This window comes from Coregonus clupeaformis, chromosome 29, assembly GCF_020615455.1.
Source record: "Coregonus clupeaformis isolate EN_2021a chromosome 29, ASM2061545v1, whole genome shotgun sequence".
NCBI lineage: Eukaryota > Metazoa > Chordata > Actinopteri > Salmoniformes > Salmonidae > Coregonus > Coregonus clupeaformis.
In genome coordinates, this window is record NC_059220.1 from 19,367,140 (window position 1) to 19,652,863 (window position 285,724).

The following is a 285,724-nucleotide window of genomic DNA, read 5'->3' on the forward strand; positions in this document are numbered from 1 at the left end:
CAACAGAGGACTGAGGAAAACAGGCTTGAGGCAGGAGACATGAAAGGTGGGATGGACTCTGAGCGTCCTCGGGAGTTTGAGTCGAACTGCCACCGGATTGATCACCTTCTCCACCACAAACGGACCAATGAACTTCGGTAACAACTTCCTAGACTCAGTCCGTAAGGAAGATCCCGTGTGGCCAACCAGACCCTATCTCCGATGGTATAGGTGGGAGCGGGGATCCGGCGACGATTCGCCTGGAGCTGATACCGGTCCGAAACTCTAAGGAGTGCCTTTCTGGCCCGATGCCAGGTCCGGTGGCAACGACGAATATGGGCCTGAACAGAAGGCACTGAGAGCTCCTTCTCCTGAGAAGGGAACAAGGGAGGTTGGTAGCCATACAGGCACTGGAAGGGGAGACATCCCAGTGGCAGATGTAGGGAGAGTATTGTGGGCATACTCAACCCAAGGCAACTGAGAGACCCAGGAGGTGGGGTTGGAAGAGGCCAGGCAGCGTAGCGTGGATTCCATCTTCTGGTTGGCTCTCTCCCGCCTGACCATTAGATTGGGGGTGAAAACCAGATATGAGACTGACTGTAGCTCCAATGGCCAAACAGAAGGACTTCCAGACAGCAGAGGTAAACTGAGGGCCACGGTCGGAAAGCGATATCACTGGGCAAACCGTGGACCCTGAAAACCTCCTAACCAGGATCTCGGACGTCTCCGAGGCAGAGGAAGCTTGGCAATTGGCACAAAGTGGGCGAACTTGCTGAATCTGTCCACGATAGTCAGAACGACCGTGTTCCCCTCAGAAGCGGGCAACCCAGTGACAAAGTCCAGGGCCAGATGCGACCATGGTCGCCGGGGAATAGGAAGGGGGTGAAGTAGTCCAGAGCTGGGCCGATTGGTACTCTTATTCTGCGCACACACTGGACAGGCAGCAACATAACCCCGAGTATCCTCGGCCATGGCGGGCCACCAAAAACGTCTGCGAAGAAACGCATCGTCCGAGCCACGCCAGGGTGACAAGCCATCTTGCTGGCGTGGGACCATTTGAGGACCGCAGGACGAACCGACTCAGGCACAAACAACCGACCGGGTGGACCGTTACCGGGACCGGGCTGCGTCCGAAGGGCCGCCATCACCTCCTCCTCAATCTTCCACCTAACAGCTCCCACGACGCAGTTCCGGGGGAGAATTGTCTCGGTCTTGGACCCACTCTCCTCCGTCTTGAGAACATCCGAGACAAGGCGTCCGCCTTGCCGTTCTTAGATCCAGGTCGGAGCGTCAGGGAAAAAATTGAATCGTCCGAAAAACAACGACCACCTGGCCTGGCCGGAGTTGAGACGTCTAGCCGATTGCACGTAAGCAAGATTCTTGTGGTCAGTCCAGACAATAAACGGTTGCTCCGCCCCCTCCAACCAGTGGCGCCACTCCTCCAAGGCAAGTTTCACCGCGAGAAGCTCCCGGTTACCCACATCGTAATTCCTCTCCGCAGGCGAAAGGCGACGAGAGTAGTAGGCGCAGGGATGGAGTTTACTGTCCGTGGAGCATCGCTGCGACAGGATGGCGCCAACTCCCACATCAGACGCGTCCACTTCAACGACGAACTGACGGGCCGTGTCCGGTTGAGAGAGAATCGGTGCGTTGGTGAATCGCCTCTTCAAATCCAGAAACGCTCGATCCGCCTCCGGATTCCACTTGAAGCTCCTGATACTGGAAGTCAAGGCAGTTAACGGAGCGGCCACACGGCTGTAATCCCCGGATGAATCTGCGGTAGAAATTCGCAAACCCCAAAAATCTCTGGAGCTGCAATCTCGTACCGGGCTGGGCCCATTCCAGAACCCGCTCTAACCTTCTCCTGGTCCATCCTAATCTCTCCCCCTGGAGATGATGTACCCGAGAAAGGATGTCGTGTGGGCGTGAAACTCGCACTTCTCGGCCCCTTCACGAACAGGCGATTCTCCAACAATCGCTGCAGAACCTGCCGGACATGCTGGACGTGGTCGGAAGGTTCCTTCGAGAAGATCAGAATGTCATCCAGGTAAACAAACACAAAGAGACCCGATCATATCTCTCAGGACGTCGTTCACCATACTCTGGAATACCGCTGGAGCATTGGTCAGTCCAAACGGCATCACCTGATACTCAAGTGACCCATCGGTGTATTGAAACCCGTCAACCACTCGTCTCCCTCTCTGATCCGGACCATGTGATACGCATTGCGTAGGTCTAGCTTGGTGAACACCGTAGCACCCTGTAAGGAGTCGAAGGCAGAACTCATCAAGGGCAGGGGATACTTGTTCTTGACCGTGATGTCATTCAACCCCCGATAATCAATACACGGTCGAAGAGAGCCATCCTTCTTACCCACAAAGAAGAATCCTGCCCCCAGGGGTGATGACGAGGGACGAACGAGACCAGCAGCTAGGGACTCCTTGATGTAGGTCTCCAAAGCCTCACGTTCAGGGGCGGGAGATACTGTATAACCTTCCCTTGGGGTAGACAGCTCCAGGGAACAGGTTGATGGCACAATCATATGGTCGGTGGGGAGGGAGTGACAGAGCCTTCTGCTTACTGAACACTTTCCCCCAAATCGTGATATGTCTCGGGAACCAGGGACAAATCTGGGGGTTTAGCCTCAATCACCTGACTGGGAACCGAATGGGGACAGGCAGTCTTGAGACAGTTAGCATGACAATCAAGGCTCCAACTTCGTTACCTTGCCCGTCACCCAATCGAACGTGGGATTGTGTTCCTTCAGCCAGGGGTATCCAAGGACCAGAGGAACATGGGAAGACGGCAGAATGAAGAATGAAATCATCTCCGAATGATTCCCCGACAACAGCATCTTAACCGGTTCAGTCCTCATGCGTGATACGTGCCAGACTACTGCCGTTCAGAGTGGTCGCTTCAATGGCTTCCGGCAATTGCTCCTTGGAAAGCCCCAGCTGTTCCACCAACTCGGCATCAAGAAAGCTTCCATCGGCACCTGAATCGATAAGCGTTAATCGCTAAGCTCTGATTCCTGTTCACAAGGGTAGCCGGAAACGGGGTCTGACAGAGGTATTGAGAGGTCGAAACTGGCTCGCTAAAAGTCCTCCCAACTTTAGCGAGCCGCGCAGTTTGACGACCGCCGGGAACAGGTGGCGAGGTAATGTCCCGAACCACCACAGTAGAGGCAACAGTTAGTCCTACGTCTGAGTTGGCGTTCCTCCTTGGTTAACCCGTGCCGCCCCTACTTGCATTGGTTCAGAATCGGGAGACAGGACCTCTCCACTAATCCTGTGTGGTGGACGATGATCGGCGTATTCTGGTCCAATCCCCGACCCGACTGGAACCTGAGAAGCTGATCGATTGGACGGACCCCATTGCTTCTCCCTCCTTCGCTCTCGGACTCGATTATCCACCCGAATAGACAAGGCTACCAAGCTGTCCAGGTCACTAGGCTCCGGATAGGAGATCAACTCATCCTTGAGCTGCTCCGACAGACCCTGGTAAAGGCCGCTTGCAGAGACTCCTCATTCCACCCACTCTCCACAGCCAACGTCTTGAACTCGATCACGAAGTCGGCCACGCTGCGAGTTCCTTGGTGAAGCGAAAACAGGCGCCTAGCTGCGTCCCTCCCTCGGACGGAATGGTCGAAGAGCTTCCTCATCTCGGCCGTGAACCCCTGGTATGAAGCCATGCAGGGGTCTTGTCGTTCCCAAACGGCTGAAGCCCACTCAGCGCTCGACCACGCAGCAACTCAATCACAAAGGCTATCCTAGCCTTGTCTGTGGCATAAGAGTAGGGCTGTAGATCGAACACTAACCCACACTGCATAAGGAAAGAACGGCATCTTCCCAGCTCCCCCTCATATTTATCCGGCGTCGGAACCTTGGGCTCACGGAAGGACACAGCTCCAGACGCGGCAGGCGAGATGGGTGAAACCGGTAGTGGATCCTCCACCGGAAACTTGCGCTGGTTCTGGACCTCCGTCAGACCGGTAGAAAGGTTCCGAACTGCCAACGCGATCTCCTGTAGCTCCGTGCTATGATGGCCCAACATCTTCTCCTGATGGGTAATGGCATGGCGAACAGAGTCCAGGTCCGCTGGGTTCATTACTGGCCGGATCGTTCTGTCACGAGTTTACAAGCCAGAACCCAGAAGCAGACCAGGACAAGGTAAGTTGAAACGAAGGTGAGTGTTTATTTACAAATTCAAGAGTGATGCGAATAGTTGTTGTTGTTGGGGGTGCAGTGGTTGATCCATGTTTAGGTTCGAGTGTTCATGGCTAAGATCCGGCGGATTGTTGTTCCTTTTGCAGGTCGGAACTCAAGAGGCTCCTTCCAATCGGGAACTGAATCACCGAAACTGCCGGGATCGTTACAGCGTGAGGCTGAATAATCCAGGGAACAGAGCGGGTGGCGTGGATGGGTTGTTGAGGGTGCAGTGGTAGGTCCAGTAATGGCTCGGCAGCCGCCGACCATCAGGCAGAGGTTGGGTGAAGGTTCCGGGTGAGTGACTGCAGATAGAACAAAACGGAGGTAAGTATACAGCAAGTCAAAAAGGTGCAAAACAACAAAACTAACGCTAGAAGTTCCAAGGCTGATACACGGACAAACATACTGTTCATGGCTAACGATCCGGCAGGGAATGGATGTTAGGACAGAGCCTAAGAAGGGTGATGATCAGGACCAGGTGTGCAGATTGCTGATGGGATGCAGGTGCGGAAATCAAGAGAGCTCCCGCCTAGCAACGTTGCCCGGCAACCAGGCAGGGAGCGTTCCAGAACCCTCGGGAAACTGGAGATCCCGAGCAGAAAAACTAATACCCAGACAGAAACCGACTCAGACTGCAGGGATCGTTACATTAAGAGTGTTTTTAACACTAGCTTTAACAAAATAAATGGATAGGTTAACGTCAGTAAATAAGCTCAAATCCAGCCACCCAGCCCTGTGAGAACCCCAAGAGAGCAGGGTGTGAGAGGAGATTGAGTGATGAAGAGATAGTGAGTGATGAAGACCAAGTCCAGACTTCTTGCCAGCAATGTGCAGTGTCCTCACAGACTGTAGTCTGTAATATTTATTACATCAGTAACATTTTTGGCACAAGTTACTGAAATCAAAAATGGTTTTACATTTCCCTATTTCTTGAGGTGCACATGGATACAGTGTCTTTATGAAGTTGTCATTCTAGTTAAGATTAGTTGTGACTTGTTTGAGGGCTAGCCTACATCTGGTGTGGCCTTTGCTGTTGCCGTAGACAGTGTAACTTCCAGTCGCTGTCTCATTGAAAACAATGTCATCTCTCTCCATTATCATAGTCATCTCTTTCCATCAGCAGTCATCTCTCTCTATCAGCTCAATCCTAACCCATTGTTAATTCAGGTTTCTTCCTACAGTATGTGCTCTCACTCTCTTTCAGCCCACAGAACTAACATTTAGGCTTTTTTGCATGTCCTAATGTCATTTGTTTTTTGATTTATATTTTTTTCTCTTCATTTCGGTTTTTGTCCACTTTATTTACCGGATAAAAGGGGACCTGTGCAATCACCTTCATGACCTCGCTTGAGTGAGCAGTACACTCCTCGCAAAATAGTACCCACGTAACCCGCCCCTCAATTGGCCGTGAACACCAGATTCAGTAGATGTATCCTCCAGCGAATCACATTCCAAACTCCTCTTTGCTGATAGAGACAGATGTTGGGGACAAAACTCATAGAAATACTAAAGCTTATGTTCATGAAGGCCAAGTATCCGGTGAAAGTTAATCTGTTCACATCCTAATAATGTGTTCAGTTTTGGGTACCGGTCTACTCCTTACAAAAGGGTGGTCTGAGGAGTGATCCCAGACTGCTATAGTATCAAGCGGTTTTCTTTTCTACACTTGCCTCGAGTTCAAACCGAATCAAGCTGTGTGACAGTGGGATTGGGGTGGGGGCTTTATTACATCTTCTCCTGGGAGTGCAAGCCACAAGTGAGAGAGTGGGGGCGTCTTTATTGTTGTGCCTGTCATTTCCAATGGCACGTCTCTGGTATGAGCCGGGTTTCTGAAAGCCCGCTTCTTGAGCATGTCTGGGGCCATCTGGGAGAGATTTGAAAACCTGGCGTGAATAAAAACATACAAATGTATTTAATCAGTAGGCTAGGAGGGGATGTGGACAGAGTCTAGAAAAGGGTGCTTCACTTAAGGACAGCCCATCCCCTGCACACTCCCCACTGTCTGGGAGAAAGAGGGAGTTTACTGTTTACTCAGCTTGTGGAGAGCAGGAGAGAGTCGACACAATGTTCAGTTGCGGGAGTCTAGCAGATATTGAGAAAGGCAGCGGTTGCCATTCGATGAGAGAAAAGAGGAGGCCTTATCTGTCATGGTTGGTTACAAAAAGGTCAAAACAAAGTGACCAGGAAGCTCTCCTAGATAGTGAAATGGACATGGTGTCCATTCTAACGGATCTACTGCAGTGGAGGCATGCACTTCATGAGATTCAAAATAGTTTTTTTTTCACTGATCTACACAACCTCGGCCTACTACTGTCAATTAAATAAAAAGACTGGAAAGTTTCCACCTCACTGAACTATCACTAGGGGGAATTTTCCTCATAATAACTTGTACCTCAATAAATATCTGTACTCTTCTAACTCTTTATTTGTCTCCCATATTTATTTTATACACACTCTGCTCAGCAGAGAAGCTTGCTTGCTCTCACATAAAGAGTTGTGCAACCTCTTCAGCTGCGCTCAGTTCTTAATTAATGACTCAGGATATGTGAATGAAAATATGAAAACACTAGCGAGAACTGCAGCAAGTGTTCTGGACTCGGGCACACAGTAGTGAGAGTTCAATCTCAGACTGCAGGTTTCATGCCATATCCCTCCCCCTCAAACAACTGTTTATCCTTATTTCCCACAAAAGCCTCATCTAGTTCCATATACTTTATGGTTGCCGTCACCCACCCTAGAAAAATAGAGTTGAACTCATAGTAAATGTTCTTGATTGTTTCAAGATCACATCAACTTTCACAAGGAATCCAAGCCCTTCTGCCAGGCAAAATAAGACAAGTTAATTATTTTTCGGATATTAACTATGTGTGATTGTTACTTATTAGCTTGTTAGCTTGATGGGGCATGTGGTTAGTTGCTTTCACAATTCAAGAACTGTGGGTTCAACTCCAAGACTGTAGAGTTCCTAAATACAAAACATCTAGATTCCATGTCTTGCAATGGGTTTACTTCATCCTGAGGACATACAGATGTAGGATCTTAATTTGGCCTGTATTGTGGCAGCAAAAGAATCCTGCAGAAACAGGATTTGAATGTTTAGTCCATAATGTTGCTTGATCGGTGGTTAGGCAATTAGCTGGTCAAAATTAGGCTGCATGAAAGTGGAATAGTGTTAATATAACCGTGTGTTAGTGCGGGTTTTCTGTGAATTTATGTAAATCCCAAAGCTCATCTGCATTTCCTGCGGCACAGCAAAATTCTCAGCAACAAAAGAGTGATCAAATTAAGATCCTACATCTGTACTAAGCGATCCATTTATAGTATGCTGTCTGCGATTTGCCAGATATTTATTATGTGTTTTATACAGTGCATTCGGAAAAGTCTTAAGACCCCTTGCCTTTTTGCAAATTTTGTTACGTTACAGCCTTTAAATTATTTTTTCCCCTCACCAATCTCCACACAATACCCCATAAAGTGAAAACAGGTTTTTATACATTTTTGCAAAAACAGAAATACCTTACTTACATAAGTATTCAGACCCTTTGCTATGATACTCGAAATTGAGCTCAGGTGCATCCTGTTTCCATTGATCATCCTTGAGATGTTTCTACAACTTGATTGGAGTCCACCTGTGGTAAATTCAATTGATTGGACATGATTTGGAAAGGCACACACCTGTCTATATAAAGTCTCACAGTTGACAGTGCATGTCAGAGCAAAAACCAAGCCATGAGGTCGAAGGAATTGTCCGAAGAGCTCCGAGACAGGATTGTGTCGAGGCACAGATCTGGGGAATGGTACCAAAACAATTCTGCAGCATTGAAGGTCCCCAAGAACACAGTGGCCTCCATCATTCTTAAATGGAAGAAGTTTGGAACCACCAAGACTCTTCCTAGAGCTGGCCGCCTGGCCAAACTGAGCAATCGGGGGAGAAGGGCCTTGGTCAGGGAGGTGACCAAGAACCTGATGGTCATTCTGACAGAGCTCCAGATTTATTCTGTGGAGATGGGAGAACCTTCCAGAAGGACAACCATCTCTACAGCACTCCACCAATCAGGCCTTTATGGTAGAGTGGCCAGATGGAAGCCACTCCTCCTCACCATCCCTATGATGAAGCATGGTGGTGGCAGCATCATGCTGTGGAGATGTTTTTCAGCGGCAGGGACTGGGAGACTAGTCAGGATCGAGGGAAAGATGAACGGAGCAAAGTACAGAGTGATCCTTGATGAAAACCTGCTCCAGAGTGCTCAGGACCTCAGACTGGGGCGAAGGTTCACCTTCCAACAGGACAACGACCCTAAGCACACAGCCAAGACTACGCAGGAGTGGCTTCGGGACAAGTCTCTGAATGTCCTTGAGTGGCCCAGCCAGAGCCCGGACTTGAACCCGATCTAACATCTCTAGAGAGACCTGAAAATAGCTGATCAGCGATGCTCCCCATCCAACCTGACAGAGGATCTGCAGAGAAGAATGGGAGAAACTCCACCAAATACAGGTGTGCCAAGCTTGTAGCATCACACCCAAGAAGACTCGAGGCTGTAATCGCTGCCAAAGGTGCTTCAACAAAGTACTAAGTAAAGGGTCTGAATTTGTATGTAAATATCATATTTCCGTTGTTTAGATTTTTTTTTGGCAACAAATCATAAAAAACAGTTTTTGCTTTATTGTTAGGGGGTATTGTGTGTAGATTGATGAGGGGAAATAATCAATTTTAGAATAAGACTGTAACATAACAAAATGTGGAAAAAGTCAAGGGGTCTGAATACTTTCCGAATGCTCTGTATGTACCCAATATGCAAAAAACGATTGGATGTATTTTTGGGATAATGGATTAAAATGAATAATAGAAGCAGTGAGTACACTCCTTTACCGCATTTTTCGCACCAAGAAATGTTCCAACACTCTATTTTTAACAGTGGCATATGAACTATCCAACCAATAAACCAAGGCCATTTTAACCAACGTGGTCACGTATAATCGCCCAGGTGAATTTTATAAACTTTAAAATGTCCACTATTAACCAAAGTGTTAGATGGCTTTAGCTAATCGTTCCACGTGCTTTAGCCTAAATGTGGCATGTTGTTGGGCGATGATTGGCTATGTGTTGTTGTAACACTCCACGGCCTAATGGAAAGAGGGAGCTATATGTACCTCCACAGATTGCAGCTCTCTCTCTCAGCACCCTCTCACTGAGGCAGTTATACATGGAAAGGGCATCGGCTCATGTCAAAACAGAGAGAATTACCAACCCCATGGCCTGAAATTACACATGCAGGCAAAAGTTATCCATCATTTCCAGCTGGCCTGGATGCCAGGCTATGGCTACATCATTGCAAGCATGTCAATAAAACCTTGTGTCCCTGTAATGCAGTCATGTACTTACAGTAACATAGTGTACACCCTGATATTCATCCACATGTACAGTGGGGGAAAAAAGTATTTAGTCAGCCACCAATTGTGCAAGTTCTCCCACTTAAAAAGATGAGAGAGGCCTGTAATTTTCATCATAGGTACACGTAAACTATGACAGACAAAATGAGATTTTTTTTCTCCAGAAAATCACATTGTAGGATTTTTAATGAATTTATTTGCAAATTATGGTGGAAAATAAGTATTTGGTCAATAACAAAAGTTTCTCAATACTTTATTATATACCCTTTGTTGGCAATGACACAGGTCAAATGTTTTCTGTAAGTCTTCACAAGGTTTTCACACACTGTTGCTGGTATTTTGGCCCATTCCTCCATGCAGATCTCCTCTAGAGCAGTGATGTTTTGGGGCTGTCGCTGGGCAACACGGACTTTCAACTCCCTCCAAAGATTTTCTATGGGGTTGAGATCTGGAGACTGGCTAGGCCACTCCAGGACCTTGAAATGCTTCTTACGAAGCCACTCCTTCGTTGCCCGGGCGGTGTGTTTGGGATCATTGTCATGCTGAAAGACCCAGCCACGTTTCATCTTCAATGCCCTTGCTGATGGAAGGAGGTTTTCACTCAAAATCTCACGATACATGGCCCCATTCATTCTTTCCTTTACACGGATCAGTCGTCCTGGTCCCTTTGCAGAAAAACAGCCCCAAAGCATGATGTTTCCACCCCCATGCTTCACAGTAGGTATGGTGTTCTTTGGATGCAACCCAGCATTCTTTGTCCTCCAAACACGACAAGTTGAGTTTTTACCAAAAAGTTATATTTTGGTTTCATCTGACCATATGACATTCTCCCAATCCTCTTCTGCATCATCCAAATGCACTCTAGCAAACTTCAGACGGGCCTGGACATGTACTGGCTTAAGCAGGGGGACACGTCTGGCACTGCAGGATTTGAGTCCCTGGCGGCGTAGTGTGTTACTGATGGTAGGCTTTGTTACTTTGGTCCCAGCTCTCTGCAGGTCATTCACTAGGTCCCCCCGTGTGGTTCTGGGATTTTGCTCACCGTTCTTGTGATCATTTTGACCCCACGGGGTGAGATCTTGCGTGGAGCCCCAGATCGAGGGAGATTATCAGTGGTCTTGTATGTCTTCCATTTCCTAATAATTGCTCCCACAGTTGATTTCTTCAAACCAAGCTGCTTACCTATTGCAGATTCAGTCTTCCCAGCCTGGTGCAGGTCTACAATTTTGTTTCTGGTGTCCTTTGACACCTCTTTGGTCTTGGCCATAGTGGAGTTTGGAGTGTGACTGTTTGAGGTTGTGGACAGGTGTCTTTTATACTGATAACAAGTTCAAACAGGTGCCATTAATACAGGTAACGAGTGGAGGACAGAGGAGCCTCTTAAAGAAGAAGTTACAGGTCTGTGAGAGACAGAAATCTTGCTTGTTTGTAGGTGACCAAATACTTATTTTCCACCATAATTTGCAAATAAATTCATAAGAAATCCTACAATGTGATTTTCTGGAAAAAGAACTCTCAATTTGTCTGTCATAGTTGACGTGTACCTATGATGAAAATTACAGGCCTCTCTCATCTTTTTAAGTGGGAGAACTTGCACAATTGGTGGCTGACTAAATACATTTTTTCCCCACTGTATACACGTGACTTACACAAGCACGATACAAAGCACCTACTGTATGAACATATACAGATACTCTCAAATAATGTCACTCGTCACACACTACTGATACACACTCAGGATGCCACACTTCAGCTTCTCTCCTATTGGACGGAACTGACAGACCACACAGAGTAGCCTTTGTTCTTTAGCCACTGCTATACAGCTTTTTGCACTTTTATCTCACCCTGCTAGCCCGAAATAAACCCCCACCCAGGATAAACTGTCCTTTTTTACCTGTGGAATAAAAGTCCCCCTTTGTTCTGTGGGAAGATATTACTCAACCGTACTATAAGCTAAATAAAGTTCCTAGCTGGCAGCCGAGTTGACAGTACTACCTATGACATGCTGCTGTATGGGGGCGGATGAGATTCATGGCAAAGGTCAGGGAATGACAGGACAACCATTACGTGGCCACCACTTTGTCGTCATGCGCGACATCTTCAAGAGTACAGTGGAAAATGATTGACATACTAAGAAATTGGTACAGTTGACTGTGAAAATAGGTAGCCCAGGTGTGGTTGGCTTTTACAATACCTTCATGCAGACGCTTCACCAGACGTTGGGCCGTCGCTACCCTGTGTGGGCAGTGAGCCATGCTGGACACTGTGTGCCTCCTGATACTATGGACATGATTGACGGTACATAACTAATTCATATCTCTTATTGAAAGTGCTTTGTGCAGCAGGACATTCTATGAGGCCTTATTCCACATCAACAGCAGATCTCCTGACCACTGATGACTGATTAGCTAGCTTTGAAATGGGTACCTCCTTGTTAGCTCACTCTCCAATACTAAAGACAATGCTAAGGATGGCGCAAGAGAAGAGGAATGTTAGCTGAGTTAGCCTGAACCAAGAGGCCTCTCCCTCTCCAGCCCGCACCAGCATATGAGCCCTGTAACATTCATTCATAAAGTAGTGAGGACGTTTTTATTATGCCTGATACGTGGGAAAGACATTACCAAGCCCTCACCTGTAATAAATTCAATCCCAACCAGATGGAAGGAACAGCTTTTCTGAGGGCTCATGAGATCCAGTTTGGATCTGTCCATCTTGAGAAGGACAAAATAAACATATATCCATCTTGAGGGTTTTAAAGAACCAATAGTAACACTTTACTTGACATCCAGTGTCATAACATGTTATGACATGGTCATAACCTGTCATAATATGGTCATAACACTGTCATGACCCATTTATTTACACCTGTTGTGACATATATTGCGTTCTTTTATGTCTGGTTATGACACCTACATAAGAGCGTCAAAACCCAAATTAATTCAAATTATTATTTTCCCTGCCAAGAAGTTTCCTTTCGTTTGAAGGTTTGTTTCTTAAATCCTTTGTTGTTGCAGTAATGAATTCTTTACAGTCGTTTTTTTCATCATATTTTAAGTAGCTTGTAGAAAATACACTTTATGACACTGTCATGAAGCATTATGACCATCCTGTGTCACTTTACTTGGACTAAGAAAATACACTTTATGACACTGTCAAGAAGCATTATGACCGTCATAATCATATAAGCCAGATAGGCCTATCAGGTACATGCCCTTATATCAGCCATCAGTCAAAAAGAGGGTGTCTTGTCCTGCTCCTGAAATCTGCTCCTGCATTCATCCCAGTCATTAGAAACAGAGCATTGGGGTGGGTGCATGTCTGATATCAATGTGTGTGCAATTACAATGGTAATTGAATATGGTCATTTAAAAAATATATATACAACATAAGCATACTGTTGACACATAGGCTATGGTGTAATGGAATGTTTTGCCTTGTGGTAGGTTTTTGGGGTTTTGACACTCTTATATAGGTGTCATAACCAGCCATAAAATTTACATTTTACATTTTAGTCATTTAGCAGACGCTCTTATCCAGAGCGACTTACAGTTAGTGAGTGCATACAAAATAATGCAATATATGTCACAACAGGTCTAAATATGTCATGACAGTGTTATGACTATATTATAACAGGTTATGTCAGCTGTTATAACATTTTATGAAATGTTTATGACCGTGTCGTAAAGTTTTACCCATTAAATACGTGTCAGTAAGTGTAACATTCTGTCAAAGTGTACCCCTGTAGGTACTGTATGCCTCATATGGGATGTGCGATAACTAGCATGAGTTCTGAAGAAAACTTGAATGAAGCCTTGATTTCCAGGCTTCTCTTCACGAAGCTCAAAAGCCTGGAGACAACGTGACTTTGTCAGGTCAATCAGATAAACTATTTTGACCATATAGATGTCCGATGATTATGGTCATGACACAATTTTATGGGGGAAAGTGATCATATGATGTAATACTTAGTCTGTACCAGAGGTAGAGTTGGTCTTGATTGTATAGACATTAATGTTACAAAGTGAAGCATTGAACCGTTCCTGTTTCATCCTGAACACATGGCCATACTTGTCAACTGTTGGGAGTTGGGAACTCATAAATTATTCATGGTACACAAGGCAAAGTATGTAGCTAGTCAATAGAGACAGTTAACACATTTTCAGACACCCCTGCCAATTTGTAGCATGTCATTCGATCACCAGAGTGAATATATCAAAACCACTCTGTTCAGAATGGTATTCCAGGGGTGTTTCAAGGGTGTTCTAAGGGGTGACAACGAGCAGCAGCCCTATCTCAAGATGGGCAGAGGACTCATCTTTCATCCCAAAGCCTCATCTGATCTGAACGACAGTCCTGATTTAAGATGAAAGGCTCAAATTGTTCAGCAGCAAGTCCTGTGTTTATCTCAATAGTCCTTCATCATGCCTTTCCATTTGGTGAGATGCCTTTATCCAGGGAAATCTGCTTACTGTTAATACTACAAAAATAAATCTGCTTGTGACTCTATTTGCCAGGCTAGACCTGCACGCTCATGTGGTCATGCAGTATGTCTAGCATTACTTATGAGATGTTCACCCTTTGGATGACACTTTCCACATCCACTCGACTCTTACCCACATCCAACATGGAAACACAAACACGTCTGACATATCGGATTCCTTTTCACCCCTCTTCTGTGGCTTCAATCCAAGCCTTTGGTGACTTACCACCCTGGTCAACCCTTGAATGCCATTGATTTACACCTTGTCAGAGCATTACATTTGCTGAAGGTCAGGGTGGCATCGTAGGGCAGTGGCCTCTGAAACCTCTGGGACGGCCAGGGAAAGACCTCGCTGATACAGAGAAACCCATACAGTAATGATTGGGCCTTCTCTAAAAATATCTGTTAATGCAAGCACAGGGAACATTTTCCCTGTGCCAACCTCAATAAGCCATCCCTGGGTCATGGGATCCTCCAGGAGCCCCAGATCTCATTCATTTTGTCAGAATGAGTTTGCAACGCTACTTTTCACCAGCAACTTTCCCTCTTTTGATATGACTAAATTGTACACTATTAATGTCCAGAGTACTAAAGCATTCATTCAGAAAATGTAATTTCCCTCAACATTGTTGGGTAGACCAGCTAAGGTCTAATATCAGGGTTATGGATTTTAACGAGAGGTTTTATGGTTTGTCTCTGATTCCAATTACGCTCCCGCCGCTATTGTCGGTCACGTCTACAGATCCGCGTGATTTGTGCGTTGGAGACAAATGGCACGAAGCAGTAGAAATTTCAATAATGACTTAATGAATGTCAGGAATTCAACTTTTTTGTTTACTACCACATTATGACATTCTGGTCCGATGCCCAGCTTCTCAATCTGATCAAATAACTTCAAGACAATGTTCACTTTATCTTGTTTCTTGATCCCTCGTTTTTGTATGCAAGGTCGACAACTGTTGGCTACCATTGTGGTACAGATGTTGAACCCAGCTTCACAAACACTTTTTGAGGAGGAAGTTTGTGAGCTGAGAGGAAGTATGCACACTGCAGTACAGGACCGAGGCTGTTGGTAATCTCCTTCTCATCTCTGTCTCTCAAAACTACACTGAGATGTGTTCATACCGTGTCCTCGACAGCGTCGTTGTTGGCATTTGTCACATTATTCAGAGGTCCTCAAGTTTTGCAAATGCAACCACACCCAATTACAGAGGAGAGTTTTAAAAAAGAGCCTCCACCTCCCGTGTTGCAATCAGTAACACCACAAGTGAGATTTCTTTTGACACATAGGAAATCAGTTACTTTTCCCATGGAAGAAAAAATGCAGCACACATTTATTGCACATTTGTGCGAAGGCTTTAATCGCTTAACGGGCCGCCCCAGCCTCCTGACATTCTCTTGCCAAGAGGATCATTATGTTGTGTGAGGGAATTTATTTTTTCCATATGTTATTCTTTACTGACCCATTAATCACAATTTGTACTCATTTCGTTTTTTTCCATTATACAGTAAGCATATCCCTAACCCCCACAACCTTCCCCACCCTATCCCTATGCTGTCTGCACAGAACACCGGCGCCAAATTCTGCTCTGAAAGAATAAAACGTCAAGTCCCTCATCAAATTTGTAAAATTCTATGGGGATTGATTTGTTAATTATTAAATTAATTGCAATTTGTATTTTCCCTCCCGCTTAGTCCCGACCACTATCACCATAGACACCTTCTACACTTCCTTCAGCTCTTTCTTGTCCTCTCATCATCTCGCCATCTCCTTCTCGCTCATACCCTCTCTTTCATCGTAAAATGTTATTGTATTTGACTACTCTGCGCAAGTAGGCAAATGTTAACCGCTTTCTTCAAAGCTTTGTTCTGAGGCTAGATTCACAGGATTATTTCAATTAAGTATTGTTAAATAGCTTTCCAAAAAGATTACAGAAATGAGATCAAGATGTTTTTGGAATACTTCCCAACTTCGATTTCCCTTTGGATGGTCTTGTTTTAATTTTGTTATCAAAGGGTCCTGAGCACTGCTAATAGGAGGATATCAGTAAATGAAACAGTGAACATTACCATAACATGATTTCCCCGGTCCCTACATATGATCCATGTGCTGGTACTGCCGAATGTACATAAAGACTATCTTGTGTACAGAGACGTTGATGAACAATGCTGTTCTCATGTCCTTGATCAGGGTGATGGTGAAATAGATGATGTCATACTGATGTAATACTGAATACTAATGATGAACCTTGATCTTTGCAGACCCATCAGTGACTGCAGTGGGGGATATGTTGGTCTGAACGGACAGATAGAGCACAAGCTGGCCTTCCTCAGGTAGCACGTTCCCAGGGACACTCGCCTGGTCCTGGTGGGCCACTCCGTCGGCTGCTACATCATCCTGGAAATGAAGAAGAGGGATCCTGAGCTGCAGATGAGACCCCACTTTTATTCAAGTACTATGGTAGAAGTGAAGTTGTAGTGTAATGTCTATCATATCGAGATTTGTCAAGCTTTAAAGCGGCATACAGCAGTTGAAACAATAACAAAGCAAACTCCCCACCACCTTTTTGCTAAAAAGCTGAGGGATGGGGCTGGAGAAATGTAGCCACTCTCAAATTCATAGACATCACTATGGATGCAAGTACTGATTATCCATGATATAAAAATTATAGTTTTAACCATGTTTTGAGGCTATATAGTGTTTGTTTACATTTACTTTGTTTACTCAGGATATGTTGGAGTAAAACAAGCTTACATTTTGGGTTCTGATGGGGTACGACAGTTGATCTAAGCTCATGAGGCATTTATAAGTTATATTCTTCAAGAATCAATGGGTATATATTATTAATGTATAAGTTCAAAAATAGTGTAGCTACTGCAGATTTCCCATACGCTAGAATTACTGCATTAATTTTTTGACAATTATGACATAAATTTACCTTCATGACAAAGGATGTCTTTAGGCTGCCTATATATTGGCAGCCAAATTAATGTATATGGGCCCTCTGAGCATCCCATCTAGCTGCCTCTGCTCCATGGCACCCTGCTGTCCAGTGAGGGGATAGGCTGGTCCCAGGGTGGTAGCTTGGCACATTACAAAGTGCAGTGAAAACACTGTCTCAGCATGGGAGAGGTGCATGGTAGAGAAGGCCTGTGAAAACATCCTAGGCCGAGGTGGGACCCTTGTAACCCTCCCACTCCGCTCGCCACGTTAAAGGTTAACAGATTGAATAACAAGAGGAGAAGAACTCGTCTTTTTTTCTGGGGGGCTTTCCTCTCTCGCTCAGACAAGCTTTTCATCATTTTTATTTTCCAGCTCTTATTTTAGAAAGAATATGGCCTTTTCACATGGTTTTTTCTGTGTTGCTTCTCTTCTTGTCGGCAATTACTCCTCTCTGTGGGGCTCTTTCCTCTGTTCTACGTGTAGAGACCAAAATGTAGAAGCATCGGCAACCGCTCTGTCTAATCTTAATTGATATCTTTAACATTTCCTCACGGAAATAGAGCTTACAGTATATCTGTAATAGTCAAGGAATAATTACTTATTTGCTGTCAAAGTGCTCAGTCTGAACACATTCAATACATAAAAAAGCGAATTATATCAGATAAATTTATTGGATCTCATGTTAAAACGTAAACAACCAGTTGGCTTTAAGTAAAGTGTTACCCAAATACCCTAAGACCACTCAAATAGGCTACACGTTTATGCATCAACTTTGAGCTGCATCAATCTCCCTCTCCATCTCTCCTTGAGCTGGTACAGATGTAGGATCTTAATTTGAGCCAGTTTGTTATAGCAGGAAAATAATCCTGCAGCAACAGGAAATGTTCATTATTATGTGGATTATAATTAATGGACATTTCTATAGGGTTTGATATATTTTTCATTAGGTCAAATCAAGTCTGAAATTTGAAAGGGGAAATTGCTAACTTTATAAGCCTTTTAAAAACTCAAATTCTCTACAAGTTTGCAATAAAAGAGTGATCAAATTAAGATTTTACATCTGTATCTCCTCCCGAGATTTGGCACAGCCCATTCTGTGGTCCAGCCAGCTCTGCCATATTATTTTCTGCAAAAAAAGAATGAGCAGAAAAATACTTCCTTTCCCACTGAAGATTGCAGGCTGCCAAGAAGCAAACACAAGTGATTATGTCCTGTAATGTATGATGTGTGATAATCAGAAACTCCTGTTCCTTTGTGCCTCAGGTATTTGTGTTGGAATAATGGCTTGCCTTATGGGTTGGGGCACCGGCGAGGCCTAGGTAAGCGGTGGCGGTGTTTTTAGTGTACTTACGGATGGAAAAGGAGGCCGAGTTCAGCTTGTAGCAGGGACCAGTCTGGGGTGAGTTAGTGCACTTCCAGAGCACAGCATCTGGCACGCTGCTTGTCCCTGAAAAGGACATTTGGGAGTAAAGGCTGATGAGACTGTCTGGGTTATGCCATGGGTTTTCTCCAGGTGCATTATGAAGACTAGGCTATAGGTTTGGCCTGGTGTTTTTAATGTCATGTTCATACAGTACTACAGGCTTTGTTTTGCATCTGACACAATTTGAAGTTGAAATATTGTTGCTTGTATCTGTGTGCGCTTATATAAGGCATCATATACACTGAGTGTACAAAACATTAGGAACACCTTCCTAATATTGAGTTGCACCCCCCAATGCCCTCAGCCTCAATTCGTCAGGGCATTGACTCTACAGGGTGTCGTAAGCATTCCACAGGGATGCTGGCCCATGTTGACTCCAATGCTTCCTACAGTTGTGTCAAGTTAACTGTGTCCTTTGGGTGGTGGACCATTCTTGATACACATGGGAAACTGTAGAGTGTGAAAAATCCAGCAGCGTTGCAGTTCTTGACACACACAAACTGGTGTGCTTGACACCTACTACCATACCCGTTCAAAGGCACTTCAATCCTTTGTCTTGCCCATTCACCCTCTGAATGGCACACATACACAATCCATGTCTCAATTGTCTCAAGGCTTAAAAAGGCTTTAACCTGTCTCCTCCCCTTCATCTACACTGATTGAAGTGATTTAACAAGATTGAAGTGGATTCAATAAGGGATCATAGCTTTCACCTTGATTCACCTGGTTAGTCCATTGAAAGAGTAGGTGTTCCTAATGTTTTGTACACTCAGTGTTCATGCCCCAGGTAAATAATTGTCCTAAATGTATTTCAACTTGAAATATTTAAGTTGAACAAAAGTCACTTTCCTTTTTGTATATTTATTTTAAATGATATAATTACAAAATATTTAGTAAATACTGAGTGGAGTACATAATTATTAGTAATTTCACCCCTTGCAAAGTAATATAATCGAAAGTCATGTAAAACAGTATAATAAAAACACAACTTTACTGCACCACCAATTGGTTTGTATAATTAATTTCTAATTTAGACTCTGTATCTGAAATCCTTTCAAGTGCATAACAGTCATGACAAGGATGAACAAAACCCCATCTAGCCTGTACACTGATATACACTGGTATAAACATATTAGTCTGTGTGTGTGTTCAACAGGAGCCTAAGCTTCAGATAACACTAAGCCTTCCATATTCATTTGCAGTTCAAAATGGGCAGATATCGTATACATCCAGCCAACTACTAAACCAAGGTTTAGAGATCATAGCTTTCACCTGGATTCACCTGGTCAGTCTATGTCATGGAAACACTCAGTCTGATCTTCCTGGCAGCACCATCCGGTTCTCCTTACAGGCACAGAGAACTGAGTCAAAAACAAAGCACTTTAGAAGCCAACTCACTTAACCCAATCCCTTTCCAATCTCTGTACCTGTCCTTTAGACACATACACCATCTCACATTGACTCAACAACAGATGGCTTTCCGTATTGCTTATACAGTAAGTACGTAAGTAAGGAGTCTCTGGTGATTCTCGAGTCAGAGGAGCGTTCTTAATCAAAATCATTTTCAGCTTTGGGGCTGGCAGCTATAACTGGAATCCCAATGATGTGAAATGACAGGTTAGACCCTGTTGGCTCGAGAAAGCCATCAGATCATGTTGTATACATACAATATGACTCCAAGGAAACCAGCTGCCTCAAAATGTGTTTAGCATGGCAGCTCTCTCTTCCTACTGCCTTTCACCACAAGGCTTGTTGTAGTCATAACCTTAACTTTGAATGGCAGAAATGGAGAGGGTGATATCCTGACACTGGGCACAGCACAGCAGGTTACAGTGAGCCAAGCCTGTCTTATTTGAAGTGGAAAACCTCAGTGTTTCCACAATGGCACGTTGGTTCAATGGTGTGTGGCTTGAATGAGGCTTACGCTGGAGCTTTCTGGCTGCCCCTCACTGGAGTAAAAGCAGTGATTCACGTTAGAATGATGCCACCTGTCAGAAGACAATGATCTATACTGTATTTTGATATCTGTCTCCCCCGAGATCATTGTCCAAGGCCAAGACAAAGAGCACAGCTGCCAAGAGGGGTCTCATGTGGGAGACTATGATGTTGAGACGGCATCTTTGAATGGCAGGGAAGGCCAGATTCAAACTGGCCTGCTAAATATTTATGCATTTGTTTACTGCCTGCCCCCATGTCGAAGGTTTATGCTACTGTGTAAATACTACTGGGGTTTTGGTTGCCCAAGCTTCAGAAGCAGACAGTGGGGTGCAGTAGCAGGGGATAGCTGGAACACTGCTGGAGTGCAGGCATGAAGAGCTGAAAGCATGAGGGGTCAGGGGAAATATGCAGCAGGAATGTAGCCTTGCAACCCACTGCAACAGGGGGTGCTAGAAGCTGTGAAAACAGTGGTCACAAGCAGTTCAGGGGCCATATAATAATAATAATAATATGCCATTTAGCAGACGCTTTTATCCAAAGCGACTTACAGTCATGCGTGCATACATTTTTGTGTATGGGTGGTCCCGGGGATCGAACCCACTACCTTGGCGTTACAAGCGCCGTGCTCTACCAGCTGAGCTACAGAGGACATATCAGTGGACTAGAATTTATATTTGAGTCTGTGTTTATGTGGGCTATTACCTGCAATAATTCAATACTGTGTGTTCTGTGTGCAGGTGCTAAAGTTCCTCATCACTGTGACGGATTTCCTTTAAGGAATACCTGGGATAGGATAAAGTAATCCTTCTACCCCTCCCTTACCCCAACACCCCCCCACCCCCCCCCAAAAAAAATATATAAAAAAAATACACATTGTAAAGTGGTTATCCCACTGGCTATAAGGTGAATGCACCAATTTGTAAGTCGCTCTGGATAAGAGCGTCTGCTAAATGCCGTAAATGTAAATGAATATGGATTCTGGAGAGGTCCTTTTTTTTTTTTTTATGTGTAGATCCGCAATAAACCTCCTGGGGGGTGGGGCTGGTTTGGATATGATATAGCCTAACACAGAAGCATGTCTGTACTACGAAATATATTCCCAAAGAGATGTGTTCTCAAAATATTTTTTTTCTCTGTTAAGCTGTGTGCACTGAACTGACATGCATGATTGATCGAGCCGCATTCAAGTTGCGAGAGTCATAGGGAGCGAAACATGTATTCTGACAAGCAGTTATTCAGACCCGTCGCCAGACCTCAGTCTTAAGGGGGGCATATGAAATGCATGGGAGGGCAGGGCACAATTATTATTAGCCTACAGTACGTATATTTAATAATACATTCCCTCAAGGGGGGGCACAAGCATTTTTGGCGGCGGGCCCGGCCCCCTATGGCCCGCCCATAGCGACAGGTGTGCAGTTATTGCACATCAATTCATAATGCAATCGCGGGAAAACACTTTTGAATGAAATTTTGGCTTTTGTAAAAAAAGAGGGTGTTCCCAGTTTTCAATTGATACCACTTTGACTTTACTCCATCATTTCTTTACTCCTTCAATTGTGCGAGTGGCATCGTTTTACAAACTCAGTTACAACCGGAGTTTCAACCATGGTTTAGGAGCAGCTGCGCAACAGCAGTGATGGTTTGTTCGCGAACAAACGGCTCTTTTTGAACAGCCCTTTTTGGTGAACGTCGGGAACCGAATCGCATATGTGAAAGAGCCCTTTATTTGCCTCCCTGATTGCATACTGTTACTATTGCTTTTTGAGCTCCAGACATCGATTAGCTGCAGATCAATTATAAAAACATTCTCTGAAGATGGTAATTCCTCAGTGCAGGAACAATATAGTGAGGAGAGAGCCTCATTCAAGTCCACGCTAATTTTTTCAGTGCGTTAAATTTAGTCCCAAAAAAATGTGTAGGCCATCTAATAATTTGGTTAGGTACAAATGTATTTCAACTCAAATGTCACGATCTGACATAATGGTAGGCAACGTTATAGTCTTTAAATTAGAGATTTAAATTGTTTTCATGGTTTTAGGTCCATTTCTAAGCATTACTGAACGAAGAGCTGTTTGGGAGCCAAATTAACGGCTCTTTTAGGTGAAAGGAGACAAATGATCCGGCTCACAGAAAAGACTCGGAATGTCCATCACTACGCAACAGAGCTCAAAGTGGACAATGCATCTTAAAAGGGCAATGACATACTTTGTAATAATATTAACAAACAAAAAATCTAATTTTTCTGGTGAGTAATAATTACTAAATATTTTTATATTTATAATAAAATAATAACAATAATAAATAATAACAATCAAGAAGTTTTGTCCAATGAGGTAAATGCAGGTGGACAAACCCCATGCTTCAGTCTATGTAAATTTTATATCCACTATGCTGCATCAGTTGGGCTACAGATGATAATGCTTATTGCTGATCGCACATCTGATAATATAGACCATGCATAGCTGTATGCATGGTCCAATATGTTAAAATAATTTTAACATCATTTTGACCAATATGTTTTTGGGCTAATTTCTGGAGGTGGAAATTATATTTTAGATGGTGTCAGCATCATTTTATTTTAATGCTGCATATTCTAAGAAAGGTTCGAATCTCACCTTTCTGAACAAAAATATAAACTAAATGCATTAGGCCCTAATCTATGGATTTCACATGACTGGAAATACAGATATGCTTCTGTTGGTCAAATAAAAATAAAAAGTAGGGGCGTGGATCAGAAAACCAGTCAGTACCACCATTTGCCTCATGCAGCATGACACATCTCCTTCGCATAAAGTTGATCAGGCTGTTGATTGTGGCCTGTGGAATGTTGTCCCGCTCTTCAATGGCTATGCGAAGTTGCTGGATATTGGCGGGATCTGGAACACGCTGTTGTACACGTCGATCCAGAGCATCCCAAACATACTCAATGAGTGACATGTCTGGTGAGAATGCAGGCCATGGAAGAACTGGGACATTTTCAGCTTCCAGGAATTGTGTACAGATCCCTGTGACATGGGGCTGTGTATTATCATGCTGAAACATGAGGTGATGGCAGCGGATGAATGGCACGACAATGGGCCTCAGGATCTCGTCACGGTATCTCTGTGCATTCAAATTGCCATTGATAAAATGCAATTGTGTTTGTTGTCCGTAGCTTATGCCTGCCCATACCATAACCCCACCATGGGGCACTCTGTTCACAACGTTGGCGTCAGCAAACCGCTCGTCCACATGATGCCATACACGCTATCTGCCATCTGCCCGGTACAGTTGAAACCGGGATTCATCCGTGAAGAGGACACTTCTCCAGCGTGCCAGTGGCCATCGAAGGTGAGCATTTGCCCACTGAAGTCAGTTACGACACCGAACTGCATTCAGGTCAAAACCCTGGTGAGGATGACGAGCACGCAGAGAAGCTTCCCTGGTTTCTGGTTTCTGACAGTTTCCGCAGAAATTCTTTGGTTGTGCACATCCAGAGTTTCATCAGCTGTCCGGTGGCTGGTCTCAGATGATCCCGCAGGTGAAGAAGCTGGATTTGGAGGTCCTGGGCTTGCGTGGTTACACCTGGTCTGCGGTTGGACGTACTGCCAAATTCTCTAAAATGATGTTGGAGGCGGCTTATGGTAGAGAAATGAACATTCAATTCTCTAGCAACAGCTCTGGTGGATATTCCTGCAGTCAGCATGCCAATTGCATGCTCCATCAACTTGAGACATCTGTGGCATTGTGTTGTGTGACAAAACTTCACATTTCAGAGTGTCCTTTTATTGTCCCCAGCACAAGGTGCACCTGTGTAATTAATTGTCATGCTGTTTAATCAGCTTCTTGATATGCCACACCTGTCAGGTGGATGGATTATCTTGGCAAAGGAGAAACGCTCACTAACAGGGATGTAAACAAATTTGTGCACAACATTTTAGCGAAATAAGCTTTTTCTGCATATTGAACATTTCTTTGATCTTTTATTTCAGCTCATGATACATTGGACCAACACTTTACATGTTGCGTTTGTATTTTTGTTCAGTATATAATAAAAACCATGAGCTGGCGCACACCCAATAAATTACTGGGAGCTTGTATATAGAGTGCGACTCTCTTTATTTATTTTTATAGTGTTTAGTGTTTATACATTTTTTCTCAGGAAGGACTAAGCAAGGGGACTGGAATTGGCCAAATTCGCAGTTTAATATATTTTACATTTTAGTCATTTAGCAGACGCTCTTATCCAGAGCGACTTACAGTTAGTGAGTGCATACATTTTTCATACTGGCCCCCCGTGGGAATATATGTACAAAATGATCCTCTTTCCCTAAAAGCATGACAGTCATGACTTTCTTACATGAAAGGGGAGGTTAACTTGGCCCGAGACAATCGATCTGAGATCGACTTAAGTTTCAGTCATGGGATTTATTTTTGCTTTAACCCCTGTGTTAAGTGTATGCTTACAGTATGTGGATGAATTCGAAATTCTGTCTACACTAAACTGTTTTTAGTAGGCTACATTGTGATTTGTGATTTAGCACTGTTTGGAAGAACATTGGATATGATATGCCAAGACAGTGATTTCACTGGTGCCCTCCGCTGACTTGTTTATGTTCATCTCAAGGGGCCTATTATCAGGCCAGGCAGACAGAAGCAGATTGGCAGAGAAATACAGAGTGGAAAAGCACTTTTCTAAACAAACAGACAAGTGTGAGGGAAGATATGTTTATCTGAGGGGGTGGGGGGGATTGTTGGATCTCTGGACCTCATTTTATATGTCTATAAAGGATGAAGATATATGGCATCTAGCCTATAGGCTATGTGTTGTCAAGCAGGGTAACTGACCCAACAGCCTTTAGTTTCCTCTTCTGTATCCTCCGGAACTTGTTCTAATCGGAAGGAATCTGCTGCTTCCGTGTTTAATAATACCGTTCCTGATGACTTTAATCAGAATACTCTAGTATAGCATTTCCAGAAAACTTTTCCAGAAAACTGGCGAGATTCCCATATTTCGGGTGTAGTGAGGCTCCAGTTACGAGGAAGTTGATATTCCGGTCCACACAAAATGCCACATCCCTTTCTCTTCAGTGCTGGGCCCTAACCTGAGGCAATGATCACGCTGGTCTGCTGGTCCACATTCACTCTCTTTTAGCACCATGCTTTGAACGACGGCATGAAAGAGGGAAAGAAAGGAAATCCAGCGTGTAATCAACGTTTCTATCTCTAGAGTAGAGTTTCCTGTTAAAGAGACTTTTTACAGCCACTAAATGTGCCTATAATGGTGTTAATAACCACATTGCTTATTAACAACCTTTAGTGCTAGGGAGACATTAAGCCAATAGTGAGGAGAAGGGGATGGGGGGGTATACAGTACATAATCTGCATCCGACCCACACCCGGCACTATAATATTGGGACCGCAGCGCAACCCGCCGTAAGGAGAGACCGCTATCGCAACCCAACCATGTCTGCGTAGAATTGAACCACGACCAATTCGCTAACCGCTAATATCATAAATATTATAACAGCCAGTAGCCTACACTTTCCCATGAATGTGCCTAGTTTGTGCCACTATCAAATGGCAGTAAAATGACTTGATATGAAAAAGGTTGAGAATCCCTGTGATAGCCTAAGCAGTTGTGATAAATCTCATGTTGTGATTTAATAGTAATTCACAAGTATAATGCTGGGGAAAATGTATCTTTGAATTTCTCTTAGAAACTATGCTGTGATGACAAATCATGGCAAGGCCTCAAAACACAAGCCGCCTGGAAAGACGTCTGGTTCGGGAGGCCCTTAACATCAATTTTTTTCCAAGGTGCTCAAACTGCCCCAGCTGTTTCTCTCTGTTGTATGGCAACATTTTATCACACCCATTATTCATGGCTTGACTTCTTCAAAGCCAAGCTCTACTACATCTTCACCTGGCTCAGAACATCTGTCACATGAAAACATGAGGCGGTAGTCAGAAATTTTTTCCTATGGGACTGAATTATCAGTACCATGGTAGCCCTATAAAGTATTTTGTCACCGTTTTTTGGGTGGATGCTGAAACTGATAGTAACAGGGTTTGTACTCCACCTCAAACGTTGAGTGACTGGAGACATGGGTTGGACATGGATAGAAAGGATTCTAATGCCTTTTAATGGATATACAGTATGTGTATCATTAATGCAGCTCTGTAGCTGTTCAGTGCCTTACAGCAGGTGTCAAAGTCATTTTGCCAATGGGGCCATTTCTGTAAAGCCAAATGCTAGGAGGACTGCATGTTGGTGATGGAAAAACATTGTTAAACGTTTATGTAGCCTATAAACAGTGCATTCGGAAAGGCTTCAGACCCCTTCACCTTTTCCACATTTTGTTACGTTACAGCCTTATTCTAAAATCGATTAAATAAATAAAAATCCTCATCAATCTACACACAATACCCCATAATGACAAAGCAAAAACTGGTTTTTAGAAATTTCTGCTAATTTATTGAGAAAAAAAAACAGATACCTTATTTACATAAGTATTCAGACCCTTTGCTGTGAGACTTGAAATTGAGCTCAGGCGCATCCTGTTTCCATTGATCATCCTTGAGATGTTTCTACAACTTGGTCGGAGTCTACCTGTGGTAAATTCAATTGTTTGGACATGATTTGGAAAGGCACACACCTGTCTATATAAAGGTCCCACAGTTGACAGTGCATGTCAGAGCAAACACCAAGCCATGAGGTCGAAGGAATTGTCCGTAGAGCTCCGAGACAGGATTGTGTCGAAGCACAGATCTGGCGAAGGGTACCAAAACATTTCTGCAGCATTGAAGGTCCCCAAGAACACAGTGGCCTCCATCATTCTTAAATGGAAGAAGTTTGGAACCACCAAGACTCTTCCTAGAGCTGGCCGCCTGGCCAAACCTAGCAATCGGGGGAGAAGGGCCTTGGTCAGGGAGGTGACCAAGAACCTGATGGTCACTCTGACAGAGCACCAGAGTTCCTCTGTGAAGGTGGGAGAACCTTCCAGAAGGACAACCATCTCTACAGCACTCCACCAATCCTAGTGTGGTGTATTGGGGTTGTGCCACAGAGCATTATGGGGCTTCTATGTGTTGAGAAGCTTAGTGAGTTTGTGACATATTGGATAGAGCTTGAGATTGAGAGTGAAGAGTGATAGTTGATCATATTATTCAATTCAAATTTCACAGAACAAAAATATAAACGCAACATGTAAAGTGTTGGTCCCATGTTTCATGAGCTGAGGAGTATTTCTGTCTATAATAAAGCCCTTTTGTTTGGAAAAACTCATTCTGATTGGCTGGGCCTGGCTCCCCAGTGGGTGCGCCTATGCCCTCCCAGGCCCGACCATGGCTTCGCCGTTGCCCAGTCATGTGAAATCCATAGATGGGGCCTAAATCCATAGATAGGGCCTAATGCATTTATTGAAATTGACTGATTTCCTTATGAACTCTAACTCAGTTAAATCTTTGAATGTTGGAGGAGGTAGATTGTGTATTGTTTTCTTGGTTTTAGAACTTAATTTTGCCTTGCTAACTTTAGTAGCAGCTACCAGAGTGCAGTTTTCTCAGCCAGAATGGCTAGCTAATGCTAACAACAATGTAGTGGATTTTGTGTTGAAGAACCCCTTTCATCGGGAATTGCCCCGCTACTCTGGGACCTATGGTGCCACCAGTCTGCTCGCAGTTGTCAGTTATCGTCAGGTATGTGGATGATCAGGGCTGTATTCAGGAACGTTTATGGGCTACTTTGATGTGTCAAGTGGGTGAGATGCGCAATCTGTTTGACTTTGTGAATTCTGAGACTTCTGAGTTTAACTTCATGGAGAAACTTGTTGCCCAAACCTATGATGGCGCTGCTGGTATGGAATGTATCTGCTATTTGTATTTACAGTTAAGTCCTCTCCTGTTTCCTGATTTAAGAGGTGATCTCCACTCCAGTACCAGTGTCAACTCTCTCCTGAGATTAATTGAAGCCATGTCTCATGTGCTCTCTCATCCAAAGGCACATTGAATGTTTCCTCTACAAGCACTGTGAGTAGACCTGTCCATTTTCTCTCATTACTGTATGTAGAGTCAAACACATACACAATCACATTATTATGTGACACTCTGGCTCCGGGACTTTTGTATTTGAGCCAGGGTGTATTTGTTTTGTGGGGTTTTGTTGTGGGGTTTTGTTGTATAGGGTGTATTCGTTTGGTTGTGTTTTGGGTGAGTTATTTGTAGTGTCGTGTGACTCCCAATCGGAGGTAACGAGTGTCAGCTGTCGGCTCGTTATCTCTGATTGGGAGCCATATTTAAACTGTTTGTGTTCTCATGTGGGTTGTGGGTTTTTGTTCCTGTTTAGTCATTGTCACTATTGGACTTCACATTCGTCGCTTTGGTTTGTTGTTTTTGGTTGCTTTAAGTAAATAAAGTCAACATGTTCTTTTCACTCGCTGCGCCTTGGTCTCCTTCACTCCTCGACGAACGTGACAGAAAAACCCACCGTAAAAAGGACCAAGCAGCGTGTCAAGCGGCAACAGGACCTACCTACACAGGATTTATGGACGCCTATCAAGGATTCATGGACATGGGAGGAGATACTGGATGGAAAGGGTCCTTGGGCACAACCGGGAGAATATCGCCGCCCTCGTGAAGAGCTGGAGGCAGCTAAAGCCGAGAGGAGGTGGTATGAGGAGGCAGCACGGAGTCGAGGCTGGAAGCCCGTGGGTACTACCCAAAAATTTCTTGGGGGGCTTAAAGGGAGTGTGGCGAAGTCAGGTAGGAGACCTGCGCCTACTCCCTGGACTTACCGTGGAGAGCGAGAGTACGGGCAGACACCGTGTTACGCAGTAGAGCGCATGGTGTCTCCTGTACGCAGGCATAGCCCGGTTCGGTACATTCCAGCTCCACGTATCGGCCGGGCTAGATTGAGCGTTGAGCCGGATGTCATGAAGCCGGCCCAACGCATCTGGCCACCAGTGCGTCTCCTCGGGCCGGCTTACATGGCACCAGCCTTACGCATGGTGTCCCCGGTTCGCCCACATAGGCCGGTGCGGGTTATTCCACCTCCCCGTACTGGTCGGGCGACGGGAGCATCAACCCGGGTAAGGTTGGGCAGGCTCAGTGCTCAAGGGGCCAGTAAGCCTGCACGGTCCGGTATTTCCGGCGCCACCTCCCCGCTCCAGTCCAGTACCACCAGTGCCTACACCACGCACTAGGCTTCCTGTACGTCTGCAGAGCCCTGTGTCTCCTCCACGCACTAGCTGTATGGTGCGTGTCTCCAGCCTTTTTCCCACCAGTGCCTACACCACGCACCAAGCCTCCTGTGTGTTCCCGAGTCCTGTGCGTCCTGTTGCTGCTCTCCGCACTAGGCCTTATGTGCGTCCCCCAGGGTCCAGCATGCCCTGTTCCTGCTCTCCGCACTAGGCCTTATGTGCGTCCCCAGGGTCCAGCATGCCCTGTTGCTTCTCCCCGCACTAGCCCTGAGATGCGTGTCCTCAGCCCGGTACCTCCAGTTCCGGCACCACGCACCAGGCCTACGGTGCGCCTCAGACGGCCAGAGTCTGCCGTCTGCCCAACGGGGCCTGAACTGCCCGTCTGCCCTAAGGCGCTTGAACTGGCCATCTGTACTGAGCCGGCAAAGCCGCCCGTCTGCCATGAGCCTTCAAAGCCGTCCGCCAGACCGGAGCCGCTAGAGCCTTCCGCCAGACAGGATCAGCCAGAGCCTTCCGCCAGACAGGATCAGCCAGAGCCTTCCGCCAGCCATGAGCAGCCAGATCCGTCAGCCAGCCATGAGCAGCCAGATCAGTCAGCCAGCCACGAGCAGCCAGATCCGTCAGCCAGCCGAGCAGCCAGATCCGTCGGCCAGCCGCGAGCAGCCAGATCCGTCAGCCAGCCATGAGCAGCCAGATCCGTCGGCCAGCCATGAGCAGCCAGATCCGTCGGCCAGCCATGAGCAGCCAGATCCGTCGGCCAGCCATGAGCAGCCAGATCCGTCAGCCAGCCATGAGCAGCCAGATCCGTCAGCCAGCCATGAGCAGCCAGATCCGTCAGCCAGCCATGAGCAGCCAGATCCGTCAGCCAGCCATGAGCAGCCAGATCTTTCAGCCAGCCATGAGCCGTCCAGCCAGGATCCGCCAGAGCCGTCCAGCCAGGATCCGCCAGAGCCAGCCAGCCAGGATCCGCCATTGAGTCCGGTGCTGTCCCTTAGCCCGATGCTGCCCCTTATCCTGGTGCTGCCTCTTAGCCCGGTGCTGCCCCTAAATCCAGGTGGGGTAAGTTGGAGGGTGGTCATGTGGAGGAGGCTAGGGAAGCGGGTGGTGACTAAGGTGGGGTGGGGACCACGACCAGGGCCAGAACCGCCACCGTGGACAGACGCCCACCCAGACCCTCCCCTAGACTGTATGCTGGTGCGCCCGGAGGTCGCACCTTTAGGGGGGGGTACTGTGACACTCTGGCTCCGGGACTTTTGTATTTGAGCCAGGGTGTATTTGTTTTGTGGGGTTTTGTTGTGGGGTTTTGTTGTATAGGGTGTATTCGTTTGGTTGTGTTTTGGGTGAGTTATTTGTAGTGTCGTGTGACTCCCAATCGGAGGTAACGAGTGTCAGCTGTCGGCTCGTTATCTCTGATTGGGAGCCATATTTAAACTGTTTGTGTTCTCATGTGGGTTGTGGGTTTTTGTTCCTGTTTAGTCATTGTCACTATTGGACTTCACATTCGTCGCTTTGGTTTGTTGTTTTTGGTTGCTTTAAGTAAATAAAGTCAACATGTTCTTTTCACTCGCTGCGCCTTGATCTCCTTCACTCCTCGACGAACGTGACATATTACACATACATTATTTTACTCCTTGCTTGGACTAACTCATTCTTAGCTCTTTTGTCTGTGTAGTGTGTTGTGTTATTGTTTTTTGTCTTCCTAGTCAAATCCTGTCCTGCCCTCAATGGAAGAGTTGAGTTGTTCTCCAACACCATCCATCCATGATGAGCCTGTCCTGCACTGAAGTCTATGAACACCTCAACCCCTGTCCTACACTGAAGTCAAGCCTCTGAACACCTCAACTCATGCCTCATACCCTCATTCAATCACTGCTGTGATTCCTTCCCAACACTGTGTAAGTAGCCCTCTCATTCCCATTCCCCGTAATGTTGTACTATAAATGTCTTTATTAAATGCTTTAGGTAAAAATAATTAGTCTTTGATGATTTTTGAAACGCGTTCTTGTCTCCGTGCGCTCCGCTCCTATACTCTGGGTCTCCCATCCTCCTCAATTTTTCAAGTCACCAGCCTCCACTGACTTACTTAACCCAATAATCTGCCAATTGCCTTGACTGCATTAACAAGCAGTTTATACAAGTGGGGGCCTAAAATGTCCCTTGAGCCTCATGTCTGACTCATGCTCTAGAGTCCAGAGCCTCTCTATACAATGGTCACACCCCATAGTGGAATGGAGAATAATGATGGCTTGTTGACTGTTTGGGTGGGCTCTGGCAAATTTTTCAAACTGGATCCTTTTCATCTGCCTGATGGGAATATTACATCTACAAATGAATAAATAAATACATTATTATTATTATTTTTATATTTTTATTTTTTTTCCACCTTAATTTAACCAGGTAAGCCAGTTGAGAACAAGTTCTCATTTACAACTGCGACCTGGCCAAGATAAACCAAAGCAGTGCGATTAAAAACGACATTTTCATCTGCCTTGATGATGAAGGTGTTTCTATAAAGCAATAAAAACCTCTCATTACCTTTCTCTGTCTTCAGGATTATGCATTAAATGTTGAACTTAACCATAAGTGTGCCGTCACCAATCTACCTGTCATCCCCACATGAGTATAGCTGGTCCAGCTTTCCAAAACTGTACTTTCCACCTGATGTCACTTACCAGCCGAGACAGCAGACGCACGTAGACACGACATCATATTGCCATGGAGACTGGAGAGTGAGCCCTAGGAAGAGCTCCATCCTTCCCTATCTCCAGCCCCCTCCTCTTTCCTAGTCGGAAAACCGACGGAGCAAGGAGTGTGGGCATACAGTATGAATGGATCCTGAGGAGTCCCCAGGCTACTGCTGTCTTATGAGGTGCGAGAGAGGTACGCGAGGAGCGCTTTAGTGCAGCCCTTAACCCACACTGTCACTTAACAGCCGCGGCTGCAGAAGGCCCGCCACGCGCTCCGTGGCAGGTGGCCTGCACACCAGCGTTTTATGACCAGAGGAACACCTGCTTTCTAACAGTGAGCTGGGTCTGGCCTGGCACTGCGTGGCGTGTCAGCCCATTGGACCTCGTTAAAGAGGGTGTTAGGGCGGGCTGGACGCCACTGACCAAAGTTCCATGCTGTTCCTAGAACCTTCTGTGAACCTCCCTTCTCTCTTTCCTACTCCTTTCATTTTTCACCTCCAGAACAATAAAAAAGGAATGTAATATATCTATAAAATGACTAAGGCTGGAAGGTTTAGTCGTTGACAAATTGTTCCTGTTTCGGAAAACCATTTGGTTTCCTTAGTTCCAGGGTAAAGCTGGTCATCTCTGAGCTTGTTTGTTCTTTACCAAATATTTCACAGTGTCAGGAGTTTGACTTCAGGAGTTGACTTCAGTAAACAGTACGTGCTTGTGCATGCCTGCGTGTTTTCTTTCACAGAACAGACTGAACATTCACCCAAGTGAAGTGTACGTGTCATGTTGGTTCCATCTCTGGTGCATCTGTAGAACATTACATTCCTGCTCTGTCACATTTAGAGCTTAGGTGTTTAGAAATGTAAATATGTAAATCAGCCCGTTACACTGTGACATCTTAAGTCCACTCTGTCCGTCCTTCCTCTCTGTCCACCACAGCAAAGCATAGCCAGATGCTGCTGCTGCAGGTTCAAGGACTGTCCTGACCCGTCCGCAGGGACCGGTCGTGTGTCCTAAGCAAACAATTCCTAAGAAAAGTGTAAAACAACACATTTCAGTGCACCTATCTGGTGTATGTGACAATAGATGGGTTAGCTGACAACGTCACAAAAACGATGTACACGCTTCAATGGGGCAGAAGTGTGTGTGTTGTTGTGATTCTGGAAGGCCAGATAGTGATTCTGGAAGGCCAGATAGCTAGCAACAGTTACAAGAAACTGCCATGTGGTGGATCGTAGGTGGCCTGTTTCAGCTAGTTTTATCTTGTTCTTGATACCATGTCTTGTTTTGAGGTGTATTGAATGATGCTAACGTCTATGCTAATATCGCTCAAATGCGCAAGCTAGCTAACCAACAACTGTAACGATGTATTTGAGAGACAACAAGTGCTCATTGTGCAAATGTATTTATTTTCAATAAACATTTGAGACGAAATCTAGATAACATGTTGTCAACAATGTAAGCCAACCCTGTTTTGCCACATAGTTGAGCACGCGTCGGTTTTGTTGCTACAACCAACACATCTTCTTGAAAAATCTATAAAAACTTGTGTAGGTGTGTTAGAGGGAGATGAAGAGTAAAGTGTGTGTGTCTGTGCATGCATGTGGTTGTCTAGGTGTGTTTTTGTGTGCGTTTGCGTGTGTTATTAGTGGTTATATTAGTTAGTATTTTTCTTTCATTACGGTTTGTGTGTCTGTGTTTAATGACCAGCCTCTTCCTTCTGCATTCTTTAGAACATTCCTCTTTCCATCTGGAAGAGGAGCTGCTTCCCATCAAAACTACTGCTTTACACATCAAAGCTCACCCGTGTCCCTCTGTGCACCCTCTTTCTCTCTGTCTCTCTTTCACTCTCACACATACAACATTTTCTCTCACACTCAGACTCACAATACCACATATTGGTATCTTTCAACAGCTTCATTAATCTATAGCTACAAGGCTACACTGGTAGGTAATGCATTTTAATCAGTTAAATGTAACTAAATGTAATTTACGTAATCCCCAAAGTAATTATTTATCATGGTATGGCCATAAACAATAACTAGTAATGCTGCATATTCTAAGAAAGGTTCAAATCTCACCTTTCTGGTTAATATAGTTATAAATTGCTGAGGTGTAGTCACTTTTGAGGACACAAGCTCAACTACACAGTACAAATATGATAAAAATATCAAGATTTTTATGATGAATTTCCAATTCAACAAATGGTATGAATAAGGCTTGAAATGACATATGCTTTCTAAATATAGTATAATCAAATAATAAAACGACTAACTGTACGATTTTACTTTCCTTATAACTGTAATATACTTTCCTTATAACTGCAATATACATAAAAAGGTCTCTCTTGATCAAAACATCTGACTCCACCACTGTAAACGTCGCACAGAGCTCTAGCTCCGTGAACTCGTTAGGAACTCGCCTTTTATCTCATATTAATCTTGTCCGTCTATGACAAACAGAAAGTAGTTTTTGTTTAAAATCTATGAATTATTTTAGATTACTTTGATAAAGTTGGCTATAAATGTATCTTTGAATGTGCTAGAGTGACAAAACCAATCTCGCCTGCTGAGCTACGATGTAAGGATTGCGGGCATGTATCAGTGGCTATGACGTAGGGTTCAGCCAGGAGTTGATGGTCAGTCGGAAGAGCGAATGAAATAGTAGGAGGGACATCTAAGCTTCAAGTGGTGTTAGATTTCACATCCTACTTCACACAGGCAGAAGATATATATTCCTGTGTCCATGAGAACCAAGGCTACTGCTCAATGCAAGCCATTTCGATCTACGGTGTCCATAGATCGATATATAAGTGACAATCACGGTCGGAAGCAGTACCAGAACCAGGCAGGTCCCCTAAACAGGGGACTTTACGTTAAAGTATTGCCAAAGTGGGCCATGAAATTGGAAGATTAATGATGAAGCAACATTGATTGTTTTTAAATGATGAAGCAACATAGATTGTTTTTAAATGATGAAGCAACATTGATTGTTTTTAAATGTTAAAGCAACATTGATTGTTTTTAAATGATGAAGCAACATTGATTGTTTTTAAAAGGGAGAGCCTCTAATGAATGCCACAGGTTTCACAAAAGTAGATAACTGTAAAAGCATGATATCTCTGAAGTACAGTTGTCAGAATGGTGTATGTAGGTGAGTGGAAGGAATCAAGCGCAGGCACCAGGATGACTTCAACCGTTTAGTAATGTTCACCAAAACACGAGAACAAACGAGTCGCCAACCCAACCGGGTGGCGCAAACAATTACGCACAAAAACACAGTGCGTCAAAAACAAGAAAAGCGCACACAGTGCGAGCTCTCGGTAAAACACAACGAGAGAAATACAATACACTATACAGAGGTAGGCTGACAATCAACAATCACGCATAACACCTGACCCAAACAAACAAACTAAATAAGGGGAACAATCAAGACACAAATAAGGGACAGGTGTTATGAACAGACAAAACCAAATGAACAAGAAACATAGAATGGTGGCAGCTAGTACTCCGGAGACGACGACCGCCGAAGTCCGCCCGAACAAGGAAGAGGAGCAGCCTCGGCCGAAACCGTGACAGTACCCCCCTTGACGCGCGGCTCCAGCCGTGCGCCGACCCGAGCTCGAGGACGACCCGGACGACGCGGAGCAGGGCGCGCAGGATGACCCCGATGGAAATCGGTCAGTAGGGACTGGTCTAACACGTCCCTCCTTGGCACCCAGCACCGCTCCTCCGGACCGTACCCCTCCCACTCCACGAGATATTGAAGACCCCCCATCCGGCGTCTAGAATCCAGGATGGACCTCACGGTGTACGCCGGAGCCCCCTCGATGTCCAACGGGGGCGGAGGAGTCTCCTCAATCTCAAAGTCCTGGAGTGGACCAGCTACCACCGGCCTGAGGAGAGACACATGGAACGAGGGGTTAATATTCTTGTAGTCAACAGGTAGTTCTAACCTATAACTCACCTCGTTCAATCTCCTCCAGGACTTTAAACGGCCCCACAAACCGCCCGACCCAGCTTCCGGCAGGGCAGGCGGAGGGGCAGGTTTCTGGTTGAGAGCCAGACTCGATCTCCAGGTGCGTACACTGGCCCCTCACTGCGGTGTAGGTCGGCGCTCGTCTTTTGTCGACGTATGGCACGCTGCAAATGGACGTGTGCAGCGTCCCACGTCTCCTCCGAGCGCCGTACCCACTCATCCACAGCGGGGCCTCGATCTGGCTCTCATGCCACGGTGCCAGCACCGGCTGGTACCCTAACACACACTGAAAAGGGGTTAGTTGGGTGGAGGAGTGGCGAAAGAGAGTTCTGTGCCATCTCGGCCCAGGGCACATATCTCGCCCACTCCTCCGGCCGGTCCTGACAGTATGACCTCAGAAACCTACCCACATCCTGGTTGACACGTTCAACCTGCCCATTACTCTCCGGGTGGTAACCCGAGGTAAGGCTTACCGACACCCCCCAACCGTTCCATAAATGCCCTCCACACTCTAGAGGTGAACTGGGGGCCTCGGTCAGACACTATATCCTCGGGTACCCGTAATGCCGGAAGACATGAGTGAACAGAGCCTCTGCGGTCTGTAGGGCCGTGGGTAGACCCGGCATGGGAAGGAGACGACAGGCCTTCGAGAACCGATCCACAACGACCAGGATGGTAGTATTTCCCTGTGAGGGGGAAGGTCGGTAACAAAATCCACCGAGAGGTGGGACCAGGGTCGTTGTGGAATAGGCAGGGGTTGTAACTTACCCCTGGGCAAATGTCTGGGCGCCTTACACTGGGCACACACCGAACAGGAGGAGACATAAATCCTCACATCCCTAGCTAACGTTGGCCACCAGTACTTCGTGCTAAGGCAGTGCACTGTCCGGCCGATACCCGGATGGCCAGAGGAGGGGGACGTATGAGCCCAACAAATGAGACGATCGCGTATCTCGAGCGGAACGTACGTCCGACCCACAGGACACTGAGGAGGACTCGGGTCGGTGCGTAACGCCCGCTCGATCTCACCATCAACCTCCCACACCACCGGAGCAACCAGACAAGACTCCGGTAGTATGGGCGTGGACTCAACTGACCTCTCCTCTGCGTCATACCGCCGGGACAGAGCATCTGCCTTCCCGTTCTGGGACCCAGGGATGTATGTGATCTTAAACACAAACCGGGCCAGGAACATAGTCCAACGAGCCTGGCGAGGATTCAGTCTCCTAGCTGCCCGGATGTACTCCAGGTTACGATGGTCAGTTTGAATAAGGAAAGGGTGTTGAGCCCCCTCGAGCCAATGCCGCCACACCTTTAGGGCCTGTACTACGGCTAACAGCTCCCTGTCTCCTACGTCATAATTCCGCTCCGCCGGACTGAGGCTTCTTTGAGTAGAACGCACAGGGACGGAGTTTAGGTGGAGTGCCAGAACGCTGGGAAAGAACGGCCCCTATCCCGGCCTCTGACGCGTCCACCTCTACTTGGAACGGTAAGGAGGGATCCGGATGCGCCAACACCGGCGCCGAGGTAAACAGGTCCTTCAGTCTCCCAAATGCCCTGTCCGCCTCAGCTGACCACCGCAAGCGCACGGACCCCCCTTTAACAGAGACGTGATGGGAGCTGCCACCTGTCCAAAACCCCGGATAAACCTCCGGTAGTAATTCGCAAAACCCAAGAACCGTTGCACCTCCTTCACAGTGGTTGGGGTCTGCCAATTACGCACAGCTGACACCCGGTCTACCTCCATCTTCACCCCTGACGCAGATAACTGGTAACCCAGAAAGGAGACCGACTTCTGGAAAAACAGACATTTCTCTGCCTTGACATATAGGTCATGCTCCAACAGCCTCCTCAATACTCGGCGCACCAGGGCTACATGCTCAGCACGGGTAGGACTATACACCAGAATGTCGTCGATGTACACAACCACTCCCTGTCCCTGCATGTCCCGGAAAATCTCATCAACGAAGGATTGGAAGACTGAGGGAGCATTCATCAACCCATATGGCATGACTAGATACTCGTAGTGCCCGGAAGTCGTGCTAAACGCTGTCTTCCATTCATCGCCCTTACGAATGCGCACCAAGTTATATGCGCTCCTAAGATCCAATTTTGTAAAGAACTGCGCACCGTGCAGTGACTCCGTCATAGTCGCAATCAGAGGAAGTGGATAGCTGTACTTCACTGTGATCTGATTGAGACCGCGGTAATCAATACACGGCCGCAGACCTCCATCCTTCTTCTTCACAAAAAAGAAACTTGAGGAAACGGGTGAAACGGAGGGCCGTATGTATCCCTGTCTAAGAGACTCAGAGATGTATGTCTCCATAGATCTTTTCTCCTCTTGAGACAAGGGATACACATGGCTCCGCGGGAGAGCTGCGCCTGACTGGAGATCTATCGCACAATCCCCCGTCTATGAGGCGGCAGCTGAGCAGCCCTAGTCTTACTGAACGCCAGTGCCAAATCCTCATACTCGGGGGGAATCTGCAGTGCTGGCATTAGATTCGGACTCTCCACCGAGGTCGCCCCTATGGAAACACCCAGACACCGCCCCTCACATTGAGCAGACCACCCTTTAAGAGCTTTCTCTCGCCACCCAATAATAGGGTCATGAGTCATCAACCAGGGAAGACCCAACACCACCGGATACGCAGGAGAGTCAATCAAATAAAGCTGAATTCTCTCCTCATGACCCTCCCGCGCCATCATCTGAAGTGGTGCTGTGACTTCCCTAATCAAACCAGACCCTAACGGACGGCTATCTAGGGCATGGACGGGGAAAGGCTTATCCACTGGAAGGAGGGGAATCCCTAACTCTAAACAGAACTGGCGATCTATAAAATTCCCAGCTGCGCCTGAATCTACCAGCGCCTTATGCTGGGAACGAGGTGCAACCTGTGGGAAACAAACAGGCAAGGTTAGGTGCACGACAGAAAGCTCTGGGTAAGCAGGGCGCCTACTCACCTGGGGGGACCCCCAATGCCTGACCTGCCATCTCCTCCCCTGGAGGACCCGCCCCAGCACCTAGCCGCAGTGTGCCCTCCACGACCACAGTTGGTGCAAGGGCCGGGTCCCCGTGGGCTCCTCCTCCTCCGTTCCCTAGCGCCCAGCACCCCCGAGCTCCATAGGACTCGGCTCGGAGGCGCTGGAGAGTGGAATGGGCGAACCCCCTCCGGGACGCCCACGGGTGGCGAGCAGGGTATCCAGCCGGATGGCCATGTCGACCAGTTGGTCGAAAGTCAACGACGTGTCCCTGCACGCCAACTCTCGCTGGACGTCCTCTCGGAGGCTGCAGCGGAAATGGTCAATAAGGGCCCGCTCATTCCACCCTGCATCAGCCGCTAGGGTCCGGAACTCTAAGGCAAAGTCCTGTGCGCTCCTCATCCCCTGTCGGAGGTAGAACAGACGTTCCCCCGCCGCCTTCCCCTTCTGGTGGATGGTCGAATACAGCACGGAAGCGGCGGGAGAACTCCGCATAGTTCGTAGTTGCGGCGTCCATTCTCCTCCACTCGGCGTTGGCCCACTCCAACGCCTTGCCGGTGAGACAGGAGATGAGGGCTGAGACGCTCTCGTGTCCCGAGGGCGCCGGGTGGACGGTGGCGAGGTAGAGCTCCACCTGCAGCAGGAACCCTTGACACCCGGCGGTGGAGCCGTCGTACGCCCTCGGGAGCGAGAGCCGAATCCCACTGGGTTCCGGAGATGACACTGGAGGGCTGACCGCTGGAGCTGGGTCGGTGTGTGGAGGTGTGGGAACCCCGCTGGTCTCCCATCGATGCAGCGTGGTCATCACCCTATCCAGAGCGTGACAGACCTGGTTCATGCGGTCCTCCTGACCTTGAAGACGTTCAGCCATATCAGCTGGTGGCGCGGTCGCTCCTGCTGATTCCATATTGTGATGCGTGATTCTGTCAGAATGGTGTATGTAGGTGAGTGGAAGGAATCAAGCGCAGGCACCAGGATGACTTCAACCGTTTAGTAATGTTCACCAAAACACGAGAACAAACGAGTCACCAACCCAACCGGGTGGCGCAAACAATACGCACAAAAACACAGTGCGTCAAAAACAAGAAAAGCGCACACAGTGCGAGCTCTCGGTAAAACACAACGAGAGAAATACAATACACTATACAGAGGTAGGCTGACAATCAACAATCACGCATAACACCTGACCCAAACAAACAAACTAAATAAGGGGAACAATCAAGACACAAATAAGGGACAGGTGTTATGAACAGACAAAACCAAATGAACAAGAAACATAGAATGGTGGCAGCTAGTACTCCGGAGACGACGACCGCCGAAGTCCGCCCGAACAAGGAAGAGGAGCAGCCTCGGCCGAAACCGTGACAACAGTATGTGGTTGCTTGCCCCCGTCCCCCTCCCCATGTAAAAATAGCAGCCTTTCTTCCTACTGCCCTGTCGTCAAGGGGATACCTAAGTATTTTAGTTTCACTCACATTGAAGGATGGCGTTTCTCTCTTCCTCCTTTCTTGTCTCTCTCTCACTCTCTCGCTCTCTCTTTGCCCCTTTTACCCCTAAATCTAGACCTATCCCTCCTCCACCTCTCCCCCCATCCATTTCCTATGTCCCTGATGTAGTCCTTGAAAAGGTGTTAAACTTCCAAGTCCCCATAAGGATCTCTGGAGCTAGTTAATCAATCCCTGCTTTGAACTCGTAAGAAAAATAAAATTCCAACAACCACAAGGATGGATAGTAAGTCCACATCTGATCTGTGTGCCTTGCTCTCTCTGGGTCATAGACTGACTGTTAGGTAGAGGTTTATCACTCTTCCAGCCTGCTGCTTGCCAAACAGGGGCAGGTGCTTCCTGTTTCCTAGGACTGGTGTTCTGAGACACGTATTTTCTCTCTCTCTCTCTCTTTTTTTTCTCTCCTTTTATTTGTTCTCCATCTCATGTAAGCACATGCATTGCCCATGTCACGCCCTCTCTTTTCCTGTACCTCTCATCGCTTTTACCACTTTCACACGCATGCTCTCACCAACAATATATTTCTCAGTCTCTCTCTCCATTTGTTTTGTCTTTAATGCCTTTGCTCCGCCACCCAAGCAACTCCTTCTTCACGTAGTGCCCCCTGGCAGCACTAGTGTAGCATAACATACTGTAAGAGCTGCACATAACTTTTAACTCTAGACTGAATGTTGGAATAATTGATGCAGTACCTGCACATTGTCAAAAAGTTTGGGAAAAGATCAAAAACCAAATTCATCGTATTTATTAAAACATGATACCCTAAAAGTCCAATAGTGCATCTTTAAACTGAAGTCATTAAAAAGCTGAAGACAGATAATGGTCCATAAATGTCATGGAACATCTATGCTTCTAGATTTATTGTAAGACACACAGACTGAATTAATGCATAGGAGAATGTCCCAAGAAGGAGGTTTAAGTTGGGTATGACTAACATCCTTTCTCCTACATGTTCTTGGGCAGGTGGTGAAGTCCGTGATGCTGTTCCCCACCATTGAACGCATGGCGGTGACCCCTCAGGGCAGGGTGTTGACCCTGGTGCCCATCTTCCTCTTCTGTCTGCTGCCTAAAGTGTTCTCTTCTATCCAGTAGTCACTTCCCCAATAAAACTCTGTCTGAATCTCATGTGGTGTTGCAGCACTGAATCAATTAATACACGTCAATTTATCCAGTCTTTTGAAAGAAGAAAAAATATATCTCAGTTTTGGCAAAGGAAGCCTACATTGCTGAAGCATCAGGAAATACAATGTTTGTAATTAGGTTTACATAAAGCAAAGATAATCCCAGCCGGGAGTGGCTGCCAAGAGGAGGCATATTTTACTGTCAGAGATTAGATATTATTTATTAGAACTTGTAGAATATATCCCCTCTTAATTTGCCAGATGATGGCTGGAGATTTGGGTGTGAGTGGAAGTAATTAAGATCGCTTCTAGGAGAAGGAGAAGAGCCGGCCGTCCCTCTTTACTGCATAGAGCGGAGGAAAGCTCAGCCTGGCTCGCTCTCTCTTTCTGTCGGATTTGAAGTGCGCTATGTTTTCCTCCTCCGTCTGTCCTCTGGGAAGGAAGAGATTGATGTTGTGGCGGCCCAAAGGCCAGTGCCAAAAAAAGCTCTCTACAGCCAAGTAGCCATGCTGTGTCTCAGCCTCAGAAGCCCCTTCCTTCTTTCTCCCTCAGTCTCTTCTATGAGGTCAGAAAGCCTCTTCTTTTTCTTGCCACTGCTGAGCATGTTTTGAATCATTAGCACTTCCCTTTAATTTGCTTTTGGAATATGTATTCCCTCATGGTCCTTTTTTGTTGTTGCGTTTTCCTGCTCAATTAATTATACTCTGACTAGTTAAAGAAGACGCTAAACATCCTCAATTCTTAATAGTTGTATACCTTTTTTCTAAAATAAAAATGTTCTTTGATTTCTAAAGGCAAGGTGGAATAGAGTTTCTCCTTATTGATTTTGCACTATTGAACATTGGCCCCTTTCTACAGATGGAAAGCTGTAGTGGTTCTCTGTCATGTGTGACATGTATAATAAATGGCCAGTTGACAGGCCTAATTAACAAAACATGTTGCGATTAGCTGGAACTTCCTGCGTACATTTCAGCGTTTATTTTTCCTGAAGTCCCTTGCAAGGAAGCGGAAAACGTTGATGTGTTGGTGCTGAAGGAGGGTTCTGGGTGCTCAGTAGCAGGCAGTCACAGACCGCCACCATTCTTACACGGCTTTGAAGGGATAGCCATAGCCTGAGCTCCATTTCCTAGCTTGTACTGCTCTAGACAATTGAGTGGACCATCAAGTGTATCCTAATGCTAATTATTATACAATAAGAAATTATATTGAATGTTGTTCACATTTTGTTTAAAATATTAATTTTATTTCTAACTAACTTTTTGTTACGTTACAGCCTTATTCTTAAATGGATTAAATAAATGTTTTTCTTCATCAATCTACAAGTGAAAACAGGTTGTTAGAAATGTTTGCAAATTTATTAAAAATTAAACATGGAAATACCTTACTTACATAAGTATTCAGAACCTTTGCGATGAGACTCGAAGTTGAGCTCAGGTGCATCCTGTTTCCATTGATCATCCTTGAGATGTTTCTACAACTTGGTTGGAGTCCACCTGTGGTAAATTCAATTGATTGGACATGATTTGGAAAGGCACACACCTGTCTATATAAGGTCCCACAGTTGACAATGCATGTCAGAGCAAAAACCAAGCCATGAGGTCGAAGGAATTGTCCGTAGAGCTCCGAGACAGGATTGTGTCGAGGCACAGATCTGGGGAAAGGTACCAAAACATTTCTGCAGCATTGAAGGTCCCCAAGAACACAGTGGCCTCCATCATTCTTAAATGGAAGAAGTTTGGAACCACAAAGACTCTTCCTAGAGCTGGCCGCCCGGCCAAACTGAGCAATCGGGGGAGAAGGGCCTTGGTCAGGGAGGTGACCAAGAACCCGATGGTCACTCTGACAGAGCTCCAGAGTTCCTCTGTGGAGATGGGAGAACCTTCCAGAAGGACAACCATCTCTGCAGCACTCCACTAATTAGGCCTTTATGGTAGAGTGGCCAGACGAAAGCCACTCCTCAGTAAAAGGTACATGACAGCCCGCTTGGAGTTTGCCAAAAGGCACCTAAAGGACTCTCAGACCATGAGAAACAAGATTCTCTGGTCTGATGAAACCAAGATTGAGCTCTTTGGCCTGAATGCCAAGCGTCACGTCTGGAGGAAACCTGGCACCATCCCTATGGTGAAGCATGGTGGTGGCAGCATCATGCTATGGGGATGTTTTACAGCGGCAGGGACTGGGAGACTAGTCAGGATCGAGGGAAAGATGAACGGAGCAAAGTGCAGAGAGATCCTTGAATTAAACCTGCTCCAGAGCGCTCAGGACCTCAGACTGGATTCACCTTCCAACAGGACAACGACCCTAAGCACACAGCCAAGACAACACAAGAGGGGCTTCTGTACAAGTCTCTGAATGTCCTTGAGTGGCCCAGTGAACCCGATCGAACATCTCTGGAGAGACCTGAAAAGAGCTGTGCAGCAACGCTCCCCATCCGACCTGATAGAGCTAGAGAGGATCTGCAGAGAAGAATGGGTGAAAATCCCCAAATACAGGTGTGCCAACCTTGTAGAGTCATATCCAAGAAGAATCGAGGCTGTAATCGCTGCCAAAGGTGCTTCAACAAAGTACTGAGTAAAGGGTCTGAATACTTATGTAAATGTGATATTCTATTTTTTTTTTTGTTATATATATATACTTTTTTTTTTTTTTACAGTTTTTGCTTTGTCATTATGGGGTATTGTGTGTAGATTGATGAGGGAAAAAAACAGTTTAACACATTTTAGAAGAAGGCTGTAACGTAAGAAAATGTAGAAAAAGTCAAGGGATCTGAATACTTTCCAAAGGCGCTGTGCAGTGGCGGCTCCTGAAAAAATTCTCAGGGGGGGCAATTTTTCTGATGATTTAGGTGACCTACACACATTTAAAAAAAGATATGTCCAGCAACAACATGAAGACAGGGGCAGCATATAAGTCAATACTGATATACACATTACTTGCTTCAAAAAGGCCTCATGGTTGAATTGGAAATATGTGCACCTGAGCATAATTCACAACAAGCAAGCAGGAGCTTTTGATAGAGGCTACTGAAAACATTGATGCAAGTTATTGGTAATAAGACATTTTTATAGACTTCCATATTCTGCCCTCTTGTATAGATTTGTGAAAATGAACAGTGATAGACATTTTGCCTGAAAACAGAATTTGAAAATAATTTCTAGAAAAGGTAAACACAGCTATCTGTATGGCTTTGAAAAAATGAACAACCATATTCTGGCCAATTGTATAGATTTGTAAATATGATGATGTCTCCTTTCATGCATACATTTTCAAATAAAGCTCTGCTTTGAGAAAGATCGAATGATATTGTTTAATCTTACCTTATGGCCTGCACACTGCTTGTGAAGCTGTCGAGGGCACGTTTGATGAAGACAGCATCGATGTCCTTCTTCTGTAGCTTCTGGTACAGAATGTCGACGTGGGGCATGATTTTGTGAAAAAGCCCCAGGAAAAAAATTAAATCTTCTTGCTATCTATGTACCTCAGCACAAGCACCAGCTGTGTCTGTGTAGAAACGTCCGTGGTCTCGTCAGCTTGGATAGCTACGAAGTTCGCCGACTTCACCTCCTCCACAATATGTTCCCTCATGACCGCTAGCATACACTCCAGTAGCTCGTTTTGAATGGTCTTTGATGTGTCCTTGAAAACTTTAGCATTTTTAAGATGGTCATCAAACACCTCATCTAATTGTGCCACAAAGTTGACAAGTCCAAGAAAAATACCAGGGTTGGTGGAGCCCTCAGTTTCATCTTTGCCTCGCAAAGCTAACTCAAACACTCCGCAAAACTTCACACACTGGATTAGCCGGCTGAGGATGTGGCGGTTCTTGCTAACCTCATCGTTGTGGCGGCGGACAGCTAGCCTGTATCCCTCATCCAGTTGAGTGGCAATGTTCACTCTCCCCAAAGCAGACAATCTCAAACAGCTATCCATGTGGGTCTTTGACAGCTCATGTTTCTTAATCTTTTCTGAAAGATGGTGCATGTCCGTTACACCTGTCGCTGTCCAAGCGGTGCTGTCTGCCGTGCCGCCTTCAGGGTGAAAGAGTAAGCAGGGGTAGCAGAAGACTGCATTAGCTACATCGCAGCCTGCTAGCCAGGTTTTTCGTTCGTACCAATTTTTGGAAAATCCTCGGGTGTAGGACTTTCCCCCTTTAGTAGAAACCTGTTGAATTATTAAATTTGGTCTGGGAGGTCCTAATTGTTTCGTTGCCAATTTATCTTGATTTGTTCGCCGACAAAAATGAACTTCTTTCAAAGAGACAATCGAGTTGCACTGAACGCTAGCCATCTTGACAGTTGTACGTGAATTGATTGACGCTGCTACCCGCTCTTTTCTTAGTTATGTTCATGGTTATGTTACGTATGACGAAAGCGCGTAAGTGCAAGCCCTCCCCGGAACCCATAGAGATTGTATTGAAAGCTCTGATATTTGAAAAAAAAAAGATTTTACATGAGAGTCTGAGAGACTTCTGGGGCGATTTTCAACCTGACTGAAATCGCCCCAAAACGGGCGGGGCCATTTGAAGCACGACTTTAGCCTGATTGGACATTTAGTGGCAGATCAGACGTCTAGATTAGAACACTGAAAACTACTGTTGCCGTGATATAATTGATTAGAAAAAAAATCCCTTCCTTTTCCCGTTTGGCAGTGCGTCGCCCATATCGCCCTAATGAACACACTGCCCCTGGCGCTGTGTATATATATATTATTTTTGTAAACATATATAGTATTTTAAATATATATTTTAAAATATATTTCCCATTATTATTTTCCCCAAACCCTACCACCCCTCCCCGAATTGGAGTAAACTAATGGACAACAATACTTAAGCTTCCACTTCCAGTTTATACATACTCATACATTTCACAGACAGTATATTTTACATTAGTTTTCTTTTGTTTGTTTTAAGTCCCAGCCTTCAGCTACCCTCAACCCCTCCCATCTATCTCTGAAGACCATCCAGTTTTGATTTCTAGCTGCCATATGTTTTTCCACTGTGCTGTGATGTTTCACAAAAGTTCTGAACCATTCTATTCTCATAGTTTCTACAGATTGTAAATTAAAGATAAAAATGTTTGCTAAGTGTATTATTATATTATTGATCGATTGACTATGACTTATCAAATCACCCAGCAGTGCTGTTTGCAGAGTCAGCCATTCCTGAACTTGAGATCAAAAACAAGCTACATATGGGCAGTACCAAAACAAGTGATCTAATGATTCTGTCTCTTCGCAGCAAAATCTGCAGAGCTGGGATTGTTGTATCCCCCATATATATAACATTCTATTGGTTTTTCAATTTAAATTGAAAAACTATTTGAAATCCGGCGTCATTTTGTGTATCAGTTCATAAATTATATGCCATGGAAAATCTCCTCCCAACTATTTTTTAACCTGTATTGTGCAGCTGTACATTTTTTGGTCCTTAAATGAAACTGGTATACTTTTTTATTTATCACAATTTTCATTAGCCAATTTTTTTATTTAATGCAGGGCCAACAGACAAGTTCCTTACCTTCTCCCCTTTCCACTTGCCTCCTCCATTTTTGCGGTAATGCTGCAATCAGTTGGTTGTAATTTTTGGATAGAGCAGACATTTCCATTTATCTCTGTTAACTGCATGTGTGACAACTCCACCAGTCCTATTTATGATATATTTACAAAGATTATACCGTTTTTAAAAAATCAATTAGTATATTTGAGTTTAACCATAATATTTGTTCAGTCTTTTCTGGTGGATTAAACTGAAATTGCAACCGGCTTTCTATTGTTTGTTTTTAAAATAGCGATATTTTGGAGATTATTTCATTTTCAAATAACCGAAAGTAAAAGGTTGTAATCTGAATGAAGGGGGAAAAGGCCATTCTTGAACATGGGGTGAGCCATTCTTACTAATCTGCTAGAGAACCAGTTTGGATTTAAGGATAGTTTTTGTATGTCTGAAGCCTTTAGTGAGAGGTCCAGTGCTTTAATATTTAATCATTTCTGTCCTCCAAATTCGTATTCATTATATAAATAGGCCCGTTTAATTTTGTCTGGCTTGTCGTTCCAAATAAAGTAGAATATTTTTTGCTTATATAAACAAGTTGTTAGGTGTAGGCAGGGCCATAAGTAGGGAAACTGAGATATGACAAAATAATTAATTAGATGATTTTTCCACAAATAGACAGGTGTTGTCCTTTCCATGGTAGCAAAATCGTATCTAATTTGGCTAACTTTCTATTAAAATGTATTGTCGTGAGATCATTTCTTTCTTTCGGGATATGAATACCAAGTATGTCCACTTCACCGCCTGACCATTTTAGTGGTAAACTACACGGTAATGTAAACGTTGTATTTTTCAGAGATCCAATACGTAATATGGTGCAGTTATCATAATTTGGTTATCTAAATCCTCTGAGGCTGTGCAGGGATCCAAATTGTGGATTTAAAAGAAAACATGAATCGTCAGCGTACAATGACACCTTTTTTTATCCTGGATTTCTATCCCCTTGATATTATTGTTGGATCTAATTTTAATAGTCAACATTTCAATGGCCATAATAAATAGATATGCCGATAGTGGACAGCCTTTTTTTACTCCTCTTGACAATTTAATACTTTCTGAGAAGTAGCCATTATTATAAGGCCCGAGGAGGCCAGAGAATTGAATGTTCATTTCTCTACCATAAGCCGCCTCCAACGTCGTTCACATTTTTTTGCAAGTACGTCTGTCATGATGGAGACCAGGCAGTGAATTATCCGGTTTAGTTATGTTTAATAACTCTTAAATCAGACAATTAACATGCAGTCCACCAAGCTACTATCTGCTAGTCCTCATTGCTAGGTTAGTCATATCTGGTTATGACGATTACACGCATAACCAATCAATTATGGAGATATCTATCAGACATCACTACATCTCCCCTTTTCTGAGAGAAATCAAAACTATACCATCCTCTCTACCTAATACAAATATTCACCCTGTTGACCGTTTCAATACAAACTATTTTTAATTCAATAACATATATTGTTTTAGTAACATATTAACATATGTTTTGTTTTTCTTTAACATCGACAATACACATAACTGTGTCAACTACGACATCGGGGTAGACAGCCCTTTGTCCACAGCAACATAATGATTCTGCCCCGAAACAGTAGCTGTTCCTATACCTCTTTCTTTTTTTTTTCTCAAGTGTCTCTGAACCTCAGTGGTAGTTTTACCTCTCAACCTCTGGAGGTCATTCTCACCAGTTGTGGTGAGGCTGCCCTGAGGTGGTGGACTGAGTGAGGGGATGGGAGTTGGCTGGCTCACAGGCGGGGCCTATGTGCTGTCCTAACTGTTAGACTGGGTGACTCTTTCGTTGTTTTGCTGCTGTCTCTCTGGAGTAGGTGACTGGAAAAGCCTGAAGGTGTCGCCTGTTTCTCCGAGCGATGGTGCCGTGTTCAGTTTCCACAACGTAGGATCTCGGCTCTGGAGATTTGCTGATGACAACTGCTGTTGTTTTCCATCCTTTCTCTCCGTCCAGTTTGACTCTTACACTGTGTCCAGGGTGTAATTCCAGTAGGGGAGCACTGAATGCCTCCTGCTATAGAAGAACTGGTAAGCTTGTTTGGCTTGTTGGTCTTGGTCCTTCTGTTTAACGCCGTTGTGGCTGTAGAGTTTCCCATCCAGCACGGGGACCGTCGTCCAGATCTGATGTCCAGTCATGAGTTGTGCTGGGCTTGCTCCTGTTGCATTGAGGGGTGTGGCTCGGTAGCACATCAGAGCCATGTGTGGGTCTGGTTGTTTTAAGAATTCGCTTAGCTGTCTGTACAGCTCCATTTGCCTGCGAGGTGGTATGAGCGAAACCATATCTCTTTCTGAACTCCTTGAACAGTGCAGAAAAACTGAGTAGCGTTGTCTCTAACGAGCTCGGTAGGTATCCCCCATCTTACAAAAATACCTTTGAGGCGGGTGATGACCTGCTGGCTAGTGGTAGTGGGCAGGTGAGCTATTTCTATGTCCCTAGAATAGTAGTCCACCACTATGAGGTATTTCTTGCCCTCTAGCTCACACACGTCGGCTGCGATTTTCTGCCACGGACCCTTAGGTAAAGGTGTCATGACAAGTGGTTCTCTCTTTTGAGTTGGTTTGTTCTCTGTACAGAACCTGCATGACATCACTTTTCTCGCGATGTGGGCGCTGATGCCCTGCCACCACACCCACATCTTGGCTCTTTCTCTGCACTTTGTCAGCCTCATGTGACCTTTGTGTATCTGTTGTAGAACTTCTTCTCTCTGTGAAGCTGGGATGACAATCCTGTCTTGATATAGCACAAGTCCATTCCACTCCGATAGATGCACTCTCGCTGTGTGGTATCCCTGTAGTGAGTAGGGTAGCTGCGCCATTCTGAGGCCAGCCTTTTCGGATGTAGCCAATGACCATTTGGAGGTCTGTATCATTGCTTGTCGCCTCTCTGATGTCATCCAGCCTGTGTGCAGACACTGGTCTGCTCTCCCCCACAGCTTCCACATATGCTTTGACGACTTCTTCTGTGTCTGACTTGTTTTCTTTCAGTGGGTTTCTTGACAGTGTGTCAGCCACCACTAACTTCCCAGGAATGTGGACTTCTTTCACATTGAAACGCATGAGGCGCATGAGCAGTCGCTGACAACTGAGTGGTGCTTTGTCCAGATCGTACATGTTGATCAATGGAACGAGTGGCTAATGGTCTGTCTGTAAAACAAAGCTCCCCATGCCCTGCAGGTAGCGGACAAATCGTTCACGTGCCCATACACCTGCCAGGCACTCTTTTTCGATTTGTGCGTACCTTCGCTCAGTCTCTGTTATTGTGCATGAACAAAATGCAACAGGACGGATCTCACCACCCTCTTGTTCCTGTAGGAGTGTAGCTCTGAGGCCATAGCTGCTTGCGTCTGCACTGACCACAGTTGGTTTGCCGGCGTCGTAGTATGCCATTACCTGTGTTGACACTAACATAGCATTGACCTTGTGGAAGGCCTGCTCCTGTGGGTCTCCCTACATCCACTCTGTCTGTTTTTTCAACAGCTCAGTGATGGGGTGTAGCACTGATGACAGGCCCAGCAAGAATTTGCCTAAGTAGTTCACCAGTCCCAGCATTTGGCGAAGCTCAGTGATGTTTGTTTGACTGGGCATCTTGGAGACGGCTTTCACTTTGCTGTCATCCGGCTTTATCCCATCCACTCTAATCACATGACCGAAGTACTGGATCTCCGACTTCCCAAAGTGGCACTTGTCTTTGTTCAGCTTTAGTCCAGACTTTTTGATAGTCTGTAGCACTTTGCTCAGATTCCTGTCGTGTTCTTCCTTGTTTGCACCGTAGACCAGTATGTTATCCATCACGGCGACTGTGCCCTCACGTCCTCTCAGGAGCTTGCTCATCTCCCTCTGAAAGATCTCTGGTGCGCTGGTTATTCCAAAAGGAAGGTGCTTGAAGCAGAATCTCCCCACAGGAGTGATACATTTTGTCAGTTTTCTGCAGCTGGGTTCAAGAGGTATCTGGCAAAAACCGCTAGACGCATCGAGTTTGGAGAAGACACTCAGCCCGGATAGCTTTGGTGCTTTATCCTCCAAGGTGGGTAAAAGCAGGAGATGGCTGCCGTTTTAAGAACTCCTAACCAATTGTGCTATTGTGTGTGTTTTTTCGCGTTATTTGTAAGATTTTTCTTTAACGTGTCGGGCGCGAAGGATTTACTTCAGACACCCGACAAGGCCCAAATCCCCGTCATTCGCAGGAGAAAGAGATGGAGATATTGGGGATGTAGATCGGGGTGCCTTGTAAGGATCCGGCGGCGAGTAGGTAATCTGCCTCTACCATCAGACCTATTAGCCAATGTACAATCATTGAATAACAAAATAGATGAGCTACGATCACAAATATCATACCAACGGGACATTAAAAACTGTAAAATCTTATGTTTCATCGAGTCGTGGCTGAACGACGACATGGATAACATACAGCTGGTGGGGTTTACGCTGCATCGGCATGATAGAACAGCTGCCTCCGGTAAGACAAGGGGTGACGGTCTGTGTATATTTGTAAACAACAGCTGGTGCACAAAATCTAATATTAAGGAAGTCTCAAGGTTTTGCTCACCTGAGATAGTCTCATGATAAGCTGTAGACCACGCTATTTACCAAGAGAGTTTTCATCTATATTTTTCGTAGCTGTCTATTTACCACTACAAACCGACGCTGGCACTAAGACCGCACTCAATGAGCTGTATAAGGCCATAAGCAAACAAGAAAACGCTCATCCAGAGGCGGCGCTCCTAGTGGCAGGGGACTTTAATGCAGGGAAATGTAAATCCATTTTACTTAATTTCTACCAGCATGTTAAATGTGAAACTAGAGGAAAAGAAACTCTAGACCACATTTACTCCACACACAGAGATGCGTACAAAGCTCTCCCTCGCCCTCCATTTGGCAAATCTGACCATAATTCTATCCTCCTGATTCCTACTTACAAGCAAAAACTAAAGCAGGAAGCACCAGTGACTTGGTCAATAAAGAAGTAGATGCTAAGCTACAAGACTGTTTTGCTAGCACAGACTGGAATACAGTTGAAGTCGGAAGTTTACATACACCTTAGCCAAATACATTTAAACTCAGTTTTTCACAATTCCTGACATTTAATCCTAGTAAAAATTCCCTGTCTTAGGTCAGTTAGGATCACCACTTTATTTTAAGAATGTGAAATGTCAGAATAATAGTAGAGAGAATGATTTATTTCAGCTTTTATTTCTTTCATCACATTCCCAGTGGGTCAGAAGTTTACATACACTCAATTAGTATTTGGTAGCGTTTTACTGCTGCTCTTTATTTTATTTTTTTAATTTTCTGTGCAATTTTTTACTTATCTATTTTTTACTTAACACTTATTTTTCTTAAAACTGCATTGTTGGTTAAGGGCTTGTAAGTAACCATTTCACTGTAAGGTCTACACCTGTTGTATTCAGTGCATGTGACAAATACGATTTGATTTGAAGATGAACCTCTCCCGTTTCACTGCTTCACTGAGTCTTTTTTTTCTACGCATGTTCTCACTTTACAATTTTTCTTCATTACTAGCACCGTGGGAGCACACCAGTCTGTAGGCTCGGTTACTCCCTCAACGATGCCATTTCTTTTCATTCTGTCCAGTTCTTCCTCCCACTTTTGGAAGGAGCGGAGAAGGAATTCTGCATGGTGAAGTCAGAGAATAGGCGACTGAATCTAAGCTCAATCTTGACCAGTTCACAGTTCAGTAGCTCTATCTCTCCAAACACATCTGTGCCGATCTCATCTACTCTTGCATGCAACAGTTCTGCTAAGTAGGTTATTAGCATATGGTCCTCGAATCACAAAGATACAGAATTTGTACTTTTCTTCTTTTCTTTCACTCGTGGCTAGATATTTTCCATAAAATTAGCCCTGCCACCTGGGCTGCGAACCTCAGTTTCAACGTTAACCAGCAGGAAGCGCTGTGGCAAGCTCTGGTAAGTGCTCTGAGACAGCACTGTAATATCAGCACCAGTATCAATCTTGATCTTTACACGTGTGCAATTCACTGGGAGCTCAACATGCCACTGATCTTCAGAATCAGACTGCTTAATAACTGATCCTAAAAAGAATGCCCCTTGCATTTCCTCTTCATCCTCAGCTGTAACTTCTTTGACCATTTTAGTTTTGCATGCAATCTCAAAATGCCCCATTTTGTAACACTTCCTGCATCTTTTGTTGCGTGCTGGACAATTTTCACTGTCATCATGGCTGCGGTTACAACGTGAGCAACTTCCCTGTTTTGACTGACTGTTTCTTTGCTTAAACTGTTTGTTCTGGCCGCCTGCAGTATGCTTAGAATGTTTGTTGTAACGCTGTGGTTTGCATCTCACCTCATCAATGAAGTTCTCATCTCCCACGCGCATGTCCACGTGCTGCTTCTTTATCTGCTCTGACTGGCGCGCAATTTGTATCGCATTCTCCAGTGTCATGTCTGGCTCGAGCTGTAGCTTTTGTGAAACATCACTGTCCATAATGCCCATCACAATCCTGTCCCGTATTTGTTAGTCCTTTGTAGTTAAAAACTCGCAGTGTTCAGCTAGCTCATACAGATTCCTCACAAAAGATTCCACTGTCGCCTCCAGAGTGGCGCAGCGGTCTAAGGCACTGCATCGCCGTGCTAGAGGCGACACTACAGACCCGGGCTCGATCACAGGCTGTGTCGCAGGATGTCATTGTCCCATTGCACTTTAGCGACTCCTTGTGGCGGGCCGGGCGCATGCACGCTGATTTCGGTCACCAGTTGTACGGTGTTTCCTCCGACACATTGGTGCGGCTGGCTTCCGGGTTAAGCGGGCAGTGTGTCAAGAAGCAGTGTGGCTTGGCAGGGTCGTGTTTCGGAGGACGCATGGCTCTCGATCTTCGCCTCTCCCAAGTCCGTACGGGAGTTGCAGCGATGGGACAAGAATGTAACTACCAATTTAATATCACAAAATTGGGTAGTCCACAAGCTACTATCTGCTAGTCCTCATTGCTAACGCTTAGTCATATCCGGTTATGACGATGACACGCATAACCAATCAATTATGGAGATATTTATCAGACATCACTACAACGTCCATCCAGCCTCACAACCGCAGACCACGTATAACCATGCCATCCCAGGACCTCCATATCCGGCTTCTTCACCTGTGGGATCGTCTGAGACCAGCCACCCGGACAGCTAATGAAACGGAGGAGTATTTCTGTCTGTAATAAAGCCATTTTGTGGGGGAAAACTAATTCTGATTTGCTGGGCCTGACTCTCCAGTGAGTGGGCCTATGCCCTCCCAGGCCCACCCATGGCTGCGCCCCTGCCCAGTCATGTGAAGTCCATAGATTAGGGCCTAATTAATGTATTTAAAATTACAGATTTCCTTAAATGAACTGTAACTCAGTAAAATCTTAGAAATTGTTGCATGTTACGTTTATATTTTTGTTCAGAATAGATTTGTATTTGTATTTATATTTATGCCAAGGCAGCAGCTACTCTTCTTGGGGTCCAGCAAAATTAAGGCAGTTATACAATTTTTTTAACATTACAATACATTCACAGATTTCACAACACACTGTGTGCCCTCAGGCCCCTACTCCACCACTACCACATATCTACAATACAAAATCCATGTGTACGTGTGTGTATAGTGCATATGTTATCGTGTGTGTGTGTGTATGCATTTGTCTGTGCCTATGTTTGTGTTGCTTCACAGTCCCCGCTGTTCCATAAGGTGTATTTTTATCTATTTTTTTAATCTAAGAAGTTAATTGATGTGGAAGAGTTCCATGTAGTCATGGCGCTATGTAGTACTGTGCGCCTCCCATAGTCAATTCTGGACTTGGGGACTGTGAAAAGACCTCTTGTGGCATGTCTTGTTTGGTATGCATGGGTGTCCGAGCTGTGCGCCAGTAGTTCAAACAGACAGCTTGGTGCATTCAACATGTCAATACCTCTCATAAATACATGTAGTGATGAAGTCATTCTCTCCTCCACTTTGAGCCAGGAGAGATTTACATGCATATTATTAATGTTAGCTCTCTGTGTACATCCAAGGGCCAGCCGTGCTGCCCTGTTCTGAGCCAATTGCAATTTTCCTTAGTCCCTTGTTGTGGCACCTGACCACACGACTGAACAGTAGTCCAGGTCTGACAAAACTACAGTGGCTTGCGAAATTATTCACCTCCCTTGGCATTTTTCCTATTTTGTTGCCTTACAACCTGGAATTAAAATGGATTCTTGGGGGGTTTGTATCATTTGATTTACACAACATGCCTACCACGTTGAAGGTGCAAAATATTTTTTCTTGTGAAACAAACAAGAAATAAGACAAAAAAACAGAAAACTTGAGCATGCATAACTATTCACCCCCCACCCCCCCCCCTTAAAGTCAATACTTTGTAGAGCCACCTTTTGCAGCAATTACAGCTGCAAGTCTCTTGGGGTATGTCTCTGTAAGCTTGGTACATCTAGCCACTGGGATTTTTTTGCCCATTCTTCAAGGCAAAACTGCTCCAGCTCCTTCAAGTTGAATGGGTTCCCCTTAAACTACTCGAGTGTTGCTTTAGCAGTATGCTTAGGGTCATTGTCCTGCTGGAAGGTGAACCTCTGTCCCAGTCTCAAATCTCTGGAAGACTGAAACAGGTTTCCCTCAAGGATTTCCCTGTATTTAGCGGCATCCATCATTCCTTCAATTCTGACCAGTTTCCCAGTCCCTGCCGATGGAAAAAGATCGATGGTGTTCTCTGGGGTGTTGGGTTTGCGCCAGACATAGCGTTTTCCTTTGGCCAAAAAGCTCAATTTTAGTCTCATCTGACCAGAGTACCTTCTTCCATATGTTTGGGGAGTCTCCCACATGGTTTTTGGCGAACACCAAACGTGTTTGCTTATTATTTTCTTTAAGCAATGGCTTTTTTCTGGCCACTCTTCCGTAAAGCCCAGCTCTGTGGAGTGTACGGCTTAAAGTGGTCCTATGGACAGATACTCCAATCTCCGCTGTGGAGCTTTGCAGCTCCTTCAGGGTTATCTTTGGTCTCTTTGTTGCCTCTCTGATTAATGCCCTCCTTTCCTGGTCCGTGAGTTTTGGTGGGCGGCCCTCTCTTGGCAGGTTTGTTGGTGTGCCATATTCTTTCAATATTTTTTTTTGATAACCCAACCCTGATCTGTACTTCTCCACAATTTTGTCCCTGACCTGTTTGGAGAGCTCCTTGGTCTTCATGGTGCCGCTTGCTTGGTGGTGCCCCTTGCTTAGTGGTGTTGCAGACTCTGGGGCCTTTCAGAACAGGTGTGTATATATACTGAGATCATGTGACAGATCACGTGACACTTAGATTGCACACAGGTGGACTTTACTTAACTAATTATGTGACTTCTGAGGGTAATTAGTTGCACCAGATCTTATTTAGGGGCTTCATAGCAAAGGGGGTGTAAACATATGCACGCACCACTTTTCCGTTATTTATTTTTTATAATTTTTTGAAACAAGTAATTATTTTCACTTCACCAAGTTGGACTATTTTGTGTATGTCCATTACATGAAATCCAAATAAAAATCCATTTAAATTACAGGTTGTAATGCAACAAAATAGGAAATAGCCAAGGGGGATGAATACTTTTGCAAGGCACTGTAGGGCCTGTAGAACCTGCCTTGTTGATACTGCTGTTAAGAAGGTAGAGCAGCACTTCATTATGGATAGACTTCTCCCCATATTAGCTATTGTTGTATCAATATGTTTTGACCATGACCGTTTACAATCCAGGGTTACTCCAAGCAGTTTAGTCACCTCAACTTGCTCAATTTCCACGTTTATTACAAGATTTAGTTGAGGTTTAGTGTTTAGTGAATGATTTGTCCCAAATACAATGCTTTTAGTTTTAGAAATATTTAGGACTAACTTATTCCTTTCCACCCACTCTGAAACAAACTGCAGCTCTTTGTTAAGTGTTGCAGTCATTTCAGTCGCTGTAGTAGCTGACGTGTATAGTGTTGAGTCATCCGCATACATAGACACATTGGCTTTACTCAAAGCCAGTGGCATGTCGTTAGTAAGATTGAAAAAAGTAAGGGGCCTAGACAGCTGCTGGATTATGTTGGAGAGGCTTCCATTAAAGAACACCCTCTGTGTTCTGTTGGACAGGTAACTCTTTATCCACAATAAAGCAGGGAGTGTAAAGCCATGAGAAAAGTTTTTCCAACAGCAAACTATGATCGAAAATGTCAAAAGCACTGAAATCTAACAAAACAGCCCCCACAATCTTTTTATCATCAATTTCTCTCAACCAATCATCAGTCATGTGTGTAAGTGCTGTGCTTGTTGAATGTCCTTCCCTATAAGCGTGCTGAAAGTCTGTTGTCAATTTGTTTAGTGTAAAATAGCATATCTGGTCAAACACAATTTTCCCCAAAAGTTTACTAAGGGTTGGTAACAGGCTGATTGGTCGGCTATTTGAGCCAGTAAAGGGGGCTTGACTATTCTTAGGTAGCGGAATGACTTTTGCTTCCCCCCAGGCCTGGGTGAACACACTTTCTAGTAGGCTTAAATTGAAAATATGGCAAATAGGAGTGGCAATATCGTCCGCTATTATCCTCAGTAATTTTCCATCCAAGTTGTCAGACTCCGGTGGCTTGTAATTGTTGATAGACAACAATAATTTGTTCACCTCCCACACTCACTTTATGGAATTCAAAATTACAATGCTTGTCTTTCATAATATAGTATACTTGGATGTGTAGTGTCAGCGTTTGTTGCTGGCATGTCATGCCTAAGTTTGCTAATCTTGCCAATGAAAAGATAATTAAAGTAGTTGGCAATATATGTCGGTTTTGTGATGAATGAGCCATCTGATTCAATTAATGATGGAGCTGAGTTTGCCTTTTTTTCCAAAATTTCATTTAAGGTGCTCCAAAGCTTTTTACTATCATTCTTTGTCATTTATCTCTGTTTCATTGTGTAGTTTCGTCTTCTTTTTATTCAGTTTAGTCACATGATTCCTCAATTTGCAATACGTTTGCCAATCAGTTGTGCAGCCAGACTTATTTGCCATTCCTTTTGCCTCATCCCTCTCAACCATACAATTTTTCAATTCCTCATCAATCCACGGGGATTTAACAGTTTTTACAGTCATTTTCTTAATGGGTGCATGCTTATTAGTAACTGAAATAAGCAATTTCATAAATGTGTCAAGTGCAGCGTCTGTTTGCTCCTCATTACACATCACGGACCAAGAAATATTCTTTACATCAACAACATAGGAATCACTACAAAACGTATTGTATGGCCTCTTATACACTATGTTAGGCCCAGTCTTAGGAACTTTGGTTTTCGTAGTTATGGCTACTAAATTGTGATCACTACATCCAATGGATCTGGATACTGCTTTCAATCAAATTTCTGCAGCATTAGTAAAGATGTGATCAATACATGTTGATTTAATTTCTGTGCTGTTTGTAACTACCCTGTTAGGTTGACTAATAACCTGAACCAGGTTGCAGGCACTGGTTACAGTTTGAAGCTTTCTCTTGAGTGGGCAGCTTGATGAAAGCCAGTCAATATTTAAATCACCCAGAAAATATACCTCTCTGTTGATTTCACATACATTTATCAAGCCTTTCACTCATGTTATCCAGATACTGACTGTTAGCACTTGGTGGTCTATAGCAGCTTCCCACAAGAATGGGCTTTAGGTGAGGCAGATGAACCTGTAGCCATATTACTTCAACAGTATTTAACATGAGATCCTCTCTAAGCTTTATAGGAATGTGGTTCTGAATATAAGAAGCAACACCTTTTCTGTAAATATTATAACCTTGTATTGCTACCACTGTTTCATCAAAGGTATTATCTAAGTGAGTTTCAGAGAAATATGAATGTCATCTGTTACTAGCAAATTATTGATTTCATGATCCTTGTTTCTTAAGCTACATATGTTAACATGGGCTATTTTGAGCACTTTTCTCCTGGGATGCTTACTTGTTTTCATTGCTTTACTGGGAAGCTTAGCAGAACTAGATATGCTCATGTTATTTATGTTAATAAAGGGTGAGCTGCACACAGTGGACTTCCTACTAGGGCACACCGACGAAGGTGCAGGAAGATCAGGCTCCAGGACGGCAAAACTATTCGTTGTTTGTATCTGCTCCGGGCCTCTCGTTGGGAGTGTAGACTGCTTTGGGGGATGTTGCTGTCTACGTCTTCCACGGCTCGTGACATGAGACCATCGTTGATTGCCATGCTCCTCTTGCTGTGCTCCTTTGACTCCGGAATCAGATGGGGAGCTCCAGGCAACACCGGCCAGTCGAATAACGACAAACGACAAGGTGGAGAATCATCCAACAAGCGCGAACGCCATCCAGCCACCGGCGTAGAAAAGGTAAACATTCCACTCTGCATTTTCCCCAGTTTCTTATGTAGGCTGGCGACCTGCGTGATCAAGGAAGCCACCTCAAGCCTATAATCCTCGACAAGCAAACAATTGCCGCATTGGAACTCTGAGTGATCCGGTTTGTCCCTAAACAAAGCGTAGTAGATACAGCTCCTACAGAATTATATTTTGCCCCCGCCCAGCCTGCCCAGTCTGCCCCTCTCTCCCCTTCCACCCATAGATCGCCCTACACCCCCAACACACAAGCACAAGCTCAAATGTTCAACAGTTGTTCCATCCCCAACCCCAACTCGAGAAGACTTGGTGTGTGAATGCGTATACAGTTTGACTGTTTAAGAAGGCATGCCAAATTGCCATATTGAGCAGGAATGGGAAGATTTGATTAACCAACATCTAGTCCTAGCTGATGGAGCTCGTATATCCCCCTTCCCCCCAACACCCACACACGCTGGTCCCCCGTTATGACCCATCTTTCCAAGCACCTCTGTGCAGTCAGACCGTTTGATTATTCTGTGCCGCCAGGGCACCCTCTCTGATTGTCCAAGTGTGACTCCCTCCCCATGGGTTACTGCAGCCAGTGTTGCCAGCACTGCCACTACCTGGGTGAAGTACTCCACCTGAATTCCTACCGGCTAGGTACGAGGTCGTCAAGGTTCTCATTAGCAGCTTTGATAAAATCATTGTATATTATGCTCACCCATCTGGGGGCTTTGGCTTTTGGACAAACCCTGTCAAGCAGGCTCAGAATCTCGAGGGGGTGGTGCTGCTTTAGTTGGTCTCTGACCGCGTTCACCTTTCTGTCATGGCTGCGTAGGCTACTTGCAATAGGCCTATAAAACAGATAAGGACTTCTCCTTTGTGGGTGGATTGCTCAGGTCGGTGTCTAGGATATAGGGTTGGCACCATTCCATCATTATAGGACTAAAATAAACAAACTATATATATTTGTATTTTAATTTTTAAATGTATGTCCCATATCTGCGCAAAAGTGAAGACTCTCGCTCTGTCACAACTCCTGCTCGCAGACACACATGGGCTCTGGCATTTGCAACCATTTTCCTTACTGTTTTGATAATGTTACTTATTAACTGTACTGTGTCACCGACACTCCATCCCACCCATCTGTCTCTTGGAATACCATTTTTTTGTAGTTTTTCAGCTTATTTGTACACATCTCATTGTCCTCTCATTCCTGCATGCCTTTTCCTGTTGCTGGTATTAAGTTTGCTGGTGAGTTGGCAATCTAGTCCGAGCCTGACTCCACAGCCTGTCTCTTCAGACTCCGGGGCTAAGTGGAACAGAGTTAGCTGCACATACATCAGGAGTACAGCAGGAAGGGGATTAAACTCCTAAGCAGGCAACCTTGCACCAGGTAGAGCAATGTCATCACTCAGCTGGAGGGAGACTTGTTTCTAACACCTGTTTCTTCTTAAGGAAGTCCAAGTAGCGCAGTGAACTATGTCCTCTTCACATACTCCATACTGGGAAGAGGGATATGCAGCACGAAGAGAAACTCTTGCACAAACTTTCTTTGATAAGTGTAAGTTAATGTTTTACCGTCAATACCTGAACACAGGGTAAAGGTGACTGGAAATACCAACTTCATCATCGCACTGGTCTTTGCTGACTGCATGAGATGTTCTACGTTATAAATCTCATGCTACAGGTGGATTTACACCTCACAAAAACAGCTAAATGATAGCCTGTTTCAGGTGGGAGTGTCTCGCTATAGTAAGGCCACTATAGCTACATATTAGTGCTGGTAGCAGCAGTGAGACAGTGGTTTCAGTCTGATCTGGGATCTGTGCTGCTGATCCTCTCCAGCCTTCTCTCCTGAGCCAGTCGCTAACGAGTCACATGTGTGAGGATCTGTAAATTGGACTGGAATGCCATGCTGTACCCCATATCCACCCCCCAACTCCACTGCTAGACATAAGGGAGCTAGCTACAGCTGGGGATGTCTCCCCCAGCAGATCCCTGCTGCAGATAGGCAGGTTGGATTTTCCCTCCCCTTTGCTCTCATCTCTCTCTTCCCCCTCTCTCTCTCTCTCTCTCTCTCTCTCTCTCTCTCTCTCTCTCTCTCTCTCTCTCTCACTCACTCCTCCCCCCCGCTCTCTTTCTCTTGCTCTCTCTCTCTCTCTCTCTTGCTGAGTTCCTTACTTGCATTTCTTCACATCTGTCTGTGTGCCTTCCTATTGCTCTTTGTCACCCCATCTGTTTTCCTTTCTCTGCTGTAATTCACCTTTTACTTACATGTAACTCAAGCTGCATCACAAGTCTTCCATTGAAATTGATGCATGGTTTACCTTGACTTCCTCAAGTTAGGATTCTTCCCTCAGTCCTCTATCGTGTGTTACAGAAAGACCAGGAACATAGCCTAGCGGCTACTATGTTCAAACTGGACATGTGTATGGCTGGGGTAAACAGAATATTTTAAACATAATATTGTTAATATCGGAGTGAACACATGCGTAGTTGGTTGCGATGAACCTCCTTGGTGTAACACTCAAACCATGTTTTATTTCAAGCCACACTATCAGATGCACATACCATGAAGAGGAATACGCTGGAAACCTTTATTTTGACGCCATATTGCTCCATAGGCAACAGTAAGGCTGTGTGACTAAATGGAAGTAGATTAACCATTTCTGAGAGGTTACATAATGGTGGGAAGAGAAAGTGTTCAGCTTGACAAGGTTAAAGGCCTTTGGAACCAAGGGGATGCTCTTATGAAGTAATTTACACACTCGGAAAAAGCTGGATTTTACATAGTGAAGATTTACGGAGAGAGTAAAAATGTGTGTGGAATGTAGGAAGTAGCTCATAAAGACCCGGTGCAGCACCTCAAGATGGGCTCACAAACAGGAGTTACTGGTTCAGTTATTCTAGACAGCTAGATGTTGATTTAGACAGGGTTACGGTGAGGTTTAAATGTTTCCTATCATTCAATCTATAATAGTTTCTGAAAGCTATGAAGCACTCATCTTGGATGTACAATTGAATAGCCAGAAGATAAACAGATATGCATTTGTCTTTCGTAATATAATATAATATTTTAATTTCATTTTCAAGGCAGACTACAGTATATTTTAGAAACATACACTGTGGCCAGTTTATTAGGTAGACCGCCCCGTTCCACGAAAATGGATCGCTCCTACAGACAGTGAGTCATGTGGCGGTGGCTTGCTATATAAAGCACGCAGACAGGCATCGAGCCATTCGGTTACTGTTCGATTGAACGTTAAAATAGGCTAAACGAGTGACCTAAGCGACTGTGAGCGTGGTATGATCGTCGGTGCCAGGCATGTCGGATCCAGTATCTCAGAACGGCCGCCCTCCTGGGCTTTTCACGCACAACAGTGTCTAGGGTTTACCGAGAATGGATGCTTTTTGTTTGTCGCACCAGTCAGCGGCAGTCCTGTGGGCGAAAACAGCTTGTTGATGAGAGAGGTCGAATGAGAATGGTAAGAATCATGCAAGCTAACAGGCGGACCACAAACAGACAAATAATGCGCAGTACAACAGTGGTGTGCAGAACGGCATCTTGGAACGCACAACTCGTTGATCCTTGTCACAGATGGACTATTGCAGCAGACGGTTCCACTCCAATCAGCTAAAAACAAGAAGAAGCAGCTCCAGTGGGAATGCGATCACCAACACTGGACAATTGAGGAGTGGAAAAACATTGCCTGGTCCAACGAATCCCAGTTCCTCTTGCGTCATGCTGATGGCAGATTCAGGATTTGGCGTAAACAGCATGAGTCCATGGACCCATCCTGCCTGGTGTCAACGGTACAGGCTGGTGGCGGTGGTGTACTTGTGTGGGGAATGTTCTCCTGGCACACTTTAGGTCCCTTTATACCAATTGAGCAATGATTGAACGACACAGCGTATCTGAACATTGTTGCTGACCAAACCCAATAAAGCACCTATGAGATGAGATGGAACGGGCTGTTGGCAGCATAACTGTACCGCCATCCAATCTGCAGCAACTGTGTGATGCCATTGCGTCAGAATGGACCAACATCCCTGTGGTCTTACCTGGTACAGTTTACCTAATAAACTGGCCACTGAATTGTATGTGCAGCACATCTTTTGAGATCCTTCAGGTTGCAGGGTGTCACACAAATTTAGGCACACACACACAAACACACGCGCACACACACACAATGCCTGCATTCACTAGGCTGGTCTCTCCTGTTGGCCATTCCTCTGCAGCATATATCAGAGAGCTAAATGTGACCCTCTTGTTGCCGTGACGCTGTTGAAACCTCCAACTCACCGGGATCTCTGGGAGACGTACAAGCTGCCTTACAACCCTGAACAAAACCCTCCAAATGTAGGACATTACCTCAAAGACTAAACAACCCAGTGATATATGAAAGAATCACACCCTCTTTACTGACTTGGACCTTTTCGCGTTTCACTCTCTCTTACCCTTACCCTTGGCCTTTGGGGTGGAAATAAGAAAAGCATTATTTCTCTCCTGCCCTGTGCCAGGTGTTTGAAGCACTCAGAATACAAGGTGATACCGCTCACAGATTATGATTAATATATGTGCAAACAGACCATCACTTCCTTCTCCTCCGAACAGCAAAAGATGGAAACATGAGGAGCTAGCTAAGGGGACCTGAATCCCCCCTCCCTCCCACACACACACACGCATGCATGCACACTCAAACACACAGACACACACACAAACCCCCCACTGCCACCATCTCATCCAGAAAGGGACCGTGGCAGTGAGGAGATAGGTGTGAGTGATCACTCAGAGAGAACTTGGACAGGAGGATATTCATACAGGATATGAAAATGTTTCTCCTCCATATATTCCTCCCCATCCACCCACTGAGTAGCCTAGTTACAGATTACTCTCACTGAATTTTTCCTTTAATCATTGTGTTGAGCTGAAATTAGCTATTGAGTTCTGTGTGTGTGTGTGTGTGTGTGTGTGTGTGTGTGTGTGTGTGTGTGTGTGTGTGTGTGTGTGTGTGTGTGTGTGTGTGTGTGTGTGTGTGTGTGTGAGAGAGAGAGAGAGAATTGTGCCGTCTGGCTTGCGTAATATAAGGAATTTGAAATGATTTATACTTTAACTTTTGATACTTATGTATATTTTAGCAATTACATTTACTTTTGATACTCAAGTACACTACATTACCAAAAGTATGTGGACAACTGCTCGTCGAACATCTCATTACAAAATCATGGGCATTAATATGGAGTTGGTTCCCCTTTGCTGCTATAACAGCCTCCACTCTTCTGGGAAGGCTTTCCACTAGATGTTGGAACATTGCTGCGAGGACTTGCTTCCATTCAGCCAAAAGAGCATTAGTGAGGTCGGGCACTTATGTTGGGCGATTAGGCCTGGCTCGCAGTCTGAGTTCCAATTCATCCCAAAGGTTTTCGATGGGGTTGAGGTCAGGGCTCTGTGCAGGCCAGTCAAGTTCTTCCACACCGATCTCGACAAACCATTTCTGTATGGCCCTCGCATTGTGCACGGGGGGCATTGTCGTGCTGAACCAGGTAAGGGTCTTCTCCAAACTGTTGCCAAAACTGTTGCCAAAGTTTGAAGCACAGAATCGTCTAGAAAGTCATTGTATGCTGTAGCGTTAAGATTTCCCTTCATTGGAACTAAGGGGGCCATCCCGAACCATGAAAAACAGCCCCAGACCATTCCTCCTCCACCAAACTTTACAGTTGGCACTATGCATTGGGTCAAGTAGCGTTCTCCTGGCATCCGCCAAACCCAGATTTGTCCATTGGACTGCCAGATGGTGAAGCGTGATTCATCACTCCAGAGACCGTGTTTGCACTGCTCCAGAGTCCAATGGCGGCGCGCTTTACACCACTCCAGCCGACACTTGGCATTGCGCATGGTGATCTTAGGCTTGTGTGCAGCTGCTCGGCCATGGAAACCCATTTCATTAAGCTCCAAACGAACAGTTATTGTGCTGATGTTGCTTCCAGAGGCAGTGTTGCAACCGAGGACAGACGATTTTTACGCGCTACGTGCTTCAGCACTCGGCGGTCCTGTTCTGTGAGCTTGCGGCTGAACCGTTGTTGCTCCTAGATGTTTCCACTTCACAATAACAGCGCTTACAGTTGACCGGGGCAGCTCTAGCAGGGCAGAAATTTGACGGACTGACTTGTTGGAAAGGTGGCATCCTATGCCGGTGCTATGTTGAAAGTCACTGAGCTCTTTAGTAAGGCCATTCTACTGCCAATGTTTGTCATGGAGATTGCATGGCTGTGTGCTCGATTTTATATACCTGTCAGCAACAGGTGTGGCTGAAATAGCCAAATCCACTAATTCGAAGGGGTGTCCATATACTTTTGTATATATAGTGTACATTTAAAACCAAATACTTTTAGACTTTTACTCAAGTAGTATTTTACTGGTTGACTTTCGCTTTTACCTGAGTCATTTTCTATAAAGATATCTTTACTTTTACTCAAGTATGACAATTGGGCACTTTTTCCACCTGTGTGTGCGTGTGTGCGTGCGTGCGTGCAGCTTGCGTGTGAATTATGGATGGACTCTCAAACATCTGAAAAAGCAGCAATATTTTCCTCAACTAATGTTTTTTTTAAAAGTACATGCTGCTGAAAGGGAAATATAATTGAACGTAGGATCAAAGGCATTGGGTTACACTGCTCTCTGGGGAGGGGTTTCCCCCTCGTTCACTCACATTTTTACCGTTATCATTTCTGGTATCCAATGAGCCATCCATGTCCCCCCTTTTCCCCAATTCTATTTTCCAGCTGTGTATAACTGATATGGATACTTGGGAGGTAGTGGTGGGCGGGGGGGGGGACATGGATACTACAAATGCCTGTGTGATACTACGATACTACAAATGTATTTCATGCTCAGTGTGATCTTGTTGGAATATAACTCATTCTCGATTATGGGCTTGATAAATCTTACCCATACAGGGTGATTTACAGACCATAAAACAAACAGTCTTTGGTGGACAAATAGAGAGATGGACTGACATTAGGATAAGTTGTTGTTTGAAACACAGTGACAGAAGTTCTCCCATGTGCCAATCCTTCAAAGTGTTAGTCCCTCTCTGACCCATTTAAACTACTGGAGGACCTGCAACATATCCTCCTACACACCATCCAGTTACCTATTCATGGGGAGGTGTTGAACTCCGGAGGGCTCTTGGCCCAATGCAGTGGAACACTTACAAAATGCAGTTAAGAGATGTCTCAGTTGATCCATTTTATTAGCCTCATAATTCTGCTGTTCAAATACCCTCACGTTTGAACATCTCCTTGTCGGCAGATGTGAAGATTTTATGGGTTACACTGTAGCTATAACATTCTCACACATATTCTCTCTCTCTCCCTCTTCCTCTACCCCACTTTATCCTTATCCATTTTGTCATCAAAAATAATGAGAAGAATGTGTCTGCCTCTCAGTGTATGCGTTCTTGCTAGTGTATTCTCTCCCTCTGTGATGCTAACCAGATCCCTCGGCGGTGGATTGACAGTCTTTGGACTTCATCTTTTGTCAGTCAAAAAGGTGATAGTACAAACTGTACAGTGCATGGTATAATTAGAATAAGTGAATGAAAACCTTTAAATCTTGCAGTGACAGGGACATTGTAGTGCCAAGTATATTCACAGATCAAATTGAGTTATAAATGCTATGTTAGCTATGGATGTTTTGTCATTCCTCTGTTCAGCTTGTGTTTTACCATGGAGCCAGTGACCACTGGTACCCTGTGCAGTATTATTAGGAGATCAAGAGGGACTTTCCAAATGGAGACATCAAACTGTGTAGTCGAGGGATTCGTCACGCCTTAGTCCTGGACACAGGAAAGGAAGTGGCTGATATGATCGTCGAATGGATCCACTGCGATTTGCAATAATGGAGCTAGTTTCAAATACACACTTTAGCCAAGCGGAATGACAGTGCCATTGTGATGTAATGAAATTGTAATCGAAATCTCAATTGGATAATGGTATTATAGGTTTATGTTACCTAAATTAATGTAAAACCTTTAAGGAGTGAATACATATGGTTGTGAAATTAAAGCATTATTATATTTATCCAAATCATTGTCAAAGCTCTTTAGTACACACCAAACTAAACTAGTTTCCTATAACTCGATTATAACCACTACATCACCATCACTGCCTTATAGTTACCGAGATATCAGGTAGGCCTCAACAACCACATGGTTTATATACATTTCTTTATTGAAAATCCTAAAATTGCAGGCTTTTATTTGGACATTGGATTTTTTATTTTATTTATATTTTAAGATTTGTTTGTATTTCAATATATAGCTAAGTGAAGTATAATGACCAAAACTATGATAAGATTATTAATTATAATTGTATTGATTTGCGTACCACCAATCATGTATATATGTATTTGTTGTTGCCAAATGTCTTTTGGGTTGACAGGGAATTGTGATACTGCACTTTGTAACGTAATGGTATGTGTTTGTTTGTAGAAGAAGACCGAGCAAAATCAGCTGGAAACTATTGATACATTTGATTAGTTCATAGGTTCTTAATTACACTGTAATGTAACATATGGTACTATTCAATCAAAACTGATAAAAAACAACATCCTTTTTGTGCTGGAAAAATGCACGTTAAAGGCATATTAACTCAAACATGCTTTCCTGCTGCATGGAAAGAAAAAAGCTGTTTCTGAATCATCCCAGACTCTTGTAGAACATGTTTGATTGCACATGGCACAATGTGTTGGCACATCAACTCAATTGTTTTATTTTATTTAGATTTTTCTGTGTTCTGTCAACACAGTCTGATACAAATAGCTTGTTTCCATTTCCTACCCTAAGGTGCAGTGCCAGAAAAATGTGTTTTATAGCAGTGCATGTTTGATTGAATTCATCCCTAAATCTGTGATGAAACAATGACAAGGCATGCTGATCATTCCAAAAGGTTAACTCCATCTAAAGTTGGATTTCCTATATTCTGGAAAACGGAGAAACTCTATTTCTGACAGAAGAATCTGCAGACTTGGTGTTCATCGTTGACCTCCAACCTCTGGCAGAGTACTCCTTCCACTGATGGCCACCAGCCACTGGTGATGTAACCATTTACAGGAAAGCTATCTTCAAAAACCCTTCCTTGGTATGTGTGTGTGACAGGGAGTCTCTAAACCTTGGTTTATTAGTTGGCTGGATGTATTCGATATCTGCCATTTTGAACTGCAAATGAATATGGAAGGCTTAGTGTTATCTGAAGCTTAGGCTCCTGTTGAATACACACAGACTAATATGTTTATACCAGTGTGATGGATGAGATCTGGGCTGAGAGGGTGAGAGAGTTACAGGCTAGATGGGGTTTTGTTCATCCTTGTCATGACTGCAATGCAATTGAAAGGATTTGAGATACAGAGACTAAATGAGAAATTAATTATACAAACCAATTGGTGGTGCAGTAAAGTTGTGTTTTTATTATACTGTTAATCCTCTACTAAAAATTTGTTTGCGAGTTGTGCTCGCGTCAATTTGGTTTTACATGACTTTCGATTATATTACTTTGCAAGGGGTGAAATGAATAACAATTATGTACTCTACTCTATATTTACTAAATGTTTTGTAATTAATACGAAAGTGACTTTTGTTTAAATATTTTAACTTAAATATTTCAAATATTTACCTGGGGCAGGTACAATGAGTCTACAAACATTAGGAACAACTACTCTTTCCATGACAGAGACTCACCAGGTGAATCAAGGTGAAAGCTATGATCCCTTATTGAATCCACTTCAATCAGTGTAGATGAAGGGGAGGAGGATTTGTAAGCCTTGAGACAATTGAGACATGGATTGTGTATGTGTGCCATTCGAGGGTGAATGGGCAAGAAAAAAATGCTGAGTGCCTTTGAACGGGGTATGGTAGTAGTTGCCAGGCTCACCGGTTTGTGTCAAGAACTGCAACGCGGCTGTGATTTTCACACTCAACAGTTTCCCGTGTGTATCAAGAATGGTCCACCACCCAAAGGACATCCAGCCAACTTGACACAACTGTGGGAAGCATTGGAGTCAACATGGGCCAGCATCCATGTGGAACACTTTCAACACCTTGTAGAGTCCAACACCTTGTAGAGTCCATGCCCCAATGAATTGAGGCTGTTCTGAAGGCAAAAGGGGGAAGGGGGGGTGCAACTCAATATTAGGAAGGTGTTCCTAATATTTTGTACACTCTGTGTATATTCTTTCACATCCATTTACTAGCTTTGTGATTTCAGTGCCACTACTTCTTTCACATTTCTCTTAACCCCCAAAATGGGGATCACTCCTAAGAAAGATTTATAATGTATCATTGATAACAAACTATTGGCTTTTTCATTTATATTTCCCAGCACCACAAAGAAAGACAATGTAGTGGTGTCTGAGTTAATATTTGCTCTGACATTTCAGCATACCCATTTAAAGCAATGGCATGGCCCCTTTAACAAATTGCCCACAATTCAGAAAATCCTGTGACTACTTTACGCCTCTTTAGAAGGATGGGTTAAATAGTCAATTTCTTCCATAAAAGTGCAACTAGATGGCAATAGAGACATACATGTGCAGCCAAAACACACAACAACTGATTCAGGACAATTATCCCTATTCTAAAGATGTAGTGGCATTTCCCTCAGTCGGGTTGAACAGAGGCAGGTACCAAAAACAGACTCCAGGGCCCATATCCATAAAGAGTCTGAGTGGGAGTTCTGATCTTGGATCAGTTTTGCCTTTATATCGTAAATTTAATATGATTATATGGACGGGGGGGGCAGATCCTAGATCAGCACTCCTACTCATATTAGTCAAAATATTAGCCAAAATACTTTGCAATTATTTCTGCCAGTGTATCAATGTCAAGATGCCAGAATAGCAGTACTTTAATTAATGTCTGTTTTTCTGAATCTGGCAAATTATTGGAAATTAAACAATTTCTTGACTGCTTAAGTGAAGGTGATCTCTGTGTTTTGAATGCAAAAACCAAAACAATTTTTTGAGAAAAAAATAAAATAATCTTGGAAGTAAGACTTTGCTTTTGTCAGAGAAAGCATTTACAACTTTGTAAGCTGTCAGCCCTTTTTGGGTCTGAAAGGATGTGTTGGGCTTGCTGGCAACTGAAGGATTGCAAATTCTAGGACTGTAAAAGGATAAGGTTCTTAAATTGCCTTCGGGCAAAGTCATCTAAAATAAAAATGTTTTTCAAGAAGTTCCCATTTGGTTTTTGCTTCATTGAAATAAGGTCAAGCTCAGGAATGACACCAGTGGATTAAACTGAACATTTTATTTAAGTCTTAACCACCAAGTCTTCAAACAGGTATTGGATTCACATTTCACCTAGCGGGCCTACATTTCTAACCATCTGAGAGAAATTATGGATTCCAAGACTGCCACTGGGTATCCCAAGTGTATCATTTAATGGCCAGTAGAAGGAGAAACTGCCGTTAGTTTTACAATACTAGCAACATTGTTATTCTGAGGACTAAATCTTGGTCTAAGCATTGTCTACACCTTGTTATATCCTTTGTGGTCATCATTTAGTTTTTTTCTGTGAAGGAACTTGGCATTGACCATGGACTGACAGCCGAAGCACCTGTGCATGCTCAAATATTTGCTTTAGGTAAATATCATATCTTACCGTACCCAAACCCCAAGCTAGTTTTTACTTCTGGAAAACAGAGGGAAACTTGTCTGTAGAGAAAACCATCACCAGCTGCATTGTGGAGATATTGAAGGAAAGAATCCCTGTGTAAACCAAGCCTACTTTAATCTCCCTCTTTGGCCCCATCAAAGGGAATGACAAAAACCCTTAATTTGCTTATACTTGATTTAAACCATGAGACAATGGTATTTTGTGGAGGGAAATGTAGTAATCCTGCACTGGTGGATTGAATTGTGGCAAATCAAACAAGTATTACTGTTTAATGTATCTTTAGTGGGGCAGGTCTCCTTGTGGTGACCAAAAAATCCCAGAAATATTCTGGTTCTTTCCTGTTCCACCATCGTCTGCAACAAATCATAATTTTACAAAGTCCCTATATTGTTTCCTTTTATGTTTTCTTTTGACATTAAGATAGCTTATTTTCAGCCTCCATCAAATTGTTATAACAAAATTACATCATGACATATCCAAATCCCACAACATCAACTATGGGTTACTTTTGTCCCAAGGTCAAAAGCTCCTGTCTCCATTTATGTCTATGTTTCAAATCTAGCTAGTGCTATACAGGGAAAACTGTGGTTGTCACTGTTTCTGCTCTTACCTGTATTACTAAGGCTCTCAATGTCACTTACAGTCAGGAGGACAGGAAGATTATACATATTATTATCAATCCAATATTTAATAAAATGATCTGTACAAAAAAATCTAGGTGAACAGAAAATGAGGATAAAAAGTGTGCTTATTTTTAAAATATATACTACTATAAAATATTTCCAAAAGAGAAAAGAGCTGTTTACAGTTCATTTACAATTACATTATTTACAGACCTTTATAACCCATAGAATACATACATACACACAGTGTATTTTACATGAACACATGTAGAACTAATGGCCGTCTAACGGTTAAATCTCAAACATTTCCCTTCTCAACAAAACATGACATGTTTTTCCTAAGCTTAACCAAGCTTTTACTTGTACTATAATCCTCATACATAAGCATACATGACTTTCATACAATTTGTGTTTGTGAACTTCATATGGGTTTTTGCCAGAAAGCAAATGCTCTCTTATTCAAAAACATCCACTTAATAAATGTGGAAAGGAGTGAAAGGGAAGGGAAAGGCTACCTTTTTCTTAATGTCCCTTTCAAAGTATGAGGAAGACACCATATTTGAATAGGGGAAATACACATTGCATAGATGTTGTTAAGTACTGGGCATTTCATATCAGAATCTCACTTCAATAATGAATAAATGCGCTTACAAAAAAAGGATGTTGTCAGTGTTAACAGATACTAACTTTAACATTGCCTAGATCAAGCTGCAACTGATGATATGGTTAAATTAGAATTAAGCATGCAGATCTCGTGACAGAATGCTTTCATACATTCACAGCAACACTTTGTACTCGTGAAGCATCCATGAGTCTCGAAACAACATCCATCCTAACCATTGCACAGCTTTCACCTTTTGTTGCCTAAGGCTTAGAGGCATTTTCCCCCACTGATTTACACAACACTCCACACACTCAAAGCACATCCCAACATGTGTCCATTGTTCTTGGCAAAATTGCTCAAGCTTTGCCAAGTTGAATGGGGATCGTTGATTTACACCAAATTCTGTCTTGCCACAGATTTTCAAGCAGATTTAAGTTTAGTCACAGTCACAAAATGTGCAACTAAATGTGACAACTGTGCAGGGGGTGAATACTATTTAAAGACAATGGACATGCTTGCTGAAGTAAACATGCAATGAAGTATGGAACGGTCCAATCACTGCCTTGTCCTGACATTTTCATGAAAATGTGTTTGGCATGATGATTCACAAAGCAACAGAAAAAAGCAATTGTACAAAGTAGTTGTACTAGGACACTCATACAAACAAAGCAGAAAAATATACATGTATCTGATATCAAGGCACAGCATACCAGAGGAGCTACTCTCTGGACTACATTAGCTTTTGGGGTTTATTTTCTGCCTGACACTTTTGTTTTATTATCCTTTACCATATTGATGTAATTTAGATAAAGTGTATACACGTTAATCAAGAAGATTCTATGGTAACTGTTTTCCACTGAGCAGAATGCCACTGCAGTTGAAAATATCTTCAAAAAGGAGGGTAACTGTGACTATCAGTGAAAATAGTAACCACTTTTCTTAGAAAATGTGTGCAAAAGGGGAGTTTACAGAAAGTTATATCATTACGCCCCCTTTTAATTTGATCAATGTTTAAATTGTATTAAACATTTATAGAAATTCTTGCAAATTGATGGAAACTTTGCTATTGTTCAATGTCTGTTAGGTGATATCAATTATGTTGGGGGAGCTGCATTATCTGCCCCCTGGAAATTGTGCCACTGAATTTCCTCTGCTGTTTGAAAATAAACCACAAGCAGAGATTTTCTTGCGGTCGGTTTGTTTTTGAGCATAGTCCTTAGTTCAAAATGCCAATATAGTCCGTTTAGCTGGATTTTGTTTTAATTCATAAAGAACCAAATCAGTTGAACATAATCGTGAAAGAAAACTGTAAAAAATATATATATCTGGTTTGGATTTTAAAAATGTGTAACAAAATGCAAGAAAGCTGCTTTGGATTTTGATTAGAAAGTAAATTAAATATTTTAACAAACAGAATTCCAAACAAAAGCAGCAAACGCTCAAATATGATATTAGTATATTACATTTGACTCGCATATTTTATATCAGTACAAATACTCCACATACATAGAAACACAGTCTGTAGTCATAAATTATCACCTATTTGCCTTTTGTGCAAAAATATGGGAATATATCTACTTCAAAAAATGAAACTATAGATCTGGATACACCAGGCTAGGGTCAACTATAGATCTGGATACACCAGGCTAGGGTCAACTATAGATCTGGATACACCAGGCTAGGGTCAACGCAGAATGGTTTGGTAATCTCAAATTCAATTTAAAAAATTGAGTTTGACTGGAATGATAGGAAATATAATTTAATTTAAACTGAGACTTGGTGATATGACGTTACTACAAACAGCGTTGCAACCAAAGCATTCACGAGATAGTTTGAAGCAAAAGGCTTTTACCAAAACTATGAAACATCTGCACAAGAGTTCTCTCCTGGAGACATCACATATGACCTGTGCCTAGTTTACACTTTGCAAGTGGTTTTGTTTCCTATGTCTTGAGTGTGCATATTTATTTACCTTGTGTTAATGTGATTCATCTGGGATATGTGAAATAATATACAGTGGGGAATTTACACGTAATTACCACCTTTGAAAAGCAGGAGTTAACTTACATCTTGCCGTGATACCTATGTTTGGCATGACAATGAACAAACACGGCAGGGAAGAGTTGGCTAAAGCACAAACATACCTGGACCACCAGGCTAACATGCAAGTAGATAAAACTCACTAAGTGAAAATTACACCCAAAGACCAACACATGATCAATATTATTTTGCAAAATCATGTGCTCTTATAATTCAGTACCTGGAGTGCTAAAAAGTGAATTTCAATATTCCATTTCACTTACTAACAAGGGATTCCTATGGACATTATAGCCTATTTGTTCTGTGCCGTTTATAGGGAACTGAATCGCCATATCAATCTCAAGTGATCACGGGATCTGTTTGTTTAAGTCACATACATTACCAGCTGTAGTACAAAGCCTACCCTGCAAAACATCTCACTTTTCTCAGTTGCAAGAAATAATAAATCAGTCTTCAAGAGCCATGCCATAAAAATATCTTTCAAATTCTCCTTGTCGCCTTTCATACCTCCTGTTAAATGTTCCATATCATATACCTCGGATCTTTGCATAGTAATGAGTGCATATAAGCAAATGCATGGTGACACACAGCTATTGATGTAAGTTAGCTGTGTAAATGGGACCCTTAGCATACCCCTAACTAAAGATAACTGTTCCTCCACCTTGGGCTGATAGACAGAGGTTTCTACAGCAGATAACTCCAGAAAATGGGTGACGTTCTCTGTCCTGCTGAAAAGATGCATAACAATATCCCGATTGCTCACAATACTGACAGCAGCATTTATCTTAAAACCTGTCTTTTAACCATGTCCAAGAGATGACGGTAGTGTCTTAAGTAAGAAGTGTGTAGGCTATGTGATGCAAACTGCAAACTGCAATATACAAAAGTCATTTTCATTGTGTCCTCCCATACATTTGAAATGTTGTTTTTGGTAAGAGCAAGCAGAACGGGAGCGGTTTAGTGGACAGAAAATGTCTTACTATGTCTTGTGATAGTTAAGGATATCAAATAATTTAATAATTGACTCTATGTTATTTTGAGTTTTCCATATAGGCACACAAATGTACTCTAACGCTGTTGTCGTAACGCTAGAAATCTGGGCTTCTTTTATTCATCCCAACAGATTCTGTCTGCTGCTCAGTAAATTCAAATCTATGGCTGATGTTTTATACACTACTAAAGTAGTGTTCTAGAACCAAAGTCAGAAGCATAGCAGACATTTACTGAAGTTGACAGCATCGAACAACATGCAGAGCCATGGGGACAGAGAGAGTGAGACTAGAGAGAGCCAGAGCATGTTATGAGTAAAGAAATGATAAAGAGCTCATGAAATAAAATGGCAGCTCAATGACAAATTCTAATAAATTAAGCAGCAAATAAGATTATGTTCCCCTTAAGCAGAGGCAGATCAGTAATGAGCATACTTGTTTGTACTTTTTTCAGCAAATCCCAAAATAAAGCTAGTTTAGGGGGAAGAGATAGGGGGAGGCGTGTGTTAACAAGCGCTTTAAACCACCAATGTATTTTCCCACAAGACAATCAGACTCCTCTCTTTGCAAGCCCCAGTCCAAAATTCCAGAATGACAAGACTAGCGCCACGCAAGACTAGCACCACCACCCCTCTCTGTCGCTATGCTACCTGCAGCCACAGCTCTCCACCACCATGTCCTCATACTGCTTGTAGACCACATTGTTGCCAGAGTCAATGTAGAGGATGCTGATGGGGCTGAGTTTGGAGGGGACACAGCAGCTGGGCGGGCTGGAGTCAGGGTCCATAGAATTCATAAGTGTCTGAATGATGGCGTGATTTGTAGGCTCCAGGTGTGAGCGCAGCGGAAAGTCGCACACGCCCTCACAGTGGTGCGCCTCGTAATCTAGCGGTGCGATGATCCAGTCGTCCCAGCCCAACTCCTTGAAGTTGACGTGGAGCGGCCTACGGCTGCAGCGAGTCTTCCTGCGCCCCCCGCCTCCACCGCCCCTTCCTCCTCCCGCTCCTCCACCACCACCTTCCCCTCCTCCCCCACCAGCTCCGCCTATAGATCGGCTGGTGAGGGCAGTCCGGCGTCGGCGTCGCCTGGGTAGGTGACCAACCACATCACCAGAGAGGTCCAAAGGGTCCAGAAAACCCAAGTCTCTTCGCACTGTCTTCATCTGCTCCCTGATCTCCTTGAACAGGTTCTCTTTCCTGCGGGTGCGAGAAAAAGCCACCAGCAAGGCCCTCTCCTGGGGCTGCCGAGACCGGCGTCCCAGCCCTACTGTAAGAGGGTTGGCTGCCTCTTTGGTCAACTCCGAAACGATCAGCAGGTCAAAGCAGGCCACGAGGAGGTCGTTGCCTGCTGCTGTCCTGTGGCTCCTCCGCCGAGCCTTCACGCTGGCCCACACGTCAAAGACATCCCATTTGGGATGCTCGCGGTCCAGAACGTCAACTCTCCTGGAGTCCAGCAGCCGTCTCCCAGAGTTCCCCTCAGAGGAACATGTGTAGAGGAGGAGGCGATAAAGGTTCCCGCCCCACGTCAGCACAGGAAGGAGATCCAGCGGTGGCTTTCTCAGGATCCTCAGTTCTGCCTCCACGAGCTCATCTGTCCTGGACAGGCTGGAGAGGTCGAAGAGATAGCGCTGGCGACTTCCCCAGGAGGCGTGATCTGTAGGGGAATAAAATACAGGCTAGTCATTTGAATCTCACACCAACACACATGCACAGTTATTAAAACACTGTTACTCAAAAAGAGGGTGGTAAACGTAAATCAAGCACTGGACGTCAGCCGACTTAAATCTCTTTGAGTGTCTGTGACCATATGTAAACAAGTATTCAACGTTTGGCAGGAACTCCCCTTTGGTCAATTGCAGTGGCTTTCTAAGGTGGACAGAAAGCATGCGGCCATGAAGCATGTGTCTGTGTGTGTCCCCCTCGGTGGGAATACTGTTTGGGCCTGAATCGCCTGAGTCCACATGCAAGCAACAGAGCTGACGAAAGCTGCAGGAGCAGGCCAGGAGGAAAGCACTTGGCTGACCTCTAGGCAGGCCCAAGCCCTTGGCAGAATGCACTAATTACACTGATTGAGTGAGAGGAGGGCTTGGCGAGACACTGGAGAAATGTAAACTGAAGTGGCCTCAACTCCCTCCCTCTCTTCCTCTGTCCATATTTCTCATAGAGAGGTTGTACATTTCTGAGGAGTGGTGTTTTTAGAGATTTGAACACACCAAAGTGATGGGAATTTAATGTAGGTTTAGTTTAATGTTTGGATTTCATAACTTGCTGGGTGCACATACAGCTGTAATCCACAAAACAAACAGCAACCTGGCACTCACCTCCTGATGAGGTATCACATACATGAAAAAGAAAGACAAACAGTAGAATCTTTAAATAATTTCTATGCATCTCTGATGTCTTAGTCAAGTCCACGTCCTCCTCTCCGCTGTGAATTTAGATTGGCACGTAAAAGCTATTCACAGTATATCAGCCATACCACAGTTGCATCCATGAGATGTGGCAGGGGGGAAAGCTTGCTAAGAGGGAACAGACTGTTTCAAAAGTTTTGATGTTGACATCCAGCCCAAGCATGAGGTCCTGGGATACAGTGCAACCTGAGGACGAAACCACAGTTCCATGGTAAAACATGAAGGAACTTTCTTCTCCAATACAGATGGGTAGCATAAGAATCCAAGGCCAGATTGTGGTGTCGTGTCATCGATGCATTATTGAAGGGACCTCAAAATAAAATGTTATTGTGCACAGTGAGGCTCCTGCTGGAAAAGAACACACAAGTCTTTGGTGAGTGCAGAGGATCTGTACCCGTTGTCCCCCTGTGAGAAAGACCAGCCAGGCAGGCTTCAGTGGAATACCCAGACAATGAAAGGTGAAGGGAGCAGCACTATCCTAGCAAATATCCGCTTGCTAGACAAAACAATGACATAACCCAGACATTGCTGTAGTCTCAGTGTATAAAAGATGAAGCTGCATTCTTTTCATCCCTTCTGTGTCTACATGTACCTGAGGTGAACTCAGAGCTTTATTGGGTCAAGTGAATAGGAAATCATTGCAATATATTCAAACTCGCACGCAGGTGCACATTGACCCCCCAGAAAAATTGGCAGAACTAAATTACATCAATAAAAAACGATAGTATTGTTGTAATACTAATCGCTGACTCTGAAACCAAAATGCAAGGAATGACTCTTCAGGGATATAAAATGATACTTCTTGTATTATTAATGCATTTAAATGAACTTGCGTTGAGACAGAAAAGATTTTCATGCCTTTTCTGGAATCTAATTTAAGATTATGTTTAATTACCTGCACTTTTCTCTCCTAATTTTGTTTGATAATTAAAACAAGTTTGGAATCAATCAATCAAAAAGACTATGTAAATGAAAATAATAACAAATTTCTTAACACACAACTTAACACCCAGTATAACATGTTTTGAGAGGGAGTAGATAAATAATTCCTTACCACAGGTCCCTACAAACAAAAATTGTAATAATCGTTGTTGTTGTTATTATTATAGTTTTCATTATTGCTATTGTTATAATTTATAGGTTTCAATTAACCTAAAACATTGTTATTTATATTGCATACAAATGTATTCCGAGTCCTGATTAACAAATTGCACAATGCAAAAATGCACAATAGCCCAATTGAAAACAACAGTTTTGGACATACTGTAGTTAAGGGATACGTGTGTTTTGGACATAGCTAGTTTGGTGACTTATTCTTGCAATTAAAGTTTATGGAATAGGCCTACTGAAAGAGTATATTTATTTAAACAAATATTCTGTGACAATCATTGAACACCAGTTTTAAATTACAAGTATATTTTTATCAGCAACACCTGGATTGGGGGAAAGCAGACCTTTTCGAAGTGTTTAGCTCAAGGTGCCAGTGAGGTTTATACATCACAGATGTTGGAAATCCGAGACATTTGACTTCATATTTAGTTGGAAGTATTTAGAGTATTTCCCATATAAATGTGAAACAAATGTACTATACCTTCCCAAATAATGTTTCATTTGTAACCTACATTACTTTTGACTTTTCAATAAATCATTGTTGTCGGAATGTGTAGGCCTATAGGGGCGCATTTGAAATTAATGCATTCATAAATAATGAATGCTGGAGAAGGAAATTGTCAAGAAATTCGCTGTTAGGGTATCAGTTTTATTAAGATATTGCAATTTATGTTTTTTGAATGATGAGTTGCTATTTTAATGAATTAATGTGGAGAAAAAAAGTAAATCCTATGACAGACATTTTTCAAAATATAGGCCTAAATCACTTGTTGCATATTTCCTTTACAGTCTCGTATTTACCATATCCTTTCCAACACAGACTAGTCCACATAGGCTGAGCTATAATACAGCAATTTGCACTATAGATATTTGGATAACTGATTGATTATAGGTTAACCAATTAATCACAATTAACGTATTAAATGCAGTATAAACAGCTACTTGAATAGCCTTCAAACTCTGAATAAATGACAACCACCATGGTTAACAGTCTACCTCGAGTAGTAATAATAAGTCTAGGCTACTGATATCACTTTCACCCACCTTTTCCTTGATCCACGAAACTGGTCACGGTGTTGGCGTGACTTGCGGCGCGAGGAACACTGCTGTTAAGCCCTCTTTTCTCTATCTCAGAGAGTGTCCTGTATAGAGATACCATATAGTCATGGGGGACGATAGTATCATTTATCGGAGGCTCTTTCCTGGACACCACGGTCGGCTTTCGCCGACTCTGCTCATCCAGATGTGAAACAAGCCCGTTATCATCTGCGCTGGAGGGGTGCTGCAATGATCCAAGTACCGCTGCCTCCACAATATTCCCAAAGCACAGGGAAAACCATAGCAAAGGAGCAGCAGCCCTAACAGGATCCATTTTCAGTGGTCTATAGCTGTAAATGAGAAAGTTGGACGGGTTTGATTACTTTGGAAACTCCCCTTTGCTCTTTAGATTGTGTTAATATCATGGATTTGGCTGACACTGAGTGGCGACATTGTATTCTCTATTGCACTGTGTTCAACCAGCGCCCCTAGCGAGGAGCAACAATTGTAAACTACTTTTTAAATCAAGATGCTTGTGTCTCCCCCTCTTTCCCCAGACAAAGTCATGAGCTACTCATATTTGATAACACTTTAATAAGGTAGGTAGGTCTAGGATTTATTGAATCTATAAACTGTTAATAATTCGTAATGTAAAGTACTTAAGCAAAAATACTTTAAAGTAGTACTTAAGTAGTTTTTTGGGGTATATGTACTTTACTATTTATATTTTGGACTACTTTTACTTTTACTTCACTACATGCCTAAAGAACATGATGTACTTTTTACTCCATACATTTTCCCTGACACCCAAAAGTACTCGTTCCATTATTAATGCTTAGCAGAACAGGAAAATGGTACAATTCACGCACTAACCAAGAGAACATCCCTGGTCATCTCTACTGCCTCTGATCTGGCGGACTCACGGACTCACGAAACAGAAATGCTTCATTTGTAAATTATGTCTGAGTGTTTGAGTGTGCCCCTGTAAATAAAAAATATTGGCTTAATATAAGGAATTTGAAGCGATTTATACTTTTACTTTTGATACTTAAGTATATTTTTGCAATTACATTAACTTTTGATACTTAAGTATATTTAAAACCAAATCCTTTTAGACTTTTACTCAAGTAGTATTTTACTGGGTGACTTTCACTTTTACTTGAGTCATTTTCTATGAAGGTATCTTTTACTCAAGTATGACAATTTTTTACTTTTTCCTCCACTGGCAAATAGTGCGCTTATGAATGCACTGTAGCCTATTGATTAATAGCCTGTTATTATTGCCAGCTAATTAAAATGTATTAGTTTATTTATAGATGTATAAATATATAGGCTTTGCTAATAATTCACCTTTAGGCCTATGGGCCTATACTAAAACTATTTTACATAAGCATCATTTCAAGTATACCTTAATGTAAATAGTTACCATTTTCAGTTAATTATAAATGCTGAGACATATGTATTGGAGAGGGAAATTATCCATAAAGATTCTGATCTATTTTGGGCGAAATTCAGTAGGCCTGTTAATAGAAATAGCCGCAGTTGACATACACAACAAATGAACACTTTGTAGGTATTTTTACTGCCTTCATTTTTCCACATATACAGTGCATTCTGGAAAGTATTCAGACCTCTTCCCTCTCTTTTGTTATGTTACAGCCTTATTCTAAAATTGATCAAATACATTTTGTTCCTCATCAATCTACACACAATACCCCATAATGACAAAGCGAAAACAGGTTTTTAGAAAAGTTTGCAAATTTATTACAAATAAAAACAGAAATACCTTATTTACATAAGTATTCAGACCCTTTGCTATGAGACTCGAAATTGAGCTCAGGTGCATCCTGTTTCCATTGATCATCCTTGAGATGTTTCTACAACTTGATTGGAGTCCACCTGTGGTAAATTCAATTGATTGGACATGATTTGGAAAGGCACACACCTGTCTATATAATGCCCCACAGTTGACAGTGCATGTCAGAGCAAAAACCAAGTCATGAAGTCGAAGGAATTGTCCGTAGAGCTCCGAGACAAGATTGTGTCGAGGCACAGATCTGGGGAAGGGTACCAAAACATTTCTGCAGCATTGAAGGTCCCCAAGAACAAAGTGGCCTCCATCATTCTTAAATGGAAGAGGTTTGGAACCACCAATACTCTTCCTAGAGCTGGCCGCCTGGCCAAACTGAGCAATCGGGGGAGAAGGGCCTTGGTCAGGAGAGTGACCAAAAACCCAATGGTCACTCTGACTAAGCTCCAGAGTTCCTCTGTGGAGATGGTAGAACCTTCCAGAAGGACAACCATCTCTGCAGCACTCCACCAATCAGGCCTTTATGGTAGAGTGGCCAGACGGAAGCCACTCCTCAGTAAAAGGCACATGACAGCCCGCTTGGAGTTTGCCAAAAGGCACCTAAAGGACTCTCAGACCATGAGAAACAAGATTCTCTGGTCTGATGAAACCAAGATTGAACTCTTTGGCCTGAATGCCAAGCGTAAAGTCTGGAGGAAACCTGTCACCATCACTACGGTAAAGCATGGTGGTGGCAGCATCATGCTGTGGGGATGTCTTTCAGCGGCAGAGACTGGGAGACTAGTCAGGATCGAGGGAAAGATGAACGGAGCAAAGTACAGAGAGATCCTTGATGAAAACCTGCTCCAGAGCACTCAGGACCTCAGACTGGGGCGAAGGTTCACCTTCCAACAGGACAACGACCCTAAGCACACAGCCAAGACAACGCAGGAGTGGCTTCAGGACAAGTCTCTGAATGTCCTTGAGTGGCCCAGCCAGAGCCCGGACTTAAACCCGATCGAACATCTCTGGAGAGACCTGAAAATAGCTGTGCAGCAATGCTCCCCATCCAACCTGACAGAGCTTGAGAGGATCTGGAGAGAAGAATGGGAGAAACTCCCCAAATACAGGTGTGCCAAGCTTGTAGCTTCATACCCAAGAAGACTCGAGGCTATAATCGCTGCCAAAGGTGCTTCAACAAAGTACTGAGTAAAGGGTCTGAATGCTTATGTAAATGTGATATTTCCGTTTTTATTTTGAATAAATTTGCAAAAATGTATAAAACCTGTTTTTGCTTTGTCATTATGGGGTATTGTGAGTAGATTGATGAGGGGGGGACAATTTAATCCATTTTAGAATAAGGCTGTAAAGTAACAAAATGTGGAAAAAGTTAAGGGGTCTGAATACTTTCCGAATGCACTGTACGTGTGTATACGTTGCCATCTGCTGTTTCATTGAGGGTTTGCATTTCAGAACAATCTTTTAACTTGCACTAAAGACATATCTTTTTAAACATAGCCAATATAACAAGTTCACCATGTCTTGCCCATATAAGTAGCTATATGCTTTTGCCTTTTTATTTTCTTACCATACTTTGCTGTGTTTATGTATGTTATATATTGAGTATACATTAAATTAGGCTATAGTATGCCTACATATTATTATTAGTAGGCTAGTATTAGTAGGCAGAATTAGTAGAATTGTTATAGGCTTATATTAGTAATGATATTATTATTATTTTTTTTATTATTATTATTATTATTATTATTATTATTATTGGGCTATTACCGTTAGGTTGTTATTCATATTATTAAAAGGCATTATAACAGGTGTATGAGCCGACGCTGTATGCTCAGGTTGACTACAAGATGCTCAGTGGACAGTATGACTTCAGCATACCGACAAGGTCACGTTCCTCAATCTGAGTGAGGGAGAATTCAAACACGATTCTAAATAGACTGATTGTCTTTCAAGTCGCCGCTGGCGTAAACGCTTTCTTGATTGCGCCATTTTTATCAGAGCTCAGAATCAATTATCTATGAACGAACGATACGGCTCATTTATTGGTCTGTTACCTGCATGTTTTATTCGATTAAATGTTTGCCAGCAGATCTCTCGGCTGCTGCCTTGATAGGGTATATAGGCTATAATTAGCAAATAAATCAAGCTATTTGTGTGCAAATTAACAAAGGACACTGGATAGATACAAGCGACTATCTCAACGTCGGAGCAAGCAATTTAAGCGCAATTCGCAACTCCACGCCCTACTGCTAATCGGTACCACAATGCCCCCTCCAGCCTCGGCTGCGGCAGCGAGTGAGAGCAGTACAACCACGGTTTTCGAGGAAGACACCAGAGAAGAGGTACCACTCTCATATCATATTATGCTGCCATAAAATTGCCAGAAGCCTTGCTATAATAAAACGTGTTCATAACCTCAGGCATAAAGCACCCAACCCCGTCCATGTTTTTGGTTGAATGTCACAGATGTTGCATAGCCTACATTATTGGATATTCATGACAATCGAACAGGGGGTATGAACATTATTTTGATCCTTGATGTTGGTTAATTGTATTTGCAAGATAAATAGCTATTTACCTAGTATTTTTCTATTAAGAGTCGGTAGGCTAAACGTTTCAATTGCCTATAGGTTAAGACTTATTTATGTAAGTGTTGAGCTACCTTGCTGTGCTTCAAATAGGAGCTTCATAGAAAAAAGGGGGGAAACATTTTGTGAACAAAAAGTCAGAAGCCCTCGAGGGAATCAAATGTTGAATGGTTTGAATTTGGTAATGGTGTGTCCATTTACATTTACCTACACTGTATCCTCTCTTTTTTGCATGCTTTGAATTAACAGCAGAGGCCCTTGAAGCAATCCCTGAGCAAGTCCCTGTGTAGAGAGAGCTTCTGGAAATGCCTGCTGCTCTCCATGCTCATGTACGGCTGCATGGGAGCCATGGTGTGGTGTCATGTCACCAAGGTGACTCGCCTCACCTTTGACAGTGCCTTCAAAGGGAAGTCCATGATGTACCATGACAGCCCCTGTTCTGACGGCTACATCTACATCCCTCTGGCCTTCCTGCTCATGCTCTACCTGGTCTACCTGGTGGAGTGCTGGCACTGCCATGCCAAGAGTGAGCTGCAGCATAAAATGGATGTAGAGGGCATTTATGAACGTGTCCAAAGGATGCAGCAAGCTAAACCCTGCATCTGGTGGAAGGCCATCAGCTACCACTATGTTAGACGGACTCGGCAGGTCACACGCTATCGTAATGGGGATGCCTACACCAGCACACAGGTCTACCATGAACGGGTCAACACCCATGTGGCTGAGGCTGATTATGACTACGGTCACTGTGGGATGAAGGACGTCTCAAAACAACTGCTTGGTCTGGAGAAGGCCCCACTCACCAAACTGAGGTTCACCAAGTGCTTTAGTTTTGCTAATGTGGAGTCTGAGAACTCCTACCTCACCCAAAGAGCAAGGTTCTTCACTGACAACGAGGGGCTAGATGACTATATGGAGGCGCGGGAGGGGATGCACCTGAAGGACATCAACTTAAAGGAGTGTGTGATTGTGTTTTCTGAACCTGACCACCACCCATGGTATGTGTCTCATCATGTGTTCTGGGCAGCATCCTTCCTCACCTTCTCGTGGCCCCTGAGGGTTTTCACAGAGTACCGCACTGCCTACGTCCATTACCGTGTGGAGAAACTCTTCGGGGCGGATTACGTCCCTGTGACCCCTCTCGATGAACGCCCTTACAGCCACCGGATCCCCCGGGTCAACACCATCGACAGCACAGAGCTGGAGTGGCACATCCATTCCAACCAGCAGTTGGTGCCTAGCTACTCTGAGGCCGGTCTCATGGAACTGGCCCAGTGCTCCTCTGGTGGCTTTGGCGGCTTCAGACAGAACTGCGAGCGCTGTCACCGGGCAATGAGCAGCTCCTCTGTTTTCTCCAGGAGTGCCCTCAGCATATGTACCGGCAGTAGCCCGCGGGTCGGCCGGGTGTCCTATAGCGGCAGCCGCTTCTCCTTGGGCCGGCGTTACGGATCGCGACGCAGCTGTTTCTGGAGGAGTAGAAGCAGCTTAGATGAGCAGTTGAGTCCCAGTGAGAACACCCGCTGCCTTTCCGGGCGCCTAACCACTGACGACGAGGACCCCCCAGATTACCAGGATGCTCTTTGCTTCCCAGTGCTAATTGTCCACTGTAGTGAGAACTGCCACAATCACAGGTCCTTTCATAGGAATGGCTCCTGTGTGGAGACCTCCCTATGACAATGCAATGTATTCACAGATAGCATGACTTTGTGAATGAACAAAGATGTTTGCCCTGCACGACATTAACAACTACAGAAAACCTCATGGCATAAGATTGTTAATGGAACTGGATAGATGTAAATCTTAGGTGCATATTCCCTCAATACCTTTTAACTAGTGATCACTAAGGGTTACATTTTGGCTGTGACAACACTAAAATGTGGAGATGTTACCAAAAAAGAAATGTACACATTCAATGCAGTCAAGTGATTTTTTTGGTAAACTTTAGGCGTAAACCAAGGCCGGTGGGGATGAATGCTGGAGTCTATGTTCTATAGACATGAATAAGTGTATTGAGTATAATTGTATTCGCATTCATTTCATAAATACTTTCATCAAGTCTTCCTCTTAATTATGAAATAACTTTACACATTTATTCAACACATCAGTGGAGAGAAGTTTTTTTTTAATACAAGTAATATGGAAAAAAATCAACAGCAATAACTACGACTTCACCATTCTCTCATAATTGGAACCAACATGTTGAGATAACTGCCAAATGAAAACAAACATAAATGGCACAATTTCTATGATTTCCTTTTGTTTGTATCAGTTCTATCTGAACACTATATGATAGTCACATGGGCTATTGAAATGTAACATAGCCTACTTAATCTGTAAGTGGTGCCCCCAACACCTTTTTAACAAAGGCACCTTTAAGTTATACAACTAAACTTTTCAGCAGGGTTTTGGTTTCCTGATTGGTTTAATAATATGAAGCACATGAGACATATTTTAATATCAAATTCTTTCCAACAACTGACTGATACCTGTTAATAACCACTTAAAGTCACACTAGCTGTAAATGTTGAATTGTATAGTAATGTTAATGTATATTTCTTCTCAAACTTTGTAGCAAGTATGTATTTAAATGGACAAATATGTATATTAACATGTCTGGAAAATACATAAAATATGACAGTGATGGGAAAAGTCATTCCATAGTCTTGTGCAATGCAAGTAAGATTTTGCAACAAAATAATCACAAATAATAAATACACTGTCACCAGTTTGTGAAGCACATTGTATCCTTTGAATGATTGAAAAAATAAACTTCCCACTGGGCACAGACATCAATTCAACGTAATTTCATTGAAATGACTTGGAAACAACGTTGATTCAACCAGTGTGTGCCAAGTGGGGTACTGATCACAAACCAACATTTAGGTTTAAAAAAAATGTAAGGCATTAACAAACACAGATGAAGGTTTTTGATTGAAATATTGAAAAATATTCATTTAAATGTTATGGATTTTTTTGTGTGGTTTTCATGTGTAAATCCACCTGTACGAGGCTACAATGTCTTTGGAATAAAAAGCAACACACTTATACTCTTGCTTGTGCAGATTGTATTTTCCTCTATGATGTCTCTTAGAAATGTATGTGTTCGATTACTTGTAAGATATGATGATAATCGTGCAAATGTTCCATATTTTTTGCCTTCACATTCATTTTCACCGTTTACAGGTCAGCCTTTTAATTTGAAGGATCATCAAACTTGACGTGGAAGTTATTTTACTGTTGCTGGCTTCACACGGGTCAAGTCAGAGATACTTTTGAGGAAATGGGCAAACTCTATTGAAAACGCCCATTATCATGGGCAATGGGCCGCACGGTGCATTCTGGGCTATTCTGGGACAAGGAAAGCTCTCCTTCAAAGAGTGAATGGGAGTCAATTGGGCGCTAGCTCAAAAACCGAACAGTAGCATGACAAATATTTCCTGAGATGTGAGATAATGAACTTGTTCTCTGTAATATCGTATAGCTTTGGAATAGTCACATCACGTATTTTCGAGGAAAATAGGCAGGTTTTTCGACTCATACCCTGACTTTGAGAAGGGATTGCGTGACGGCAGAGGAAGAGCGAGGCCCAACTCGGCGGAAAATCTGTCTCCCTCCAGCAGGTGGCGTTTTTTCGTTGTATCGCCCACCAAGTTTTTGTATGGAGGTTAATGAGTGTCGAATTTGGTCAACAAAAAAATGAATGGCTTATTTGCTACGTGAGGTTTATTTGATCCAATAGATGTTTCGTAATGCTTAAGTTGTTAGGAGTGTACTGATATACATAGGATATGTGACATTTCGGCAACTTTGAGAAAAAACACTGTATCGGAGTTGTCTCGAGATGTCTATGAATATTCATATAATAAGGATAGTAGCATAGCCTCTCCCTCTCGCCATTGCATACAGGTGGTTGACGTCAACAACCCTCATCGAATATTCAAAAAAGGATTACAATAATTAGATGTATCCACCAATCTAAAAAAAAAAAAAAAAAAAAGGATAGGCGGGACGCTTTGTGGACAACGACTATTTTTAGGGCGGAGAGACGTATCTTGTCAGTATATCCATAATCTTTGGTGACGATTAGTTTAGCAACCGCGTGACGCAGCATGACAACACGCTTGGTCGAGAGTCTGCAGGGTGGGGCCATTCATTAGCCAGCTAACGTGCTCTCATGGCCACACCCCCACTGTTATGTGATCATTAGCATTACCATAGAGTGGGCCACCAACATAACTGTTAACAATGTTTCCCATCTATGACATTACATGTATATAGTTCTTGATTTCCTAAAGGCTTGTTGTACCAGAAAATCACAATTGACTGCCATTTGTAACTGTATTGTGTTGTAAATGTCTACATTTTCAAGGAGCTATAGCATGCAGCGATTGTTGATACAGGCACTGGCCCTGAGACAGTTGGGAAGGCTGAGTACCCACAAGCTGCTGAACCCTGGACATCGACCTTACTGGACACTACACACTCCCCAGCTGTGTGGTTCCTCCTCCTCCCTGACCCTTGGGACACACAAGCTCCCTAAAGCTGGAATTCAGCTAAGACCAATTCAGCTAAGACCTGGTCATGTCTTCATCACGTGAGGTTCAAAAGCAGCAAAAAGAAAGGAGACGCCAAGACTATGAGGACAGTGACTATGAGGATGAACCTCCAGTGTACCCAAAGACATGTAGAAATATGTGCAGTCCTTTCGATATGTTATCATGAAAGCTGGCCTTGACATCCCACGCAAGTGAGTGGTTACAGAGTTATGCCTTTAGGTTTTCAACTGGATGCACTCAAGGAGAAAAAAAACTGGGTAATGGTATCATTAGTAGTTGGCATCAATATCTGCAACAATTTGAGGGGATCCATGTGGGTCGACTTTGAGCACCTCTCTCCTGAAAGCTTGGTCATTCAGGTCCAGAAATCACATTTATACCATTTCTCTCATGGGTGAATGAAGAGATGAGGTCAAATGGATTGATTGATATGGAATGGAATTGCCCTACTACTTCAAAGGCTCTAGGCCTATCTGCAGTGGCTTACTGATTTTTTCTCTCTCTTTATTTCAGTGGAGGATATGGCAACAAGCTTCGGCTAAATGTACAGAAACTCATCAAGAAAAGTAAATCGGTGAGTTACTTTTGTGCCTAGTAATGACTTATAAAATAAACATATTTCTGCCAACCTTCAACATCTTACAAGACTGTAAGGACCCAAACCCATACCCCGTGCACTGAAGTGGTAGAGCAGTCCAATCAACACCCCGCCCTGCTCTGGCACGAGTCTTAAGTTTTCTTCACTGTACTGATCTTTGGTTCTCTCTTCAGGTTAAAGTTGTGGACACCTTGGAATTGGGTGAATCCAAGAATGGAGACCGGTACAAAGTTGTTCTGAGGCGCTGGAAAAACGTGGAACTTCCAAGAGTTTTTAGTGGACGATACTGACTATAATTCTCGCCATTGACAAGGGAATTAGAATATCTACATCTTTGCATGATGTTACATCATAGTGAATTGTGCAGTTTTTACAGTAGTCCTCTTGTTATGTGTTATCATTGGCTTATCTGGTTTCAAATAGCCTTGACACCATTTTCAATTAACAGATGTTAATAACAGATCCAAATTCTCCAAGTCATTCTACGTAATTAAGTAATGGATAGTCATGGCTTGAATCAGATGCAAAGAAAATATGGGTGGGATAAGTATTTAATTAGCTAAATGCTAATAAAGTGAAATGCTAAATTGGACTGATTTTATTACAAATGGGTTAACATGACCTGTTGCTATGGTTTAATACAGATTTATAGTACAAACTTCTATAAGAAGGTATAACATAACATTTTATAAAAGACCAGTGGTGCCATAATGCTACAACATGTGCGTTGGAACAAAATAATATCACAATTTCTATCCATCTTTGACTGATCTACTGTCTTTGTAATATTTACATGTTTATTGTTTTTAAGGCTACAACAGCTTATCTACAGGGTAAGTTAGATTAGCTATTACAGTATCGTTTTTGTACATTGAAACTTAGTCTATCATCTCATGATTTCATCTCAAACGTCATCGATGAAAAACTACACCGTCTAATGCTGTAGTTCGATATTACAAATACATCCATTAAGAGTACTGATGAAAAGCCTTTAAGAGTTGGCCTTATCCTACACAGGACCGTGTGCAAAGGCTTCACTATGCTATTCAGCTTATGTACTTGTGTAAATATTTAGAATAAAAAAAGTAAGTGTTGCCTTCAGCTTTGACTAGGACACAGTATTTGATCTCTTGGCCTTCTTCAGTATGTCACACTTCTTACGGTTGGGCCGCCGGCATCGCTCATCTATGCTTGGCACGCATTCGTAATGCCAGACCTCCTCCATCTTCTCAACTGGATATACGGCCTCTACATAGTGGCGGATGAGCCTGAGACGCACAGGATCCAGCTGCTTCTTATTGCAGGCGCCCGAGTGGTTATACTGAAGCCGCAGGTTCTCCTGTGTGAAGAGCTCAGGGAAGAGGCGCACCAGTAGGCGGGCAGCAAAGTTTCCCACAGAAAGGCTCTGCTGGACAATCTCTCGCACCTCAGTGTCTGAGAGCCAGTAGACCGAAGGCACGGGGAAGTCCGGGATCGACACCGTCAATTTCTCCAGGGGGATCTTGCAGAAGTCTTTGCTACTTTTTTCGGGCGGTAGTGGAGGAATTTCGAAGTCCTTCAAGCGCTCTGTGTTGAGCTGGTTCACTTGGCAAGCAGCCACAAAGTCCACAGGCTCTTGCTCCAACTCAGGAGCGTAGACTTTGCGTTGCTGCTGGTACGACCGCCGTTGTTCCGTGTCTCGACGCCTGCACCGCTCGTCCAGTTTACCCACAAATTCCAGGGTCCACACTCTGTCATTCTTGGCCCGTGGATATAGTAGCTGTACGTAGTGGCGAATAAGGTCGACCCGTACAGGATCAAGCTGCTTCTTCCCGAGAGAGCCACTACAGTTGTAATGCTTCCGTGCGTTGTCATAGGTGAAGAGCTCAGGGAACATAAGTACCAACAAGCGAGAGGCAAAATTTCCAATTGACAAGCTACAGTCATAGTTGTTCCTCAGCTGCTCCCTGGAGAGCAGATACTCTTGAGGCACACTGAACTCTGGTAGGGGCATCTCAAGTTGTTCAAAATCGACTGGCACAAGCAAGGACTTTTTTGACCTACGACCTGGTCTCTCGTAGTCACACAAGTCACTGATCTTGATGATAGAGACATCGTCAGGGAGGCTTGTGGAGTCATAGCTTTCATCGTTCATGTTCTCAGGATCGCTGCCATTGCCGTTACTGTGAGAACCCTCTATTGCGTCTTCTATGCGCTGCACACACACCTGCAGCCAACTATCCTCTGAGACATCAGGAAAATTTGCTTCCATGTATTTACGGATAATTTCTATCCTGTCCGAGTCCAAGATCATCTTTCCCACACTACCCTCTGGAAATTTCCCCTCCTCAAAAACCTCAGGGAAAAGTCGGTTTACAAGAAACATAACAAAGTCTTCAGGGGAAGAAAGCTCATCAAGATCCTCTCCAACCTCCTGAGTGTCAAACACAAGGTCTGGCACTACTTTGTTGTTGTTGGTGTGGTCACCATTGGAATCTAAGTCAAGGTGCACTTCTTGTCCCTCCTCATTTATAAAATGGCAGGGCTGGTTCTGCTCAGCTTTGAAACCAAAGCTTGTAATAGTCTGTTTCCCACATGACTGTTGGCCACTCTCCATATCCTTCTGGGCCCAGAAGCGGTTAAAGAAGTCATTAATCTGTAATAGGCATTCATCCTGCCAAATGTTGTTGTTCTTAACCAGAGGAAAGCACACCTCCACATAGTTGCGTATTAGCTGCAGATGTAAGGAATCCAACGTTCTCTTGTTGATGATGCAACCACGAGTGCACTCATTGGCTTTAAGAAGTTCTGGGAAGAGGTGTACCAGCAGTCGACAACCCAACTCGCCAGCATTTGATGTCTGCTCCATCAGCTGACTCAGCTCCTCATTTGTCAACAGGTATTCTGGCGGAGGCTGGAACTCAGTCGCCATCTCCGAGGGTTTGATCTGTTTCTTGATGCGAGTGACCTCCAGGGAAAGTAGATCAACTTTGCTGTGCAGTTGGGTCATGCTTGAGTTGAGCGTATTAAGGATGAAAAACATCTTCTCAATGAGGGAGTATAGATTAGAGTCTGTTGAAGACATGGACCCTGCCGCACCCAGGGCAGAGAGGGGTTCACTTCGGCTGTGCTCCCCTGTATTGACCAGTTGAGGGGATAAGAGGCTGCTGTAGCTTAGCCGCACTCCTCCCTCATGCTGAGCATGCTGGTCAAGGCTTGATGTGAGCTTCTTCTCTGTGATTCTGTGAGAGATGCTGTAGAGAGGCTTCCTGTAAGAGGCTATAGTCTTCTCCTGGTCAGCAGATGTCAGGCAAAGGGGTTGAGGCCTCGTGGACTCTTCAGACAATCTCCTCAGCAAGCGCCGCCCGGCCTACACAGAGACAACAACATTATCCATTTCTTATCTCAAATGTATTTTCAATGTCATATAAAAACTGGAATAAGCACGCTAAATAAATAGATGGACAAATGTCATCACATAGACAGGCCTATTTAGCAAGTTCAGTTAGTCATGAGGTATCATAGATTATGCCATTTCATTAATTTACCTCACTAGAGACCCTGACTCTCTTGCTGCTGGTAGACTGGTCCAATTCAGAATTGTGAGCGTCACAGCCCATGTCCATGGCAGTACGTTTGCTGGTGGCCTCACTAGTTCCAAGGGACCATTTTCGTGGTCCTTCAGTTGTCTCACTAATAGCACAGTCATCCGTCTCCAACTTGATGCCTTGAATGGGTTCTCTCTCTGCAGAAAAACATTTAAAATCAATGTTATGTTATTTACAAGTGAATTAGATTTTCCCACTTAGGTGTTGATCAATCCAAACCGCTTCGAAGTGGATTGTTGCATTATGACAGTGGAATGAAATTGTTTATAGACTTACCTCTCTCGAGCTTTTCTCCATCCGAGTTTTCCCCATGGTCAGAGGAATTCATATCCTATAGTGAAAAAATAGAATCAAAATAAATCAAACCTGTAACATCTACAGTTTATTCATTTTTAAGAATTAAAATGTCACTGCACTGTTAAGTAACCTTTACTAAATAGACACATTACATTGATTGCATTGTCCAAATTGTGCTATATTGTTAGAGACTTCATCTTTCATATGATAATATTTCAAAATTATTAAAAGTCCCATTCTATATTCAACAACATAACTGTGAGTGTTGTTCCATATAAAGTAAAGCCTATGATGTTATTATTGTCATAATCAATCAGGCCCTTGTTCACTTGCAAGTTCACTTGTCTACTTCACCTGCTTTAACATGTTCATAGGCAATTAGGCGGATTTCATACTGAACACTGATCAGCTGCTTGGGAGCATGTTTACTAATCGAAAATAATGGACTGTGTCACATTCATTTTACAAATAAATATAATAAACTTGTGCTCTGCTGTTTAACTGCTAACAGTGGGTGAGTTGTGTTCTGGTAGTGATGCAAGAGGACTCAACGTCTGTAACTAGAGGCTTTATGACTTGTCTCACTCGCCCCCTTTTACTGCTGTTTCTGTCCCATCCACTTCCTCATTCTTCCACTAGAAGAAGCCCATGAACCAAAACATGAGAGTACACAGACAGAGGACGAGGCGAAACGAGAGGATTTACTCCGCCCAGGATCTGTTCACGTGAGATAAGCCTATTTTTTGTACGTCGGTCTTTGGGTGTCGAATTACGTGAGGCTTATTTAATATACGTTTTGTAATGTTTAGGCTGTTACAAATATACTGATATAAGTGGTTGCACGTGGCATTCCGATAACTTTGAGAAAAAACACTTAGTTGTGCCTGATGTTCACACGCGTATCTGCCCTCTCACTGGCTAGAATGGACCCACCTGATCTCGTTTGCCTTCAATCATTGAGGACATGTTTTTCCATTGTTAGAGCGGTCACTCGGCTATCTTGCCAATATAATAGATCATCTTTGGAGTACACACACAGCTGTGTCATACTTTCCCCGCTGTCAATAAGAACTTCAGTCTTTCGTGGCAATTAAAAACGCCATGAGATTTATTTGAATACACATCAAATTGATATAGTTTTACTTCGCATTAAAGCTAGCTAATCATTGTTTTTTTAGGGATTATTCTTTAGTGACGCGGCAGTGTATATCCTCGGACGAGTTTTTCCCACTCGTCTTCGTGGAATTGTCTCAAAAACGCAGATGCTCGAGCTCACCTTTACGATTTCATGCAGTCCTTTGCAGTCATTGAAGATTGGGTTAACATATCTTCCGAGAATGTCGTGGGAATTTCACACACGGATAACTGTTGTTCGTGTTTCTCTCCTCTTTTTTTCTTGTCTGTGCCGTCTCGCGTGACGTGATTGGGCGCGCGCCTGCTGTGTCATTTCCGCACAGCTGTGGATGTGTTTTGTGTGGCCGTGGGCCTTGTGCATGATGACAACAGGAGAAACGATTACCCAAATTGCGCGAAAATGCAATGAATTGAAAGGTAAATAACTAGCTACATTATTTGTGGGTAATTTGCGAATCCCCATATGAGGCTTGATAGCCCTGCAGGCTATTTCATGTGAGCTGGCATACTGGCAGAATACGGCCCAACCGCAGATTTTCTCTGCATTTCAACAGGTAGCTGCAATATAGCGCTCTCTGAAGATGTGCAGTACCTTCACAGAGTGGGCCACAAACTAATACTAAACAATGGAGAAAATGCATCCCATGACATTTTCACCTGCACAAAGTGAATTTAGTGTTCAATTACATTCCATGAGACTACATAACCTACCTACATATTTGTGATAGAATAGTTTATAAACATTATGTATTCAATGACAATGAAAACATCGATCAAATTGATTTAGAAACCCAGGCCTTTAATACACATTGCAATCAATCCACATCCGCCTTTTCAGATCCACTTGCAACTTGGACATAAAAAGTAACATTACTATGGTATGTCTCCCTCCTGTGTTTTCAAATGGAATTGCATTTACAACAGAGGGTGGCGGTGAAGAAATAGCTATTGGGCCCACTACTGTTGGTCCAGGTCAGATTCCCAGATAAAAATGTAAATAAATCGTATTTCTCACACTTAAAATGCCTGAAATCCAACATCATCCCATTTGATCCAAAGAATATGTCAGCATCCAGAAAAAAAATCCAGTTTTGTAAGGGCATTAATGCATGTCTGAGGATTAGAGGACTAAGTCGTTATGTAGACATAAAGGTAGCTGCTATTCTACCTTTTAAAATTATTATATGCGGAATTCAATTAATCTTACTTTAATATGAATAAAGACTTGCTAAATTGCCAAAACTCAGCAATTTGACATGTCCCTCCGTGCACACTCTGCGACTTCTAGGAAAACTTTAACCCACTTAATCCCAACATTTCTCCAAGTTTTTACCATAATTGTAAAGCATTAGTTATTTTATTGCTTTGACAGTCATTTCTGAAGAATACTAATTATTGAATGTGAGTCCTTTACATCTGCCCCTCATTTTAAGGTCAACCCTGTTACGTGAACTGAACTGAATATGGTGAAACTATTACTTTTTAAACATTTCTTTCAAAAGAAACAGTCAAATCAGTGTAAAGCATGAGAGCTGGTTCTACTCTTTTCTGGTGTTGTGGTGGAAAACTGAGAGGGTCTAGCATAATATGTTTAGCATAATATGTCAACCCATAGATACAGGCTAGACATTTTTTAACAATTGCATTTGTTTTGTGAAGTTTGCATTCTATTGCCCCTCCCTGTTGCGTACAACAAGCTTCCATTCCCCCTGTCACAAGAGGATTTATGGCTGATTGAAGATGAAATCGTCAACCCTGTTATGGTCAACCCTGCTACTTTATTTGTATTTATTAGGGATCCCCATTAGCTGCTGCCAAGGCAGCAGCTACTCTTCCTGGGGTCCAAACACATTAAGGCACTTACATCACACATGAAATACCCCTACATATCTACAATACAAAATCTATAATACAGTGCCTTGCAAAAGTATTCATCCCCCTTGGCGTTTTTCCTATTTTGTTGCATGGATTTCATGTAATGGACATACACAAAATAGTCCAAATTGGTTTAGTGAAATGAAAGAAAAAAAGAATGGAAAAGTGGTGCGTGCATACGTATTCACCCCCTTTGCTATGAAGCCCCTAAATAAGATCTGGTGCAACCAATTACCTTCAGAAGTCGCATAATTAGTTAAATAAAGTCCACCTGTGTGCAATCTGTGTCACATGATCTGTCACATGATCTCAGTATATATACACCTGTTCTGAAAGGCCCCAGAGTCTGGGGCACCACCAAGCAAGCGGCACCATGAAGACCAAGGAGTTCTCCAAACAGGTCAGGGACAAAGTTGCGGAGAAGTACAGATCAGGGTTGGGTTATAAAAAAATATCAAACTTTGAACATCCCACGGAAAAATTTAAAGAATATGGCACCACAACAAACCTGCCAAGAGAGGGCCGCCCACCAAAGCTCACGGACCAGGCAAGAAGGGCATTAATCAGAGAGGCAACAAAGAGACCAAAGATAACCCTGAAGGAGCTGCAAAGCTTCACAGCGGAGATTGGAGTATCTGTCCATAGGACCACTTTAAGCCGTACACTCCACAGAGCTGGGCTTTACGGAAGAGTGGCCAGAAAAAAGCCATTGCTTAAAGAAAAAAATAAGCAAACACGTTTGGTGTTTGCCAAAAGCCATGTGGGAGACTCCCCAAACATGTGGAAGAAGGTACTCTGGTCAGATGAGACTAAAATTGAGCTTTTTGGCCAAAGGAAAACGCTATGTCTGGCGCAAACCCAACACCTCTGATCACCCTGAGAACACCACCTCATTTCTACCAGCATGTTAAATGTGCAACCACCTTTACTCCACACACAGAGACACGTACAAAGCTCTCCCTCGCCCTCCATTTGGCAAATCTGACCATAATCCTATCCTCCTGATTCCTGCTTACAAGCAAAAACGAAAGCAGGAAGCACCAGTGACTTGGTCAATGAAAAAGTGGTCAGATGAATCAGATGGCACTTGGGAGCCAGGCCCACCCATTGCAGAGCCCAGCCAATCAGTGTAAAAAAAAAAAGTCGGTCCTGCTCCTCTCCTCGCTACCTAACTTCCCCTCACAGTCCCTTCAGTTTCCTGTTAGTTTGGCTGCTCAGCCTACCTAAGTTATCCCTCACCCATCAGCCCTGCCATTCCCAACCAATCAGAGCGCTTGGAAATGTGCATCTGGACACTGCACCCACCCACTCAGCTCAGAGTGTTATTGTCATCCAAAGGGAGAAGACATGTTTCTGAGGAAGATGAGTTGCGAGGCCCTACACACCTCTCTCATCTAAGAGACTACCAGCCCTGCTCCAGGCCTCCTCAGTGGTCAGGGAGTGACCACACCCTCACCAGTTGGGAGCTGATGAGGGAATACGAGTACCTGCATCACGAGCAGCAAGAGATCAGGAGGGCGTACTCTAGGCCATCCCGGCCTGAGTCAATGCCACGGGAGCGCCGCTACTCTCCTGACCACCACCGCTCTAGGCCTCCCTGGCTAGAGACATCGTCACCGCCACGGGAGCGCCATCACTGCCGGTACGCCATGAGTCGGCCTGGCTACTCCCCTGAGAGACACTACTCCAGGCCCTCCCGGCCTGAGTGTTCGCCATTGGGACCCCCACTACGTCCCGAGGTGGCCCAGTTATTCAACAAATCTTTGTCGCTCCAGGCCCTCCCGGCTGGAGCCTACGTCGTATTTGCCAGATCGTCAGGAGCGCCACCTCCCCCCCGAGGTGGTCCAGCCGCTGTCCCAGCCGATGTCCCTCTAGGCCCCTCCGGCCAGAGGCACGGGAGCGTCGGGTCCGCTTCTGCTCCCCAGAGAGGCCTAGCTCCCAAGCAGATGGAGACAACTCCAGAGTGCACAGTCCACGACACCAAGGTCTGCACCCTCCTCAGCCAGCTCGACTAGCCACAGTTAAGGAGACTCCCACTCCAGTCGTGGAGCCACAGCCAGCCACTGCCATGGGGCCTGTTCTGGTTGCCGTTGCGGAGTTGTCCTCTCCTCCCAGTGGGGATCCCCTGCTAGTCGAGTCAGGTGACCACCAAACACACAGCTGTTTCCAATTGAAGATTACAAGTCATTCTGATTACCAAAATCATATAAACATCTTCAAATGGAAACAGCTGTGTCTGCGTGTGGGTGTGGTGGTGACCAAGTGTTCAGTATGGGCCTCAACATCATGTCCTAACCAGACAGCACTATAGAGGACAGAACCAAACCAATCAGTTATAAGTACATAGCGGGTGAGGGCATTCACAGCTGACCGCTCAGACGGGTGAGGGCATACCAGCCAACAGTTTTTACATGGTCCTTCTAGCCAGATTTAGTGACCAACAGTTCTTTACATGGTCTGTCATTTCTCCGGATTTAGCGACCAATAGTTTGCACAGTGAGTTTTTACCCACAAAAGGGCTTTATTACAGAAATAAATACTCCTCAGTTTCATCAGCTGTCTGGGTGGCTGGTCTCAGACGATCCCCGCAGGTGAAGAAGCCAGATGTGGAGGTCCTGGGCTGGCGAGGTTACATGTGGTCTGCGGTTTTTAGTCCGGTTAAACGTAATGCCAAATTCTCTAAAACGACATTGGAGGCGGCTTATGGTATAGAATTGAACATTAAATTCTCTGGCAACAGCTCTGGTGGACATTCCTGCAGTCAGCATTACAATTGCATGCTCCCTCAACTTTAAACATCTGTGGCATTGTGTTGTCACAAAACTGCACATTTTAGAGTGGCCTTTTATTGTCCCCAGCACAAGGTGCACCTGTGTAATGATTACGCTGTTTAATCAGCTTCTTGATATGCCACACCTGTCAGGTGGATGGATTATCTTGGCAAAGGAGAAATGCTCACTAACAGGGATGTAAACAAATGTGTGCACCAAATTTGAAAGAAATACGCTTTTTGTGCATATGGAAAATTTCGGGGATCTTTTATTTCAACTCATGAAACATGGCACTTTACATGTTGCGTTTATTTTTGTTCAGTATAATTGTCACCATGGAAGGCCAAAACTCCATCCCACTAAAACAGGTTGAAATTTCAGGCGGTCTTTTCAAACAGCTCTTACACTAAAAGGGCATTATCATCATTTTCACAATGTCACAGTATTATTTCAACCTCATATTGTTGAAATAAATATAACACAGGAAAATTACATTTTTGACTGCACAGGGCCTTTAATAGGCACTTACTATAGTAAAACAAAAATTACCTCTTGAGATGGGAACATGTTTTTAATTATGTGAAATCATAAAGACACCGAATTGGTGGAAGAACAATGAACTGCCCTTAAAAAGGCTATACAAAAGGAGGATATAATAACCTTTGGCCCCTGGGTTGCTCTTTAGCCAAAAAGGGTCCCCTAAATAAACAGGAATACTTGTCCAGAAACGACCATATTGGACAGGTTCCAAATCCCAGACCCAAATTCCATGGCATTACAAATGGATTCTGCAAATGAACAAAGAGATTTCGTTAATCAGTTCCGTCACAATGTAGGGAGCACAACTTGACCTTGTTCTGTCGAGGACATACTGTATCATATCTAACATCCACGCACACTCTAGTTAGTACCCAATGTTCTAGCACTGACTGGTCACAAATTTGTCGATGTTGGGCTGATATAACAGCTGAGACGGTGCGACAGTCATTATTTGGTTAATGAGCTGTCTCAGTGGCAGTGTGTGGCGCGGCAGTCTGATCTGTCAGCCAATGAAATGCGAGACCTGTGCTGGAAAGTCGGGGGTCACTGAAGCGAAGGCTTGCAACAAGGGGCTGGGATTCAGCACTTAACACTTTGAAGTGCTCGTTAAAATGTCATTTTTGGACAATATGCTCGTTTCTGTTGAAGAGAGAACAGCATATTGTTCCTAATGCACTGAGTGGTTTCATCCATCACCATGTGATGGTATTAACAGGTGTTCACTGAAAGGTAATTTGTGAAAAGACTAATTGAAAGTCTATCACGGCACTATTATTGATTAGAGATCTTTCAAATGCACACAAAATACACTAAACAAAAACATACGCAACATGTAAAGTCCCATGTTTCATGAGCTGAAATAAAAGATCCCAGACATTTTCCATACGCACAAAAAGCTTATTTAGCTCAAATTCTGTGCACAAATTTCTTTACATCCCTGTTAGTGAGCATTTCTCCTTTGCCAAGATAATCCATCCACCTGACAGGTGTGGCATATCAAGAAGTTGATTAAACAGCGTAATCATTACACAGGTGCACCTTGTGCTGGGGACAATAAAAGGCCACTCTAAAATGTGCAGTTTTGTCACAACGCCACAGATGTCTCAAGTTTTGAGGGAGTGTGCAATTGGCATGCTGACTGCAGGAATGTCCACCAGAGCTGTTGACAGAAAATTGAATGTTAATTTCTCTACCATAAGCCGCCTTCAACATCGTTTTAGAGAATTTGGCAGTACGTCCAACCGGCCTCGCAACCGGAGACCACGTGTATGGCGTCGTGTGGGCGAGCGTTTTGCTGATGTCAACGTTGTGAACAGAGTGCCCTATAGTGGCGGTGGGGTTATAGTATGGGCAGGCATAAGCTATGGATTACAAACATAATAGCATTTTATCGATGGAGATTTGAATGCACAGAGATACCGTGACGAAATCCTGAGGCCAATTGTCGTGCTATTCATCTGCCGCAATCCTTGAAGAGGAGTAGGACAACATTCCACAAGCCACAATCAACAGCCTGATCCACTCTATGCAAAGGAGATGTCGCGCTGCATGAGGCAAATTGTGGTCACACCAGATACTGACTGGTTTTCTGATCCATGCCCCTACCTTTTTTTAAAGGTATTTTTGACCAACAGATGCATATCTGTATTCCCAGTCATGTGAAATCCATCATTAGGGCCTAATGAATTTAATTTAAATTGACTGATTTCCTTATATGAACTGTAACTCAGTAAAATCTTTGAAATTGTTGCGTGTTGCGTTTTATATTCTTGTTTAGTATAGAATACTGAATGCCAGGTAAAGGGCTAGGTCTTCAATGAAAATTAGGTTTAGAATGCAGGCAAACCAATGGATGGATGTTTCCACGAAGGGGAAAGACTACCTATATGTTTGCCCCCCAGACTTATTTTCTGTGTCCATTTTGGGACACTCCTGTCAGTGTTACGTTAGTGGACTAGCCAACAGAGTACTCATCTTCTTTTGAGTGGCATGTAGAGATTATGCCCTTTTGAAGACACTCTTGTTGAAGTCTCTCTGTTTTATGGACATTTGTCCTCTGTCTGTAGGAGCATGATGTGGGGAAGCTGTAATAGAATCTGTTTTGCTGCGCTGGCTGGCTCTCCACTGCGCCCCATCTGTAATTACACCACACAGACACCCACTCACATGGGGTAGCTGCTGCCTGCTGCCCCCTCCACAACATTATTTGTGTAAACTCAGCCATCTTGTCAACCTAGCAGTCTGGGTGCGACGGATGGGAAACCACAAAAATAATCTCTATGAACAATAACAGTGTAGGGTTTCAGATATATGATACTGTACATGGAGTGGTCACTCTGTATAGAGATTTCTAAAATGCAACCTCCCTGCCTTGAAGTGATCACTAATCTGTAAGGACTGAATTCTAAATAGAGATCCACACCTGTAATTCTGGGCCTGTAGCAAGGACCTCAAGAAAGACAGGTAAATGTTCTCAGTAAAAATTGTTCCCAATTTTAAGAAAAACTTGTTTGAGTTATTTGAAGACCCTTATTCTCCTCTTTATGTTTGGTCCCTTTAACTTCCTTCTTTCCTCCTGTCTGCTCACGGCATGGATTAATATTACATCAATGGCCAAAGGCTTGCTCTTGTACACAATGTTCCTACTAAATGGAGGCAGCACTGCAGCTAACCTAACAGCGCCAAAAACATAGTGGGAGTGGACTCAAACTACTACCCACATCCCATCGACTGAGATCCACATTTTATTTGAAATGCCCTCTACATTACTGGATAAGCTTCGCAGTCCTTTTCTTTTCCCCTTCCTCTGTACCGCATGCCCTTCAGGCCAGGCCGCATGTGACAGACAGACACTGATGGTAGTGGTGACGCTTCTCCAACAATGTTCCCTCTACAATTTTTCAGCACTGAGCAAATTTCAGGACTGCTGAGTGCAAACTTGAACCTTGTGAAATTTCTGTGCAACTTCCGGTGCGCATTTACTGTGAACACTGAGGCCGTACCCGCTTTAATTTACTGTTTTAGGTTACTGTGGCTATTTGATCATAATGTAGGCCTACCATTTAAAAAAACAATGGATAAAATGCATCACATAACATTTTAACATGGAAATTGTGGTTCTATCATTCAGCCTACAGTAGAAGCCAATGTGTGGTGTTCAATGTAGACCTACATTCCATGTGACTTTTGAAAAGAACATGCAGGGCTTGACATTAACCTGTTTATCCACTTGTCCTTCAGACTAGGAGCTGACTGAACATTTTGATGTGTTGTTTGATGCAAGAAACCACTTTACAAAATAAAATGCATTATTATTCCCATACCATTATTACAGAGAATCAGACAAATTATGCTACCCTCTGCCTATTGGCTACTTAGCTTATTCAAGCCCGTCTCAAAACACTGCCCCTTTAAGACACAAAAAAAGCTCTTTACCTGACTTGCTTTTCAAAGATGGCTAGAAATGTACAGGTTTTGTGCTCTTGTAGGAAGCAATCACTCCCACATTGCTGACTACAAATGAGCTATAACTGGGCTAATAACTCACTAACTAGCTAAGGATATGAACAAATGTACACACGTGGCTACATGCAGCTCTTGCGTTGATCTTAAAACAAGCGCATAATAATCCTGACCGCTCATGCTGTAAAACAGTTGAATGTGAATGGCACAAATCCATATGGCAATGGTCTATTTGCATATAGGCCTACTGCAGCTCTGATTGATTATAGCGCACCGGTCTGTGTAGAGTACGGGCCTGAGTCATGCCTGTCAATGCAATAGAATCCTACTCCAATGCGCTCTGCCTACAACAAAATCTCTTGCATAGTTAGTTTTGTTTCGGTATGTTGCATTGAAAGTGGCTAATATTGCGTTGATTCAATCACAATTCCCACAGTAAAGGGAAATGTTGATAGTGTTAACTAAAGGGGAAAACTCTAGAAAGTTGAGTGAAGTTCAATCTCATGCTTAGAGGGAACATTGTTCTCTACCCAGTTTCACACCTTGGCTGTCCCCTGCCGAGAGTGCCAGGGAAACCACAGACCACCACCCTGGCGCCAACCCACAGGGGCACATCGGCCCAATCAATATCCTTGCATTTCCTGTCCATTTGCTGCAGGTCATGGGAATGGGCCTCATTAATAATTACTGCTGGCGGAGCTTCGAGTGTGCTCCTCGTGGCAGGGCCAACGAAATTTGACATTTTTCCCTCCTAGATTTTTGCTGTTGCACAGTGACAGAGCAAAGTCGTAATAGTAGTAAACACAATAAAATAACTCAACAGATGACTGGATGTGAATTGTTTTAATAGCAAACAGTTAAATGGAGTTTTAAAGGTGTGATCTGTAGTTTCATTTCCGGTAAACACCGGTGAGGGTTGCGAGTGTTCTGCTCACCGATTGGCTTAAATGGAACCAAGATTGTTTTTTGTGTGTGTTTGAGCATTGATTGATTGTGGCCACAGGGGAGTAGGGGGGGGTCAGAACTTTGTGACCGCGCGAGCGATGTTCTCCAAGGCTGAGCGCGCCTCAGAGGAAGGGAAACACTGGATGGACTCCAGAGCTTTGTTGCCGTGGTAATGACACAGATCTATTGTCGAGGTGACACCTTTCTCCAACTTGATCGTGGACCGCAGCTGTTGCAGGAAGAGACCATATGACATGACTTCAGCATTTTTTTTTGTAAGCAAATGTTGAAATTAGCATCCTATTGTGAACAATGAGGATGGAATGTGCAGTGGTCAAGACAAAACTGTACATTGGTCATGAGACTCCCCCTCCTCCCAGACACACTGAGTAATCTTGGGTGTCTTTCCCCCTTCTGCTCTGACTCAGTCAGGACATCTTTTTGCTTAGGGCGTTCTACCTAATGAATTCTGGGACTGAAAAGCCCCTGTGGGCTTTCGCTTAAAAAACAGCAGGCAGGGAGCATTGCTCCTCTGCACTAATGTGGGTGCACGCTCCTCAGTTTGGAAACGGGACACAGCACACTCCAAGGGTCTCCACCATACTCCATTAGTCCCCAGAAAGTCCTGTCCACCACCTTCTCTTCCTATGTTGAACAACAGGTGGCAGAGATTACCAAAATATGGTCTGACTGAGACCATCTCCATGGATGTTCAGACTGCATTACATTTAAGACTAACAGGAGCAGTGCACAGGGCACACCTAGTGTTTGACACAATATGTATTTCAGAGTAAAAGCCCAGGCAAGCAGGACACATTTATTCTATTGTAAATACTAATCTATATGGAAATGAAAATTATAGTTACTACAATAACTGTTGTGCAGTTAGGAGGATACGTTCTCCCCATATCCCCCCTCCTGAAGGAGATTCTCTGACAATGGATCTGTCTCAGTCTCTCTGTCTCCTCCACAAATAGTCCTGGTTACCTAATCCCCACGATCTGGTTTCAGACGTGACCAGAGATCCCCCTTGTCTCTTCCTGCACCCCCATCTGTCCCCTCCTTTCCTTTCTAACTGACTTTGGGAAGGAAATGTCAAACTTGTGATTGGTTACAGTGGATATCAACACTCTCTAAGCATCTTTGACAGTCTTGCAACCTACCTTGCTACCATAGCACAATAATAAACATCCACTGTATGTACATTCACCCTGCTCACCTTTGTATAGTCAATTTGTCTTCCAATAGTTTTTGCCTGTTCACAGAGAAAGATGGTGGGAAAGAAAATTCAAGAAGTAAGTATACATCCTAACCTTGTGGCTATATAAACAATTAAAATGTCAAAAGTAATAGCACAGGATAAGTGGTTCAGTACCTGTTGCAGCTGATGACACCATCTCTCCTGCCCCACAATCTGCCGGTGGAAAACCACAGGGGCCGAGTTAAAACTGAAGGTTACTGGGTCTGCTGAGCTGCTCTTCACAAATAGCTGCAGGTCAGAGTTCAACTAAATAGGGGGGAATGACAGCATTTGTCAATAATCATGACAGCCTAGTCATGATCCTTACATGTTACGTTTCACCACCTATCTCAGTGTATTGCAAATACCCACTGTGTCTTTCACTCGCATTTTCACATTTTTAGGAAAGATTGAAAGCAGCATGATTCTATACTTTTCAGCAAAGCCAATCTTTCAGGTTTCCTGCAATACTTGCCTTGTGGCCCAGTGATAGATGCTTGGCATATTTGTAAGCCAGTCCTTGGGCATCTTTGTCATGTTTGGCGAGCTCCATCGCTGCCTGACAGCTTTTTGCCAGCAAGGCACCATGGGACAAGAACGTCTGCTCCTCCCACGTGACCATGTTGATTTCATCAGTCAGGCTATTGTCCTGAAAAGAGCAGTTTACATAAAGTGTTATGTATTCAGTTATGACTGTTTCCATTACATAGAAGTACATTTTTATCCGATTATCTACATTTCGAATAGCAGCGCCAACTATAGAATATACGGTACAACTTTAATTCTTTGGAACTTAACTTAAAAGCACACTAAAAAGTTTGTCCAAATTAATAATTTAGTAAAATGCATGTTTTCATTTTATGTTAAAAACAAAACTCACCTTTTTTTTTGTTATTATGACCATAACTGTAGTAGGGGATGCCTTGACATATTTTTTTAGTAATGTTCTCAGTTAGTTTGTATGGTGTCATGTAACTACAGGTAACTGCCAAAATAAAGGACACACTTGAGTAAATGAGGGATACAAAGTATACTGAAAGCAGGTGCTTCCACACAGGTGTGGTTTTCTGAGTTATTTAAGCAATTAACATCCCATCATGCTTAGGGTCATGTATACAAAAATGCCTAGTTGCCCATTATTTTGGCTACCATGGCTAGAAGAGATCTCAGTGACTTTGAAAGAGGGGTATCAAAGGAGCACAGGGGGTTTAAAGGGTGTATGTGTGTCTCAGTCACCAGAACTCAACCCAATTGAACACTTATGGGAGATTCTGGAGCGGCGCCCAAGACAGCGTTTTCCAGCACCATCAACAAAACACCAAATCGACTGAATATTTTGTGGAAGAAGGGTGTCACATCCCTCCCATAGAGTTCCAGACATTTGTAGAATCTGTGCCAAGGCGCATTGAAGCTGTTCTGGCGGCTCGTGGTGGCCCAACGCCCTATTAAGACACTTTATGTTGGCGTTTCCTTTATTTTGGCTGTTACCGGTAGCTATAGCTGGCTAGGGTGTCCCTGGTAGTGGTATATAAATTGTCTTACCTCCAAACTGTTGGGCATCTCATGGTAGGTTCCCTGCACCAAGTCACCAATGGCACTCGAGATCAACTCCACAACCTGTCAAACGCAAAAGAAAAAAGCTTTGGTTAACCACCATGAAAGTACTTTATGTAGTATTGAAATTGCTCTAAAGTGAGATGGGGATGGGGTTTAGGCTAAGAGGGTGTCTGGGCTGTAAATTGACCAGCTCTAACTCCTCACATTTCCAGCTCATTATCGGAACAGTGTGGACTGACTGAGGACTGCCTGCTGTTTTTATTAAGCACACCCAGACTGAGCTTTGTCAATTTCAATCTTATTTATAGCGACCCCCAGTTTAAACTGTATTATGAGGCTTTATCAGGTATCCAGTCTGAGAAGATGAAAGGCTGGCAAGGCAGAAATCAGGAAATGTTATGAGGGCTGAGGGGTTGATGAGGCTCTGGAGCAGTGGTCTGACATCTGGTGCTGGGGCTCTTTGTCATCAACAACCCAACTCAGAATTGATTATCAATTTGATACCTTCTTGTTTTAGATATAACTTCACTCTGCTCAACAGGTTGTGGCCCGGCGGTATTGTATATTCATCATTTTTATCATGTTTTACACTAGCTCCCTCCCTTGCCTTTGAGGAATTCTCAAGTCTACTAGGTCCAGGTGTGTGGGCATGTAGTGGAATGAATGTTAAAAAAAGGAAACAAATCTTAATTGTTTTCTTATTTAGGATTCAACTTGCCCCAGTTAAAATTGTGAACTTTGGGGCATCAAGTCAAAGATCTCGGGAGGCTGAACAGCTTTGTCACATAAAGCTCCATTAAAACTTGGAGGTCATATTGTGTCATCTGTCTGCAGTTGCCCAGTCCCTCTTGCAGTGGGAATCCATGACTACATTTTAAATAGCACCCTCACTCACACACTATACTAAATTCAGTCAGGCACCTTATTTTATATGATTGTCCAAACCACTGACTGAGTTTAAATAATCACAAACACGATGTTCATCAGCTTTATCTTCTTTCACAATCAATTGCTCCTAAAGAACAGTGTATGGGCACAAAGATTTACAGGTAGATAAGAAAGACAATCTATTTGTTGTACTCCCTTAAATTCAAGAGGTTTTTTCATGATTTGAGAGTGTGTCTCTATAAGAGTCTTCATACTGCGCTCTGGGTAACCAGATCCTTTAGGAAATATTAAAGAAACTCAAGCCTCACGAAAGGCCCAAAAGGACAATACCCCTACAGTGTTACCAGATGTGCTGTCTTTGCTAGGCTGGGAATTAGGAAAATGAAGGGAGGGGGGAGTGGGGGTCTTTTTTTGGAAAGTATCAGATAAGCCCCCGCCTCCCCCTTACTCTACTCCCAAATCCAGGCAGATCGTGTTTTGCCGACAGGTCTGTGAGGGAGAGAAACCGGAGCTGGGCTCCGAGATCACTTTACCCTTTATACCGGCCTAGGATTCCTCTCAAGGCCGGAACACATAATCCAGATCAATTGCTCCCCTGAAATATTCCCTGGTTTATGTGAAATGCTTATAAACCTCTAAGCGCTTATGCTACGACTGCTACTACTGTCATGTCTGTCTTAGGTGACACACACGTAAACACAATAAAATCCTTGAAAAATATATTTTCTCACATTACACATCAAGCAATTGGTGAGTGTGAACATTTTATTCTCTATCAAGGTTTGAATAGGGGTCTCTATTTGTCATTGTCCATTTGTTTAGGAGGCAGTGTCGTGACCATAGTTTAGACACACGTGAGTACTAATTTCAACATTTTAACTAGGCTGTTTTACAACTCTTGTGGGGGGGGCACATGTATGCATGTCCAGCAGGGGGAGCTCTAGAATGTCATTACATTATTGAAAATAAGACAATCTGAATTATACTGCAAAACAAATGAGTGTCATGATGTTCATGTAAGGTGTTAAAAATGCCTATGTATACCACTTTGACAATGGCCAAATTTAAAGAAAAAAAAGTACTTCTGTTATCAGAATTGTCATGATCACCGTGTCTTTAGGTGGCATTTTAAATGCCTGTTTGTCTGTCTGAGCATGAACAATCTGAGCTGAGGGAGTGGGCAGGGGGGAGAATTTGGAAGATTGCAAAGCAGAGAGAAAAGTGGTTATTATGATCCTCTTGTGCAGCCACATTCTGTCAGTTGAGGTTGGTGACACATTCTGACAGTTGAGGTTGGTGACACATTCTGACAGTTGAGGTTGGTGACATATTCTGACAGTTGAGGTTGGTGACACATTCTGACAGATGAGGTTGGTGACAATCTGTCAGTTGAGGTTGGTGACATATTCTGTCAGCAAAGGATTGCCAGTGTATGCACTGGAAGTGACCTGTGACCCACCATGCCCGCACCCAGACACGCACACAGACACACAATCTGCAGAAGTGCTTAGTAAGAATGAGTAGAAGGCCGTAAGAGAATGTAACCTGTGTAAATGAGGGTGCATTATTCCCACCCAAGCATATGTTGTGTGTGTGTGTGAGTATCGGTCTGCCTGCCAGTGGCCTAAGTGAGATAATATATTTGTTGATTCGATCAATCCACAACGGCCAGGAAAACTTGACACAGCAAGCTGATGTAAATGGTGTTTAAACTCCGCTTAGACTGTTTGTATTCTCATCACTATCCTTAGTTGTACTGCAGCGATCTTAGCATTGTCAACTATCATCTTCATCTCACTGACGATCTATTGAGATCTCACAGGTAAAAAGTCTGAATTCAGATTGCATTTTGGAAGAAATTTAAAGGCAGAACGAAAAAGCTACAGGGCAAGAAATCTGTATCTCCAACAGAATGTGTTATATGACGACTATTTCATACCTTAGTATTGTTTAGCTGGGCCAGTCCAGTGCAAGCATTGGCGAGCAAGAAGTCCCCACTGAGAACGGACATCTTGTTTCCAAACTGCATGTCCTTCAGGGGTCCGTCAGAGTTGGTCCACTCCTTGAGATTGACGATCCCACGATGCACCAGGAAGGCCGTGTGGATGAGCTCTGTGATTTCAGCCAGGTTCCTCTGGCTGTAGAGGAGGAAATATTTACATTATCTAATTGTCATCAGTAAAACATATACAGTGAGGGAAAAAAGTATTTGATCCCCTGCTGATTTTGTACGTTTGCCCACTGACAAAGAAATGATCAGTATATAATTTTAATGGTAGGTTTATTTGAACAATGAGAGACAGAATAACAACAAAAAAACGCATGTCAAAAATGTTTTATTTTTTTCAAATTGATTTGCATTTTAATGAGGGAAATAAGTATTTGACCCCCTCTCAATCAGAAAGATTTCTGACTCCCAGGTGTCTTTTATACAGGTAACGAGCTGAGATTAGGAGCACACTCTTAAAGGGAGTGCTCCTAATCTCAGCTTGTTACCTGTATAAAAAGACACCTGTCCACAGAAGCAATCAATCAATCAGATTCCAAACTCTCCACCATGGCCAAGACCAAAGAGCTCTCCAAGGATGTCAGGGACAAGATTGTAGACCTACACAAGGCTGGAATGGGCTACAAGACCATCGCCAAGCAGCTTGGTGAGAAGGTGACAACAGTTGGTGCGATTATTCACAAATGGAAGAAACACATAATAACTGTCAATCTCCCTCGGCCTGTGGCTCCATGCAAGATCTCACCTCGTGGAGTTGCAATGATCATGAGAACGGTGAGGAATCAGCCCAGAACTACACGGGAGGATCTTGTCAATGATCTCAAGGCAGCTGGGACCATAGTCACCAAGAAAACAATTGGTAACACACTACGCCGTGAAGGACTGAAATCCTGCAGCGCCCGCAAGGTCCCCCTGCTCAAGAAAGCACATATACAGGCCCGTCTAAAGTTTGCCAATGAACATCTGAATGATTCAGAAGAGAACTGGGTGAAAGTGTTGTGGTCAGATGAGACCAAAATCGAGCTCTTTGGCATCAACTCAACTCGCCATGTTTGGAGGAGGATGAATACTGCCTATGACCCCAAGAACACCATCCCCACCGTCAAACATGGAGGTGGAAACATTATGCTTTGGGGGTGTTTTTCTGCTAAGGGGACAGGACAACTTCACCGCATCAAAGAGATGATGGATGGCGCCATGTACCGTCAAATCTTGGGTGAGAACCTCCTTCCCTCAGCCAGGGCATTGAAAATGGGTTGTGGATGGGTATTCCAGCATGACAATGACCCAAAACACACGGCCAAGGCAACAAAGGAGTGGCTCAAGAAGAAGCACATTAAGGTCCTGGAGTGGCCTAGCCAGACTCCAGACCTTAATCCCATAGAAAATCTGTGGAGGGAGCTGAAGGTTCAAGTTGCCAAACGTCAGGCTCGAAACCTTAATGACTTGGAGAAGATCTGCAAAGAGGAGTGGGACAAAATCCCTCCTGAGATGTGTGCAAACCTGGTGGCCAACTACAAGAAACGTCTGACCTCTGTGATTGCCAACAAGGGTTTTGCCACCAAGTACTAAGTCATGTTTTGCCGAGGGGTCAAATACTTATTTCCCTCATTAATGTAAATCAATTTATAACATTTTTGACATGCGTTTTTCTGGATTTTTTTGTTGTTATTCTGTCTCTCACTGTTCAAATAAACCTACCATTAAAATTATAGACTGATCATGTCTTTGTCAGTGTGCAAACGTACAAAATCAGCAGGGGATCAAATACTTTTTTCCCCTCACTGTACTGAACATAAATATAAAAACGCAACATGCATCAATTTCAGTCAATAAATAAATTAGGGCCTAATCTATGGATTTCACATGACTGGGAATACAGAAATGCATCTGTTGGTCACAGACACCTTAGAAAAAAATGCGAATAGCCATTTGATTAGCTGTTCAGGAGTCTTATGGCTTGGGGGTAGAAGCTGTTAAGAAGCCTTTTGGACCTAGACTTGGCGCTCCGGTACCGCTTGCCGTGCAGTAGCAGAGAGAACAGGCTATGACTAGGGTTGCTGGAGTCTTTGGCAATTTTTAGGGCCTTCCTCTGACACCGGCTGGTATAGAGGTCCTGGATGGCAGGAAGCTTGGCCCCAGTGATTAACTGGGCCGTACGCACTACCCTCTGTAGTGCCTTGCTGTCGGAGGCCGAGCAGCTGATGCAACCAGTCAGGATGCTCTTGATGGTGCAGCTGTATAACTTTTTGAGGATCTGAGGACCCATGCCAAATCTTATCAGTCTCCCGAGGGGGAATAAGCTTTGTCGTGCCCTCTTCACGACTGTCTTGGTGTGTTTAGACCATGATAGTTTATTGGTGATGTGGACACCAAGGAACTTGAAGCTCTCAACCTGCTCCACTACAACTCCGTCGATGAGAATGGGGTCGTGCTCGGTCCTCCTTTTCCTGTAGTCCACAATCATCTCCTTTGTCTTGATCACGTTGAGGGAGAGGTTGTTATCCTGGCAACACACGGCCAGGTCTCTGACCTCCTCCCTATAGGCTGTCTCATCGTTGTCAGTGATCAGGCCTACCACTGTTGTGTTGTCAGCAAACTTAATAAAGGTGTTGGAGTCGTGCTTGGCCATTCAGTCATGGGTGTACACGGAGTACAGGAGGGGACTGAGCACATCCCTGAGGGACCCCCATGTTGAGGATCAGCGTGGCAGATGTATTGTTACCTACCCTTACCACCTGGGGGCGGCCCGCCAGGAAGTCCAGGATCCAGTTGCAGAGGGAACTGTTTAGTCCCAGGGTCCTTAGGTTAGTGATGAGCTTGAGGGCACTTTGGTGTTGAACGCTGAGTTGTAGTCAATGAATAGCATTCTCACGTACAGTTGAAGTCGGAAGTTTACATACACTTAGGTTGGAGTCATTAAAACTAGTTTTTCAACCACTCCACACATTTCTCGTTAACAAACTATAGTTTTGGCAAGTCGGTTAGGACATCTACTTTGTGCATGACACAAGTAATTGTTTACAGAGATTATTTCACTTATAATTCACTGTATCACAATTGCAGTGGGTCAGAAGTTTACATACACTAAGTTGACTGTGCCTTTAAACAGCTTGGAAAATTCCAGAAAATTATGTTATGGCTTTAGAAGTTTCTGATAGGCTAATTTACATCATTTGAGTCAATTGGAGGTGTACCTGTGGATGTATTTCAAGGCCTACCTTCAAACTCAGTGCCTCATTGCTTGACATCATGGGAAAATCAAAAGAAATCAGACAAGACCTCAGAAAAAAAATTGTAGACCTCCACAAGTCTGGTTCAACCTTGGGAGCAATTTCCAAATGCCTGAAGGTACCACGTTCATCTGTACAAACAATAGTACGCAAGTATAAACACCATGGGACCACGCAGCCGTCATACCGCTCAGGAAGGAGTCGCATTCTGTCTCCTAGAGATGAACGTACTTTGGTGCGTAAAGTGCAAATCAATCCCAGAACAACAGCAAAGGACTTTGTGAAGATTCTGGAGGAAACAGGTACAAAAGTATCTATATCCACAGTAAAATGAGTCCTATATCAACATAACCTGAAAGGCCGCTCAGCAAGGAAGAAGCTACTGCTCCAAAACCGCCATAAAAAAGCCAGACTACGGTTTGCAACTGCACATGGGGACAAAGATCGTACTTTTTGGAGAAATGTAATCTGGTCTGATGAAACAAAAATAGAACTGTTTGGCCATAATGACCATTGTTATGTTTGGAGGAAAAAGGGGGCTGCTTGCAAGCCGAAGAACACCATCCCAACCATGAAGCACGGGATGGCAGCATCATGCTGTGGGGGTGCTTTGCTGCAGGAGGGACTGGTGCACTTCACAAAATAGATGGCATCATGAGGAAGGAAAATTATGTGGATAGATTGAAGCAACATCTCAAGACATCAGTCAGGAAGTTAAAGCTTGGTCGCAAATGGGTCTTCCAAATGGACAATGACCCCAAGCATACTTCCAAAGTTGTGGTAAAATGGCTTAAGGACAAAAAGTCAAGGTATTGGAGTGGCCATCACAAAGCCCTGACCTCAATCCTATAGAAAATGTGTGGGCAGAACTGAAAAAGCGTGTGCGAGCAAGGAGGCCTACAAACCAGCTCTGTCAGGAGGAATTGGCCAAAATTCACCCAACTTATTGTGGGAAGCTTGTGGAAGGCTACCCTAAACGTTTGACCCAAGTTAAACAATTTAAAGGCAATGCTACCAAATACTAATTGAGTGTAAACTTTTGACCCACTGGGAATGTGATGAAAGAAATAAAAGCTGAAATAAATCATTCTCTCTACTATTATTCTGACATTTCACATTCTTAAAATAAAGTGGTGATCCTAACTGACCTAAGATAGGGAATTTTTACTAGGATTAAATGTCAGGAATTGTGAAAAACTGAGTTTAAATGTATTTGGCTAGGTGTATGTAAACTTCCGACTTCAACTGTAGGTGTTCCTTTTGTCCAGTTGGGAAAGGGCAGTGTGGAGTGCAATAGATATTGCATCATCTGTGGATCTGTTGGGGCGGTATGCAAATTGAAGTGGGTCTAGGGTTTCTGGGATAATGGTGTTGATGTCAGCCATGACCAGCCTTTCAAAGCACTTCATGGCTACATATGTAAATTTAAGATGGCGCCGACAGAGAGGGCTGCCTCGCTTCTAGTCCGTAGGAAACTTTGCAGTATTTTGTTTTTTTATGTATTATTTCTTAAATTGTTAGCCCAGAAAATCTTAAGTGTAATTACATACAGCCGGGAAGAACTATTGGATATCAGAGCAGCTTCAACTTACCAGCACTACAACCAGGAATACAACTTTCCCGAAGCGGATCCTTTGTTCGCACCACCCAGGGCATTTGAACTGATTCCAGAGGCCGACCCAAAACAACGTCGCCGGAGGAGAAGGAGCCGGAGCGGTCTCCTTGTCAGACTTAGGAGGCGCGCACACCACCCATCGCTTCCGAGTATATTACTCGCTAATGACCAGTCCCTAGACAACAATGTGGACGAGATCAGGGCAAGGGTTGCTTTCCAGAGAGACATCAGGGATTGTAACATACTCTGTTTCACGGAAACATGGCTCTTTCGGGATACATCACGCCAACAGGAATAAACATCTCTCCGGGAAGAAGAGGGGTTGGGGAGTATGTTTCATGACTAATGACTCATGGTGTAATTGTAACAACATAAAGGAACTCAAGTCATTTTGTTCACCTGACCTAGAATTCCTCACAATCAAATGCCGACCGTATTATCTCCCAAGAGAATTCTCTTCGGTTATTGTTACAGCCGTGTATATCGGCCCTCAAGGAACTCCACTGGACTTTATGCAAACTGGAAACCATATATCCTGAGGTTGCATTTATTGTAGCTGGGGATTTTAACAAAACAAAATTTGAGAAAAAGGCTACCTAAATTCTATCAGCATATTGACTGTAGCACTCGCACTGGAAAAACACTGGACCATTGTTACACTCATTTCTGCTATGCATACAAGGCCCTCCCCCGCCCTCCTTTCGGCAAATCTGACCACGACTCCATTTTGCTCCTCCCTTCCTATAGGCAGAAACTCAAAACAGGAAGCACCTGTTCAACGCTGGTCTGACCAATCGGAATCCACGCTTCAAGATTGTTTTGATCACACGGATTGGGATATGTTCCAGGTAGCCTCTGAGAATAACAGACGTATACGCTGATTCGGTGAGTGGATTTATAAGGAAGTGTATAGGAGATGTCGCCACAGTACCCACTGTGACTATTAAAACCTACCCTAACCAGAAACCGTGGATAGATGGTAGCATTCGCGAAAAACTGAAAGCACGAACCACCGCATTTAACCATGGCAAGGTGACGGGGAATATGGCAGAATACAAACAGAGTGGTCGTTTCCGCCGCAAGGCAATCAAACAGGCAAAACGTCAATATCGAGACAAAGTGGAGTCGCAATTGAACGGCTCAGACACGAGACATATGTGGCAGGGTTTACAGACAATCACAGACTACAATAGGAAAACCAGCCACGTCGCGGACACCGACGTCTTACTGCCAGACAAGCTAAACAAGTTCTTTGCCCGCTTTGAGGATAACACAGTGCCACCAACATGGCCAGCTACCAAGGACTGTGGGCTCTCTTTCTCCGTGGCCGAGTGAGTAAGACATTTAAATGTGTTAACCCTCGCAAGGCTGCCGGCCCAGACGGCATTCCTAGCCGCATCCTCAGAGCATACGCAGACCAGCTGGCTGGTGAGTCTACGGACATATTCATTCTCTCCCTATCCCAGTCTGCTGTCCCCACATGCTTCAAGATGGCCACCATTGTTCCTGTACCCAAGAATGCAAAGGTAACTGAACTAAATGACTATCGCCCCGTAGCACTCACTTATGTCATCATTAAGTGCTTTGAGAGACTAGTCAAAGATCATATCACCTCCACCTTACCTGTCACCCTAGACCCACTTCAATTTGCATACCGCCCCAACAGATCCACAGACGATGCAATCGCCATCACACTGCCCTATCCCATCTGGACAAGAGGAATACCTATGTAAGAATGCTGTTCATTGACTATAGCTCAGCATTCAACACCATAGTACCCTCCAAGCTCATCATCAAGCTTGAGGCCCTGGGTCTCAACCCCGCCCTGTGCAATTCTGTCCTGGACTTCCTGACGGGCTGCCCCCAGGTGGTGAAGGTAGGAAATAACATCTCCACTTCACTGATCCTCAACACTGGGGCCCCACAAAGGGTGTGTGCTCAGCCCCCTCCTGTACTCCCTGTTCACCCATGACTGCGTAGCCATGCACGCCTCCAACTCAATCATCAAGTTTGCAGACGACACAACAGTAGTAGGCTTGATTACCAGCAACAATGAGACAGCCTACAGGGAGGTGGTGAGGGCTCTCAGAGTGTGGTGTCAGGAAAATAACCTCACTCAACGTCAAAAAAACAAAGGAGATGATCGTGGACTTCAGGAAACAGCAGAGGGAGTACCTCCTATCCACATCGACGGGACAGCAGTGGAGAAGGTGGAAAGTTTTAAGTTCCTCGGCGTACATATCACTGACAAACTGAAATGGTCCACCCACACAGACAGTGTGGTGAAGAAGGCGCAACAGCGTCTCTTCAACCTCAGGAGGCTGAAGAAATCACCTAAAACCCTCACAAACCTTTACAGATGCACAATTGAGAGCAACTGCACAGGTCACAACCGCAGGGCTCTCCAGAGGGTGGTGTGGTCTGCACAACGCATCACCGGGGGCAAACTACCTGCCCTCCAGGTCACCTACAGCACCCGATGTCACAGGAAGCCCAAAAAGATAATCATGGACAACTACCACCTGAGCCACTGCCTGTTCACCCTGCTATCATCCAGAAGGTGAGGACAGTACAGGTGCATCAAAGCTGGGACCGAGAGACTGAAAAACAGCTTCTATCTCAAGGCCATCAGACTGTTAAATAGACATCACTAGCACAGAGAGGCTGCTGCCTACATACATACTTGAAAATCACTGGCGGCAGGTAGCTTAGTGGTTAAGAGCATTGTGCCAATAACCGAAAGGTCACTGGTTCTAATCCCTGAGCCGACTAGGTGAAAAATCTGTCAATGTGCCCTTGAGCAAGGCACTTAACCCTAATTGCTCCTGTAAGTCGCTCTGGATAAGAGCGTCTGCTAAATGACTAAAATGTAAATGTAAAAAATGTAAAATAAATGGAACACTAGTCACTTTAATAATGGCACTTTAATGTTTACATATCTTGCATTACCCATCTCATATGTACAGTGAGGGAAAAAAATATTTGATCCCCTGCTGATTTTGTACGTGTCAGCGTCTGGGTGAAGTGGTGAAACGGAATCAGCCGCAGGACACAGAACTGAGAAAAGTATGGCTTTACTAAACACAAAGTAAACCATAGCAAACCCTCCATGCAGGGAAGAGCAAAACAACAGCTCAACAGACGATGTAACAACGAACAATCACGCACAAACCCAGGAGGGAAAACAGAGGTAATATAGGGAAACCAATAAGCCTAATGAGTAACAGGTGTGAATGATAAAGACAGGACTAGTGTGACACAGAAACATCGATCGGTGGCAGCTAGTACTCCGGTGACGACGAACGCCGAAGCCTGCCCGAGCAAGGAGGAGGCTGTATCCGTGACAGTACCCCCCCCCCCCGGCCTCGGGGACGGCCAGTAGGACGCGGAGCAGGGCGAGTCAGATGACGACGAAACTCCCTTAACAAGGAGGGATCGATGATGTCCCTCCTGGGAACCCAGCGCCGTTCCTCCGGACCGTACCCCTCCCACTCCACGAGATACTGCAGGCCTCCAACCCGACGCCTCGAATCCAGGATGGAACGGACCGAGTACGCCGGTGCCGCCTCAATGTCCAATGGGGGCGGAGGAACCTCCCGCACCTCAGACTCCTGGAGCGGAACAGCTACCACCGGCCTGAGGAGAGACACATGGAACAAGGGATTAATACGGTAATCAGGTGGAGCTGTAACCTATAACAAACCTTGTTCAACCTCATCAGGACTTTAAAGGGCCCCACAAACCGCCGACCCAGCTTCCGGCAGGGCAGGCGAAGGGGCAGGTTTCGGGTCGAGAGCCAGACCCGGTCCCCCGGTGCATACACCGGAGCCTCACTGCGGTGGCGGTCGGCAATCGCCTTCTGTCTCCTAATAGCCCTTTGCAGGCGTACATGGGAAGCGTTCCATGTCTCCTCCAAGCGCTGAAACCATTCATCCACCGCAGGTGCCTCGATCTGGCTCTGATGCCACGGTGCCAGGACCGGCTGGTAACCTAGTACACACTGAAAGGGAGACAGGTCAGTGGAGGAGTGGCGGAGGGAATTTTGTGCCATCTCTGCCCAGGGGATGTAAACTGACCAATCCCCCTGCCGGTCCTGGCAATACGACCTCAGAAACCTAACCACATCCTGGTTTACTCTCTCTACCTGCCCATTACTCTCGGGGTGAAACCCTGAGGTCAGGCTGACCGAGACCCCCAGATGGTCCATAAACGCCCTCCAGACCCTCGATGTAAACTGGGGACCCCGATCAGACACTATATCCTCAGGTACCCTGTAGTGCCGGAAGACGTGTGTAAACAGGGCCTCTGTGGTCTGTAGGGCAGTAGGGAGACCGGGCAAAGAAATGAGACAACAGGACTTAGAAAACCGATCCACAACGACCAGGATCGTGGTGTTACCTTGTGACAGAGGAAGATCCGTAACAAAGTCCACCGATAGGTGTGACCACGGCCGTTGTGGAACGGGGAGAGGTTGTAATTTACCTCTGGGCAGGTGTCTAGGTGCCTTGCACTTGGCCCTCATCGAACAGGAGGAAACATAAACCCTCACGTCCTGAGCTAAGGTAGGCCACCAGTACTACCCACTAAGACAGCGCACTGTCCGACCGATGCCAGGATGACCAGAAGAGGGTGACGTGTGAGCCCAATAGATCAAACGATCGCGAACCTCAGACGGAACGTACACACGACCCACTAGACAATGGGGGGGAGTGGGCTCTGTGCGTAACGCCCGCTCGATGTCCGCGTCAACCTCCCATACCACCGGGGCCACCAGACAAGAAGCCGGAAGTATGGGAGTGGACTCCCTGGTCCGCTCCTCTGATTCATACAGCCGGGACAGAGCGTCGGCCTTAGCATTCTGGGAACCTGGTCTATATGATAGGGTGAACACAAAACGCGTGAAAAACATGGCCCACCTTGCCTGACGAGGAATCAGTCTCCTCGCTGCCCGTATGTACTCCAGATTGCGGTGCTCATTCAAAATGAGAAAAGGGTGTTTAGCCCCCTCAAGCCAATGTCTCCACACCTTAAGAGCTTTCACAAAAGCTAACAACTCCCGATCCCCCACATCATAGTTTTGCTCCGCCGGGCTGAGCTTCTTCGAAAAGAAAGCACAGGGGCAGAGTTTGGGAGGCGTACCCGAGCGCTGAGACAGTACAGCTCCTATCCCAGCCTCGGACGCATCCACCTCGACTGTGAATTGCAAGGAAGGATCCGGATGAGCCAGCACAGGAGCCGAGGTGAACAGCGCCTTCAGCTGACCAAAAGCCCTGTTTGCCTCAGCTGACCACTGCAGGTGCACCGGTCCGCCCTTTAGCAAAGAGGTGATGGGAGCTGCTACCTGGCCAAAGCCCCAGATAAATCTCTGGTAGTAGTTGGCAAAACCCAAAAATCGCTGCACCTCTTTTACCGTGGTAGGAGTCGGCCAATTACGCACGGCTGAAATGCGGTCACACTCCATCTCGACCCCTGACTCTGACAAGCGGTATCCTAAGAAAGAGACTGACTGTTTGAAGAACAGACATTTCTCAGCCTTAACGTATAGGTCATGCTCCAACAGTCTACCAAGCACCTTGCGCACCAGGGACACATACTCGTCGCGTGTAGCGGAGTAGATGAGAATATCATCTATATACACCACTACACCCTGTCCATGCAGATCCCTGAAAATCTCATCGACAAAGGATTGAAAGACTGAGGGAGCATTCATCAAGTGGAGGGCCGAATGTATCCCTGTCCCAGAGATTCGGTGACACATGTCTCCATAGCCACCGTCTCCTCCTGTGACAGAGGATACACGACTCCTGGGAAGTGCAGCGCCCTCACGGAGATCTATCGCACAATCCCCTCATCGATGGGGTGGTAATTGAGTCGCCTTCCTTTTACAGAAGGCGAGAGCCAAATCGGCATATTCTGAGGGAATGTGCATTGTGGAGACATGGTTTGGACTCTCCACCGTGGTTGCCCCTACGGAAACCCCTACACACCTTCCCGAGCACTGAGGTGACCGTCCCTTAAGAGCCCTCTGTTGCCACGAAATACTGGGGTCATGGGTGGTTAGCCAGGGAAGCCCCAGCACAACGGGAAACGCAGGAGAATCAATAAGGAAAGAGACTCATTCTCTCCTCATGACCCCCCTGCGTCTCCATCCGGAGTGGAACTGTGACCTCCCTAACCATACCCGACTATCTAGGGCACGTATGGGCAAGGGCACATCTAAAGGCAATATAGGAATCCCTAATCTATGCGCAACCAGCCAATCCATGAAATTCCCAGCTGCGCCGGAATCTACGAGCGCTCTATGCTGGGAATGTGGGGAAAACTCAGGGAAAATAACATTTACCATCATGTGAGCAACAGGGAGCTCTGGGTGAGTTGGGTGCCTACTCACCTGGGATGGTCCACCAGCACCCTGCCTGCTGCCTTGGTTCCATGAGGGTCCTCTCCTCATCAGCACCTCCAAGCTCCATAGGTGTGGAGTCAGAAGGGCTGGGGGGTGGCCTGGACGGACCCTGATCTGGACGTCCGCGGGTGGCCAACAGGTTATCCAGCCGGATCGATAAATCTACCAGCTGGTCCAGGTTCAGATTAGTGTCCCTGCAGGCCAGCTCCCTACGAACTTCCTCCCGTAGACTGCATCGGTAGTGGTCAATCAGGGCCCTCTCATTCCATCCCGCGCTGGATGCCAGTGTCCTGAAATCCAGGGCGAAGTCCTGTGCGCTCCTCCTCCCCTGTCGGAAGTGAAACAGACGCCCCCCGCTCTCCCCTCTGGCGGATGATCGAATACTGCCCGGAAACGGCGGGTAAAATCCTCATAAGGAACAGACTCAGCGTCTATTCCACCCCACTCCGCGTTGGTCCATTCCAGCGCTCTGCCTGACAGACAGGAGATGAGGGCGGACACGCTCTCGTATCCCGAGGAAGCCGGGTGGATGATTGCCAGGTAGAGCTCCACCTGGAGCAGGAAACCCTTACACCCGGAAGCTGTCCCATCATATTCCCTCGGGAGCGAGAGCCGAATACCACTGGACCCAGGGTTTGATGGTCTTGATGGAGGAGAAATCGGAGGAGGAGGAGGTGTAGAAAACCCAACTCTCTCCCATCGATCCATGGTGTTGATCACTCGATCCATAGCCGAACCTAGTCTCTGCACCATGGTCGAGTACTGTTGGATGCGTTCCTCCACCGAGTCGCTGGGACCGAACGTGCCTGCTGACTCCATAATGGAGTGTGATTCTGTCAGCGTCTGGGTGAAGTGGTGAAACGGAATCAGGCGCAGGACACAGAACTGAGAAAAGTATGGCTTTACTAAACACAAAGTCAACCATAGCAAACCCTCCACGCAGGGAAGAGCAAAACAACAGCTCAACAGACGACGTAACAACAAACAATCACGCACAAACCCAGGAGGGAAAAACAGAGGTATTATAGGGAAACCAATAAGCCTAATGAGTAACAGGTGTGAATAATAAAGACAGGCCATCCCCCCCTGTCAATCAGAAATATTTCTGGCTCCCAGGTGTCTTTTATACAGGTAACGAGCTGAGATTAGGAGCACACTCTTAAAGGGAGTGCTCCTAATCTCAGCTTGTTACCTGTAAAAAAAAGACACCTGTCCACAGAAGCAATCAATCAATCAGATTCCAAACTCTCCACCATGGCCAAGACCAAAGAGCTCTCCAAGGATGTCAGGGACAAGATTGTAGACCTACACAAGGCTGGAATGGGCTACAAGACCATCGCCAAGAAGAAACACAATAACTGTCAATCTCCCTCGGCCTGGGGCTCCATGCAAGATCTCACCTCGTGGAGTTGCAATGATCATGAGAACGGTGAGGAATCAGCCCAGAACTACACGGGAGGATCTTGTCAATGATCTCAAGGCAGCTGGGACCATAGTCACCAAGAAAACAATTGGTAACACACTACGCCGTGAAGGACTGAAATCCTGCAGCGCCCGCAAGGTCCCCCTGCTCAAGAAAGCACATATACAGGCCCGTCTGAAGTTTGCCAATGAACATCTGAATGATTCAGAAGAGAACTGGGTGAAAGTGTTGTGGTCAGATGAGACCAAAATGGAGCTCTTTGGTATCAAGTCAACTCACCGTGTTTGGAGGAGGAATGCTGCCTATGACCCCAAGAACACCATCCCCACCGTCAAACATGGAGGTGGAAACATTATGCTTTGGGGGTGTTTTTCTGCTAAGGGGACAGGACAACTTCACCGCATCAAAGGGACGATGGACGGGGCCATGTACCGTCAAATCTTGGGTGAGAACCTCCTTCCCTCAGCCAGGGCATTGAAAATGGGTCGTGGATGGGTATTCCAGCATGACAATGACCCAAAACACACAGCCAAGGCAACAAAGGAGTGGCTCAAGAAGAAGCACATTAAGGTCCTGGAGTGGCCTAGCCAGTCTCCAGACCTTAATCCCATAGAAAATCTGTGGAGGGAGCTGAAGGTTCAAGTTGCCAAACGTCAGGCTCGAAACCTTAATGACTTGGAGAAGATCTGCAAAGAGGAGTGGGACAAAATCCCTCCTGAGATCTGTGCAAACCTGGTGGCCAACTACAAGAAACGCCTGACCTCTGTGATTGCCAACAAGGGTTTTGCCACCAAGTACTAAGTCATGTTTTGCAGAGGGGTCAAATACTTATTTCCCTCATTAATGTAAATCAATTTATAACATTTTTTACATGCGTTTTTCTGGATTTTTTTGTTGTTATTCTGTCTCTCACTGTTCAAATAAACCTACCATTAAAATTATAGACTGATCATGTCTTTGTCAGTGGGCAAACGTACAAAATCAGCAGGGGATCAAATACTTTTTTCCCCTCACTGTATTCTATACGATCTATTGCATCTTAGACTATGCCACTCTGATAACGGTAATGACATTGCTCATCAATATATTTATATTCCATTCCTTTACTTAGATTTGTGTGTATTAGGTTTTTGTTGTAGAACTGTTAGATATTACTTGCTAGATATTGCTGCACTGTCGGAACTAGAAGCACAAGCATTTCGCTACACTTGCAATAACATCTGCTAACCATGTGTATGTGACCAATACATTTGATTTGATTTTGATTTGAGTGCTAGGGGTCGGTAGTCATTTAGGCAGGTTACCTTAGCGTTCTTGGGCACAGGGACTACAGCACCAGCTGTTATTTACAAATATACACAGACCGCCACCCCTTGTCTTACCGGAGGCAGCTGTTCTATCGTGCCGATGCACCGAAAACCCCGCCAGCTGTATGTTATCCATGTCGTCGTTCAGCCACGACTCAGTGAAACATAAGACATTACAGTTTTTCATATCCCGTTGGTGGGATATTCTTGATCGGCGATCATCCATTTTATTATTATTATTATATTATTATTATTATCCAATGATTGTACGTTGGCTAATAGGACTGATGGTAGAGGCAGATTACCCACTCGCCGTCGGATCCTTACAAGGCACCCCGACCTACATCCCTGACATCTCCATCTCTTCTTCATGCGAATGACGGGGATTTGGGCCTTGTCGGGTGTCTGAAGTAAATCCTTTGCGTCCGACTCGTTAAAGAAAAAATCTTCATCCAGTACGAGGTGAGTAATCGCTGTCCTGATGTCTAGAAGCTCTTTTCGGTCATAAGAGACGGTGGCAGAAACATTATGTACAAAAGAAGTCACAAATAACTCGGGGAAAAAAACACACAATAGCACAATTGGTTAGGAGCCCGTAAAACGGCAGCCATCTCCTCCAGCGCCATTGTTCTCAAGCCTTTGTAGCGTGCACAAAAACTCTGTGGTGTTCATGAGCTGTGCACGTGCTTGGCCTCACGCCACAACCTAATTGGACAATTTTGTGCCGATCTGATCCCGCCTCCCACTTTAACCTTGCAACCTCATTGGACATCATTCCACCTGCCAATCAACACTGTCCCTTCTGCATGGTTGTGGCTAATTCCCATTGATGTACAGACTAGTATGGCAAGCAATCTATTGTGATTATGTAATTTATACAATGGAAAAGTTATAACCTACTTACAGTATATGTTTGCATCAAATTACTTACTCCTTTAAAGTCATGTAGTGATAATATTTAGGCCTAGTATTTGTCTATCTGATTAATGATGATCGCTGGCAATCAACTGCAATGATTTGATTTCTCTCTAGAGAAACGGTGCATTGGGCTCACAAAAAAAACGAACTAAATGGAATTCAAAGCCAGTCAATTAGTTGTTTAATAACCAGACAATTCAGTTAATCGCTCAGCACTATTCCAGAGAAATGTAGTCTATTGAAAGAGAGAAATTAAACTATAACCGAGGTCTAACATATCTAACTTCTAATTTTCAAATGTTTTCTAACTTATGATGCATGGATTTGATCGATGTATTCTCGTTGTTATCAAAATAACTAATGGTAAAGTCACGTAGCCAGGCAATCCCACTCGCTTCAGAGCGTGCGCTCACTACATGACATGAACGAGCGAGTATCTCGTGCACTAAATGATGCCAGGTAATAAGAATGTAAGGATAGGACTGCAGATGGTTTATTATGCATGTATGAGCCATGCATTGATGCGTCGAGTCCAAAACGGGAGGTTTAAAAAATAACGACGTAGTTTTCAATCCTCCTGAACGCATCTTTAAAAGAAATTTACAAAATAAAGTTTGCCATTATTGAGGAAAAATAAATAAGCATTTCCTAAATGCCATTATAGTCATTAGAAATAACAGCTATTCTTGATTACCAGACAAAAGACTTGCAAATGTTTTTTTGAATGGAGCCTTTGAACGTGGCCTGAGGGAGGCTATAATCAAATGTTGATTCAGTCATTGCTGGGGATAATTAGGTGTCCTCTCCATATGGGGTGAGCCTGCCAGGGTGAGACAGACAGACAGGGGGGATCGGTCTGTGGAGGGAGCCAGGGATGGGTGCGATGATGGACACTTAGGGCCATCTTTCAGATGGTGTGAAACAGTCCTGATAAGACATTTCAATTCCAGTTATCTGTCAATTCTAGTTGTTCCTGCCGATAATACGCCGTATACATACGTGCCTTGTCTGGCAGCAGGTAATTGCATGTTCTACAGTTGCTCAGAGAGAGTTGTTATTAAAATGCTATAATGTCATTTATTTCTCTGCTCAATCATACCCATTGTCCCCCTTCTGTGAAGAGGAGTGGATTTGGCCTCTCTTTGGCAATGTCTTTCATTTCAATCCCTGCCACTGCATTGATGTTATTAACACACAGTATTCAAATGTGTCGGTGTAGACGTTTTAACAGTTAGGGATGAAAATGATAGCCTACTGGCCCCCCGTGTAGCTCAGTTGTAGCTTTACACAGATCAGTCGTCCTGGTCCCTTTGCAGAAAAACAGCCCCAAAGCATGATGTTTCCACCACCATGCTTCACAGTAGGTATGGTGTTCTTTGGATGCAACTCAGCATTCTTTGTCCTCCAAACACGACGAGTTAAGTTTTTACCAAAAAGTTCTATTTTGGTTTCATCTGACCATATGACATTCTCCCAATCCTCTTCTGGATCATCCAAATGCACTCTAGCAAACTTCAGACGGGCCTGGACATGTACTGGCTTAAGCAGGGGGACACGTCTGGCACTGCAGGATTTGAGTCCCTGGCGGCATAGTGTGTTACTGATGGTAGGCTTTGTTACTTTGGTCCCAGCTCTCTGCAGGTCATTCACTAGGTCCCCCCGTGTGGTTCTGGGATTTTTGCTCACCGTTCTTGTGATCATTTTGACCCCACGGGGGTGAGATCTTGCGTGGAGCCCCAGATCGAGGGAGATTATCAGTGGTCTTGTATGTCTTCCATTTCCTAATAATTGCTCCCACAGTTGATTTCTTTAAACCAAGCTGCTTACCTATTGCATATTCAGTCTTCCCAGCCTGGTGCAGGTCTACAATTTTGTTTCTGGTGTCCTTTGACAGCTCTTTGGTCTTGGCCATAGTGGAGTTTGGAGTGTGACTGTTTGAGGTTGTGGACAGGTGTCTTTTATACTGATAACAAGTTCAAACAGGTGCCATTAATACAGGTAACGAGTGGAGGACAGAGGAGCCTCTTAAAGAAGAAGTTACAGGTCTGTGAGAGCCAGAAATCTTGCTTGTTTGTAGGTGACCAAATACTTATTTTCCACCATAATTTGCAAATAAATTCATTAAAAATCCTACAATGTGATTTTCTGGAAAATGTTTTCTCAATTTGTCTGTCATAGTTGACGTGTACCTATGATAAATTACAGGCCTCTCTCATCTTTTTAAGTGGGAGAACTTGCACAATTGGTGGCTGACTAAATACTTTTTTTCCCCACTGTACATCAAATCTTAACCTGGGTACAAATCTCACACAAATACTGAGCGCATTGTTACTTCAGCAAAAGTATAAAGCAGGGTATTGAGTACATCCTGTACAAATGCAGCTAAATAATAATAATAATAATGTTGGCACTGGTAGCTATTCCGACAGACACCCCACACTAGGACCCCTAAAGAAGCCTCGCCCAGTCTCTGCCTCAGATCTACAACTCATGATAAGCAGCGTCGGAGCCAGGGGAGGAAAAAGGGGAGGAAAAAGGAAAAAGGGCTGAAGGGGACTTGTGTATAAATAGCTTCGGCAGCCGGTTGCATAGCAACTGATGCCATCTTGCTGAGGCGTTCCCGCCCCTAACACGGCCCTTGTCCTGAGTGTTCTGTTCCATTTTCCTCCCTCTACAGGGTCCGCAATACCCTGCAATACAGCTGTGTTTCTGTCTGTTTTGTCTCTGGGTATCTGGCTGTTTTGTCTTCTGTGTCTGTCTCTCTGTCTGTTTCTGTCTCTCTGTTTCTGTCTGTCTCCCTTTCTCTCCATCTGTCCGTCTTTCTTTCTCTCTGATTCCGTACAGCTCTGGCCCTCTCTCTATGCTGAGTTCCCTGGTGAGCCATCAGTACTGGGCACTGGAGTGGGAGACATTTTACAAATGCTGGCTGTCAGGTGGGAGGGAGGAGAACATTCCCCTGGAGGTATAAATCAATCCCCCCATCAGTGCTCCGGCCCAGGTGCTAATGAGCCCACATTCCTTCAACAGAGGAGAGGGGGTGAGACAAAGTAAGAGCAAGAGAGGCAGGGGGCGGAGCGAGAGGGGCAGGGGGGCGAGTGGGGCGGGGGAGAAAGGGGAAGGGTGAGAGAAAGTGTCAGAGACAGAGAGAGGGTGGGGGGGGGATGGCGGGGGCGGAGCGAGAGGGGCGGGGGGCGAGTGGGGCGGGGGGGGGGAAGGGTGAGAGAAAGTGTCAGAGACAGAGAGAGGGTCAGAGAGAAGCAAATGTTTGTCTGTGTTTAATCAAATCAAATTTAATTGGTCACATACACATGTTCAGCAGATGTTATTGCGGGTGTAGCGAAATGATTGTGTTTCTAGCTCCGACAGTGCAGTAATATCTAACAATTTCACAACATATACCCAATACACACAAATCTAAGTAAAGCAATGGAATAAAACATATGTAAAGGACAGGTACCGGTACTCCTTGTATAGTCTCGTTATTGTTATTTTATTGTGTTACCATTTCCTTTTTTGCTAATTGTTGGGAAAGGGCTCGTAAGTAAGCATTTCACAGTCTACACTTGTTGTATTCGGAGCATGTGACAACTAAAATGTGATTTGATTTGATTTGAGTAGAAGGCACAATCCTCATGAAACTGGATGCAACATCTTGCAGTATGGGGATCCTGATGTATTGCTTTAGTTTACTCTGAATTGTTGGTCATTTCAATAGCTGGAGCCCTAATCTTATGGATGGTCGATAACTTGATAAGTCAGACTGTAAGCATATTCATTACACCCACTCCACACTAGCCCCCCTCCTGTCCTGCTTGACAGACTTCTCCACTGAACCTAGAGTTGAGGCAGTGCTGCTCGCCAGCTAGGAGCAAGAAAAGGGCCATTCAGACACCCAGTGCACCACCTGCCAAACACAACAGCGACTTCTGGTAACCACTTGGCATGGTTGTAGAGTAATATCCACACAAAATTCCCTGTTCTGGGCAACATTCTCTATGTGTGCAGTGTGCTTGCGTGTGAGTGTGTGTGAGTGAGTAAGTGAATGTTGTCATCAGAAAAAATGACAAATTGGAGCTGGTGTTTGTGTGGTGTCTGATCAGGAGCAATGAAAAGTATTTTCCCGTCTTTTCACCAAGTCAGTGGTAATGAAGGAAAGGAGACAAGGAAAGAAAGCTATGGAGGAATGTGAAGACAAAGCCTCAGAGAGGCGTGTTTACCTGGGGTAGATGCCGCTAACCATGTCCTGGGTCAGGAGGTCTGAGGCTGTGTGCTGGCTGGGACCGGCTGCCTTGGACATCAACAGGACCACCAGGCCCCTCATCTGAAGGTTGTTTCTGCTGTCATAGATGAAGCCCCTGAGAAGAGGGACAGGCACCAATCAGGCATTTATTGTTGGGTAAGGGTTTATACATGTGGAGATATGCTCTGTTTCATACACAGAAAATACATCTGAATGAAGACAGAAAAATTAATTGTAGCTGAGATTGACACAAAACAGGCATGCCTTGGGCCACATCTTGAATTTGCAAAAATTGGCAATTTCATGTATGATATTTGATCTTTCCCACACATTTAAAGAAATGTCCTTCAGGAGTAAAAAAACGAACATATTTTCATCGTCCAAAAATCCATTCTGGCAAGCAGGGAATTGCCGTTGAATGGCGGGCTAAGTATGCAGCCTCTTAACAATGACAAAGAATATGTCCAGTAATAGTATGGAAATGAGAGGTGGTGCAACACTATGTTAATGAGGTTGTGTGTAGCATTCACCGCCTCTCTCCAGGGGCACCCCAAAAATCCCTTTATTCCCTCACATCAACGCTAAGCAAAGAAAATGGCTAATTGCTGCTTCATGGGGGTGACGCATAGAGAAAGGTCAACACAATCATGAAGACAACTGCCTTTCAAAATCAAAATTAATTGAGCTGCATTGTCAAATATCATTTGGGCCACATCATTGCAAGTGGTGGAGGGCTTTATATTCAATGAGCATACCTTCAAGACATCAACTCAAGAATGTATAATTTAATTTTTTCACCTTTTTTTTTTTATTGCTAAGGGAAGTGTCAACCTGAGAGCACAGCTATGAAGGGAGGTGAGGGAAAAACTAGAGATGTGCTATTTGTGAAAATGTATGTCATGGAATGCACCTTGGAATATTGCTCCACTGCTCACATTTTTGTTGGTGCACCCCACTCTTTTATAGTATAAAAAAAAAAAAAAATCTCAGTGTAGCTTTAAACAAGCAAGCTTAGACAGACTAATGATTAATAAAGACCGAACCATATTGATCAGTTGTGGCACAACACATTGTTTGCCAGCAAAACGGGGCCCCACACACAATTCCAGCAGAGCTGCAAGGCTCTAGCGGTGGGCTGGCCACTGTGGAGATAAAAACTGTGGTCCCGAGGGAGCAGTTAGACAGAGCACATCTAATCCTGTCCCCAGGGAGCCCCCTGTGCCATGAATCACACTCTCGTTAGAGCCCAGAGTAGACACCGAGCACCACCCACTCCGCCTGCGCCCAGACACCAGCCTCCACAAGATAAGTCTCCCTCCCCTTGACCAAACCCTGCACCACAGGGAGGGGAGAGAGACGGGGGGAGAGAGAGAGGCAAAGGAGAGGACGAAAGAGACAGACAGAGAATGAAGGGAACGTGCGAGAGGCAGAGGAAGAAAGAGAGAGCAGGAGAAAGAGGCGGAAGAACAGAACAAGAGAGAAGGATGGGGAGAGGGAGAGAGATGGGCAGGGAGAGGGGAATAGAGAGATAAAAAGGGGAGATGATGGGAGATATGGTAAGTGCAATAGATAAGTAAGGAAACTGACAGGTCTAATTTGATCTGTTAAATCCTTATCTCAGTGGAACCTAAGGAAAACCATCACATGAAACAAGTTGTCATCTGATACTTTCCTGTGTTCATAATTGTAACAAAAAGAATAGCATGTAGCCAACAAAATTCACTTTTGCCAGGTTTCTAAAAAATCTCCTACATCAAAAATATTTATTGAGAGGTAAAAACTGTCATTATGAGGGGTGATATTACACTGAAATTCCTATAGCTTTCAATTGAAAGAACAGCAACCACACCATAAATGTTATCTGCCTGTGGTGAGACTGGCCAAGTCTGCAGCCTGAAGATGGCAGGTGATTCATATGTATGCCAGTGGCCACACAATGGCACATCAATCAATTATAACCACCCTCCTGCAAAAGGGTGGGGCTGGGAAAGAGGGAGAGAGAAAGAGAGATGGGTCAATGTCATTTTAATGAGTAGGACTACTACAGTGCTCTCTGAATCGTATCTATCGGTCTAGTACATAGACTTAGACCGAGTACTGCACAATTATTAAAATGTATCACATGTAGTTAGCCAATTTAGGGGGCAAAGAATCAATAACAATTTTTTAAGTCAAAACACAATCACTTAAGGGTAATATTTGGATAAACTCCTCATTGTACAAAATAGGATTTGGCATCTATCTCTAAATATTTCCTGAACTCCTACATGTGACGAAAAAACTCAGTTGAAAACAATTGAAGCTACTTGAAGAGAAAAGTCAAACTGTGTCAAGGTTTTTCCCCGCTACAAAGTGAAAGTCCCTCTGTCCTGCATTGCCTGCCACACTCTGTAACTCCAGACTTTGGGCAAAGTTAGCTGAGCTGAATTTTTTAAGAAAAAAAATATATATACGAAACACAACTCCACGGGGGTCTGCCTGTCTGCTATTGTGGATATTTTTATCTGCGCAGCATCTTGGACAGAGACAGTAGGAAATAAAAACCAGCCAACCCAAGCTGACAGTGAGGAGTCAGACTGTCAGAGGTCCACTTCGCCCCTGTGCTACAACACTGAAATTGATTGTCATATCAGATTTAGGTGTATAGGTTATTACACCCTTGGGTAATATGGTTTCCAACACACTTGTCTGCATGGCAGGATTGGATTCCAGCACTCTCTTTATCATTCCCTGTCCCTTTGCTTCTTTCTTATAGTGAGAAGCCATTCATCCCAACTGAAGAGAGATGGCACTGAAGGGTAACTAACTATCTGGCTGATAGTTTAGAGGTAAATAAGAAGAAGATATCTTCACCTGCAATACCTTTGTTGTGGTGGTGCAGGTAGATGCTTAAGGGGCTAATTAAGTACAATTCAGCTATGAGGCTTTGTAATCAATCCATTTGTACTAAGTGATAAGCTTATTCCAAAATCTAACAGAAGGAGTGCTGGGATAGCGGGAGAGAGAAAGAGAGATGGGTCAATGCCATTTTAATGGGTAGGACTACCTACTTACAGTGCTCTCTGAATCGTATCTATCGGTCTAGTACATAGACCTAGACCTAGTACTACATAATTATTCAAATGTATCGCATGTAGTTAGCCAATGTTTGGGGCAAAGCACCAAAAATCATTTCTTAATTGAGAACACAATCACTTAAGGGTAGCATTTGGATAAACTCCTCAGTGTACAAAATAGGATTTGGCATCTACCTCTAAATATTTCCTGAACTCCTACATGTGACAACAAAAACTCAGTTGAAAACAATGGAAGCCACTTGAAGAGAAAAGTCAAACTGTGTCAAGGTCTTTCCCTGCTACAAAGTGAAAGTTCCTCTGTCCTGCATTGCCACACTCTGTAACTCCAGACTGAGCTGAGTTGAATTTTTTAAGAATGAAAGGAAAAGAGAACACAGAGGTCAAATGTTTAGATGAGTTCATGTCACGCTGCCTGTTCATGTTACACACTCATTTGGGGTTGAGCATTTAAATGCCCAATGCAGCTGTTTTTATCTCAATATCAAATCATTTCTGGGTAACAATGAAGTACCTTACTGTGATTGTTTTCAATTAAAAAGGACAAAAAGAAACAAAAATAGCTTTTTAGCAAGAGCAATTTCTCAAGCAAGAATTTTGCTAGGACTGGACTGAGTGTAGAGGGGAAAACTGAAAAGTAGCTGTTATTGGCAGAGAGGTTTGAAACTCTTTCTTATTGGTCTAATACCTAATTTACCACCTGTCTTTTCAAAAAGCTCTTACACTAAAAGGGCATTATCATAATTTTAATAATTCACAATTTCACAGTATTATTCCAACCTCATAGTTTGGAAATATATACACTGAGTGTACAAAACATTAGAAACACCTTCCTAATATTGAGTTGCACCCCCTTTTTCCCTCAAGGCAGACATGGACTCTACAATGTGTCGAAAATGTTCCACAGGGATGCTGGCCCATGTTGGCTCCAATGCTTCCCACAGTTGTGTCAAGTTGGCTGGATGTCCTTTGGGTGGTGGACCATTCTTGATACACACAGGAAACTGTTGAGTGTGAAAAACCCAGCAGCGTAGCAGTTCTTGAAACACTCAAACCAGTGCGCCTGGCACCTACTACCATACCCCATTCAAAGGCACTTAAATATTGTGTCTTGCCCGCACACAAAATTCATGTCTCAAGGCTTAAAAATCCTTCTTCAACCTGTGTCCTCCCCTTCATCTACACTGATTGAAGTGGATTTAACAGGTAACATCAATAAGGGATCATAGCTTTCACCTGGATTCACCTGGTCAGTCTACGTCATGGAAAGAGCAGGTATTCCTAATGTTTTGTAGACTCAGTGTATCAAACAAAGGAAAATCACGTTTTTGAGGGCACTTGGCCTTTAACAGAATCTACACAGCACAGAATCCATGGGACTTATTGAAATTAGTCACATTTTGAGACTATCTAGAAAAAAACAACGTTTCAGGTTTTTTGTTTTAGTTTCAACCTTTTAGTAGGCTAGAATTCAATGAAGGAAAATCACAATTTTTTTATTATTTGGGTTGCCATTGCATCATCTGAAACAATGTCTTATTTTCTTATGTCAATCCTCCATTTGATTTAGTGTAGGCTGTTTTTAGAAACAAGTTAGACAATCTGTTTTGTTATTTCGGGCTTTTCTTTTGTTTACATTTACTGGATGACCCTATTTGTCAGAGGAGGCCACCAGTCTACACATAACTTTGTAGACAATACCAGCAGGCACTGTACAAGGAGAGGAGACAGTTGAATTGCCAATACAAGCCACAAGAGGGTAGCCACTCTACCCAGCTCAGTCCTCTACAGCCAAAAAACTAAAAGAAACAAGAGAAGACACCAGCATCTTTCTCTGGGAGCTGTAAAAATCATGAAACAGCTTACAAAATAACAACAAATTAAAACTTGTCTGAGACATAAGGACGGTTAATTATGGAGCTTAGGTTGTGACAACCATCACACTTGCTCTCAATAACAACATCTTTGACACACCAGTGATTAAAGCAACAACAAAAAATCCCATGACAAACTTTAATAAGACATTGCCCCTTTAAAGAGCTCTGTTGTGCAGCTGTTACTAAACCCTGCTTGAAATTCAGGTTGTAAAACTGCATTTGTAAAATGATTCCACACACAATTGAAGGAATATAGAAATAAACGTGGTAACAATATAAAACTAGGATCCCACTCTTTTTTTAAACAAAGGTCAAAACTGCTTTCAAAATACATTTGCCAAAATTGCTTTCAAATGTATTTTCCTGCAATTGCATTAAAGAGCGACTAAACACTCCGATAGGCACGTGTGTTTTTCTGTTGTTCATTAGAAAAACGAGATTTCAGTCTCGGAGGTGTGTTTCCTGACCGATTCCGCGTTTGGTTAATGGTGTTTGTCCCCCATGAGACAAGCCTATTTCACTTCCTCAAAATCCCCAGAATGAATCTATGATAATAAATGTTTGTTTTTGCCAAGGACATTTTAGTTGCGAAATGTTATGTTTACCTAAGGTGTTTGGTGCAGTATTTCTCAAGTAAAAAAATGTGCGACATGTCTTCGTCAAATCAAAACCCAACCTTCATTTACCCGTTGTGACACACGGATGTTCCAATCTCCCTTTTAGACGAGACTGACTTTATGACCAACATGATCCTATTTACACTTTGTAGTAAATTTTGACACTAGAATAGCTGTTTCTGACTCATATCGATGCCGCATATGTCGTTTTCAAAGGGATTTGTTGCTTTTTAAAAAGAATTGTTGTGCATTGACTGCTTGTCAGAATACGTTTCCCTCCTATGGCACTCGCAACTTGTATGCGCCTCGAGAGGAATCTTTATCTCACATAGAACACACCACAACAAGCCGACTAGGTAAATAGGTAAACTACTCTCTATGGGGTTGTTTTAATAACAACATTACATGGCAAAAATAGTAGCACTGGAAAGTTCCATCCTGAATGATAAATTATAGGCTTTGAATTACTTTGCCAGCAGCTACAGTAGCCTACACACCGCTGTCTGAGTTGAGCGCTGTTGTGGTGCGCATTATATACTATTTAATTCCCTTCATCTGAACACCGGAGTGTCATCAACAATCATGCATCTCAGTTCAGTGCAGACAGCGTAAAAGAGAGAATAAAATATTTGAGAACATTTATTTGTAACTGTATTAGGATGTCATCTTGAAACCAGCCCCCCTCTACACTGATCTAAAAAACAACCTCTCCAGAATCCATATGAAGGAGGACTTTAACCCCTAGTGTAGCCTGTACTGAGGGGCCAGAAACCCAGGGTTTTCCTCATTAAATCAATTAATAGGATTGTGCACTCTAAATACAACCTAATTTGACCTACAGTAGGTGCACCCAATGTGGATAGGTCTATTTTATTTTCACATTGCAAACTGAGACATAGACTGGTCCCAGATCTGTTTGTGCCATCATGTCAACTCCCATTACAAGGAGTGGCATGATGGCACAAACAGACTGGTACCCAGGTTAACTGCAGCATGGCTTGGGTCACTAAAAGGGAACTGAACTGGCCTGATGGCATATGGTGCCAGCTGCCATAAGTCTATGTGAAAAGAAAGCAGGCCCTTTACTGTTCCTAAATTTGGGGGCATTGTTGTGGGGGTGACCTGGTCAGTCGAGGAGGCAGAAGTTGGTTGGATCAGCTCAATCAGAAGTTATGGTAGGGAAGATGGTGATTGACTGTCATGACTGACAGAATCAAGTCTTCTAAAACCACAGATAGCCAATACAGAGTTGCATTGTTTGTGTATGATGAAATTGTGTATAGAAATATTTGATATTTGCATTACAAACATGATGTAATATCATATGCAATACTATATGTTTGTGTGTAAACCATACCTTGCAGTGTTGAGTAACGGGTGTTTTGTTCCAACCAGTTTCCTCACGTGCATTGCTACATCACTGAGTTCATCACTCAACAAGCAGCGCAGGCTCATGAAGGAGGTCGGATAACCCACGATTTTCTCTGCATCCGAGACCACTTTATTCCAATTAGAAGGCGTTGTGTTGGAGAAAATACTTATGTTCCTCTGTCCACGGTTTAACACACCGATGCACGAGAGTCGAAACCAAATTACTGGCATCTTTACAGCTGTATGTATTTTACTAATTCAAGTGGAAACAAGGGTAAAACAAACCCTTGCGTTTTCGATCAAAGCTTAACACAAGCTAGTATAAGTCGATTAAACAAATAAACTAAACGATGGCAGGCAATTAAATTAACTTACTAAATTAGATATCTAGCTAGCTATATTTACAATATCTCATGCTAGCAACACCTGTAAGTGTAACGTTATGATGATGTCATCCTCGCTAGCGACAATGTTATATTAATTGAAAGTACTTCACTTTACGGCGCCACGTATGTCCTGAGTATAATGCTGGGTTATCACCCAACTTAATTTGATACTTACTCCCTTTGAGATATCCTATAAAGTCTTGTAAATATTCCGTAACACACGACCTAAAATGTTAAGCATTGACACAGGAGGCCGCCATCTTGACGTAACGCACTACGGTATGTCGCAAAACCTTTACAACAGTACCTTGTGCCCATAGAAATAGAATCCATGGATTCTATTTCTATGGTTGTGTCCGATTTATCAGCATTTGGAATCAGTTTTAAAATAGGCTACAAGTGAATGCTGTCTTGTGGCTAGTATCACCAAAAAGATTAGATGTGCATGTATCTTATAAAATGTGCTATAAAGTCCACTCTGTAAAGATTTGGGTTGCCTGTGGATTTAAAATGGACAAAACGTTGTTTAATTTTGACTGTGAAGGATCCAACATTCAGAGCGAAATAATGACATAAATTAAAAGAAAAACGTGCATTTTTGTATTTTCTGTCGATTTAGGATATCATTGTTATTCGGAAGATGCGTCATTGACATAATATGATTATTGAGAAGTCATTTAGGCCTATCAAAGTTGACATGATGGCACCATGTAGGCTAGAATTTGTGTCCTTTGGAGCAAAGTTGTTACATTTGTGTTTTGTGGCCAGTGTGGTGAAACTGATGGTTTCTCTGAACTGATGGCTTCTATGGTTGTGGCTAGATGGTCTACAGCATTTTAGCTAAGCGTAACCCTAACTCTTTTCCTAACCTTAACCTAATTCTCCTAACCAGCTATGTTAATTATCCTAACCTGCTACTTGAATTATCCTAACCCGCTACGTTAATTATCCTAACCTGCTATGTCAATTCTCCATCTAGCCACAACCATAGAAGCCATCAGTTCCGAGAAACAATCAGTGTCACCTATGGAGCGAATTCAGTGCCAACAGAAATTGAATTTTAATTACATAATTTAGAATTTGTATTAGGATATTGAATTTGAATGTAATACTTTTGAAATTGTAATGCACAAATTCAATAATTTAATTCATAAATTGAACTTGTATTTCATGATTTGAAACTAAATTCAATGAATATTGCATTCTGTTTTAAAATACAATTGAAATGTAATTGAATATTCAAATTCAATATTTATATATTCAGTTTCAATATGGTAGATATTGCATTCATTGTCTGTGAATCAAGTTTCCAAACTATCATTTCAAGTTTATCAAACTTTCAAATATTCAACTTCTCAGATGCATTCAGATTCAGTTTTCAAATTCAGTTCTCCAAATTGAGGTTCTTAACCAGAGTCAACATCCTGGTACTTTGCCAGCCAGGAAAGGTTGAGGAGAACAGATACAATCAAACGCTCTCTGTGGTAAATAAGCTTCTGGCGGTTTCTGAAGCCAATGTGGCATGTTGAATTTATTTTCTTCCTATGAATTTGGCTCTAGCATTTGAACCGTTTGGGCTATAAGCTATTATGACCCCATTCCTCAAAGCTAAGACTCTATTCCCCTCTATGATGATCACAGGCCACACAGGCCACGTTAGAAGGGAGTGTGATAAAAACTGAAATTTTCCCCCAATAAGAATATAGTTGAATAGCCCTGTCATAGCCCTTCTAAGGATAGCCTTTCCACCCCTTATGAATATTTTGAAACTTTAATAAGTTTAATATTTGAAACTTTTGTAAGCTTGAAATGATAGTTAGTTAACTTGATTCACAGACAATGAATGCAATATATACCGTATTGAAACTGAATATACAGTATAAATATTGAATTTGAGTATTCAATCAAATTTAAATTAAATGTAAAACTGAATATAATATTCATTCAATTTAGTTTCAAATCATGAAATAAAAACAAGTAAAATGTATGAATTCAACGATTCAATTTGGGCATTACAAATTCAAAAACATTAAATTAACATTAAATACCCTAATACTAATTTCTAAATGATGGAAATCAAATACAATTTCTGTTGGCACTGAAATTGCTCCAGTCACCATACCAGTATGCTCGGGCTGTTGTTACATTTGTATCAGCAGCGCAAAGTCGATACATTGTATAATTTCACCTCACCTGTGAGAGTGAAGAGGGAATGCAGCAACTCTTGGAGGACAGTGGATGTTGATAAAAGTGCTTATTTATTGTTAAACTAGAATCAACGCAGTTCTGCCCTTAGCCTTTTTTGTGTGATAGAAAAAAAAACTTGTCCAGTCATGTTACAGTGGGGAGAACAAGTATTTGATACACTGCCGATTTTGCAGGTTTTCCTACTTACAAAGCATGTAGAGGTCTGTAATTTTTATCATATGTACACTTCAACTGTGAGAGACGGAATCTAAAACAAAAATCCAGAAAATCACATTGCATGATTTTTAAGTAATTAATTTGCATTTTATTGCATGACATAAGTATTTGATACATCAGAAAAGCAGAACTTAATATTTGGTACAGAAACCTTTGTTTGCAATTACAGAGATCATACGTTTCTTGTAGGTCTTGACCAGGTTTGCACACACTGCAGCAGGGATTTTGGCCCACTCCTCCATATAGACCTTCTCCAGATCCTTCAGGTTTCGGGGCTGTCGCGGGGCAATACGGACTTTCAGCTCCCTCCAAAGATTTTCTATTGGGTTCAGGTCTGGAGACTGGCTAGGCCACTCCAGGACCTTGAGATGCTTCTTACGGAGCCACTCCTTAGTTGCCCTGGCTTTGTGTTTCGGGTCATTGTCATGCTGGAAGACCCAGCCACGACCCATTTTCAATGCTCTTACTGAGGGAAGGAGGTTGTTGGCCAAGATCTCGCGATACATGGCCCCAACCATCCTCCCCTCAATACGGTGCAGTCATCCTGTCCCCTTTGCAGAAAAGCTTCCCAAAAGAATGATCTTTCCACCTCCATGCTTCACGGTTGGGATGGTGTTCTTGGGGTTGTCCTCATCCTTCTTCTTCCTCCAAACACGGCGAGTGGAGTTTAGACCAAAAAGCTCTATTTTTGTCTCATCAGACCACATGACCTTCTCCCATTCCTCCTCTGGATCATCCAGATGGTCATTGGCAAACTTCAGACGGGCCTGGACATGCGCTGGCTTGAGCAGGGGGACCTTGCGTGCGCTGCAGGATTTTAATCCATGACGGCGTAGTGTGTTACTAATGGTTTTCTTTGAGACTGTGGTCCCAGCTCTCTTCAGGTCATTGACCATGTCCTGTCGTGTAGTTCTGGGCTGATCCCTCACCTTCCTCATGATCATTGATGCCCCACGAGGTGAGATCTTGCATGGAGCCCCAGACCGAGGGTGATTGACCGTCATCTTGAACTTCTTCCATTTTCTAATAATTGCGCCAACAGTTGTTGCCTTCTCACCAAGCTGCTTGCCTATTGTCCTGTAGCCCATCCCAGCCTTGTGCAGGTCTACAATTTTATCCCTGATGTCCTTACACAGCTCTCTGGTCTTGGCCATTGTGGAGAGGTTGGAGTCTGTTTGATTGAGTGTGTGGACAGGTGTCATTTATACAGGTAACGAGTTCAAACAGGTGCAGTTAATACAGGTAATGAGTGGAGAACAGGAGGGCTTCTTAAAGAAAAACTAACAGGTCTGTGAGAAACGGAATTCTTACTGGTTGGTAGGTGATCAAATACTTATGTAATGCAATAAAATGCAAATTAATTACTTAAAAATCATACAATGTGATTTTCTGGATTTTTGTTTTAGATTCCGTCTCTCACAGTTGAAGTGTACATATGATAACAATTACAGACCTCTACATGCTTTGTAAGTAGGAAAACCTGCAAAATCAGCAGTGTATCAAATACTTGTTCTCCCCACTGTACCTAGCTGGCTAACAATCTGGTAATTGGCCCATATGGTTTTAGATGGCAAAGGAAAGGCGCTCCTGGATACCTCCAGGAGATGTACTTAAAGGGTAGGATTCATAAAGGCCTAATCTCTTTTTCTGGTGCTCCTAAATACTGTTTGGAGTACCAGTGCTAATGAAAAAGTTAATTCATAAGCACATAATATTTCCAGAGTGGGATCTTCATGATGGGGCACATTTGTAAATACACTGTTTTTCAAAGTACTTTGAGCATAATTGACCAGTGAATCTATGGATTTACAAACAATCTAGCCGTTGAATATGACGGATAGCCATAAATTCATAAAATATGTGTTCACGTTCATTAAACATTTTGGTAACACTTTATATAAAGTTACTCGTATAGCTGTGTAATAACACTAACATTGTGGTATACCAATTGCAGATGTCTGAAGGTTCTGGTGGAGTGGAAAGAGCTGTGCTACATAACATTCTGTTTTGACTATTCTACAGTAAAAGCAAGGTAAGAATGATTTTGTTTCAATTTATGGAACATGTTACAAAGGAACAATGTTGAACTGCCAGCTGTGTGTGTGTTTGTGTGTGAGAGATTATTTCAAAAACATTTATTTAGAACAAGGTGCTCCCCTTTTTGGGACTCCTCTGTGGATTAATGATGATGCTTCTCCTTTTCTTCATCTGCATTGAGGATAGTAAAAGCAGTTATAGCCTACTGGGGGAGTCAATATGTGAAATAGGAGGGCATTGGCCTCTTCTTACCATAGAAAGATCATGGTGAGCATGCAAGTGTGTTAGGACTTTGCCGTTGCTGCAACTGAGTTCTACCCAAACTCCTTGGTTCTATCATACTGAAGAGGTCAATAACTTGACTGGGACCACCTCACCTGTCAGAGGCTTGCACAATTTATATTGTAAATCTGTAATGGCAACAGATAAGAAGCATCTGTCTAGCAGTGGCAGACAGGATATGGCCCATATACCTCCACGAAGTGGATTGTCGGATGTGCCAGGGCTTGCAAACTATCGCGAATTACAAAGGGAAACCCAGCTGCGAGCTGCCCAGTGACGCGAGCCTACAAGATGAGCTAAATGCCTTCTATGCTCGCTTCGAGGCAAGCAACACTGAACCATGCATGAGCGCACCAGCTGTTCCGGACGACTGTGATCTCGCTCTCCGTCACCGATGTGAGTAAGACCTTTAAACAGGTTAACGTTCACAAGAGCCCGGGCCAGACGGATTACCAGGAAGCGTACACAGAGCACGCATTGACCCGCTAGCGGGCAAGTGTCTTCATTGACATTTTTAACCTCTCCCTGACCCAGTCTGTAATACCTACCTGTTTCAAGCAGACCACCATAGTCCCTGTGCCCAAGAACTCCAAGGTAACCTGTCTAAATGACTATCACCCTGTAGCACTCACATCTGTAGCCATGAAATGCTTTTAAAGGCCGGTCATGGCTCACATCAACACCATCATCCCAGACACCCTGGACCCACTCCAATTTGAATACCGCCCCAACAGATCCACAGATTATGCAATCTCTATTGCACTCCACACTGCCCTCTCCAACCTGGACACCTATGTGAGAATACTGTTCATTGACTACAGCTCAGCGTTCAACACCAGAGTGCCCTCCAAGCTCATCACTAAGCTCAGGACCCTAGGACTGAACACTTCCCTCTGCAACTGGATCCTGCACTTCCTGACAGGCCGCCCCCAGGTGGTGAGGGTAGGCAACAACACTTCCGCCACGCTGACCCTCAACACAGGGGCCCCTCATGGGTGTGTGCTTAGTGCCCTCCTGTACTCCCTGTTCACCCACGACTGCGTGACCACGCACAACTCCAACACCATCATTAAGTTTGCTGACGACATGACGGTGGTAGACCTGATCACCGGCGATGATGTGACAGCCTATAGGGAGGAGATCAGTGACCTGGCAGTTTGGTGCCAGGACAACCACGTCTCTCTCAACGTCAGCAAGACAAAGGAGCTGATCGTGGACTACAGAAAATGGAGGGCCGAGCACGCCCCCATCCACATTGACAGGGCTGTAGTGGAGCGGGTCGAGAGCTTGAAGTGCCTCTGTGTCCACATCACTAAGGAATTAATATGGTCCACACACACGAACACAGTCGTGAAGAAGGCACAACAACGCCTCTTCCCCCTCAGGAGTCTGAAAAGATTTGGCATGGGCCTTCAGATCCTCAAAAAGTTATGCAGCTGCACCATTGAGAGCATCTTGACTGGCTGCATCACCGCTTGGTATGGCAACTTCTTGGCGTACGTCCCCAAGGTGCTACAGAGGGTAGTGCATACCACCCAGTACATCACTGGGTCCGAGCTCCCTTCCATCCAGGACATTTATACCAGGCGGTGTCAGAGGAAGCCCCAAAACATTTTCAAAGACTCCAGCCACCCAAGTCATAGACTGTTCTCTCTGCTACTGCATGGCAAGCAGTACTGATGCACCAAGTCTGGAACTAACAGGACCCTGAACAGCTTCTACCCCCAAGCCAAAAGACTGCTAATAGTTAACCAAATAGCTACCCAGACTATCTGCATTGACTCCCTTTTGCACTAACTCTTTTGACTCATCACATACGCTGCTGCTACTGCTTATTATCTATCCTGTTGCTTAGTCACTTTACCCCTACCTATATGTTCACTACCAGTCAAAAGTTTGGACACACCTACTCATTCAAGGGTTCTTCTTTATTTTACAAATGTTTTACATTGTAAAATAATAGTGAAGACATCAAAACTATGAAATAACACATATGGAATCATGTAGTAACCAAAAAAGGTGTTAAACAAATACAAATATATTTAATATTTGAGATTCTTCAAATAGCCACCCTTTGCCTTGATGAGAGCTTTGCACACTCTTGGCATTCTCTCAACCAGCTTCATGAAGTAGTCACCTGAAATGCATTTAAATAAACAGGTGTGGCTTTTTAAAAGTTAATTTGTAGAATGTATTAATGCTTTTGAGCCAATCAGTTGTGTTGTGACAAGGTAGGGGTGGTATACAGAAGATAGCCCTATTTGGTAAAAGACCAAGTCCATATTATGGCAAGAACAGCTCAAATAAGCAAAGAGAAACAACAGTCCATCATTACTTTAAGACATGAAAGTCAGTCAATAAGGAACATTTCAAGAACTTTGAAAGTTTCTTCAAGTGCAGTGGCAAAAAATAACATCTAGCGCTATGATGAAACTGGCTCTCATGAGGACCACCACAGGAATGGAAGACCCAGAGTTACCTCTGCTGCAGAGGATAAATTCATTAGAGTTACCAGCCTCAGAAATTGCAGCCCAAAGAAATGCTTCACAGAGTTCAAGTCACAGACACATCTCAACATCAACTGTTCAGAGGGGACTGTGTGAATCGGTCCTTCATGGTCGAATTGCTGCAAAGAAACCACTACTAAAGGACACCAATAATAAGAAGAGACCTGCTTGAGCCAAGAAACACGAGCAATGGACATTAGACCGGTGGAAATGTGTCCTCTGGTCTGGAGTCCAAATTGGAGATTTTTGGTTCAAACCACCGTGTCTTTGTGAGATGCGGTGTGAGTGAACGGATGAGCTCCGCATGTGTAGTTCCCACCTTAAAGCATGGAGGAGGAGGAGGTGTTATGGTGTGGGGGTGCTTTGCTGGTGACACTGTCTGTGATTTATTTAGAATTCAAGGCACACTTAACCAGCATGGCTACCACAGCATTCTGCAGCGATACGCCATCCCATCTGGTTTGGGCTTAGTGGGACTATTTGTTTTTCAACAGGACAATGACCCAACAAACCTCCAGGCTGTGTAAGGGCTATTTGACCAAGAAGGAGAGCGATGGAGTGCTGCATCAGATGACCTGGCCTCCACAATCCCCTGACCTCAACCCAATTGAGATGGTTTGGGATGAGTCGGACAGCAGAGTGAAGGAAAAGCAGCCAACAAGTGCTAAGCATATGTGGGAACTCCTTCAAGACTGTTGGAAAAGCATTCCAGGTGAAGCTGGTTGAGAGAATGCTAAGAGTGTGAAAAGCTGTCATCAATGCAAAGGGTGGCTATTTGAAGAATCTCAAATATAAAATATATTTGGATTTGTTTAACACTTGGGTGGGGTGTATGTTCAAATCTCATCACGGACAACTTTAGCATTTTATCTAATACTTACTACTTTTCAGCTACTTTGCAACTACTTAGCATGTTAGCTAACCCTTCCCCTAACCCTAACCTTTCCCCTTCCCCTAACATTAACCCATTAACCTAACTCCTAACCTTAACCCTAACCCAAACCCCTAGACTAGCTAACGCTAGCCAGCTAACTAAGGTTAGCCTTAGCAACCTAGCTAACGTTAGCCACAACAAATTAGAATTCGTAACATATCATATGTTTTGCAAATTCAGAACATACTGTACATTTATCAAATTCATGACATATCAAGCAAATTGTAATTAGTAACATATCATACGAAATGGATGATGGACATCCACAAATGAATACATACCATACGAAATAAAACATATTATACTAAATGGATTGTCTCGAATTTACATACAGAATAATACGAAATGCTCTGAGAGCAGGTTGAACTACAACCTATTAACAGGTCGGACATTTCCGAGTCTCCTAATTCCGACTAGCACGTGAACATGGCAATAGCCCACCTCTGATCAGCAGCGTCATATTATGTACAGTGGACGCTCCTCCCCTTGCCTAGATGTTTTTTTCACTCAACCTCTCATTTCACTCAGAGGCAGTCACACACCAATTTGCGCACAGACCGTGGAAAAATAGCGGCAGAAAATGGCTGACTTAACCGGGCATCGCGAGCCCTCAACAGCATCATCAACATCTCCGGGGCTGTTCCCAAGCTTGACATTCGCCGTTGGGCAACTTTAAAGCAGCCCCGCCTTATCCAGCCATCCACCGCAAATATTGACAAAGCTATTATAAAAAATGGCAGAGATGGAAAAAGAGGGCAGACCCCCCGAAAATAAAAGAAGCAGAAAACCGGCTCACCCCGTGAAAAGGGAAATCAACGAAGAAATGAAGGTAAGTGATCGATATTGGACCACTTGCCTAGGATTACGCATGGAAACAGAGCGCTCATTAAAGCGAGTGATTTTCTGTGGATGCGTAAAAAGCGCATCCTCTTTCACATTTTAGAGAAGATTGGATTAATTAAACTGCAATTTATTGTTTGAATAGCCATCAAGTTCAATTATCATTCATTTTGGCAATTAATTAAACCCACTCATAACCTAGTCCAGTGTCCACTGCATTTTTAATACAAATGGATAGGGTAGATGTACTTTTTGTCAATGAATGGGGAAACATATTATCGAGAATTAGGACCCCATTTATTGTCATTTGTGGGGTTTTCCTTACATGATTCCATTAGAGTAGGCTAAATAGAAAATCCACTGCATCCGTCAAGGCGTCAACAGTGCCACTACTACTATTACTACCGCTGCTCCCGCTGAAACAACACTGAGCGTAGCCTACGAAATTAAAATAAAACTGCAGGGGGAGACTATTTAGATATATGAAAGGAAATACACTTAATTCACATTATTAACGCTAGACGTCGTCTCTACACTGTCGTGAACGCAAGCCAAACGATGTCTGTCTTGTCCTGCAGTGGACGATCCGAAGCGTGTACTCCAGATGTGTCTACAGGCGCCGGATAAGAGCCCATTGTTTATCGTGCGTTATGCTGTTCTGTATAAACCTACCAGATGGTACAACTATGCATGTCATATACTAATATAAATATTTTACAGAGAGAAATAGATTTTCCAGCTGTGCTGGAATACACTGTGGAGAAAAGAGGACATGGCATGCAGGGAACCTATCGCTGCTTTGTCTCGGGGTTTCATCATGTGTTCATTGTTTGTACACATTCTATACCTGGGTTGAGAAAAATAATTGCCAATACAGAATAATTACCAGAGCAAAGTCAGATATGGTCCTGTTATTAGAGCTTGGTTTTTATTTTGATATATTTATTCAGATGAATTATGAACAAAGATAGTCAGGAAAGCCTAAAAACGTTTTGGTGTGGATCATATCTCCTCTCCTCCAAGAGGTGTGTGTACTGGCCTTGGGTTTCAGAGAAGAAAAAAAGTATCTTGAGGAATGCTAAATATTTGGATTTGAACGTTTTATTAATCGTTGCATTGGGATCCATAAAGGGGACAGATATTGCCCCTTAGGGACATTGGTCTCTTGTGTGCTACATTCAGCCCTAATGCATGCCATTTATTCAAAGGTTTATCTGCATTAAAAAAAAAATGAGTGGCATATCTGTAGGTAGTTGCATGTGCAAAATAAAGATAAACAGCAGTTATTTAAAATTGAAAGATAACTCAAAGGCTATACTATTATTTTGACTAGCACATAATGGTATTATGTGTATGTAATTTTGTTTCTTTGTCTCCATCAGTCAAATTATGAAAATTGTGCCCAAGTGTCTAATGAATTTCATAGTGTGTCAGACAGACAGACAAAAGTTTTCTGCACTGTTGGGAAAATGACTCAATCGTAATTTTCATTCTCTGAAGTGACTGACTGAAGGCAGTTGTAAAATATTACTCAAACCAAAGCTGCCATATCCTCTGCTCAATCTCCTTGTTAATGAGCTTAGCTTAAAATGTGGAAGGTGACACATCTATAATTATCACCATATGTAGAGCATCCTGGATGTCTCCCATGCAACCAAATATGATTCATTGATTCTCCTTCAACATGGAAGAACACAGCTCCAATTCAGATCTGTTGGCAGCCAGACAACAGCAAAAGTCACAGGTGCTGCTATACACCCAGACATACAGGTGCTTTCTTCTACATTAAACACAATGTATATCTTTCAATTATTTATGTGAGTTCAAGTTCTATGTCAGCCTATCCAGATAAGTGATTATGAAGGAGGCGGTAATAGTATTCGAGACTAGTAGCATTCCTAGACAGTTTGTGGCCATAGGATGTGCTGTAGTGTCAACAAGCTGTTCTAAAACAACAAGACTCATATGGGGACACAATTACAATTGAATTTATTTTGTCTGAGATGCAGTAATGTCCCCCTGGAAAAACATGGTTCAAACTTTGCATCTGGCCCTGAATGTGTTCATGGAGTTGATGAACACTGATTTATTATGTAGATATGCCATTTATGTCACAGTGTGACAAAATTGTTACTGCTTGAACAAAGACCAATAAGAATAGCGGATACAGATGACAAAGTAGCCCTAGTTCAATGTTCAGATTAAGATACAGTATTTATCTCAAAAGCCACTATCTTCAACATTCTCTGCCAAACATGCTACAGTATAACGCTCTCCCTAAACCAGAGACTGAAGGCCTGTTTGCTACTTTAAACCGTTTGCTACTTTAATTTATTTATTTTCTCCCTCCTCTCTCGTCTGTTCGAAAAAGCAGGCAAAAAAAGACACCAAACAATGTGCCCTTGTGAGAGATCATACATCAGAAAAACAAAACAGTCTGACAGTGTTTCCTTCATCTTGTGCTGCTTTAATGTGCACCATGGTAAAATAAGCCACAGTAAGTAATCGAGGAGAGGGGGGCTGTACTTGGTGGGATAGGGGATAGTGGAGGTTAAGAGCAGGGGAGAAAGGAATGTATACAGCAATAGGCTGCCTAAGCTGTAAAAACTGAAACCTGAGCGTCTGCACAGGATCAGATGTCAAGGAAGGTAGAGGAAATGGAAGCAGAGCAGTGGGAGAGAGAGGAGAGCGTGAACAAGGGAATGGAAAAGTGTGGGCCAGGAGAGTCTGAAGGAGGGCCGTCTCAAGGAAACTTGGCATGCGGATTAGGGAATTTTATCATGGTGTACTGTAACCTACTCTGGTTTCTGCCCACAAGGTATCGGATTCCCCCTGCTCTCCCTTACCAGCAGCACCTCTTGCTAACTGAAGGAAATAAGGGAACTACTGCTTTTGATTTAATGTATCAAAATAATATAATTATTCTAAACTGCTGAAGTTTAGTCTGTTCCAGAGTTGAACAGTGGCAGCAAGTTGGTGTTTTGCAGAGCTGTGATTAGGTTTGAATGGTGGTATTTTGTGACGATTTTGTATAAATAGAGTTTGATCACTTTTGATCTCTGTTGATGATTCGTTGAATCGGGTGTGTTAGTCCTGGGCTGAAACAAAAGTCTGTGGGTCTGTAGGGCCTGATACATTATAAATTGGATAGCCAGAGGAGATTTAGTCCAGTCCAGAGAGTTTGCACATCTGCAGTGGACAGTTGACACTCTGCTCCCAGACTGCACCATAGCACTGCCTCCCACCACATCATGAGTCAAGTCTGTGTGCTGCTTTCATGACCTGCCATACAGATTGGGTTCCACTCTCTTTACCACTCCCTCTTTCTGGAAGTGGCAGGGTGACAGAGGGAACAGGGAGCAAAGACGAGGGCAAACGTTCTTGACGATAGAGAGAGACAGATGACTGTTGCTGGCTTTACACCATTTCATTTTGTTTGAGTAATGTGATGCAGTCACATCTGAGTCAAGCAAGCACTTACTGACTGAGTCAATGTTCTTCTGCTGTAACATGTCAAAACCCCAGCAGTTGTTGAAAGAACTAGTGCGGCAGAATCCACCCTAGACAATAGTAGTGACTACAAACTTTGTATACATAATGTTTACAGTACATGATCGGCATTTGTAGCAGATAGCCTAGTATTGTGTCAGTCTGTTCTTGGTTTAAGATATAAGTATATCAGTGTTTGCATTTCTAGAAGATTGCCTTTTTCCTGTTTCTGAATTTTACTTGTATCTCATGCCTTGTGATTCCACGTCTGCAGTTTCTGATTCAGAGCTGATGTTATAACTAACGCTGATTATGCTTTCATGTAATGAAATGACTTCGCCTATCCAATGGTATTGACAGGGCAACCCATAATTGACAATTAAATGCTTGATTGAGTACTATTTGATTGACAGTTCAATGCCAGAATGTAATGAAATGACTCGTGTCTCATCAGGTTCGGGCTGAGCGGGCCCGCCCATGGGCAGGCAAGGCGGGTGATCTCCATGGCAACCCACCCTACTCCATGGTGAGCCCCTTTGTCCGTGCGAGACAATAGTGCTACTCTGAGCCATATATAGAGAGATTTCAGCCAAAAATATGTATTTATGCCATTTACCTAACTTCACATAATTCTATGGCAGCCATGTTAATGTTTCCTGTATAGCGTAACACTCACTAATAGCGTATCATTTTCTGAATTTTATACATAGATAGATAATTGAACTGTTAGAATTACAACATGAACATACAGTAGCACCTCTAAAGATGACCAAACTCTCTCTCTACATACGATTCTGGTGCTACTGAGATTTTCAGGTTTAATGAATGATGGGCTGATAGTTCTGTCTCAATAGAATAACATTATAGTGCTCCTTACATGTAAGGAGGTGAGGTGGGTTTGGTTGGATATTACTGCTTGTGTAGATTTGCAGTGGAATAATACATCTGTGGTAGTGCTCGTGGTTTGATGGGTTGGGAATTCTGTATAATGTATGATACGTAGACAATGTGGGTTTTTTGTGATGTGATCAGTATAGACTATTTGTGGAAAGTTACATGAAACTCATGTGAATTGCTTTTGGAAATCAACTGTAAGAAGCTATGAAAGAAAACTTAGATTATGTGCTGGTACAAACATAATTAATTGAGGCCTTGATCAAACCAGTCTGGGATAAGTCAACTGTCAAGTTGTCCTGATACGTGTGCACATATCTCTAGTAAGGGTTCTGCCACTAGTGAATATTTGCTACTGTGAATATATTACACATTATTACATTATGGTTCAGGAAATTGGGCCGACCCATAAAAAACAACAACCATGCAGCTTGGTTTCATGTAGCAAGCACATAATACTGCATTTCCTTTATTGTGTGTTTTTGGGGCGGGGAGCCTTGTTCATATAATCATATGCTACCAAACCCTTATATCCCTATTGCCCCCCTCATAACACTGTGACGTAATAGTGAAACAGGGTTCATGTTTGTTAATCCTAATGGCCAATATGGTGTCTCTTGTCTTGCAGAGTTTTGCAGAGAACACTATGAACGAACTGCTGGGCTGGTACGGCTATGACAAGGTAGACCTGAGAGACCAGGACAACATCGACATACGGAACTACCCAGATGGAGAGGTACAACACATCTCTGTCCTGAAAGGTGAGCATAACCATGGAGACAAATATTTTATTATCTGGACATTGCAGTTGTTGATTCTTTGAAAAGGCTAAAACAATTTAGTTTCACAAGTGGTAATACAAGTGATGTTGTGATGAAGAGGCTGAGGATCATACTGCTGCAACTTCCCACTGCGCACAGACATCATTTCAAGGTCTAGTTTTCATTTACTTTTGGTTGAGTTGTCAACTAACGTGAATTCAATGTGAAATGTCATTGGATTTAGGTTAAAAGTTTGGTGAAAAAAAGACGAAATTCCCTTACGTTGATTACTTTTTGCAAATCCAATCAGCTTTCCACATTGATTCAATGTCATCACATGATTTTTTTTTGTTGAAATGACATGGAAACAACATTGATTCAACCAGTTTGTTCCAGTGGGTTGGCAGTAGTTCGCCATGATTGAGGAGGCAATTCAGTCAGGCTATCCAGATTAAAACCTTCTCTAGTTGTATCATCCAGTCATTATGGTGTAGTTGTGTTTTAGTAGGAAACTGCACTTTGCTTTTCAATTGGTGATTAGACGGGTGTCTCTGGAATCTCTACATGGTGACCCCTGATTATAATGCTTGATAAAATTTGAGAGATTCACGTCAGTCATTGAACAAACATATGGCCTTATCCAATCAAAGCTGCTAACCGGGATTCCAGGGTAACAAAAACGATACCCATCTTGCGTTAAAAGCGTATTCATATACACACCAAAACAATATTTACAGTTTGGAACAAACTATTCTGCAGATCTTCCAGAGCTGCACTGCTGAAGTGTAGCTCAGATGGTAGAGCATGGCGTTTGCAACGCCAGGGTTGTGGGTTCGATTCCCACGGGGGACCAGTATGAAAAATAGAAAATAATGTATGCACTCACTAACTGTAAGTCGCTCTGGATAAGAGTGTCTGCTAAATGACTAAAATATAAAAAAATGTAACAATGATGTCCATTTCCATTGCTTTACATACAGTAAGTCAAGAAAGACCAATGCACTGACTTTTGTCTCCCTCAGAAAACTATTTGCCAAAAATCCCAGGAGGATCGGGGGAGAACAGCGATGTCTCCCCAAACCAAGCCAATAGCTCCCACTCTACACCGACATCGAGGAACGGAGTGACAGAGTCCTCCACCACTCCGTCCACCTCCACACCCAGCACCAGGGAGCATGGGAACATGCCGATCATAGTCCCACTGATCCCACCCCCCATGATCAAGCCACCAGCAGGTAAAACACCTCACACACACACCTACAAATTAAAAATGTGTTTAAGCTTGCACTTTAAGGACCAATGGAATGTATCCTATAATCCGGTACAAAATATACAAAACAGTGGTATACAAATGTAACAAATCACATCCATTTCAGTGCTCAAATCCATGGTCAGTTTTACAATCACTTGATGAGGGCCCATAGTCCATAAAGACTTGCACACACTACCCTGCTTCCCCTCCTCCAGCTGTTTAAGTGTCAGTATCACCCAGTCAACTCTCAGTGGAAATGTACATGGCCTGCTGGCCAGACAGAGGGCTTCATTGAACCACAAGTGTGCCATGAGACTCCAGAGGCTCATCTGCCTGCATGGGGAGAGGAGAGTGCCTTGGCATCACTCTAGAGGAGTACCCACTGCTTCGCACAACCTCGCAATGCACAGCGGGAAAAACAGATGGTATGGTCCCTTTCGACTTGCACCCCTTTTGAATTATTTATATGCCCTGCTAGAGCAACAGAGGGGCCTTTGAGGTGCAGGTACACTGGATGATGGAGGTATTTAATATGGGCGCTGCATAATTACAGTACCAGGCTCTCTCCCAGCAGACGTGAGCTGTTTGAGAGAACGCATAACGAGAGATGAGAAAAAGGCCAAAGAAATCTGAACGCAAACAAACCACCTCAAGTGACCTTTTTGTATGAAATAATGAGATACTTTCAAATGAACACTTCAACTTGTGTGTTGTTGCCGTACATTTTATTTCAAGACTGCAAGGTTGCCATGGGACTTTTTAACATAGATGTTCTAAAACGATACAATAATGGATGGATCTTCCCCAGGAATATTTGCTTGAAAGGAGAAATACATATTTTTCACTGGAAAACCTCTACCCCCATTCACACCTACCTCTACAGAGAGCTCTCAAGATTGGTCATGCAGCAGGAGCATAAAGGAGCATATAATATGCATGCTGTAGCCACGGTGCTATCTTTGGGCCTCCCGGGAGTTATTCCCCTTAATTGATAATTAGTATTTACTTTGAAAAGGATTTGCGCTATAGATCCATTAAGTTTAACAAAAGGGAAAAAGCCTTTCCAGTACCCACCACGGTGTGATAATGGGGTGAGCGGAGGTGAAAGACTAATGGCCACATTGTTTTTCACCTTTGCACACACTTAGTCATAATGTGATAATTGTAAGTTATTGGAAGTCTCACAGGAAGAAGTCTCTCAACATAGTACTACACTAAGGGGCTAAAAACCAATGGCAATTACACAGCAGCCATTGTTTAATATGACAGACCCATTTGATGTCATGGAGGGCTGAATAGTGTTTAGTTTCCATTTTCTTATGAATTTCCAATGAAGCCCTCTGCAATTTAATTAGATAAACTTCAGCTGAAACATTTCTGTAAAATCACCAACCAATTTTTGTCCACAGACATTCCTTCGGGCATCTCTGTCTGGTTGGAATGTCTCGTACTGCCTTGATGACTGCAGCAAAAACCCCTTGGGGTAGGAAGAACTGTACTATTTTGCCTGGAAGGGGAATACGGTCAGGATGCATTGTTGGTGGGATCATTCACATGATGAGATTTGACAGGTGGCTGTCAGATTGTTGGGGAGGAGGCGGAGTTGATGGGGTGGGGGCCAGCGGTTGGACTATCATTATGCTTTGTCCCAGTTCCAGCAGATTTGTCTGGGATGTTCCCTCAGACGAGGATGTGTCTAACGTCCAGATCATGTGTTTGTGGTCCCCCAGACGAGGATGTGTCTAATGTCCAGATCATGTGTTTGTGGTCCCTCAGACGAGGATGTGTCTAATGTCCAGATCATGTGTTTGTGGTCCCTCAGACGAGGATGTGTCTAACGTCCAGATCATGTGTTTGTGGTCCCCCAGACGAGGATGTGTCTAATGTCCAGATCATGTGTTTGTGGTCCCCCAGACGAGGATGTGTCTAATGTCCAGATCATGTGTTTGTGGTCCCCCAGACGAGGATGTGTCTAACGTCCAGATCATGTGCGCGTGGTGTCAGAAGGTTGGCGTCAAACGCTACTCCCTCAACATGGGCACTGAGCTGAAGAGCTTCTGCAGTGAGAAGTGCTTTGCCGCCTGCCGCAGAGCCTACTTCAAGAGAAACAAGGTAAACTCCTTCTCAACACTCCTGCCTTATTACTTAACCAATTATGAAAGTGCCATGTGATAAATACACATAAATCACTTCCTCCCTACATCCACTCTTTCTGATATCTCAGATTAAGACGCTGCAAGACACTTGTCAATCCTTAGGAAATGTAGTGACCAACTTTCAGCTTTGTACAGTATCTCCACTAGTTGGCTGGGTAAGGTGCCCACAAGTTTAGGTACTTTGGATATTTCGCTCCTGAGTTTTGACCTTTCGCTTCTGAGTACCCATTGTAGTAGATTAACATGAAACCAATATCAATCCTTGGCTTGTGGTTTCATCATTGAATATCCAGAAACACAGTTTCAGTAATTTAAACCCTCATGCCCTATGCAGATCAGTTGACTTTCAAACATGCATTGGTTCCAATGATCAGTATATATTGTCTTTCCAAAGACAGACCGTCATTAAGTTAAATATTATTTGTCCTGATTCCTGAAGTTAAACATTCTGCTTTCTTTCTTATACCTAAGCTTGGATATTTAAGGAATTACAGTGTAAGTATGATATGTCTTTATTCCTTTCCCTTGTTTGTCTAAAGTACATTTTTCATCCAAACATAATCACTTAGCATTGCTCTGTATGCTACTAGCTGTTGAAATGGAAGTACACATATGTCTGATCATTTTGAAGATACATGAACCCAGTTTTTTCTGTTCAAAATATCTATTTTCACAGCATGAGTTGCCTTGTGCCTGCTGTGGTTCCTCCCACGTTTGTTAAGCATTGCTAGTCTTAAAGTGATAGTTCACTCTACAATCTAAGTTTATTTTACACTTCTATGATTGCTGTATGTATGTTCTGTATATATAAACAAAAGCACAACAGAAGAGATATTGTATTTCAGTGAGTAAGGAACAAAGTGAAGCGTTAACCAGGGACAGAATTCCCACATTAGGAAAACAGACATGGCTACAGCACAGAAAGGCCTTGTCTGCTGAGGTGGTGCAGATTATATATTATGTCTCACACTCTCACATTCATGCAGGCCATTTGTGTAAGTGATATCCACATGTTTCTTTTTCATGCACCCACAAGGTTGGCCACAACAAACCCTCCAGTTTTTCCACAAAAAGAAATTGCATGGCTGAAAACGTGTCTTGTGTCTGTGTGTGTCTGAAAGGGGAGCTAGGACATAGTGAGTAGGGTGGCGTAGGGGTGGGCAGTGGAGACGCATCATGTTTCGCTAAATATCTACAGCTGCCTCGTCCGCGTAACCCAATCTCCTCCTATGGCGAGCGGGTGGGGAGGATTCAGTTTCTACCATTGCCACTGCACAACACCATCCATCCAGTGCACCAGGAATAATACCAACATTCAGACATATGATAGGGTGGCTGAGGGTAGAAGAGTTTTGATCCAGTTTTGAGCTCAGCTAGTGACTAGTCTGTTTTATTTCACATAGATGTTCAAGAAATACAGAATAATAAAAACTGATGTTGTGGAGAAAAAAAACCACACACACTCTCTCACCCCTCCCCTCACATCATGTAAAAGCACTAGAGAGGGAGGGTAAAGTCCAAGTGAAGAGACACTAGCTTGTATTTTACAGCTAATTTCCGCTGCAATACGCCTATTTTTTCATGGCTCAGGAATCTCTCCATACACCTCAAGAGACCTGTAAAATTCCATCTCTGTCTTTGTCTCTGAGGTCCCTCCAGGCAAGAGGGGGCAGAGTGCTTCTTTACGTCACCCCAGTATTGTCACATCACCTCAAACAGACACAAATCTTTACACACTGGCTGACAGTTGCCTGCACTGCTCTGACACACTCTGCAATTTACTTTAGCATCTGGATCCAGTGTCAAGGAAGATGCACTGAATAATAGAGGTGTGTGTGTGTAACCTGTCAGCATTGTGACTCAGTCCTGGCTAGGGAACCTCTCGGCCCCCATGTCGCAGCAGGAGAGCCTAGTGAGGGAGGTGATTATTTCATAGCTGACAGCGATTTAATACCAAAAAGGGAAAGGGTAACACTTTGAGAGTTTGAGGGAAGAAACTGGAGCTTGAACTTGCATTACACTGATATGGTCATATAATGCTATTTCTCCCACTGAAAGTCTAACTAGCCCAGCTAGATAGCTTCGACTTAAAAAAATATATGTTAGAGTAAAGGTGTATGATCATTAGAAATCGTGGCTTGGATGGACCAATCAGCAATTTTCATTATTTTGCTGTTAGCCAACTTAGTAAACACTGACTTCCTAGAACGTTGTAATATGACATGAAGACCACTTTTAGAACTGCAGTACAGTACATAAGTTACTTGACTATCGTAAACAAGCTTGTTATCCCACAACCAAATGGGAACAAGAAGAGAATGTTCGAGGAACATTTCCTGTTAGCTGGGTAATCTAATGAGAGGACAGAAGGAGGGGGCTGGCCCAAAGATGTGTGTTGTCCCAGGTGGGTGGAAAATTGTGCATTTGTGTTAGATGTGTGTGAGGATTTGTGCAATGGGACGTCTCCATTAATGTCTGTTTCTTGTTGTTGTGGGTATGTGTGTGTACATTTGTGAGGGTATACCCGTCAGTATCTTTTGGAAAACACACCTCTTGGCAGGTGAAACGCACACACACCTGGGCAGGCCCAGATGCCCAGATGGAGGCTTTCACAGTGACAGTTGTTGTACCACTCCCTCTGGGCATTGGAGTCACCAGTGGGCACACATACCAGTGGCGTGAAACTGTGATGCCATGTTTACACCGGACACTTTAGCCTGACTGCAACTGTATTTAGTTGGCATGGTGTGGCCATCAATAAGACATCACGTCTCTTCTGCAATTACAAGTGTTACTGAATTTTCCAGGGTACTCAGCTGTGGTAATATTTGCCTAAAGTAAATATCTAATAGCCAAGAAGTAATTTGAGGAAGAGTAACTTTTGAAAGAGCTTTCCTTCCAAAAAGTGGAGAGTGGGACATCTCCCATAATCACTGCAACAGCAACTGATGGTTAGAAATGATGACCAATTATTATTTTGGAAGGGAAGTTGTTTCAAAAGGTGGCGTGACTTCTCTGGAAGACTCATTTTTAACCTATGGCGGGTAGACACTTTCTTAGCCCATGTTTGGGTTTGTCTCCAGGTAGTCTGTTTTCCTTTATGCTCTCAGTCTCGTCCTACACAACTGTTGAGCCTGATTCCCAGTAAAGGACATGGTGTCCCCATTGTATGACTGTACTTTCACACTGGGTAATCTCTCTCGCTCTCTCTCTTTCTCCCTCTCTCTATTTGTGCGTGTGTGTGTGTGTGTGCCCCTCATGCCTCATCCACTGTGCCAGCACCTCATTAGCACTATATGTAAATGAATTGGCACAGGGCCAGAGGGTCACAGCACAAAATGGAGACTGGGTAATGACACAATGGCGTGTGTGTGTGTGTGTGTGGGGGGGGGGTTACATTTAAATGATTATCGATGTGTGTCCGCACAGTGTCTAGTGCCAAAGTGGTGCTGTTGGATTTTAAATCCTTTATCCTGTTTCCTTTAACCTTGATTTTTGGGACATTGTTAAACAATTGTTTCTCCATGGAAGTCTTTAAATCTGATTAATGTAGCCTTTTAACCAGCCTCCCTGGTTAACAAATTAGATGAATGTACAATCTCATAGAATTCCCCTCTTTCACAGTTCATAATGATAAGGCCAATATAACATCTAGGCTCTTCAGCTGTCAATGTGAACATTTAACCATAGTTAACACACACACACACACACACACACACACACACACACTTTTCCACATGGCTTTCTTTTATGATAATGAGAACTTGCATATGATTCCGCAGCCCAAAGCATGCTCACCCTTTTACCTTTGTCGGTGTCTTTCCATTCATACGTTTGATGTTGTTTTCCTTTATTTTCTGTCCACCTGTTTATTTTGTCAGTTCGTAAAAAGAGGCCGTTATTTCTCCCCTCAGGCGAGAGACGAAGACGGCCATGGTGAGAAATTACCCCAGCACAGCTATTCTAAGGATACGCCCAGGCTTGTCTTCAAAACAAACAGCGATGTGCTTGTAAGGACTAAAACATTTAACAACAAGATAGTTTAAGTATTTGATGGCTAACTGTAGAAATGTAATGGCATATTTTGATATCATGACTGTTTGATGTGTTGAATAATGTAGATATGTTTGTTTTTAGAGAATGTGCTGTTAGTCTAGTTTTCTTTTGTAAAAACATTGATTTAATGTGAATAACATACTTTTTTTCATTCAAATCGTTTTATTTTCTCATTTTCATTCTGCACTGTGTTAGATTCAGATGTTGTGTTCTCTCTTCATAGATCCATAATGGGGAATTTTCAGCCAATTTTATCTTTACCTTTTTGGGCTTGGTGACATCAATACATTTCAATCCAGTAACTGAATTGGACATATGATTCACATGTAAATATTAGCTCTAAAATATTGGCAATTTTCTATTTGAATCGTGTCTGGTTCAATTAATTAATTTAAATGATTTGTGATGCAATAGACCCATACTTTGTTTTGCAGGCTTCATAAGATCGTCATGATCAAAATTGTTCCCCCATCAGATACTGGTCCACATAATATACTGTCCAGAAGATACTGGTCCCCCCACCAGATATTGTTCCTCCAATGCATACTATCACAGACAGTATCACAGTCTGTTCCCTTGCTGATCAGTTTGTTTCGTGTTTAACCAGATGGTTAGCGAGATGGACGGGTTTTCTAAACTAAATTCAAATGAGAAATCAGTATAACAAGTACTTAAAACAATGCTATGTCAAAGTGGTTACAAAATAATAATGATCAATTAATTACTCTTTAATTAATCACACCATATTATTATGAACCGTAAATTCCAGATCAAGAGCACTAGAAACAAGACTGTGAAATTGTGTAACAGGTCCTTGAAAGATAATCGAAAGATACAGTGATAGAACAAAATAAATGGCCCCATGATGTCTGTGTGCACTTGGTAGGTAGCTAGGTAATTACCTACAGAAACGCAAATGGTTAAACGGAGCCGGAGTGAATGCTAGTACGATGGCCACGGTTGAAATAAATGACCATAATTACATTCAACTGCAAACATCTGTGTTCAGGAGAGGGAGAGACTAGAGAGAGAGAGAAAAATAACTCCATTAGGGTAATGCACAGTGAAATTTCACTCACGGTGCAGAAACTCGTTAAGTGCTCTCCATCTGTCTTCTTTTTTAGCCCAGGAAAATTTCAAGACATTTATAATTTAAAATATCCAGGCTTACCATCATTGAACCCAACTTACAGAGCACTTTTCAGACTTTTTCTGCTATGGCTCATTGCGTTCCACAGGATCGAATAGACAGTTTAAAAAGAAGACTACTGATATCGACGCTCGCTGAAGGGTGACTATGGATCACTCACCTGTAAGAGTACCAACACAGTATATGAAACACTAGTCTTTAACCCTGTAATGCTGGCCACTATAACAGTACTACAGAGCATTACAGAGATGGTCTGATCTCATGTCTACATCATGACAGCCTCTCCCACAGTGGCCATTTGACTGACATCTAGTGATGGAGGAGATCTCTGTTTAACATTAACATTCCATTATGGACAAGATTGTAATTGACTGATTTGTCCATCGCTTTGACATGCGTGACCTGTCAATTGACAGACAGGGAAGAGATGGAAAAGAGAGATAAAAGGAGAGAGTGAATGAATCATGATGCTCTATCAACTGAGATCTGAGTAGGTACTTCAGTAGGTCTTAAACTACTGAGTGACAAATGAAACAGGCCAGGGATTCAGAGGCACATGAGTGCCACATTACGGTTAAAGCCAAATGATGGGGGTTCCCAAAGCTGTTGTTGATTTTGGGAAGAATCCATGACCATTCCAAATCTGAAATTGTCATGTCGTGCGTGTGTGTCTGCGTGCTTGTGTGCGTGTTCTAATCAACATGTGACTCAAGTGCGGCAGGCATATACGTGAATCTCTGAAAGATTGAATGCGTAGGATCATAGTCGTCTTCCAGTAGCATCCCACAACCTATTAGCATTCAGCAAAGGGGATTATGGTGTGTGTGATGGATGGACGTCGTTGAGGGGTCTGACAGCTGATTAATGCCTTAATTATCTCCAGTGAGTCGCTGCCACGTCCCTCTGAGCTGGCAGAGTGAGTTGTGTGCCGAGCTGTGCCCCATCTCCTTGGCCAACCTATTGCCTTCCACTCACCAGGGTCACATTCATTATCTCAGATACTCTAATGAGAACGGCCACGTGATGATTGGACGTTCAGTGTTATTGAGCATTTTGGAAACTTTTGTAGCCAATGAAAAAGATCCTGGCATCACAAGACCCTGGCATCCCACAGAGTATGTGGTCCTCTGTTGCTCAATTGGTAGAGCATGGCGCTTGTAACGCCAGGGTAGTGGGTTCGATCCCCGGGACCACCCATACGTAAAAATGTATGCACACATGACTGTAAGTCGCTTTGGATAAAAGCGTCTGCTAAATGGCATATTATTATATTATTAAGTTGTGCTAGGCTGCTCCCCTGCCCTGCCCAATGTGTGTAATGCCGCTGCGGTAGGGTTGGATGATCCCATTCCATTTTAATGCAGTCAATTCCACTTTAATGCTGTCAATTAATGAATCAAATAAGCTTTTTTTATGTAATGAAAATATCCCAAACACTCATATTAAAGTTTCACATCCGTAGTGAATAGCTACGCATTATAGCACCCACCTAGGTGGTGCTCAGCAGCCATTTCTCACCAGAACATGTAGAACTCCGCCCAGCTGTCACTCTCACTTCTGTGCCCCCTACTGGCAGCTTGTTCACTGTCTCCATCTGTCCATCTCACCCACCCACCAGAATCACGTACCCCCACTCATCATCATGCCTTCGGGAAAACCTTTTACTTGAGGCTGTTATGTGCTGTGCCTGTGGCCACTGTCACACGTGGCTCAGTGGCTAAATTTGTATCTGAGTGGTTCCTCCTTATGAAGGAGGTTTAAGAGGTGACAACCCCATGGCAGGTGTAAATGGGAATTACATTTCTGGACAAAGTTTTGTTCATTTAAAAGCTTTAAGTACACCCATCTAGATTTGCACTCACTTAAGACAGTTTAAAGCTGGATTTTCCTCAGGTTGTAAGCATTTATCAAGGTGTTACCATGTGTAGTACAGTCTCTGCACCTCAAGGGTCATAGCAGTATGAAGTTGGTATGAAAATCTCTGTCTCACTCACACACATTCAATCATATTTTGGGGGTTTTCGGTAGAGTATGCAGCATTATGCAGTGGAAGAAAAATACAGATGGGTTTGCACAAAAATTGTCAGGGCAACGTGTATACGGTAGGCGAAGTCAAGAGCAGGACACCAAGCTACTGGCAGAACTTTTACTAGATTCAGTGCAACAAAACAAAGTACACTGGCAACCTCGAACAGCGAGGGAAAATAACAAGACCCGCACACAAGGGCAACTGCCGCAAAGACCAAAAACAATAACGCACAATACACAATGAGAAACAGAGGGTATTAAAGGGAACACAATCAAACATAATGGGAAACAGGTGTAAACAATAAAGACTAAACAAGACAAACACCGAAACATCGATCGGCAGCAGCTAGTACTCCGGGGACGACGAACGCCGAAGCCTGCCCGAGCAAGGAGGAGGAGCAGCCTCGGCTGAATCCGTGACAGTACCCCCCCCCCTTGACGCGCGGTACCAGCCGTGCGCCGACCCCGGCCTCTGGGACGGCCAGGAGGACGCGGAGCAGGGCGAGTCGGATGACTCCGGTGGAAATCCCTCAACATGGAGGGATCTAGGATGTCCCTCCTAGGGACCCAGCACCGTTCCTCCGGACCGTACCCCTCCCACTCCACGAGATACTGCAGGCCCCCCATCCGACGCCTCGAATCCAAGATGGAACGGACTGAGTACGCCGGAGCCCCCTCGATGTCCAGCGGGGGCGGAGGAGCCTCTCGTACCTCACTCTCCTGGAGTGGACCAGCTACTACCGGCCTGAGGAGAGACACATGGAACGAGGGGTTAATGCGGTAATTAATGGGCAGTTGTAACCTATAACATACCTCGTTCAATCTCCTCAGGACTTTAAATGGCCCCACAAACCGCCGACCCAGCTTCCGGCAGGGCAGGCGAAGGGGCAGGTTTCGGGTCGAGAGCCAGACCCGATCTCCCGGTGCATACACCGGAGCCTCACTGAGGTGGCGATCGGCGCTCGCTTTTTGCCGCCTGATCGCTCGCTGTAGATGGACATGCGCAGCGTTCCAGGTTTCCTACGAGCTCCGAAACCACTCGTCCACCGCAGTGGCCTCGATCTGGCTCTGATGCCAAGGTGCCAGGACCGGCTGATAACCTAGCACACACTGAAAAGGCGTAAGGTTAGTTGAGGAGTGGCGAAGTGAGTTTTGGGCTATTTCTGCCTAGGGGACATATTCCGACCACTCCCCCTGCCGGTCCTGGCAAACCTACCCACATCCTGGTTCACTCTCTCCACCTGCCCGTTACTCTCGGGGTGAAACCCTGAGGTAAGGCTAATCAAGACCCCCAGACGTTCCATAAACGCCCTCCAGACTCTAGAGGTGAACTGGGGACCCCGATCAGACACTATATCCTCAGGTACCCCGTAGTGCCGGAAGACGTGAGTAAACAGGGTGTCAGCAGTTTGTAGGGCTGTAGGGAGACCTGGCATAGGAATGAGACGGCAGGCCTTTGAAAACCGATCCACAACGACCAAGATCGTCGTATTCCCCTGGGAGGGGGGAAGGTCCGTGACGAAATCCACCGAGAGGTGAGACCACGGTCGTTGTGGAATGGGTAGGGGTTGTAATTTCCCTCTGGGTAGGTGTCTAGGCACCTTACACTGAGCGCACACTGAGCAGGAGGAAACATAAACCCTCACGTCCTTAGCCAAAGTGGGCCACCAGTACTTTCCACTAAGGCAGTGCACTGTCCGTCCAATACCAGGATGGCCAGAGGAAGGTGACGTGAGCCCAGTATATTAATCGTTCACGAACCTCGAGCGGCACGTACTTCCGACCCTCTGGACACTGTGGGGGAGTAGGATCGGTACGTAACGCCCGCTCGATGTCCGCATCAACCTCCCATACCACCGGTGCCACCAGACAAGACTCCGGAAGTATGGGAGTAGGCTCAATGGACCTCTCCTCTGTGTCATATAGTCGGGACAGGGCGTCTGCCTTAACGTTCTGTGACCCTGGTCTATAGGTGAGCGTAAACACAAATCGGGTGAAAAACATAGCCCACCTAGCCTGGCGAGGGTTCAGCCTCCTCGCCGCCCGGATGTACTCCAGGTTACGATGGTCAGTCAAAATGAGAAAAGGGTGTTTAGCCCCCTCAAGCCAATGCCTCCACACCTTCAGGGCTTGCACCACAGCCAACAGCTCCCTGTTCCCCACATCATAATTGCGCTCCGCCGGACTGAGCTTCTTAGAAAAGAAAGCACAGGGGCGGAGTTTAGGTGGCATACCCGAGCGCTGAGACAGTACAGCACCGATCCCAGCCTTGGACGCATCCACCTCAACTTGGAACGCCAAAGAGGGATCCGGATGCGCCAACACCGGAGCCGAGGTAAACAGGTCCTTCAGATGCCCAAAAGCCCTGTCTGCCTCAGCCGACCACTGAAGACGCACCGTACCCCCCTTTAGCAGAGAGTGAATGGGAGCTGCTACCTGCCCAAAGCCCCGGATAAACCTCCGGTAGTAATTGGCAAAACCCAAAAACCGCTGCACCTCCTTCACCGTGGAGGGAGTCGGCCAATTGCGCACGGCTGAAACATGGTCAATCTCCATCTCCACCCCTGACGCGGACAACCGGTGTCCCAGGAAGGAGATGGACTTCTGGAAGAACAGACATTTCTCCACCTTTGCATACAGGTCATGCTCCAACAGTCTACCAAGCACCGACGAACCAGGGACACATGCTCTGCGTGGGTAGCGGAGTATATTAGAATGTCATCAATATACACCACTACACCCTGTCCATGTCAGTCCCGGAAAATCTCATCCACAAACGATTGGAAGACTGAAGGAGCATTCATTAACCTGTATGGCATGACGAGGTACTCATAGTGACCCGAGGTGGGACTGAATGCTGTCTTCCACTCATCTCCCTCCCTAATGCGCACTAGGTTGTACGCGCTCCTGAGATCCAATTTTGTGAAGAATCGCGCCCCGTGTAATGACTCCGTCATACTAGCAATCAGAGGGAGAGGATAGCTATATTTGATGGTGATCTGATTGAGACCACGGTAGTCAATACACGGGCGTAAACCCCCATCTTTCTTCTTCACAAAAAAGAAACTTGAGGACGCAGCGGAAGTGGACGGCCGTATGTATCCCTGTCTCAGCGATTCGGCGATATATGTTTCCATAGCCACCGTCTCCTCCTGAGACAGAGGATACACATGGCTACGTGGAAGCGCAGCGCCTACTTGGAGGTTTATCGCACAATCCCCCTGTCGATGGGGTGGTAATTGAGTCACCTTCTTTTTACAGAAGGCAAGAGCCAAATCGGCATATTCAGGTGGAATGTGCATGGTGGGAACTTGGTTAGGACTTTCCACTGTCGTGGCCCCTACGGAAACACCCACACACCTCCCGACACACTGATCAGACCATCCCTTGAGAGCCCTCTGTTGCCATGAAATGTTGGGGTCATGAGACGTCAACCAGGGAAGCCCCAACACCACGGGAAACGCAGGAGAGTCAATCAAATACAACCGAATGATCTCCTCATGGCCCTCCTGCGTTTTCATCCTGAGCGGCGCCGTGACCTCCCTAATCAACCCAGACCACAAAGGGCGACTATCTAGGGCATGGATAGGGAAGGGCACCTCCACTGGAACTATAGGAATCCTTAACTTATGGGTGAAATGGCGGTCGATAAAATTCCCAGCTGCGCCTGAATCGACTAGCGCCTTATGCTGGGAATGAGGAGAAACCTCGGGAAACACAACTTTAATACACATATCCGCAACAGGGAGCTCTGGGTGACTTGGGCGCCTACTCACCTGGAATGACTCATCAGTGCGCTGCCTACTGCCTCGATTCCGAGGAGACCCTCCCCAGCACCGACCAGCAGTGTGTCCTCTGCGGCCACAGTTGGTGCAGGGGACGGCCTCTCTCCTGGTCTCTCTCCTAGTACCAGCACCTCCGAGCTCCATCGGGGTCGGCTCGGAAGTGCTGGGGGATGGAATGGACGGCCCCGAGTCCGGACGTCCGCGGGTAGCCAACAGGGTGTCCAGGCGAATCGACATGTCCACCAGTTGATCGAAGGTTAGGTTGGTGTCCCTGCAGGCCAATTCCCCGACGACGTCCTCCTTCAGGCTACATCTGTAGTGGCTCGATGAGGGCCCTCTCATTCCATCCCGCGTTGGCAGCCAGTGTCCAGAAGTCCAGTGCGAACTCCTGCGCGCTCCTCCTCCCCCTGTCGAAGGTGGAATAGACGTTCACCCGCCGCCTTACCCTCTGGTGGATGATCGAATACTGCCCTGAAGCGGCGGGTGAACTCCGTATAGTTGACTGTGTCGGGCGTCTATTCCCCCCACTCGGCGTTGGCCCACTCCAGCGCCTTGCCGGACAGACAGGAAATGAGGGCGGACACGCTCGTATCCCGAGGGCGCCCGGATGGATGGTTGCCAGGTAGAGTTCCACCTGGAGCAGGAAACCCTGACACCCGGCAGCTGTGCCATCATAAGCCCTCGGGAGCGAGAGCCGAATCCCACTGGACCCCGGAGATGAAGCGATGGGCATAGCTGATGGTGGTGGTATCGTCGGAGGAGGTGTAGACCAACTTCTTCTTTCCCATCGCTCCACGGTTTTCACCACCTGTTCCATGGCGGTGCAGAGAGCCTGGATCATAGCCGCTTGTTGTTCTACGCGCTCTTCTATTGATCCAGCTGGCACCGCCGCTCCTGCTGACTCCATGTCTAATAGGTGCGTTATTCTGTCAGGGCGACGTGTATGCGGTAGGCGAAGTCAAGAGCAGGACACCGAGCTACTGGCCGAACTTTTACTAGATTCAGTGCAACAAAACAAAGTACACTGGCAACCTCGAACAGCGAGGGAAAATAACAAGACCCGCACACAAGGGCAACTGCCGCAAAGGCCAAAAACAATAACGCACAATACACAATGAGAAACAGAGGGTATTAAAGGGAACACAATCAAACATAATGGGAAACAGGTGTAAACAATAAAGACTAAACAAGACAAACACCGAAACATCGATCGGCAGCAGCTAGTACTCCGGGGACGACGAACGCCGAAGCCTGCCCGAGCAAGGAGGAGGAGCAGCCTCGGCTGAATCCGTGACAAAAATACAGATGGGTTTGCACAAAAATACAGATGGGTTTGCACAAAAATACAGATGGGTTTGCACAAAAATACAGATGGGTTTTCACAAAAATACAGATGGGTTTTCACAGAAATACAGATGGGTTTTCACAAAAATACAGATGGGTTTTCCTAACGAGGATACAAACATGCACAGGTGCCGTGCAGATGGACTTTTATTTACTTGGTGTAACGAAACAGAATTTGACCAGATAATTTCATTACAATCCAGTGTTTCATGTAATCCAGTGTTTTTTGTGTGCATACACAAAAATGTATGCACACATGACTGTAAGTCGCTTTGGATAAAAGCGTCTGCTAAATGGCATATTATGTACCTTATCTGCAGATTCTGTGAGGCAGAGAGATTACATTCTGGTTACCAAAGTTGTTATAGAGCAGGGATGGCAACTTTGATGGGGGTGGGGGCCACAAAAAAACTGAACTCATCATGAGGGGCCGCAGTGGCTCATGGGTCTGCATACTCACATCCATACCCCCATTTAATTAGCCCCCCTCTTGACAGGGAATATTTTGTTTGTTTGTTTTAAAGCTATTCTACACATTTTGTCATAGGGTGGAGGCAAATGTTTGCTGTTTTTAATACAGTACCAGTCAAAGGTTTGGACACACCTACTCATTCAAGGGTTTTCTTTATTTTTAGTATTTTCTACATTGTAGAATAATAGTGAAGACATCAAAACTATGAAATAACACATATGGAATCATGTAGTAACCAAAAAAGTGATAAACAAATCAAAATATGTTTTATATTTTAGATTCTTCAAATAGCCACCCTGGGTTGAGGTCGGGGGATTGTGGAAGCCAGGTCATCTGATGCAGCACTCCATCACTCTCCTTCTTGGTAAAATAGCCCTTACACAGCCTGGAGGTGTGTTGGGTCATTGTCCTATTGAAAAACAAATGATAAACCCACTAAGCCCAAACCAGATGGGATGGCGTATCGCTGTAGAATGCTGTTGTAGCCATGCTGGTTAAGTGTGCCTTGAATTCTAAATAAATCACAGACAGTGTCACCAGCAAAGCACCCCCACACCATAACACCTCCTCCTCCATGCTTTACGGTGGAAACTACACATGCGGAGATCATCAGTTCACCCACACCGCGTCTTACAAAGACACGGCGGTTGGAACCAAAAATCTCCAATTTGGACTCCAGACCAAAGGACAAATTTCCACCGGTCTAATGTCCATTGCTCGTGTTTCTTGGCCTAAGCAGGTCTCTTCTTCTTATTGGTGTCCTTTAGTAGTGGTTTCTTTGCAGCAATTCGACCATGAAGGCCTGATTCACACAGTCCCTTCTGAACAGTTGATGTTGAGATGTGTCTGTGACTTCAACTCTGTGAAGCATTTATTTGGGCTGCAATTTCTGAGGCTGGTAACTCTAAGGTTACCAGCCTCAGAAATTAAGATAGGGCTATATTCTGTATACCCCCTCCCCCTACCTTGTCACAACACAACTGATTGGCTCCAACGCATTAAGAAGGAAATAAATTCCACAAATTAACTTTTAAGAAGGCACACCTGTTAATTGAAATGCATTCCAGGTGACTACCTCATGAAGCTGGTTGAGAGAATGCCAAGAGTGTGCCAAGCTGTCATCAAGGTAAAGGATGGCTATTTGAAGAATATATTTGATTTGTTTAACACTTTTTTGGTTACTACATGATTCCAAATGTGTTATTTCATAATTTTGATGTCTTCAATATTATTCTACAATGTAAAACATAGTAAAAATAAAGAAAAACCCTTGAATGAGTAGGTGTCTAAACTTTTGACTGGTAGTGTATGATAACTGATTATCAATGCGGTGCCGAAAGATGCTGGCCTATGTTGACTCCAATGCGTCCCACAGTTGTGTCAAGTTGGCTGGATGTCAATTGGGTGGTGGACCATTCTTGATACACACAGGAAACTGTTGAGCGTGAAAAACCCAGCAGTGTTGCAGCTCTTGACACACTCAAACCTGTGTGCCTGGAACCTACTACCATACCCCGTTCAAAGGCACTTAAATATTTTGTCTTGCCCATTCACCCTCTGAATGGCAAACATACACAATCCATGTCTCAATTGTCTCAAGGCTTAAAAATCATTCTTTAACCTATTTCCTCCCCTTCATCTACACTGATTGAAGTGTATTTAACAAGTGACATCAATAGGGGATCATAGCTTTCATCCGGATTCACCTGGTCAGTCTATGTCATGGAAAGAGCAGGTGTTCCTAATGTTTTGTACACTCAGTGTACAATGTTGCTGTAGTGCATTGTACCTGATGAGGTCTTTTGTCTTGTGTTTTGTTTTTTGTGTTACAGGTGTGTGACTGGTGCAAACACATCCGCCACACCAAGGAGTACCTGGACTTTGGTGCCGGAGAACGGAGGCTGCAGTTCTGCAGTGCCAAATGCCTGAACCAGTACAAGATGGACATCTTCTACAAAGAGACTCAGGCGGCGCTGCCGGGGGGCCTGTGTAACTCAGGACACGGCCCTGTGGAGGGCAAGTCAGAGAGCAGCACCGGGTTGCAGCTCTTAACCCCCGATTCCTGGGGCACACCTTTGGGTGACTTACGCCGCAAAGCCCCTTCCCCTGGGGGAAACTCCTCTGTGCTAGTCCCCTCCAGCTCCACCGCTGCCTCTCCCTCTGAGACAGGCACTGTCTGCTCTCCTTCTTCCTCGTCTGCCAAAAACCCCACGCCCAGACCCCACGAGAGTCAAACCTTACCCCCTCCCCCACACCCCTCTCTGCACCCTCCCATGGGAGTCCCCTCGGGCAGCCCCCCCATGGTGATGACGCCCCGGGGGCCCGTGCCCCTGCCCTTCTTCATGGAGCATCAGATGATGCAGCAGATGCGCCCGTCGTTCTTCCGCCCACCTCCCCACGGCCCAGGCCCCAACAGCCCTCTGTCCAACCCCATGATCCCTGGCATCGGACCACCACCCCCACCACCCAGAACCCTGGCTCCGCCGTCCAGCCCTATGCACAGGCCCCAGTTCTCACCCCACCACCACCCCGCCAACAACCCCAACCTGGGAGGGAACCTTCCAGGGATGATGCCACCCTATCCAGGCCTACACATACCCGGTTTTCCTTTCCCCTCCAACATGATGCCAAATGGGCCCATGCATATGCCGCACATGATGAACTTCGGTATACCTTCCCTCGCACCCCTGGTGCCTCCGCCAACCCTGCTGGTCCCTTACCCTGTCATCGTGCCCCTGCCGGTGCCCATCCCTATCCCCATACCCTTCCCCTTCAACCCCAAGACCTCCAACGACAACCCCAGCAACAACAACAACCCCATTCCCAGTGCGTCGGGGGAGACCACTGATCCGACAGAGCCCAAGCCTTTCTCCCCTAGTTCCTCCAGAGAAGAACTGAAGTTGGGGCCCTCCAGTTCTGGGGTGCACTCCTTGGACTTCTCTGGCTACACTCTGGGCCGCTTTGGCTCTGAGAGGAGTAGGACTGACATGGTGGACCTGACCGTGAAGACTGAGAGTCCGGGGAGTGCCACAACCTTGGGCCTCTCGCTCTCTGGTGGCCCCGCGGCCTCCCTCCCCGAGGGAGTGATCGACCTGACTCTGGGCCGGCGGTCGCGGCTGCAGCAGGTCATCCAGCGGGTGGTGCCCAGTGTCCAGGTGAAGGTGGAACCGGACAGGGACTCATCCAGCCCCCCACCCTCTGGACCATCCCCTCTGGATGCCTCTGTGAAGGGGGACAGCAGCCTAGAGGACATGAGCCAGGAGGTCAGGGAGGCCATTAGTGTCTCTCTGGAGCCAAACTCCCTATCTTGTTGCCAGGCCACATCACCATCCCCCCAGCCAAACCAAAACTCCTACCCCACCCAGCTCACAAACCACCCTGGCACCCCACAGAGACAGCCCTGCAACCCCGCTGCCCCCTTTAATGTCATAGTAAACGGCAGCAGTCAATCCACAGACAGTCCCGGCAGGAGCACGTTACCCACACCTCCGTCTGACCCTGGCCGGAGAGGAGGAGGTGGCGAACCGGCCAACTGTGAGCTGGAGCGGGAGGCGCTGAAGGAGAACAGCTGCTCAGTGGCAGAGTGGGAACCAGGTAAGAGGGGCCCGAGTGAGGAGGCAGCACACGGGGGCACTGATGAAGGCAAGCTGGAAGCTTACGGCGACCTTATGGATCTGGACGATGATGACGACCACGCCTATGCACTGCCCCTGCTGCTGCCCAAGGCTGGCTGTGTCATCCAGCCTGTGCCAAAGCCCAACGACAAGACGGCCATCGTGTCCTGTAGCATCAGCGCTCCCCTGGCGGCAGGGGCAGGGAGCCCCGAGCTGGAGCTGCCACTAAAGAGGAGGTGCCTGCGAATACGCAATCAGAACAAATGAGGCAGAAAAGGTTGGTCTCATGGTGCCCCCTACTGAGGACCCAAAGAGGTCCCCCTCTCATAATCTCTGCCCTGTACCTGTCCCTACTACAGGTGGTGTGGAAATAACAGCTTTTTTGTGTAAATGTCACACAAATATCAAACTGTCTGGCAGCTTTTCAAAAAGGCCTTCATAACATGAAGATGTCTGATTTAACTCTGTGGAGGGTGTTGTGTGTTTGTGCTGCTTTTCAGCATATGTTGATGTATATAATTGCACTGATGTTTGATCATATTGTTTAAATATATAGAAAAGTTTCCTCATCAAGCATAAACTGACCTTTTTTGTCTGCATAGATCTATTGCAATGTTTCCCTCACTACTGCCCTTGCTGTAGCTTTCGACCTGGTCTGAGAGGGGTACTGACAGAAATGTACCACCATGAGGGAAGATATACTTGATATACTCTGAAGTCAGGGTTGATAAAAAGCTAATGCTATTTTAGTCAAGCATGCAGCAGTAAATCAACTGGATCTGAGCGAGAGATGTGTCTAGAAAAATAGACCTGTAGAATGGGGATTCCCTTTGTCTGATCTAACATGTCTAATTCTGGATCCTCTTTCTCGTTTCACATTTCAGCTCAGACAGGTGGCAGTATTTCCCCAACAGAATGAGGGACGCTTTTAAGCTGTTGACAACACTAGCCTTCAACCATCCGCTCCTCCACTCCACGAACCTCTCTCCAAGCCAACCAGCCATGTAACCCTAATCTTGACCACTCAGACCACCCACACTGCCCATCTCCCTTCCTTCCAAAGCAAATGCTCTGTCAGATCTCTGCTATCCAACTGAGAAGCCACAATGCTAACCCAATAGGTTTACCAGCAGTTTTATGTTAGCTGGAAGAGGCCTAAGGTAGCATTTTTAGCCAGTCTGTTCCACAGTGAAAGGTGGAGTTTTTATTTGGCAAGAAATTCAGGCTAAAGTCATCCCCACCCGCCCGCCCCCTCCTTTGCATGATCACAACCAGTACAAAATGCTAACCTCCAACCCCCATCCCACCATTGACAGTGACAGGACTTTTGTTTTGAACTGGTAACCAAAAAGAGACATCTCATGATGGAAGGTAACAATCAGAAGGATACATTTTTTGAGCCTCATGTGTTCAGGAATAAGAAGAAGAAAAAAGGGGAGCGGTGAAATCCTTGTGTTCTGACTGTAGCACTCTCCATCCCTGGAGATACCTGGGGCCCCCTGCCATCACAAAGCCTTTCTCTATTGGAGCAATGGGGATATCTCCACAATAAAAGGAGACCTTGGCACTATTGATCTGCTCCTCTTCAGTGGGTTTCATGTTCATAAAAGACAAGGATTTTCAAGTATATCCTCACACACTGATTTGTGGACAACAGGGTAGAGATCTCACCAGCAAAAGACGGTGGGCAACTGTGGACTGTGCAATCTCTGCCATCGTGGAGGCCATTTTGCTTCTCTGCAAGCCGCTGGTCAGACGAATCAGATGTGTAATTCTAATTCTTATCATTTATATATTTACATTTTTTACATCCTAATGCTATTGATGATAATGATATACTGTATCTTCAGTCACATCTCTGATGTGTACAGTAAGGTTATGGTAATGGAGTGACTTCCATCATGGAAACAAAAACAAGACTGCTGCTCATCACACCGCAGAGGGATTGCGTCAATTGAGAGTTCAGACCACACCCATTAGCATTGTTTCATCACTAGTGCTCAGGGTTGTAATGTTGCACTAGGATTTACCATTGACAAGGGATGCTGACTCTCTCTTAAAATGAAATTTGCTTGTCATTCTTAGATAATTCTCTGGAAACACTGGTCCAAATGTACTGTATAACTATTTGTAAAGCCAAACTACTGAAAGAAATTAATCAATTCTTTAATCAGTCACACATGTTGTCATAAATAGTCATATTTACATTATGATATGGGGAATCATCTCACTTCCCTGTCCATCATCCTGTTCTGCATTTGGTCATTTGCCAGTGTTAATCTGTCTGCATTATAACATTTTGGCTGTGTTTATTTTGCTTCATCAGAGTTTATACTGCCGGTAGACACTAACATTTTTGCCATCTATTTATTTACTACGTTTTGGTGTCATTACGTTTGCTATGGCTTCATGGAGGAATTGTTTGCTCAATTATCTTGTATATCTAGTATGTCTTCAAATCTTTTGGTGCAAAGATTAAAAGATTTTTCCGCATAGACTTCTTTCAACATCAAATTTCCTTTTTCGATTTTCATGCTCAATCTTGCCTGCCAAAATCTCCACCTTCTTGCCAACTTATTTTTCCATCTCTCCATTTCCCTTTGGGTCTGAACCTTCTTTCTCTTCCACTGAACACCAATGGGAAATGTAATGCCAAACACCAGTCAGAGCTATGGGCTGCATGTTTTATTACAAAAATGGGAGAGTTACACACAAACACACACACATGCGTGCATTTGCACACACACACACACACATACAGAGGTGTCAAAAGCAACAACTCACCACGCTCCATGATGTACTTTCTCTCACACACGCACGCATGCACACACACTAACTAAAATGAAGTTTAGATATTAATTCTCTCCATCCATGTATTGTTCCAACTCCTCTCTCTTGACTCCCTCCCTGATGACAGTAGTGTTTGCCAATGTTCAGATTAGAGACTGTTGACTCTGAGTATGCACTGCAACACAATCTGCCACGTATTGATAGTCAGGCATTTAGGCTTTGCCTGTCCCGTGCCAAGACTGAGATTCTGTGTCACAGAAATCATTGCCTTGAATTTCAGTCTCTTTTTTTATTTTATTTTTTATTTTTTTAATGTGTCTGATATTTCCAGACTTTGCCACCTAGCCTTTGCAGTCAACATAGTGCACACTCCAAGAGAAGCAATTCATGTTCAAACAATTAACTTTTGCACTGACTAATTCTCAATGATTCCAACCAAAATCAGAGATCACATAAGAAACAGAAATTCTGAGGAATCAGTTCCATTTCTTCATTCACTTTTACTTGACCTCACCACCATATGTAATGTGAACCAGAGATACTTGGACAAATATAGCCTTGAAACTGGAAACGTGTAGTGTCTGCGGTTCTTGACAGATGTGGGAGACAGTTGAAACTGAGACAATAAAACAGCTCTGGTTTCTGTCTGATTGCAGAAATGTGTGTGCCTGTCTGTGTGCATGCGCGTGTTGAATTGATCTCAGCCGACCATTGCTGTTCTTGTCTGGGTGCATCTCAGTGAAAAATAAACAAATATATAATGCTTAGAATTGCCACTAGGTGTCAGGGTAGATCTTCTTTGCTGCCAACACGGTGGGACTTAAAATACTCACAACTATGAAGCAGAGCCCCCTTCTAACACTTCCACATACCTTTGAGTGGCCCTGACGCATAGACCTCACCCTAACACACCGGCAACAACACACACACCTTAATATCGTCTTCATCGTTGTGACCGAAAAGCCAATTCACCCCTCCAATGCCAGCATCATCAGTCTTGCTAATGCTTACAGGAATTAAGTTGAAAACAAATTGTATTTGGATAAAGTCATCTGTCTATTTTATGGCGGAGAGATGAAGAATAAAAGAGAAAATCCAGCACCCTTGTAATGATATTAAATAGGCTAGGTCAACAGCCTAAGATATGCAATGACAACTTCCTATTCAAAATCTTTATAGACAGAGAGTAGAAATACAAAACAAAAACATGACATTTCTCATGTCACTTTTCAAACGTGAACAGAAAAGCTGCCTTAACTCTCGCTTGTGTACTACTCTACAGTGCAGTTGATGATGCTCGCCAGTAAGACTCCCCACTTTGTACAAAAGAAAATAGACAAAAAATAACTTTATGTTGCTAGTGTTGATGTATAGATTATCAGCTTTTTTTGTGACTTGTATAAACCCAACCCTCACATTTTGCTAAAAGACCCTTCTTCCTACAGCACCAACAACTCATACTTGTCCCAAACATCCCCCTATCCCTTATAAATTTCATCTTATGGTGAATTCTCAACCTTTTTGTGTACATTTTATAGTATTATTTATTATTGACAAATCTTTGCATTTGCAAATAGAAAATAAAGTTTTTTGGACTGGGCATTTTGTTTAAATGTCAATGCTTGGTGAAGAGTGAATTGTTTCTTTTATAATTAAAGTGAAGAAAACAGCAAGAAATGGAAATAACCCTTGTCTTTTTATTATGAAGTTGTTACTATAACTTGTTGCCAAGATTGCTTTGAAAATAATAATTTTGTGCTGTAACAGTATTTGCTTTATTCAGTGAATTGCTTATGGAGACTAATAAATAGAGGCACACACCAACCTGTTTCATCTTTGTCAATATCCGTTTATGTCAACTGCAGACACGCACACATACACACGTTATTTATCCTTCTCTCACCGTGGCGCAAAACACCCAAATATTATTTGGACACATTGTGTGCATATTCTCCACTGCGCATCACAGAACAATTAGCAAAAAGTCTGCACCAGCCGATACAGCATAATGAACAAAGGTGTGACTGGTGCAGGTACGGTATGTAGGTCTACCGTAGGTGCCATCTGCTGGTCTATAGCGCCACCCTATGGCTCTTTTCCCACAATGAACTACTACCCACCCTAATAGCCCACCAGCAGGGGTCCCCCTTCCCAGTGCTGCCCCTTATGTAGCAAACCATGGGGGTTTCACATCGGCCTGCACAGAAATAATAATAATAATAATAATATGCCATTTAGCAGACGCTTTTATCCAAAGCGACTTACAGTCATGTGTGCATACATTTTTACGCATGGGTGGTCCCGGGGATCGAACCCACTACCCTGGCGTTACAAGCGCCATGCTCTACCAATTGAGCTACAGAGGACCACAGCTAAATGCATTGGCATAAACACAATGCACCAAAACAACACCACAAATAGCTTATAATTACTGGGAGCAATGTCATCATCGACATCGATGGACAGCCATAGAGTATGTCTACTGCTAGCCTGGGCAGCCGCTAATGGACTTTATGGGAGGATGGGTTTGTGGTAATGGCTGGAGCAGAATTAATGGAATGGTATCAAATACATCAAACACATGGTTTTCAGGTGTTTGATGCCATTCCAGTAACTCCATTCCACTACCATGCTAGAGTGGCTAAAGCCTAGGAATGCTACTTCCTGATGTTGCACCCTGCGTTCAACCAATCAGATTGCAGCGGTCTGTTTTTTACCCCTGGCTGAACACCGGGCGAAACATCAGGAAGTATAGCATTCCTAGGCATTACCCATTCTAGCATGGTGGTGGAAAATTATGTGGCAACCCATCAAGAGGTTCAAACGTCTTGTTGTAAGTCGGGCTAGTGCCCCAAATCGCTACACTGGTGTCAGAAGTGTGATGGCGCTGCTAGGAGGCCAGATGATAAATCCAATAACAAATATTTTATTAGGCTTAACATGCAGCTATATGATATACTCTGCAAGTAGCCGACTTGTTGCACACTTCAGGATCATTGCACACAGCCATAAAAAACTCTTAACTGTTACAACAATATCAAGAGATATAGGCCTATGTGCTGTTAAATAGTGGAAATAATGTATCAATCAGATTAATCATTACTGAGTGTGAAGAATGTATTTGTAAAAACTTTAGGAGAGTAGTCATCACATAGGCCTACCTATGGTTCATCATGGTGCAGCTTCCCACATTGAACAGCAGGCTATATAGACAAGAGGCGACAGAGAAGGCTTATGGGTAAATGAGGCGGCTGTGTTTGCATGTTGATATCAGAGGAGGGAGGAGAGAGATCTAGCTCTGGAAGTGGAGTATGTAGTGTACGAGGAATCCACGGTGGCTAACTGTAGTTAGCCATTTCGACAAACCTTTGTTTTTTGGGCATGCAGGGATAAATACCAAAATAGTTATGTAGTGCATGGGAGGAGAAGAACTGATCGTAGAAGGTTTTTAAACTATTCATCACGCAAGCTATTTTGGAGAACGCCATTCTTACCCTGTCAATTTGCCTACGACAGTGAGGCAGTCACGAAATCCATGTAATTTGAGAGTTTCTAAAGTTGGATTTTAAATACTGCGGACTGTTTTAGAAACACATTTTTGAAATTGAAGCAAAGCACTTCGGAGCGCCCAAAAAGAGAAGGGGAGGGGGTCAAAGAAAACGCCCTGTTGCTGAATCTTCTAAAAATGCTAACTTAATCGCCGTGTGGATCATAGAGAACATTCATATTGAATATGGTACCATACGTTTTTATCTTGATTTGCGTTTAACGAAATCTCCTAACTAATTGGCAAGTTTGAGGAGCGGCGCTTCTCCCTTCACGGTGGATTATTTTTTTCCCCTTCATTGTGGACACTAATTCCGAAGCGATTTCAGAGTGCAGCGAGTCGGAGGCTGCTAGTCCCACGGCGATTGCCCAAGAACAAAAATATTTTTTCTCATGTAAACCCAAAGAGTTCTCATAAGGCTCGTCTTATATGTAAACGAAACGGGCATTAATCAATCGCAAAGATGTCGCTTGGTGCAGAGAGACGGATGGAAAACCGGTTGAAAAAGCTGGAGGCCATGATTAAAGATCCAAGGTCTGCGATAAACTTAGAAAGTTTACTGGTAAGTCTACTTAAATATTTTATTAATTATTAATAGGGCCCATGTTTCCCTCTTGCGCATTTTGAAGCAACCGACAAGATAGCAGTAAGTAGACTTCTTGCGCCATTTAACCTAGATATGTATACATTTTGATGTTGCAGATTTCGACATTGTAGCCGAATTTCCTTCGCTGCGCGGTGTTATCATTGGGCAAGGTTTAGGTCTAACTTCCTCACCACCAAGCCTTTGATGATGCAGGTCAACAACATCCACTTGAGAAATTATAGGCCTATTGCACTATATCTTTTAGATTAACAAACAGTATTTGCACATTATCGTTAGGCTACATTTTAGCACCGATTACAGCATCATGTGGATCATTCTGTGACAATGTGTAGCCGAGGCCTATATGCTAATAGTAATTGCCCGGATATTCAGATGACAGGCAGACGAGGCCTATAATGAATTGCTCCCCTTAAAGTTAAGATAATAGTGGCTGTATAAGCCTATGTAAGGGTACAAGGACAGTCATCGAAAATAGTTGGGCCCTATGTTTTCTAGTGGTATATGAGAGCATTTGATGCAGCAGACAACCTACTGTGACTATAGCTGTAGCCTTTAACTGTCTGTTTGAAGATGATGGGGATTAGTGGACAATGTGCATATCCCAGTAGGTTACTTCTATGGAAACGTTTCTTCCGGTCAAATCCTTGAGCGATCTTCCACTTGGCAAGGGATTGGCCCACTGTATGAGATATGCGCCACACTGTCTTGCTTGGCACCAGACGGGTACCACTATCAACGGCATGCCACATGCGCGCTTGTCTCTTATACAGACAGATGCGTTGTAGTAGCTGCCAAAGAGAGGACTGGGTTGTAGACCTCAGCCAACTGTTTAAGAGGATAATAACAAGTAAACGATTGAGGAGCATTTACCCAGACAGGCCTACTCACTGCTGTGGAATGTCGGGAGGACTGTCATCTGTTAATAGGCCTGAAAACATCCTGCATAAACCTATTGTGATAATAGTTGTTCCAGACTGAATAAGCCACACCAACATCACGAACAAATTTAAGTATTTCCTTCTGAAGCTCCCTCAGACACTATTCAAAACTGAATTGAAGGCCTAGCATTGGATTTTCCGGCAGTTACCATAGATACTATGTCAAGCAGTTTCTGAACCTGAATTCAACTTCTTCAGTGCTAGTTAAAATCTGTTAAAAGTGCAGAATGGATATAGTTTATATGCAGTGACTGAATCCTCAGCTGTTTATTTCCTGGGAACGAGTAGGAGATAGATATCAAAGCTAGATGACTGTTCTAGACTGAAGTTGAGTGGGAAGAGTGTGTGGGATTGAACAGGCTGTATCCTCTAGCCATTTTGAGCCTCTCGCTCTCTGTTATCTCTTGCTATGAAGAAGGCAGAGAGGACAAGCATCAGGCATTGCATTGATGCAATAAGACTTTTTCTACATACTCTGACCAGCAGAACATATTCAGACTTGTTTCTACATGCTCTGTCCAGCAGCACCCATGTTCTGACCAGCAGCACACATTCAGACCTCTCCCGGTATACCCTCCATTTTTCACTTTAAAAACATTGCCTAATGGTAAATTATGAACACACACACAAAGTCATCGAAATTTTTGCTAATGTATTAAAAATAAAAAAACGGAAATATCACATTTACATAAGTGTTTAGACACTTTACTCAGTACTTTGTCGAAGCACCTTTGGCAGTGATTACAGCCTCGAGTCTTCTTGGGTATGAAGCTACAAGCTTAGCACACCTGTATTTGGGGAGTTTCTCCCATTCTTCTCTGCAGATCCTCTCAAGCTCTTTCAGGTTGGATGGGGAGCGTCATTTGGTGTTCAAATAATGTTTTTATTTGTCTCATGCTTCGTAGACTAACAGTGAAATGCTTACGGATCATTTTCCAACAATGCAGAGTTAAAGAGAAGATCAAATAAAAAATTGAAATAGTGACACAAGGAATAAATACACAGTGAGTAATGAATAAAAAATAAAGAGTAAGCACTACATGGCTATATACACTGAGTGTACAAAACATTAGGAACACCTGCTCTTTCCATGACACAGCTTTCAACTGGATTCACCTGGTCAGTCTATGATCCCTTAATGATGTTATATCCACTTCAATCAGTGTAGATGAAAGGGAGGAGACCGGTTAAAGAAGGATTTTTAAGCCTTGAGACAATTGAAACATCAGCATATTTGTCACATGCGCCAAATACAACAGGTGTAGACCTTAAAATGAAATGTTTACTTACAAGCCCTTAACCAACAATGCAGTTAAGGAAAATACGTGTTAAGAAAGTATTTACTCAAATAAACTGAAGGAAAAAATAAGAAAAATAATTAAAGAGCAACAATAAAATAACAGTAGCGAGGCTATATACAGGGGGTACCGGTACAGAGTCAATGTGCGGGGGCACAGGTTAGTCGAGGTAATATGTAGGTAGAGGTAAAGTGATTATACATAGATAATTAACAGAGTAGCAGCAGCGTTAAAGAGGGGGTTGGGGGGACAATGCAAATAGTCCGGGTAGCTATTTAATTAGCTGTTCAGGAGTCTTTATGGCTTGGGGGTAGAAGCAGAGAGAACAGTCTATGACTAGGGTGGCTGAAATCTTTGGCAATTTTTAGGGCCTTCCTCTGACACCGCCTGGTATAGAGGTCCTGGATGGCAGGAAGCTTGGCCCCAGTGATGTACTGGGCCGTACGCACTACCCTCTGTAGTGCCTTGCGGTCGGAGGCCGAGCAGTTGCCATACCAGGCAGTGATGCAACCAGTCAGGATGCTCTCTGGTGCAGCTGTAGAACCTTTTGATGATCTGAGGACCCATGCCAAATCTTTTCAGTCTCCTGAGGGGGAATAGGCTTTGTCGTGCCCTCTTCACGACTGTCTTGGTGTGTTTGGACCATGATCATTTGTTGATGTGGACACCAAGGAACTTGAAGCTCTCAACCTGCTCCACTACAGCCCTGTCGATGAGAATGGGGGCGTGCTCGGTCCTCCTTTTCCTGTAGTCCACAATCATCTCCTTTGTCTTGATCACATTGAGGGAGAGGTTGTTATCCTGGCACCACACGGCCAGGTCTCTGACCGCCTCCCTATAGGCTGTCTCATCGTTGTCGGTGATCAGGCCTACCACTGTTGTGTCATCGGCAAAATTAATGATGGTGTTGGAGTTGTGCCTGGCCATGCAATCATGGGTGAACAGGGAGTACAGGAGGGGACTGAGCACGCACCCCTGAGGGGCCCCAGTGTTGATGATCAGCGTGGCAGATGTGTTGTTACCTACCCTTACCACCTTGGGGTGGCCCGTCAGGAAGTCCAGGATCCAGTTGCAGAGGGAGGTGTTTAGTCCCAGGGTCCTTAGCTTAGTGATGAGCTTTGAGGGCATTATGGTGTTGAACGCTGAGCTGTAGTCAATGAATAGCATTCTCACGTAGGTGTTCCTTTTGTCCAGATGGGAAAGGGCAGTGTGGAGTGCAATAGAGATTGCATCATCTGTGGATCTGCTGGGGCGGTATGCAAATTGGAGTGGGTCTAAGGTTTCTGGGATGATGGTGTTGATGTGAGCCATGACCGGCCTTTCAAAGCACTTCATGGCTACATATGTGAGTGCTACGGGTCGGTAGTCATTTAGGGAGGTTCTTAGTATTCTTGGGCACAGGGACTATGGTGGTCTGCTTGAAACATGTTGGTATTACAAACTCAGCCAGGGACAGGTAGAAAATGTCAGTGAAGACACTTGCCAGTTGGTCAGCGCATGCTCAGAGTACACGTCCTGGTAATTCGTCAGGCCCTGCAGCCTTGTGAATGTTGACCTGTTTACTCACATCGTCCGGAACAGCTGATGCTCTCATGCATGCTTCAGTGTTGCTTGCCTCGAAGCGAGCATAGAAGTCATTGAGCTCGTCCGGTAGGCTCGTGTCACTGGGCAGCTCGCGGCTGTGCTTCCCTTCTGTGGTCCGTAATAGTTTGCAAGCCCTGCCACATCTGACGAGCGTCAGAGCCGGTGTAGTACGATTCAATCGTAGTCCTGTATTGACACTTTGCCTGTTTGATGGTTTGTCTGAGGGCATAGTGGGATTTCTTAAAAGCTTCCGGGTTAGAGTCCCGCGCCTTGAAAGCATCCGCTCTACCCTTTAGCTCAGTGCGGATGTTGCCTGTAATCCATGGCTTCTGGTTGGGGTATGTACGTATGGTCACTGTGGGGACGATGTCATCGATGCACTTATTGATGAAGCCAGTGACTGAAGTGGTGTACTCCTCAATGCCATTGGAAGAATCCCGGAACATATTCCAGTCTGTGCTAGTAAAACAGTCCTGTAGCTTAGCATCTGCCCACTTCTGTATTGAGCAACACACTGGTACTTCCTGCTTTAGTTTTTGCTTGTAAGCAGTAATGTGGAGGATAGAATTATGGTCAGATATGCCAAATGGAGGGAGAGGGAGAGCTTTGTACCCGTCTCTGTGTGTGGAGTAAAGGTGGTCTAGAGTTTTCCTCTGGTTGCATATTTAACATGCTGGTAGAAATGAGGTATAACGGATTTAAGTTTCCCTGCATTAAAGTCCCCGGCCACTAGGAGTGCCGCCTCTGGATGAGCATTGTCTTGTTTGCTTATGGCCTTACAGCTCGTTGAGTGCGGTCTTAGTGCCAGCATTGGTTTGTGGTGGTAAATAGACAGCTATGAAAAATATAGATAAACTCTCTTGGTAAATAGTGTGGTCTACAGCTTATCATTAGATACTCAGGCGAGCAAAACCTAGAGACTTCCTTAATATTATTTGTATTTATTATGGATCCCCATTAGCTGCTTCAAAGGCAGCAACTACTCTTCCTGGGGTCCAGCAAAATTAAGGCAGTTCATACCATTTTTAAAAACATTACAATACATTCACAGATTTCACTACACACTGTGTGCCCTCAGGCCCCTACTCCACCACTGCCACATATCTACAGTACAAATCCATGTGTACGTGTGTGTATAGTGCGTATGTTATCGTGTGTGCGTATGCATGTGCCTGTGCCTATGTTTGTGTTGCTTCACAGTCCTCGCTGTTCCATAAGGTGTATTCTATCTGTTTTTTTAAATCTAATTTTACTACTTGCATCAGTTACTTGATGTGGAATAGAGTTCCATGTAGTCATGGCTCTATGTAGTACTGTGCGCCTCCCATAGTCTGTTCTGGACTTTGGGACTGTGAAGAGACCTGTTGGCATGTCTTGTGGGGTATGCATGGGTGTCCGAGCTGTGCGCCAGTAGTTCAACATGTCAATACCTCTCATAAATACAAGTAGTGATGAAGTCAATCTCTCCTCCACTTTAAGCCAGGAGAGATTTACATGCATATTATTAATATTAGCTCTCTGTGTACATCCTAGGGCCAGCCGTGCTGCCCTGTTCTGAGCCAATTGCAGTCCTTTTTTGTGGCACCTGACCACACGACTGAACAGTAGTCCAGGTGTGACAAAACTAGGGCCTGTAGGACCTGCCTTGTTGATAGTGCTGTTAAGAAGGTAGAGCAGTGCTTTATTATGGACATACTTCTCCCCATTTTAGCTACTCTTGTATCAATATGTTTTGACCATTACAGTTTACAATCCAGGGTTACGCCAAGCAGTTTAGTTACCTCAACTTGCTCAATTTCCACATTATTTATTACAAGATTTAGTTGAGGTTTAGTGAATGATTTGTCCCAAATACAATGCTTTTAGTTTTAGAAATATTTAGGACTAACTTATTCCTTGCCACCCACTCTGAAACCAACTGCAACTCTTTGTTAAGTGTTGCAGTCATTTCAGTCGCTGTAGTAGCTGACATGTATAGTGTTGAGTCATCCGCATACATAGACACTCTGGCTTTACTCAAAGCCAGTGGCATGTCATTAGTAAAGATTGAAAAATGTAATGGGCCTAGACAGCTGCCCTGGGGAATTCCTGATTTGACCTGGATTATGTTGGAGAGGCTTTCATTAAAGATCACCCTCTGTGTTCTGTTAGACAGGTAACTCTTTATCCACAATATAGCAGGGGGAGTAAAGCCATAACACAAGTTTTTCTAGCAGCAGACTATGATCAATAATGTCAAAAGCTGCACTGAAGTCTAACAAAACAGCCCCCACAATCTTTTTATCATCAATTTCTCTCAGCCAATCATCAGTCATTTGTGTAAGTGCTGTGCTTGTTGAATGTCCTTCTCTATATGCATGCTGAAAGTTTGTTGTCAATTTGTTTACTGTAAAATAGCATTGTATCTGGTCACACAATTATTTTCCAAAAGTTTACTAAGGGTTGGTAACAGGCTAATTGGTCGGCTATTTGAGCCAGTAAAGGGGGCTTAACTATTCTTAGGTAGCGGAATGACTTTTGCTTCCCTCCAAGCCTGGGGACACACACATTCTAGTAGGCTTCAATTGAAAATATGGCAGGTAGGAGTGGCAATGTCGTCCACTATTATCCTCAGTAATATTCCATCCAAGTTGTCAGACCCCGGGTGGCTTGTCATTGTTAATAGACAACAACACTTTTGTCACCCCTTCCACACTCACTTTACATAATTCAAAATTACAATGCTTGTCTTCCATAATTTGGTCAGATATACTTGGATGTGTAGTGTCAGCAATTGTTTGCTAATCTTGCCAATGAAAAAATAATTAAAGTAGTTGGCAATATCAGTTGGTTTTGTGATGAATGAGCCATCTGATTCAATGAGTGATGGAGTTGAGTTTGCCTTTTTTCCTAAAATTTAATTTAAGGTCCTCCAAATCTTTTTACTGTCATTCTTTGTCATTTATCTTTGTTTCATAGTGTAGTTTCTAATTCTTTTTATTCAGTTTAGTCACATGATCTCTCAATTTGCAATACGTTTGCCAATCGGTTGTGCAGCCAGACTTATTTGCCATTCCTTTTGCCTCATCACTCTCAACCATACAATTTTTCAATTGCTCATCAATCCACTGGGATTTAACAGTTTTTACAGTCATTCTCTTAATGGGTGCATGCTTATTAGTAACTGGAATAAGCAATTTCATAAATGTGTCAAGTGCAGTGTCTGTTTGCTCCTCATTACACACCACAGACCAACATATATTCTTTACATCAACAACATAGGAATCACTACAAAACTAATACACAATATTAAGCCCAGCCTTTGGAACTTTGGTTTTCCTAGATATGGCTACTATATTGTGATCACTACATCCAATGGATTTGGATACTGCTTTCAAACAAATCTCTGCAGAATTAGTAAAGATATGATCAATACGTGTTGATGATTTCATTCCTGTACTGTTTGTAACTACCCTGGTAGGTTGACTAATAATCTGAACCAGGTTGCAGGCACTGGTTACAGTTTGAAGCTTTATCTTGAGTGGGCAGCCTGATGAAAGCCAGTCAATATTTAAATCACCCAGAAAGTATCTCTCTATTGATATCACATACATTATCAAGCATTTCACACATGTTATCCAGATACTGACTGTTAGCACTTGGTGGTCTATAGTAGCTTCCCACCAGAATGGGCTTTAGGTGAGGCAGATTAACCTGTAGCCATATTACTTCAACAGTATTCAACATGCAATCCTCTCTAATCTTCACAGGAATGTGGTTCTGAATATGGACAGCAACACCTCCACCATTGGCATTTCTATATTTTCTGTAAATGTTATAACCTTGTATTGCAACCACTGTATCATCAAAGGTGTTATCTAAGTGCGTTTTAGAGATAGTCAGAATGTGAATGTCATCTGTTACTAGCAAATTATTGATTTCATGAACCTTGTTTCTTAAGCTACATATGTTAACGTGGGCTATTTTGAGCACTTCTTCTGGGATGCTTACTTGTTTTTATTGCTTTACTGGGAAGCTTAGCAGCAGTAGATGTGCTCATGTTCTTTATGTTAGTGCAGGGTGAGCTGCACACAGTGGACCTCCTCCTAGGGCACACCAGCTCAGTGCAAACAGTATAAATCTGGTTCTTAGGCACATGATTACTGCATAAAATAGCTGTAGGATCAGCAGAGGCATTCAGGGCAGTTAGAGGGACATAAATTAGGTTACTTATATTGTGTCTACCGACGCCCCTGGTGTAATGTACATTTGCTGAAGCATTATGACAACTCTGCGTCACAATGGCTGGGCTTGGGTCATTGATAAGTAATTGCCTCAACGCAGCCTTATAATGCTGTGAAAGGATCCAGGAACCCAAATGATTTGGGTGGATCCCATCCTCCTTATAAAACGTGTTGTTTCCAAAAGGTATCGAAATTGTCAACAAAAGTTACACCCATTGAGCTGCAATAATCACGTAGCCAGTTGTGAAGAGCAAGAATCCTAGTAAAGCATTCAATGCCATGATTCAGAGAGGGCCCAGGGCCAGATATGATGGGGTTTTTGTTAGTGTCTAGCAGAGACTCAATCAGCTCTTTTAAAATCCAGTTTCAACTGTTCAGAGTTGCCCTTCATAATGTCATTAAAACCCACATGGACTACGATAGAATCGATTTCCATGTCCTGACGTAGTACATTCGGGAGCACCTTAGTAATGTCATTTACTCAAGCTCCGGGATAGGACATTGTTTTTGCACCAGGAATGGTCACATTTCTTACCATGGAGCTGCCCAAAATCACTTATGGACGGGCGAGAGGCAAGAACTTGAGTCCGTTACGCCTGGTGCAGGCCTCCGACAGATGGAGAAGCCCCGCTCGATCCAGAGCAGGGACGGAAGGTTCTCGACTTCGAAATTGTAGTAGTAGGCACTGCGGCCGAACCATGAAAAACTGCGCCAGACCATTATTCCTCCCCACCAAACTTTACAGTTGGCACTATGCTTTGGGGCAGGTAGCGTTCTCCTGGCATCTGCCAAACCCAGATTCGTCTGTCGGATTGCCAGATGGTGAAGCGTGATTCATCACTCCAGAGAATGCATTTCCACTGCTCCAGAGGCCAATGGTGGCAAGCTTTACACCACTCCAGCCGACACTTGGCATTGCACATGGTGATCTTAAGCTTGTGTGCGGCTTGGCCATGGAAACCCGTTTCATGAAGCTCCTGACGAACAGTTACTGTGCTGAAGTTGCTTCCAGAGGCAGTTTTGAACTCTGTAGTGAGTGTTGCAACCGAGGACAGACTATTTTTACGCACTTCAGCACTCGTTGGTCCTGTTCTGTGAGTTTATGTGGCCTACCGCTTTGCGGCTGAGCCGTTGTTGCTCCTAGATGTTTCCGCTTCACAATAACAGAGCTTATAGTTGACCAGGGCCGCTCTAGCAGGGCAGAAATTTGACGAACTGACTTGTTGGAAAAGTGGCATCCCACGTTGGAAGTCAGAGCTCTTCAGTAAGGCCATTCTACTGCCAATGTTTGTCTGTGGAGATCGCATGGCTGTGTGCTTGATTCTATAGACCTGTCAACAACAGGTGTGGCTGAAATAGCTGAATCCAGTAATCTGAAGGGGTGTCCACATACTTTTGTGTATCTAGTGTATGTAGGCCTACCGTAGGTGCCAACTGCTGGTCTATAGCGCCACCCTATGGCTCTTTTCCCACCGTGAACTACTACCCACCCTAATAGCCCACCAGCAGGGGTCCCCCTTCCCAGTGCTGCCCCTTATGTAGCAAACCATGGGGGTTTCACATCGGCCTGCACAGCTACATGCATTGGCATAAACACAATGCACCAAAACAACACCACAAATAGCTTGTAATTACTGGGAGCAAAGTCATCATCGACATAGATGGACAGCCATAGAGTATGTCTACTGCTAGCCTGGGCAGCCGCTAATGGACTTTATGGGAGGATGGGTTTGTGGTAATGGCTGGAGCAGAATTCGTGTAATGGTATCAAATACATCAAACACATGGTTTCCAGGTGTTTGCCATTCCATTTGCTCCATTCCAGACATTATTATGAGCCGTCCTCCTCTTCTGTGATCTCCACTATCATCTGGGCTTGATGTGCAGAGCTGGTAATACACTGGTGTCCCCCGGCGACTGGTTTGTACATAAAACATTCTCCATTCAGGCTGTGACGTAAATGTAAAGGCTTCAATTTCCTCCTTAACTAGATTTAATGACGAGAGGGCTGGGGGAAAAAACGGGGAAAATATGCATACTTTCTTTATGAAACACAATTTTCCACCACCATGCTAGAGTGGCTAAAGCTTAGGAATGCTACTTCCTGATGTTGCACCCTGTGTTCAGCCAATCAGGTTGCGGCAGTCTGTTTTTTACACCTGGCTGAGCACGGTGCAAAACATCAGGAAGTATAGCGTTCCTAGGCATTAGCCTTTCTAGCATGGTGGTAGAAAATTATGTGGCAACCCATCAAGAGGTTCAAACGTCTTGTTGTAACAAGGTGTTGGATTGATAGTCACAGGGACAGTTGTAGGGTCACATGTTCAAGTCCCAGTCGACTACACTGGTGTCAGAAGTGTGATGGCGCTGCTGGGAGGCCAGATGTTAAATCCAATAACAAATATTTTATTAGGCCTAACTTGCAGCAATATGAAATCCTCTGCAAGTAGCCGACTTGTTGCACACGTCATGATCATTGCGCACAGCCATAAAAAAACTCTTCATTGTTACAACAATATCAAGAGATAGAGGCCTATGTGCTGTTAAATAGTAAGGCCATTCGCTGCCAATATTTGTCTATGGAGATTGCATGGCTGTGTGCTTGATTTTATAGACCTGTCAACAACGGGTGTGGCTGAAATAGCCGAATCCACTAATTTGAAGGGGTGTTCACATACTTTGTGTGTGTGGGTAGAGTCCAGTGTGTGTGCTTAGTCAGTGCAGGAGATGGTGGAAAAAACGGTCAATGGAGGTTGTCCGGGTAGCCATTTGATTAGCTATTTAGCATTATTGTTTAGAAGTATTATGGCTTGGGTGTAGAAGCTGTTCTTGTTCCTGTTGGTTCCAGACTTGGTGCATTGGTACCTCTTGCCATGTGGTAGCAGAGAGAACAGTGTCTGGCTGTAGTCTTCAACAATATTTTGGGCCTTCCTCTGACACCGCCTGGTATAGAGATCCTGTATGGCAAGGAGCTTGGCCCCAATTATTTACTGGGCCGTACACACTACCCTCTGTAGCGCCTTGCGGTCAGATGCCAAACAGTTGCCATACCAAGCGGTGATGCAGCCAGTCAGTGCTCTCGATGGTGCAGCTATAGAACATTTTGAGGATCTGAGGACCCATGCCAAATCTTGAATGGGGGAGTGCTTGGCCCTCTGTTTCCTGTAGTCCACGATCAGCTCCTTTTGTCTTACTTTCATTGAGGGAGAGGTTGTTGACCTGGCACCACACTGACAGGTCTCTGACCTCCTCCCTAGAGGCTGTCTCATCGTTGTCGGAGATCAGACCTACCGCTGTAGTGTCGTCAGCAAACTTAATGATGGTGTTGGAGTCGTGCGTGGTCACAGGAGGGAAACTAACCACGCCCCCGTCTTGAGGGTCAGCGTGGCAGATGTTGTGGCCTACCCTCACCACCTGGGGCGGCCCGTCAAGAAGTCCAGGATTCTGTTGCAGAGGTAGATGTTCAGTCCCAGGGACCTTATTTTAGTGATGAGCTTCGAGGACATTATTGTGTTGAACGCTGAGCTGTAGTCAATGAACAGCATTCTCACAAGGTGTTCCTTTTGTCCAGGTGGGAAAGGGCAGTGTGGAGTGCAATTGAGATTGCGTCATCTGTGGATCTGTTGGGGCTGTATGTAAATTGGAGTGGGTCTAGGGTTTCCGGGATGATGGCGTTGATGTGAGCCATGATCAGCCTTTCAAAGCACTTCATGGCTACCGACGTGAGTGCTACGTGGCAGTAGTCCTTTAGGCAGGTTACGTTCGCTTTCTTGGGCAAAGGGACTATGGTGGTCTGCTTGAAACATGTAGGTATTACGGACTCGGTCAGGGAGAGGTTGAAAATGTCAGTGAAGACACTTGCCATTTGGTCTGTGCATGCTCTAAGTACACGTCCTGGTAATCCGTATGGCCTCGCGGCCTTGTGAATGTTGACCTGTTTAAAGGTCTTGCTCACATCAGCTACGGAGAGCGTGATCCCACAGTCATCCGAAACAGCTGGTGCTCTCATGCATGCTTCAGTGTTGCTTGCCTCGAAGCGAGCATAAAAGGCATTTAGCTCGTCTGGTAGGCTCGCGTCACTGGGCAGCTCACGGCTGGGTTTCCCTTTGTAGTCCGTAATAGTTTGCAAGCCCTGCCACATCCGACGAGCGTCAGAGCCGGTGTAGTACGATTCATTCTTAGTCCTGTATTGACGCTTTGCCTGTTTGTTGGATTTCTTATAAGCGTCCAGATTAGTGTCCCGCTCCTTGAAAGTGGCATCTCTAGCCTTTAGCTCAGTGTGGATGTTGCCTGTACTCCATGGCTTCTGGTTGGGATGTGTACGTATGGTCACTGTGGGGATGACGTCTTCAATGCACTTATTGATGAAGCCGGTGACTGAGGTGGTATACTCCTCAATGCCATTGGATGAGTCCCGGAACATATTCCAGTCTGTGCTAGCAAAACAGTCCTGTAACGTAGCATCCGCGTCATCTGACCACATCCGTATTGAGCGAGTCACTGGTACTTCCTGCTTTAGTATTTGCTTGTAAGCAGGAATCCGGAGGATAGAATTATGGTCAAATATGCCAAATGGAGGGAGAGCTTTGTATGCATCTCTGTGTGTGGAATAAAGGTGGTCTAGAGTTTTTCTTCCTCCGGTTGCACATGTGACATGCTAGTAGAAATGAGGTATAACGGATTTAAGTTTGCCTGCATTAAAGTCCCCGGCCACTAGGAGCGCCACTTCTGGATGAACATTTTCTTGTTTGCTAATGGCCTTATACAGCTCATTGAGTGCGGTCTTAGTGCCAGCATCAGTTTGTGGTGGTAAATAGACAGGCATAGCTGTTCTGTCCTGCCGATACACGGAAAACCCAGCCAACTGTATATTGTCCGTGTTGTCGTTCAGCCACGACTCGGTGAAACATAAGATATAAAAAAATGTTATGTCCCGTTGGTAGGATAGTTTATTCTCCAGTAATTGCACGTTGGCCAATAGAACGGATGGTAGAGGCGGGTTACCCACTCACCGACGAATTCTCACAAGGCACCCCCGCTCTCCGCCCCCTGTACCTCCGTCTTTTCTTCACGCGAATGAAGGGGATTTGGGCCTGGTCTCAGAGAAACAGTATATTCTTTGCGTCGGACTCATTAAAGAAAAAATCTTTGTCCAGTTCGAGGTGAGTAATCGCTGTTCTGAAATCCAGAAGCTATTTTCGGTCATAAGAGACTAGCAGCAACATTATGTACAAAATAAGTTACAAACAATGCGAAAAAACACACAAAATAGCACAGTTGGTTAGGAGCACGTAAAACGGCAGCCATCCCCTCCGGCACCATTATCTGTGGATCTGTTGGGGCGGCATGCAAATTGGAGTGGGTCCAGGGTGTCTGGGATAATGGTGTTGATGTGAGCCATGACCAGCCTTTAAAAGCATTTCGTGTCTACAGATGTGAGTGCTACGGGCCGATAGTCATTTAGACAGGTTGCCTTAGCGTTCTTGGGCACAGGGACTCTGGTCTGCTTGAAATATATAGGTATTACAAACTGGGTCAGGGATAGGGCTGTGATGGTCATTTAATAACCGTATAACTGACGGTTATGGATGAAGACCGTCATGCAAATAAAATAACCGTCAAAACAGTTTAAATAAGCCTACTTTAATTTTAGGATTTTTAAAATTAACTTTATTTTCATGTAAATAAACTCTACCTAATAGCGTGAGTGTTTGCTAATGATTATAGGCAATTGTTTTGCTAACTTAGTCTGTATATGAAACTTTCTACATCTCCTCTTTCCAACTTTCCTTTGATGCTCAAGCAGCTAATCGCTAGAGGCGGTGGGGGGTAGAGCGCTATAATTTATGGCACTTCTGTAAAGAAAAAATGTTTGGACTTTTTTATACAATGCAAGTTTTCATTTGCTTGCTAGTAAATAAAAAAATGTCTTTAAAAAAAGGTTGGATGTGTCTGACTATTCATTAATAAAAGGTTGTTCTGGCTCTGAGGCCAATAGCCTAATGCCCTAATGTTGTGTCAAATGGACAATGTGCCAATCCTCTCCAACCTGGCATGGTATAATTTGATATGGAATCTTTTCTTAATTTATAGACTAATCAACGCTGATCAGGCCCGGTCCTGGCCAATATGCTGCCCTAGGTGAGAATTGTTTTGTTTGCAGAGTTCAAAACCTGCTACACTTGTGAGAAACAAGTTTTGGTTTATTTCATACAATCATTTACGCGCTTCATGTAAGTAATTGAGTGTGGTTTCTCTGTCCTGTTAATGTTGACAGAGCACGCACGCAAAGAAGTACCTGGCCTGCTTCTCGCAAATGTCAAATGTAGGAAAGTGCCCAGCTGAACTTCTCAGTGCTTTTTTCTCTTCACCTCACACTGTCAACGAAGTGCCTTTTATTATTTTACATTTGTTTTTACGTCCATTCAAATTAAAAATATTTCCAAAACTCTACCCCTCGATAATCAGCGTCACTGATAAATAGGCTATGGACATGTTGTGATTTTTGTTTCTATTTTAATGATTGTCAATTTCATCTTCATACTATGGCATTGCTGTCCCCTTCATACTTTCTTTGTCAGTTCCTTATCTTATAGCCTGCTTTCAGGAAAGCCTAAGGTAGGCCTAGGTTTTTTATACATTTTAAGGAAAGGAGAGATATTTGCGCTTGTGTCTGACATACGCTGGTGGCTTAGATTGACGGGTACTTTTACGGGGGTGTGCTTGTGAGTTTGCTGATTCTCTCTATAGGCCTATACAGTGCATTCGGAAAAGTATTACATTTACATTACATTTTAGTCATTTAGCAGATGATCTTATCCAGAGCGACTTTACAGTTAGTGCATACATTTATTTTATTTTTTTCTTCATACTGGCCCCCCGTGGGAATCGAACCCACAACCCTGGCGTTGCAAGCGCCATGCTCTACCAACTGAGCTACACATTTTGTTACAGCCTTATTCTAAAATTGATTTTTTTTTTAATTCCCTCATCAATCTACACACAATACCCCATAACAATAAAGGGAAAACAGGTTTTTATACATTTTTGCAAATGTATTAAAAGTAAAAAACAGATACCTTATTTACATAAGTTTTCAGATCCGTTTTCTATGAGACTCGAAGTTGAGCTCAGGTGCCTCCTGTTTCCATTGATCATCCTTGAGATATTTCTACAACTTGATTGGAGGCCACCTGTGGTAAATTCAATTAATTGGACATGATTTGGAAAGGCGCACACACCTGTCTGTATAAGGTCCCACAGTTGACAGTGCATGTCAGAGCAAAAACAAAGCCATGAGGTCGAAGGAATTGTCCGGTGAGCTCCGAGACAGGATTGTGTCGAGGCACAGATCTGGGGAAGGGTACCAACATTTTTTTGCAGCATTGAAGGTCCCCAAGAACACAGTAGCCTCCATCATTCTTAAATGGAAGAAGTTTGGAACCACCTTCCTAGAGCTGACTGCCCGGCCAAACTGAGCATTTGGGGGAGAAGGGCCTTGGTCAGGGATGTGACCAAGAACCCGATGGTCACTCTGACAGAGCTCCAGAGTTCCTCTGTGGTGATGGGAGAACCTTCCAGAAGGACAACCATCTCTGCAGCACTCCACCAATCAGGCCTTTATGGTAGTGGCCAGACGGAAGCCACTCCTCAGTAAAAGGCACATGACAGCCCGCTTGGAGTTTGCCAAAAGGCACCTAAAGGACTCTCAGACCATGAGAAACAGATTCTCTGGCCTGATGAAACCAAGATTGAACTCTTTGGCCTGAATGCCAAGCGTCACGTCTGGAGGAAATCTGGCACCATTCCTACGGTGAAGCATGGTGGTGGCAGCATCATGCTGTGGGGAAGTTTTTCAGCGGCAGGGACTGGGAGACTAGTCAGGATCGAGGGATAGATGAATGGATTAAAGTACAGAGAGATCCTTGATGAAAACCTGCTCCAGAGCACTCAGGACCTTAGACTGGGGAGAAGGTTCACCTTCCAACAGGACAACGACCCTAGGCACACAGCCAAGACAACGCTGGAGTGGCTTCGGGACAAGTCTCTGAATGTCCTTGAGTGGTCCAGTCAGTGGCCGGACTTGAACCTGATCGAACATCTCTGGAGAGACCTGAAAATAGCTGTGCAGCGACGCTCCCCATCCAACCTGACAGAGCTTGAGAGGATCTGCAGAGAAGAATGGGAGAAACTCTCCAAATACAGGTGTGCCAAGCTTGTAGCGTCATACCCAAGAAGACTCGAGGCTGTAATCGCTGCCAAGGTACTTCAACAAAGCACTGAGTAAAGGGTCTGAATACTTTTGCAAAAATGTTAAACCAGTTTTTTGCTTTGTCATTATGGGGTATTTGGTGTTGATTGATGAAAAAACACAATTTAATCAATTTTAGAATAAGGCTGTAATGTAACAAAATGTGGAAAAAGTGAAGGGGTCTGAATACTTTCCGAATACTCTGCTAATATTATCCCAGGGTACACCCTTTTAATTTCAGTAGTGCTCAGCTTAGGCACATTAGACATACTGTATCATAGAAGCTTGAAGCAAAACATCAATGATGGCAGTATTTTCCCCCAGGCCCCAGCCCCACTGATCCCCTTTAGTTGGCAGAGCACCATTGCTGACTGGGTAACTTTTTTCAGTCTCCAGTGTCAGGCAGGAGTTTTACTGACTCCAAAACGGCCCCTCTGGGAGAGCAGCATTAAAGAGAGGGCATTTCTCTAGATAGGCCTAACTACTTGATGCAGTTGCATGAGCCGCCTTTTCGCTGTCCTCAAGGAAATTACCTCATTGAGTAAATAGTTGGAGCTATATATGGGGTTCAAAGTGCCTCTGATTTGCTGCACTTTTCTCTTAATCTAACTGCTCCCCTTCTCTCTCTCTCTCACCGGTTCAAAAGGAATATATGATTTGATTTTCAAAGTCCGATCCACACCAGTAACTTAGATCTGACTGCAGTTTCATTATTCTCAATGTTTGTTTCATTTGTGTGTTGCTGGAGATATGGGCAATTCCAACTTTCAAATTATGGAATTATATAAATTATTAGTCTTCTGTCTCTGTGGAGTGTGCGGAGTCTGGCGAGAGAATAAAAAAAGTATTGACATCAAGTTGAACCCTCATAACATCTCAATGAAAGTGTATTGCACATGTCAAACTCAATCCACGGAGGACCGAGTGTCTGCGGGTGTTTGCTCCACCCTTGTACTTGATTGATGAATTAAGGTCTCAAATTAGTACGGAACCCCCCTCACCTGGTTGTCTAGCTCTTAAAAGCAAAAACTTGCAGACTCTCTGTCCTCCTTGGAATGAGTTTGACACCGCTGGTGTATTGGTTACTCTAGTCCAGGGCTCTCCAACCCTGTTCCTGGAGAGCTATAGTCCTGTAGGCTTTCACTCCAACCCTAATCTAGGGCACCTGAATCTAATAATTAGCTGATTGCTAAACAGGCTTGGTGAGCCCTGCTCTGGTCTATCAAGCTTCTCTCAGGTGCTGTGAGTTTGATTGGCACTTTAAATGTCCATTGGTGGTTTCATCTAGTTCCTGTCAAATCATATACTGTTTGTATGTATTCACTATCACTGCTAGTGCCACTACCTCTGTGTTAGTATTAGTTGCCTGCTTGTTTTGATTATTTATCTCTGTGGGTTAATTTGAATGGAACCACACACACGTGAGAATGGTGGTGTTGATTTCTGGGTCTGTACTTTGTATGGTCTGATTTTGGCATAGGCTGGGATAGGCGGAGTGATTCCATACGAAATCAGGACAGAAAAATACCATGATTTGGGGGATTTTCATAATACATAGATTGGTGCTTAGGATGAAGGATTGTTGACATACACTGCTCAAAAAAATAAAGGGAACACTAAAATAACACATCCTAGATCTGAATGAATGAAATAATCTTATTAAATACTTTTTTCTTTACATAGTTGAATGTGCTGACAACAAAATCACACAAATTATCAATGGAAATCAAATGTATCAACCCATGGAGGTCTGGATTTGGAGTCACACTCAAAATTAAAGTGGAAAACCACACTACAGGCTGATCCAACGTTGATGTAATGTCCTTAAAACAAGTCAAAATGAGGCTCAGTAGTGTGTGTGGCCTCCACGTGCCTGTATGACCTCCCTACAACGCCTGGGCATGCTCCTGATGAGATGGCGGATGGTCTCCTGAGGGATCTCCTCCCAGACCTGGACTAAAGCATCCGCCAACTCCTGGACAGTCTGTGGTGCAACGTGGCGTTGGTGGATGGAGCGAGACATGATGTCCCAGATGTGCTCAATTGGATTCAGGTCTGGGGAACGGGCGAGCCAGTCCATAGCATCAATGCCTTCCTCTTGCAGGAACTGCTGACACACTCCAGCCACATGAGGTCTAGCATTGTCTTGCATTAGGAGGAACCCAGGGCCAACCGCACCAGCATATGGTCTCACAAGGGGTCTGAGGATCTCATCTCGGTACCTAATGGCAGTCAGGCTACCTCTGGCGAGCACATGGAGGGCTGTGCGGCCCCCCAAAGAAATGCCACCCCACACCATGACTGACCCACCGCCAAACCGGTCATGCTGGAGGATGTTGCAGGCAGCAGAACGTTCTCCACGGCATCTCCAGACTCTGTCACGTCTGTCACGTGCTCAGTGTGAACCTGCTTTCATCTGTGAAGAGCACAGGGCGCCAGTGGCGAATTTGCCAATCTTGGTGTTCTCTGGCAAATGCCAAACGTCCTGCACGGTGTTGGGCTGTAAGCACAACCCCCACCTGTGGACGTCGGGCCCTCATACCACCCTCATGGAGTCTGTTTCTGACCGTTTGAGCAGACACATGCACATTTGTGGCCTGCTGGAGGTCATTTTGCAGGGCTCTGGCAGTGCTCCTCCTTGCACAAAGGCGGAGGTAGCGGTCCTGCTGCTGGGTTGTTGCCTTCCTACGGCCTCCTCCACGTCTCCTGATGTACTGGCCTGTCTCCTGGTAGCGCCTCCATGCTCTGGACACTACGCTGACAGACACAGCAAACCTTCTTGCCACAGCTCGCATTGATGTGCCATCCTGGATGAGCTGCACTACCTGAGCCACTTGTGTGGGTTGTAGACTCCGTCTCATGCTACCACTAGAGTGAAGGCACCGCCAGCATTCAAAAGTGACCAAAACATCAGCCAGGAAGCATAGGAACTGAGAAGTGGTCTGTGGTCACCACCTGCAGAACCACTTCTTTATTGGGGGTGTCTTGCTAATTGCCTATAATTTCCACCTGTTGTCTAGTCCATTTGCACAACAGCATGTGAAATGTATTGTCAATCAGTGTTGCTTCCTAAGTGGACAGTTTGATTTCACAGAAGTGTGATTGACTTGGAGTTACATTGTGGTGTTTAAGTGTTCCCTTAATTTTTTTGAGCAGTGTATATTTGACATTTGTATCTGAAAGCATAATTGAGAAATAATTTACCAAAGTTGCCATATTTATTACATTTTGGCTTTACCCAGGCCTCCTTTAAGAATCCATAATGTTTCATCTGTAGGTGCTACAAAGTAACAATTGATGTCATGCTTTACTGCTTTCGCTGTAATATGAGTAGTATTTAGATTTTAAAGTTTTTTTCCCGTTAATGTATTAATATTGAAAAATATAAACCTGAATGTAGAACAACCAAAATGTTTGATTTAGCAAATCTGTCAATATATTGTTTAACATAATATACTCTATGGGCATATCAAAGTTCCAGAGTCGAATCTCTGCTAGTTTTAAAGTTATGGCCCATTTTATACAAAGACATTGGCATATTAGTAGGCAAGACAAACATATTTTCACAATTTCAATAAATCATAGCATGTTTTTTGGCTTATTCAGTAGTTTTTACGTGATTAAGTAAAAATAATGTTCAAAGTATCATTTATATTCCTAAAACATAAGTTGGAAATTATACTGTTGCTGCTTCCTGTTGTCATGGATTTTTGATGTATAGCCCAGTGTCAAAACACTGGTTTTAAATGTTGAAATTCATAATCAATATGCTGAAATAGGTTGTAATAGACCAAAAGATACTCCCTACACATCAGAGGAGGCTGGTGGGAGGAGCTGTAGGAGGATAGGTCATTGTAATTGCTTAAATGGAATGGTATCACGCATTATGGAAACCACATGTTTGACTCCATTCCAGCCATTACAATGAGCCTGTCCTCCTATAGCTCCTACCACCAGCCTCTTCTGCGACATACAGTGGGGAAAAAAAGTATTTAGTCAGCCACCAATTGTGCAAGTTCTCCCACTTAAAAAGATGAGAGAGGCCTGTAATTTTCATCATAGGTACACGTCAACTATGACAGACAAAATGAGAAAAGAAATTCCAGAAAATCACAATGTAGGATTTTTAATGAATTTATTTGCAAATTATGGTGGAAAATAAGTATTTGGTCAATAACAAAAAAGTTTCTCAATACTTTGTTATATATCCTTTGTTGGCAATGACACAGGTCAAACGTTTTCTGTAAGTCTTCACAAGGTTTTCACACACTGTTGCTGGTATTTTGGCCCATTCCTCCATGCAGATCTCCTCTAGAGCAGTGATGTTTTGGGGCTGTCGCTGGGCAACACGGATTTTCAACTCCCTCCAAAGATTTTCTATGGGGTTGAGATCTGGAGACTGGCTAGGCCACTCCAGGACCTTGAAATGCTTCTTACGAAGCCACTCCTTCGTTGCCCGGGCGGTGTGTTTGGGATCATTGTCATGCTGAAAGACCCAGCCACGTTTCATCTTCAATGCCCTTGCTGATGGAAGGAGGTTTTCACTCAAAATCTCACGATACATGGCCCCATTCATTCTTTCCTTTACACGGATCAGTCGTCCTGGTCCCTTTGCAGAAAAAACAGCCCCAAAGCATGATGTTTCCACCCCCATGCTTCACAGTAGGTATGGTGTTCTTTGGATGCAACTCAGCATTCTTTGTACTCCAAACACGACGAGTTGAGTTTTTACCAAAAAGTTATATTTTGGTTTCATCTGACCATATGACATTCTCCCAATCCTCTTCTGGATCATCCAAATGCACTCTAGCAAACTTCAGATGGGCCTGAACATGTACTGGCTTAAGCAGGGGGACACAGCAGGATTTGAGTCCCTGGCGGCGTAGTGTGTTACTGATGGTAGGCTTTGTTACTTTGGTCCCAGCTCTCTGCAGGTCATTCACTAGGTCCCCCCGTGTGGTTCTGGGATTTTTGCTCACCGTTCTTGTGATCATTTTGACCCCCACGGCGTGAGATCTTGCGTGGAGCCCCAGATCGAGGGGAGATTATCAGTGGTGTTGTATGTCTTCCATTTCCTAATAATTGCTCCCACAGTTGATTTCTTCAAACCAAGCTGCTTACCTATTGCAGATTCAGTCTTCCCAGCCTGGTGCAGGTCTACAATTTTGTTTCTGGTGTCCTTTGACAGCTCTTTGGTCTTGGCCATAGTGGAGTTTGGAGTGTGACTGGTTGAGGTTGTGGACAGGTGTATTTTATACTGATAACAAGTTCAAACAGGTGCCATTAATACAGGAAACGAGGGGGAGGACAGAGGAGCCTCTTAAAGAAGAAGTTACAGGTCTGTGAGAGACAGAAATCTTGCTTGTTTGTAGGTGACCAAATACTTATTTTCCACCATAATTTGCAATAAATTCATTAAAAATCCTACAATGTGATTTTCTGGATTTTTTTCCTCAATTTGTCTGTCATAGTTGACGTGTACCTATGATGAAAATTACAGGCATCTCTCATCTTTTTAAGTGGGAGAACTTGCACAATTGGTGGTTGACTAAATACTTTTTTTCCCCACTGTACATGTGTCACACTTGTGTTTAGATTACTTATATTTTGCTAAATTAGTAGCTACCTTATAAACTGCACACACACCCACATTTACCAAGCGGCCACTCTAAACTGGAATTGATTAGCTTGTTCTACTGTAATCAATAGCGCGCACATTAATCACTCATCTCATTGAATAGAAATCAAGGGAACTGGGACAATAACCGCGGAGACGTACCGTTTGCTCTTGTAAAAGACGAACCACAACGAACTTGCGTATACTACATACACTGTACCTATCGATAGATAAGAACCTGTAGTGCCACAATGTTTATGGTAGATGGCCAATACGAAAAAGGAAACGCAACACTTTTTTGACTGGATAATTTCAATGAATCATCACCTCACAGATAGTTCTACATAGTGACGGGTTGTCTTTCATTTGAGTGATAGCTTGACTGTCAAATCTGTGTATTTGTTTGTGGCCAGTGACTTTTCTAAAGAGACCGCCCCGATTTGTCCTTTGAAAATGATCAACTGCTATGGACAGGCACGTATGATAAAATCAACGGTGCCAAACCAAAGATATTTATCTGTTTTTTTAAGAATTCGATTTAGTATCATCTTGATGACTACAGACTTTTATTTTAAGGTGAAAAGGATGTGTAATTCCACTCAATTTATGTGGTGAAAATACAAGCTTGTGTAAGGTAGTAACACAAACTGTCCACATTAGGGAAATTAGCGCAATATTAAATAATAATTTACGGAGTAGCTGCGGTTCTGGATTTTCTGGAACCCAACCTACCATGGCTATTGATACGGAGACTTCTGCGCATGTGTGTGTGATTCTTTTTTTACGTAGCTTCTGCCCACTGCTGCCTGCGTAGCTTCTTCTCAGTGCTCCCACTGCTCCATTGACATGGAGGGGGAAACCTTCATGTTGTACACGAAAGATATGGTCGACATGAACAAACTATGCATTCATGAAATCTTTTCAGGAGGGGTGTTAGGCTACCTGCAGCTTTCATGTTGTACACAAAATACAAATAGTAGGCAGTCTAAAGCAGTAGTTGACAAACGACGTAAGGAATAATAGTGCGCCGGACGACGCAAAACGAAATAATAGTTAGTAGGCCTTGTGTGTGTGGTTAAAACGCAGATAGTTTTTTGCCCCAATACAAAACTCAAGTGGGGAGTTATATTATTTTTACAGGAACTCTGGCTAGTGGCTACGCTATGGCAGCAACTATAAAGATTAGCCTACGTCGGCACACAAAACGCTGATTGTATTTGCTCCAATGCAATGTGTAGGGACTGCATCCTGCTTGTGCAACTGCAATATCCATTACATCAGACAAAGAAGGTTGTATATCCTTCAATAAATATTTTTGGGAATGTTTGTTCAAATCGCCAGTGTTTTTTATTTCAGCTGTTAAGAAATATGAGGCAGAGAGGCTAAATCATCATGGTGCAGAAGAGGGTGAGTAAAGAGAACAGGAGTGTGAGAAGCAGATATGTAGTGTGTAAAAAATAACTCGTGCAGAACGTGATCCGGATCCTTAGCTTTGAGAAAGAGGTTTCCGGAGTGGAGGGAGGGTGCTGGGCAGGAGCAAAAACTCAGTATTTGCAGCCACGGCCAATAATTTAATATGACAAAATAAGGTATGTCAATTTAGGATAATAGTATATGTTGCCCACTCACAAGCTAATGCAACAATTACACCTATTTCTCACTCATTTAACCATTTAGAGTTTTAAAATGTTCTCAAACACAATTTAACTGAACGCTGTAGACTAGAGCCTCCATTGTGTCTGTGCAGCAGCCTGAACGTTTGATGTCCCTAATAGTAGGCAATGTAACCAATCACAGCCCGCCTTTTACTTGTATCATTGCACATTCTGTAAATTTACCAGCAGAGGGCGACCATTTTGAATCCATTTTCACATTCACTCTGTTGGTAATGCTTACAAATTGGATCATATGTCCTAAAGTAGCAGAGATCCCACTCTATACCTTTGAAATGCCTGTAGTGTGTATTATGTTAAACAATATATTGAAACTAAATGTTTTTCCCCCCCAATATTCATGTTTATTTTTCAATATTCATAAATGAATGTACTTTTAAAAATGTACTTTGGAAATCAAAATACTACTCATATTACAGAGCAAGCCGTAAAGCTTCATATGAAACCAATTGTTACTTTGTAGCACCTACAGATGAAACATGATGGATTCTTAAAGGAGGCCTGGGTAAGGCCAAAATGTCAGAAATAGGCCAACTTTTATCAATTATTTCACAATTATGCTTTTAAATACAAATGTCAAATATACACTGTGTACAAAACATTAAGGACACGTTGCTAATATTGCGTTGCCTTTTTTTACCCTCAGAACAGCCTCAATTCGCCGGGGCATGGACTCAAGGTGTCGAAAGCGTTCCACAGGGATGCTGGCCCATGTGGAATCCAATGCTTCCCACAGTTGTGTCAAGTTGGCTGGATGTCCTTTGGGTGGTGGACCATTCTTGAAAAACACAGTTTTGCAGTTCTTGACAAACTGGTGCGCCTGGCACCTACTACCGTACCCCGTTCAAAGGCACTTAAATATTTTGTTTTGCCCTTTCACCCTCTGAATGGCACACATGCACAATCTGTCTCAATTGTCTCAAGGCTTAAAAACCCTTCTATAACCTGTCACCTCCACTTCAAATCAGTGTAGATGAAGGGGATTTAACAAGCGACATCAATAGGAGATCATAGCCTTCACCTGGTCAGTCTATGTCATGGAAAGAGCTGGTGTTCATAATGTTTTGTACACTCAGTGTACAGTATGTCAACAATCCTTTCTCCAAAGGACCATTCTATCTATGGATTCAATTTTGTGAAAATCCCCAAAATCGTGGTATTTTTTTGTCCTGGTTTCGTATGGACACACTCTAGTGCTAACAAGGGGAGGACTTGACTGATTGATAATTATAATGTTTCTGTGGATAGGACACACATTGTTTGAATTGATGTGTTAAATTTGTGTACTTTGTCCAATATTAATGGTAGAGTGTTATCCAGGGGAAGACAAACACAGTGAAGCCGTTGCAAAGCACAGAATTAGAGGCTTTTAACCCAGCAGATTGCTAAAATGAAGTTAAACTTGTTTTTTTTTATACATTTGTTTCCACATTCATATTATCTTTTGACTCTCCTTTCTCTCGTTCTCTCTGTCCTGTCCCCCTCTCTCTTCCTCTTGCTCCTCCTGTCTCCAGTCGTGGGGGAAATCCAGTGTTCGATGGAACTGCTGCTCTGTTCCAGCTGTGCTCTGACTCCTCATGGCTGAATTTCTGTCCAATTTGTCTCTAAATGTGACCGCTCTGCTCGCTAGCTGCACCGGGCGCTATGTGCCAGTGGGGAGAAACACTGCCATATATGGTGGTATGATGGTGGCCAGGGCCAAGTTTAGCAAAACAACCATGCACACCTCCTCTCTTGAGACAGCCTCTCCTCCCCTATTCCTCCTCCTCCATTCTCTCCGTTAGCCACGGAAGTCCCAGCTCCCGTGCAGAATGTAGTCCTAACATTGTGAGAACGTTAGCTAGTTTGCACTGCTGGTCATGCAAATGTAGTGCAAGTGTATGCTGTAATTGTAGGTCAAGGGGCTAAGCTTTACGACTGAAAGTAGTTAGTCTTGGATATTTTTTTTGCCTTGTTTTGGTGTAGCCCTTATAGGGGGCATGAGCAAGGCTTGTGGTATCTGAGGGAGAAGAAGAGAAGGAAAACATTGCGACTAAAAGCACTGAATCCTGTGGGGAGGGGGTGTGTGTGTGTGTTTGGTGCAGTCAGACTTTATTTTTAGGCATGAAGACATGTCAGGGGGATGGTAGGAGAAGGGACTTTGGGGAAGCGTTCCGCCTACTTGTGTACCATTCTATTCATCTACCTTCAGCATCACCACTTCATGACCACCTCCTGGGCAAAGACAGCCTCCCATCAAACGCTGTGCACGCACACGCTCACATACACACACATACACACTTTTCTAAAGTAGTGAGCCATCATCACACCATTTTGTTTATTATTACCTTTAGCCAAATCACCTATGGAAAAATATACTGAACAAAAACGTAAACGCAATATGTAAAGTGTTGGTCCCATGTTTCATAAGCTGAAATAAGAGATCCCATAAGTGTTCCATACGCACAAAAAGCTTATTTCTCTCGAATTGTGTGCACAAATTTGTTTACATCCCTGTTGGTGAGCATTTCTCCTTTGCCAAGATAATCCATCCACCTGACAGGTGTAGCATATCAAGAAGCTAATTAAACAGCATGATCATTACACAGGTGCACCTTGTGCTGGGGACAATAAAAGGCCACTTTTGTCACACAACACAATGTCACAGATGTCTCAAGTTTTGAGGGACCGTGCAATTGACCTGCCAACTGCAGGAATGTCCACCAGAGCTGTTGCCAGAGAATTGAATGTTCATTTCTCGACCAAAAGCCGCCTCAATGTCGTTTTGCCTCATTTGGCAGTAAGTCTAACCGGCCTCACAACCGCAGACCCGTGTAACCACACCTGCCCAGGACCTCCACAACCGGCTTCTTCACCTGCGGGATCGTCTATGACCAACCACCCAGACAGCTGATGAAACTGTGGGTTTGCACAACTGAAGAATTTCTGCACAAACTGTCAGAAACAGTCTCAGGGAAGCTCATCTGCATGCTCATCGTCCTCACCAGGGTCTTGATCTGAATGCAGTTTGTTGTTGTAACCAACTTCAGTGGGCAAATGCTCACCTTCGATGGCCACTGGCACACTGAAGAAGTGTGGTATTCACGGATGAATCCCGGTTTCAACTGTACCGGGCAGATGGCAGAGAGTGTGTATGGTGTCGTGGGCGAGCGGTTTGCTGATGTCAACGTTGTGAACAGAGTGCCCCATGATAGCGGTGGGGTTATGGTATGGGCAGGCATAAGCTACGGACAAAGAACACACTTGCATTTTATCAATGGCAATTTGAATGCAGAGAGATACCGTGACGAGATCCTGAGGCCCATTGTTGTGCCATTCATCCGCCGCCATCACATGATAATGTGCGTCCTCATGTCGCAAGGATCTGTACACAATTCCTGGAAGTTGAAAATGTCCCAGTTCTTCCATGGCATGCATACTCACCAGACATGTCACCCATTGAGCATGTTTAGAATGCTCTGGATCGACGTGTACGACAGCGTGTTCCAGTTCCCGCCAATATCCAGCAACTTCTTACAGCCATTTAAGAGGAGTGGGACAACATTCCACAGGCCACAATCAACAGCCTGATGAATTCTATGCGAAGGAGATGTGCTGCATGAGGCAAGTGGTGGTCACATCAGATACTGACTGGCTTTGTAATCCACACCCCTACCTTTTTGTGAGGTATCTGTGACCAACAGAAGCATATCTGTATTCCCAGTCATGTGAAATCCATAGATTAGGGCCTAATAAATGTATTTCAATTGGCTGATTTCCTTATATGAACTGTAACTCAGTAAAGTCTTTGACATTGTTGCATGTTGTTTCTATTTTTGTTCGGTGTACATAATATACTTGATGAGTAATAAGTCGACAACGTATCTGCTGTTTCATTTCTCTGACGTCAAACACATCTGTTCAAAAACAGAACATATCAGGCAAGCCATCTATCAGCAGTTAGACAAAATACAGACATGGTGCTTGTCTGTTTCCCTCCATGGGTCACGGTATGACATGGGGCCTTGCTATTTATGAGACTATGGCTCTGGCTATTTCAGAGTTATGGGCTCTGCCTTGCATACTCCTCACTCCGCCTAGGCTCCGGCTTCGCTTCTCCCAACAACTATATTTAAACATCTGGAATTTGATCAAACATTTGCTTTCTACTCAAGCCTTTTAAAGTCCAGAGGCTGTTGTTTTCTGTTCCACATGCCTGGAGATGGGATCAGAGAGAGGGAGGAGGGTTTGGGAGATGGAGATGGGGAGGGTCCCTGTCAGATCTGTTGCTATTGCTTTAACTAACGAGAATTGGTTCTCAATTAACATCCTCGACTAAGAAAAGGTTTCATATGAAATAGATCATAATAATAAACTGCATTACTCCATGTCCTAGGTGTGTTCATGTAGTTGAATCAAAATGTATCAGAAAATGAAACTTTTTTTTTTTTTCCCCTCCAATGTTTTATATTTGTGTTGCCAAACTACAACAGGAAAGGCCCAAGGAAATTAATAATAAAATGAACACTTGTGTCTGTGTGTGCGCGTGAGTCCAGTGGTTATTGGGGGCTGGGAGGACTGAAACCTTAGATGGGCATGAGAAGAAAAAAAAAGCCATGATCCAAACATTAAAAACCACACAGAGAATGGGTTAGAAAGAAAAATAGGACCCTAACGTAAACACCTAGCACTTACCTAAATCTTTGTATACGCAAGTAACATACTGAATTTCTTAATTTCCACATATCTTTACAACTCCTAGAGATAGTGACTTGAAAACTACAGAGACACAAATAGATAGACCTATTCCTGAGAGTCAATGATTTTATGAATAGGTATGAACTCTTCAGACAGTGATGCTAAGCCAGGGACACTCTGACCGACTCACTGCTGCTATCTTATCAGTCCTCCCTGATCTGTCTGAACTATATCTGAACTACAGTGAACAAACACTGCTGCTTGGAAGCACACTGCAAATCTGCCATGTATTGGTTGCATGGCAACGTCTTAGAAACATGATTCAGTGGGTGACGCAGTAAGAACAAAGTTGGTGACAGGCCACACAAGTCAATCTCTACTAAAATATAACAATCATTATCAATCCTATAATCTAACAAAATGTATGCACACCAGCTTGTAGAAGAATACAATACGCATGTCAAGCTTGAACACTGTGGTAGGAGGAGCTGAGAGAAAAAAATTATGAAAACTAAGATTCGCACACACTGTATATATATTTTCTGTTGTATTTTTGACTTTGTTTTTTTTACCCCATATGTAACTCTGTGTTGATGTTTTTAAATTGTAGGCTATTGCTTGCTGGTGTGCAGCTGCTACCAACAAACTATTGTGTTATTTTTATTATTTTATTTATTTCACCTTTATTTAACCAGGTAAGCCAGTTGAGAACAAGTTCTCATTTACTACTGCGACCTGGCCAAGATAAAGCAAAGCAGTGCGATTTAAAAACATCAACACAGAGTTACATATGGGGTAAAAAAAAACAAAGTCAAAAATACAACAGAAAATATATATACAGTGTGTGCGAATCTTAGTTTTCATCATTTTTTTCTCTCAGCTCCTCCTACCACAGTGTTCAAGCTTGACATGCGTATTGTATTCTTCTACAAGCTGGTGTGCATACATTTTGTTAGATTATAGGATTGATAATGATTGTTATATTTTAGTAGAGATTGACTTGTGTGGCCTGTCACCAACTTTGTTGGGCGGCAGGTAGCTTAGTGGGTAAGAGCGTTGTGCCAGTAACCGAAAGGTCGCTGGTTCTAATCCCCGAGCCGACTAGGTGAAAAATCTGTCGATGTGCCCTTAAGCAAGGCACTTAACCCTAATTGCTCCTGTAAGTCGCTCTGGATAAGAGCGTCTGCTAAATGACTAAAATGTAAAAATGTAAAATGTTTGTTCTTACTGCGTCACCCACTGAATCATGTTTCTAAGACGTTGCCATGCAACCAATACATGGCAGATTTGCAGTGTGCTTCCAAGCAGCAGTGTTTGTTCACTGTAGTTCAGATATAGTTCAGACAGATCAGGGAGGACTGATAAGATAGCAGCAGTGAGTCGGTCAGAGTGTCCCTGGCTTAGCATCACTGTCTGAAGAGTTCATACCTATTCATAAAATCATTGACTCTCAGGAATAGGTCTATCTATTTGTGTCTCTGTAGTTTTCAAGTCACCATCTCTAGGAGTTGTAAAGATATGTGGAAATTAAGAAATTCAGTATGTTACTTGCGTATACAAAGATTTAGGTAAGTGCTAGGTGTTTACGTTAGGGTCCTATTTTTCTTTCTAACCCATTCTCTGTGTGGTTTTTAATGTTTGGATCATGGCTTTTTTTTTCTTCTCATGCCCATCTAAGGTTTCAGTCCTCCCAGCCCCCAATAACCACTGGACTCACGCGCACACACAGACACACACACACTGGCCCACTGAACACACACGGTCTAGTCTGAAAGAAGGGTTCTGAATCTCCCCGGGTGTAGCCCAAAAACACGCATGGAATGGACATAGACTCAAAGTATTTCCTGTTGCTTTTGCAATAGGGGAGGGGCATGGAAATTATGTGGTAATAATGGAATCTTATGTTTACATTTTAGTCATTTAGCAGACGCTCTTATCCAGAGCGACTTACAGTTAGTGAGTGCATACATTTTCATACTGGCCCCCCGTGGGAATCGAACCCACAACCCTGGCGTTGCAAACGCCATGCTCTACCAACTGAGCTACACGGGACTACAACTATGTTGATGTCAATGAAGTAAATGCAGCTCTTCTTTGTACCTGTAGACTACTTCATAGGCATGCAGCTGCTTTGTGTAATTGCACCTTTTCTTTTTTCAATGAACCCTAAATGAAGTGATTGTGGTAATGACCAATCGCTATTTTACCGTGATGTTTCAAAATAAATGCCAGCTAATACAACTTCTATAGTCCACTATTTTAAAAGTGTAGCCTCACTTTTTTTCTTCTCACAGCCCATTGAGTAGGGATAGCCGGGCTACGTAGAGTTGTCTCTAAAGAGGAAATTACTTGCACACTGAGGGACTGGCTTCATGACACTGACATTATCTTCAGAGTGCTGGGTGGGGTGGACCATGTCCTGTATTGCTGTGCTCTAAGGAAGATGTCAGTGTGGTCGTGAGCGTGTGTGTGTGAGCGTGTCTGTGCATGTGCTATTTCTCCTTAAATAGGAGTTCTGTGTAAGGTACGTCCTTTATTGGGAAGTGGAGTAGAGATTAAACATATGACAGCAAGCTGTACAGTGTACACTGACTTCTGCAAAGTACGGAGAGGGGGGAAACAAACAAACAGACACACATAGGATCAGAGAGGTTATAGTAAGGTTTGTTGTAATGTTATTCTTGGAATGAACTACAAACCGCAACAGATTATCTGTTGGTGTCAGAGAATGACTGTTGACAAATCCACTGCCATACATTGTGTTTTAGGCCTGTTATGTCAATTTCACTTCACTCAATTGAAGTTCTGAAATTTTTTATTAGATCATATTTTATGCCCAATTCCTGAATTACATTTATTGTTTTATGTTGGTTTCTCTTTTCCGATGAACGAGTTTCCTTTCTCTTTTTCAGGATTCTATCAATGCCTTCGTACTAGATCTGGACTACCCTGCCCTACGGAAAAACAAAAACGTAGAAACCTTTTTAAACAGATGTAAGTATATGTTTGATAATAGTCAATGTGAATGTGTGTGTAATGGATGACTGACTCCTCTCTTCTCCATGCAGATGAGAAGGTGATGGGGCACATACGGGAGTTTCAGATGAAGTCTGAGGACTTTGACAGGGTGAAGGTGATCGGCAGAGGGGCGTTTGGCGAGGTTCAGCTGGTGAGATTTCATAGAGATGTTAAGGACCTGCGTATTCACTACACCACTTAGTTTTGACTCTCCCCCTATGTCTTTGTCTTTCCGCCTCTCTTTCTGTCACTTTAATTCCTTTGTTTTCCCCAGGTTCGACACAAAGCCTCTCAGAAGGTGTATGCCATGAAGTTGCTGAGCAAGTTTGAGATGATCAAACGATCTGACTCTGCCTTCTTCTGGGAGGAGAGGGATATTATGGCCTTCGCCAACAGTCCCTGGGTCGTACAAGTAAGACATGACTAGGGCTGTTACGGTGACCGTATTACCGCCACACCGGCGGTCACGAGTCATGAAAGCAGTCAAATTCCACGTGACCGTCTAGTCACAGTAATTGGCCTTCTCCAAGCTCTGATGCTGCTGATGGTCATTAGTAGCCTACCAAACTTGCTAACTGCCTGGGACTCAGCACTCGCATCAATGCAAATGTAATCGAAAATCTAATCAAACACTTCATGAGAGCCCATGTTGCGCAACATTTCTATAGGCTATGCAGTTGTGTGAGAAAACGGAGTGATGGCCTCTATTAAAAAGAGGAGGATCCCATCAGCTTTCTATAGGCTAGGCCTACTATATTTATTTCTCAACTTTCCTAATATTAAGCACATTGCTTCTCCTTACAACAGGAGTATGGCTTACCTGGCTGGCATGAAAATGAACCACAGGTAAAGCGTCCTCCATTCGCTATTTAAGTGCATCGATTACATGTATTTTTTCCCCCTGCCCCTGTTTCAAGACGGGTGCATGATAATGTTCCATTCTAAACCAAACCAAATTTCACACATATCAAGAATAGTCTGATGGGTGACTATTAGCCTATATATTATCACTTGTGAATGATGCCCAGCGTAAGGCAAGAAACAATGCATACCTTTTTTTCTCTCTGCTTTTTCAAATCATAGTCGCACCCCTCATGTAGCCTAGCCTATAAGCCTATATGTTTTGATGAGGTTTGTATCACAACTAAAGTGGCCAAATAACTTCTTAAAATTAAGTACATGAATCCGCTTTACAACGGGTGTAGAGCCTAACTGGCATACATATGCAGCGCGTGAGTTTGATGTTTGGGAAAGATAATTTTCACCATAAAAATGCACCTTTATAATAAAAGCATTACATGCCCAATCGCATTTGCGGTTACTTTTGATAATGGTGTTTTCCTGCTAATGGAACATTCGCACTTATAACCTACTGCCGTGTGCGCATTGCTGCGCTTATAATGTGAACAAATAGCCTAATACTTTATCAACATTTTAAGATAAACGTTCTGATATGTTGCGTCAGCCTTATTGCGTAAAAATGTTTTTTTATGCTAGTTGTTGTAGTAATTTGGGATCTATCGCATCCCACAACTACCCCAGACTATGTTTGGAATATTTATTTCTCGTACAGAATAGGTCGGCTTTTGTACTATGGGCGATAGTAGATTGACATAGGCTAATGCTTTTGCAGTTCGTTAGGCCTACTCATCTTTTTGGCTGACGAAAATACATGTGGACAGTTCTTCCAATATCTTCAATATGCGCCTCGGAATTGGATAAGGACGCACGCAGTTGCGTCCTCGATGTGTCTGTTTTCACTTGTAGCCTGTGAGAAAGACCTGATCACGTGACGGAGAGCCATGTGAGTGAGAGGTGCTTCGGAGCAAGCAGCATGCAGGGAGAAGGGAATTATAATTATTATATTCAGCCACTGGCCGCAAAAGGCATGGAATTTTTTAGGGAGCATTACGACCACACAAAGGAGATGCCGCTGGGAAATTCAAGGCATTGTCAAGTGCTTGACAAATTGTGAATGAGAGACTGAAGTGTGTAAGCCTGCACAAAAAACTAAGCAGAGCTCATGCCTTTCATGCTACTTTTTTCAAATCATCATTAGTCGCATCATGCAGCCTTAGAATGTATTAAAAATCAAAACATATAGCCCAACATTTGTATCACAACTAAAGTTACATAAATAACTCTAAATTAACCACTCAACACAGAATAGCCGCATGTGCGCACTCCCTCAAATCGTTTGGAAAAAATATCATTTTTATTTTATTCAATTGTATTCTTCATACTATAAAATAATGCCATTGAATTCTAAGCAAACCTTGTCTGCTAAATGAACTAGTGTAGCCCACAGCCATATGGCATAGCCAGATCAGTACCTAATATAATATACTACATTTTCTTCATATCATGTTTCTTTAGACCTGTCTAAAATAAATTATGGATTTATTGTGATGGTGTAGGCTATATTACATGGATGTATTATACTTTTTTAAATGTAGATGTTCCAAAGGTCTGCATCAGTGGCTTGTAGGCTATGTGTGGAAGCCAGAAGATGCAAATGTGTTTATGGTAATTAACGGTCAATTACCGTGAGACCGGCAGTTTATTTGCTTGACAATCACCAGCTGATGAAATGTTGTGACCGCCACAGCCCTAGATATGACACGCACTATATAATATGTCTTAAAACGATCTGCACAAACCATATCAAACCAGAATAGTGTGATGTAAGAGAACCCTGTAACTTGTATTGTCTTTGCTTTCCGGTCTGTGTCTAGTTGTGCTGTGCCTTCCAAGACGACCGCTACCTGTACATGGTGATGGAGTACATGCCTGGAGGGGACCTGGTGAACCTCACCAGTACCTACGATGTGCCTGAGAAATGGGCCCGGTTCTACACGGCCGAGGTGGTCATGGCGCTGGATGCCATCCACTCCCTGGGCTTCATCCACCGTGACGTCAAGCCTGACAACATGCTCCTGGACTGCCACGGACACCTCAAACTGGCCGACTTCGGAACCTGCATGAAGATGGACTCGGTAAGGACAATATTTTCATCTTGTTCCAGTTGTGCAGTGTGCTAAAGAGAGCATTACTCCCAATACTTCCAGCGGAATATCTCTAGTGTCTCGCTGTGCTTTAAGTTAACACTCTGATAAGCGCTTATTATATCTTAACTGTATATACAGTTGAAGTCGGAAGTTTACATACACTTAGGTTGGAGTCATTAAAACTAGTTTTTTCAACCACTCCACAAATTTCTTGTTAACAAACTGTAGTTTTGGCAAGTCGGTTAGGACATCTACTTTGTGCATGACACAAGTAATTTTTCCAATAATTGTTTACAGACAGATTATTTCACTTATAATTCACTGTATCACAATTCCAGTGGGTCAGAAGTTTACATACACTAAATTGACTGTGCCTTTAAACAGCTTGGAAAATTCCAGAAAATGATGTCATGGCTTTGACATAATTTGAGTCAATTGGAGGTGTACCTGTGGATGTATTTCAAGGCCTACCTTCAAACTCAGTGCCTCTTTGCTTGACATCATGGGAAAATCAAATGAAATCAGCCAAGACCTCAGGAAAAAAATTGTAGACCTTCACAAGTCTGGTTCATCCTTGGGAGCAATTTCCAATTGCCTGAAGGTACCACATTCATCTGTACAAACAATAGTACGCAAGTATAAACACCATGGGACCACGCAGCCGTCACACCGCTCAGGAAGGAGACGCGTTCTGTCTCCTAGAGATTAACGTACTTTGGTGCGAAAAGTGCAAATCAATCCCAGAACAACAGCAAAGGACCTTGTGAAGATGCTGGAGGAAACAGGTACAAAAGTATCTATATCCACAGTAAAACGAGTCCTATATCAACATAACCTGAAAGGCCGCTCAAAACCGCCATAAAAAAGCCAGACTATGGTTTGCAACTGCACATGGGGACAAAGATCATACTTGTTGGAGAAATGTCCTCTGTTCTGAAGAAACAAAAATAGAACTGTTTGGCTATAATGACCATCGTTATGTTTGGAGGAAAAAGGTGGACGCTTGCAAGCCGAAGAACACCATCCCAACCGTGAAGAACGGGGGTGGCAGCATCATGCTGTGGGGGTGCTTTACTGCAGGAGGGACTGATGCACTTCAATATATCCACATAATCTTCCTTCCTCATGATGCCATCTATTTTGTGAAGCAACATCTCAAGACATCAGTCAGGAAGTTAAAGCTTGGTCGCAAATTGGTCTTCCAAATGGACAATGACCCCAAGCATACTTCCAAAGTTGTGGCAAAATTGCTTAAGGACAACAAAGTCAAGGTATTGGAGTGGCCATCACAAAGCCCTGACCTCCATCCTATAGAATTTGTGGGCAGAACTGAAAAGGCATGTGCGAGCAAGGAGGCCAACAAACCTTACTCAGTTACACCAGCTCTGTCAGGAGGAATGGGCTTCACCCAACTTATTGAACTCAACTGTACTTGATGATTCATACCTGGTTTGCTTGAGATAGTGTATCTAACTGAAGGATTGACTTGTTGCAGACTGGCATGGTGCACTGTGACACAGCGGTTGGCACTCCAGACTACATCTCTCCTGAGGTTCTGAAGTCGCAGGGTGGAGATGGTTACTACGGACGGGAGTGTGACTGGTGGTCTGTAGGTGTCTTCATCTTCGAGATGCTAGTCGGTGAGTTGGTGTTGTTTAACTTCTTGGTGTTCATGTTCCCGCTCTTTGTTTGTCTCAGAAATAATGACTCATTCTTAGTTTCCACTAACTGAAGGAAAGTATTTTACTGGAACTAAGATATTTAAAGTCTGCCTATAAAAATATATTAGAGAACTTGTAAGCAAATTGCTTAACATTTAACATTTAAGTAATTTAGCAGATGCTCTTAACCAGAGCGACTTACAAATTGGTGCATTCAACTTCTGATAACTAGTGATAAAAAATGGTTATGGGGGAGGGGGAGGGGGGGTGGGTAGAATGATTACTTTATCCTATCCCAGGTATTCCTTAAAGAGGTGGGGTTTCAAATGTCTCCGGAAGGTGGTGAGTGACTCCTGGCGTCGTGAGGGAGCTTGTTCCACCATTGGGATGCCAGAGCAGCGAACAGTTTTGACTGCTTAGAACATGTTGTCATTATTTTGCACCTCATTTCTTTGCTATGTTCCCATTAGGTGACACACCGTTCTATGCCGACTCCCTTGTTGGAACCTACAGCAAGATAATGGACCACAAGAATTCCCTCAACTTTCCAGATGACGTAGAGATCTCCAAAGACGCCAAAAACCTAATCTGTGCCTTCTTGACAGACAGGTAACAATGATAAAAAATTAATCAAGTAACCAGATTTACAAAAACATCAAGTTAGTTTGCAAAGTAATTTTGGTAGTAGTCCTAATAAACCGACCGATATTCAGACTGAACTATCTCAGGTCTCATAACAGAAGTCCATGGCCCTTTATTTGGTGTTTAGGGATGTACGACTGGGCCGCAACGGAGTGGAGGAGATCAAACGACATCCCTTTTTCAAGAATGACCAATGGAACTTTGACAGCATTAGAAACAGTAGGTGTCTCTGTTGTACGGTCTGCTATTTGTTCATACACATTTTATCATCCTGGTACAATACACAACATATTACATATGGATACCTAGAAATTACATGAATAACACAAACAATATATATATATTTTCTCTCCCATCTCGCCTCTCTTGCAACTGTTCAGCGGCCGCTCCTGTGGTTCCAGAATTGAGCAGTGACATTGACACCAGTAACTTTGATGAGATAGAAGATGACAAGGGTGACGTGGAGACCTTCCCTACTCCTAAGGCCTTTGTGGGCAACCAGCTTCCCTTCGTCGGTTTCACATACTTCAAGGAGGACCAGTAAGACTTGAAAATGAATGTCTCCTTATCACACCCCCTCCTCATCATGGGCAATATTTTGACCTCAGCCATCCACTTCACATGAGTTACTAAGTTTTACCAAGCTTTGATTATGTTAAGGAGTATGAAAATGTGTATGCGCTGTTAGTTTCTCAAACACCAATGTGTTTCCTCCAGGTTACTAAGCGGTGTGAATAACTCAACAGTTGTGACTGTGAACTCAGCAGCCTTGAAAGGAGAGGTGGGTATTTCTAATTCTATTTAATTCTATTTTGTGCGTATTAATCTAATGCAAATATATAATAACCATGTCATAACTGGTTATAATAGAATAATTCCTGTAGTTGAGCTGAGGAGTTGTACACAATCTGTCAAGTTCTTTGCGATGCTGAAACACTTATGAGGCTTTCCTCCAGTAGCTAAACAACAAGCTAATCCTGGAAAGGCTCAGCTTATTGACTTCTATGCTGACTGAAATTGTTTTGCCGAACTAACTTAATTAATTTATCATCTGTTGCAGGATATTGTGATGGTAAGTATTCTCTTTCTTGACTCAAATTTCCACTGTTTTGATATCAATTGGCTTTGAACAAATTGTGGTCTAATGGTAAGTTATAGTGTCAGAGCAGAGTCCAGGTGAAGTGTATCGTAACAGTTGTGCTTCCTCATTCTCCTCTTCCTCCTCGCTCAGTCAGCCAAGCTGCAGAAGAAACTCCACCAGCTGGAAGAGCAGCTCAATAATGAGATGCAGACCAAAGATGAGCTGGAGCACAAGTGCAGGTAGGCATCATCATGCTTTGGCCTAACTAAAAACCATTAGCGTTACATGTATGATCGTGGGAGATGAGAAAGTTGACATGCACTCTCTTCCTGCAGAACTGCCACCAGTCGTCTAGAGAAAATCTCCAAAGAACTTGATGAAGAGGTGAGAACTTTTGGAGCTACAGTAGCAATATAGCACACAACTGAGAAAAATGGCAACCAAGAAATAATGAGTTGTTCCATTACAACACTTTCCTTTGTGGTGGTACGTTGACAGATGAGTAGTAGGAAGGCTCTGGAGTCGAGTCTGAGGCAGCTGGAGAGAGAGAAGGCTCTACTGCAGCACAAGACTGTGGAGAGCCATCGCAAGGCAGAGAGCGAGGCAGACAGGAAACGCAGCCTGGAGAACGAGGGTGAGGACCGCTGGCTGAACAAACACACATATATACATACACACACACACACTGTATACTTTCATATCTAACTTGTGATGTGGTCTGCAGTCAACAGCCTACGAGACCAGCTGGACGAAATGAAGAAAAGAAATCAGAACTCGCACATATCCAATGAGAAGAACATTCACTTACAAAGACAGGTGTGTGTTTCTGCTTTTGGATAAAATGGCTTTGTGTGTTTATGTGCTTGCTTGTTTGTATATGTTAATGTGCATATGTCCACGTATGTATACTGAGTGTTTATGTGCATGTGTTTATGTGTGTGATTGGAATGTCCATTACAAAGTGACTGACGTGTTCTCCATAATACTTCAGCTGGACGAGGCCAATGCTCTGTTGCGTGCGGAGCAAGAGGCAGCCACAAGGCTGAGGAAGGCCCAGACGGAGACCGGCAAGCAGCTGCAAGCTCTGGAGGCTGGGGGCAGAGAGCTGCAGGACAAGTGCTGCCTGCTGGAGCGCTCCAAGCTCACCCTGGAGAAGGAGTTCATCGGGCTGCAGGCAGCACTGGAGGCTGAGAGGAGAGAACACAGCCAGGGCTCTGAGACCATCGCAGACATGCAGGGTGAGTGGGGATTTTGTTTGTGTGGGAGAGACTGTGTGCGTGTATTCACACGTACGTCTCTCGCAGCATGATTTGGCCTTCGCTGACATTTTTCTCTCTGTAGGGCGAATCTCAGGGCTGGAGGATGAGGTTTGGCAGGTGAGACAGATCCTGTCCAAAGCAGAGACAGAGAAGAGACAACTACAGGAGAAACTCACCGATCTGGAGAAGGTAATCCACACTGATTCATATCACTACATCTATAATTTCCTTACTTTCTCTCGCGCACTTTCTTGAGCCTTTTCTAACCCACTATCTTTCCTATTCTGTCCTGTAGGAGAAGAACAACAAGGAGATAGACATGACGTACAAGCTGAAGGTGTTGCAACAGGGACTGGAGCAGGAGGAGGCATCACACAAAGCCACCAAGGCACGGCTTGCGGACAAGAGCAAGATTGAGTCGATCGAAGGCGCCAAGTCTGAGGCCATGAAGGGTAAGATCGTTCCTGAGTTCTCAGGTATGACAAAGGACAGGAATCAGTCTTCTGTAAATAAACTAGACTCTGGTTAGCAGGGTCAAATCCAATTAAATAAATCACTCCTCTCGCTCTCTCCCCCAGATATGGAGCAGAAGCTGCAGGAGGAGAGGGCGTCCAAGCTGCGTGTGGAGAACAGGATGTTGGAGCTGGAGAAACATAGCAGCATGTTGGACTGTGACTACAAGCAGTCCCTGCAGAAACTAGACGAGCTCCGCAGGCACAAGGAGAGGCTCACCGAGGAGGTGAAGAACCTGACCCTGAAGATTGAGCAGGAGACCCAGAAGCGCAGTCTTACCCAGAACGACCTGAAGGCCCAGAACCAGCAGCTAAATGCCCTGAAGACCTCTGAGAAGCAGCTGAAACAGGAGGCCAACCACCTGCTGGAAATCAAACGCAGCCTGGAGAAACAGAACCAGGAGCTACGCAAGTCAGTCAACATTCTGACTTTCTTTTCTCTCCCTTTTTAATGTTTTACTTTGGATTTGTTTTGCAATTAATAATGCAGACAGAAAATGGCATCACAATAAAACAAACTTTAATTTGTGTTTGTGTCCACAGAGAAAGGCAGGACTCGGATGGCCAAATGAAGGAACTTCAGGACCAGCTAGAGGCTGAGCAGTATTTTTCGGTAAGTCTGCTGCAACTATAACACTTAATGGTTTGTCTTTGAGAGCGGAATCCTAACTTGAGATAACTTGCACCCTTTGTATGCATTCTTGAAGTGTGAATTTGTGTTTTGAAGATGCTCATCTCTGTGTTGCCCAGACGCTGTATAAGACCCAGGTGCGGGAGTTGAAGGAGGAATGCGAAGAGAAGAGCAAGCTCTACAAGGACATGCAGCAATCACTTCAGGAGTTACAAGAGGAGAGGTGAGTACAAGGAAGTGGTGTGGCGTGGCCCTACACTGTTTACTGAGACTAGTCTACAACTCAAGTCCTGCTGAACTTATAAACATCTGACCAGATACCCAGAAGAGGATGGGCTTCTCTAGGGTCTGGTTTAAGCCTGCTTCCTCTTTACATAGTTCTTGTAATGAATATCGTTATTGATTTATTTACACGAACGACACAAAAAACAACACAACCAACACCCATGTTGAATGCTCCATGATGTGACATGTTTGACCTGTGACACCCCCAACCCCCCAGGGACTCCCTGGCGGCGCAGCTGGAGATCACACTGACCAAGGCAGACTCGGAGCAGCTGGCTCGCTCCATCGCTGAGGAGCAGTACTCAGACCTGGAGAAGGAGAAGATCATGAAGGAGCTGGAGCTCAAGGAGATGATGGCCCGACACAAGCAGGAGCTGGGCGAGAAGGACATCACCATCGGCTCGGTGAGTCAGCCCTGGTCCATGTTCCCCTGGTCAGTGTTTGCACAAGGTGCTTAAAGTAATTGAATTTGGCACTCTGAAATTCAAGTACTGGAATACCTTGAAAGTCAGACATTTTCTCAAGTTGGTACTTGAAAAGTACTTGAATTAAAATGAGAGGAGAACAGAAAATGATCAAATATGTTAATATGAAAAATATTACAAAAATGTATTGGCAGACTACAGAGTTTTATTTCCTCACGTGTTTCGCGCTCTGGTTAGCAGGTGAGATCGCTCATTCCACCCACACTGCCACTCAGCCAGGCAGGTACAGAACTGACTGATTAGGCGCCGCCAAACGTCACATCCATAGATAAAATGCCAGGCAAATGTAGATTCAAGCCTGCCTGGCAGGATATTGATGTTTATGAATGGGTTTTGCCAGACCCAACCATGGATGTTTTATTTATGAAATAGCGTTTACTCACCATTTTTATTTGGTTAATTATCGTTTACCCACTTATTATTGCGTTCCCAGCGTTGATAAACGCTCAGAAGGCATCTTGATCAGAGTTCTAATTGCGTCTACCTCTGCGAACGAATGGAATCATGAATGATTCATGTATGCTCGTCATGTTCACCTGATCCCCCGGATTTGCCTTGTTAGCAGCGCATTCATTCACCACTGTCCAACGGGAAACTCCGCCCACGACCGACAGGTGAAACAAGCTACCTCAGCCCAGACCTACAGTGGCAAGTAGCAGAGATGACGCTGGGAGTTCTTTTAACGTCCCTCGACTCCTGCGTGTCAACAGACATCGCCCAAACAAACCCCCCCTGACTCTCGAGAGAGTGAGTGTACAACTGGTCGCTGATATGTCAGTCAGATGTCTAGCTAGCTAGATAACTCTAGAGCTCTGGCTATTACATTTACATTTTAGTCATTTAGCAGACGCTCTTATCCAGAGCGACTTACAGTTAGTGAGTGAATACATTTTCATACTGGCCCCCCGTGGGAAACGAACCCACAACCCTGGTGTTGCAAGCGCCATGCTCTACCAACTGAGCTACAGGGGACTATAACTAGCTGGCTAGAAGGATGAAGGATGAAGTTAGAGGCTAATGTTGAACGGAGCCTGACTCAGCAGGAGCAGTTGACTGAAATTAAGCTAGCTATAATCAAAAGATGGGCTACTATAAGTTCTCATAACAAAATACCTTTCCTTTATAGAGAGTAGTGAGAGAGACAGTGGTGAGTCAGGCTGCAAAGGAGATACACAGAGAGAGGAAGCATTGAAGCAAGCAGGTAGAGAGGTTAGTAGTACAGTGGTTCCCAAACCTGGGGTCTGGGACCCATGTGGGGTCCCAAAAAATGTTAATAGGGTCCCCTGAGAGTCTTTAATCAAACACATTAATAACTTGTTTCTCTTCAAATGGGTATAGAATACAACATTTTTGAGTCATCTAAGGACCTTATACACTATCAGAATTCACTTTCATGTCATTATGTGTTGGGACAACCTGTGGGACTTAAAATGTAGTGAAATACAGTATAAAGACCATTTAAATATAAAGACAATTTAATATTATGTACACTGAACAAAAAAATAAACGCAACATGCAACAATTCCAAACATGTTACTGAGTTACAGTTCATATAAGGAAATCGGTCAACATCCTCAGTCCTGACTTACCACTCCTGTATGTAGTAAATAAGTAGTAAAACATGTATTATTGAGTAGAACTTGTCAGGTAGTGATGAGTAATAAGTTAGTTGGGTTTTTTCATGAGGTTGTGGTGATATACTATTGGCGACTAAAGACAATTGCATAATAGGAACTATTACAAATTGATGGTCCTTGAAAATAAATATTAGTGCTTGAAAAAGTACTTGAACGTCCTTGAATTTGACTTGCCACTGTCTGTACGAACCCTGCCTGGTGTCCTGTTCCTGGAAGGCCGCAGTGGGCTGCATTGGGATTGGGCTTTTGTCCCTGCTTAGTGCTTTAGAAAACACAGAATTCAACTGATTGAATAATCATCAAGAACTTGATAAGCTTAGTCAGGTTTGCTTGTGTGCTAGTACTGGGCTGGGACTATAGCCAGGACCAGGAGTAAACAACAACGGAATTGAGCGTTGTAACCAATAGATCTGTGAGTCTGACTGAGGTGACACCTGTTGGGCCGTGAGAATGCTTTCTGTAGCTAAATACTATTGGATTGGTCTCACTTTTTGTCTGCTCTTTCCTGCCCAGCTGGAGGAGGCCAACCGAACCCTCACCAGCGATGTGGCTAACCTAGCCAATGAGAAGGAGGAGCTCAACAACAAACTCAAGGAGACGCTTGAAGGTGATTTTCTGCTTCCAGCCTGTGGGTGTCTGTGTGGTTGCTATATTTCCGTTCAACATCAGATAATGTTCTATTCTTCTATTTGCAATGTGTTCAGAGCTGCAGACGTCCAAGGATGACGAGCAGCAGATGAGCCAAATGAAGCTCGCGTTTGAGAAGCAGCTCCAGTCAGAGAGAACACTAAAGACCCAGGTAGGTGTATTTTAATGTCATTTCTTCAAAGCTTTACAATGTTGCGTAGCAAGGAAATCGTGTTGAAGACACTTGTCTTTATTGTTTTAATGTTCATCATGACTATTGATTTATCTTGTGTGTGCATCAGGCTGTGAACAAGCTGGCGGAGATCATGAACAGGAAGGAGGTACGTGCGGCAGGCAGTCGGCGCGGCAACGACACTGACGTGCGCAGGAAGGAGAAGGAGAACAGGAAGCTGCAGCTGGAGCTGAAATCGGAGAAGGAGAAACTCAACTCCACCATCATCAAGTACCAGAGAGAGATCAACGACATGCAGGCGGTCAGTCCAAGTGCAACACAACCACAACCTTATACTAACCATCACACAACCACCTGTATAGCACCATCATTAATTACCAGAGGGAGATCAATGACATGCAGGTGGTCAGTCACACCAAGAGAGATCAACGAAGTTAACAGGGGCCTCAAAATATACAATATACAGACATTTCAAATGTATGTTTCCTTTGCCCCTGTTTGTGTCAAATAGCAAATAGCAGATGAGAGTCAGGTACGCATCGAGCTGCAGATGGCCCTGGACAGTAAGGATAGTGACATAGAGCAGCTACGTAACCTCCTGAGCTCCGCCAACGTTTCCTCCCTGGAATCAGCCAGCATCAGCAGTGGGCCAGACTTTGATGCGGACGATGCCTACACAGGTAAGGAGGACCCATTTTATACTGTATGTGCGTTCAAAACCCAATGTACAAGCAGTCCTGTTCACATGTATGTTTAAATTGACTTTTGGTTACTTTCTTAACTGGATGCTGATTGGCTGAAAGCTGTGGTATCAGACAATGTACCACGGGAATGACACACAACTACTTGTTTACTGTTATAATTACGTTGGTAACCTGTTTTATAATAGGAATAAGGCACCTCGGATTTGTGGTATATGGCCAATATACCACGGCTAAGGCTGTATCCAGGCAGTCCGCGTTGCGTGGTGCCTAAGAACAGTTGCCTGGCTACCCAGACTCCTTGCTCCGGCCAAACGCTACGCCACGGACGTTTCTTCTCCACAATGAGTCTGGATCTGAGTACCTCCCCAACGATTTCTAGAACGCAAACACATTCTAACCGTTCTGATTGTTCCCAAAAACCAATGGGTTGGGCCAATGCCAGAACACACGTGGGTATGCAGCGTTTAGAAGATTTGCCATTGGCTATGATTCTCTGATTGGTAAGAGATGATCCAATCACTGATTACTTTTTGTACTACACCCCTCATTTTGACATCACCACAAACAACTTAAATGATGACAGTCTGACTGAAGTATGTAGCAAACAGGCTGCGTTTAAATGATATTTTTTCCACTAATTGGTCTTTTGACCAATCACATCAGATATTCTTCAGAGCTGATCTGATTGGTCAAAAGACCAATTAATGAAAACAATTATTGGGCTGCCTTAGAGCACCGGAAGAATTCAGTTTAAGAACAGTCCATAGCTGTGGTATATTGGCCATATACCACACCCCCTCAGGCTTTATTGCTAAATAAAGAACTAAGACCACTTGAGCTTTTGTCTTTACAGTTTATATACTCTATGATCTTTACACTTACCTTTTACTGTAATGTTGATATACCTCTTACTTTGTCTTCCTCTATCCTTTCCAATTTGCTTTCCTCTCGTTTATCCTTTCTTTCCTTTTTTTCCATCTCTGGACAGTTTTAGTACTTGGAGTCTGGTTTGGCCTTCCTATCTGCTGTCTTCAGAGTCCTTCTGTAACCACCCTTTTTTAAATACAAGAAAGATTTCACCTTTATTCTATTTTACGTGGCCAAAAACAAATGGGGGGGAAATGAGGTGACTTACTCTCTTGTCCTGGAGTGCCATCTATCTTTCCTATTGTCTTTGGCATGTGATTGTTTTTGACTTGTCCAGTTGCCAGTATGTGTACAGGCTCACTATAATAGGCTACTTATAATAGGCTACTAATGACTCAGATGATTTGTGTGATTGATACATTGATTTATTTGATTGGTTGATTGATTTATCTTTTGTCCATCATGAAGGAATACTTCTCTGCAGCTGAAACATAAACCATTAAACCTGCATGTTTTGCAGTTGAGTCCATCCATAATGTGTGCGGAGTTGCTGTGGACATTTTATGTATCTGCTGTTTACATAATTTTTGTGGACTGAAATGGAAAACGCTATGTTTCCTGGGAATATGTACAAACTGTGAAGCATGTAGATCTATCACAACATTGCCCTTCTGTTTTAATGTTTCCCCCTCTTTCTCTCACAGAAATGAGATTAGAGGGATGGCTCTCACTGCCTGTGAGGAACAACACCAAGAAGTTTGGATGGGAGAGAAAGGTGAAAAGATTTTCAACCTGGCTTGACTGATCAAACATTAGTTTGATATTATTGATGTTCTACAGTTAAAAATGTTTTCTTGTCTCTCTAGTATGTGGTTGTGAGCAGCAAGAAGATTCTGTTCTATAACAGCGAACAGGACAAAGAGCTATCCAACCCCTACATGGTGCTGGATATCGAGTGAGTAACGACTATCTATCTGCTCCTCTTATTTAAATTTAAATCATGCTAATGCAGATAACTGTATTTAATATATTTTTTAAACTTTTAAACGTTTTGTTCTCTTCCCTTTTCAGTAAACTCTTCCACGTGCGGCCTGTCACTCAAACGGATGTTTACCGTGCTGATGCCAAAGAGATCCCCAGGATATTCCAGGTCCCTTGCTTCTTATGGCTCTTTGTTCATGCATTTATTTAACGATTCATGTGATGGGACTAGTTCATACTGTTGATGGTAATGATTGACATCGACCATGATGATCTCTTCCTTCTCTCCTCAGATTCTGTATGCCAACGAGGGAGAGTGTAAGAAGGAGCCTGAGTTCCCAGTGGAGCTGGCCAGCGGAGAGAAGTCCAGCTACATCTGCCACAAGGGCCACGAGTTCATCCCCACGCTCTACCACTTCCCCACCAACTGTGAGGCGTGCACCAAGCCCCTGTGGAACATGTTTAAGCCTCCTCCCGCCCTGGAGTGCAGGCGCTGCCACATCAAGTGCCACAAGGACCACATGGACAAAAAGGAGGAGATCATCGCGCCCTGCAAAGGTAGGGGTGGGGCGTGAGGATGGTGTCGTTGCTTATAGCAGAGCAGGGTTACATACAGTGCTTTCAGAAAGTATTCATACCCCTTGACTTATTCCACATTTTGTTGTGAACATTAATTCAGAATGGATTAAATAGATTTCTCACCCATCTACACACAATACCCCATAATGACAGTGAAAACATGTTTTTATGATTCTTTGCTAATTTATTGAAAATTAAATGCAGAAATATCTCATTTACATAAGTATTCACACCCCTGAGTCAATACTTTGTAGAAGCACCTTTGGCGGCGATTACCACTTTGAGTTGTCTTGGGTATGTCTGTATCAGCTTTGCACATCGGGAGTTGGGGATTTTCTCCCATTCTTCCTTGCAAGCTCTGTTAAGTTAGCTGAGGAGTGGCCGTGAACCGCAATCTTCAAGTTTTTCCACATTTTCAATGGGCTTTGGCTGGGTCACTCAAGGACTTTCACATTCTTGTTCTGAAGCCATTCCAGTGTTGCTTTGGCTGTATGCTTGGGGTCATTGTCCTGTTGGAACGTAAATCTTCATTTCAGTCTAAGGTCGTTTGCACTCATCAAGGATTTGCCTGAATTTGGCTCCATTCATTGTTCCCCATTTAATCCTTACCAGTCTCCCAGTCCCTGCCGCTGAAAAGCATCCCCATAGCATGATGCTGCCACCACCATGCTTCAAGGTAGGGATGGTGTTAGATGGGTGATGAGCTGTGCCTGGTTTTCTCCAGACATAGCTCTTTGCATTCAGGCCAAAGAGTTACATTTTTGTCTCTTCAGACCACAGAATCTCTTATGATCTCAGTCTTTCACATGCCTTTTTCTCTGGAGTGGCTTCCGTCTGGCCACTGTCCCATAAAGCCCAGATTGGTGAAGTGCAGTAGAGACTGTTGTCCTTCTGGCAGGTTCTCCCCTCTCAGCCAAGGAACTCTGTAGTTCTGTCAGAGTGGTCATTAGGTTCTTGGTCACCTCCCTGACCAAGGTCCTTCTTGCCCGGTTGCTCAGTTTGGTCGGACGGCCAGCTCTAGGCAGAGTCTGGGTAGTTCCATTTTTCAATGATGGAGACCACTGTGCTCTTGGAAACTTTCAACACTCTAGAAATTGTTTTATACCCTTCCCCAGATATAGGCTTTATCACAATTCTATCTCGGAAATCTACAGACAGTTCCTTGAACTTCATGATATAGTTTCTGCTCTGACATGCACTGTCAACTGTAGGACCTTATATAGACAGGTGTTTCTTTCCAAACAATTTAATTGGCAACAGGTGGACCCCAATCAAGTTGTAGTGACATCTCATGGATGATCAAAGGAAATTGGATGCACCTGAGCTCAATTTGGAGCGTCATAGCAAAGGGTTGTGAATACTTATGTAAATGAGATATTTCTGTATTTTATTTTCAATACATTTGTCATTATAGGGTAATGTGTGTAGATGGGTGAGGAAAAAAAGTATTTAATTCAGGCTGTAACACAACAAAATGTGGAATAAGTCAAGGGGTATGAACTTTCTGAAGGCACTGTGTAATCATATAAAAATACATTGTCAGGGACATATCAAGGGATGGTTAGGGGGTTGAGGTGTGCAGCGCTGTTTCGTAAGTTTGTTTGCACAGTTCTTTGTCTTAAAAACACAATATAAACCCTTCCTTTTGTCCCCCTGCAGTGAACTATGACGTATCCATGGCCAAGAACCTGCTGCTGCTGGCTGTGTCGCAGGAGGAGCAGCAGGAGTGGGTGGGACGACTGATCAAGAAGATCCCAAAGAAGCCGCCTGCCCCTGAGCACTTTGCCCGCTCCTCACCCCGTGCTACCATGAAGGTCCAGCCCAGCCAGTCCATGAGGCGGCCCAGCAGACAGCTGCCCCCCAGCAAGAGCAGGTAAAACCAAAGGCCAGACGTAGACCGTAAAGCAAGGGCTCTGGTGGATGGAAAAAGGGGTAACCTTACACCTATCAAATACTTACATGTGAAAAGGATGTGACCAGTGCTCTGTGGTTTGGGGCCATGCTCAACACCACTTTCCTCTTTCAGATTGCTCGGCTTTGACTTACAGGACTGGCATTGGGAGTTAGATGATATCGATGATGATGCTTTTGATTTCTGATGAGCAGATAGGGTAAAAGCCTTGGTAAATCCTCAGTAAGGCATGGTGTGCAGTGAGTTTGGTTGTATTGGAATAGAACTGATATTCTCAGCTGAATATTGTTTATCTTAAATTTCTCTAATCTATTTCCTGGCATTCTTGGACCATGCCCAGGAAATGGTTTGTGTACCTGAATTTAAGAAATTAAATGTGCATGTGTTCGTCTTCATAGTTGAATATGTCAGGAAATATTCCATACACTTTTAGGTTTCCAGGAACCCTACTGGATCTGATTCCTATGATCGGACCCTTAACCCTTTCCTTTCTGGATATCCCATTTCTTATATCAGACGCCTCCTGAACCCTGTGTGACCTTTTCCCTCTGACCTCAGTCCCCCTAGATCCGACACCCCCAGGATGCAACGAGAAGACTCCAAAAGTGGCCATTGACACATCATGACTTACCTCTTCTCTGTGTTTGTGTGTGTGTTTGTCTAGTCATTTTAATGTAGAAGATAAAGTGTTATAATATGATGGTTTGTATGTTTATTTCCGATGACTTGACGATTTGCAATAAAACATACAATCAAAAGATCCATTCTGCAAGGTTGACTATAGGTGTTTGTATGTGTGACAGCTGCATGCTATGTGGGGTGATGCATGCTGTGGTGCAGGCAATGTCGCTGAGCTGTGGGTTGGTTTTGGAGAAACTAATACTTTTCCCCTCTTTTCTTTTTCCAGTTAACCTTACTTGGGAATGTGGTGCTGGTTCGAGGTGGTGGGTGTTTCCTCCTAACACGCAATCAAAAGACTGATAACAAACAGTGTTCCACTTGGCATTTCCTCCATGCACAAATTTGATTCCACTTCACTCTTCCAGAAGACTTCTATCTATCCCATTTCCGCCTTGAGAGTTCTATAGTATTTTTTGTCAGTCACTTCAACTGCTAGTCTCCCGAGAACGATGGGCCAACACACCTACTTGTCGTCTGTGTGCATATGAAGAGCAACTTCTCTCCAGGTTCCTTAAGGAGGGGACGGTTGGATGTCGAGGCCATGGGAAGGGGTTTGGCTTTGGGTATCCCGATTTTCACTCAACACAGAACAGCAGCCTCAATAACGCCAAATGGCATGTGAGAGCAGAGGGCTGAAGCACTTACCTTGACAACACTTAAGAAATCCACATTGGAAAAAGCAGAGATCAAGAGATGAGGTTTGAGGTGATCTGCCAACCTGAATGCTCGTGGCAAAGACATCTTTCAATAATACAGTTCACAAGTATCTAGTGCAGAACACTACGCCCACAAGGAGAACTATACTGTAAACTGGTAGGTGGATAGAGCTCAAGTTCAGATGCTAACACTGACCTTATAGCACTTCACCCTGGCATTGCCTTAATGTACTTAGACCACGCAGCATGACAATTATAAGAGGGAAATGCTGAATGCAAGGGGTGCAGCATTAATATCATAGCATGACTCCTTCATTGTTTGGATGTACATCTGAGCAAACCAGAGATGATGCACGAGTATTGTATGACTTAGAAAACATGCTATTTTCTATTCAAAAGCTACTTGATGAGGGCCCCTCCACCATCTTCAAAATCATCTGTGTGATGTTGCATTTTGCCCCTAAGGCCTCAAAGTGCTATTGCCAATATGCCTTTCCTTTGGTAAGTCCACCTACAGTAAGATTATTTTATTTTTTCTCCATGGAAGAGGGGAACATCAAAAGTTTACTTGTCTTTGTTTAAATAAAGATGGAAAAAAAAGTCTCAACAAATGTATTGAACAGTAACATGTAATGGAAGCTTGTTGAATGTTTTTCTGATATTTTTGTAAAGAATTCCTCTTTTGGCACGTGGTGTGTATCTGGCTCATATTTCAGGTGGAGAGATGGTGTGCTTTGAGTGCTCTGCTTTATCCAAGAAGCTTCTGAAAAGCACATTTTATACATATATAAATATTAATATACACAATATATATTTTACATGACATACAGTGCACATTGTATTATTTATACTGCCTTGTCCACTTTGTATTTAAAGGCGCTTCATCCAGAATGCATGTTTGATATTGCTACAATAAAGAAATGTATGTGCCTTCTGGTTTAGGTCATTGAGGTGTATGCTGTCTTTTCTATACCAAAGTAATTTGTCAAAAATAAGTTGATTTTGCACCACTGTCCTGTGTGATATCAGCATATACCAGTCAAATTGTTAATTTAGCATATTTTTTATAGCTATCTCACTTTCCAATATTACCTAATAACAGGAGGCCACTATTTCAAAGGGGGTATGGGGTTTATTGATTCAAATCTTTAGAAAATGTATTGAAAGTTAGCTGTGTTTAATGTTTTATCCTGAGAAACACATCTGCATCTCAACAGAAAGGATTAATTAACACACCCAATATGTTTGGTCAACACTCATTTTTAAATCGTTTGCACTAACTTGACCTGATGTCAAACTGAGAATACAGCCAAATAAATGTCTGGCTTAAAACCAGCATTAAATGTAAAAAGAAAAAGGTACCAAACTGTTTTTAGAAAATAAAATCCTCCTTTCAATATGAAAATGGTTGGTTTGCCAACTGTCCAGTTCTCAGCCTCATGTCTGGGTGAAATTAAACATTGAAAGAAGAGTGTGCAGGCAAATTGTCCAGTTTTTGACATTGGTGGTAGTAACAACTATTTGTCAGGTATGTTTGTGACAGGAGACTTAATCCTGCTTCTTCTGTACTTCCCCAGCCCTTTTCCTGTAGTAGAAGACTGTAGCTAGCACCCATGAATTCAGCAGTGTCATGACAATAAATCGCACCAGAACTGTGGACAACAGAAGACAAAACAGAGATGTTAGAGAAACATGCTGCTGCGCACTAATGTAATGATGAGTAATAACAGACATTTTCCAGCCAACACCTGATAACTGCAGTGGCAGGACTGACTTACCCTGCATGTCTCCACTTGTCACAGCGGTGGTGTAAATCCTTGCTGAAACAGACAGTTAACAAATCACATTATTACATTCCATGACTATCTTCATCGCTGTGGTTGCCATATCACCTAGGCAGGCACTTGGTCATAGCTCCAATTTGCCCTCTAGGCTAAGTGAAATTTGTTGCTGTATCACTCATACTTATATCCTAACAGGTCTGTAGGGGTGATGGCCTATATGGGGCTGGGCAAGTGTGTGTGTGTGTGCAGTTTAGAATGGTTCACTCACCAAAACATGTGTAGGTTGCCATACCCCAGGAGAGGGCGCTAACCTGGCCTGAGTCCTTGGACTGCCACAGGCATTGGAGCTGGGCAAACTTACTGCCAGCACTGATGAATGTACACAGGCTCTGAGAGAGATGGAAAGGTTAAGAAAGGTAAACAATTGATTTAGATAACTTGCTCAAAAGACCTTTCAATGTTATTTCATCATTGACTGGTGCTATGCCTATATTTGGCTGTGGAAACAATTTCACCAATGTGACTAATAAGAGTCCTTTGCAAGCTGTTCTTCATTATTCAATAAGCTTTCTGGCATTGTGGACATTGACTGTCTGAATAACCTACTGCTCTTTTTCACATCTCTCCTCAGTCTTCTACTTACCATGGCCAAATCAATTATCCACTTCTGCACAGTGAGTAGTTGCCAGCCTCCCACAAACCTGATCAAGCCATGTCAAGGGTCTGCTACCAATTTCCAAAATGTTAGCATTACATAAATCAGGAGTGTGTGTGTGTGAAATCAGGAGTAGTGTGTGTGTTTGTTTGTTGCATGAACAGGGAAGGATACACGACTGCATAAATCAGACTTTGCTTCAGGCTGCCATTGTAATGTAGAATCAAGAGCAGGAGGATGACATCTGGGACAAATAATGGCACACAACAGGATTAAAAGAACATGCTGTAACTCACTGTGTAACAAACTTATACAGAGATCAGGTATGCAAGGCTAGTCCATTTTGCCACCCATTGTAGGACTGGGGAACAAATACCCGGAGTTACAACCACAATAGGTTATCTTAATTTTTTACCATTTGTGGTTAGCAACGACCCTGAGGGGATGCAAGATAAATCAGCAGCTAACAATGTGGTTGGATTCTTGTCTGGAGAGTATTGTTAACAGGGAAACAGGACTATTTCAAGGGTAGAAAGATGGCCCACCTTGAGCAATGAGGATGGGGTACTCCAAGTAGGTTGGGGGTGGGTAGTCATTAGACATCTGGTAGGTGACAAACACAATGAACCTAAAACACAGAAATGTGATATTAAGTTTATGGAAGATAAAATAATGTTGTGTAGGAACAACAGGGAACACAAAGTGAACAAGCAAGTCGTGGATCAGCATGGGAGCAAACTGCTGACCCGACCATGCGCTGTATTTAAGGGCATTTTCATACGATAATGCTTCAGGATCCAAATTGGAGAATGGTCCAGAACAATAACAAAGTTAGGTGTGTATCGTGATATATGGTGCAACGTGCTTCAAGCCAACAGGATATGAGAGAAGTGAGAGGATGATGTGTTGCTGTCTCCTGAGTGGCGCAGTGGTCTAAGGCACTGCATCGCAGTGCTAACTGTGCCACTAGAGATCCTGATTCGAATCCAGGCTCTGTCGCAGCCGGCCGCGACCGGGAGACTCATGGGCGGCGCACAATTGGCCCAGCGTCGTCCAGGGTAGGGGAGGGAATGGCCGGCAGGGATGTAGCTCAGTTGATAGAGCATGGCGTTTGCAACGCCAGGGTTGTGGGTTCGATTCCCACGGGGGGCCAGTATAAAAAATATGTATTCACTAACTGTAAGTCGCTCTGGATAAGAGCGTCTGCTAAATGACTAAAATGTAAAATGTAAATGTTGCTAAAAGGAGAAATTAAGGACTGCAACGTCAACAAACCATGATGAGTCATGTGAAGTAGCAGGCAGACAGTAAACTACCCATGCTGTAGGCCTACCACTCCTTCCTTGCCTGAGAGCCAGTGTAATTCTGGCTCAGTGTCAGGATCCAGTGAGCTGTGGAGGATGATAACTGATATTCTTCACATTTATATATTTACTGTCTCACAAATATAGAACTTCTCCATGTTCCATGTCCATTAGAACAAGCAAACGCACAGATTGTTTTTGTCACAAAATAGGCAGACTGCCATCTGGGTGGATGAGGTCAAATTTCCTGGGCCATTCTTAATCTGATGCTGAACCAAATCTGATAAATACTTGCCCTGCAACAAGGATATTTCAATTCAGAGCAACACTGCAACATGGTCTATACAGTCATCATGATTGACTGTATGGTTTGGCATCATTCTTCTGAATGTCTATTACTTTCATTTTACATGAGTCAACCACAGACAGCAGGAAGTGTATTGCATGTCATGGGTTCACTAGATACAATGTAACTAATTTATGCATGATGTTTACATTCGCAGGCGTTGCAATTATGTATCATCACATATAATTCGATTTCTACTTTACAATTAAAACACCATGCAATACATCAATCAACAACCAATTACACATTCATAGAACCTAAAAAGGCAGATATTAGGATGGAGTATAATATACCCATGCACTGCTTTGTAAAACATACCCTGTTAGCTCCAGCAGAAGACTGTTGAGGCTCACTCCCGTTGTCGATTTCGCGCGCATCAAAACAAATATTTGCGGAAACTTTAGCACCATGCACACAAACAGCGTGCTAAAGTTAGCTACATGTAGTAGCTTGTCTGATTCCATGATTTCACAATTAGATGGAGATCTATCGACCTTTCGCTCCTGGATCACTTGGCAGATCACTAACGACTACTAACTATCACAGGATCGAGGTGGTTTGCCATGGAGTTTTGATTTCACTTCCGCACACATCACCCCACCCCCATGGTTTCTGACCCCAAGTCCCATCCGTAGTAAAACAAATTGGAGTACAAATTGAAAGATATTATAATTACGTGTACCTATCATTTTCATTTGTAGAAAATTGTAGACGGTGAACCAATATTTTGGATTTTTTTAAATAAACAAATACAAATAGCAAAAAAATCTACATTTTTTATAATCAGAATAGCCTAATTGTTTTCTAGTGTGAGGCAGAGAGGCTTGAAATTCCATTCACTCAGCATCCTTCAAACAGACAATTATAATTTAATTACACTAATGTAGGGGATTTATTCAATACATTTTAATTAGTCATTTTATTGTGTTACAGTGGATTTAAAAGTCTGCACTCAGTGTTTTATTGTGTTTTCCTTAGCCATGATTCTGGCATTGGAAATATGATCCTCATAGGATATTGTAGGCTACATACAGTAGTTTTAGTGGTGCATGTAATCTCAATTCAATTTGATGTGGAACGTGATGGCCTTTAAGCCTTTTTATGGATGTCAGAGTAGGGAGTTGAACACAACCACACATCAACCAAACCTCTAGGCTGAATTAAAAAAGAGTGGGACATCATATAAACAGGGACAGCTTAATCCTGACCCATTTATTTATTGGTCTGACAAATCAAAACTATTGTTACTAAGCCTTTTCAGAGAAACCACATGTTCAAACCCACATCACGTAATTGGTGTGACATCATAGAGCAAGCTTCAAACAGGAAGCTCACAGTAAGGTAAGTGACATAGCTTTTTTCTGTTTTGAATAATGCACTGTGCCAACTTGGGATGTAAATGTACATACTATGTACTGGTGTATCAAAATACATAAGCAAGTTGCCAATATTATGTTTACATTTTGTAATTCAGTCAGTTTTTGTTGTTGTCCCACTTTAGCAACCATAGCTAGCTAAAGTAGGACAGCATGGAGTAGCTAAAGTGGGAAAGTTTTATAGGCTTTTCCAATGGAGGAAAGATATCCAGTTTACATAAGGGACCCCCTGTACTTAGGTTAGTCAGGGCTCTGGTTCTTGTAGTACTATATCCTGTACATGTTTTCTTGTAGTACTGTTATTAGTACTGTTATTTGAGTGAATTCAGAAGAAGTGGGACACTTTTAGCATTTCTGTCTTCTGTAACCTCTTCAAACAACTGCATGTTAGCTAACCCTTCACCTAACCCTAACCTTAACCCTTTAACCTAACTCCTAACCTTAACCCTAACCTTAACCAACCCTAACCCCTAGCCTACCTAACGTTAGCCACCTAGCTAACGTTAGTGTTAGCCACCTAACCACCTAGCTAATGTTAGCCACAACAAATTGAAATTCGTAACATATCATGTGAATTGTAATTCGTAACATATCATACAAAATGGATGATGGACATCCACAAATTAAAGGTGCAATATGCAGACATCACTCTGGCATTTCCTGGTTGCTAAAATTCCAGTAGTTCGCCTAATTTCAGTTTATGCGACAAAAAAACATGCATCATTGAACCATCTAAACTGCTGTGAAATATATTTTCAATAACCAAAAATATTGTATTTTCAGCTGTTTGAAGCTGTTGTACAAAACCCGAAAGTAAAAGACACAAAAACGATTTTTAAGAACGGGAAGCATAGAAATAGCGAACATAGAACAGATCTACCGCTTCTTAGACTTGCTTTCAATGCGAATGACATATCTATAACTCATATTTCTATGTGAATTTGGTCGGGTCGCCCAACATGTTACATTTTTATTTATTTATTTTACCCTTATTTTACCAGGTAAGTTGACTGAGAACACATGATCATTTACAGCAACAACCTTGGGAATAGTTACAGGAGAGAGGAGGGGGGATAAATGAGCCAATTGGAATCTGGGGATGATTAGTGGCCATGATGGTATGAGGGCCAGATTGGGAATATTGCAGCTTTAATACATACCATACGAAATGTAGCATATCATACTAAATGGAGTGTCCAGGATTTACATTTACTATGTTACATCTACCCCTGAGTCCAGGTTGCAGCCTTGGTGTCTGCAATGGCAGGAAGTCAATGTGGTTTTATGGTTTGTTCTAGGCTAAACATCAACATAAATGTCAACCCTCATCAGCAATACTGTTTTCAACACATATGATGCCTTCAGAAAGTATTCATACCTCTTGACTTAGTCCACATTTTGTTGTGTTACTTTGATCCATTTTGAATTCAGGCAGATTTTTCTCTATCACCCATCTACACACAATATCCTAAAATGAAAAAGTGAAAACATACTTTTAGAAATTTTAGCAAATTTATTTAAAAAATCAAATACAGAAATATCTCATTTGCATAAGTATTCACACCCTGTTGTCAATACATGTTAGAATCACCTTTGGCAGCGATTACAGCTGTCAGTCTTTCTGAGTGTCTCTAAAGCCTTAATGCTCAAATCTGTTATATTTTTCAAATCTGTTTTGGAATACTGACTGTCCAAACATCAAGTTACAAGTGACCAAGTCGGATTTGTGTGGATTCAGACAGCAGTCATTTGCTGACATGGCTACGCTAGTTGTCAAAGTAACGACAGGTGTGTGCACAGTGGTGTAGGCTGATTGGTGGTGGTGCTTGCGCATCCAATCACTCAGAAGTTATGTAGCAAGCTAAGGTGTCTTCAATGCCTGCCATGAACGTTTCCCAGTTGCTGTGAATGTTCAAAATCATAGTGTAAAAACACTTTTAAGGCCTCAAAGGATAAGATGATCCAACTTTCAAAATGAGTCCTTTTTAGCTAGCCACAGCAGTCAACTAGCTGTCTAGGTAGATGTTTAGCTTTCTAGCACATTCACTAATTTGTTTGTAAACAATTAACAAGCTAGATAGCTACCACGTCATATTCTTGTCAAACTGTCAAGAGAGTAGCTAGCAAGCAACAATATATGGCAAATAACAGTCTAAAAACCACTTGAGGGCAAATAAATCAGATTTGACCATTCAGGCACAAGTCACATGGCCAGGAATCAGATTTGTATCTGACTTCAAACCACCTATGTAAGAAGGTGTTTTGAAATGTGGCTTGAAATATTCGATTCCATGTGTATTTTGGCTGTTCAGACTGCAGGAAAAATAACAGATTCAAATCGAATATGCAAAAATATTTGATTTGAGTCATTTCAAACTGCCAATGTGAACAAGGCTTAAGATATTTGCACACCTGGATTGTATAATATTTGCCTGGATTGTACAACATTTTTAAATTTTTTTTTATTCTTCAAGCTCTGTCAAGTTCGTTTTTGATCATTGCTACATAGCCATTTTCAAGTCTTGCCATAGATTTTCAAGACAATTTAAGTCAAAACTGTAAATAGGCCATTCAGGAACATTCAATGTCGCCTTGGTAAGCAACTCCAGTGTATATTTGGCCTTGTGTTGTAGGTTATTGTCCTGCTGAAAAGTGTATTTGTCTCCAAGTGTCTGTTGGAAAGCAGACTGAACCAGGTTTTCCTCTAGGATTTTGCCTGTGCTTAGCTCTATTCCATTTATCCTTGCCAATGACAAGCATACCCATAACATGATGCAGCCACCACCCTGATTGAACATTTGAAGAGTGGTACTCAGTGATGTGTTGTGCTGGATTTGCCCCACACATAACACTTTGTATTCAGGATAAAGTTCATTTCTTTGCCACATTTTTTGCAGTTTTAATTTAGTGCCTTATTACAAACAGGATGCATGTTTTGGAATATTTTTATTCGGTACAGGCTTCCTTTTTTTCACTCTGTCATTTAGGTTAGTATTGTGGAGTAATTACAATGTTGCTGATCCATCCTCAGTTTTCTCCTATCACAGCCAATAAACTCTGTAACTGTTTTAAAGTCACCATTGGCCTCGTGGTCAAATCCCTGAGCAGTTTCCTTCCTCTCCGGCAACTGAGTTAGGAAGGACACCTGTATCTTTGTAGTGACTAGGTGTATTGATACACCATCCAAATTGTAATTAATAACTTCACCATGCTTAAAGGGTTAAAGGGATATTCAATGTCTGCTTTTTTTAAAACCCATCTACCAATAGGTGCCCTTCTTTGTGAGGCATTGGAAAACCTCCCTGGTCTTTGTGGTTGAGTCTGTGTTTGAAATTCACTGCTCGACTGAGGTACCTTACAGATAACTGTATGTGTGGGGTACAGAGATTAGGTAATCATTCAAAAATCATGCTAAGCAGAGTGAGTCCATGCAACTTATTATGGGACTTGTTAAGCACATTTTTACTCCTGAACCTATTTAGGCTTGCCATAAAAAAAGGACATGTGGCCTCCATTGTCACGTGTTGCTAACGAAACTCCTAGGGTGACTTCCAGAGAGTTGCGACTGGATCAATAAACCCGTCAACTTCGGGACACTCTCCTGACTTGAATTATGCAATTCATGTTCCACTTTTAAATAATAAAAAGAGCATAAAATTCAAATGAACAAATCCACCCTGTCGTTTTACAATATATAAACCTCAGTGAAAGTTAAACATTTATTTTGAGAGGTAGTTTATCTGTTACATGTGTCAAGTCTCGAAATCAGACATAAAAAAATACATGTGGCATTTAATTAGGCACGCCTCTCCATTCTTTTATATGAAATTGCGCAAACTCCAAACATATCGCAGTGCGTGTCAGGATAGCACTTTGCTCTGAAGCCTTGCTGGCTTGGTCAAAGTGGCTATCTGAAGGTCTAATTACCCCCTACAACACCTTGATAATTTTCACCCCCTCAGCTTTAGGACATTGGTGGAAATGGCGGAGGCACGCGTAGACACACAAATGGAGGGCCGAGGGGAAGGGGAAGGGGTGATTTGGGATTCAGCCAGAGGCACCACATTCTTTACTTATCTCAGGAGGACCCCTGGGATTGCAATATCTGGAAGCACTGTCTCATGTAGAATTGTTAATGTTCTTTCTCTGAAATGTCTAACAAAATATTGACTTGACTGTTTCATTTAGGACTGTGTGGACAAAATTGGGACAATGTTTCCCAAAATAACAGGGGCCAATATTATCATATAGAGGTCAGCAATTACACTTCTGATGGGTCTAATGATTGTATCTGAAAGTGAGAGAGTAAACCCTAGCTCTTGTTATTCTTTTCCCAGGGATGGACCATCCTCCATGTGCCATAAAAAATTACAGGAATTACTATATGGCCAATGGAAATGAATGTGTCCCTGTGAACGACCAACAATGGAGAAAGGTTGACTTCAGTTTTGCTGTTCAATAGCCATGGTGTGCTGAATTATTCATTGCTGAACAACCATAGATCTTTGTCCTCTAATCTGGTGCGCGTTCCTCCAACAGTGAGCAAGACATGCAAGCAGAGCTCACTGGAGCAAGGAGACATCTCTTCATCCCTTTGGTTTTCTAAATAACAAATCAAATCAAATCAAATTTTATTGGTCACATGCGCCGAATACAACAGGTGCAGACATTACAGTGAAATGCTTACTTACAGCCCTTAACCAACAGTGCATTTATTTTAAACAAAAAAAGTAAGAATAAAACAACAACAAAAAAAAGTGTTGAGAAAAAAAAGAGCAGAAGTAAAATAAAGTGACAGTAGGGAGGCTATATATACAGTGGGGTACCGTTGCAGAGTCAATGTGCGGGGGCACCGGCTAGTTGAGGTAGTTGAGGTAATATGTACATGTGGGTAGAGTTAAAGTGACTATGCATAAATACTTAACAGAGTAGCAGCAGCGTAAAAGGATGGGGTGGGGGGCAGTGCAAATAGTCCGGGTAGCCATGATTAGCTGTTCAGGAGTCTTATGGCTTGGGGGTAGAAGCTGTTGAGAAGTATTTTGGACCTAGACTTGGCACTCCGGTACCGCTTGCCGTGCGGTAGCAGAGAGAACAGTCTATGACTAGGGTGGCTGGAGTCTTTGACAATTTTGAGGGCCTTCCTCTGACACCGCCTGGTATAGAGGTCCTGGATGGCAGGAAGCTTTGCCCCAGTGATGTACTGGGCCGTACGCACTACCCTCTGTAGTGCCTTGCGGTCGGAGGCCAAGCAGTTGCCATACCAGGCGGTGATGCAACCAGTCAGGATGCTCTCGATGGTGCAGCTGTATCATTTTTTGAGGATCTGAGGACCCATGCCAAATCTTTTTAGTCTCCTGAGGGGGAATAGGCTTTGTCGTGCCCTCTTCACGACTGTCTTGGTGTGTTTGGACCATGATAGTTCGTTGGTGGTGTGGACACCAAGGAACTTGAAGCTCTCAACCTGTTCCACTACAGCCCCGTCGATGAGAATGGGGGCGTGCTCAGTCCTATTTTTTTTCCTGTAGTCCACAATCATCTCCTTTGTCTTGGTCACGTTGAGGGAGAGGTTGTTGTCCTGGCACCACACGGCCAGATCTCTGACCTCCTCCCTATAGGCTGTCTCATCGTTGTCGGTGATCAGGCCTACCACTGTTGTGTCGTCGGCAAACTTAATGATGGTGTTGGAGTCGTGCCTGGCCATGCAGTCATGGGTGAACAGAGAGTACAGGAGGGGACTGAGCACGCACCCTGAGGGGCCCCGTGTTGAGGATCAGTGTGGCAGATGTGTTGTTACCTACCCTTACCACCTGGGGCGGCCCGTCAGGAAGTCCAGGATCCAGTTGCAGAGGGAGGTGTTTAGTCCCAGGATCCTTAGCTTAGTGATGAGCTTAGAGGGCACTATGGTGTTGAATGCTGAGCTGTAGTCAATGAATAGCATTCTCACGTAGGTGTTCTTCTTGTCCAGGTGGGAAAGGGCAGTGTGGAGTGCGATAGAGATTGCATCATCTGTGGATCTGTTGGGGCGGTATGCAAATTGGAGTGGGTCTAGGGTTTCTGGGATAATGCTGTTGATGTGAGCCATGACCAGCCTTTCAAAGCACTTCATGGCTACAGACGTCAGTGCTACGGGTCGGTAGTCATTTAGGCAGGTTATCTTAGAGTCCTTGGGCACGGGGACTATGGTGGTCTGCTTGAAACATGTTGGTATTACAGACTCAGTCAGGGACATGTTGAAAATGTCAGTGAAGACACTTGCCAGTTGGTCAGCACATGCTCGGAGTACACGTCCTGGTAATCTGTCTGGCCCTGCGGCCTTGTGAATGTTGACCTGCTTAAAAGTCTTACTCACATCGGCTACGGAGAGCGTGATCACATAGTCTTCGGAACAGCTGGTGCTCTCATGCATGCTTCAGTGTTGCTTGCCTCGGGCGAGCATAGAAGTGGTTTAGCTCGTCTGGTAGGCTTGTGTCACTGGGCAGCTTCGCGGCTGTGCTTCCCCTTTGTAGTCTGTAATAGTTTTCAAGCCCTGCCACATCCGACGAGCGTCAGAGCCAGTGTAGTATGATTCAATCTTAGACCTGTATTGACTCTTTGCCTGTTTGATGGTTCGGCCGGAGGTCATAGCGGGATTTCTTATAAGCGTCCGGGTTAGAGTCCCGTTCTTGAAAAGCGGCAGCTCTACCCTTTTAGCTCAGTGCGGATGTTTCCTGTAATCCATGGCTTCTGGTTGGGGTATGTACGTACGGTCACTGTGGGGGACGACATCATCGATGCACTTATTGATGAAGCCAGTGACTGATGTGGTGTACTCCTCAATGCTGTCTGAAGAATCCCGGAACATGTTCCAGTCTGTGCTAGCAAAACAGTCCTGTAGCTTAGCATCTGCGTCATCTGACCACTTTTTATTAACCCGATCACTGGTGCTTCCTGCTTTAGTTTTTGCTTATAAGCAGGAATCAGGAGGATAGAGTTATGGTCAGATTTGCCAAATGGAGGGCGAGGGAGAGCTTTGTATGCGTCTCTGTGTGTGGAGTAAAGGTGGTCTAGAGTTTTTTTCCCTCTGGTTGCACATTTAACATGCTGGTAGAAATTAGTAGTAACACTAGTAACACCTGCACAAAGGTGCATTCGTAATACGATTGGTGTTAAGTGAGAAAGAATCCTAAAGATGGTCAAATGGGCATTAAGCCTCTGTCTTCATCTAAATCTGTTGAGCCACCTGATTTCCTCTAGGGCGGAGATTCAGGTCCTGCTGAACAATGTAAAGCAGTCAATGACCCACATGCAGGGGCAGCTGAACAACATCCAGGGGCAGTTTATTGAGTTGCAGACTGCTATCTCCAGACATTAAAATAAGTATGTTCTACTGTATCTGAAGATGGCTGCTCAAGATGGCTCATCATGGGGCGGCAGGTAGCTTAGTGGTTAAAAGGTCGCTGGTTCTAATCCCCGAGCCGACTAGGTAAAAAATCTGTTGATGTGCCCTTGAGCAAGGCACTTAACCCTAATTGCTCCTGTAAGTCGCTCTGGATAAGAGCGTCTGCTAAATGACAAAAAAAATAAAAAAGCCCATTGATAATTCAATTCATCATCTGTTGTGTAGCTCCAGGTACAGTGGGGAAAAAAAGTATTTAGTCAGCCACCAATTGTGCAAGTTCTCCCACTTAAAAAGATGAGAGAGGCCTGTAATTTTCATCATAGGTACACGTCAACTATGACAGACAAATTGAGGAAAAAAAATCCAGAAAATCACATTGTAGGATTTGTTATGAATTTATTTGCAAATGATGGTGGAAAATAAGTATTTGGTCACCTACAAACAAGCAAGATTTCTGGCTCTCACAGACCTGTAACGTCTTCTTTAAGAGGCTCCTCTGTCCTCCACTGCGTTACCTGTATTAATGGCACCTGTTTGAACTTGTTATCAGTATAAAAGACACCTGTCCACAACCTCAAACAGTCACACTCCAAACTCCACTATGGCCAAGACCAAAGAGCTGTCAAAGGACACCAGAAACAAAATTGTAGACCTGCACAAGGCTGGGAAGACTAAATCTGCAATAGGTAAGCAGCTTGGTTTGAAGAAATCAACTGTGGGAGCAATTATTAGGAAATGGAAGGCATACAAGACCACTGATAATCTCCCTCGATCTGGGGGCTCCACGCAAGATCTCACCCCGTGGGTCAAAATGATCACAAGAACGGTGAGCAAAAATCCCAGAGCCACACGGGGGACCTAGTGAATGACCTGCAGAGAGCTGGGACCAAAGTAACAAAGCCTACCATCAGTAACACCTACGCCGCCAGGGACTCCAAATCCTGCAGTGCAAGACGTGTCCCCCTGCTTAAGCCAGTACATGTCCAGGCCCGTCTGAAGTTTGCTAGAGTGCATTTGGATGATCCAGAAGAGGATTGGGAGAATGTCATATGGTCATATGAAACAAAATAGAAAATGTTGGTAAAAACCTCAACTTGTCGTGTTTGGAGGACAAAGAATGCTGAGTTGCATCCAAAGAACACCATACCTACTGTGAAGCATGGGGGGTGGAAACATCATGCTTTGGGGCTGTTTTTGCAAAGGGACCAGGACAACTGATCCGTGTAAAGGAAAGATGAATGGGCCATATATACATGAGATTTTGAGTGAAAACCTCCTTCCATCAGCAAGGGCATTGAAGATGAAACGTGGCTGGGTCTTTCAGCATGACAATGATCCCAAACACACTGCCCGGACAACGAAGGAGTGGCTTCGTAAGAAGCATTTCAAGGTCCTGGAGTGGCCTAGCCAGTCTCCAGATCTCAACCCTATAGAAAATCTTTGGAGGGAGTTGAAAGTCCGTGTTGCCCAGCGACAGCCCCAAAACATCACTGCTCTAGAGGAGATCTGCATGGAGGAATGGGCCAAAATACCAGCAACAGTGTGTGAAAACCTTGTGAAGACTTACAGAAAACGTTTAACCTGTGTCATTGCCAATAAAGGGTATATAACAAAGTATTGAGAAACTTTTGTTATTGACCAAATACTTATTTTCCACCATAATTTGCAAATAAATTCATTAAAAATCCTACAATGTGATTTTCTGGAAAAGTTTTTCTCATTTTGTCTGTCATAGTTGACGTGTACCTATGATGAAAATTACAGGCCTCTCTCATCTTTTTAAGTGGGAGAACTTGCACAATTGGTGGCTGACTAAATACTTTTTTTCCCCACTGTATGCCTCAATCCCAAATGAATGTGGAAAATAGCACCATCTAATTTCATTACTAATATTGCCTATACATTATTTTGAGGTTGAGGCATATAGCTGGTTGATCTACACAACATATGGCAAATGACAATGACTCACTATGATAACTTCTGTGGTCAACTTCTGAGGCGACTGGGCGAGCTCCCATGAGCCTGAAAGTATTCACTATGAAAATACTGCTTTTTATGTATCATTGAATGGGCTATGCTTCATTTAGTTCACACAATAATATCCATAGTACAATACACAATACTTATTTATGGAGAAATATAACAGAAATGTAACAAAAAACGCATACTTTTCTGAGCTACGTATAGTCTATACTACATCTCTTGGCAATTTGTAAACTATTCACTGGTCAAACACATTAGCAGTTATCAGTTAGAATTGATTTATTGAAGAAATTAATAAAAATGGTGTTCCTACTGTCAAGCAAGGATCCAAAGAATATGAGTAAAACCTCAATTCAAGGAACATAGCCATCTGATATGCACTCTTTTGGAAGGCAAGATTGATACATTCTTGGGTAATTCTTATGCCCTGCTGATGCTAGCAAGGCTGCATATCTGTACCCTGCTTGCACTTACTATAGCTTCTAGTTAGGAGCTTATCCATTCTCATCAGCTCCCTGCCCAGTGGTGGCAAAAAAGACTCCCAAACATCTGGTTGGTGGTGTTGGGGAGATGGTCAGAGAACACTGGCACATAGGTTGGGAAAGGGCTCTCTGCCCTGAGGTTACCCTTTGTGGACAAGTGGGCACAAAGTGCTAGGGTCACATCATTAAATAATGCAGCATTGATATCAATAAGAGATTGTGTTAAAAGAAAACAGTTGACTATTTAACAGATAACTAATTGGCAAATAATTTACCAGCTGATCATAAATTAGTTCTTGAGAAAACTCAAATTCTTCTGCCTGTGGATCAAAACACAATGATGATTGTAGGCTTATAGGCCTATGGTTGTCTAGGCCTACTCTTAAAATGCAGTTGTAGCATGGGCCTACCTCCCTAATTATACATTTAATTGGGTAGCAAATAGCTTTGTCTGCGACTTTGCATTTATACGTTTCATGCATGAAGAATAAATGTAAAAGATAGGCTGTATCATGAATAGAAATTAAATGCCCATTAAACAACAGTGAAGTGGTATGGTTACATAAGAGAGAAGGTTACTTAAGGCAAAAATGGAAGGAGTGTGTATAACACAAATGGGTAGCAACCCAAAGATTGTGTGTTGGAATCTCATCACGGACAACTTTAGCATTTTAGCTAATTAGCAACTTTGCAGATACTTACAACTTTTTAGCTACTTTACAACTACTTAGCATGCTAGCTAACCCTTCCCCTAACCTTAACCCTAACTTGAACCCTAACCCTAACCTTAACCCCTAGCCTAGCTAATGTTAGCCACCTAGCTAACGTTAGCGTTAGCCACCTAGTTAACATTAGCCACAACAAATTGGAATCTGTAAAATATCCAACATATTAGAAATGTATAACATATTGTACGAATTGCAATTCGTAACAAATCATACGGATTGTAATTTGGAACATACACTACATGACCAAAAGTATGTGAACACCTGCTCGTCGAACATCTCATTCCACAATTATGGGCATTAATATGGAGTTGGTCCCCTCTTTGATGCTATAACAGCCTCCACTCTTCTGTGAAGTCATTCCACTAGATGTTGGAACATACAGTGAGGGAAAAAAGTATTTGATCCCCTGCTGATTTTGTACGTTTGCCCACTGACAAAGAAATGATCAGTCTATAATTTCATTGGTAGGTTTATTTGAACAGTGAGAGACAGAATAACAACAACAAAATTCAGAAAAACGCATATAAAAAATGTTACAAATTTATTTGCATTTTAATGAGGGAAATAGGTATTTGAACCCCTCTCAATCAGAAAGATTTCTGGCTCCCAGGTGTCTTTTATACAGGTAACGAGCTGAGATTAGGAGCTCACTCTTAAAGGGAGTGCTCCTAATCTCAGCTTGTTTCCTGTATAAAAGACACCTGTCCACAGAAGCAATCAATCAATCAGATTCCAAACTCTCTACCATGGCCAAGACCAAAGAGCTCTCCAAGGATGTCAGGGACAAGATTGTAGACCTACACAAGGCTGGAATGGGCTACAAGACCATCGCCAAGCAGCTTGGTGAGAAGGTGACAACAGTTGGTGCGATTATTCGCAAATGGAAGAAACACAAAATAACTGTCAATCACCATCGGCCTGGGGCTCCATGCAAGATCTCACCTCGTGGAGTTGCAGTGATCATGAGAACGGTGAGGAATCAGCCCAGAACTACACGGGAGGATCTTGTCAATGATCTCAAGGCAGCTGGGGCCATCGTCACCAAGAAAACAATTGGTAACACACTACGCCGTGAAGGTCTGAAATCCTGCAGCGCCTGCAAGGTCCCCCTGCTCAAGAAAGCACATATACAGGGCCGTCTTAAGTTTGCCAATGAACATCTGAATGATTCAGAGGAGAACTGGGTGAAAGTGTGAGACCAAAATTGAGCTCTTTGGCATCAACTCAACTCGCCGTGTTTGGAGGAGGAGGAATGCTGCCTATGACCCCAAGAACACCATCCCCACCGTCAAACATGGAGGTGGAAACATTATGCTTTGGGGGTGTTTTTCTGTTAAGGGGACAGGACAACTTCACCGCATCAAAGGGACGATGGACGGGGCCATGCACTGTCAAATCTTGGGTGAGAACCTCCTACCCTCAGCCAGGGCATAGAAAATGGGTTGTGGATGGGTATTCCAGCATGACAATGACCCAAAACACACGGCCAAGGCAACAAAGGAGTGGCTCAAGAAGAAGCACATTAAGGTCCTGGAGTGGCCTAGCCAGTCTCCAGACCTTAATCCCATGGAAAATCTGTGGAGGGAGCTGAAGGTTCGAGTTGCCAAACGTCAGGCTCGAAACCTTAATGACTTGGAGAAGATCTGTAAAGAGGAGTGGGACAAAATCCCTCCTGAGATGTGTGCAAACCTGGTGGCCAACTACAAGAAACGTCTGACCACTGTGATTGCCAACAAGGGTTTTGCCACCAAGTACTAAGTCATGTTTTGCAGAGGGGTCAAATACTTATTTCCCTCATTAAAATGCAAATCAATTTATAACATTTTTGACATGCGTTTTTCTGGATTTTTATATTGTTATTCTGTCTCTCACTGTTCAAATAAACCTACCATTAAAATTATAGACTGATCATGTCTTTGTCAGTGGGCAAACGTACAACATCAGCAGGGGATCAAATACTTTTTTCCCTCACTGTACAGTCGTGGTCAAAAGTTTTGAGAATGACACAAATACTAATTTTCACAAAGTCTGCTGCCTCAGTTTTGATGATGGCAATTTGCATATACTCCAGAATGTCATGAAGAGTGATCAGATGAATTGCAATGAATTGCAAAGTCCCTCTTTGCCATGAAAATAAACGTAATCCCCCCCAAAACATGTCCACTGCATTCCAGCCCTGCCACAAAAGGACCAGCTGCCATCATGTCAGTGATTCTCTCGTTAACACAGGTGAGAGTGTGGACGAGGACAAGGCTGGAGATCCCTCTGTCATGCTGATTGAGTTAGAATAACAGACTGGAAGCTTTAAAAGGAGGGTGGTGCTTGAAATCATTGTTCTTCCTCTGTTAACCATGGTTACCTGCAAGGAAACACGTGCCACCATCATTGCTTTGCACAAAAAGGGCTTCACAGGCAAGGATATTGCTGCTAGTAAGATTGCACCTAAATCAACCATTTATCGGATCATCAAGAACTTCAAGGAGAGAGGTTTAATTGTTGTGAAGAAGTCATCAGGGCGCCCAAGAAAGTCCAGCAAGCGCCAGGACCGTCTCCTAAAGTTGATTCAGCTGCGGGATCGGGGCACCACCAGTGCAGAGCTTGCTCAGGAATGGCAGCAGGCAGGTGTGAGTGCATCTGCACGCACAGTGAGGCGAATACTTTTGGAGGGTGGCCTGGTGTCAAGAAGTGCAGCAAAGAAGCCACTTCTCTCCAGGAAAAACATCAGGGACAGACTGATATTCTGCAAAAGGTACAGGGATTGGACTGCTGAGGACTGGGGTAAAGTCATTTTCTCTGATGAATCCCCTTTCCAATTGTTTGGGGTATCCGGAAAACACCTTGTCCGTAGAAGACAAGGTGAGCGCTACCATCAGTCCTGTGTCATGCCAACAGTAAAGCATCCTGAGACCATTCATGTGTGGGGTTGCTTCTCAGCCAAGGGAGTGGGCTCACTCACAATTTTGCCTAAGAACACAGCCATGAATAAAGAATGGTACCAACACATCCTCCAAGAGCAACTTCTCCCATCTATACAAGAACAGTTTGGTGACGACTAATGCCTTTTCCAGCATGATGGAGCACCTTGCCATTAGGCAAAAGTGATATCTAAGTGGCTTGGGGAACAAAACATCGAAATCTTGGGTCTATGGCCAGGAAACTCCCCAGACCTTAATCCCATTGAGAACTTGTGGTCGATCCTCAAGAGGCAGGTGGACAAACAAAAACCCACAAATTGTGACAAACTCCAAGCATTGATTATGCAAGAATGGGCTGCCATCAGTCAGGATGTGGCCCAGAAGTTAATTGACAGCATGCCAGGGCGGATTGCAGAGGTCTTGAAAAAGAAGGGTCAACACTGCAAATATTGACTCTTTGCATAAACTTAATGTAATTGTCAATAAAAGCCTTTGACACTTATGGAATGCTTGTAATTATACTTCAGTATACCATAGTAACATCTGACAAAAATATCTCATAACACTGAAGCAGCAAACTTTGTGAAGACCAATACTTGTGTCATTCTGCTAAATGACTAAAATGTAAAATGTAAAATTCTCAAAACTTTTGACCACGACTTTATGCTGCGCGGACTTGGTACCATTCAGCAAAAAGAGCATTAGTGAGGTCGGGCACTGATGTCAGGCGATTAGGCCTGTTTCGCAGTCGGGGTTCCAATTCATCCCAAAGGTGTTCGATGGGGTTGAGGTCAGGGCTCTGTGCAGGCCAGTCAAGTTCTTCCACACCGATCTCGACAAACCATTTCTGTATGGACCTCGCTTTGTGCACAGGGGCATTGCCTTGCTGAAACAGGAAAGGGCCTTCCCCAAACTGTTGTTATAAAGTTGGAAGCACAGAATCGTCTAGAATGTCATTGTATGCTGTAGCGTTAAGATTTTCCTTCACTGGAACTAAGGGGCCTAGCCCGAACCATGAAAAACAGCACCAGACCATTATTCCTCCTCCACCAAACTTTACAGTTGTCCCTATGCATTCGGGCAGGTAGCGTTCTTCTGGCATCCGCAAAATCCAGATTCGTCCGTCGGATTGCCAGATGGTGAAAGGTGATTCATCACTCCAGAGAACGTGCTTCCACTGCTCCACGGTGCAATGGCGGCGAGCTTTACACCACTTCAGCCGTTGGTTGGCATTGCGCATGGTGATCTTAGGCTTGTGTGCAACTGCTCGGCCATGGAAAGCCGTTTCTTGAAGCTCCCAACGAACAGTTCTTGTGCTGACGTTGTTTCCAGAGGAAGTTTGGAAATCGGTAGGGAGTGTTGCAACCGAGGACAGACGATTTTTACGCGCTACACTCTTCAGCACTCGGCGGTCCCGTTCTGTGAGCTTGTGTGGCCTATCACTTCGCGGTTGAGCCGTTCTTGCGCCTAGACTTTCCACTTCACAAAACAGCACTTACAGTTGACCGGGGCAGCTCTAGCAGGGCAGAAATTTGACAAACTGACTTGTTGGAAAGGTGGCATCCTATGACGGTGCAACATTGAAAGTCACTGAGCTCTTCAGTAAGGCCATTCTACTGCCAATGTTTTACTATGGAGATTGCATGGCTGGAGCAACGGGTATGGCCGAATCCACTAATTTGAAGGGGTGTCCACATACACTACCGGTCAAAAGAACACCTACTCATTCAAGGGTTTTCCTTTATTTTTACTATTTTCTACATTGTAGAATAATAGTGAAGACATCAAAACTATGAAATAACACATATGGAATCATGTAGTAACCCAAAAAAGTGTTAAACAAATCAAAATATATTTTATATTTGAGATTCTTCAAATAGCCACCCTTTGCCTTGATGACAGCTTTGCACACTCTTGGCATTCTCTCAACCAGCTTCACCTGGAATGCTTTTCCAACAGCCTTGAAGGAGTTCCCACATATGCTGAGCACTTGTTGGCTGCCTTTCCTTCACTCTGCGGTCCAACTCATCCCAAACTATCTCAATTTGGTTGAGGTCGGTGGATTGTGGAGGTCATCTGATGCAGCACTCCATCACTCTCCTTCTTTGTAAAATAGCCCTTACACAGCCTGGAGGTGTGTTAGGTCATTGTCCTGTTGAAAAACAAATGATAGTCCCACTAAGCCCAAACCAGATGAGATGGTGTATCGCTGCAGAATTCTGTGGTAGCCATGCTGGTTAAGTGTGCCTTGAATTCTAAATAAATCACAGACAGTGTCACCAGCAAAGCCCCCCCACACCATAACACCTCCTCCTCCATGCTTTACGGTGGGAACCATGCTTTACGGTGGGAAATACACATGCGGAGATCATCCGTTCACCCACACCGCGTCTCACAAAGACACAGCGGTTGGAACCAGAAATCTCAAATTTGGACTCCAGAGGTAACTCTGGGTCTTCAATTCCTGTGGCGGTCCTCATGAGAGCCAGTTTCATCATAGCGCTTGATGGTTTTTGCGAGTGCACTTGAAGAAACTTTAAAAGTTCTTGAAATGTTCCGTATTGACTGACCATGTCTTAAAGTAATGATGGACTGTCGTTTCTCTTTGATTATTTCAGCTGTTCTTGCCATAATATGGACTTGGTATTTTACCAAATAGGGCTATCTTCTGTATACCCCCCTACCTTGTCACAAACCAACTGATTGGCTCAAAGAAGGAAAGAAATTCCACAAATTAACTTTTAACAAGGCACACCTGTTAATTAAAATGCGTTCCAGGTGACTACCTCATGAAGCTGGTTGAGAGAATGCCAAGAGTGTGCAAGGCTGTCATCAAGCAAAGGGTGGCTATTTGAAGAATCTCAAATCTCAAATATATTTTGATTTGTTTAACACTTTTTTTTGTTACTACATGATTCCATACAGTGAGGGAAAAAAGTATTTGATCCCCTGCTGATTTTGTACGTTTGCCCACTGACAAAGAAATGATCAGTCTATAATTTTAATGGTAGGTTTATTTGAACAGTGAGAGACAGAATAACAACAAAAAAATCCAGAAAACGCATTTCTAAAATGTTATAAATTGATTTGCATTTTAATGAGGGAAATAAGTATTTGACCCCCTCTCAATCAGAAAGATTTTTGGCTCCCAGGTGTCTTTTATACAGGTAACGAGCTGAAATTAGGAGCACACTCTTAAAGGGAGTTCTCCTAATCTCAGTTTACCTGTATAAAAGACACCTGTTCACAGAAGCAATCAATCAATCAGATTCCAAACTCTCCACCATGGCCAAGACCAAAGAGCTCTCCAAGGATGTCAGGGACAAGATTGTAGACCTACACAAGGCTGGAATGGGCAACAAGACCATCGCCAAGCAGCTTGGTGAGAAGGTGACAACAGTTGGTGTGATTATTCGCAAATGGAAGAAACACAAAATAACTGTCAATCTCCCTCGGCCTGGGGCTCCATGCAAGATCTCACCTCGTGGAGTTGCAATGATCATGAGAACGGTGAGGAATCAGCCCAGAACTACACGGGAGGATCTTATCAATGATCTCAAGGCAGCTGGGACCATAGTCACCAAGAAAACAATTGGTAACACTACGCCGTGAAGGACTGAAATCTTGCAGCGCCCGCAAGGTCCCCCTGCTCAAGAAAGCACATATACAGGGCCGTCTGAAGTTTGCCAATGAACATCTGAATGATTCAGAGGAGAACTGGGTGAAAGTGTTGTGGTCAGATGAGACCAAAATCGAGCTTTTGGCATCAACTCAACTCGCCGTGTTTGGAGGAGGATGAATGCTGCCTATGACCCCAAGAACACCATCCCCACCGTCAAACATGGAGGTGGAAACATTATGCTTTGGGGGTGTTTTTCTGCTATGGGGACAGCACAACTTCACAGCATCAAAGGGACGATGGACGGGGCCATGTACCGTCAAATCTTGGGTGAGAACCTCCTTCCCTCAACCAGGGCATTGAAAATGGGTCGTGGATGGGTATTCCAGCATGACAATGACCCAAAACACACGGCCATGGCAACAAAGGAGTGGCTCAAGAAGAAGCACATTAAGGTCCTGGAGTGGCCTAGCCAGTCTCCAGACCTTAATCCCATAGAAAATCTGTGGAGGGAGCTGAAGGTTCGAGTTGCCAAACGTCAGTGGAACAAAATCCCTCCTGAGATGTGTGCAAACCTGGTGGCCAACTACAAGAAACGTCTGACCTCTGTGATTGCCAATAAGGGTTTTGCCACCAAGTACTAAGTCATGTTTTGCAGAGGGGTCAAATACTTATTTCCCTAATTAAAATGCAAATCAATTTATAACATTTTTGACATGCGTTTTTCTGGCTTTTTTTGTTGTTATTCTGTCTCTCACTGTTCAAATAAACCTACCATTAAAATTATAGACTGATCATGTCTTTGTCAGTGGGCAAACATACAAAATCAGCAGGGGATCAAATACTTTTTTCCCTAAATAATAATAAATAATAATCAAATTCTTTTTTCCCTCACTGTATGTGTTATTTCATAGTTTTGATGTCTTCACTATTATTCTACAATGTAGAATGTAGTACAAATAAAGAAAAACCCTTGAATGAGTAGGTGTTCTAAAACGTTTGACCGGTAGTGTACGTTTGTATATATAGTGTACTATATATATCACATGGATGATGGACATACCTAAATTAATACATGCCATACCAAACGAAAACATATCATACTAATTTGTGTCTCCCGAGTGGCGCAGTGGTCTAAGGCACTGCATTGCAGTGCTAGCTGTGTCACTAGAGATCCTGTTTCGAACCAGGCTCTGTCGTAGCCGGCCGCGACCGGGAGACCCATGGGGTGGCGCACAATTGGCCCAGCATTGTCCAGGGTAGGGGAGGGAATGGCCGGCAGGGATTTAGCTCAGTTGGTAGAGCATGGTGTTTGCAACGCCAGGGTTGTGGGTTCGATTCCCACGGGGGGTATAAAAAAAGAATGTATGCACTAACTGTAAGTCGCTCTGGATAAGAGCGTCTGCTAAATGACTAAAATGTAAATGTAAATGAGTGTACTGGATTTTTGTTTACTATGTTACGTCTACCCATGAGTCCAGGTTGCATGCTTTCCACAACTGTACCAGAGCAGTCTCTACTGGACAGAAGACAAGGCGTAGTACCTACAGATGCCTATTCAAACCCATATTTCCCGAGATAAAATAATATATCAGTTTTCTTTAGACAGCAATAGTCAATCAATGCTGTCAATGCAATAATTTAGGCCTGTGTTGTGTACTGGGAAGATACAGTAAATCTGCAATACAAAATTGTTTCACAAAAGTTTTGATTTATTATCATGGCATTATATCAGTAGAATAGTAGGCCTGTAGATTTTGAGAATGTTAACACAGGATAAAAATTCCTAAAAAAATATCCATTGGACTCAAAAGGATATCAGCCAGGATTGCAGGATAAGGAAATTGCTGACACGTGTACAGACATTAGGCCGAGGCTCTGTTATATAGGAGACTATCACTGACATTGATTCAGCTTTGATCTAACTTTATTAAATGAGCAACATTTGTCAGAGTAGCCTGTTCTCTTGGCAGCCAAACAGTAGGCTAGAGAACAGACATACTCATCTCTCTCCTCGCCTCCTTCTCAAAACCCATTGGATGAGAAAGACACTGGTCCCTCCACTCTGGCCTTCTCCTCCAATTGGTTTTGGGAAGGATGCGAGGAGAGAGGACGCGAGGAGTATGTAATTGAGATTTTCCCTGTGTGAACAGTAGAGAATCCCGCACATGTGCAGAAGCTTCGGACCTTTGTTGTCAGGAAGAGGGTTCCAGAGAAGTTGGATCCGCAGCCACTCCGTACAGGGCCAAAAAGGCCTTTATAACAGTCCACATGAGAATTGAGCGTTAGAAAATACATCCACCAGATGGCACCATAGTGTAACTTTAAGTCACTTGCATGGGCATTTGAACTGGCTGTGGACCATCCCTATATTGTCATCTCTGGTTCTAAAATAAAGCATTTTTGATGGACAGGTTGTTGAGGTCTGGAGACAGAAGTTAACAACATACTTCTCTGTGTGTGTGTGTGTGTGTGTGTGTGTGAGAGAGAGAGAGAGAGAGAGAGAGAGAGAGATGTTGTTGTTGTTTAGAGATGGATTTTCTCACTGCACTGAGCTTAGTATGGCTAAGGTGCCCTTGGGGCCTATCTCACACTCCTAGGTCAGGTTGATGAATCACAGTGTGATATAATATCTGACAGCTGTGTCACCCCATGGCACAGCATGCGTCCTATTGGCTAACATAACGTTAGACATGGAGCAATCAAAATAGACTACTCAGTGAAAATGGAAATATTACATCTGAATGCTGGAGAATTGTAACAATTGTGCACTGCTGAATATGATACTCAGAAATACTATCACACAAAGACGCATTTAAAGAGTATATATTTTACATATTGAGGGAAGGGGATACCTAGTCAGTTGCACAACTGAATTTACTCAACCAAAATGTGTCTTCTGCAGAGAGCTGCCACCCGGAGAGCAGTTGTTGTTGGGGTTTAACTGCCTTGCTCAAGTGCAGAACGGCAGAGTTTTCCACCTTGCCAGCTCAGGGATTCGAACCAGTGACCTTTCGGTTACTGGCCCAAAGCTCGTAACCTCTAGGCTACCTGCCACCCCATTGACAATTGTATGTGCCAAGGGACTAGGCCCAGTGCAGTCAAAAACATGATTTTTGTGTATTTTATATATATTTCCACACCATAAGGTTGGAATAATACTGTGAAATTGTGAGAATTATGATAATGCCCTTTTAGTGTAAGAGCTGTTTGAAAAGACCGCCTGAAATTTCAGCCTGTTTTGGTGAGATGGAGTTTTGGCCTGCCTGGTGAAATCACCATGCTGTAAATTAGTTAATAGACCCAATGAGAAAGAGAGTTCCAAACCTCTCTGCCAATAACAGCTAGTTTTCAGTGTTCCCCTCCCCACTCAGACCACACCCATACAGTCCTAGAAAACTGATTGCTTGCTCTGCTATCTTTGTTTATTTTTTTAACCATTTTAATTGAAAACAATCACAGTACTTAATTATTACCCAGAAATTATATGATATTGAGATAAAACGGCTGCATTGGACCTTTTAATTATATTCATTTAGGGAAATCTCCTTTTGACTGACAGACTGATGTAGATGTCTGATGGCTCATGGCTCCTCATCTCTGTCCTAAATAGGACAATTAATTGTGCTAGCCAAGCTGGAGAAGATGACAGTTCCACATTACGGAGACTCATTTCTATGAACATTTACAATACCGGTCAAAAGTTTTAGAACACCTACTCATTCAAGGATTTGTCTTTTTTTTACTATTTTCTACATTGTAGAATAATAGTGAAGACATCAGAACTATGAAATAACACATATGGATTCATGTAGTAACCAAAAAAGTGTTAAACAAATCAAAATATATTTTATATTTGAGATTCTTCAAATAGCCACCCTTTGCCATGTTGACAGCTTTGCACACTCTTGGCATTCTCTCAACCAGCTTCAGCTGGAATGCTTTTCCAACAGTCATGAAGGAGTTCCCACATATGCTGAGCACTTGTTGGCTGCTTTTCCTTCACTCTGCGGTCCAACTCATCCCAAACCATCTCAATTTGGTTGAGGTCGGGGGATTGTGGAGGCCATGTCATCTGAAGCAGCACTCTCCTTCTTGGTAAAATAGCCCTTACAAAGCCTGGAGGTGTGTTGGGTCATTGTCCTGTTGAAAAACAAATAATAGTCCCACTAAACCCAAACCAGATGGGATGGTGTATTGCTGCAGAATGCTGTGGTAGCCATGCTGGTTAAGTGTGCCCTGAATTCCAAATAAATCACAGACAGTGTCACCAGCAAAGCCCCCCCACACTATAACACCACCTCCTCCATGCTTTACGGTGGGAAATACACATGCGGAGATCATCCGTTCATCCACACCGCGTCTCAAAAAGACACGGCGGTTTGATCCAGAAATCTCAAATTTGGACTACAGACCAAAGGACAAATTTCCACCGGTCTAATGTCCATTGTTCGTGTTTCTTGGCCCAAGCAAGTCTCTTCTTCTTATTGGTGTCCTTTAGTAGTGGTTTCTTTGCAGCAATTCGACCATGAAGGCCTGATTCACACAGTCTCCTCTGAACAGTTGATGTTGAGATGTGTCTGTTACTTGAACTCTGTGAAGCATTTATTTGGGCTGCAATTTCTGAGGCTGGTAACTCTAATGAACGTATCCTCTGCAGCAGAGGTAACTCTGGGTCTTCCATTCCTGTGGCGGTCCTCATGAGAGCCAGTTTCATCATAGCGCTTGATGGTTTTTGCGACTGCACTTTAAGAAACTTTTAAAGTTCTTAAAACGTTCCGTATTGACTGACCTTCATGTCTTAAAGTAATGATGGACTGTCGTTTCGCTTTGCTTATTTCAGCTGTTCTTGCCATAATATGGACTTAGTCTTTTACCAAATAGGGCTATCTTCTGTATACCCCCCCACCATGTCACAACACAACTGATTGTCTCAAACACATTAAGAAGGAAAGAAATTCCACAAATTAACTTTTAAAAAGGCACACCTGTTAATTGAAATGCATTCCAGGTGACTACCTCATGAAGCTGGTTGAGAGAATGCCAAGAGTGTGCAAAGCTGTCATCAAGGCAAAGGGTGGCTATTTGAAGAATCTCAAATATAAAATATATTTTGATTTGTTTAACACTTTTTTCGTTACTACATGATTCCATATGTGTTATTTCATAGTTTTGATATCTTCACTATTATTCTACAATGTAGAAAATAGTAAAAAATTAAGAAAAACCCTTGAATGAGTAGGTGTTCTAAAACTTTTGATCGGTAGTGTATGTCACAAATGTCTGCCTACTAACAAGCAGCATACCTTTCACTGCATGCTATATCAATATGGCCGCAGTTAACAGCAGACTTATGTAATCAGTATTTTCCCTTGTCTGTTCTTCTCCTCTTTAATGGTGGGGATGATGGTGGTAATTATCCTTCCATGACACAGCAATTGAAGCGAGGTATTTAAAGCCCAGAGTGTCTTGACAGTGCTACCTCATATGGCAGGCTATTCAGGATCACTTTACAGGAAATTTGCTTTAAAACTGCAACATTTTCTCTCAGCCTAATAGAAAAATGTATAGAATAGCAGGAAATTAGCTCAGGGATTCTTGAAAGCTGGGACAATCCTTGTCCGACAGGAAAACGTTTAATTTATTATTTTGTTGCATTATTTGAGGTTAAAATTTACATTTATGGGAATTTTATTAGGGACAAGATTTGTTTTTGGAATTTCTAAATTCTTTCAATATTATTAACTTTCAAAATACAGCCGGTATGATGAATTTTGCATCCTGATTCATTTATGACGCGTTTATGGTGTCTGACAAAGTTGACATACAGTGCCGCAAAAAAGTATTTGCCCCCTTTCTAATTTTCTCTACTTTTGCATATTTTTGATACTGAATGTTATCAGATCTTCAACCAAAACCTAATATTAGATAAATGGAACCAGAGTGAACAAATAATACAACAATTACATAGTTCATTTATTTCATAAACAAAGTTATGCAACACCCAATGCCCCTGTGTGAAAAAGTAATTGCCCCCTTACACTCAATAACTGGTTGTGCCACCTTCAGCTGCAATGACTGCAGCCAAAAGCTTCCTGCAGTTGTTGATCAGTCTCTCACATCGCTGTGGAGGAATTTTGGCCCACTCTTCCATGTGAACTTCTGTAACTCAGCGACATTTGTGGGTTTTCAAGCATGAACTTCTCGTTTCAAGGCCTGCCACAACATCTCTATTGGGATTAGGTCTGGACTTTGACTAGGCCATTCCAAAACTTCAAATGTGTTGCTTTTTAGCCATTTTCATGTAGACTTGATTGTAGGAGACCAGATGCTGCAGGAAGTGGTGTTGGAGGGCCAGTAGGAGGCACTCTTTCCTCTGGTCTAAATATATATATATATATACAGCGCATTCGGAAAGTATTCAGACCCTTTGACTTTTTCCACATTTTGTTACATTACAGACTTATTCTAAAATTGATTCAATTGTTTTTTTTCTTCATCAATCTACACACAATACCCCATAATGACAACGCAAAAACAGGTTTTTAGAAATCTTTGCAAATTTATTAAAAACAAAAAATGGAAATATGACCCTTTACTCAGTACTTTGTTGAAGCACCTTTGGCAGCGATTACAGCCTCAAGTCTTCTTGGGTATGACGCTACAAGCTTTTGGCACACCTGTATTTGGGGAGTTTCTCCCATTCTTCTCTGCAGATCCTCTCAAGCTCTGTCAGGTTGGATGGGGAGCGTTGCTGCACAGCTATTTTCAGGTCTCTCCAGAGATGTTAGATTGGGTTCAAGTCCGGGCTATGGCTGGGCCCCTCGAGGACATACAGAGACTTGTCCCGAAGCCACTCCTGCGTTGTCTTCGCTGTGTGCTTAGGGTTGTGGGTTCGTTTCCCACGGGGGGCTAGTATGAAATGTATGCACTCACTAACTGTAAGTCGCTCTGGATAAGAGCGTCTGCTAATTGACTAAAATGTAAAAAAAATGTAAATGTTGTTCTGTTGGAAGGTGAACCTTCGCCCCAGTCTGAGGTCCTGAGCGCTCTGGAGCAGGTTTTCATCAAGGATCTCTCTGTACTTTACTCCGTTCATCTTTGCCTCGATCCTGACTATTCTCCCAGTGCCTGCCGCTGAAAAACATCCCCACAGCATGATGCTACCACCATTCTTCACCTTAGGGATGGTGCCAGGTTTCCTCCAGACGTGACGCTTGGCATTCATCTTGGTTTCATCACACCAGAGAATCTTGTATCTTCTGGTTTGAGAGTCTTTAGGTGCCTTTTGGCAAACTCCAAGTGGGCTGTCATGTGCCTTTTACTGAGGAGTGGCAGTACCCTTCTAAGAACCTTCTCCTTTAAGAACCTTCTCCACTGACAGTAGCCTGCTCCTTTACAGTTAGGCATCCAAATGGGATCGCCTTGGAGTTTATTTTTCACACAGGCAGTAATCAGTAGAGTGGAACACTCACTACAGGCCTAGTAATATAGAGTGTGTGTAGGAAGGATAGCCTTGTGTCCTTCATATACACCACTGAGGCATTTGGGGGCCAGATATCCAGTCTCTCGATTCTTCTCTCATGTTTCTCTGAAGTTAATCCTTATGGTGTTATCACTCCTTCGCCAGGGACAGTGTCAACCCAGAGAAGAGCTCCCGAAACCAAGAGGGAGCTCTGGCCAGCTCAGAAAACGAAAGAACAAAGAAATGCGTGGTTATGAAAGAAGCAGAGCAGCAAAGTAGCCTAATCCTCAAATGATATATCTTAGAAGGGAGGGGGGCCTCTGGCATTTTTAAATTATGTGTTGACAGAATATTAATTATAACTGACTTGAAGAAACTTCAATGGTAACATGCAAAAAAAGCGCTGCTGTTGTCAAACATGTCTCTCCTTCCACTCCACCATCAATCACCTCATCACCAGCGCCAAATATAGAGCTCTAAGCACCTGGGTCCCTGGCAGTACCATGATTCCTCCATTGTTCAGCTGTAAACATTCTATATCACATCAGTAAGGGACTGTGTTTAAGGGACTGTATCTAGTCTACCCACAGTTCACAAGCATCATTTGCCATGCCTGTTTGCCCAGTTCACTGAAGTCTAATTTGCATAAGTAATCACTAAACTGCACATAGTGTGATGCATTAATTTGTGTTTTTAATATTTTGGTTCTTCATTGTCATTCTGGGGTTACTAACAAAGGACCAATTATGCAAATAAGGGACATGTTAAAAACATTTAATGCTTCAATCCCAAATATTTGCTTATTTTTATGAAGCACATTTTGTGCCTAATTACAATAAGTCCATTTGCCTTTTGTAAAGCAACTGAATCAATTTAAAATCTTTGAAATACAGTTGAAGTCTGAAGTTTGCATACACCTTAGCCAAATACATTTAAACTCAATTTTTCACAATTCCTGACATTTAAACCTAGTAAAAATTCCCTGTCTTGGGATCACCACTTTATTTTAAGAATGTGAAATGTCAGAATAATAGTAGAGAGAATTATTTATTTCAGCTTTTATTTATTTCATCACATTCCCAGTGGGTCAGAAGTTTACATACACTCAATTAGTATTTGGTAGCATTGCCTTTAAATTGTTTAACTTGGGTCAAACGTTTCGGGTAGCCCATTCCTCCTGACAGAGCTGGTGTAACTGAGTCAGGTTTGTAGGCGTCCTTGCTCGCACACGCTTTTTCAGTTCTGCCCACAAATTTTCTATAGGATTGAGATCAAGGCTTTGTGATGGCCACTCCAATACCTTGACTTTGTTGTCCTTAAGGCATTTTGCCACAACTTTGGAAGTATGCTTGGGGTCATTGACAATTTGGAAGACCCATTTGCGACCAAGCTTTAACTTCCTGACTGATGTCTTGAGATGTTGCTTCAATATATCCACATAATTTTCCTTCCTTATGATGCCATCTATTTTGTGAAGTGCACCAGTCCCTCCTGCAGCAAAGCACCCCCACAGCATGATGCTGCCACCCCCGTGCTTCACGGTTGGGATGGTGTTCTTCGGCTTGCAAACCTACCCCCTTTTTCCTCCAAACATAACGATGGTCATTATGGCCAAACAGTTCTATTTTTGTTTCATCAGAACAGAGGACATTTCTCCAAAAAGTATGATCTTTGTCCCCATGTGCAGTTGCAAACCGTAGTCTGGCTTTTTTATGGTGGTTTTGGAGCAGTGGCTTCTTCCTTGCTCAGCGGCCTTTCAGGTTATGTCGAAATAGGACTAGTTTTACTGTGGATATAGATACTTTTGTACCTGTTCCCTCCAGCATCTTCACAAGGTCCTTTGCTGTTGTTCTGGGATTGATTTGCACTTTTCGCACCAAAGTACTTTCATCTCTAGGAGACAGAACGCGTCTCCTTCCTGAGCGGTATTACGGCTGCGTGGTCCCATGGTGTTTATACTTGCGTACTATTGTTTGTACAGATGAACGTGGTACCTTCAGGCATTTGGAAATTGCTCACAAGGATGAACCAGACTTGTGGAGGTCTACACATTTGTTTCTGAGGTCTTGGCTGATTTCTTTTGATTTTCCCATGATGTCAAGCAAAGAGGCACTGTGTTTGAAGGTAGGCCTTGAAATACATCCACAGGTATACCTCCAATTGACTCAAATAATGTAAATTAGCCTATCAGAAGCTTCTAAAGCCATGACATCATTTTCTGGAATTTTCCAAGCTGTTTAAAGGCACAGTCAACTTAGTGTATGTAAACTTCTGACCCACTGGAATTGTGATACAGTGAATTATAAGTTAAATAATCTTTCTGCAAACAATTGTTGGAAAAATTATTTGTGTCATGCACAAAGTAGATGTCCTAACCGACTTGCCAAAACTATAGTTTGTTAACAAGAAATTTGTGGAGTGGTTGAAAAACAAGTTTTAATGACTCCAACCTAAGTGTATGTAAACTTCCGACTTCAACTGTATAACTGCTTTGTCGTAATAAGTGCGCCAGCTTTCCTCCTAAAGGCTGAATGCCCTTGGAACATCTGTCCACTAAGAACAGACAAACAGACAGTTACTATACCTTGCTGGGGAACAGATTGCTTTGTGCAAAGGTATGCTTTCAGTTAAACCTTTGATAGTGAGGAAGCACTTCCAAAATTCAGGAGTAAGTGTAACGATACTGAAGAATGGGTCACATCTGGACTGCCTATGTCAAGTGTCAACTCCATCCCTCTGGGGCATGCTGTTGTCCAAATCAAATGGACTCTCAACAAAAGTATCTTATGTAGGTTGAACAGTCTCCACAGACTCAGTGAAACCTCACCTGTAAAATACATTCTCTCCATGACCTTTGTAACGCCGCCCCCTGTTTCTTGTAAGGAGCTATTAATAGCTAGGACGAAGGTGAAACGCTTGAAGAGTCCTCATAGATTAATGAAAAGGTACTGTAGTGGGGATGTGAATAATTTATATCTGTCCTCGTCATTCATTATTAGACTGCTGAACATTCGATAAAGAAGTGGCTGCAAATGTCAAGCCTTGCGGATGGCCATATTAACAATTAAGTTCATCATCTATTTTGGATTTACATTTTGAGTTCAATGTGAAATCAACAAAAACATGTATCATGTAATTGGATTTAGGTGAATGGTTGGGTGAAAAAAACACTACATTCCCTTACTACTTTTAGCAAATCCAATCAGTTTTCCACATTGATTCAAAGTCATCACGTTCAAAAAATTGAAATTACGTGGAAACAACGCTGACTCAACCAGTTTTTGCCCAATAGAATGGTACGAAGTTGGGAAGTGCTGTTGTGAAAGCAAGAAGCACAAGAATGTAAGGCTTTGTTTAACAGGCCATTGCCATTGATAAGGCCACAGTAGCCTACTAATTTGTTACAGCCGGGTATTTGCTGAGCAATCGAAAGGTCATGTCCACATAAGAGTGATCATCTCCTGGTTTGTGGTAATTACCCCCTAGACATGATGAAAATGAGATAGAAATTATTCTGCAACTTGTTATAGAGCCTTTTTTTTTGTTAGTACCCATGGAGACTAGGAGGCAGATTCAGTCACGTCTGCCTTAGCAATGTTTATGCATTATTTTTACTTTACACAACCCGCCTGTACTAGCGTCAGGGCGCAAGACACTATGTCTGTACGTACAAGTGTTTTATTATTTATTCTAAGAATAGAAGCATCCATGAGGAGACTGCTCTTGGTATTTTTGCACCTGTCTATGATTTTAGTTGACCACAGAAAACAGCATAAATGCTGCAATGCAGGTTTGAATGGAGCCCTGTGATTGCAGAAACTTCAGAAAAGGACTAGGTAAATATTTGTGGGCAATTCATATAGAATATGCAGATTGTTCTAACACCCATGAATGTTTAATTGTTAAAACACGGCAAGAGTTGTTTTATTTTGTAAAAGATAATATTCAGGACCGATTTTCATGTGAATATTCTCAAATCTGCATTTAAATTTTTTTGCATTATAGGCTATAGCGAATGTGCTCACTATGGTCTTGGCTTGCAGATACAGTGCGGGTATAGCATACATGATGAGATTAATATGGACAAAAGAGAGAGATTATTTTTATTTGTCAAATGGCAGCCAAGCATCGATCATCATGTCACCAGAATAAGACATTCGCTATTTATTGAAAAGGAGCATCAAGCTCATCACCGTGCACCTTTACCACTATGATGGATGGTCCACATCTGTAGCCTAATAAACGGCATACTTTCCTGAGTCATAGGAGGACCACACAACATATCATCCGTGACTCCAAGTTTCATCTCAGTGCTTGAGGCGTCACCACAGACCCCCTGGTTCGATTCCAGGCTGTATCTATCCTACGGTTCTGACTTGGTGTACTGAGAGAATACTGTAAGAACGGCCCATGTTCTGAATTCTGTCGCTGTACATTTCAGTGCTGAACAAATAGTTATATTGACTACGTCCATCCTAGCTCGCTTATTAATGTCTCAATCAAAATTACGGTTTGCCTCATCCCCTCGTCGTCCCCTTTTGCCATAGTTTGTACATCTCAATTGTCAATAGAAACCACATTTGTTTAAGCAAGTCAGCCATATCAGCTATGTTTTTTTTAAGGCAGTAAATGAGGCTGTAAATAAGGCTGAATGAACTGTTACGCTACAAGAGGCTCCGCTGATAGCCAGGTGTAGCAGTGGTTAGGTGTTGGGACTGCTGTTGGGACTCTGCTCTTGGGACAGCTTTATGTAGGCCCTAACAGTTTGTGGGCACCGTTTGTTACCGTTATAGTGCAATTAAATCAAATCAAATCAAGTTGTATTTGTCACATGCGCCAAATACAACAACCTTACACTGAAATGCTTACTTACAAGACCTAAACCAACAATGCAGTTTTAAGAAAATGCAAATAGTCTGGGTTGCCATTTGATTAGCTGTTCAGGAGTCTTATGGCTTGGGTGTAGAAGCTGTTAAGAAGCCTTTTGGACCTAGACTTGGTGCTAGCAGAGAGAACAGTCGATGACTAGGGTGGCTTGAGTCTTTGACAATTTTTAGGGCCTTCCTCTGACACCGCCTGGTATAGAGGTCCTGGATGGCAGGAAGCTTGGCCCCAGTGATGTACTGGGCCGTACGCACTACCCTCTGTAGTGCCTTGCGGTCGGAGGCTGAGCAGTTGCCATACCAGGCAGTGATGCAACCAGTCAGGATGCTCTCGATTAATGTATTGTTTAGTGTTATGTTGTGTAGTGGCGTTGCTGGCATTCATTTTTTCTTTGTGTTTGCCCCACACAAAATGTACGTTTTCACGCAGGTTTTCATGTACCAATTAAAAATAAAAAGTTAAATGTGTTTCCATCACATTTTCAACTCTACCGATAGTTTTGTCAGAAACACTTTTGAGTTGAATAGAAAATGTGCCTACTCTGGTCTTGGCACGTGCGCTCTAGCCAACAAGCTCACAGATACAGTGCGGGTAGGCTGTGCAGGTAGGCTAGCTAATATACTGAACAAAAATATAAATGCAACATGCAACAATTTCAAAGAGTTACAGTTCATATAAGGAAATCAGTCGATTGAAATACATTTATTAGGCCCTAATCTATGGATTTCACATGACTGGGAATAAAGATATGCATCTGCTGGTCACAGATACCTTCAAAAAAAGGTAGGGGTGTGGATCAGAAAACCAGTCAGTATCTGGTGTGACCACCATTTGCCTCATGCAGCGTGACACATCTCCATCGCATAGAGTTGATCAGGCTGTTGATTGTGGCCTGTGGAATGTTGTCCCACTCCTCTTCAATGGCTGTGCGAAGTTGCTGGATATTGGCGGGAACTGGAACACGCTGTCGTACACGTCGATCCAGAGCATCCCAAACATGCTCAATGGGTGACATGTCTGGTGAGTATGCATGCCATGGAAGAACTGGGACATTTTCATCTTCCAGGAATTTTGTACAGATCCTTGCGACATGGGGCTGTGCATTATCATGCTGAAACTTGAGGTGCTGGCTGCGGATAAATGGCACGACAATGGGCCTCAGGATCTCATCACGGTATCACTGTGCATTCAAATTGCCATCAATAAAATGCAATTGTGTTCGTTGTCCGTAGCTTATGCCTGCCCATACCATAACCCCTCCACCACCATGGGGCACTTTGGTCACAACGTTGACATCAGCAAACCGCTCTCCTACACGACGCCATACACACTGTCTGCCATCTGCCCAGTACAGTTGAAACTGGGATTCATCTGTGAAGACCACACTTCTCCAGTGTGCCAGTGGCCATCGAAGGTGAGCATTTGCCCAATGAAGTCAGTTACAACGCCGAACTGCAGTCAGGTCAAGACCCTGGTTAGAACGACGAGCACGCAGATGAGCTTGGTCTCAGACGATCCTGCAGGTGAAGAAGCCGGATGTGGAGGTCCTGGGGTGGCGTGGTACACGTGGTCTGCGGTTGTGAGGCCGGTTGGACGTGCTGCCAAATTCTCTAAAACGACGTTAGAGGCCACTTATGGTAGAGAAATGAACATTCAATTCTCTGGCAACAGCTTTGGTGGACATTCCTGCAGTCAGCATGCCATTTGCACACACCCTCAAAACGTGTGACATCTGTGGCATTGTGTTGTGTGACAAAACTGCAAATTTTAGAGTGGCCTTTTATTGTTCCCAGCACAAGGTGCACCTGTGTAATGATCATGCTGTTTAATCAGCTTCTTAATATGCCACACCTGTCAGGTGAATGGATTATCTGGGCAAAGGAGAAATGCTCACTAACAGGGATCTAAACAAATTTGTGCACATAATTTGAGAGAAATAAGTTATGTGATCTTTTATTTCAGCTCATGAAACATGAGACCAACACTTTACATGTTGGGTTTATATTTTTGTTCAGTATTATACATGATCAGATTATTATGAATAAGAGTGAGAATATTTGTATTTGTCAAATGGAAGTCAAGCATAGATCATCATGTCACCAGAATAAGACCCTCGATATTTAATGGATAGAAGCATCAAGATCAGCGTACAATTTCACCACCCTGTGAAGTTCATAAGTTATTTCATTTGTAGCCTAATAAACTGCATGGTTTCCCGAATCATAATGGGAGGACCACACACCATATCATATCAAGTTTACTTAGATATGGTTATTACAGTGGGGAGAACAAGTATTTGATACACTGCCGATTTTGCAGGTTTTCCTACTTACAAAGCATGTAGGGGTCTGTCATTTTTATCATAGGTACACAAAAATTCAATTGTATGATTTTTAAGTAATTAATTTGCATTTTATTGCATGACATAAGTATTTCATACATCAGAAAAGCAGAACTTAATATTTGGTACAGAAACCTTTGTTTGCAATTACAGAGATCATATGTTTCCTGTAGGTCTTGACCAGGTTTGCACACACTGCAGCAGGGATTTTGGCCCACTCCTCCATACAGACCTTCTCCAGATCCTTCAGGTTTCGGGGCTGTCGCTGGGCAATACGGACTTTCAGCTCCCTCCAAAGATGTTCTATTGGGTTCAGGTCTGGAGACTGGCTAGGCCACTCCAGGACCTTGAGATGCTTCTTACGGAGCCACTCCTTAGTTGCCCTGGCTGTGTATTTCGGTCGTTGTCATGCTGGAAGACCCAGCCACGACCCATCTTCAATGCTCTTACTGAGGGAAGGAGGTTGTTGGCCAAGATCTCGCGATACATGGCCCCATCCATCCTCCCCTCAATACGGTGCAGTCGTCCTGTCCCCTTTGCAGAAAAGCATCCCCAAAGAATGATGTTTCCACCTCCATGCTTCACGGTTGGGGTGGTGTTCTTGGGGTTGTACTCATCCTTCTTCTTCCTCCAAACACGGCGAGTGGAGTTTAGACCAAAAAGCTCTATTTTTGTCTCATCAGACCACATTACATTCTCCCATTCCTCCTCTGGATCATACAGATGGTCATTGGCAAACTTCAGACGGGCCTGGACATGCGCTGGCTTGAGCAGGGGGACCTTGCGTGCACTCCAGGATTTTAATCCATGACGGCGTAGTGTGTTACTAATGGTTTTCTTTGAGACTGTGGTCCCAGCTCTCTTCAGGTCATTGACCAGGTCTTGCCGTTGTGATGTCACGAGAGGCTGTGTCCTGGAGGGACGTTACATCCCCCTGAGGTGGCTGCAAACCCAGACAGCTATGGCTCCATCTGCTGGTATGGTCGGGAACTCCACCCCTCTATGGCCAATCTTCCCACGCAGCTGAAACAAATGAGGAGCTGATGAGCTGAAGGGTTGGGAAGGGAAGAGACACACTGAGGGAGTGTGTGGGGGGTGAAGAGACACAGTCTCCAACCTGGGCTCTCTGGAGGACAAGAGTGCTGCACGTCCACTTCCATGAGGAATATAAGGATTTGGAGATACTTACCTTTGGGAAATACTCACCTTTGGATATATGCACCTGTGGAAATACGTGAGAGACATTTGGAAGGACTTTTGCTGGGTTGGCCACTAGCTGCAACGTGGACTACAGTAAGGCTGGGGAAAAGTTATCTGAGCGAGTGAGAATTATGATTTTGGATGTGGAAGAGACATCCCTGAACTGTTAACCCTTAAAGAGCCACAAGAGAACAGAATTTTGTTATATTTTCGTTAATTTCCCAAGACCTATAATAAAATCCTTGTTTTGTTTGAACCTTGTCTCCTTGCACTACTTGAGCAATCCCGCTGAAAGCTGTGTAGCCTCTCGTGACGTCACAGATGGTGGAGAATACAGGCACGCTCAAGCGTTAATAGTGCATGTCAGAGGAGGATACCGAAGGTTTGATCACCCAGTTTTCCAAGTTGGCCGTAGGCTCCCCGCCGACTGAAATGGAGGACATATTGAAAGCCCTTGTTGCTGGCCAGCAAGCCCAGATGCAAGCAAACGTGGCTCTCTTGGAGGAGCAAAAGAAAGCCAACCTTCTGAAGGCAGAGGAATTGCAGTTGCAGAGACAGAGGGTTGTCCAAAATACCCGCCCAATAAAGGCAAGTGACTTTATATCTAAGATGGGAGCTACCGATGACATTGAGGCATACCTGCATGCATTTGAGGCCACGGCCACTAGGGAAGCCTGGCCCAAGCAACAGTGGGTTGGTCTGTTAGCCCCCTTTCTAACCGGGGAATCGCTGAATGCTGTCCGGGACCTGGGCCCTGACCAGGTTACTGACTATGATGCCCTGAAGTCTGAGATCCTCAGCAGATATGGACTCACAAAGTTTGGTATGGCCCAGCGCTTTCACGGCTGGACCTTCCAACCAGACCAACCTCCTCGGGCGCAGATGCATGAACTTGTCCGAATCGCAAGGAAATGGCTGGATCCGCAGAGGAATACAGCAGCGGCGGTGGTGGAGGCCGTTGTGGTGGATCGTTACCTACGCGCCCTGCCTTATGAGGCAAAAACGGTTCATCAGTCAACAGGCCTTGACCACGGCTGATCTGACCGTGGAAGCTGTGGAAAAGTACCAGGCCACAGCGGAGATGCTGAATGCTTCCCGAAAAGACCCCAGGAGTGCGGCCCCACCACAAATGGGAAGAACCCGTCCAAAGGACCCCCAAGGTCTCGAACCCAGCCACGTCAGGACTTATCCCGGCTCCAGGGGGAGCCAGAAACCAGGCGGGTCCAAGAAGAGTACACCAGGAGGGGGAAACTCGACAGTGTTACCGGTGTGGGGAGATGGGACATATCTCCTGGCAGTGTGGGAAACCAGCCGATGAACCTATGCCCACTGCGGAGTCCTCCAGCTCAGCACCCACACACCGTTTTGCCTCGCTCTTGGGAGTCGTAGATGGCGGCCCAGATCGACCCCCACCTGCCCGGTAACTGTGAATCACCATGATGTGGAGGCCTTACTGGATTCTGGTAGCCGGGCCACCCTGGTGCGTAAGGATTTGGTGGGCCCAACGTGTCTGACCCCGGGGAAAGTCCTCCCAGTTTCCCTGTGTCCATGGGGACACCAGAGAATACCCCATTACTGAACTTACAATGACCAGCACATGGGGAACCATACACACGACGGCGGGGGTGGTTGATTCCCTCCCCGTCCCTGTCCTAATTGGACGAGACTGCCCAGCCTTTTACCCACTCTGGAGAGAGTCTCAGGAGAGGATAACCCGAGTACCTCGGAAACGGAGAGGCAAGACTCATCCTGGGAAGGCTCCGGTGCAATCCTCCGAATTACTCACTCCCGCCCGGGCTCTGATAGGGAGGGCAGGTGCCCAGACCGACACAGAGACGGAGCTACAGAATCTGGACAAAGAACTGTCTGGTCTGAAGGGGACCGCTGAGAGGTATCGTTTGTTAAAGCAACAGTTAGACATGAAGACAGAAGAGTTAGATATCCTCCAGGCTAAACTCCAACAGAGCTCCTTCCATAAGCAACAGGAGGAGCTGGAGAGGCTGCGCAGGACCATCGAGGAGTGTGAGGAGACCCTGCGCAGTAGTAAGGAGGTCCAGAAGAAGGCAGAGGAGAAGTACAAGGTGTTGGAGAACAAGATGAAGAATGCGGAGGCAGAGAGAGAGAAGGAACTGAAAGCTGCTCAACAGAAGCTAAACTCTGCTAAAACCAAGGCTGATGCGTTCAGTAAGAAACTCAAGGAGAGACAACAGGAGGCTGAGTCCCTGGTCCTAGAGGTGGAGGAGTTGAAGAGAGAGCAGGCTGGCAAGCACCACGGCAATGCGGACGCCCTCTCCCGGCGTGATGCCTTCTTCGCTGCCTTTACCCGACGAGGACGTCGGTCCCGAGGAGGGGGATGTGTGATGTCACGAGAGGCTGTGTCCTGGAGGGACGTTACATCCCCCTGAGGTGGCTGCAAACCCAGACAGCTATGGCTCCATCTGCTGGTATGGTCGGGAACTCCACCCCTCTATGGCCAATCTTCCCACGCAGCTGAAACAAATGAGGAGCTGATGAGCTGAAGGGTTTGGGAAGGGAAGAGACACACTGAGGGAGTGTGTGGGGGGTGAAGAGACACAGTCTCCAACCTGGGCTCTCTGGAGGACAAGAGTGCTGCACGTCCACTTCCATGAGGAATATAAGGATTTGGAGATACTTACCTTTGGGAAATACTCACCTTTGGATATATGCACCTGTGGAAATACGTGAGAGACATTTGGAAGGACTTTTTTGCTGGGTTGGCCACTAGCTGCAACGTGGACTACAGTAAGGCTGGGGAAAAGTTATCTGAGCGAGTGAGAATTATGATTTTGGATGTGGAAGAGACATCCCTGAACTGTTAACCCTTAAAGAGCCACAAGAGAACAGAATTTTGTTATATTTTCGTTAATTTCCCAAGACCTATAATAAAATCCTTGTTTTGTTTGAACCTTGTCTCCTTGCACTACTTGAGCAATCCCGCTGAAAGCTGTGTAGCCTCTCGTGACGTCACACCGTGTAGTTCTGGGCTGATCCCTCACCTTCCTCATGATCATTGATGCCCCACGAGGTGAGATCTTGCATGGAGCCCCAGACCGAGGGTGATTGACCGTAATCTTGAACTTCTTCCATTTTCTAATAATTGCGCCAACAGTTGTTGCCTTCTCACCAAGCTGCTTGCCTATTGTCCTGTAGCCCATCCCAGCCTTGTGCAGGTCTACAATTTTATCCCTGATGTCCTTACACAGCTCTCTGGTCTTGGCCATTGTGGAGAGGTTGGAGTATGTTTGATTGAGTGTGTGGACAGGTGTCTTTTATACAGGTAACGAGTTCAAACAGGTGCAGTTAATACAAGTAATGAGTGGAGAACAGGAGGGCTTCTTAAAGAAAAACTAACAGGTCTGTGAGAGCCGGAATTCTTACTGGTTGGTAGGTGACCAAATACTTATGTCATGCAATAAAATGCAAATTAATTACTTAAAAATCATACAATGTGATTTTCTGGATTTTTGTTTTAGATTCCGTCTCTCACAGTTGAAGTGTACCTATGATAAAAATTACAGACCTCTACATGCTTTGTAAATAGGAAAACCTGCAAAATCGGCAGTGTATCAAATACTTGTTCTCCCCACTGTATATCAATATTTGCGCATAAAGGCTTTTTCACTGCCATTTCTTGCATAATTAATGTTACCAACACAAAAAGATCCCACCATGTTGGCATTTATCAAAATGTACGGAAACTTCCTGTTTCCATCACAGCTGTCTTGATTTTTTTTTATATGTTATGAATTTTCTCACATAGAAACTGTGGATGGAAACGTGGTGTTTCAGTCCGTATTCACACCATTTAGGCGCATCAAGTCAGCAACCTGTAACATCTCCAACTGGCAGGCGCCCTTTTCACAACACATGTATTATTGATTATAAAGCTCTTTCTCCTCCCCAAAATGTGAAACAAAATGAAACGTAAATCTCCCCATCAGAAAATACATTTTGCGAAGTGCTTCCAACCTGAAAAGCCCAGCAGGGCCATCTGAAATGCCAATAGACGAGGTGCTCAACTGTGAGGGAGTGGGCGCAATAGAGAAAGAGGGAAAGAAAATCCATGCATGCAACTGCAAGGTTGAGTGCTTGCTGAAAGTCCCCAGACCCAAGAAAGGATTCTCAAAAGGTCATTTTACAATAGGAGTCTGGCCTGATAGACTGCAACTATTGGCTATTTGCAGTGGTGTGTATTCATGGATGCCAAGGGAAGCCAGGCTTCCCACATTTTTTTACCAATAAAATAAAAAATAAATAAATATTTTTTGTATCTTTCGTCTCTCTGTGTTTCATAATTTTCCTTCAATTCGCAAGAGGCTGAATATTCAGAACCCTTTACTTTTTCCGCATTTTCTTACGTTACAGCCTTATTCTAAAATTAATGTTTTTCCTCATCAATCTACACACAATACCCTATAATGACAAAGTGAAAACAGGTTTTTATAAATTTTTGCAAATGTATAAAAAAATAAACATAAATAACTTTTTTACATAAGTATTCAGACCCTTTGCTATGAGACTCGAAATTGAGCTCAGGTGCATCCTGTTTCCATTGATCATCCTTGAGATATTTCTACAACTTGATGGGAGTCCACCTGTGGTAAATTCAATTGATTGGACATGATTTGGAAAGGCACACACCTGTCTATATAACGTCCCACAGTTGACAGTTCATGTCAGAGCAAAAACCAAGCCATGAGGTCGAAGGACTTGTCCATAGAGCTCCGAGACAGGATTGTGTCGAGGCACAGATCTGGGGAAAGGTACCAAAACATTTCTGCAGCATTGAAGGTCCCCAAGAACACAGTGGCGCCCATGATTCTTAAATGGAAGAAGACTCTTCCTAGAGCTGGCCGCCCGGCCAAACTGAGCAATCGGGGGAGAAGGGCCTTGGTCAGGGAGGTGACCAAGAACCTGATGGTCTCTATGACAGAGCTCCAGAGTTCCTCTGTGTAAATGGGAGAACCTTCCAGAAGGACAACCATCTCTGCAGCACTCCACCAATGAGGCCTTTATGGTAGAGTGGCCAGACGGAAGCCACTCCTCAGTAAAAGGCACATGACAGCCAACTTGGAGTTTGCCAAAAGGCACCTAAAGGACTCTCAGACCATGAGAAACAAGATTCTCTGGTCTGATGAAACCAAGATTGAACTCTTTGACCTGAATGCCAAGCGTCACATCTGGAGGAAACCTGGCACCATCCCTACGGTGAAGAATGGGGGTGGCAGCATCATGCTATGGGGATGATTTTCAGCGGCAGGGACTGGGATACTAGTCAGGATTGAGGGAAAGATGAACGGAGCAAAGTACAGAGAGATCCTTGATGAAAACCTGCTCCAGAGCGCTCAGGACCTCAGACTGGGACGAAGGTGCACCTTACAACAGGACAACAACCCTCAGCACACAGACAAGACAATGCAGGAGTAGCTTCGGGACAAGTCTCTAAATGTCCTTGAGTGGCCCAGCCAGAGCCCGGACTTGAACTCGATCGAACATCTCTGGAGAGACCTGAAAATAGCTGTGCAGCGACACTCCCCATCCATCCTGACAGAACTTGAGAGCATCTGCAGAGAAGAATGGGAGAAAATCCCTAAATACAGGTGTGACAAGCTTGTAGTGTCATACCCAAGAAGACTCAAGGCTGTAATTGCTGCCAACGGTGCTTCAAAAAAGTACTGAGTAAAGGGTCTGAATACTTAAGTAAATGTGATATTTTAGTTTTTGCTTTGTCATTATGGGGTATTGTGTTTAGATTGATGAGGGAAAAAAATAATTGAATCAATTTTAGAATAAGTCTGTAACGTAACAAAATGTGGAAAAAGTCAAGGGGTCTGAATACTTTCCGAATGCACTGTATCTCACAGGAGAAAGCATCCAAGCGAGCGAAACAGCGCCCCTCTGTCTCTCTACGTGTCGGCCATCTATCTGATGCTGTCTGGTCCAAACGAGTATGACATTGTTGCCGCCCATAGCATTGAAGGCAAGGGAAGCCAGTGAGCATTTGGCCTCCCTTGACAAAAAAAGTATAAAAATTTGCCAATCAGTGTTGACCTAAACTGAGTGAGCTCAACTATGAATGTTCCTGGCGCACCAAAAAAAAGTGTCATGGAAAGCCAGCTTGGATTTTGGCATCGCTCTTATCAAATCCCATTGAGAGCATACATCATTGACAGAAAAACTTGAATCGTTGCATCTCGTTGTGTTGTTGTCCTCCGCTGGCTAGCTAACTATCTAAAATTGGCCCTTTCCTAAATTAGCCATGGATGGAGATAGGGATTTGGACTTGTGGTTTTACTTAATTCTCCGTACTGGCCAATGATTATAACGCCGATTCACATCCAACCATTAATTCAATAATTGTTGTGCCCCTTGCCTGAGAGTATGGAAGTTCAATATGTAGCTAGATGTAGAAGGCTAATATTAACTAGCTTACTTTGCCTATGAATGGAAGTTAGACTAGCGAGCAAGCATTTTAGCCAGGTAGCCTAGGACAACAAAAAATAAAAGCATGTACTGTATGATAGCGTGATAGACTGTTTCCTCAACATGAAAGAGAGGAGGATGACATTGGCATTTCTCTACAAGTAGGGTGAGCCAACATGTTTTTCTACTTGCACGAACGCGCACGCACGCACGCACACACACACACACACACACACGCACACAGAAATCAGAACAATGGACAGCCACATCATATTTCGCTTACGTTGATTGGACTAAATCGTTTTTGTTATCTTTTAGTTGTCACTGTATTAGACTAAGCAGAGGTGATTTGGTAATGTTGAAGTTGAAATGGTGCTGGAATAGTGGAGGCAGCTCCTGTTTTCTTTGCGACTTGCGGTAACTCTCTGTGGTTCTGAGTCAATAGTTGTTCAGTGGTCCGAAAGTGTCGGAAACATTAACTTGCTTGACCATGCTGTAGGTCATATAACTGTCTGTAACTGTACATGCAATATGCTTTGTGGACTTCACTGGACAGAGGTTGCTAGCTTGGCTTCCACAGTGATTTTACCCACGCACCGCTACTGGCTCTTTGTTATTTGACCCCACACATTTCCACTTGCTGATATGTTCAGAAATACCTCAGAGGACAGAGCGATAGCTTTCTGGTCTGACTATATCCCTCAATGTTTTTGGCATTGTTAAAAAATATATAAAAAAAGATATATTGAACAACAGTTTCATTACCAAATTACTAAAACGTATTTTGTCCGAGGCTTTTTTTATTATACAGCATAAGCCATGTTTCCATCCACAGTTTTTATTCGAGTAAAGTCATACCATAGGCCTATATTTAAAAAATCACGACAGCTGTGATGGAAACAGGAAGTTTCGGAGCAATTTTATAAATGCCAACAGATCATTTGTTTGTTCAACATGGTGGGATCTTTTTGTGTCGTTAAAATGTATTATGCAGAAATGGTGGTGGAAACGCCTTTATGCGCAAAGGTTGACATACAGTATTAACCATCATATCGAAGTAAACTAGGAGTCACCCCGATGATATTGTGTGTGGTCCTCTCACTACGAAACCATGTAGTTTGTTAGGCTACAGATGAAATAAATGATGATGAACTTCACAGGGTGGTGAAAGTGCACGGTGATGAGCTTGATGCTCCTTTCCAATAAATATCGAGGGTGTTATTCTGGTGACATGATGATCGATGCTTGACTGCCTTTTGACAAATACAAAACATTCTCGCTCTTATCCATAATCTCATCATGTAGACTAGCCTACCTGCACAGCCTACCCATACTTTATCTGCGAGCTGTTGGCTAGAGTGCACTGTGCAGAAATCGCTCCGCCATTTCCTAGCTACTCAAATTTGAATAGTTCGCCTAATTTCAGTTTATGTGACAAAACAAGCAATAATAGTGTAGATAATCATTGTACCGTCTAAACCTCTGTGAAATATATTTTCCATAACCAAAAATATTGTATTTTCCGCTGTTTGAAGCTGGTGTAAAAAAACAAAAGTAAAAGATGCAAAAACTAAACTTAAAATTGGGAAGCATACAAATAGTGCCAGTAGAACAGATCTACCGCTTCTTAGACTTGCTTTCAATGAGAATTACAGATCTATAACTCACATTTCTATGTGAATTTTGTGGGATCGCTCAAAAAGTTACATATTGCAGCTTTAATGCAACAATCTTTGTGACAAAACTGTCGGTAGAGTTGAAAACACATTGAACTTTAGATTGAGATAGAAAGCACATTTTGAGTGCACTATGTCACCACACACTGATTTTTTGCTGAAAAAAGTCGGTTTGGTGGGAAAATGCAAATATTTTCTTTATGCAGATTTGAGAATATTCGCATGCAAATCTGTCACCAAATGGATGGAAACCTAGCTACAGCGGCAAAAAATGTATACCGGTATACAAAAAATACCAAAAACATTTGCTTTCAGTAGCCTACATGCGTAACTATCACTCCTTCCAAATTTGGACTCAATGCCAAAAATATCCTTAAGGATGGTTGAGTCTCCTCAGTGGTGATCCATCATTAGTGACTGATATCTCCTGTGAGGGCTTGGAAACGCTTCTGACTCAGCGCTCCCCAGTGACTTCTGCAAAGTGACAGGATGTGTTTTCTGTCACCAGTTTTAAGGGAATTAATTCCCACAAGTGAATTTTATATGCATTAACATGTTGCACATTTGCTAATCTCAGAAAATGTGCAACAGATTTACGCATATAAAATGAGTGGGTTAGAATTCGTTTTTGTATGTACAGTGTAGTATAGTCTCCCCTGGACTGTATAGAATAGTGTGTATATGTTCATACACTTGGCCTCCTCCTACTACCTGTCCCATTGGGGTAAGCCTGAGGTCAATAAACCAACAGAGAAGCAACTTTGATCTCATCCAGTATCTATTTCCTGGTTACCTCCACCCACAGACAAACACAATGTACAGCTGGCCTTACATAAACAGTTCCACGTTATTATCCTGGGATGTGAAGCAATTGCTTCTTATGTGACACATGCACATAGACAATCAACGTGTCAGAATACACCATCACCATGGCATCTTTATATCTTCCCCAGGCAGACTCACCATATCTTCTTTGCTCTCCTTGAGTCATTGCTTCACAGACGCTGCATTAATAAATTAGAGGATCGTATGAGGGGAGTCAGATGGTCATGAAATGATGCCCACAGCCCTACTCTCTGGCTCTCTTCCCTCCTCTCTCATATACTGGGCTTCTAAATCAATTCTCAAAAGCCAAGCACCAACTGAATTTCCTTGCAGCATCTGCTCTTGTCAATCCACTGCCAAGATGAGAGCATACTTGAACTTGAACTTGTTAACTTGAACTTGAACCTGATAATGGTCACCAAACTTGACAATTCTACAGTGGGGTATATACTTTTTCTTGGAGATGTACATGAAAACTGCATAAGAGGGAGAGTAGAAAAAGGTTAATTGTGGGCAACAGATGTCTGAAATGTAATTTGTGTATACATAAAGAGGCTTATTTTATCACTCTCCATTCCTTATCTCAAAAGGTTTTTCAATCTATGAAGAAAAAAAAGTACAATCCTGCAGCAACAGGAAATGTGAATTATTATGTGGATTATAATTAATGGACATTTCTGTAGGGGTCGTTAGGGCAAAATCAAGTCTGAAATTTCGAAGTGGAAATTACAAACTTTAGAAGCCTTTTAAAAACTCAAATAGACTAGAAGTTTGCAATTCTCAGCAACAAAAGAGTGATCAAATTAAGATCCTACATCTGTAGATCTCACAGAGTATGTTAGGGAAAAGGAACTGCTCTTTGTTCTCTGACCATGAACAGTACAGGAACTGCTCTCATCATCATAGGAACCAAAAGAACCAATCTCCAAAAGAAGGGCTCTAATGAGGCAGAATAATGAGGGGGTGAATCTTATTTAAAGACTGGAGCCATGACAACAGACCACTGCTTCTGGTCGCTGGAAGAGGGGAGGAGAGTCTAGAAGGAGAGAGAGAGAGAGAGAGAGAGGAAGAGGGAGAATTACAGAGATTATGTATGTGAGTGTGCAAAAGAAACTGTAGGCAAGGATACTTTTCTTTTTAGAACATGTTTAAAATCCCAGAATAAAGGAAAGCATGATGATTTGCTTCTGGCCTTCACCCACTGAGAGAAAACAGTACCGTTACATAAGTGTATGCTTAATTGTGGATCCAAATGTGTGCCTGTCAGTCTGTGTTTTAATAACCATGACAACAGAGAAAGAGAAGGAGGAGCATCAAAATTAGCCATTCCTCTGTATGAAACTCGTACTGTATACCAGATCCAACTTTCCCAAATCTTATGTTGGGCGAGGAGTAGACTGTTAATGTCAGTGCAGAGTATCCACTGATTAAATATGCAGCTTTTGCTAGATGATTTCTTGCATGTAAGGACTTTAGTGACTAGTCCCATGAGGTCGCAGAATTCATCAGTATGCAGCATGGTGCAGTTATGAACAGGCTAGGGTCACATTCTGTCTTAGAACTAGCACTCAGTGTTTCCTATGAACTATCTCGCTAATCTTTTAGCTGAGTTTAACAACGACAAATGCTGAACAGTGACAGGGAGCACGCTGATTATAATCAGTTGGTAAAAACAAACTTTCTGAAAACAGAGCTAGCTATATCTCAGGGGCTGTTCAATCACTGTGACCCATTTTGGGGGATGAATAAAAAAACATTATTCTCTTCACACTGCAATAATACAAGTTTGGATTTGAGGGCTAAACTGTTTACAATGTTAGTAATGTTAAACAAGCTACATTAGCTGCCAGTTTTTGGCCAGTTTTTTTGTGTGTGTTCAAGTTCAGTACAGAACAGTATCTGGACATGAGACTCAGATGGCCATCATATGTTGGTCAGTCTGCCTCCCTCTGCACTGAGTCCCTTTGATTTGGTCCTTTTGATTGGAGGACTTCAGCTCTCTATGACAGCCACATTATCCATCCGTGGAGCATGTTCTGTAAGTGTGATGTTAGCGTAATTTATAAGACCAATACATATTGTGCATCTGCTTCCACATCCTACCAGGAAAGAGAAGATCACAGCTGGAAAAGGTGAGAGACAACACTAGCATTTCCCCCTGTCACATTTTAGACCATTTCTGGATTCTTTCAAACTACTAACACTGACAGATTTAGACTGACATATCCAAACACAACACAATTGAATGAAGTAACGTTACCATGGGGTTCAAATAGTGTGCCTGAAGAGATCAAAGCCTTTTTTACTGTCTGAGCCGGTTGGGACTGGTCTATTTACTTCATGGAGTTTTTCTCCCATCTGCCTTCCAGAGGTTTTAGCTCCCATTATCATCTAAATTATTAAAAGGCTGACTGACCTGGCCATACTATTGTTAATTCTCTTAGGTATGTGGCATTCACAAAATAAAACATATTTAGGAAATGTTAGACAATGCCTACTGCACAGAGTGAAGGTCCACAGCTTCCTCAGCTTAAACCATGGATAAAAGAGCAAAAAATCTGACATGATTACACAATTTGGCATAAGGGTTCACAAACTGCAGAGGCCTTACGTGAGCTTATACAATTGCAACACATGTATTTTATCTGTGTGCATTGATATTGATGTGTTGGGTGCATCACTGTGCATGCATGCATGTGAGCGACAAAGTGAAGCAATCGTACTGTGTGTTCACTTTCAAGATTTTACATTAAATATTTACAATTCGAGGGAATCACACTAAAGTTGCCACTGTAACTTTATGACCCAATGGCAGTGCTGTGCCAGAGCTGCAATATTTTCTTAAGCATGACTGAAATCTCTGTGCAATGCAAGGGATTCCAGCAATATATGAATGTAGTCAATACACCATAAGTTACAAATAATGTTATGGCAATTCGGTCAAGAACTGACATTCTACAAACCGTACAGTAGCAAATGGGTAGAAGGAACTTTAAATGATATTGATCACACATCACCTCACATTAAATGACACATCACCTCTGTTACTCCTTTATTTAATCCTTCTCATCCCCTTTGAGACATAAAGCTACCCTCCACTTCTTCCTGTCCTTGGCGACATGTTGTGACATCACTAACCTCCGTACTATGAAGAGATTCCTCCTACAGTAAATCCTCCCCTTTAATATTTCAAAAGGGTATCTTATTTAAAAGATGGAGAAAGGTCATGACAAATTGACTGCCACTGTCTAATGTGTAGGAAGTTCGCTTAGATCCTATACTGCTCCCTGATAATTACACACATCATCCCTTTCGCTGCACAGCTCAGGCCTCAGGGCTATTAATACATGTTCTGGACTCACACAGGAAGCCAAATTCTGATCAATTTTTCACTAATTTATATTTTGACCAATCAGATCAGCTCTGAAAAAGATTTGATGTGAAAAGATATGACGTGATTGGTCAAAAATATCAGACTTGGGCTGCCTGTGTAAATGTAGCCACAGGCTTGTTTGCTCTAATTAAAACCATGTTTAATGTCACATCTAAGTACAGTTTCAGTATGCTAGCTGATGGTCACGCTCCCTCTCATCTCTAATACTTTCCCTTTCCTGCCTCTCTCTCTCTCTCTCTCTCTCTCTCTCTCTCTCTCCCTCTCTCCCTCTCACACTCTCTCTTGCTCCCTCCCTCTATATTACTTTTCTCTTTCTTGGTCCCTCCCTTAATGCTTCACGGGAGGAATGGCCCCATGTGGCAGCTGGCAGAGAGAGAGAGAGCGAGAGGTGTGTGTGTAGGTGTGTGAGTATGTATACCAGTGTGTTGCTCTGTATATCATTTTTGGCAATGATTTTATATTTCTTCAAAGTTCAAGTGTTGAAGAGTTGCTGTGCACCGCATAAACAGAACACATATTGTTAGACTATGCAGTGGTTGCACACCTTGCAGTATTTTTTCATAACTGGCAGTTGAGTGACCTACATGAGTAAAACTCAAATACTCTCACATATCAATTCCAGCAGCTTAATTATATACATAGATTATAACACTTGAACCCTTTGTCATAAATGGTGTTATTCCAATCTATATATGTACAGTAGATATCTTAACACCAATAAAATAACTAAAAGGATAACTGACTTCTTGTTTTTAAGAATTTCATTTTTTTCTGCCAAACGAAATGCCTCAGTAACATATACACTATATATACAAAAGTGTGTGGACACCCCTTCAAATTAGTGGATTCGGCTATTTCAGCCACACCCGTTGCTGACAGTTGTATAAAATCGAGCACACAGCCATGCAATCTCCATAGACAAATATTGGCAGTAGAATGGCCTTACTGAAGAGCTCAGTGACTTTCAACGTGGCACCGTCATAGAATGCCACCTTTCCAACAAGTCAGTTCGTCAAATTTCTGCCCTGCTAGAGCTGCCCCAGTCAACTGTAAGTGCTGTTATTGTGAAGTGGAAAGGTCTAGGAGCAACAACGGCCGCGAAGTGGTAGGCCACACAAGCTCACAGAACGGGACCGCCGAGTGCTGAAGCGTGTAGCGCTTAAAAATCGTCTGTCCTCAGTTGCAACACTCACTATCGAGTTCCAAGCTGTCTCTGGAAGCAACGTCAGCACAAGAACTGTTCGACGGGAGCTTCATGAAATGGGTTTCCATGGCCGAGCAGCCGCACACAAGCCTAAGATCACCATGCGCAATGCCAAGCGTTGGCTGTAGTGGTGTAAAGCTTGTCGCCATTGGCCTCTGGAGCAGTGGAAACGCGTTCTCTGGAGTGATGAATCACGCTTCACCATATGGCAGTCCGACGGACAAATCTGGGTTTGGCGGATACAAGGAGAACGCTACCTGCCCCTATGCATAATGCCAACTGTAAAGTTTGGTGGAGGAGGAGTAATGGTCTGTGGCTGTTTTTCATGGTTCGGGCTAGGCCCCCCAGTGAAGGGAAATCTTAACGCTACAGCATACAATGACATTCTAGACAATTATGTACTTCGAACTTTGTGGCAACAGTTTGGGGAAGGACCTTTTCCGTTTCAGCATGACAATGCCCCCGTGCACAAAGCGAGGTCCATACAGAAAAGGTTTGTCGAGATCAGTGTGGAAGAACTTGATTGGCCTGCACAGATACCTGACCTCAACCTCATCGAACACCTTTGGGATGAATTGGAACGCCGACTGCGAGCCAGGCCTAATCGCCCAACATCAGTGCCCAACCTCACTAATGCTCTTGTGGCTGAATGGAAGCCAGTCCCTGCAGCAGTGTTCCAACATCTAATGGAAAGCCTTCCAAGAAGAGTGAAGGCTGTTATAGCAGCAATGGGGGGACCAACTCCATATTAATGCCCATGATTTTGTAATGATATGTTCGACAATCAGGTGTCCACATAGAGTGCATTCGGAAAGTATTCAGACCCCTTGACTTTTTCCACATTTTGTAACGTTATTTGAAAATTGATTAAATTAATTTGTTACCTCATCAATCTACACACAATACCCCATAATGACAAAGCGAAAACAGGTTTTCAGACATTTTCGTACATTCATTAAAATAAAAAATAGAAATACCTTATTTACATAAGTATTCAGACCCTTTGCTATAAGACCTGAAATTGAGCTCAGGTGCATCCTGTTTCCTGGCTATAAGGTCCCACAGTTGACAGTGCATGTCAGAGCAAAAACCAGGCTATGAGGTCGAAGTAATTGTTCGTAGAGCTCAGAGACAGGATTGTGTCGAGGCACAGATCTGGGGAAGGGTACCAAAAAATGTCTGCAGCATTGAAAGTCCCCAAGAATACAGTGGCCTCCATCATTCTTAAATGGAAGAAGTTTGGAACCACCAAGACCCTACCTAGAACTGGCCGCCCGGCCAAACTGAGCAATCGGGGGAGAAGGGCCTTGGTCAGGGAGGTGACCAAGAATCCAGACGGAAGCCACTTCTCAGGAAAAGGCACATGACAGCCCGCTTGGAGTTTGCTAAAATGGACCTAAAGGACTCTTAGACCATGAGAAACAAGATTATCCGGTCTGATGAAACCAAGATTGAACAGAATGCAAAGCGTCACGTCTGGAGGAAACCTGGCACCATCCCTGCGGTGAAGCATGGTGGTGGCAGCATTATGCTGTGGGGGTGTTTTTCAGCGGCAGGGTCTGGGAGACTAGTCAGGATCGAGGGAAAGATGAACGGAGCAAAGTACAGAGAAATCCATGATGAAAACCTGCTCCAGAGCGCTCAGGACCTCAGACTGGGGAGAAGGTTCACCTTCCAACAGGAAAATGAAGCACACAGCCAAGACAAAGCAGGAGTAGCTTCGGGACAAGTCTCTGAATGTCCTTGAGTGGCCCAGCCAGAGCCCGGACTTGAATCTGATCTAACAGCTCTGGAGAGACCTGAAAATAGCTGTGCAGCGACGCTCCCCATCCAACCTGACAGAGATTGAGAGGATCTGCAGGGAAGAATGGGAGAAACTCCCCAAATACAGGTGTGCCAAGCTTGTAGCGTCATACCCAAGAAGACAGAAAACTCTGCTACTCCTACTGCTCATTCCTCGTCTAACCATGTGTTCTCGCATACCCCAAGAGCATCTGGTCAGCGCGGCGGTGGCACAGGAATCCTCATCTCTCCCAAGTGGACATTCTCTATTTTTCCCCTGACCCATCTGTCTATCTCCTCATTTGAATTCCATGCTGTCACAGTCACTAGCCCATTCAAGCTTAACATCCTTGTCATTTATCGCCCTCCAGGTTCCCTTGGAGAGTTCATCAATGAGCTTGACGCCTTGATAAGTTCCTTTCCTGAGGATGGCTCACCCCTTACAGTTCTGGGTGACTTTAACCTCCCTACGTCTGCCTTTGACTCATTTATCTCTGCCTCCGACTCATTTCTCTCTGCCTCCTTCTTTCCACTCCTTTCCTCTTTTGACCTCCCGCTATCACCGTCCCCCCCTACTCACAAGGCAGGCAATACGCTTGACCTCATCTTTACTAGATGCTGTTCTTCTACTAATCTCACTGCAACTCCCCTCCAAGTCTCCGACTACTACTTTGTATCCTTTTCTCTCTCGCTCTCCAACACTACTCACTCTGCCCCTACTCAGATGGTAATGTGCCGTCGCAACCTTCGCTCTCTCTCTCCCGCTACTCTCTCCTCTTCCATCCTATCATCTCTTCCCCTCTGCTAAATCCTTCTCCCTCCGATCTCCTGATTCTTCCTCCTCACCCTCCCTCCCCCCCTTTCTGCATCTTTTGACTCTCTCATGTCCCCTATCCTCCCGGCCGGCTCGGTCCTCCCCTCCTGCTCCGTGGCTTGACGACTCATTGCAAGCTCACAGAAGAGGGCTCCGGGCAGCCGAGCGGAAATGGAGGAAAACTAGACTCCCTGCGGACCTGTCATCTTTTCACTCCCTCCTCTCTACATTCTATTCCTCTGTTTCCGCTGCCAAAGCCACTTTCTACCACTCTAAATTTCAAGCCTCTGCCTCTAACCCTAGGAAGCTCTTTGCCACATTCTCCTCCCTGCTGAATCCTCCTCCTCCTCCCTCTCTGTGGATGACTTCATCAACCATTTTGAAAAGAAGGTTGACGACATCCAATCCTCATTTATTAAGTCAAATGACACCGCTGGTCCTGCTCACACTGCCCTACCCTATGCTTTGACTTATTTCTCCCCTCTCTCTCCAGATGAAATTTTGCGACTTGTGATGGCCGGCCGCCCAACAACCTGCCCGCTTGACCCTATCCCCTCCTCTCTTCTCCAGACCATTTCCGGAGACCTTCTCCCTTACCTCACCTCGCTCATCAACTCATCCTTGACCGCTGGCCATGTACCTTCCGTCTTCAAGAGAGCGAGAATTGCACCCCTCCTCAAAAAACCTACACTCTATCCCTCCGATGTCAACAACTACAGACCAGTATCCCTTCTTTATTTTCTCTCCAAAACTCTTGAGCGTGCCGTCTCTAGCCAACTCTCCTGCTATCTCTCTCAGAATTACCTTCTTGATCCAAACCAGTCAGGTTTCAAGACTGGTCATTCAACTGAGACTGCTCTTCTCTGTGTCACGGAGGGTCTCCACACTGCTAAAGCTAACTCTCTCTCCTCTGCTCTCGTCCTTCTAGACCTATCCGCTGCCTTTGATACTGTGAACCATCAGATCCTCCTCTCCACCCTCTCCGAGTTGGGCATCTCCAGCGCTGCTCACTCTTGGATTGCGTCCTACCTGACAGGTCGCTCCTACCAGGTGGCGTGGTGAGAATCTGTCTCCGCACCACGTGCTCTCACCACTGGTGTCCCCCAGGGCTCAGTTCTAGGCCCTCTCCTATTCTCTCTATACACCAAGTCACTTGGCTCTGTCATATCCTCACATGGTCTCTCCTATCATTGCTACGCAGATGACACACAATTAATTTTCTCTTTTCCCCCTTCTGATAACCAGGTGGCGAATCGCATCTCTGCATGTCTGGCAGAGATATCAGTGTGGATGTCGGATCACCACCTCAAGCTGAATCTCGGCAAGACAGAGCTGCTCTTCCTCCCGGGGAAGGACTGCCCGCTCCATGATCGCGCCATCACGGTTGACAACTCCATTGTGTCCTCCTCCCAGAGTGCAAAGAACCTTGGCGTGACCCTGGACAACACCCTGTCGTTCTCCGCTAACATCAAAGCGGTGACCCGATCCTGCAGGTTCATGCTCTACAACATTCGCAGAGTACGACCCTACCTTACACAGAAAGTGGCACAGGTCCTAATCCAGGCACTTGTCATCTCCCGTCTGGATTACTGCAACTCGCTGTTGGCTGGGCTCCCTACCTGTGCCATTAAACCCCTACAACTTATCCAGAACGCTGCAGCCCGTCTGGTGTTCGATCTTCCCAAGTTCTCTCATGTCACCCCGCTCTTCCGCACACTCCACTGGCTTCCAGTTGAGGCTCGCATCTACTACAAGACCATTGTGCTTGCCTACAGAGCTGTGAGGAAAACGGCACCTCCTTACCTTCAGGCTCTGATCCTACACCCAAACGAGGGCACAGCGTTCATCCACCTTTGGCCTGCTAGCTCCCTTACAGTGAGGGAAAAAAAGTATTTGATCCCCTGCTGATTTTGTACGTTTGCCCACTGACAAAGAAATGACCAGGACCTTAATGTGCTTCTTCTTGAGCCACTCCTTTGTTGCCTTGGCCGTGTGTTTTGGGTCATTGTCATGCCAGAATACCCATCCACGACCCATTTTCAATGCCCTGGCTGAGGGAAAGAGGTTCTCACCCAAGATTTAACGGTACATGGCCCCGTCCATCGTCCCTTTGATGCGGTGAAGTTGTCCTGTCCCCTTAGCAGAAAAACACCCCCAAAGCATAATGTTTCAACCTCCATGTTTGACTGTGGGGATGGTGTTCTTGGGGTCATAGGCAGCATTCCTCCTCCTCCAAACACGGCGAGTTGAGTTGATGCCAAAGAACTCCATTTTGGTCTCATCTGACCACAACACTTTCACCCAGTTCTCCTTTGAATCATTCAGATGTTCATTGGCAAACTTCAGACGGGCCTGTATATGTGCTTTCTTGAGCAGGGGGAGCTTGCGGGCACTGCAGGATTTCAGTCCTTCACGGCGTAGTGTGTTACCAATTGTTTTCTTGGTGACTATGGTCCCAGCTGCCTTGAGATCATTGACAAGATCCTCCCGTGTAGTTCTGGGCTGATTCCTCACCGTTCTCATGATCATTGCAACTCCACGAGGTGAGATCTTGCATGGAGCCCCAGGCTGAGGGAGATTGACAGTTATTTTGTGTTTCTTCCATTTGAGAATAATCGCACCAACTGTTGTCACCTTCTCACCAAGCTGCTTGGCGATGGTCTTGTTGCCCATTCCAGCCTTGTGTAGGTCTACAATCTTGTCCCTGACATCCTTGGAGAGCTCTTTGGTCTTGGCCATGGTGGAGAGTTTGGAATCTGATTGATTGATTGCTTCTGTGGACAGGTGTCTTTTATACAGGTAACAAACTGAGATTAGGAGCACTTCCTTTAAGAGTGTGCTCCTAATCTCAGCTCGTTAACTGTATAAAAGACACCTGGGAGCCAGAAATCTTTCTGATTGAGAGGGGGTCAAATACTTATTTCCCTCATTAAAATGCAAATCAATTTATAACATTTTTGACATGCGTTTTTCTGGATTTTTTTGTTGTTATTCTGTCTTTCACTGTTCAAATAAACCTACCATTAAAATTATAGACTGATCATTTCTTTGTCAGTGGGCAAACGTACAAAATCAGCAGGGGATCAAATACTTTTTTCCCTCACTGTACCTCTACGGAAGCACAGTTCCCGCTCAGCCCAGTCAAAGCTATTTGCTGCTCTGGCACCCCAATGGTGGAACAAGCTCCCCCATGACGCCAGGACAGCGGAGTCACTGACCACCTTCCGGAGACACTTGAAACCCTACCTCTTTAAGAAATACCTGGAATATATAACCTCACCCTCCCCCCACCCATAAAAAAAATAGCCAGTGGTTGTCCCACTGGCTATCATAAGTTGAATGCACCAATTTGTAAGTTGCTCTGGATAAGAGCGTCTGCTAAATGATGTCAATGTAAATGTCAATGTAAGACTCAAGGCTGTAATCGCTGCCAAAGGTGCTTCAACAAAGTACTAAGTAAAGTGCCTGAATACTTCTGTAAATGTGATATTTCCGTTTTTATTTTTAATACATATGCAAAGAAATCGAAATACCTGTTTTTCTCCAGTGAGACTAGCAGTGGGCCGGGACAAGCTAAGGGCCATGGGATATCCCCCCTGCTAGGATTCAGAGATCCTCTGTTAGGCCACCAGGGGAGATGGAGTATTGATGGAAGGTCTTTGGTCTGTGAACACTTATCTTTGTTTACCATTGACAGATTTCCATTGATCAAGCATGAGATAACAGTATATCACAACACAGCAAACAATGATTCCAAAAAGCTTTCAAATGCAAATGCTGTGGTTTCAAAGTGCTTACTATCTGATCTGTGTTTAATAATATTTAATAAACGAAGCCCCTGGGCTTACATAATTTTGTCCGTAGAGCTCAGAGACAGGATTGTGTCGAGGCACAGGGTACCGAAACATTTCTGCAGCATTGAAGGTCGCCAAGAACACAGTGGCCTCCATCATTCTTAAATGGAAGAAGTTTGGAA

General features: G+C 43.8%; 7 protein-coding genes and 1 pseudogene across 18 annotated transcripts; 4 read left to right on the forward strand and 4 right to left on the reverse strand.

Moving 5' to 3' along the window:
• The first annotated feature begins 11,665 nt into the window (after window positions 1-11,665).
• Window positions 11,666-41,783, forward strand: LOC121544278 (annotated as a pseudogene).
• Window positions 41,784-71,018: 29,235 nt separating this feature from the next.
• LOC121544784 (growth/differentiation factor 6-A-like) lies at window positions 71,019-80,514 on the reverse strand. The gene is made up of 2 exons (XM_041854927.2): window positions 80,187-80,514; window positions 71,019-77,275 (listed from the first exon to the last, which is right to left on the reverse strand). Exons 1-2 carry the CDS (start codon window positions 80,512-80,514, stop codon window positions 76,269-76,271), a joined length of 1,335 nt encoding a protein of 444 aa, XP_041710861.1. The 3' UTR covers window positions 71,019-76,268.
• Window positions 80,515-83,860: 3,346 nt separating this feature from the next.
• On the forward strand, window positions 83,861-87,623 carry LOC121544783 (transmembrane protein 151B-like). The gene is made up of 2 exons (XM_041854926.2): window positions 83,861-84,332; window positions 84,828-87,623. Exons 1-2 carry the CDS (start codon window positions 84,255-84,257, stop codon window positions 86,250-86,252), a joined length of 1,503 nt encoding a protein of 500 aa, XP_041710860.1. The 5' UTR covers window positions 83,861-84,254; the 3' UTR covers window positions 86,253-87,623.
• A 2,644-nt stretch (window positions 87,624-90,267) lies between these two features.
• On the reverse strand, window positions 90,268-95,238 carry LOC121544782 (BEN domain-containing protein 3). The gene is made up of 4 exons (XM_041854925.2): window positions 94,893-95,238; window positions 93,596-93,650; window positions 93,260-93,456; window positions 90,268-93,081 (listed from the first exon to the last, which is right to left on the reverse strand). Exons 2-4 carry the CDS (start codon window positions 93,645-93,647, stop codon window positions 90,841-90,843), a joined length of 2,490 nt encoding a protein of 829 aa, XP_041710859.2. The 5' UTR covers window positions 93,648-93,650; window positions 94,893-95,238; the 3' UTR covers window positions 90,268-90,840.
• Window positions 95,239-104,222: 8,984 nt separating this feature from the next.
• LOC121544785 (all trans-polyprenyl-diphosphate synthase PDSS2-like) lies at window positions 104,223-136,772 on the reverse strand. Of its 3 annotated transcripts, XM_041854930.2 has the most exons (9): window positions 136,676-136,772; window positions 136,101-136,242; window positions 129,153-129,290; window positions 109,968-110,166; window positions 107,126-107,200; window positions 106,059-106,232; window positions 105,719-105,850; window positions 105,563-105,598; window positions 104,223-104,572 (listed from the first exon to the last, which is right to left on the reverse strand). In XM_041854930.2, coding segments are annotated over exons 1-9 (1,053 nt in total). In that variant the 5' UTR covers window positions 136,677-136,772; the 3' UTR covers window positions 104,223-104,416. The 3 variants fall into 3 exon arrangements, with proteins under 3 accessions (XP_041710864.1, XP_041710863.1, XP_041710862.1); XM_041854929.2 differs by having other exon boundaries at window positions 105,719-105,757; window positions 136,101-136,772; XM_041854928.2 differs by having other exon boundaries at window positions 136,101-136,772.
• Window positions 136,773-145,203: 8,431 nt separating this feature from the next.
• On the forward strand, window positions 145,204-175,139 carry LOC121544786 (sine oculis-binding protein homolog A-like). 6 transcript variants are annotated; one of them, XM_041854931.2, is made up of 9 exons: window positions 145,204-145,513; window positions 149,468-149,539; window positions 150,536-150,668; window positions 151,691-151,903; window positions 153,881-154,032; window positions 154,548-154,571; window positions 157,991-158,086; window positions 168,744-170,802; window positions 171,410-175,139. In XM_041854931.2, the coding sequence occupies exons 1-8, from the start codon at window positions 145,418-145,420 to the stop codon at window positions 170,790-170,792; spliced, it is 2,835 nt and encodes a 944-aa protein (XP_041710865.2). In that variant the 5' UTR covers window positions 145,204-145,417; the 3' UTR covers window positions 170,793-170,802; window positions 171,410-175,139. The 6 variants fall into 6 exon arrangements, with proteins under 6 accessions (XP_041710865.2, XP_045065050.1, XP_045065051.1 ...); XM_045209115.1 differs by lacking the exon at window positions 154,548-154,571; XM_045209116.1 differs by lacking the exon at window positions 149,468-149,539.
• A 1,430-nt stretch (window positions 175,140-176,569) lies between these two features.
• On the forward strand, window positions 176,570-228,095 carry LOC121544787 (rho-associated protein kinase 2). 5 transcript variants are annotated; one of them, XM_041854935.1, is made up of 32 exons: window positions 176,570-177,424; window positions 208,643-208,724; window positions 208,799-208,899; window positions 209,023-209,160; window positions 211,484-211,744; window positions 213,252-213,396; window positions 213,888-214,026; window positions 214,187-214,278; window positions 214,440-214,599; window positions 214,777-214,840; window positions 215,120-215,131; window positions 215,291-215,379; window positions 215,476-215,524; window positions 215,639-215,774; window positions 215,865-215,956; window positions 216,132-216,378; window positions 216,482-216,588; window positions 216,695-216,875; window positions 216,978-217,323; window positions 217,455-217,524; window positions 217,662-217,765; window positions 218,045-218,231; window positions 220,463-220,556; window positions 220,654-220,748; window positions 220,879-221,070; window positions 221,281-221,449; window positions 223,045-223,115; window positions 223,207-223,295; window positions 223,412-223,490; window positions 223,615-223,879; window positions 225,560-225,773; window positions 226,720-228,095. In XM_041854935.1, the coding sequence occupies exons 1-32, from the start codon at window positions 177,326-177,328 to the stop codon at window positions 226,721-226,723; spliced, it is 4,173 nt and encodes a 1,390-aa protein (XP_041710869.1). In that variant the 5' UTR covers window positions 176,570-177,325; the 3' UTR covers window positions 226,724-228,095. The 5 variants fall into 5 exon arrangements, 4 of the variants coding, with proteins under 4 accessions (XP_041710869.1, XP_041710867.1, XP_041710866.1 ...); XM_041854933.2 differs by lacking the exon at window positions 226,720-228,095 and adding an exon at window positions 226,371-226,713; XM_041854932.1 differs by lacking the exon at window positions 226,720-228,095 and adding an exon at window positions 225,927-226,364.
• Window positions 228,096-228,261: 166 nt separating this feature from the next.
• Window positions 228,262-231,844, reverse strand: LOC121544788 (solute carrier family 66 member 3). Its single transcript, XM_041854936.2, has 7 exons — window positions 231,557-231,844; window positions 230,134-230,216; window positions 229,763-229,832; window positions 229,577-229,634; window positions 229,202-229,322; window positions 228,928-228,969; window positions 228,262-228,801 (listed from the first exon to the last, which is right to left on the reverse strand). The coding sequence occupies exons 1-7, from the start codon at window positions 231,700-231,702 to the stop codon at window positions 228,698-228,700; spliced, it is 624 nt and encodes a 207-aa protein (XP_041710870.1). The 5' UTR covers window positions 231,703-231,844; the 3' UTR covers window positions 228,262-228,697.
• Between the last annotated feature and the right edge of the window lie 53,880 nt (window positions 231,845-285,724).

Coding starts and splice junctions, on each gene's coding strand:
- LOC121544783 (XM_041854926.2), top strand. CDS start 84,255: ATGCCCCCTCCAGCCTCGGCTGCGGCAGCGAGTGAGAGCAGTACAACC. Junction 84,333..84,827: donor AGGAAGACACCAGAGAAGAG/GTACCACTCTCA, acceptor TTGAATTAACAG/CAGAGGCCCTTGAAGCAATC.
- LOC121544787 (XM_041854932.1), top strand. CDS start 177,326: ATGTCGCTTGGTGCAGAGAGACGGATGGAAAACCGGTTGAAAAAGCTG. Junction 208,725..208,798: donor AGAAACCTTTTTAAACAGAT/GTAAGTATATGT, acceptor TTCTCCATGCAG/ATGAGAAGGTGATGGGGCAC. Junction 216,876..216,977: donor GATCGTTCCTGAGTTCTCAG/GTATGACAAAGG, acceptor TCTCTCCCCCAG/ATATGGAGCAGAAGCTGCAG.
- LOC121544786 (XM_041854931.2), top strand. CDS start 145,418: ATGGCAGAGATGGAAAAAGAGGGCAGACCCCCCGAAAATAAAAGAAGC. Junction 145,514..149,467: donor AAATCAACGAAGAAATGAAG/GTAAGTGATCGA, acceptor GTGTCTCATCAG/GTTCGGGCTGAGCGGGCCCG. Junction 151,904..153,880: donor CATGATCAAGCCACCAGCAG/GTAAAACACCTC, acceptor GTGGTCCCCCAG/ACGAGGATGTGTCTAACGTC.
- LOC121544784 (XM_041854927.2), bottom strand. CDS start 80,514: ATGGATCCTGTTAGGGCTGCTGCTCCTTTGCTATGGTTTTCCCTGTGC. Junction 77,276..80,186: donor TTTCGTGGATCAAGGAAAAG/GTGGGTGAAAGT, acceptor ATTCCCCTACAG/ATCACGCCTCCTGGGGAAGT.
- LOC121544782 (XM_041854925.2), bottom strand. CDS start 93,647: ATGAATTCCTCTGACCATGGGGAAAACTCGGATGGAGAAAAGCTCGAG. Junction 93,457..93,595: donor TGGAGAAAAGCTCGAGAGAG/GTAAGTCTATAA, acceptor GTTTTTCTGCAG/AGAGAGAACCCATTCAAGGC. Junction 93,082..93,259: donor GAGTCAGGGTCTCTAGTGAG/GTAAATTAATGA, acceptor GTCTCTGTGTAG/GCCGGGCGGCGCTTGCTGAG.
- LOC121544785 (XM_041854928.2), bottom strand. CDS start 136,345: ATGCCAGTAATTTGGTTTCGACTCTCGTGCATCGGTGTGTTAAACCGT. Junction 105,851..106,058: donor ATCTATCACTGGGCCACAAG/GCAAGTATTGCA, acceptor CCCCCTATTTAG/TTGAACTCTGACCTGCAGCT. Junction 104,573..105,562: donor GACAAATTGACTATACAAAG/GTGAGCAGGGTG, acceptor TTCCTGCAACAG/CTGCGGTCCACGATCAAGTT.
- LOC121544788 (XM_041854936.2), bottom strand. CDS start 231,702: ATGGAATCAGACAAGCTACTACATGTAGCTAACTTTAGCACGCTGTTT. Junction 229,323..229,576: donor GGATAATTGATTTGGCCATG/GTAAGTAGAAGA, acceptor CATCTCTCTCAG/AGCCTGTGTACATTCATCAG. Junction 228,970..229,201: donor GGCAACCTACACATGTTTTG/GTGAGTGAACCA, acceptor TGTCTGTTTCAG/CAAGGATTTACACCACCGCT.